Here is a 288,358-nt window from a genome sequence, read left to right as displayed (position 1 = left end):
TAACAGCTCTTTCATCTTGTGTTATGTTATGAGCTGGTCAGTCTCCAGATGGAATGAGAGACACTGGGATTCTGCATAGCCCCATCATTATGCCTCTACTGAGCTTCCCTGCTAAACCTTTTGACCAATGGAAAGTCATAGTTCAGGGGCCAACCACTCTTTCATGTCCAGGTCTCATGGCCTTAAACCAGTCCTGGCTGTGCACAACCTTTGCTTTCTGGACCCTTTACTAATCGGTGTTACACTTATAGCACTGCGCTAGGGCAGACTTGTTCCTTGTCTTGGCAGACCTAATTAAGAGGCCCTTAATTCCTTTTTATACAGATTCAGAGAAGGCATAGCAAGATCTTATTTTTAAATTGGAAAGTATTTTCAGGTACATGAAACATTAGAAGAAGTTTTTCTTCTGGCTTGTGAATTTTTTTTTCTAAATAAACGTCTTATCACTACAAAGTTATGTCACTTAATATTAAATGTAAAATATGAAAGCAAAGCATACACAGTAATTGTTCAAAGCTAATTTTCATATCACATGCATTTTCAGTGCAAGCATGCACTTTCATGCTAAATCGGGTTACGGAAGTAGGAAGATATAGAATAGAATATATACAGGGCTGCCTGTCTATCAAGATGTAGCTTTTATGCATATTGTTCTTTTTCAGTTCTGTGAAAGAGTAATTCACTACATATTTATTAAAAATCACATGTCACATATGAAATAGTATTATGAAGCAAATATACCAAGCACCATCTGTCAAATAAACTCCATTGCCCCAGCATTAATAATATTAAGGGTAAGAGGAGAGAATTTGAGGTCTTATAGTGACGGAGCTTACTTATATTATATTTCACAGTAATAAGCTTAAAAATTACAAAATTTTTCTGATTGGAAGATTCTTTTTTACTAGATAAATGCTATTTAAATTTAGAATGAAATTAGAATGAATATATTAGAATGTATTATATTAGAATGAATTATGGAGACAGCTGGAAGACTAAAGGAAGATAACTTTCATTTGCTCTATCATAAATTAAGAATATATTTATCTGTTCATTCATGCATTTTCTGAACCTACATGTTCTATTATATGGTCATGGTGAATGTGAAGGAAATTGTTTTTTATTAAATACTTTATATCTCTCTATTATAAAAAAAAAATCTTGGAAGGCTTGGAAGGAGACGATACATGATTTTCTCAGAGACACTTTAACGTCCCACGAGAGACACTTTAACGTCCCATGAGACAAGGCAGTGTGACAAAAGGACAGCTGCTGCACAGGCTTTTAAATGATCGATGCGCAGCGCGACAAGCAGAACACGCAGCTCGGCAGGAGCAGCAGCAAGACTGCAGCTGCTCCGACCGCATCTCCTTAGCGTGTGTTCAGATAGATAGATAGATACTTTATTAATCCCAAGGGGAAATTCATATACTCCAGCAGCAGCATACTGATAAAAACCAATATTAAATTAAGGAGTGATAAAAATGCAGGTATTACAGACAATAACTTTATATAATGTTAACGTTTACCCCCCCGAGTGGAATTGAAGAGTCGCATAGTGTGGGGGAGGAACAATCTCCTCAATCTGTCAGTGGAGCAGGACAGTGACAGCAGTCTGTCGCTGAAGCTGCTCCTCTGTCTGGAGATGATACTGCTCAGCGCCCATCACTCTGCCATGGATGTCAAACTGTCCAGCTCCGTGCCTACAACAGAGCCTGCCTTCCTCACCAGTTTGTCCAGGCATTAGGCGTCCCTCTTCTTTATGCTGCCTCCCCAGCAGACCACCTTATCTTATTGCAGATGTTGAAAGATGCCAGCCTTCTAAGGAAGTATAGTCGGCTCTGTCCTCTCTTGCACAGAGCATCAGTATTGGCAGTCCAGTCCAATTTATCATCCAGCTGCACTCCCAGGTATTTATTGGTCTGCACCCTCTGCACACAGTCACCTCTGATGATCACAGGGTCCATGAGGGGCCTGGTCCTCCTAAAATCCACCACCAGCTCCTTGGTTTTGCTGGTGTTCAGGTGTAGGTGGTTTGAGTCGCATCATTTAACAAAGTCCTTGATGAGGTTCCTATACTCCTCCTCCTGCCCATTCCTGATGCAGCCCACGATAGCAGTGTCGTCAGCGAACTTTTGCACGTGGCAGGACTCCGAGTTGTATTGGAAGTCCGATGTATATAGGCTGAACAGGACCAGAGAAAGTACAGTCCCCTGCGGCGCTCCTGTGTTGCTGACCACAATGTCAGACCTGCAGTTCCTGAGACGCACATACTGAGGTCTGTCTGTAAGATAGTCCACGATCCATGTCACCAGGTATGAATCTACTCCCATCTCTGTCAGCTTGTCCCTAAGGAGCAGAGGTTGGATGGTGCTGAAGGCGCTGGAGAAGTACAGAAACATAATTCTTACAGCACCACTGCCTCTGTTCTCCTGGTATGCGAACTGCAGAGGGTCGAGGGTGTGGCAGACCTGTGGCCTCAGGTGGTGAAGCAGCAGCCGCCCTTCACAACGCGAGCGGAAGAGATGCAAAGTGGTTGGCGCGCAGCGGGTCCTGGTGGGGAAGGGGGGGGCGAGCAAAGTGTGCAGCCCCCTAATATATATCCATCCATCCATTATCCAACCCGCTATATCCTAACTACAGGGTCACGGGGGTCTGCTGGAGCCAATCCCAGCCAACACAGGGCACAAGGCAGGAAACAAACCCCAGGCAGGGCGCCAACCCACCGCAGCCTAGTATATATATAATATCAAAATTTTGGAGTCACCCAGAAATTTCGATATATTGGAAAGAAATTGATACCATTTTTTATCAACATCCCTTAAATTAAACTTGTTTTAAAAATACAGCCAGAACATTATTATTCCTGCTAATGGCTATTACTGGTTCAAATTGATGGTTTTTAATTTATTATTTACAAGAACTACAGAGACTCATATTTAGCAGCGATTCCTTCAGTATCCTAATGGTAATTTCCCTTAGCTTTTATATATATTGTCACACACACGTGAGTAGGGGGCATTCTCAGGGCTTTTGCACTGATTGTAATTCCACCCTCGGTTAAGAGATGGTGTTGTCATTCCCATCTTCTCCTTTATCATCTACAGACCAGAGGATCCAAGAGTTGATTACCCATGAAGGAAGAAGCCCTACCTCTTCTGGAGAAGAACCATTATGGTTTCCATGACTACTAAAGAGTAGCAGTCACATTAATGGACTCATGCCTGGAAAGATGTCCACACTTTTTTGCATTTCACCAAGTTTTGTTATTTCCTTTCAATATATTGGGAACATCATCAGGTGCCCCAAACCTTTACTTGTGTTGTGTCTTCTCTTTTACAACATGTATACACACATATATTGCTATTATAGAACTAAGGATTTTTTTCCAGCCTCACTTAAATGGCTGCATTGGTCTGAAATTGTTATAAGTTGTTTGCATTCATTTTCTTAATTTCAGGCTACTGAATGATAAACTGCTCCATGGAAGTTGATACTCATCTATACCTATGTAAATATAAGGATGTCTTTGTTTTGTCTAAGGGCCGGTTTATACTTCGTGCTCAGAATGCTTACACACACTTATCATGGCTGCCACACATTCCCAGTGCTCATTTGACACGTCCTCTGAGCACGTCCTCAGAAATTACCGAGACACGTGCATGAGTTGCAGTACCATCAAAATATCAGGGGGCGCAGTGTGATCAAGTCGGAACGTGATGTCAGAGTCTCTGTTTACAATCTACATGTGACAGCAAGCCACTTTGCAGATCCTATAGGATTGATGTGCATGCTTCAATGTTTGATGAACAGTTCGATGTGGTGAAGCAAAATGCCAACATGCAAATGCATTCGTGGTGTTTTTACATTCAAGCATTGCATATTCCCCAACGTAATGACACGATACATTTAAAGGTCACACATACCATCTTCGGTATTTTTTTTTTTTAACCTTCTCAACAGCATCAGAATGTATGGCAGTGTATTTGACCCACAGAGGAAAAAAATAGGGACACAGTGAAAAGGTGTATTTTGTGATTAATGTGGAAATTTCCCCTTTGATCTTGTAATTTATTTTATCATTAAAGTAGACCGTCGTAAATGTCATCTTAAAACCAACCCAGTTGTTATTCGTTACTTATTTTTGGGGCTTACTCCTGAACTGACATCAGCAGCAAGCAGCAATCGCCACACAGAACACATTAAATTTATGATATTCTAGCCCTCTGCACATTTACTGTCCTTATATTAATACTTGATATCACTTTCATGATGAAATGTGTTAAAGCATGTATGTTACATTTTACAGAAATAATAAATACTGTTAATAATTACACATGTTGGGGCAGCACAGTTGAACTGCTGCCTCGCAGGGAGTCACATCCCTGGGGTTTCCTGTCTGGAGTTTGCATGTTTTCATTGTAGGTTTCCACATTACATTGTGCTCCGGTTTCCTTCCAAAAGACATGAAGGTTTGAGGATTTGGTGATGCTAAAATGACGCTACTGTGTGTGTGTGCTTGTATTTACCTTGCAATAAGCTGATGCCCCATCCAGGGGTTGTTTCTGCCTTATCCCCGATGCCTGCTGGAATGGGTGCATCCCTGGATTGATGGATGTAATTATTAAACATAATGGATGTTTCAGACAATTCACAACACAGGGAAGGTGAACAATGAATTAATGATGAGATGAATTTGCAGAGTGACTTTGGAACACTTATTTAAAAGAAATCCATGAGAGAAGCCATTCAGTCCAGGTTGCTTAGGGCACAAGTTAGGAGCCAACCTAAGATGGAATGTCTGTAACTTCCATTATTTCCTAACATACCGTTATTTATCAGACAGTCAGTCATACTGACACAATGTAGATTATGATGCTAACAATTCCTTTAGAGTCATGATTGTCATGTGTGCAGTGACCAGTTAAATCCTTACTGTTCTGTGCAAATCAACATACTACAATCCCCAAAATAACATTAATTATTGTGCAGTATTTTCATTAGGACCGGCTACTCAAAAGCAGACCAAGAAATCGGTTTCAGTAGATCAATGTGTAATACACCCCAGTTCTTCTAAGCTGATCCTGGAGGATAACCAGACCTGAAACATATTCGCTTTTGCTTGATCTGTGATCTGGCAATCTTGAATTGAAATTCTTGGAGTTACTGTCAGAATTTTAATGAACTGGATGATTATGGAGTAAATAGGGCATTTGTTTATGAAAAAGTGAAGAAGTATGAACAATAGCTGACTTAATGTACATATGGCTGAAAGGATTGTTTTACTTTACTTTCTTGTTCATCATGATCTTTGTTTCATTTCCTTTGTCTTTTATTTTTTATTCAATTTTGATTTATTTTACTTGCTTTACTTGAAATAAACATCCTTCAACTTTCAACGTCAAAGATTACTTACTTGACAAACTTTCTGTGTCATAAACCATTAATTTTAATGATTCTGAATTAGATTTCATGCACGAGCTAACCAAATGTTCCTGGTGCAGGCATGAAAGAGTTCTTGACTTGACTTTCAAACCACAATTGTTTCCTTATTTCTACGTCTAGTGCCCTGGCAGGTTCAGTGACTTATGGTTCATATAATATGTCAGTGGTAAGGACTAACCAGATAGCAACACACGTACAGATCAGTACTTCTAGTCACTAGGTTACAACACTACTCAGAAGATAAGGCCACCGTCATTTAAAAATAAATTAGCATAAAGATGATCTGCCAAGAATATATATGAAAAATACAAGGCATGCTTTTGAGTAGTATTTTTCTTGACTTTGATATAAGAGGCAACATACAGTATTTTTAGTAGATGAAGATAATTTATTACTGAAGCAATTTTTAACACTTCTTGACCTGAATCAAACTTGCAGCACAGCAAACCAAAACGCAATGATAATGAGGAAAACTTTCTTTATTTAGATTGTTAAGCAGTATTTGATAAAGTTCTGAAAGAAAGGTTAAAAAGAAAAAGTAGGGATTATAGCAGAATCACATATGAAATAAAACAAAAAAATACTAATTGGCTGTAAGCATTAAACTTAGTCAGAGTAATGCATTGGAGTCTGAATTAGTTCCTTTGTTGTAAGAGACCTTTATAAAGTATGGCAATCAAGAATAAAATGTCTTGCTTTTTATGAGTAAATTAATGCAATTTGTGGATGATAGAAAATTAGAATTTAAATTAAAGTGAGGTAAAATAATCTAAATAGAATTCTAACAAGGTCTTGCATGTCACAAATTAAAAGTAATGAAGATAAATGTACGACACTACGTGGTTGGCACAATAATATTAAACATAACTATCATGTCAATGAATAAAGAATAAAACTTGTATGTACATTCCGTAACCAGCCACGAATTTCAGAAGATTATTTAAAAATGTAAATTGTTTTTTATGGCATATCTATATAAATTATGTAGTGCTTTACTATTAGCATAAATCCGTTCCAGTGACACCAAATGGTGTGCAGAATGGAGGAAGTGGATAAATGCCATTTTTATAATACATAAAGATCTATGAATAAGGTTCAATTATGCTTCCAAGCTTCTTAACCTGTTGTAAAATGCTTTACTCCAAGAGAGTTTAACACAGAGAAAGAGATTAAATTAACCCCAAAAAGAAAGACAAGTGTGTATGTGTGTGTGTGCGCAGGGATGCCTCTTCCTTGGAAGGACCGGGGAGGCAAGTGTGGACAGAACATTACCTCTCCTGGAACGCTAGATGGCAGTCCCCCTGGGTGTCAGCAGTGCCTCAGACTAATGCAGGGCTTCATGGGATATGGTGTTGGATACAGCCCTGTTGGGATTCGAGGCGCTGTAGCTACTCCAGAGCCCGTATGGGTAACACATAAAAGGAGCCAGCAAACAGTTCTCTGAGAGCCAGAGTCGGGTGGAAGGAGGACGAAGCTTGCTGAGGAGGAGAAAAGAAAAGAGAAGGAAAGTATTGTAAAGTGTTTTGTGCTTTGGACTGTGTTTTGCCTGTGGGAAACGAGGAAGACGTTTCCCAAAATGTATAAAAAAAAATTTGTGTTTTTATCAGTGTGCCTCTTGTGTTTGTCTGTGTTGGGTTGGGTGACTGGCATGCCCCTATAGTTGTCACAATATATATATATATATATATATATATATATATATATATATATATATATATATATATATTTGCTGGCATCCCAGCCAGGACTGAACAAGGATATCCTTACTCATCTAAGGACCAGATGAAATGAGCTCTAGTCAAAATTTTTGTCCTCCAGTATGCTAAATGGCAGTATCCCTAGGTTAGGATTCCCACAAATACACCCGCTGGACATGCTGTGACCTGTAGTCCCATGAGGACCTGTAGGAGGCATTGTAGCACCACAAACCCCAGACACAACCACCATAACACAAGTCCGGGTATAATAAAAAGATTTATTTTCACAAAACACCTTACAAAAGGCTTTTCAAATCACAATAATTCTTGTTTTCTTCTCCTTCCACTCCTCCAGGCAAGCTTTGTCGTCTTCCAACCAACTCTTGACTCACTTGGCTGAGATCGATCAGCTTCTTTTATCTATGTCTAGGGTGTACTAGGGGGTGCTACGGCATAGCCCATTGAAGCACTTCTGGGTCAAACAGAAGTCCCTGAAAGTAGGGATTGTAAATCCCGGTAGCCCCCATGGAACCCAATAGGGCAATACCACGGGACTACAGGTCACATTATGCCCTGCGGGTTGCATGAGACAAGTATGTGGCTATCTAGTGTATTGGGGAAGAAAATATTCACCATTGCTCATTTTCTCCAGTCCCAGCCAGTTAAGGAACCCTGTTCAGTCCTGGCCAGGATGCAATGCAAAGTGTGCCGTCCATTTTATATATATGGGAGTCAGTAAATGAAAGGTAGGTTTTGTACTAATCTTCTGCTGTAGAAGATATTATGTGAATAAGTGTAATTCAGTATAGAATACCATATATTATTTTATTTTTTCTTCAGATTGTTAACTCTTTAATAAAGCTGATCTTAACACGTCTAGGAGGAGCATACTGCTCCCTTTTTCATCCACATTTTATGCTCCAAGTGCTTTTAAACAGTAGGTTCAGAAATTGTCTGTGTTAAGCAGAAGTGTTTAATTGCACAGGAGAAGCACCTGGGTGCCAAGAATGAATGAAGATTATTCAGGTGCGATGTCACTAGAGACTGAAATGTTTGCTGTGTACTGCTGGGTCCTTCTTATGCCACCTGTCTAGTATTTGAATAATTTAAATTGATTCTGCTGCTTTATGTACAGAAGGTATACATCCATCAGTCAATTTGCTTTATTTACTTCTACATTTTAGGATTTTATGTCATTTGAGCCTTACTCAACAGCAAAATGCATAAGATGGGAACCTGCCCAGGGAACACAGCCATACCACAAACACTAACAGTCATTTAAACATGTCAGTCAAACATTCAAGAGTTCTTTGTGCTAAGGGATGCAATAAACATGGACAAAAAGGCAGCCAAACTTTGCATGAAAGTGGGTCTGAGACACAGGCACAGTGCTGCTTGCCGTGTCATTGTATTATTATACAGGGTATAGTACAATATACTCTATAGTTTATGTAAATACAGTGTATGAATGGCTGTCATGTACACACACTAAAATCACATTTAGAAAATATTTCCTCTGTTGTATTCTGAACTTGAAGTGTTTGAGCATTGATAGCTTTTTTCGTGTGTATTTTTTTTTCACTATGATGTACTCACATTCTGTTTTTCCTATATAAATATTACAGATCCACATACTAATAGATTTGTGAGACTACATAAAATAAAGATTAAAAGATGGATGCACTTCTCATCTGGTATCTACAGATGTTACCTGTTCTGAAAAAGAAGCTTCCCTTAAACCTAATGAGCTTTTTCTCACAGGAAAACAGGCAATTTGAAGTTTCTGTTTCAAATATATTTGGCCAGTTGGTTTGTTTTATTATTCTTTTCTATTTGTGTTGTCTTTGAGGTGACTTTGGTAAATGGCTGGCCCTGTATACAGTGTTTAATGGCAAATGTTCTAATTATCTTCCCTGTTTATTCACCTGTAAGAGCAAGTATAAAGATGCAGATCTAAAGAATATTCTATAGGAAGAAAGGTGCCAGTCTGATTTTTTTTTTCTTTTTTAAAAGGATAAATCATTAAAAAGATTATAATACTAATCTAGTCTGAGTAACTGGTTCCAGTTTTCATTTGCTGCCATAATTTGACATACATTATTTTACAGTTATTGTCCCTGCTTTATTGGTCATTAATCACATTACCAGTCTAGGAATATTTTTTATAACTTTATAGCTGTATGGTGACCAGGACTTACTGTATATCATTTGTGCTAAAGTGAAGAAAAAGAAAAACATAAAAGTCTAATGTCTAATCCTAGTGGCTCAAATGGGTATTAAATTAGAGGATGAAATCTCAAATGAGAATTCTAAGTTTGCACTTCAAACCTGCTGATGAACTGACAGACAATATTCCCTTCTCCATTTTAATTAGGTTTTATTATGGCTGCCTCTGGGAATTTCTATAACAAAACTGTTTTTTAGGCTTTCTATGTTATTTATATTAATCTTCCCTTTTCTCTGTGAGTCAAAAAATAATTTCCTTTTTTAACAAGTTTCATTTTTAATAAAAGTGCTGTTCAAAGTATATCTTTTCTTGATTTATTACAGAAGATCAAACTTTTTCCCATTCTCATTTTGGCCAAGCCTTAAGGCATGAGCTTTATGCTTCTGATTTCCCTGACAAAAGGTACTTAACAATGTAATTTTTTACCATTTTCTATATGTATAAAAATGTCTTTAACTTTCTCAGTTATGTGCTAAATGTTTCTGTGGCAGCCAATATTCATTTTTTAATATTTCTTTCTGAGGTTAATCAGGCAAGATTAGGCTTGTAAAAATATTAAACACTGTCTTTTAACTGTGAGAAATAGGCAGCAGTGCACTGCAACCCTGCTGAGGATGAAAATAGATGTTAGGAAGGATACTATACATGAATGGCCAGGGTACTGGGCACCTGCTGATATTCCATGTGGGAGGCAAACAAAAAAATATATGTCAGGATTGGACAATCATTAAAGAGCGGCTCTCTAAATCCAGGCTGATGTTTAAATTCTAAAAAAGCTCATTCATCTAATCTCTTGATGTGAATAATGAGATGTTATATATATTTAAGTGTTTGAATTTCTTAAAAAAGAATACTTCAAGATGGAAAATTTTTCTATCAACCATCCATTTTTTTTCTTCATTACTGGGTCACAGGCAGCTGAACTCTTCCTGTTGCTGTGCACAAGACAAGAAACAACCATGAATGAAACAGCAGGCAAATTCGATACACACACATAGAATATACACACACCCTACCGATTTAAAGTCACCAATTTACCTGCAGATTTTTAGGATAATAGAAAAGTCAAGTCTGTGGGGAGAACAAACATATTAACCGAAGGAAGACAACCCCCAAGTAGTACAATAAATAATGTCACCAAAACACCCATGTATGGTTTTTGAAACTTTGAAATATACATAACAGTACTTCATTGGTTTTCAGGAATAATTTTGTCATTATTAGGATGACAGCTGAGCTAGTACAGTAAATGTGCTGTTACAGTATATGGAGCTAGAATCAGTAACTTAAAAAATCAAATGTAACATAGATGTTGCTTGGAATTTTCAGTATGACAAAAACAAATTTATTGCATAGAGGCTTCAAAAAACAGCCAGCTCCTGAATCAATAAAGGGCTGCAGCCACGAAGTAACATGGGGTATGTATATGTTTTTTAAATAGTGTGCTTGAAATATAAGTGTTCTTTTATGAAATTAGTACATTTACTATTTCTTTTTTAAACAAGCTGATTTCCGTGAAACTTTTTGGATGGTCTCATTCACTTTTAAAAATGAATAAATATTTCTTGTAAACTGGCAAGAAGATTTCAAAAAGGAAGCCAAATACACTGTATATTACTAATGCAATGTAAAAGCACCTAAAAAGAGAATAACGTTTACAAATCTGTCTTATATTGTGTGTGAAGTATACATCCAAATGTTTTTCTTGATGTCAAGAGACAGCATAACACACTTAAACCAATTTAAACCTGTACAAGGTTGCTGCGTCTAGAATTTATCCTTGAAGCATCGGGCACACAGCAGGAACTAGAAGTGGACAGGGAGGCAGTGTGTCACAGACACTGCTCATTCACACATTTACACACATTCACGTAGGCCAACTCTATCGTAACACGTCTTATAAAAAAAACTGTATGTAATGTTTATATAGGCTAATCTGACATAATTAAAATACAATGGTTCTTCTGTTTTGGCTTCTTTATCGGTAGTTTTCTTTTTAGATAGTTGAAGTTAATCACCTTAAACACCATGCAATCAGGGCTGGTGTGTTAAATAATGCCATTTTGCGGCAAGGCACATTTTGAAGCCAGCTCGAAAATATTCTTACTAGGCATGAGCCAATACATTTAATCCACATATAATGTGTATTGCTATATAGACTTCACAATGCAATGCTCCTACAATACAAAATGTTTTTGGAATAGTAGAGGAAATAGTAAATAAATACTGTACTATTATTCTTGGAAAAAACATGTAAGAGTGAAATATAAGCAATTAAGAGACAGGCATCTTATCAACTGAAATGTTGTTTGGGCAATAATTGCTTCATTAGCAATAGTTGAGTTCTCATTAAGAAATTGTGCTGGAACAAAAACTTGCATCCACCGAGGCCCTCCAGTACCAACATTACTCACCCCAGGGTTACAGCATAGCACTGAAATACATATAGATCTGATGACATTCGACCAAACAAAAATATCATGTAAGGATTTTATAAGGTTCATTTAGTACCACTCTCTACTAAACTGCTTGCTAACTTATTATATGTATCTTTGTTCTCTGTACAAAGAAAACTTCACACAAATGTGAAACTTGTGTGAAATTTACCATTTGTCAGCTTCTATCTAGTAGGTTCACTCATGCTCTACTAGTTGTAAGGCAATGGCTGGCATCCATCTACTTCTCAATACTTAGTCTAGGAGTCCTTCTTTGATTTGGACTCAACATTGTGTTTTATATAGACCAACATCCAATTGTTTTTACTAATCACTTCCGTACAAATGGATTCATGCAATGACAGGTTAAATATAACTCCCAAGTTATCTACAAACGGTTACACACCACCATTATGTAATCAAATATAATAGTCTTTGCTTCTTATTTTTCATTTAATGCTTGAATTCTGTCCAGGCCCACCTGTAATTATTTTTCTAAATCAATGATATATGCCAGCTATTTTCAACCTGTGTGCCAAGGCACGAGAGGTCCACAGGTGTGCCTCAAGATTTTTTAAAACAAATTAGTTAAAGACTTCTTTAAAGAAATACGACACAAAAGTCTACAATGAAAAAAATTTTATATGATTTATATATCATTTTAATAATATCATATACTATATGTGAAATATAAAACACATGTATAATTTCATACATTAATAACCAGTTTACATGTCTCAACTTATTAAAAATTTGTACGCTAAAAATGATGTCATATAATCAATTTATATGAACATTTAGTTCAATAATATACACATTATATTTATAGTGCATGCACGCTGTGCCGTGTGATTATTCCAATCAGCGCGTCTTATCATCAAGTATATCTAGTGTCCTATCTATCCCCAACTATGCTGAGGTGGAATTTGATCACGCATACACACATATAATAATAATAATTCTTTGCATTTAAATAGAGCTTTTCTCACTACTCAAAGCACTTTGCAAAAAGTATGCAGGGAGGACCTGGGAAGCAAACCCATGATCACCTTACTAAGAGGCAGCAAATAAAAGCACCTGATAATCTGAGCATTATTTTTTTTAATACAAAGTATCATAAACAAACAGTTTCAAAAAGAGTTTTTAAAAAGCTACTTTGGAGCAAAAAGGGTAGGTAATTACTATTATTTTTTTGAAGCCCAATCAAAATGTCAAAATCAGCAAAAAATATTGTTTTGGTGTTCCTCAGAATTTTAGGGATTAGATTATGTGTGCCATGAGATGAAAAATGTTGAAAATTGATGATACAGTATATGCCATTCCACCTACTTTAGTATTAGTATCAAGAAGCTTGTGTGGTGGACAGCTGGGGCTCATGCCCAGTCGGGACACCTGGAGGATGGAAGGACCGGAACAGGAGCCAGTACCTCCCTTGGAACACAAGAAGGCAGTCGCCCTGGTGGGTGTTGGGGCCATGGGAACAGAGCTTGGAAGCTCAACCCTGTGGGGGCCCATGGCTACTGCCAGGAGGCACATGGACATTGGCTACACTTCCGCCACACTAGGAACAGCTGCTGGAACAGGAAACAGGAACACCCAGAATGCTTCTGGCTGCCCATGCAGCATTTCCGCCACGCCAGGAAGTGCTGCAAGAAGGTCATCAGGGAGCACCTGGAGCACATCCAGGTGCATTATAAAAGGGACCACCTCACTCCATTCGGAGAGCCGGAGTTGGGAGGAAGAGGACGGAGCTTGCATATGGAGGAGTGAGAGCGGCAGAAAGAGAAGAAGAGAGAGAAAGAAGGGACGGAGATTGGCTATTTAAAGCATTGTGGGGTGTTGTACATTGAAGAATACAATTAAACGTGTACGTTTTGGACATTTGGTGTCTTGTCTGTCTGTGTTTGGGGGCTTAACTTCCACACTTGTTAACTTTTTTATTAAGATAAAGTATATATAGTATATTTTAAAAGTTCCTGCTCCTTCTACAATATGTGAGGGAACCCTACTCTCAATTTTGTGTAGTATTGCTGATAATTTGTACATTTTTACTGTTGATCCTTTTTAATATTTCAAAGTGAAACCTTTCGGATTTTTAACACATTAGTAAGTAAGCAGGAAAGAAACACTTTTTTCCAGAGAGAGGCCTAGAAGGGTAACCTACCACAAAGCCAATTATGAAAATAAAAACTCCAAAACAGAAATAACCAATTTTGTGCTTTTATGTAGCAGTCTGGCTTTTTGAAGGGAAAACTTGGACCAAATAACTCTCTGATTTTTGGCACCAGGAATATATAATGTATCTTCAGCTCTGGGTCTTAAAAAAAATTATTAATATTAAGGTGCAAAATACAGTGGGTTTAGGGTGTGAAACACACTTTAATCCTTTCTGGAATACTTAAAAATCATATTAGAACATTATAAATCACTCAGATGGCAGACAGCTCTTCAACGACTACTAAGGAGGTAGATTCTTAAGTGAACGCAATGCGTCTTGCAAGGAAGAAAGATTTCATCATTAAACAAGCATCTAGAAGATTCTAGAAGGAGACTGGAGACTTTCATAACAGTTATAAATAAAAGCGCCACGCTGCTGTTAGTGCTTGCCTTGGTCTCAGTGATGCCGAAGAGTGTGGCATTTGATAAAGTAACCAAAATTCCTACACTATTCACATTGCAAGGGGAACACTCCTTTACACTCACTTACACTCTTCTGCCTTTCCTTGTAGGGAAAAAAAATAGAAGAAATCTTGGAAAAGGCAATTCAGAGAGAGATCTCCTTCCAGGTAGGTTGTGCATATACTGGGTGTCAAATAATTAGGTAAATACAATACAGTAATCCCTCACTATATCGCGCTTCGACTTTCGCGGCTTCACTCTATCGCGGATTTTATATGTAAGCATATTTAAATATATATCGCGGATTTTTTGGTGGTTCACGGATTTCTGCGGACAATGGGTCTTTTAATTTCGATGCTTCCTCAGTTGGTTTGCCCAGTTGATTTCATACAAGGGACGCTATTGGCAGATGGCTGAGAAGCTACCCAACCAGAGCATGTATTACCTATTAAATAAAACTCCTCAAATATATTGTGAGCATGGGGGCTGTTCGCACCCCTAGAAGATACGGCCGCTCCTCAAAAAACACTGAAAGATTACCTTCACATTGCTCTCTTCCTTGCTGGGCTTAAATGTGGCTGCTTTGTCAAGCGATATGCTTCCTGCATGGTGCTTCGCATACTTAAAAGATCAAACAGCACGTATTGATTTTTGATTGTTTGCCTTTCTCTCTCTCGCTCTGACATTCTCTGCTCCTGACAGAGGGGGTGTGAGCAGGGGGGCTGTTCGCACCCCTAGACGATACGGACGCTCATCTAAAAATGCTGAAAGATTATCTTCACGTTGCTCCCTTTCTTGCAGCTGGTTTGTCAAGCGATATGCTTCCTGCATGGTGCTTCGCATACTTAAAAGCTCGAACGGCACGTATTGATTTTTAATTGTTTGTTTTTCTCTGTCTCTCTCTCTCACTCTCTCTGACATTCTCTGCTCCTGACGGAGGGGGTGTGAGCAGGGGGGCTGTTCGTACCACTAGATGATATGGATGCTCCTCTAAAAAAATGCTGAAAGGCTACCTTTACATTGCTCCCTTCCTAGCAGCTGTGTTGTCCGGCGGTGCTTCACATACTTAAAAGCCCAAACAGCCCTAATGATTTCTGATTGTTTGCTTTTATCTCTCTCTCTCTCTCTGACATTCTCTGCTCCTGACGTGCACTCCTTTGAAGAGGAAGATATGTTTGCATTCTTTTAATTGTGAGACGGAACTGTCATCTCTGTCTTGTTATGGAGCACAGTTTAAACTTTTGAAAAAGAGACAAATGTTTGTTTGCAGTGTTTGAATAAAGTTCCTGTCTCTCTACAACCTCCTGTGTTTCTGTGCAAATCTGTGACCCAAGCATGACAATATAAAAATAACCATATAAACATATGGTTTCTACTTCGCGGATTTTCACCTTTCGCGGGGGGTTCTGGAACGTAACCCCCGCGATCGATTAGGGATTACTGTACACAAAACAGAACACAAGTAATCCTCTTCACAGAACTCAATGGTCAGTCTATCATGGCGACCTCAGAAATACAATAGTACAAAGTACATTGTTCTTGCACAGTACTCCTCACAAGGTGCAGGCGCAGAACGCCACAACAACTCTCAACGCAAAATGTAAGAATAGATTATACCACTCACTAAATACAGAACTGTCACATATGAGAGATTTGTTCAAATGCATCAAAAACAACATAGAAACTAATCAACATAAATGAAAAACAACAACATCTGTCCATCAGTTAATTACAGAATCACAAGCAGACTGTAGAAAAGGAGTCAGACGAGCCAAGCACAGTCAGAGTCCTTACCCACACTTGGCCATTCTACTGTACAGCTGAGTCAGTGCAGGGCCAGAAAATCTAATGAAAGGACCCTTCTACTCCATGATTTCAGTGTTCCTTTATCTGATATGACTTTTCCACAGGCAACCAAACAACTTGGCAGTAGAGCAGTGACACCAAATGCCACATAAGGATACTGAGAGGAGGAACAATAAAGGTGGGCGATAGTAACAGTTTATAAATATATTATTTTTATTTTAGTAGTAATGACTAACCACATAGATGTAGTATGCACAGTTAATCCTCAGCTCTACTCAGGGTATGCTAAACTGAAGTAGTCAGTCTTCACTCTGGATTTAAAACCTGAGACTTAAGGAGCATCTTTTATAGCAGCAGGCAGACCATTCCACAGTTTCAGGGCCCTGTAACTAAAAGTTCAATCTCCCACTATTTTTTTATCCTTGGAATCATAAGCAGGCTGGCATCTTGAAATCTTAATGTGCACTCTGCTTTGTAAGTAATAATAAGCTTAGATAAGTAAGCATGGCCATGGCCATTTAAGGCTTTATATGTTTAAAGATTTAAGGCTTTGTACAGTATGTTAAAAGCTGCAGTGCTGATCCATGACAGATTTGTTCATGGCACCCAGTTACTTTAGTTTGCATGATGAAATAGATATTTTAATGTTGCACACACAATGTATGTGTATATGTTACAAAAAGTGATTGTTCTGTGTTATTTTCATTTGCCAATTTATTGTGTAATCCATGGAACCAGGATAATATTTCATTGTTCAGCAAGCACTGGAGCATTAACAGGATGACCTAACAACCGTCATAAAACTTTATATTTAACAAGCCAAGCAAACATATTGAGTATGACCTCTCATCATTCTCAAGATTCATGAATCTTCTTCATTTTAGCTAGATTTTCAAGCAGCCTAACAATAAGGCTAAGTAAGTTTCAAGTACAGTAAATGCAATGTGTTCAAATAACCTGCATTACCATGAAACATTTTTCAAAAAAGAAAATGCAGCTTCGATAAAGAACATTAAGGTCGGAGCATTTCAGGTGACAAAATGGTAAACTTTCTGTTTGCAGTCCTAGAACTTTTTTAAGCAGCATTTGTATATTCTTGGCCAACGCTTTAACCATTTTATCACAATTGATTTCTATATTTATGTTTATCATTGTTATTTTCAAAATATATTCAAATGTAAAATAGACACTTGCTATCTTCTTCCTATAATATTCAATTCACATCACATTATTTGTACCATCACTATTTTCATATGCTTAATGAAAGAGGTAGTGAAGGTGTCATTTAAAAGCTAATATAGTATGTATTATCAAAACAGCCGTTGGCATGGTGCTAGTTCATCAAAGGATCAATTTGTGCACACACTCAAACTCACAAACGGCTAATTTGCAGTTGCCAATAACCTAATGTATCTTTGGGATATAGGAGGAAAACCCGATCACCCGAAGGCAAACTGAAACAGAAACAGGGAGATTATGCAAACCACACACAGACAAGTAGTGGTGGAATCAGACCCAAGACACTGGATCTGTAAAGCTGTGGTCTTACCACTTTGCCCTTCCACTTCAAGAGATAAAACTATATTAAGCAATTAATAGTTTGATGTTATTTTTGCTTATTCACAAAAGAAAAAAACAGAAAATATTGTCATTATTGTAACTTGAGAAAAAATACCAAAAATAATAATTAACCATGAGTAGACAAGAGCTACATATTTTTATTTCCTTTCATTAATTTTTCTAACACTGTTTTATTACATTCCATTTATTGCTGATGAAACTGTTAATAGAAAATGTGGCTATACCCAGAAGCTTTGACAGTGCTCTTGGTTATATCAGCAAGGCATCATTATTATTTAAATTGAATTAAAAAGTGTGTGTGTACACATGAGAGTGAAAGCAAGAGAGATTATTCAGCAGCTCTAACAATTGTCAGCTTCAAGCATTTTTTTTTTTCTTTTCATTTTTCTCTGAGATGACAGATTGGAAGAAGTTAAAAGAAAAATCTGAGCTAAAAACCTATTCCATGTAAATGTAGCTCATAATGAATTTTTAAGGACTATGGAGGCTCATGCAGCTAAATTATTGATCATACCTTTTGAAGAATTTTCTTAAAAAAATGTTTAAAAATGGGATATGGTTGAAATAACACATAACAGGGTAAATGTCTTAGATGGATGAAGGAAAGGTGTACACAGTGTGTTGTGGTAAGTCTGTTTTTAACTGAAAATAAGCATTCTTCTTCACTCCATCATCGAACTTTAATAAGAAAAAAATAACTGTACTCAGTAATGAGGTGGAGTGTTCAGTAATTTTCTGTTTTGTTAACCTAGCAATTAAGAACAGTTTTTAATAAATGGGGTTGTTAGCAAGCAAAGCAATTAAATTGAGTCACCTCAGTATTCCAACTAGTTTTGTGAAAGTAAAATAAATGGGTTAATCTGTACGGACATCATTAAAATGAAATAAGTATTTTTAATATTTCCCCCCTTTGCTGCCTTCAAATGCAATGGGAAAGACAAGTAAAAGTTTTATTTGGTATATCAGGATATTATTAATTTATTAATAGTATTATTAATGCACACACATACATTATGTATTGTTTTAAGTAATAAAAACAATGGATTCAGACAGTATTCAGACCCTCTGCTGTTTTCATATATTGGTATGTTATAGCCTTTTGCTAAAACCATTTTAATTTTTGCCCACATCAAGCAACATGCAATACCCCAGAATGACAAATCAAAAAGAGGATCTTAGAAATTTTTCAAATTTATAAAAAATACAAAGCTGAAACATCACATTGGAACAAGAATTTGAGCTTTTTGCTATGACACTTGAAATCTGGCTCAGGTGCATCCCATTCTACTTATTGTTGTTAATGAGATGTTCCACACCTTGTTTGAAGTGTAACTGTGGTCAATTCAATTGATTGCACATCATTAAGAAAAGCACACACCTGTTTATGGAAGGTCCCACAGCTGACAACATATATCAGAGCAAAAACCAAGCCAAATGACTGAAGAAATTGCCACAGAGCTTGGAGATAGGATTGTATCAAGACAAAGATCTGGGGAAGGCCAGACTCTCAAGTGAATGAGAATCATGTGACTCATTTGTGGGTAATGATTCATTCACAAATCAAATGAATGAGAATCATAGAACTGATTCTCAGGTAACGATTCATTCATGAATCAAATGAATGAGAATCTTGCAAATTGTCCTTGGGTAGTGTTTCATTACTGAATCAAATGAATGAAAATTGTACAAATGGCTGTAATGTAATGGTTCATTCACAAATACTAAGAACAAGAATCGTGCAACCAGTTCTCGGGTAATGATTTAGTTTGAACACAAACAATCAGATAATGGAGCCATAAAAAACTGTTTGTTAATGGAAAGTCAAATGTAAATAATTTTTGGAAATTAAAATAATATTTTTATATAGGTTAGTTTTGTGAGCCTAACTTCTTTACTGTACGAAAGGTCATGAAGATAATAGCTATACTATTGTTCATATATTCAGTTTAAAACAATTCTAATAACAAATTGTAGAAAACAAATAATTCATTCTAACGTAAATGTTAGATTAAAAAATTGTACTTGTATAATGAATGAGAGATTCATCTGTGACAGAGTTTTCATTTGGCAATATTAATATTGTGTCAAGCATGAGAACAAAGAGCAGGCCTCATAGATCTTGGGTTGACTTCTGTTACGGGGGAGTATTTAATTGTGACATTGCAGCTATCCCAGTTTCTGTTTGCCTTTGAATGGAGGAGAACCATCCAGATGACTAATGAGGTCACTTCTGCCAAAGACGGCTTTTGCTCCAACATAAGTACTGCCACCAGCAGGAAGGAGGTGTCATTTGAGCCCTTCGTCAGAAAAACACTCAACTGCTAGTTCCCTAACCTTTGCCATCATGACATGCTGATCAATTTACCTTTCTTTTTCTTTATTTTCATAGTCCAACAACATTGGATATTAAATGGGGTTACCCGTTGGTACCCCAACTCTTCTTTTTTTTTTCTGTGTGGATTTTTACAGTGGCATAGTCAGCAGGATTCCTTGGAGAGATGACAGACCAGGTGGACTTGCAGCACTTGTACAATCCATGTCTGAACAAGTCACACAAACCATCAGACAGACCTTGCAGAGGCAGAAGCACAACAGATGGCAGAGGCAGCCATTTAATGGGAATGAGTGTTGACCCTCTCAGGTCCCTGTCTCACTTCATTGATCTGATGGTACTGAGGCATAATTGCTGATTTTTGAACAAATGGCTATACAGCAAAACTGGCTTAAAGCCGGTTGGGCTTACATAATAGACCAAGTATTAACCGGAGAGGCACAGCGTGGCAATTAAAAACTCTGACATGGTAAAAAAAGAGATCCTACCATGCTATGGGGTCACTTCATACATCTGAGCACAAAAGTATCAAGAGTGGCAATTCAACACCAGTCAACCTTTGGGGAAAATTAACCTGATGTCTAAGGCCAGACAAGAACATCCTGAAATGTATTGTGGAGATTGCCGCCTGTGGTTTTTTTTAATTAACGCTTTCCTCGAGTCTCTTACCTGGATTATCAGAAGACAAATCTGGAAAAACAAGGAAGCATTGATCAGCATCATACAGCACCACCAATCCATCTTTGGAGGCCTTCCCTCAGACAAAGAAAACAGGACCAAATCTCTGCAATAACATCACCCGTTAACCAACAAGACATGAAGCAGACTCTGTCACATGTCTGAAGGAGAAGTCTACTCCTGTAATGCTCTGCTGCAAGTGTGGGCACAGCATCTGGGCACATCATCTTGGTCAAGCACTTGGAATGTGGATGTGTCAAAGACAGATTGTACTGTGGTGATGGGATGTCTAATTTCTGTGTCACTCCTTATGTACTGTACTGGCAAATTAAGTTACAAGTGGTGGTTAAGAAGAAGTTAAGTGGTTCATTATACTGTGATAACAGTTCATTCCTGGTTTTATGATTAGGCTTATCACTTCCCACATGAAACTGCTGCCATTACAGCGTCGAGAAGCCTCATAGGCTTCTAAGAGGTGTTTAACTGAAACTCATATAAGCATCAAATAAAATTTAGAGCTACAGCCTTGGTAGCTAAAAAATAAGGAAATATGTATATGAGAATTCCTCAATCATAAGCAAATATATGGATATACATTTTCCCTCACAATAAAAAAATACTTTTACAATATTTCCAGCTTGCTAAAGTGAAAAAGAATCCTGCTTACTTGGCTCTCCTTTTCTTTGAACACCTTAGTTTGCATTTCAATTTGAAGAATTGCACCCGTATTTCAATTTTTAATTAATAGTTTTTCAATTGCACAATTTAATTACTTATTAGTTATCTTTTATTATTTTCAATCTACTAAATTGTGACAAAAACATCTTTGTGACTCTTATCAATCCTCGAACAGAGATATATTCTAATGGTGAAACTGCAAAATGGAGCAAGAACTGAGAAATGTAGAGTACAGTGGATTGGTAGCGTAGAAGATTTCAGTACTGTTGAAACATCATATACAGTACAGTACCATTAATGCCTCTAACACTTTATCCCTGGTTCAAATTACTGCTGTTTTCTTCCAATAACATGGGTTAGCTTCCATCGGCAGCACAAAGACATGCTGTGCCATTAGATCTATATTTGAATTTAAATTACTCTAGAATGAGCCTATGTGTGTATTTTTTTGAATGTTGCCTGTGATAAAATGCCTTGTCAACATCTAGGATTTCCCTTATGCCCTTTGTTACTGGGATTTCATTGATGGTTGGATAAAAGAAATAATATTATAATAATTCATGTAGTACTGAGCCTTGTTTTGTTTTTCCGGTGAGAACATAATTTTCTAAAGTCATTTCCTATGCCATTCAGATATTCAAATCTTTATAATAAAATACAGATTAATTGTAGTGCCATGTGTGGAAAGCTTATTGCATGATTTTTCAGATGTTATCAGATTCTACATAAAAAATAAAGCAAAAGAAAGCAATGGAGGAATGGAAAAGCTAAAATCAATATTGCAGGAAATAGCATGCTGGGGACTAGAGGTCTTTCCGCTGGATGAAAAATTAATTGATGTGAATAGGCTACCTCTTTAAGAAGAATTTCAGAAGAAGTACTTGTGATTAACTGAAACTGAAATATTCAGTCCTTGAGGCTTTGAAATAGTTTTATAAGGAAAAAATTAAAAAGGTCCCACAACAGGGATTAATGTTGGCATACTGCAGTACTGTCAATGGTGTGGCCATTTATTTTGAAATGTCTAGCTACAAGAGATCCTGAGGTGTAAATTCTTATTCTTCACAGATGTTTCATGCACAGATCTTAATGATTGACAGTCCCATAGAACACTGAGACTAGTCACATAAAAGGTTGTCTTTTCGTGTGATTATCAAAAAGAATCTAGCCTGGAGTTACACACAGTTTTCTTAGTTCTAGGAATTTTCCTTTATTCATGCAATAAGAGAAAGACTTACCGCTCCATCAGGGAGTGATATAACTCATCTTTACTTACAAATCAGGTTCTCTTAGTGCTGTAAATGCATATGGTTTTTAATATCTAAAACTGTTAGCTTTAACCTGTTGATAAAAATGTAGAGGGGAGCACTTGGTGTTAGCAAAATTCATGAAAGTAATAGCAGTGCAAATGGTTTGTTATAAAAATATTTGTTTATCGTTGTATGATTCAGAATGAGCTGATAAAGAAATGATAAGGTGACATAAGCAGTGTCAGTTAAAAAGTTATGCCACCATTTTACCCGAGCAGACATGTAATTTTGTTTGCACTTCACAGGGTGTTCTGAATTAATATTCCAGTTATTTATAGATTACTTAAACATATTGAAAATTTAAACAATAAAAAGGACAATGAAAAAATAAGAATGACAGAATAACTCCTAGTTTTGGGAATAATCGCCTAATTATTTTCTCATGCCTATGCTAGAGTAACCAGTTGCACTCAATGGGACAAAGAGAATTGAAGATATTCTCTGTGGATAAATCAATGATGTTGTTCTTTGTCTATTAGTGGGTAAATGACTGTTTCTCTGTTATAATGATGTGTACGTCTATCATGCTCATGTGACGATGCGGGTTCTGCTCCAAGCTTCCATCTTGCTTCTGGGAGCTCTGAACCCGACACCGTCGGTAATATCACCGATGAGCTGGACAGTGAGGCACAATAATGAAGCAAGGGGATGGTGCAAAATGTGTAAAGTGTTTTTTATTAAAACAGCAACAATAAAACAGTGTTCAAATAAATAAGTGCAGTGCTTCAAAAATGTTTCAATAAATAAATAAATAATCCAATAAAAACGGGTGAAAGGTGAAGGTTAAAATCCAATAGAAAAAAAATCCTTCAAAACCCGAGGTTAAAATAATGGCTGGAAACCGTCCTTTTAAAAACAGGTGCCTTTCTACTGGTGACTCCCCTGCTTCTCCCATCCAGGCTATGCACCAGGGGAGCCACTCTTCCTGCAGCTGACCTTCTTTCTGCCTTCTACTGCTGTAACCTCCATTCGTCTTTATCTATTTCTTTTCCCCCTAGCCGCCTCACACTTCTATTATTTGTCACGGGGACGTGGATCAGGTGTGGCAATTAGCAGCTCCTGGCATCAATTATGGATGCGAATGATTCCTCATCTGTGCACTTAAGCGAGGACCGCCTGCATCACAAATTCATCTGGAAACCGCTCCCACCACATTACCATGCCCCCTCTCTAAGCCACGAGTGCGGCAACTATTTATTTAAAAAGTGGCCTTTTTGATTTGAGCTGTGGACCCGCTACACCACAGCTCAGTGTAATGTTGTTGTTTTTTTTTGCTAAAAAATACTTAGCTACTCAGAGGCTTCAATGTAAGGCTTCATGGTATTACATTTTAATATTTTACTGACTTTATAAACTGCTTGACGTTTTTACTTTATTGTAGTTTATCCACATAATACACTTAGTGACAATAAAATGTGTAGTTGCATATAGAATCAGTAATTCAATGTAAACATGTGAATAGGAAGCTGGCTTGTGAATAGGAAACCGAATCTACAACAAAGGAAATATTTCTTAGTCCAGAGTGGGATGGTTGTTAGTATTTGGTAAAACCTCTATTGTAGTGATAGAAGTGGGTATATTTTACTGTGTGGTTGCATATAATTGTTGCAAGGTGTCTTACATTATTATCTAGATATTTGGAAAAAAGTCATTATTTTTCTTTTTGTTCATTAAAATGTTAAATAGTAAATATGTGCCAGTGGAATGACAACAAAACTCAATAATGCAAAACTGACTGAAAAGCTAAAATGATTAAAAAAAATAAAACCAAGGTGTTAAAACACAAAATTTGAAACATGTATCCAGCTTGGAGCTAAAATAAAAAATAAACACGACAATAAAAATTTTAAATAATGCCCATTTGATCACTTATGTTATTTTCAGTGGTAGACGTTAATAACCGGATGTCTGATAAATTCTTAGATAGAAAGAATGAAATGTGTGTGTTTGGGTTTGGTTCCAATGTATGTGCTTAGGTCAAAATGTTATATTTTAGGCCAAACAAAAATGTATACACAATATAAACTGACTATTCACACTAGAACTTAGGGGCACACAGGGCTGTCCTTTATCACAGTGATTTTTGCCTTTGCAATTGAACACGCAGAGAGGGAATGTGGGCATACACTTGCTGTCACTCCTCTCTGCCAAAAAACACTGTGCATTGAACTTGGTACTAAACCTTGGATTTTTGGCACAGGTTTTCAGTTTCTCACTCTGTGTGTTTTGTTCATGAATGAAAATTGCAACGTTTTGTCCGAAAAATCTTTAGTTTTCTTAAGTGGTTCACTGGATCAAACTTTTATTGATTGCACGCTGCTGCCTGATTTGTAAAGTTTTTTCTTTGCAATGTGGAGATCTCTTTTTTGGGAATGTTCTGTTTTCTTTGATATACTGGTTCACTGCCGGTGCCATCTGCATGTGTTTCAACAAGAGAAATAAACTGATGCTCGCACTCACCTATGGAGTCTTTCACGGATGCTGTTGTCTTGCTGAGTCATTTGACTGTTTTTTTTGTGTAGTTCATGTGGTGTCTCTTAATATTTATTTGTATGCCATTTCTGTGGATTGTTGCTAGTTTGATAACAGCTTTTGTAAGGGGGGCTTGCGGCACTGGGGAAGTTTCACATCTTGATTGCCCATGGCTGTATGCTAAAAGCTCCAAGCACTCATTATTATCTTTATGTACATTTTATATTATTTCCTACATTTTTAATGGATCAATCCTTGAGAAGTATAATTCAACATTATAGTCTATGAATACAGCAGGCCGATGCCTTGAAATAGTGTCATGTAAAAACTGGCCTCACTATGCATGTCCAGGTGTTCTCTGACCATCAAAGAGCTTACAGAGATGCACTAACTGGAGTCAAGAATGTGCACTATGGCAGAATAATAAAGAGTGGCCATTATAACCCAAGGGTTTTTTCTCAGTGGCTATTAAACTAATTCAATATTTATCTTACTCAATCATCTCATCCACTGAAGACTGTGAAAAATTACTTTACTTTTTCCACGACAAAATTAAAAAACTAAATAATTTAACTAATATAGATCCATAGTCCTTTAATATTTTTCTTTGTTTTCCCTCTCCATCTGGCTTCCTCGAAAGTTACACCATTTTCATATCCATTTATTACTTACTCTGTAAGATCAGGCCTACTACTTGTGTACTGGATCCTATCGCCACCACAGTTATGAAATCTTGCCTTCATGCCATAATCTCAACTGTTACAACAATAATAAATAAATTCCTTGATACTGGCTCTGTGCCAGCAATTTTGAAAATCACTTCTGTAACCCCAACATTAAAAATGTCCGGTCTTAATCCTTGCAATTGGATCAATTTTTGACCAATCTCTCACTTAACTTTTCTGATAAAAGTTCTGAAACACGTTGTGGCCTACCAACACACTACTTAGCTAATCTATAATAAGATGATGGAACCCATTCAGCCTTGTTTCAGGACATAGCACAGTTGTAAAACTGCTCTGCTTCGAATAACTAATGACTTTTCATGGCAGCAGACTCTGGGCAAACCAGAATATTATTTATGTTAGACCTTAGTGCAGTGTTTGATACTGTCAAGCATGGTAATCTACTATCCATTCTGTGTATCTGGGGCTATGCCATGCAGTGGTTCGAGTCTTATCTAACTTATATTATGGGCTTTGTTAGTATTGGCAAAAGTAAGGTCTTGCTCAGCACAAGTCACACAAGGAGTCCCTCAAGGCTCTGTCTTTGGCACTCTGCTGTTCTATATCTACACTCTTATCCTTGGCCATGTTGTTTGTAGGTTTGGACTTGTTATATCTGAAGGCAATAATACTGTGCTCACAAAAAAAAAAAAGGGAAAGTCGGACGCTGGTTTTAAGTTAACTGTAACAGGTTCCCTTTTTACTGAGGTCATTGCTGAGTGTAAATTACATCATGTTATGTTGTCTTTTTAATTACAAACAGCTTCCTATTATCTCCCCAAAATCCATAATTCCTTATTACTATGGAACCCCCAATATTTCAAAACACTTACAATATAAGCATTTATAAGCATTTTCAGCATTAAAAGTAAATGTTCCTCAGAGTTTTCTCAGCTCACAACTTTCCTCTGTGAAATCAAAACCCGCAAGGAATATGACTCTTTAAAACTAAACAGCAACAAAACCAAAATCATGGTAATTGACACAAAAGCTCAGCTTAAGAAAATGATTTTCATTTTAATCACTTTTGGTAAAGATGTAATCAGACATTCTTCTTAAGCTGGGAATCTTGGTGTCAAGTTTGATTCATCCCCGTCTTATTCTACCCACATAACTCATATTAAGAAACGTTCTTACTTCCTGCTCCTGTGTTTGCTTATTCGTATCCTGAGAAACTTGTCCATACTTGAATTACGTCCTGCATCAGCTACAGTAACCCCTTACTGGCAGATGTTGCTTCTAATCTTTCATCACAGCTCCAGTTGGTTCAAAACTCTGCTGCAAGAGTCCTTACAAAGACTTGCAACAGTAAGCACATCACGCCCATCACTCTCTGCTTTCACTGTCTCCCTGTGTCTTACAGAACTGGATATAAAATTCTGTTACTAACCTACAAATCTTTAAATGGCCTTGTGCCAGACTACATCAGTAACCTCCTCCTTTGTAATGCTTCTGTCCGCCAACAAAGGTCCACCGATTCTATCAATCTTGTTATGCCCCAAGCTAACCTATACTCTATGGGTGACACAACCTTCGACCCTATTGCACCCAGACTTTGGGACAACCTCTTGAAATTAATTAGATCACCTGACTCAATCCATTTTTTAAAAAACTACTTAAAACTCACTTATTCAGCAAGGCATTTCACTTAGCCTGACATTCTAACTCTTCCTTCAGTTTATACTCTTTATCCAGATGCTCAGGATGATTTGTGTTTGTATCTCAAATTACGTTATTTGTTTAGGGTTTTCTTGTTGTGCTTGTATTTTTGTATTTTATTCTGGTTTATTGTCTCTTTTTCTAATTCACAGCTTTGTGTGTCCTGTATACAGTATATCTTTATTTAGTGATTTATATGAATATTATTTGTATCCAATGTTTGAAATGTCCTGTTGTTCATTTTCAATATCTGTGAAGTGCTTTGAGCATAGGAAATGTACTACATAAAAAATGTATTTTTCTTATTTTCTTATTAATTATTGACTGTATGTCTCCATAAGTACCAGAGATAAAGGGCATCATAAGGGATAGACAAAAGGTATCTCTCGCTATGCTTATGACATGATTATACATAGTACAGGTCCATAATCAATTTTGCCACATGCATTAATCTACTGGATTAATTCCATAGAATATCTGATTTTAAAATTAATTTGAGCAAGAATGTGCTTTTCTATTGCATTGCCTTGCATACCATACTAACCAAGATATCCTTTGGCTACTTTTCAAAGTTAAATTGCTGAAGAGTTATAGTCAGAAAAAAATGTAAAGATGTATTCAAATTTAATTTCTGCACAAGGTGGAAAACATCAAACAAGATGGTAAACAATAATTGTCTGTTCATTTTTCTTAAGATAAAAAAAATCATAAATGAACATTTTTCCTAAACGTGTATGTTTTTCAAAGTATCCCTTTGTTGTAATGAATTAGCTAACCTGTTCTCCACTTGCACCCTTAGCCTAAACGATGTCACTGTCCTTACCAGTTCTGGAGCAATACACACTTATGTTGTTAAACCCTGCACTTTGAAGAACATTTTGACAAATTCATCATTAAATGAGACATTCTATGGTGTTGCCCCTTTGTGATGTTCCTCTAATCTTTATCCAAAATTTACAATGTTTATTAACAAATACCAGATGCTAGATTCAATTGCAACTTTCTTAATTCAGAATGAAAAAATGGTAAACATTAAAAAAAAGACTTTTCAAATAATCAATAATAATAATATTTAGATCTGGTAATGGACAGAAGGAAAAGGTCAAAGCAACAAGAATCAGCTAGAATACCAATTGTCAAAGCAAAAGGAAGTTTCCAACACTAGGCTGAATTGATTAACCCTTACTAAAGGCAAAGAAAATGTCAATTTGTAATGTTTCTTTGGTAAAAAAAAAAACTAGATATTTAAGCCTTGCGTGTCTCCATTTTACATAGGTGGGCTGTGATGACTATGCAGGTCATGTGACCAGTAACAGGCATAGAAACAGTAAAAATGTATGGCCATGGGCATGAAGAATAAGCTCAAAATCGCTGTGTCTGGAAAACAAATTGCCATTACGGTAACATCACCAATCAATAAAAAAGAATTAAAAATATAAACAGTGTTAAAACGGGCGGCACGGTGGTGCAGTTGGGAGACCTGGGGACCTGGGTTCGCTTCCCGGGTCCTCCCTGCGTGGAGTTTGCATGTTCTCCCTGTGTCTGCGTGGGTTTCCTCCGGGCGCTCCGGTTTCCTCCCACAGTCCAAAGACATGCAGGTTAGGTGGATTGGCAGTTCTACATTGGCCCTAGTGTGTGCTTGGTGTGTGGGTGTGTTTGTGTGTGTCCTGTGGTGGGTTGGCTCCCTGCCCGGGATTGGTTCCTGCCTTGTGCCCTGGGTTGGCTGGGATTGGCTCCTGCAGACCCCCGTGACCCTGTGTTCAGATTCAGCGGGTTGGAAAATGGATGGATGGAACAGTGTTAAAACAGCCAAAAACACATATAAAAATGAAAAAGATGCGCACCAATACCAAACTATTGTTCATTACAATGTACACAACATATAATCTAATACTGTAGAAGAAAGTGAAAGATAATGAAACAGCAAGAGGTTGTTTCATGGAAAGAAAATCTTGTTTCATCTCCTCTCTATAGACTTTGCTTATCTGTAGTACTAGGGTGTTGTACCGTGTTAGCCGTTATGAATGTAGAGAAAAGCCAAGCAAAATGACACCTTTTATTGGCTAACTATTATTTTGCTGAATTTCGAGCTAACAAACTATTTATTTATACTTTTATCACCCATACTAACATACACTTAATATATCTTGTGGTTGATGGAAGGAACTGCAGGTCCAGATGTTAAAATATTGGTGCACCAACCTGGTCATCCCTGTTTAATTGAAACAAATAAGCAAACAATAGATGCACTTGATGGGGCCATACAAATGAAAAATCAGGTTCCTTGGTTCAGGAACCTTTCTTGGCTGATAATGCCACTTAAAGTCATGGTGGCATGGAGCTACATCCTTTGGTGCGTTCTCTTAATGTGTGACACCTTCTTCCTGGAACTGTGGGATATGTAGCAGCAAGACCAGAGGGGGCACAGTCAATTGCCCTCACTAGGCATCTTCTTGATACTGTGGGGTGGGGCAAAGCTATACCAACTACCGTGTCTAAAGACCCCCTTTGTGAGGCAAGAAGTGCCTCTTATAGTCTGGGCACAAGTCTTCACCCAATCCTGCGACACGTTGCTCCCTTCTCTCTCACCAATAGTGGCAGCCGCAGGTGCTTTCTGCACAGGTGCTCCTCTCAACCTTTGCAAGGCATGTAATAAATAAGGCTAGCGGCCTCGCGTGTGCGTGAGCAAGCACGAGCGCGAACTGGAGCCCATCCCAACATACTCCATCAGAACAGCCAATAGGCACTACAAAAGTAAGTTTAGTTTGTTTGGGAAGTCCTTCCTCATTCTAATGCACGCATGCATGTTCTTACCTAAAAACGCTTTGCACCTTTCTTTTCCAACGGCAGGAGAATAGAGACGCTCGCCTTTATGACGGGGCACGCACAACGTCCTCCTGCAAGCCTGACCTGGAGGCTCGCCTTACCTGTCGCCGGTGCCCCGCTGCGTGAACCTGCAGAAGACAATGTTAAAATGACTGCGAAAGCGCACCTTGCACTTAATGTCTTAAACAGGTAAAAGCTTAAACGTTTATTTTAAAAAGTCTCCTTTACCCTATTCAAAGGACGTTTTCCTTTAAAGTGGTAATGCCTGGTAGGCGGATTACCACAAGTACCCTTAATAATGAGTTCAAATTGAAATTAGTATAGTTTGTGTCAGTAAATTAAAATATCTTGTTTTTATACATTTAAATCTCAGTCCAGAGAGGGAGAGTATGAGGCAGTTTGCAGTTGATGAAGGAAGTTTGTGAGAAGTACAGAAGAACAATTTACAGTTTAAAACCGCTGTAGCTGCTGTGCTATTTATTTAAACTTTGGTTTGAAAACTAGTGTCTTCAAATGTTGAAATCCAGTAGAAAGCTGCAAACAAAGTGATCAGGCTGGATTCTTCTGTCATATTTGTTTTATGTCTGGAATTGACAGTTTGCGATTTTGAATGTAAGATGTTCTACTGAGAATATGCACATTAAAGTTTTTAAAATAAAATCTAAATAAAGAACATAGAAGCCTTATTGAATTAATATTTTAATTTTGATTGTGTACTTCTATAGTGTGCTTCCATAACTTTAAGTCCTATTTCAGTGGAGGGGAGTATAACATGGTTTGCATTTGATAATGGGCCCTTTATGCTGTTGTGCAATCAATAGGGCTGTTGTGTACTTGTTTTAGGTTTTTTAAAAATATTTTGTTTGTATTTCATACACATGTATGGACTAAATTTCAAATTTCAATGGCCTTAGAAAGTAAAGTACACCATTTCTGTTTCTAAATGTACATATACAGATATATATACTCAGCCATGCAAGCTTGTAGAGCATTTAATAGGTTTGGGGGAAAAACAAGATTATAGTTAAAACTAAGAGTGTGACACCACCATTAACACACATTACACTTATATCTTTGGAATGGCAGAGAAAAACCCAGAGGATAAGTTCACCCCTTCTGCTGATTCCAATATAAAGCATCGTCCACCTGAAAGTCGATGTTCATGCTCAGGCAGCTTCAGACCAGGGGCCTCATGCATAACGGCGTGTTCATAGAATTCACACTAAAACATGGCGTATGGACAAAAGCGGAAATTAGAATCCAGAATAAAAAAATCCAGATGCATAAATCTGTGCGTATGCCAACTTCCACGTTCTTCTGCTATATAAATATCAGTGTGCGTGAAATGTAACACTCGTGCACGTGCCTGCCGTCCCTCCCAGACTCCCCCCATAATTATACCTCTTTGAATATGCAAATCAATATAAATAGCCCCTTATGTTTTGCGTTCTGTGAAAAGACAATGGCAAAAGCATGGGGGGGGGGGGGGGGGATTTCATTGAATACCAGCTAGAGGCAAGGAAAAACCATACTATTTGTTGGTTTAAGCAGTGATATAAACAACAAAAGGAAGTTGATCGAGTAACAGAGTGATGGAGAAACTCAATAGTTCAAGTTCAGAAAGTTGCAGAGTGCCCGAAATAAGTAAGTGGTCAGATATCAGTTGCTGTTAAAAGGCGAGTCGTACCCCACCGTTTGAGTGTCATATGGAAGTGTATTAGGGTACAGAGAAAAGAAAAACAAAACGGGGACACAGTTGGGGAAAAAAATGTCCAAAAGTCATCTTTCATCTTGAAATTTCCACTTTAATCGTGTAGTTTATTTTGTCATTAAAGTAGAAAATCGTTTAATTTACTAGTCTCTCAAATCTCCATCATAACTAAAGTAGCATGTTAAATGCTTGGTATTCTATGTGTTCTTTTTTTTTTGTTCTTTATGTGTGTGAATCATTACGTGCTTCTTAAACGGGCTTTCTCTGCCACTGACAAGACACAAAATACATTACATTCGTTATATTACAGCTCTGAACAATTTATATTTTAAGATGTATACTTGATATTTTCATAATGATAGTAATTAAAGCATTGTCACACACGTGCAATTAAGAGGCAGTCTAATTGGTGAGTGATACATCACGAGATGAAGGGTTGTCACGTGGTACTTACTGGAATCTTTTCTCTCCACAGGAAAACCGAAGAAAAATAAATAACACCACTTCCGGGCTCCAAAATGGCCACCACGATGTCACTTCCGGTCATGCGAGATGACGTCACTTCCGACGCTACCAAAATACATCACTTCCGGTTTTCATCAAACGACGTTGTTTCCGCTTCCTGTTGCAGCGTCCCCTCCTGCCAACCATTTCCTATTCCCACAATACAACTCTGTATAAAAACGCCATTTTGTAATATAAACATTGTCAAATGTTACCTCTGTGGTTTTTTGATCACTTATTTTGCTACTTTGTCCGCAGGACAATATACGGGGAGGGTCTCCAACACTTTGTTTTTGTGAACACTTTATTCTTTATTGAAGATTTCTCACAGCATGTATTAAACATGGAGACACTGTGGCACAGTATTAGTGATGAGCTGGCAAGATGCTTGCAGCAGTACTGTCTCTCACAAATGTACCAACCTCCAATTCCTGTCCTGTCCTTTTCTTTCTCCAAGTAACCAATCGCCATACGATCAGCTCTGTAATAGATGCCAATCCATCTGTAAGTTTTGGATGCCAATTCTTCAAAACTTTTCTGGAACATTGAAATATCTTTGTACTACATGTTTAATTATTCTATCCATCTATCTATCCAGGGTCATGCCAATCCCAGCAAGCATACAGCGTGAGAGGCAGGAACAATCCCTTAACAGGGCGCAAGCTCGTTGCCAGCACTGCAACACAGTGTCCTCACATGTTTAATTATTAACAATATACATCATTTTAATGAAGTTTAAAACTTATCTGTATAATGTAATAAACATGCTTTACTGCATTTCATCTTAAAAATTATATCAAGAGCTCCAAGAAGATAGCGCATGGAAATCTGTATCGACTTAGAAGCCAGTCGTCATCAAATGTAATTATGTGCTTTATAAAGTGGGTCAGGTTGTGCAATATTATAACTGTAGTGCAGTGAGGTGATTGTACTTTTAAGTACAAACAGTTCTAACAGGAACACTTGATGGACTGATTGAGTGCGTTTAGAGTTCTTAGGATGAAACTGTTTCTGAAGCGTGAAGTCCCTACAGGAATGGCTCTGAAGCATTTGCCATACTATATGGAGGAAGTTCAAATAGACTGTGCTCATGGCTGAGACAGCGTGTGCTAGATGCTGTATCCCGATAATCCGATCAGCTGTTGTACAGCTGTAATTCCACACTCAGATACAGTGGGTTAAATACACTGCACTGACAGTGAAAAGGCTAAAGCAGCTATAGTATTTGGAATAGTTTGGCCATTCTGTGCACCATTATATGGTTACAAGTTGATTACAATCAGATGCCTTAAATTAATAAACGATATGTGGTTAATTTCAATGTATTTGACAAAACTGCATCAGGGATGTGAATCTAAAAAATAAAGGGAAACCACACAGGAACAGTAGCACTGCTTTGACGCTGGGTACTGCCAGTTTGCAAAACCAAGCGAAGAACTTGTGTACACCAGGGATTGACCTGGTGTGAAAATGTGCATGACTTTATGCCAAGTTTAGTTTTTATACATTGCGATGTGAGCATGGAAACATATACATGAGGCCCCAGGATAGAGCTCATTCAGTCTCTAGCGATTTTCACCCCAGCATAAAGCCGCTCACGTTTTGTACATGATTCATGCTTTTTCTTTTGTCCTTTGGAAAACCAATACTCATATGAATGTTGTCTTCATACTGTTAACAATATGCACGCATGCACATTTTATATATATAATATATTGTAAGAAGACACTATATAGCGCCCAACATAAATTCACATGGGAGGTACGGGTAAAATAAAATAAACTATTTATTTTTCTTCAGCTGGAGGGCACGTCTTCCCCGTAATTCCTCCAGCCACAACACAGTCCCAAACACAGTGATCCAAAACCCACACAATAAACACTGTTTCTCTTCCTCCACCACACCTCCCTGGCAACCTCGTCCTCTTCCTCCCAATTCTGGCCGCTGAGTGGTGGTCGCTGGCTCCCTTTTATTGGGTACCCAGAAGTGCTCCAGGTGGTTCATTGCCGACATCCGGCTGCACTTCTGGGTAAGGTGAAACCAGTGCCCAAAAGGGGCTAGCAGCTCCTGCTGCAGCACCCCATGGCGGCGCCTGCGGAACCCCACAGAGCTGCACAGAACTCCAACCCCCATGAAGCCTTGGGGGAGTCCGAGGCACCACTGCAACCAAGGGAGGCTGCCATCTAGCATCCAGGGGGAGATACTGGGCTTCCCACCCTTGTCCCCCTGGCAGATGTGGTGGAGGGGCGTCCCAGGCAGGCATGGGCCCCAGCCATCCGTCACACTGTACACTGTACATATATATAGATAGATTTTAGTTATCAAAAAACATTATCTATTTTATATTACTATGCATATTCTGCTTACACTTTCCAATACACAGCTTGAATATATGCTACTTTAATTTTTATTTTTACAGTAACTACAGTTACTAGTACTTTTACTTGAATAGATTTTTAGTACTTTTTCCACTTCTGACTGGAATGTAATATCCTTCATAGTATTTTTAATAGAAAGCCATTGCCTTTAAACCTTTTACAGATAAAGGCATAGAAGTGAAAATGTCATTATATTGAACAATTTCTTTTATCCTTTCTCTTGTTTTTCTTTTCTTTTTTTTTTTTTTAAAGAAGGCACCTACACTCTTGGCTTCTACTCTTCTTAAACAATTCATTTAAAAGGGTTTCTGACAGCATCCCGCAGTTGTATTAATCAAGGTTAATCAAGTTTGCTGTGTCACCTGACATTTAGAAATATCTGGAGGATAAAGTAATAAATTAAAAATGAATAGTTCTAAAGAAAAGGAACTTCCTAATCTGTTCTCTAAGTTGTCTGGAATTCTGTAAAGTTTTGTCTTTGCCACTGCCATAGCCATACACCCATTCAATTGTCAATTGTCAATTTGTCAACTGTCAATTTATTTATATAGCACATTTAAAACAACATAGGAATGCTGTGGCCAAAGTGCTTTACAATAAAAGAAGAAGAAAACATACAATTAGCATACATAACATAAACAGAAATAAAATAAATGAACATAAATAAAATAAATAGAAGTAAGATTACATAATCACGATGAGGAAACCATCAGTATTACTGAAGGTCACGGAAAGCAAGTGAATAGAAATGAGTCTTTAATCTTGTTTTGAACAGTTCAATTGTAGACGACTCCTTTATATGATGAGGTAAAGAGTTCCACAGGTGAGGAGCAGCAGCTGCAAAAGCTCTGTCCCCCTTAGTTTTACACTTGGTATGAGGGACAACAAGAGACAACTGACCAGAAGATCTAAGCACTCTGGATGGCTGGTGTAAAACACATAATTCGGATAAATAGACATTAGCAAGCCCATGTAAAGATTTAAAAACTAGCAACAAGATTTTAAAATCAATTAGAAAACTGACAGGCAGCCAGAGTAAAGAAGCTAACATTGGAGAAACAGAATCAGACTTTCTTGCCCCAACCAGAAAGTGAGCAACAGCATTCTGGACCAACTGCAATCTGCATATCAGGGATTTGCTAATCCCAGAATACAGCAAGTTGCAGTAATCAAGGTGAGAAAAGATAAAAGCATGAGTAGCTTTCTCAAGATCCCTAGAAGATGAAAAAGGCTTGATCTTACCAAAAAAGACGAAGCTGGAAAAAGCAACTCTTGACTACAGAATTAATCTGTTTCTCAAAAGAGAGGTTACTGTCAAAGATAACACCAAGATTACTGACTTAAGGTTTGCAAAAGATAAAGAGCTGAGAAGTCCAAAACCAATTTGGGCTTTAGCTGAAGGACCCACTATAAGCACCTCCATTTTATTTTGATTCAGATCAAGAAAATTATTAGCCATCCAGGATCTTAGTTCAAAAAGACAGTTGTGCAGTTGATTCATTGCAGAATTGCAGACAGGAATATAAACCTGTGTATCATCAGCATAGCAGTGAAAAGAAATGTTAAATTTCCTAAAAATAACTCCAATAGGGTGAAGGTATATAGAGAATAAAATAGGATCCAAAATGGATCCCTGAGGAACACCACATTTAAGAGGAGCAGTAGACGAAAAAGAGGAATTTAAAGTCACTGAAAAGTGTTTACCAATTACATATGACCTGAACCAGTTAAGAGCAGCCCCCCTAAGCCCAACAAGATGTTCAAGCCGCAACAGAAATATCTCATGGTCAATAGTGTCAAAGGCAGCGGACAGGTCAAGGAGGACAAGGACTGCAGCACCACCTGAGTCAGTAATAATACAGATGTCATTGAATACTTTAAGGAGGGCCGTCTCAACACCATGATAACTCCTAAAGCCAGATTGGTAGATCTCAAATAAATTATTGCAGTTAAGGTGATCAACCAATTGATTATAAATAATTCTTTCTAATATTGTAGCCAGGAATGGCAATTGGGAAATCGGGAGAAAATTGGCTAAAACTCCAGGATCTAACTCTGCCTTTTCTAGACAGAACCATTGATAATCGCTGGTAAAGATGGACCCAGAACATCAAAGGCTTCCACTAAGAGGCACGGTGGTACAATATCAAGAGGACTGAGAGTAGGTTTAAGGATGTAAATAGTACTTTTTAACTGTGAAAGTGAGACAAGATCAAAAGATTCCAAGACAATGCCATGATTAACAGTAGGAAGTTCATAGCCAGTTTGAACAATACCACAGTGGATTGTATCACTTTTACTGACAAAGAATGAAAGAAACTGCTCACATGAAAGAACAGTACTATTTAATCCTGTTACAAAATGAGGGTGACTGGCCGCATTAATTGAATTAAATAAGACCCTAGAATTCTTAGAATGACGAGATACTAAATCAGTGAAGAAATCATGTTTAGCTTTCTTAACTGCAACCTGAAAGTTGAGTAGAGAATTCCTAAAAATCTGTTTAGAAACAATCAGTCCATTTTTTTTCCAACGCCATTCCGCAATTCAACAGGCGCGACGTGGCGGTCGCGTAGTTTCATTTAGCCAGGGAGCAGGTCTTCCCTTATTACAACATATGTTGAGCAGAGCATCCATCCATCCATCCTCTTCCGCTTATCCGAAGTCGGGTCGCGGGGGCAGCAGCTTGAGCAGAGATACCCAGACTTCCCTCTCCCCAGCCACTTCTTCTAGCTCTTCCGGGAGAATCCCGAGGCATTCCCAGGCCAGCCGGGAGACATAGTCCCTCCAGCGTGTCCCGGGTCTTCCCCGGGGCCTCCTCCCGGTTGGACGTGCCCGGAACACCTCACCAGGGAGGCGTCCAGGAGGCATCCTGATCAGATGCCCGAGCCACCTCATCTGACTCCTCTCGATGCGGAGGAGCAGCGGCTCTACTCTGAGCCCCTCCCGGATGACTGAGCTTCTCACCCTATTTTTAAGGGAGAGCCCAGACACCCTGTGGAGGAAACTCATTTCAGCCACTTGTATTCTCATTCTTTCGGTCACTACCCATAGCTCATGACCATAGGTGAAGGTAGGAACATAGATCGACTGGTAAATTGAGAGCTTTGCCTTACGACTCAGATCCTTTTTCACCACGACAGACTGATGCAGAGCCCGCATCACTGCGCACGTCGCACCAATCCGCCTGTCGATCTCACGCTACATTTTTCCTTCACTCGTGAACAAGACCCCGAGATACTTGAACTCCTCCACTTGAGGCAGGATCTCGCTCCCAACCCTGAGAGGGCACTCCACCCTTTTCCGGCTGAGGACCATGGTATCAGATTTGGAGGTGCTGATTCCCATCCCAGCCGCTTCACACTCAGCTGCGAACCGATCCAGAGAGAGCTGAAGATCACGGCCTGATGAAGCAAACAGGGCAACATCATCTGCAAAAAGCAGTGACCCAATCCTGAGTCCACCAAACTGGACCCCCTCAACACCCTGGCTGTGCCTAGAAATTCTGTCCATAAAAGTTATGAACAGAATCGGTGACAAAGGGCAGCCCTGGCGGAGTCCAACTCTCACTGGAAACGGGTTCGACTTACTGCCGGCAATGTGGACCAAGCTCTGACACTGGTTGTACAGGGACCGAACAGCGCTTATCAGGGGGTATCCCATACTCCCAAAGCACGTCCCACAGGATTCCCCGAGGGACACGGTCGAACGCCTTTTCCAAGTCCACAAAACACATGTAGATTGAACAATTGAGCGGAGCAATTGAGAATTAAATTCTAAAACAGAATCATCGATACCATCATATTGGACATGTACATCAAGACTAGAGAATATGGTTTTAAAATCTGATATAATAGAAGAATTTAAAAAGAAAGAACAGCGTAGAGCACAACTAGTAGTAGGAACATCAACAGTAATATTCAAATCCATCATTATAGAAAAGATCAGTAAAAGAAACATCACATAAATCAATATTATTAACTGAAATATCACATGTAAGAACGAGATCAAGGGTGTGACTGAGAGACTGAGTTGGCGTATTAATATGCTGGATAAAATCAAATGAATCCAATAGTGATAAAAAGTCATTAACCAAAGGTTTCGATTGACAACAAACGTGCATATTAAAATCACCAACAATAAATACTTTGTCATGGGAGAGGGTAATATCAGCCAGGAGATCAGAGAATTCAGAAATGAAGATATCATTAATTACAGGAGGTCTATAAACGACAGCAAAGAACAAAGAAGGGGAGCTGCACACTTCGAAAAGTTGCAGTTTGAAGCTACTAAACGGACCTCTTGTAAGGCTCCGACACAAGAACATACTTTTAAAAACAGTGGCAATGCCCCCACCACGACAAGTCAGCCGAGGAGAGTTTAAAAATGAATAACCTGATGGTACCAAGTCAGTAAAACATAAAGAATCACCATTTACAATCCAGGTCTCAGTGATGAACAAGAAATCCAGTTTATTTGAGAATAATAAAGTCTTGCAGAATAAAAGTTTTATTAGACACTGATCTCACATTCAAGAGAGCAGCCTTGATAGTAGTAGAAGAGCTTGCTGCGGGACAAGCAAGGGTGAGCGTGCGAAGATTAGCAGCGTTTACTCCTCGAGAGCACACCAAGGAAGAGTGATGCTGCCTTGAGATGAAGAAATTAAATCCGGTATCCAGTGCCCATGGACCAGGGATGGAGTCCTGTGCAGAAGAAGATGGGTCATAGATGACTCGCAGGCATCGGGAATCCAAGCTCTGCAACTTGAGTCTGCGTTGTTTAACAGCAATACCAGCTCTTCTTCCACAGCAGCGGTGGGTGCGTTTGCGTCTCCGAGAGGCAATCAGCTGAGCTCACTGATACAGGTGGACACTGGCGTCCAGGTGAAGAAGTCAGGAGATGAATTAAACAAAGGTGGAGGTTCACATAATATCCCATCAGGAGAGGAAAATTGAGAGGAAAGCAAGTAAGAAAATATGTTAAGTAAAGAATCACGATCATAGGACAGTGGCCGCTGAGATAAACTAATACATAAAAACGAAGTTAAAACATAGATTAGTGAGACGAGCAGACGGCCAGCCACACCATTCTTCTTGAAGTCAATGTGCATGTACGAGATCATGCATGCATGCATTACATAAACATACATAAAAAAAAATTTTAAACCTACTTTTTCAATATTCTAAGGGTAATAAGAAGCAGATTATATACACCAAAGCTTTTTTTCCCCTCTGTCATATGCCAGATTTTAGTTTTCTGAGCTATTCATATTGGTAAGCTAGCATTTAGTAATAAGCATTTCAAACGTTTTTCTCTTGAATATTTAAATTTCATGAATTGTATGAGTTGTTCTTCCATTCTGGCTGGGTAAATTTACTCAGTGCATGGCCTTTGCCATAGTTTACTAAACTTAAACAGAAAATTATTCTAGAAATTTTTAAATCTGTACATTTTAAGAAAAGCCACAAAAATGATCAAACAGGCATGACCAAAGCTGATTCTATATGTCCCCAGTCCAAGTATAGAAATAACAAACATTATTTGTCTCCAGGGGGGAATGTGGCTTTTTACATACATAAAATAGATAAATAAATATATATGCACACACATTATAGTCTGAAGACACACCAGAATGACTAAAAAGGAAGAAAAATAAAATGAAAGAAAACGTCTGACCAAGCAGTCACAAGTGACAAGTTGTATTGTAACCATAAAGACAGTAGCCTCTTAAACCCCCTTTTTGTTTTTTAACAAAACTTTAAAGGGCCCAGGTTTCTTAAAAGATTAGTAATGAAGATTCTTTCAAGTCTTATAAAATATAATAAGTGGCTTAAAGAAGAGTAAAGAGGACACTTAAGATTCAATCAGCAATAATATTTGAGATTTAAACATTTTACTGCTTTATAGTATGAAGCATCATTAATGCTTAAAAATGATCAGTCAATCCAAAAAAGAGAAAAAGAGCTCAATGAATACATTTCTAGTTAAAAGATGTCATAGGAGGACTATGACAAAGATGTGAGGCAGTCAACAGTGTTTCTTACCATTAGCAGTCCTCACAGTCATAGAAATAGAGTTGCAAGTCAACTGCTTCATCAGAATTCACTGTTGACTTTTGCATCATTAGCAAGTCTTTTGTTAAGGAGGTTTTCATTAAATATACTTGTTAAAAGCCATCAAATAGGATTTCAATTGCTCTTAATCTGTAAACTGGCTCGGTGATTAATTTAGTTGAGGCTGGTGTGTGAATATGTAAATCTAAAGTTCTGCTTTATTCATTAATAGTTGTGTCAGGATTAAACCAGACTGAAATGGATCATTTGCTTCCTTCTTTCTTTTTACAGGTCAGCAGTAGGTGAACATTTATATGAAAGGAGATGATTTATCAGTCTATTAAGGGAGTGAAATCTGTCCTCTTACTATAATGTTCGTATTTAACAAAATGTCATGATGAATAGTTTTGTCATTGATAACATTTTATGATATTTAAAAATAAATACTTATAAGGTAACCCAATGAATGATCTTTTGAGGATAGAGCAATTAATCCATATTGTTTTTCTACATTTATGTTAAATTAGTTTGAGGCAAGATTTTTATAATTGTTTATCCTAAATACAGTTAATAAATGTTTACTATTTAAAGATATTTTGAATGATTATAACCTACTACATAAGTATAGTGGTGAGTCTAACTATGACAGATAAATATGGCACCAATTTTACATTTAAATATATGAAGAATTCAAGTGGGTTCAGAAATAGAGATTTGACTTGTGTATGGTTTTCTGATTGTAGTATATGTATTCTTCCTATTTTACCCTGATTTGATTTTAACTAATTCTAATTCTTTGCATAGGGGTGACTCCATTAAATATATCACTGTCTTAAACACAATATACTGTAATATACCGTTGGAGAAAATCTGAATGATTAATTTCACTTTTAACATTTTTCTTTGTAGCTTTTTCTGATCTTCATATGCAGACCTTTGTCTTTTAGTTGGCTTTTCTTGGCCTGATTGAACATTTCACAAAGAATATGTCATCTTAAATAATTGAATTTTACGTAGGCTATATCATAGTCTTTATTTGGAAAAATGAAAAACTGATGTTATGTTTGGAGTATGATTTGAGAAAGCTGCTGGTTATCACACATGTTTTTTTAAGCAGTAAAACTGAAAAAAGCAAACACTTTCAGACCACCTGCATTATAATGAACTTATTCAAACACACAGCATTTGAGATGGTTATGGTAATGCAAAGGGTAGCATTGATATCTCACAGCAATTGGATCCTTATTCATTTCCCAGCTGGGGTGCCATCTGTGAGGATTTTACATTTTTAAATGGGTTTCAGTGTTAGTTTGAATTTTTAAATTGAATTTAAAATTGTTGTATTCTGACATTTTACTTTTAAGTGTCATTTTCCTTCTATATAAGAATTTTTGCTAAATTATGCTGGCAAACTGCTTATTAAAAGTATTTTATGTTTAGTTATGCTGTGAATTATAAACCAGAAGATTCCCACCAATAACCCTACTATAGTACTGATTGCCTTTATTAGCCAGAGAGTAGAAAATTGTTTTGTTTCAGTTGAAAGCACTGATGCTGTAAAATCAGGACAAGTTGACTGTCACAGGTCATTATCAGCAGAGCATTCTCCAGTGTCACCAACTCAGTATGGAATGCAAAATAATGCACTGGAAGAAAGGAAAAACAACTCAGTATACAACAAGTAGCAAACGTGTCTTATTTTGCAGCATTTTTCTTATACAACAGAAAATATGATGCCTTATTATAGCAGCTGATATATTTGTCACACTTACACACATTGTACACACTTATAAGGCCAAAATGGATAGTGAGGTGAACTAGTGACAGCTAATTAACTGCTATGTTTACAGAATGACTTCAACTATAATGTTCAGAAAAGTTTCCTGTGTATTTTAGGGGAAGTTAAATACAAGGTGTCTGCATGGGCCTTTTTCAGGACCTCAGTAGCAGACATGCCTGAAAGGAATTGTGGCTGAAAGGTTTTCAGTAGTTGTCATAGTGGTAAACTACCAACACTTTGGTAGATACTAAATGACGGAAAAGGCTATCTAGTTGAAGAAATAAGCCTTACAATTCACCAGCCATGGACGTTGCTAAATGAGACGGAATGTGTAAGTGTTTGGTTTGACTATACATTAGGGTGTTTTACAAAGATGGAAAACAGAAGCATGACCGATGTTATTTGTTAAGGTCACAAGTTAAAATGTTTTAACTAAACCAAGACTTTAACCACCAGACCATTATGATGAGCCGTGTAAACAAAAAAAGCTGTCACTGCGTGCGAAATGAGGGAAATAAAACAGACATATGCATGTGGTGCAGACAAACAAACACAAAAAGAAAGTCACAATGGACCACCAACCCAGAAAAACAGGCCGCTAAGATGGACACTAGATAACTGTGTAGTCAAACCTAGGGCATGGGCAACTGCTCATAAGTAATACTCTGTAAGCTGTGAACAAATTAAGAATAAGGACTGCAGCTGCCAAGATGGCAACTGAATAGCTTCTTTTTGGTTCTGTTGGTAATTAGGCATAAAACAAAAATAGATGGAAAGATTAAAACACAAGATTTTTTTTTTGTTTTCTACTAAGAACCATTAACACAAACAGTCCCAAAGAGATTGGAGAGTCAATGCATTGTTTATAGCAGTAGCAGGGCCATTAAACTTTCGTCTAATGAGACTTTCTTTTGGCAGGCAAGGAGTCAACTAAAAATGGTATTTGCTGTAGAATTTTTGGTGCTGTTTCCTCTGCAATATTTTAAATTGTTAATAAGAGTCAATAGCTGGGATACATTTATCAGAGCCGTCAATGTCATTCACCTTAAACGGATAATGACTGCAATACAGAAAATGGAGCAGAACAGATGGACCAAATGGAATACTGAAAAGTGACAGTTTAAAAAAAATTAGCAGTGCAAATACATTTGTGCACAGGAAAAAGCAAAGGCAAAGTATCTTGCATAGAGTGTGAGGCATTCTTCAAACAGTGCACAATTTGGAGGCACTTTCATAAATACATGTTCATAGTATTTCAGTGAATGCAAAAGAGGTTTTAATGAAAAAATAATTGGGTGGTCAGATGTCTCACTTATCATAGAATATTCCCATATATCAGCTTCAATTCAGATGTCCCCATATATTCATAATATCTGTAATGAATTTTAGATGTAGTGAATTTTTTTAGTACAGTGGATTGCAGCTATTAAGTTCAACAAGAACATGAAAGCAGAGATGATTGAACGCAAATTTTGCATGAATGTTGCAACTTTTTCTTCACAGAGAACCATAGAAATGTGGACTACGTTAGTAAGTAGTCGAGCAGATAATAGTAGCTTGGGGACATTGAAAACTCAAATGAAAGAATATGTTCTGACATGCTAGCTATGCTGATGCTGGACTGAAAGCCAAAAGTTGTTCTTTTTTTTCCTGTTTTAAATTATGCATGGTCTTGCATAAGGCACATTACTACAGCACTACATTTAGTTACCAATCACACCAATTGTATTCAATCTTATGTCCTGTGTGAAATGCAAATGCATGTACTGGCCAGATAACTTGCTATAGAAACAGTAAGTATATGCACCCTTTAAAAGATCCTTTAAAAAGTAAAAAATATAGATGTCTGAGAACAAAAATAAATAATTTTTAAACTGTTTTTTTAAAATTATTGTATTGCTGACTTTTTGAAAATAAAAAATTATAACTTACAGTTGGGGTTTTGCTGATTTGACATGTGTATTGTAGCATGTAGTGTACATTGCACTAATTGTCATAATTTAAGGTTTTGGAACGTATAGAATTAAATTTTGTAATTTGTTTTTATTCTTTTGTGCATATTTCGTTATTCAATATACTTTAGAACTATTTTTATGCTGTCATTTTGTATCATTTATTTAGATAGCGGACAATGCTATTTTGTGTGTTTTTTCATGGAGGCAGCTACATTTTTTGCAGTCTCTAGGTCCTTTTCCATTTAGTAACTTGGGAGGGGAGGTCATGTGATGCATTATTTCATTGCTTGCCAACTATATAGAATAGCATCATGCTATTCATGTTTGTCAATATTATGCATACATGTTTTGTGAGGGTATATGAGATTACGTATTTTCATATTTATGCTGACTGCAGTTCTTTTTGCGTTTATGTATTTGGTGGTTCAGTTTTCACATTTTTTGGTTTGAGACTTGCGTTAGTTTACTGTCAATGATTCTCTCTTCTCCTGATCCCAGGCATTCTTTGGACTGCTGTTTCACAGTGGCAGAAATGACCAGATCAGAGCGGTTGTGAAGGGCATGCTTGTAACCATGTGTGCATTCTAATATTAACATCACACCTCGGAATTTGAAAATATTAAAAATGATTACTCTTGAGTCAATATATGACACCCAAACATTAACTACATCCTTTTGTCACCCTCCGTGAAAGCTAAACCCCAATTTCAACACAGAGCTTAACTTAAATGCTGATATATATTATTGATATATATGCTAGCTTCAATACAACAGAAATGAACACGTAAATTGAATGCACTGTTGAGAAAGTTTTTAAAGAGTGTCTTTTTTAATTGGCTGCAGAGAAACAGAAAGCAATTTCAAGGATCTTGGTGGATTTAGGCATTTGTTTTGTTTTTATTCAGGTTGTATCTTTGTTTTCACAGCATTATATTTCAATGTCATCCTATCCTTGTAAAGTGGAACTAGTTTAGTAGACATTGTTGCCAAAAATATATACAGTGTATACACTGATCAGCCACAACATTAAAACCTCCTGCCTAAAATTGTATAGGGGCCCCCTTGTGCCACCAAAACAACTTTTACCTGTCGAGGCTTGGACTCCATAAGACCTCTGAAGCTGTTCTGTGGTATCTGCCAAAAAGACGTTAACAGCAGTTCTATTAAGTTGCAATTTTGGGGCCTCTATGGGTTGGACTTGTTTTTCCAGAACATCCCATAGATGCTAGATTGGATTGAGATCCTGGGAAATTGGAAGCCAGCTGTGATGCACTGTGTGTTCTGACACCTTTCTCTCATGGCCAGAATTCATTTTTTTATAAAACGGTATAATAAAGTAGCTCTTCTATGGAATTGGACCAGGGTAGCCTTTGCTCCCCATGCACATCAATGAGCCTTGGGCACCCATGACCCTCGCACTGGTTGTCCTTTCTTGGGACACTTTTGGTAAGTAGTAACCACTGCATACCAGAAACACCCCACAAAACCTGCCATTTTGGAGATGCCCTGACCTAGTCGTCTACCTATCAGAATTTGTCCTTTGTCAAAGTCACTCAGACCTTTATATTTTTCTATTTTTCCTGCTTTTAAGAACTTTATCTTTAAGAACTGAATAGTTACTTGCTGCTTTATTTATCCCATCCCTTGACAGGTGTCATTGTAACAGGACAATCCTTGTTATTCACTTCACCTGTCAGGGGTTTTAGTGTTGTAGTTGATTAGTGTATCAATACTACTGTTTTAAAGAAGACCTTTGTACCCTGGGCAAGAGGGATTTTTGTGTTTTATTAGTGGAACTTTTTGTTTTTCTTTCTTCCTCAATGGCACGTTATTCACTTTGTCTTTCATTGTCACTGCATAGTATCGAGTTTCTCTGCAACATCAAAGTCTGTGAATCAAGATGGGTCTGTTCCACTGAGCTGTGTAAGTGGCTATTATGCATTTTTATTTTTATGGTCTTGTGTTTTTGGTGGACACAATTGTCTGTTTTGCACTTCTCTGTCATGATGTTTGGAGCACCTGTTGAAAACAGCTAACGCCCATTCCTTAGCCTCCTTAATCATCTTTTGTTTGTGTATCCAGAAAATTCCCATCTTCGATGATGTTTGCTCTCATGTTTTTCTGCGTATCTAGTTTTTTCCCATCGGTGAACATCTGCCCCATTCATGCTGGTTTGGGTAACTATCAGTAGCCTTTCTTGTATTTCATGCAATTCGCTTATTTAAACTGTTCACAAATTTCTCCTGGTTTAAGTGGGTTAAATAATGATTGATAAGCTGTTGAAACACATACATAAGTGCCGTACAAATGATGCGCAGCCCACCACTCCCTAGCACTGTAGGAGACTTACTTATCATTGGCATGAACAACGTACAATGTCTTAGATACATCTCAGATCTTAATATTACTTTGGTGTCCAAGAATATATTTCAACATGCAAAGACTAAATATCTTTAGCTGTAAGCCTTTTACCAATCAATGATGTGTTACTTTTACTGTACTATTCCTTCTATTGCATAGATCTCCCCTCCTCAGCCTGATAAATCCTGCAGATCGGAGCATATGGCAACCTCCTACTGCTCCAGGTGCTCTTAATGTTTACTCTATTACTTCAATCACTCTAGATATAAAGACAAAGAATAGAAATTTAAAACTAACATGGTATTTATTAAATAATAATTATACCAGTAGAAGGAAGCATAGAAAATATAGATAACAATGTCTGTATGTATATATATATATATATATATATATATATATATATATATATATATATATATATATATATATATATATATATATATAGTCTTTAAAAAAAGCTTATGAAGAATGTAAGGGAGTGGGTGTTGTCCTGGGATGGCGTTTGATCTAGCTATCAGTATTATTCATAAAATGCTTTTGCTGATGTTTAGATGAAATGGTTACATGTGTCTCAGTCCCCTCTTCTGACGTCGCCTTCACTCTCTCTTGTCAATATTGTTGTTGCTGTTTCTTTTTCCTTCCTTTGGTCCATTAGATAAACCATTTTTATATTAAAATTCAACATGGGGCTTCGTGACATGTGATATAGAGCATTGTGATATAGAGCATTGTGACATGGGCTTTGTGACATGGGATATAACACACCTTTGATTGCCTGGCTGTCAAAGTTATGTTTTCAAGTGATAAGTTAATCAACAGAGGCAAACTGAAAGTGTGCTGTAAAGTCAGTTTATCTTATTTGTCTGAGCAAAATATAATAAAAATATCAGCATCTATTATTTAAAAAAACTGAAGATCTGGCACTCCAGGACACAATTTTTAAAACACATTTTGTGATTCAGTTTTCTAAACTATTATATGTACTGTCACTACATAACCTAGTGGCCCCTCAGTATTTTGTCATTACCAGTTCAGAATAGTTTTTCATTAGTTCATTTTTTTTATTCATTTAATAGGTGTGTAATGCTTGGAAAAGACAAAAACGAAGGTGAAGTTCATGGTGTATGTTTTATTACCATGCTTCTAATGTGCATAAAATAGATATCTTGTGCAAAATCTCCTCTGTGGAGCATTTTTTGTTTTGTTGATATGGCATTGTCACTGTACTCAATTTCAGAATATCAACACTAATTTTATTGCCAGACATTGTTTGATATCCCCTCCATGTTTTCATCAATGGCTGTCACTTAAAATCTACCACCATGGTGACTTTTTTTTTTCTGAAAAACCTGAAGATACAATTATCATAGTAGTGTTAAGGATGCTAAGTTAGGTTTATGGTTTTACTTATACTTTATATTGTATAACTTTAAGCGTTTATACTTATATTTTGTAAGTGTACTACTCACTCTGGGCGGTTCACTTCCCAGGTCCTCCCTGCATGGAGTCTACATGTTCTCCCCGTGTGTGCGTGGGTTTCCTCCCACGGTCAAAAGACATGCAGGTTAGGTGCATTGGTGATCCTAAATTGTCCCTAGTGTGTGGTGTGTGGTGTGTGTGGGTGTGTGTGTGTGTGTGTATGTGTGTGCCCTGCCCAGAATTTATTCCTGCCTTATGCCCTGTGTTGGCTGGGATTGGCTCCAGCAGACCCCCGTGACCCTGTGTTGGGATATGGTGGGTTGGTCAATGACTCATTGACTGACTACTCACTCTTTGGATTTAGCACAAAGCTGTCAATCAGGTTAAATTAAAGGCAGCAGGACGCTGTTACACTGATACACTGTCTAGAAAAGCAATAAATAAATATTGATGAGGTCAGTGTTGCGGTGCAAGAATAAGGTGTGGAAAAGTCAATTAGCACAGCTGAAGTATATGTTTAACATGGACTGGTATGTGTTCTTTGCTTCTGAATTTAAGGTGTCTCACTTGTATTTTGAACAGAAAATACTGGAACTCTCCCTCCATATTTTTAAAAAGATATCTTACAGATGCCTATTATCTACTGCAAATCATTTGTATTTTTTATATGGACATCTTTGGCAATGTGGGCAAATACTATATATTAGTGTTTTACCTACTGTTGAGGATTGTCATTTAAATAACTACTGGGGCCACAAGTTGTTCCAATAAACCCCTTTTTACAACAGAATTGTGGGAGAATTGCATATGAACTGCTTAGTTCATAAACGCAAATGCTGATTAATTCAGGGAGAGATAAGCTTATGTATATCTTGAATAATACACCTACATTGCACAGTACATCATATATTGTATATGGATAATAAGGTTCCTACAACAGTTAAGACAGTTTTAAAAATTAAAATATACAAGATGGTAAAGACAGTTTAAAAGTCAAAGATATTCTTAGTACATTTTCTAATACAATACACACTTTTTGTGACAAGTAATCGTTTGATTATTGCTGAAGACATATCACAAGATGAAATGGTTGACTGATCATTGTGGCCATCAAGGTTTTAATTGCACGTCTATTTTAAAGTATGTCTTGTTACTACAATATTTAAGTAGATTTTTTTCTTAATAACAAAAGATTAATTAAAAAACCTGAGCTCATATTTATCAAGCATATCACAATTACTTTATTGGAATTGCAATAAAGTCACACTAGGATAAGAGTTTGTCCACCCTTAGACTAGAGCTTAAGTATTTATGAAGTGTCATAGTCCAAGTCCAAGTTCCAGCTATGAGTAGGAATTTACGTCTGAGAATGAAGAATCATGATTTTGTGACACTCCTTGCTGTAAATTGCCACTCATGATGACCTTTTTATAGTTTTCTGATACTAATGCTAAAGCTTCACAACAGCAGCAGCAACAACAACAACAATAATAATAAAAGTAGTGGGAGAAGTATAAGAAGGAAATAAGGTAGGATACTACACAAAGCTGCATGTAATTGTTCCCACTTGATAACAACAATATCAAGAATAATAAATACTGTAATGAGCACTGTGATGGAAATATCCAGACACACACACTGAATGAGAGTAAAGCCTAATCACATGCAGGCTTTTTTAACAATTAATGGTCAATAGACATACCTTCAGAAGAATCGCCTTTCTGCCTATGGCCACAGCAAGTGCCTTGTAAAATAAGTCACTGAAAATAGCCATGGTTATAAGTTGCAGTCACACTTTCAGTGTTATATTCATGTCCCACTATTCTGTGCCATATCCATCTCCATGATCCTCCACACCTCCCTCTATTTGTCAAACATCCCTGGTTAAACTTTCCTGGGCTTGTAAAGTGTCTAACACAAATATCCCAGGGGTTCATGGAATGTAAAGCTTAGCATACCTGTGTGGCATTTCGCTGCAACTCACCCATTCAGCCCTGCTTATATTCAGGGTAATATGATGGCTACTGAAAAACAGTTTGCATTCATGACCACCTGTGTGCTGATATTGTGATATCGCTTATGATTCACAAATGTAAGCTCATCCATGCTTGGGGCAATGATCTTTATGTGCGTGCCAATTTGCATGAATGTAGCTTTCTTTAACATTATCTTACATAAAGTGGTGAGCAAATGTATAATCTGAGTATTACCTAAACTGTTACTAAAGGTTATTTAAAGTTTGGTGCAAAATTTGAGAAATGGTTGGTTGTGACATACCCAAATCATTGCTATTGCAAAGCTGCATTTTCATTGTGGCCAAAACATTACCAGCACTGTCATTTCAGCTGACATCTCATGTTTCATTTCAGCTGACAGCTGTGTATCGATATGTAACAAATAAGATCTGTTATGAATATTATTCCATATCTGTCAGATACATATCTTTTTACATGTTCATTATTGCCTAGTGTTTCCAAAACATTTATCCTTTCACGGGATGTGCATTCCAATCTCTGTCTGAACACCACCTTCTGGCAGCTCCTAGTTAGTTAGGACAGCTCACAAGATCTCCTAAATCCTGGTGAAGTTGGGAGTAGCTTCCTAAATTAGGAAAATAAAATGCCTTTATTCTTGCTTCTAAAGGTAGGACCAAAGTTGTGTCACTCAGGATTTTGAGCCAGTCGGAACTGTTTTCCAACTCTGAGACACTCAATAAATACTGGAACTGGTCTAAGAGAAGAATGATTTTGAAGTTCACCACACTGCAATTGACTTTAAATTACAACACAAGTAATAATAATAATCATAATAATAATACATTTTATTTGAAGGTGCCTTTCATGACACTCAAGGTCACCTTTAAAAGCATAAAAATCAACATTAATAAAAAACAGTAAAATTATAAATAAAAATAAAATAAATAAAACAATATTGTAACTTCAACAAAACAATTGAAGTCCATGAGCTAACTTAAAGAGATGAGCTTTGACAATGGTTTTGAAATTTTGTGATAGAGTCCAGTGATCAAATAAGTGTATTGATAATAATACTTATTAAGAATTAGCATTAATAAGTATTATAAGAATATGAATAAGTAGGGTTTACAGTTAAGATTTATTTTCATATTAGTCTAAAAGTAGCTCCTGAAAGTGAAATTGCTTATTTATATTTTCGGTCTCTTATAATAAGTGTGCATTTGTTTGGTTCATAGATAGAGGACTTCTTACAAGATGCCCCACATTTTTAGATGTCTGCAAAACAAAGGTAATTATTCATTTTTAAGTGTCTTTTTAACTTTCTTTTTCTTATAACATATCCAGTAAAATTTTAAAGTTAAACAAGAAAGGCATTAGTTTAGTATTGAAGAAAAGTAATAGAAGTATACTCTATTCATATGAAAACATAACAGTTGTAGACAAAATGTAATACGTAAAGGCAGACATTGTCAACAAATGATTGCTTTCGCTTTTAACATGTTACAAGAAATATGGAAAAAAGTATAGATTTAATATAATATACGTAATATTTTAAGTATTTCAAAAAGTAATTTTTAGCAAAAGCTTAAAGCTAAAAGACACATTTGATTTGAAGCTGGTTAATGAGCCAGAAGGAGAGGATGGTTTAAGGAAAAGCAGCTGCCAGAAAGCCGTTTGTAGGTTTTAAAATTGTCCTAATTGGCCTATTGATTGGCACATGTAACAGGCACATTGGCATACAAGACTAATTAATGTCCAAGAGATCCTAGGTGAACAACTTGCTGCTTTAAGACAGCACTATAGAAATTGTAGTGTAGAAACTCTTGTGCTTGCTTTCATCTGTGTGCAAATTTCAATTTTATTTGCAGTGTTTGCTCCTAAAAATTAGGTTTAATTGCCATTAAGAATCTGTATAATACTTTTTACAGCTTTGTTTACTTTCTGCTGCTTTTTAGCTGAGCAAGGGGTAATACCTCGTATCTGAAGTAGAGTGGGAGCATCGGAGAAGACTTGTATATACATTAAAGCACATCCAAGAGATGGAGGTCCCAGCAGAGGTGGAGGCATGAGGCAGGGCACTAAGATAAATAGTTCCATTGGTTTCCGACTCCACTTAATCTAACAAAGTATGAATCCATAGAAAGAATAAAAGACAGTAGATAAACAGGTAAATCACTCGTATTGTGTTAGGAAGGGAGTGAGGACAAAATGTACATTTTAGCTGAGGAAAAACATTTAATCAGATACAAAGCAGGCAGTGGAGTTTATGAAAGAAAGTAAAAAATAGAGTATTATAGGGAGTTAAGAAACAGCTCAGTGTTAAAACACTCACAAAAAGAGAAATAAAATAAATAAAAAAAGCAAAGCAGGTGACGGCTTACAAATATTTAAAATCATGTCACTGCAAACCTGACTATTGCCATTAAAATGTACATAGCAGCCTGTAAAGGTACACTCATAACAGCAGCATAAAGACCAAATGCGATGTGATACTATTAGTAACATTCGATGCAGGCACCTAGAGGTGGGTAGCACTTGTAAAACAGCTAGTTGTAATTTCTTAAAAGTTTATTTACATTTATAATTTATGAAGAGTTAAATAGTTTCAGTCAACAAACTTTAAAAAAAACAGGCCAATATGATATTAATTTTGAGTGATGTTGGATTTTCAAGAACCTTGCTTCTGGGAGACCTACATCTGCAAGAGATGCCAGTAAATACAACATTTGGAGTACAGTGTCAGTGAGCATTAGCAACAGTTAATCATGAAAAAGAGAACTGGAGGAACTTGCCCTGGTGTCCTTTAGAGTTATAATGTGCACCCCTTAGAGTAGAGTGGGCGGACCCAGTTGTCATTATCCATGTTGGAACAAATGATGTAGGTATTGGTAGACTATCAGTTCTGTCAGACAAATTTAATGAGCAGAGTCATAAGATGAGGTGCAGAGCTGACAAGGTAATCTTCTCCTAGTAAGCATGAGGTCAAAATGTTTTGCACATTAAGATGTGAATCTTGGTATATAACACAGTAGTACAGGGTTATTGGACATTGGGGCACCTTTTAATGAAGATAGACCCTTTACTGCTGTGATGAACCATATTTGAACAATAGGGTCACTGAGAAGTTATATGCTGAGATTTGTGAAGGGGTTAAAGCAGTTAATGTTCAAAAATTCATATAGAAGAATGAATAATACTAATTAAAATACAAAAGGCACAGTGCTGTGAATAAGTATTTGTCCCTCCCTGACCTCATCACTTATCTTTTATTTAACACTGAATGTCTTCATGTCTTCAAACAAATCTGATGTGAAAAGGGCACCTCTGTAAACAAATTTGTTATTTATTGAATGAACAAATTCCTGTCACTACAACAAACAGAGTGATTGCAAAATTGGCTGGGTTCTGTTAAAGTAAAGGACCTAGGAAACCCAAGGGGAAGGTTCTAAAACGTACTGTATGTTAGGCTAGTAAGGACATTTACATTAAACGTATAGAGATATTCATGCTATATTTCTTTAGCATTTTATGGTAAATGTACAACCTTTGTTATATGATTAATTTTAAATAAGCTTTTTTTTTTTTGAAGGTTGTTAATATGTTAAGCTTATCAGATATACTATCAAATTTGTGATATCTATCAGTGCTAAATTTCATGTTTTTTTACATTTGTTTAGACTTTGTTTTGCATTTGATTCTGTACTGTAGTCATGTTTGGCCTGTAATGAGCCTTGTCATCATGCATGCCATTACTGACAGTAAACAAAATAGACTGTTTGATAATTAATTGAGTATGTAATCTAATCAAAACAGTGAAAAGCAATGCACACATGGGTCATGTAGTATCATTGCCTTTCATGATTTCCATGAGCAAATGTTAATAGTATATGTATTACACCACCAGAAATTAAACTAACTTTATTCCCTTTGATAAATCAGCAATGTACGACAGATTGCCTGTAGATATTATTTATGATTTCAAAAAAGTTTAATAAAAGTATCCATCATTATATAAATTAATCTGCTCAGCAAAAACCAAACTTGAATGGGACAGAAGTAACAAACATTTATGCCATGTATTTTGCTGAACCTTTGATATAATTAGTCTAAAGCATTTGTTGCAAGAAGTAGTCATTATTAAACTTGAACAAATATGTAAATAATGTTTGTGCACATAGAATTTTGCATGGATTAAAAGAATGAAAGTGTACTACAGGTTGATAATGTGGACTGCGTGATCATTTGGCCTTTAAAGTTTATTTTCTCCAGCATCTCACCTACCTGGTCATCTGACCATTGAACCCAATATAATATTACCTCATTAAGGACTTAAAAAGTAGTTTACTTAATAGTAATTTAATTAATGTTTAAGCTCTTTTCCATTTCTTTTACTTATTTGTTTATCGGAGTTATGTAACTTTCTATTTGATTTTTACTATTTTACTCATTATTTTGTAATATATTTATATATATTTTTACATTTTTCATTTGTACTTGTGATTTATTTCTTCAACTGCTTGTAATGCACATTTTGTATGAAAATACAGTGTATATATAATGTTATTGTGACTTAGATCTATTAAAGAACTGTGTCTAATTTTGTTTTGAATGACCTTTACTGCGGTAGAGGTACGTACTGTGATGTTGGGAGGGTCATTAGAATACACAAAGGGGTTTGGCTGTTGATTTGCTCCTGTTACAATTGGAGGATGCGCACTGTAAGAAAACGGGTGTGAGTAAAGAGTTTTTGGAGTTTGGAGAAGCAACTGGTCTCGTGTGTTTTTTTTTCCGTAGCAGACACAACACTTACAAGCAGGGGCAGACTTACAATGGATGGGGCCCCTAGTCTTTAACCATTGTTTTGGTCCCAGCTAGGTGTTCTGAGGGAACCATGGAAAAATGATTACATGTTGAGTCTTCCTGATCTAAAATTCCAAAATGCTCCAAAATCTGACATGACTCCTTAAGTGGGAAATTGCACACCGAAGGTCATTTTTATAAAACTTTACTTGGACTTGACTGTGAAAATAAGCTTAGTTTTATAAATCTTTATGTGGATTTGAGTGTGAAATTATGCATACACCAAAAAGTGGACAAGAATAACATATGTGCAGATTCAAAAAGATTTATCCTTTCACTTCTCCTGTGAAGCTTGGAGTGCTGCAAAGCAACTACATGCTATTGACGATGCAAGAGTGGGGAGGGAGATCTCCTGCGAAGCATCGAGTGACACTAAGCAATGAGCCACAGTTGACAAGCTATGTCCACAGTGAAGTGACACAATAATACTTGTAAAAAAAGTGTTGCAAGGCATTGTTAAAATTGCAGATGAATTGTGTGTTAATGGAATGTCACTGCTTAACAAAATCATCTTCTTTCTCACTAGGTACCCTTATTGGAATATGAATGCAGTACATTGAATTCTGATTACATTAGGAAACCTACTACTGCAAATTGCCTTTTTATGTTGCCAATTTTTTATGTTATGTTTTTTGTATGTTGATCACTCCTTACAAAAACTGAATGTAATGACTTGTCGGTCAGTTAATGGCTTCGAGTACAGCAGGCATGATGGAGAGAAATTTGGCTGAGATTCTCCTGAGTTGTGGGTTAGTTCCTTGAGAAGTGACAACAGGTAGCTGATATATACTGACAAAAAAATCAAAATACACAGCATTGAGCCAAATACACAACATTGCCAAACGTAAAGGGGAACTAAAATACAATCTACACATCATATACATTAATTTTGAGGTTTACTATGTTTATGTCAACACACATTATAATTACAGCTTGGTGATATGAATTGTTGTACATGTTGGTTGCATGTCCCTACTTGATCAAAAGTGTCCTCAAGCAGTCTCATTATGTATATGCAAATATTTCAATAAATGGTTCTGATCTCAGACATTTCAGGTTAGGGATATTCAACCTATATGAAATAGTTCTGTAATATCAACACTGGGAATTGCCTAAATTTGAATAGGTGCTACACAAGAACAGCAAGTAGTGTAAGAGTATGCAACAGATGTATAGATTCCCACAACAAATATAGAAACGGAAACTGACATTATGAGTAACACGAGTGCCAAAGCTTAAAATTTTATTTGATAGTCAGCAGAGCACAATACACAATGAGAAATAACAAAAACAAAGAGTCTGATCCTTCAACTATCTATTTTGAAAGAGGAGAGAGAAGGAGAGTGGGAGGAAACAATATTCAAAACCATTATGCTAGCAGGGCATATTTTCACATTGTCAGGTATGAACAGCTGTTAAGGTAAAACTAAGGAAAAATTAAAATAAACAAAATTAATAAAAGTAATATAAAAATAAAAATTACTTTTTTGCCAGTTTGCAGACTCTGGGCCCTCTTTTCCAGCTACCTATAAACTATATGTGTTGTTCAGTAGAGAAATGGCCAGGTCAATAATTGTATGAGGTACAGTTTATATCGCTCCATTGTCAAACAATCATTACAAACCTTGTCATTTGTCAACAACAACCTGCTCAGGCATTTCAAGTATAGAGAATGGTTTTATTTTCAAAAGGGATTTCTCAGGACTGTGGAAAGTACAAGCAGGTTGTTGTCAACAAAATGCAAACACTTTAAAAGATGGTCCATAAGTTGTTTCAAATGATGGTTTTGTTGATCAGTACATTTCAAAGTGGGCCTTTTGGATTATTATACAGTATGCAATAAGTGCAAAGAAAGCAAGCAGCTCATCCTGACTACATCAGATCAATAAATTTGGTTACAATTACAGGTAATGAGCCATATTATCAGATTCATAATACACACAAACTCTGTAAGGGATCATCTGTATCTGATAAATCTGCCGTGCACCCTAGAGATCAGTGAATGGCAGCTCTGTAAATTGCCCAGCACACTTGTTACATGACACACATTCAGAAGTGGAGTGTACTGTGCTGGCAAAATCGTCATCTTCATATGGCTCACTATTACTACAACTAGAATGCTCTCACTGATCATTGCTGAACAACTGTCAGTAATACAACAACTCACTTTTTTCTTCATGTTCCTTTCGTTCTGACAACTATCTGTCACTACCTATAATTCAATCGAGACACAAACTTGAGGATGACGGGGTGTCTGCAACTAGCAGTACATGGGTTATCTCCTGGATAATAATTAAGGGATAAATCTTAATCTTGATCAGCAGGTCTAGTGGCAGGAATATTTCTTTTGAAAAACAAACAATAAACATTTTATTATACATTGTAAATGTTGGGACCTCTGTAGCATAGGTTAGTCCAGGGTCCAGCCATGCTTAAAAAGTATTATTGTGTCTTAAGGTTACAGTTTTTTAATTTTAAAACGGTCCTTCCTCTTATACTTAAATTTCACTTAAATCAGCTGAGTCTATTAATTCTTATGTTCAAAACTGCTATTACTGAATCAGAGTTGGTTTTATAGACACTACAAACAAGCATTTGGAAGCATCTATCTGTAGCAGATTGTCATAAACAATAAAAATCAGTCTATTTCAGTGAAATCAAAGCTGCTAAGTGACAGAATTAAAGTCAGCAGAGAACAAATGGTTTACATGGTAAACAAGCTCTCTCTCACACTGGATGTGGCATACTTATTTATAACATGCACACACATCAAAACACTATAAAAAATGCTAGAAGCCCAAGGATCTCCATTTATTTCTTTTTTTCTTATCAGGACTACAAAAATCAAGAGTTTCTGGAAATGGACTTTAGGATTTCAAGACAACTGATAATAGAGATGTAAGTGGAAAATGATTGTGTATGACAGCAAAAGTCAATAATATTGCAAAAGAAGGTAGAAAAGAGTTTAATGCCATTCATCTTGTGTAAACATTTTAAAATAGTTTCTCTTTAGCAAACTTACAAAATGAAAACTCAAAGCACAGTGCTTTCAAAATATACAAATAAAAATGTGCAATTATAAATGCATGGTACATATTAAACTTTTTTACTTATTTTTTAACATTTAAACTTTTACTTGCAATCTCTAATTTAAAAGTGACGATAGACCAATATAATACAGATGGCATTTTTATAAGATAAGTGTGTTTTTTTAATTGCAAAATTTACTACCTTGAAAAACAGACAATACGTGTCATTCCCTTTATTCATGGTCAAATCTTTTTACATTAATCTCAATGTGACTATCTATCTCTATCTCTATCTATCTATCTATATATATATATATATATATATATATATGGTTGAAATAGTTTATTGTCAAATAATGCAAAGAGTACGCGACACGTGTTTCGCCCTAATTCTGGGCTCATCAGGCGTACACACTCACTGCACTCCCTTACGGGAATCGAACCTCGGACATCAGCGCTAGAAGCGAAGCCCCTAACATTGCGCCACGGCGTGTGGTTCGTTTATTTGACAGTATGTAGATCGGGGTAATTACATTCATTGCATTCGTAGTCTGTGTCACAATCTAATTGTATGGGTGGTTACCTACCAGGTAACGCTTGTGGTTGGTCAGCAAGTCGGCTAACATCTGCCACAGTGCCCTCCTTCAGTTGCGAGAAGCAGATCATAGAATGGTTGAAATAGTTTACTGTCAAATAATGCAAAGAGTACGCGACACGTGTTTTGCCCTAATTCTGGGCTCATCACAGACTACAAATGCAATGAATATATATATATATATATATATATTGTGATGGACGACCGGCTATGGACTCCGGTCGCCACCCCCAGGCCGCTAGGAGGAGCCCTCCGGACAGCAGGATGGTGCCCCGACTTCCAGCAGGGCCTCATGGACTTTGTAGTTTATACACACAGCCCTGCTGGATACCTTGGGGGCCACCGGGAGTCGCTGTAGGGGGGCTAGTGGGCTCTTGCGTGCCCTATAACCCGGGAGTGCGTCACAGTCACGTGACTGAAGGAAACGACGTGCTCCCGGGATGAAGAAGAGGACTGTTTGCCCTGACCCGGAAGGAAACGGACTTGTGGGTTGTGCCAGGAACCATTTCCGGGTCAGGGGATATAAAAGGACTATGGGAAGCCCAGTACACTGAGCTGAGCTGGGAGGTAGGGTGGCAAAGTGTCTGGGCAAGGAGGATTGGTTATTGTATTGAGAATTATAGTGGTTTATGAGTGTGGTGTGGAGGGTGTGACAACAAAATAAATAGTTGTTGTACTTTTACCTCGTGTCTCGAGTGGTGCCTGAGGGTGTTAGAGGTGGCTCCACGCCTCATCTGCTACAATATATATATATATATATATATATATATATATATATATATATATATATATATATATATATATACACATACACTAGGGGGCTTACCCCTTGCTTGCTTCGCTCGCCAACCCCCCTTGCCTGAGTCGCAGTCACTCCTCCGAAACCCCCTCTTAAACAGTGATACAATGGGAAACAAATACAGTTTTTTAACCTCCTCTTTGCTCAATCAGCTGCTGGCTTGTTGCTACTTGATGTACATCTCACTCGGCGCTTCGACCATTTAAAAGCCTGTACAGCAGCTGTCTTTGTCATCTACTCTTTGTCTTTTATTTCTGGCCCTGGGCGTGGTTAAATCTGTTGGCACAAAATCTCGTCTCGCGGGATGTGAGTTCTTGATATTTTAGTTTATAATTTAAAATCTGAATAAGAATCTTAAAATCTAACAAAATCACATTAAAGTCCAATAAATTCTGAAAAGAATGATACCAAACATATATATGTATGTTTTAAAATAACCCGGATTTAAAGCATAACAAAAAAGTCACATAAAAAGTCACATAAAAAGTCACATAAAATCGTTGAACTTTCAGGTTTATGATTTATATATATATAAATCCAATGTCTGTATGTTTGTCCGCTTTTCACAAGAGAACTACTTAATGGACTTAGATGGGAATTTTTTATATAATTTGCTTGAACATTCCAGTTGATTTTGCTACTTCTTCTCTCATTGTGCTGTCATCATTTGCTTGCAGTACCGATTTATATGAACGAATCCGAGAGAGAGGGGGTGAGGGCTTCCTCACTCACATGCCAGCTTCTGTTCGAGTCGCTCTACCTCTCGCCACATGTTGGAGCGTACCTTGCCTCTTGCTTAGCTAGCGATACTTGTTTGTTCAACAGACATTAGATTAAGAAGTAACGTTTGACGTTTTTGAGAGAGATCAGAGCTACATGTGTTTTAGAGTGTAGTTGCTGATTGCCAGAAATATCACGGCCACATGCTTTCCTCCCCAAATAGTGGACACTCTCCCGTCAGAGCTGAACACAATGAACAGATACAGTGCCAACGTTTGACATTGGAGCATTTGTACCTTCTGCTTGGCCAGAATTACATTTTTTTTTAAATTGATTTTTAAAGTTAGTCCTGTTTCACTACTACGTGGGTGGAGCCACGGGGGACAGCTAGCAATTTTTTTATAATAAAATGTTGGATTTTCATGAAGGCCTTTTTAAGCTTTTTCAAGATTCATGGATCTCAGATGTTGGAACAAATACCTGTGGACAAGAATTGGGCCATTAAAAGCTCTAAGAAGAAAGGAACATATGTCAGCATTAGAATATGTTGCCCTGCCAATATGTGAATAGTAGCTGGACATTACCAGGGGGCAGTAAGTTATTGGAGTGTGTTATGTGCCCCAAAATGTATTAGGTAGTTTTTTTTAAAAGGTAGCTTTTGGGCATAGAATTTGTACTGGAGAAATAGTTCAGCAAGTTGATCCCATTATGGCTGTAGGAGTTTGTTCCTTGTTACTGTGTACTTCCCTTTAATAATTATAACTAATTTTTGTTCCCTCTTTGGTGTCATGCTTATTTTGGAGCACTAACCATGGACCTCATATCTTCCTCAGTGCAAAGAAAATGTAATGGCAGCAAAATAGTAAACAGCACAGTTTCTTTTTCTGATAATTCTTTTGCAAGAATTAGATTTAAATATGTTCAGCTGGGTACAATAGGGATACCTACTGTATATGTTCCAAACATCTGTTTGCATACAAAATAACACATTTTAATATTTACAATTAATATAAAAAGTGTAGCACAATAATTAAGCAATGACTTTGAAAACTTATTTTTCAAAAATTAACCAGGTCATTTTGACTATTTTCTTGTTTTCTCCAGAGCTGCTTATGTGATTTTTAAACTAGGTGAAGAAAAAGTCAGTTGTTTAAATTTATCTCGTAGGTACATAAAGATGTTAACAGATTAATTATATTAATCAGACTTTTATTCTACAGCATTTCTTTAGAATGTAATGTTAAAGTGCAATACAGTGATCCCTCGCTATATCGCGCTTCGCCTTTCGCGGCTTCACTCTATCGCGGATTTTATATGTAAGCATATTTAAATATATATCGTGGATTTTTTGCTGGTTCGCGGATTTCTGAGGACAATGGATCTTTTAATTTCTGGTACATGCTTCCTCAGTTGGTTTGCCCAGTTGATTTCATACAAGGGACGCTATTGGCAGATGGCTGAGAAGCTACCCAGCTTACTTTTCTTTCTCTCTCTCTTGCGCTGACTATCTGTGATCCTGACGTAGGGGGTGTGAGCAGGGGGGCTGTTCGCACACCTAGACGATACGGACGCTCGTCTAAAAATGCTGAAAAATTATCTTCACGTTGCTACCTTCTGTGTGCAGCTTTTAAGTATGCTGCACGGTGCTTCGCATACTTAAAAGCTCAAAGGGCACGTATTGATTTTTGACTTTGTTTTTCTCTCTCTCTCTGCTCCTGACGAGGAGCTGCCGCCTTCAACAGCTTTGTACCGCAAGCCAAACAGCCCTATTGATTTGTTTGGTTTTCTCTCACTTTCTGACATTCAGTGATCCTGACGCGCACTACTTTGAAGAGATATGTTTGCATTCTTTTAATTGTGAGACAGAACTGTCATCTCTGTCTTGTCATGGAGCACAGTTTAAACTTTTGAAAAAGAGACAAATGTTTGTTTGCAGTGTTTGAATAACGTTCCTGTCTCTCTACAACCTCCTGTGTTTCTGCGCAAATCTGTGACCCAAGCATGACAATATAAAAATAACCATATAAACATATGGTTTCTACTTCGCGGATTTTCTTATTTCGCGGGTGGCTCTGGAACGCAACCCCCGCGATGGAGGAGGGATTACTGTATCAGTATAGCATATGTGAATTTGCTGAGTGTGCTGCACATGGCAAAATACTGTACTTGCTTTACTTTAGTAAATTATCAACTAGCTGCAAACCTAAACTTCTTGTGCACCATTTTAAATATTTTTATTTAGTGTCTAATTAATTTGTTTTCAGATATTCAAATGTATTTTATGAACATTGTGTCGAACAAGTCAGAAACTGTTTCAGGGGATGGTGTGGTGGCCTGGCAAAGCCTCTTTAATATAAACCAACAAAAAATACAGCTAATCTTTCTTCTGTTTACACACAGATATGCAGAGCTTCATCTCTTACCTGGGTCGCTAAATAAATGTCTTTTGAGTGGTGGACACTAAATATTATTGGCAATTTTCAGCTGTCTTCTGTTTAAACATTATTTAGCCACTATATGCAGTAATACAGGATTTATCCCCCCACCCCCAATTTCCATCTGGCCATTTGTATCAGGTTCTTCAGAGACCTTTGCCTCTGACAGCAGCAGTAAGCAAATTACAAGAATCTATCTTGAATGGAACACTAGACGACAGGAAGGTATCTTCAGCCACACTCTCACACTTATTCATTTAGACCCAGTTTGTAGTGTCTAATTTGTGTAATGTACACACCTTTGAGATGAAGGGTGATGTCAAGAGAATATCAAGGGAAATCTCACACAAGGAACAGAGAACATGTAAACTACACAAAATGACTACATCTGCAATCTTACTCTAGTCACAGTAAGATAGCACTGTTAAACATGATGTCACACTGTTATACCAGATCAAATAAAAGGGATAAAAATGTTTTTAAGATACTTGTTGAATCTCTCATCTGCTGCAATTCATGTTTCAACTACAGAAATTGAAATCTAAAGCAATGAATTTAAATTTAAGTCAAGAAGAAAACATGAGTCAACAGATTTTTTTTTCATGTTTCTTTTTATTATTTTTAAACTGCACCAGAGCAATGGAGTTAGGAGAGATGTTGGATAAATTTTTACGTGATAAAATAATATTGTCGTTTTTCTTCTATTAGAAGAAGATTTGGTTTATATTTCCTTTGCAGAAAGATATAAATCTCAAAAATCACACTTTAAATCCTGTCATTTTTGGCAACATTTAAGCACATTGTTAGAAGGAAAAGTCTAGTAATGCATTTTCTTGCCTGATTTTTTTAGATAAGCAAGTGAAAACATTCCAGTGGTTAAGGTGTCCAGCATCACTTTTAAATCTTACCGTTACATTATTCTGTTGTCTGATCTATTGAATTTATGAAACCATATACGAAACCTGATTTATGAAACCATATTTTTACAGCACAGTGATATGTTGCCAGTGTAGATGGGGCTGAAATTTTATTAAGAAAAAAAGGTTTGAGTTATTTGAGGATTTATCATCTGTTTACTGGGTCACACACATGAAGCTTCTACTGACAGATCATTACAAGGTAGCTTAAGCAAGATCATGGTCACCTGTTGGGGAAACTGTAGCATGCTTCCAGATGAATGTGTGGGGTGTACAAGATGTTGCTTTGAAATTGGTATGATAGTACTTTGTAAATAGATTTCCATCTGTAATTTTTAATATTTTAGAAAAGAGTTTTCTTGAGACTAAAATGAACTGTGGACTTTAGGCCTCTGCTGGCAGATGCCAAGAACAAAGACCACCTATTATGAAATAACTTAGACTTATACTAATACTTTTGGGTATATTGGTTTATCACATATGATGGACCTGTTTTAAGATATATTCTCTCCAAATTACAATTTCATTGTTCTCCTGTGGTACAGTCCTTTTAAGAATGAACGTGAGGTAAGGCTATTGACACCAGCCAACAGCCTGAAAAGAATCACTTGAATTGAACTGTACTGAATTGAATTTAAATTAACTGTGAATGCTACATTTACTAGCTATTCTTTGGGTAATAAAGCATGTTCCAACATCTGGGCTTTTGAGTTGTTTTAATATACTATTCTAGTCTGAAGCTGGACACTGCAACAGTGCAATTTCTTTTATAAACTTCAGGAAAAGACTGTCAATTAAGTATTATTTCTAAGTAATAAGAATTAAGCAATAACTTAAACTTTCAATATTATATAACCAGGACTGTGGAGTCGATAGATAAATTCTTAGACTCCAACTCCTTAGTTTCTGGTACTTCTGACTCGCGACTCCCCAACTCCGACTCCTCTGTATTTAATATGCTAATGTATTTTCCATGTTGATTGAAGGAAGGCAACATACACGTCATTTAACCACATAATAATAATAATTCATTACATTTATATAGCGCTTTTCTCAGTACTCAAAGCGCTATCCACACAGGGAGGAACCGGGAAGCGAACCCACACTCTTCCACAGTCTCCTTACTGCAAGGCAGCAGCACTACCACTGCGCCACCTGTGAGGACGTAACTACTGGCTAGGAACTGACTCTCTACAGTATTGGCCTGTTAAACAAAAAACAAAAAAATCAAAACAATAAGGTTTTATTTATTGTTTTTATCAAGTGGCTATAAAGTAGTAGCATGCATAAAAATCAGGAACTTTATCAATTCAAAAAATATAAGCCACATTCTTCGGTAGTTTTAAAACAAAAACAAAGCTTAGCTACATGAACAAAAAATTGTTTATGTATTAAACTTGGAATACAGTAGTAGAATAGAATAGCTGTTATTAACTCAATGCAATGTTCGAATAAACAGAATTGCTTCTGCCAGATCCTCTTTCATAGAAGCTCTTAAATCTGACTTGATTATTATTAGAGCTGAAAATAGTCTTTCAACACTGACTTGGGTGGGTGGTATTGCTGTTACAGTTCTAGCCACATCACTAATAATCTCTGGATCAACAAGGATGGCTTCTTCTACAGTCAGTTTCGATGAGTGATCATACTTTTCAGCTTCTTTTAATTCTTTAAAAAACTCCTGCTGGAATCTCTTTATTTGGACATTTACTGGTCGTTTATCTTTCATGCATAGGTGATGTCGGTTTGCTTTTGAAACTTCCATTTTGTCCAAGGAATCAAAGTCTAATTCTTCATTTGAAGAGAATGATCCTGAGTTACCAGTGCTTATAGCTTCATGCAGTGGTGGTGTTTCAGGTAGTAGTAATCTCTTCATGTGAACTGCTACATCATAGAGTGCCTTTTTTCCATTAGCAATCTGGTCACTGTTCAACAAAATTCGGTTCAACATAAATAGCAGCTAACAAGATTTGATTATCCAGTAAGAGACTCTCTCTTTTCTTCTTTGAAGATACGATGCCATCAGCTATTAACCCACCACTTTTGTTCCGGCAATATTTCAAGCTCTTCCATTCAAAGAAAAATTTACTGGGTGTTAAATCTTCATATTGCAACCTCTTGGTGACAGTAAAGGGGTAAGAAAGTAGACTTTCCAGTTCTTTTACTTGTGCCCACTGGCTTTCTGTTAATAAAACATTTTCATTGTACAGTTATTCAAGAAAGTCTTTTATTTCAAACAAACGCTTTACCATCAAATACAGTAATACCTTGACTTACGAGTGTCCCAACTAACGAGTTTTTTGAGATACAAGCAGTCTCTTGCTTTGAGTTGAGAGCTAAAATTTGGGTTACGAGCCAGCTTCAGATACCCCACCCCACCGCGTTCGTGCAGCTTGCCACAGTGAACGCCCAGCATCCCGTGTCTCACTCATTCACTTTAAGCGGTCAGCTCGCAATGGAAGCTTCAGTGTTGTGCTCGCATTTGTGCTTGCAGTTATTTTGCAAAACTTCATTGTTCCAACTATGGGTCCGAAGAAAGTGAGTGCGAAGGACAGTGCAAAGAAGAAGAAGCGGATGATGTGCATTGAATTAACTCTTTCAGGGCTGATGTCGACTTTTGTCAAAATTCAGGGGTAAAGGACAGTAATCAGCTGTAAACTGCAACAAAACTTGCCGTTACATTTTAGTTCGACTCTCTTTCCTAGAAGAAAAGCTACATAGCTTTGCTGATTTTCTCTACTTGTGCGTGAGTAGTGAAGAGCAAACAACCTCTAAAATGGCATCGACATCTGGCGAGAGACCAAAGCGAATGTCCAAAGCAAAATACTCAGTGGACCTTTTACGTAATTTCGTTGAATAGGATTCTGACTTTTCAGACTCTGAGTTTGATGCAAGTGCTATGGAGATGGATATCGAAAACGAAAGTGAGGTACCAGCATCATCTGATCGGTTCCCAGCTGATCATGGTGCTGAACACTTTTGTGTAGCTGATGCGCATACAGCAGCGTTCACCTGGGAGGACCACCACTTATGATGACAAGAAGTACAAATCATATTGTGTCACACTGCAACTGCCACCACTCCACCCACCTGTTGTGCAAAGACAGCCAGGCGTGTATTCCTGCTGACCATCAAGGTGTCCCAGCGCAGCCGCTGCCAAACATGAGATGCAAAACATGTGCCAACAGCAGCCACAGCACATAGCAACAGACGTTTTATGTTGATTTGTGTGTGAAACCATTGCTCTGTGTGCTTTTCAGAAAACCGAGTTTATTGGAAAAAAAATTCAGCCCTCAAAGAGTTAAAGAAAGAAATTATAGAAAAACATGAGCAAGGTGTGCGTGTAGTCGATTTGGTGAAGCAGTACAAGCATAGCACTTCTACAATCTGCACCATACTGAAGCAGAAGGAGTCATTAAAGGCTATAACACCTGCCAAGGGCATTAAAATCATTTCTAAACAGCGGACATCTATCCATGAAAATATGGAGAAGCTGCTGATTGTGTGGTTGACGGAGAAGCAGCTCGCAGGAGATACCATGATGGAGGCTATAATCTGCGAGAAGGCACAAGCGATTTACGCCGATTTGCAGCAGCAGACCCCAGGCACTTCGACAGACTTGGCATTAGGCGAGCCATTTAAAGCCAGACGGGGCTGGTTCGAGAATTTTAAAAAGAGGACTGGCATTCACTCCGTTGTCAGGCATGGTGAGGCAGCGAGCGCGGATATGAAGGCAGCTGAGGATTACCTCAAATCTTTTGCAGGAAGTAAAGAGGCCGAAGGATTCATCCCCCAGCAAGCCTGGATATGGATGAAGGTGACATCAAGGAGGAGCACTCTGAGGAACTGACAACGGAGGAGTTAAAGGAGCTACAGACGCAGCAGCACACAGAGGTTTTGCAGGAAATAAGTGACGCAGAGGAGGCAGAGGAAGTTATCTCTACAAGTGAGATAAAGGAAATGTTGGGAATGTGGGAGAAATTTTCAGACTTTATTCAAAAGAAACACCCAGAAAAAGTTTCAACTGGACACGCGACGGCGCTATTTAATGACACTTGCATGACGCATTTTAGAAACATTCTGAAAGGCAGGATGAAACAGACCTCATTGGACAGGTTTTTTTTGAAAACCCCTGCAGATGAAAGTGAGGAAGGTGTGGCGAAAAGGGCAAAAATCAGTGAATGACATTCAGTTATTCAGTTCAGCCTTTCTCTATCACCTCCGTCAGCATCTTCAACTCGTCTGATCTCCAAGGTAAATGCTGTACATTATACTGTACTGTACTTAATAAAACCAGTTTATTGCAGTACATTCTATTGTATTGTGTTTTTATACAATATTCGTTATTTATAAGTACATTTTTCTTATTTAAAAACATGTAACAAAAAAATTGCAGTGTTTTTTGGGGGTCCGGAACGGATTAATGGCATTTCAATTCATTCAATGGGGAAAACTGATTTGAGATAAGAGCATTTTGACTTACGAGCTCGGTCACGGAACAAATTAAACTCATATCTCAAGGTATCACTGTAAGTGCTTCCCCAGCGTGTTGTTTGATCCCAAAATGGCTCCTTTTCCTGCACATCTTTTCAAAATGGCATCTGTTTTAGGAGCCCTGGCTGCAACAGTTACTTGCCTCAATTTGACAATTAGAATAGCTGCATGACGATCTTTCAATCCATCTCTTTTGCAAGGAGTGGAGTATGAACAGCACAATGCATACAGTATGTTGGATAGTATTAAGATTAGATGCTTCTTCAGCAATGTTATCCAAAATTTCAATATTCTCTTCGGTTTCACTTTCTCCAATACTTATATATTTATTATATGTATGTTTGTCACTTTCTTCATCTAGTTTTAATCATTTTCTCAATTGTGCTTAACATATTAGAAGCATTATCTGTCACAATACATAGACTCTGTTCCTTTTTAATTTCAAAGTCTTCTAGAACAGGTGGTGTGCAAAGTTATGCTAAAGTTCAGGCCTGGGTGGGAGCATATGTGAAGAGTGCAGACAGAACCCCTGAAAACACATCAGGCCATAGCACACACCTACACCTACATCATTACACTTGTTTACACTCAAATGAACTTGTTAAACACATTATATCTGAAATAAAATGAAAACTCTTTTTGTAATGTACCATAATCCAGATTACAATATGTGAATGTCTGGTTGTATAATAGCTCAACTGAACTTCACACTAGTAGTAACTATGCACTGGGCTTTATTCTTACATCAGAGAAGTGTTTAATTATGACTATTGTTTGTGAAATGGGACATTTGAACTTGCTGTATTTTTTTTCATTTCAATTTAAATTTATTAGGAGTCGGAGTCAGTTCATTTTTGCCGACTCCGACTCCAGGTACCCAAAATTGTCTCCGACTCTGACTCCTCGACTCCGACTCCACAGCCCTGTATATAACCTGTATAACTTAAAACACATCATATGCATGAAAACAAGCCAAAGTTAGCTCAATTGGGGTCCCATGTGTAAATGATGTACAGTAATCCCTCGCTATATCGCGCTTCGCCTTTCGTGGCTTCACTCCATCGCGGATTTTATATGTAAGCATATTTAAATATATATCGCGGATTTTTCGCTGTTTCGCGTGTTTCTGCGGACAATGGGTCTTTTAATTTCTGGTACATGCTTCCTCAGTTGGTTTGCCCAGTTGATTTCATACAAGGGACGCTATTGGCAGATGGCTGAGAAGCTACCCGGCTTACTTTTCTCTTTCTTTTGCGCTGATTTTCTCTTATCCTGACATAGGGGGATTGAGCAGGGGGCTGTTTGCACACCTAGACGATACGGACGCTCGTCTAAAAATGCTGAAAGATTATCTTCACGTTGTGATCTTTTGTGCAGCTGCTTCCTGAAACGACATGCTGCACGGAGCTTCGCATACTTAAAAGCTCGAAGGGCACGTATTGATTTTTGATTGAAAAACAAACTCTGTCTCACTTTGTCTGCTCCTGACGGAGGGGGTGTGAGCTGCCGCATTCAACAGCTTACTTTGTCTGCTCCTGACGGAGGGGGTGTGAGCTGCCGCCTTCAACAGCTTTGTGCCGTGGTGCTTCACATACTTAAAAGAAAAACAGCCCTATTGATCTGTTTACTTTTCTCTATCTCTGTGACATGATCTGCTCCTGACAAGCACTCCTTTGAAGAGGAAGATATGTCTGCATTCTTTTAATTGTGAGACGGAACTGTCATCTCTGTCTTGTCATGGAGCACAGTTTAAACTTTTGAAAAAGAGACAAATGTTTGTTTGCAGTGTTTGAATAACGTTCCTGTCTCTCTACAACCTCCTGTGTTTCTGCGCAAATCTGTGACCCAAGCATGACAATATAAAAATAACCATATAAACATATGGTTTCTACTTCGCGGATTTTCTTATTTCGCGGGTGGCTCTGGAACGCAACCCCCGCGATGGAGGAGGGATTACTGTATATGCACAAAAATGTTGCATACGCCCATTTCCACACCCACTTTAGGATGTATAAAAACTAAACACATTCTCAAGGCAGCCTCACACAGTGCGTACCCACTTTTCTGCTTGGCTTTGCAAATAGCAGTTTCTGTGTGGTGTCCCTTTCTTTTTCACATTCACATCCATGACATGGCATTTATCAAATACACAGAAATTAATTGCATGTCATTTTCAACTTTAATTGACTTGATTGTAATCATTCTGTAGCAATATAATGGTGCACAGAATGGCCAAACTATTCCAACTACCACAGTTGGTTTAGTGTTGTTAGAAGATACCACAAATGGAAGAATTAGAAGAGAGCATGTATTTATAGATGATGATGACTGGTTTCTATGTCAATTTCCAAAAGCTATCCTCTTGGTGCTGTGTGCTGAACTGGTGCCAGCTTTACAAAGGCAGACATTAAGGAAGTGTGCTCTACCTAATCCTTAGCAAGTTCTGTACACCCTTGGGTTTTTAGCCACAGGAGCTTTTCAGCGTGAACTTGATGGCTGATCAGGTATCACAATCATCGCTCAGACGTGCCATGCCAGCTGTATGAGATGGTATTATCTGGTTGTCATCAAGATATATAAGATTTCCTTACACTATCGTTGAACTGGCAAACCTCAAAGTGCAATATTCAACAACATCTGGTTTCCAAATGTAATCTGAGCAGTCAATTGCACGCACATTGCTATTGCAATGGTTCTCGACATGTTATGTCAGCCAGGGATGAATCACCAAAAGAATGAGCTTGCATTTCATCATCTATAGCAGGAGAACCTATAAAAATGGCAGTTCTGCACATTTGCAGGTTTTCTAACTAGTGTGGCAAAAGGCAAGCAGTCCTTTTAAGGATAGCAAGTCACCTCAAAGAGATATGTAAAGAGCAGAGCATCTATCCATAGTGGCGCCTTCAGAGAATGAATTTACTTGTGTAAACAGAAAGCATTTCCACTTTATTAATGTGCTGCTCTATAGTCCACAGAAAGTGTGTCACATTGTGTAAGCATGTAGCATGCTGCATATTGTGACACACAATCGTGGCTTGCCTGTACCTTTAGAAATGCAATATGATGAACCTGACCCACCAAATGATCAGCCAAATTGGACAGCTTTACAACTTTGATTAAATATAATTAGCAGAATGTAAAAAAGGTAATCAGATGCAACATTTATTTTTAACAAATTCATTTAAATTTTGGTCATATACAGCCCTATCACGTAAAGCCCTTATCTCCCTTAGTTCATTGCCCACATCTCTTATAGCACTCACTATTGTATTTTGTGACTCCAGAACAGCATCCATCAGCGCACAGCTTGATTGTCAGGTAGCAGTTTCCAAGGTAGAGGAATGTGCGCTGTCAGCATCCAAAGATGTGCTGGACACGGCAGCACCATCACCGCCTGGAGTCGTGTCCTCGGCACAGGGGTCAGCTATTGTAATATTGTCTGAAACAGATTAATCAGGCGGTGTGCTGTGACTCGCCTTTTCATGTTGACTTTAATATCAGACCTCTTCTTTTTTTAATTCGGGCACTATGTGACTTTCTGAACTTGAATTTTTGACTGTCTCCATCAAGTTGTATTACTCAATCAATTTCCTTTTGTTGCTTATACCACTGCTTAAGTCAAACAAATAGTATATTTTTCCTTGCCTCCACTTCACATTCGCTGGAATTCTTCTTTTTTCCATGTGCTTTTGCCATTGTTTTTTTTTACAAAGCATTGAATGGAATGGACAATTTATTTTGATTTTCATATTCAAGTATGAGAAATTCGGGGAGAAGTTGGGGTGTGGCTGTAGGCACCTGCATGTGCATTAAAATTAATGTTGATTAGGAATTATTAAGGGAAAGAAAGTGCATGGAACTTTGCTTACGTACAGTTTTATGCATCTGAATTTTTTGTGGGTACACACATTTCTTATCCATATGCCATGTTTTAGTGTGAATTCTACACATGGCGTTATACATGAGGCCCCTGGTTTGTGATATTTTTGGTTATCTTGTTTAGCCTTGTGGCGAGAGGATGTGATGCACTTAGTGGATGATATAACAAAATCATTTCTCAAAAAGGCCAGTTTGGAAAACAGTCAACTAGGATGTTAAAACAATATGTAAATGTTTGAAGTTAAGTTTTTTTTAACCAGGTGGCATAAAAATGAAAGGAAATTAGAGTGTTAGCCGATCTCGTATATGAAGAGGTTTTGGTTATCTATAAGTGGACAAATAATATTTCCAGGGTATTTGCTTTTTCCTTTGTCTTTTTTTTAATAATTGTAAATTGATTCCCATTAATTTTCACCTGTTAAACTTTGGTATTTATATTAATATTGAAAAGTGTGTTTAAATATTGTTTCATAAGAATCCAAGCTACCTTATGCTGGTCAGTTATGTTTTATCACATATTCAATGAAAATGTTTTGCTGAGATTTACGGAAAAGAAATGTGATACTTGCCCTCTGGACAGTAATCTGAACTTATGCTCCATGCTGCCTCTGAATGTAAATGAATAATTCTACGTATGAACAAACATCATCTACTGCTTATTTACACTTCAACACAGCCTCAGCAATTTCCCCATTGAGAAGTATAGTTTTTCTTTTTGAAACCCTTCGTATGTAACCATCACAATTAGCTATGAAAGTCTCTTCTCAATTTCTGAGATATGTGATTTTTTTGTGAATAGTGCATTGTTCAGTTCCATATTTAAAAACATACCTATTGAGATAACCGATATCAGCACACGTGCATTTAGAAAGTCTAGTTTTATTTTTTATGTGTAGAATTATTAACACTCAGGTGTGTAAGCATGGGCACTTGAAACTTTTGAGCTGTATCTGTTATTTTCATCTTGCACATCACAGATTAATTGTACACAAACCACCAGAACTTAATTGAACAATGACTGGCAAGTGGAAACAAGTTAGCCCACAGTCTAAACTACTGATGAGTGATGCCTTAGCAGAATAAATACAAAAAAAGCATCACTTCTCCACAATTTTTTTCATAATAGTTTACTTTAAAGTACCAAACCTTTCATTCAGAACCCAAAGTTGAAAATTATCTGTCTAAAATAGGAAATTGTTGGAGAATAGAACAAAACAGTACGAGTGAACAATGAACAGTGATTCAGTTTAAAATTATATAGTACAGTGATCCCTCGCTATATCGCGCTTCACCTTTCGTGGCTTCACTCTATCACGGATTTTATAGGTAAGCATATTTAAATATATATCGCGGATTTTTTGCTGGTTCGCGGATTTCTGCGGACAATGGGTCTTTTAATTTCTGGTACATGCTTCCTCAGTTGGTTTGCCCAGTTGATTTCATACAAGGGACGCAATTGGCAGATGGCTGAGAAGAAACCCAACTTACTTTTCTCTCTCTCTCTCTTGCGCTGACTTTCTCTGATCCTGACGTAGGGGGATTGAGCAGGGGGGCTGTTTGCACACCTAGACGATACGGACGCTCGTCTAAAAATGCTGAAAGATTATCTTCACGTTGCTACCTTCAGTGCAGCTGCTTCCTGAAGCGACATGCTGCACGGTGCTTTGCATACTTAAAAGCTCGAAGGGCACGTATTGATTTTTGATTGTTTGTTTTTCTCTGTCTCTCTCTCTTTGTCTGCTCCTGACGGAGGGGGTGTGAGCTGCCGCCTTCAACAGCTTTGTGCCACAGTGCTTTGCATACTTAAAAGCCAAACAGCCCTATTGATTTGTTTGCTTTCCTCTGTCTTTATGGCATTATCTGCTCCTGACGTGTACTCCTTTGAAGAGGAAGATATGTTTGCATTCTTTTAATTGTGAGACGGAACTGTCATCTCTGTCTTGTCATGGAGCACAGTTTAAACTTTTGAAAAAGAGACAAATGTTTGTTTGCAGTGTTTGAATAACGTTCCTGTCTCTCTACAACCTCCTGTGTTTCTGTGCAAATCTGTGACCCAAGCATGACAATATAAAAATAACCATATAAACATATGGTTTCTACTTCGTGGATTTTCTTATTTCGCGGGTGGCTCTGGAACGCAACCCCCGCGATGGAGGAGGGATTACTGTATATTCACAAACTGTTTGCTAATTATTAATTCACTAACTGCGTATATGAGTCAATTTTCAGCGACCACAGTCCACAAGTACTGCCTACGATGGTTCAGCAGGAAAGTGAAAAGCAGTGCTGGACGTGATAACACACACTGTCATTGCAGTGCGAAAGAATAGACACCATAATTGTATTGGGCGACCTTATGCACTATACCCGTAGGCACATGGGGAGATAAAGAATAAGATGCAGCTACAGCAGTAAAATGCAATATTTTCCAAGAATGATTGAAATCAGGTGATCTAGAAGCTGCCTGGGATGTGTTATTTTTCATTAAAAGGAAAAGTGTTGACACGAAAGTTTTAAAAGTGGAGTAAAAACCTTCTAGCCACAGAGGACAGCTCATCATCAGAAATGCAGAGAACACAAGACAAATTAACCGGTTATGTAGACAAGTAGCAGGAGTGAGTGGCTCTAGTCTGTAAGGTTACGGTCAGCTTGACTCCAGAAGTGACTCTGGAGTTTGGTTTTAGCCGACCCCTGGATGGGATCTAAAGCAGCCACACAGCCAAACAGACAAAAAGCACACTTTTTATAGCAACTTTCTATACTAAACATCATTCCAAGGCATTTTCATCCATCCATCCATCCATCCATCCATCCTCTTCCGCTTATCCAAGGTCGGTTCACGGGGGCAGCAGCTTGAGCAGAGATGCCCAGACTTCTCTCTCTCCAGCCACTTCTTCTAGTTCTTCCGGGAGAATCCCAAGGCGTTCCCAGGTCAGCCGGGAGACATAGTCCCTCCAGCGTGTCCTGGGTCTTCCCTGGGGCCTCCTCCCAGTTGGATGTGCCCGGAACACCTCACCAAGGAGGCGTCCAGCAGGCATCCTGATCAGATGCCCGAGCCACCTCATCTGACTCTTCTCGATACGGAGGAGCAGCGGCTCTACTCTGAGCCCCTCCCAGATGACTGAGCTTCTCACCCTATCTTTAAGGGAGAGCCCAGACACCCTGCGGAGGAAACTCATTTCAGCCGCTTGTATTCGCGATCTCTTTCTTTCGGTCACTACCCATAGCTCATGACCATAGGTGAGGGTAGGAACATAGATTGACTGGTAAATTGAGAGCTTTGCCTTACGGCTCAGCTCCTTTTTCACTACGACAGACCGATGCAGAACCCGCATCACCGTACCGATCCGCCTGTCGATCTCCCGCTCCATTCTTCCCTCACTCATGAACAAGACACCGAGATACTTGATCTCCTCCACTTTAGGCAGGATCTCGCTCCCAACCCTGAGAGGGCACTCCAGCCTTTTCCGGCTGAGGACCATGGTCTCGGATTTGGAGGTGCTGATTCCCATGGCATTTTATAAATGCAAAAACTTTTTATGACAGTCTGCATACATTTTTTACAGTTAAGCAAAAATAAAGAAGCAGATTCAGGTTAAGTAGAGTCAAGAGTAACAGCAAGCTTTTGTTTTCATTTGGTGTTCATGCCTTGCTTGGTGTTTCATCTACTAGGTGTCATTCTGTGTTTCCACAAGAGCTTTTCTCTTGTCTCATTTCTAGAGTTGTGTGTGAATACCCTTGCCTGGGTCACCATTTGTTTGTAGTCTTCAAGACAAGTTCAAGATTGCATGTGTTTTTTTTTTTCCACTTCTATATTTAGCTATATACAATATCACTTTCTACGTGTTATTTAGGAAGCTGACAATTTTAAAACTACAGCAACTCTGTTATATTGGAATGCTACAAAAGCCTTTTTATAAGTATGATTAAAGCACTTTACTCTTCCATCATGCAGTTATGTTCTGAAACAATCTCACTCACTTACAGTTCTGGAAAAGAGCAAACTGGATGCGCACTTTTTAATTTTTTTCACACGTTTTTGCATGCCCAAACAAATGACACCTATGTGCATAAGAGAATGCTCACATTCCACTTCCTTATGCCTTAATTATATTCTGTTATTTTTTCAATAATGCTTCTGTAGACATGCCACATGTGCTGGGTTTGTTTTATATTTATGAAAAAGAAAAAGTTACAATATCATCAAGAAAAAAGCAGTGCTGTTTTTTTTTAAACTACACAACAGAAATATTTGACAGTATTCCCTCCTACATACTAATAGCCAGTCAATTTAAGTTATGTGGAGAAAGATAACTTCCCCTAATTTAATATAAACAACCTTACTTAAATATCACTGCATTTTCTTAGAAAACAAAAACACATTGTCCTCCTAGTCCCTGATTTTCTTGCTTATCTTTTTAAAACTAATATGGCTGCTTTACTTAAAAATTGATTCACCATTTAGTTGCTTCTTTCATCCAATTAACATCTCTTGTTTCAAACATACCCGTGCTGAACCACATCTTCTGAGCTAAGGATTCTGGGTACCTCTTTCCCGTCCTCCACAGCTGCTCATCACAAAGTTTATTTTCTCTGTTCTTTCATTCAGATACTGTAGAATGGGCCTTGATCCACTTATGATATAAGCAATTTACTGTAGATCTGCCCTAGTCTTTAAAGGACAGGGATCAATAATAAACAGTCAAAATCAGTGACTTACAGTATGTGATGTAATAAATTGTCTCTCATGATTGGAGGTTACAGAGGTATATACATGCCTTGGCCTTGTTAATAGATTCTCAATTTGGATGAAATTTTTAATGAAATTGGCATATGCATGCGTCAGAATTACCAGCATGCTTAATTGCCATTCCACTTCCTTTTTTTTATTATAATTTTTCTCTTTCTTTATCATTGATTTTACTACTATCAGTACTATGAAACTGATAAATTCTAGGATCACTTTAATGTATTATAGCACACCTGAGTTCTGATCTAAGAAGAACACTCTCCTCAGGTGGCCAAGATCTGTTCGAGGTGGGTGCAAATACCTGGAGAATCTGCCTATAAAAAGCACAGGGGCACAGACATAGCATTTCAACTGCATCTTCTGGCTGTTAAAGCAATTGGCCTGGATGCATGGCTGCTGATGAGCCTCAGATGTCGACCCCTGGCTTTGGTCAGCTCATGGAGCCAACAGATATTGTGGCATATGGGTCGCCTTTGACCACAAGTGAATGGAGTCAGGTGGAGCAGGGCAGCATGTGTGAGCAGAAGAAGTGACAAAGCAGTTGGGTGCTCATGCCACTAACAAAAGTCCTGAATGGCATGGTGGAAGTCGCTGCTGAAGATGCCAATTGTATTTTTAAGATACATTCACCATCATTTAGTGTAAAGATGTTGATGCCATCCCTGTGTCTCTAGCACCGTTTCAGTATAGTATGTTTCTCATGTCAAAAACTTTGAGCTAAATTACTCTACTATGATTCTTCTACATATCATACATTAATGCTATGAAGCACCTTTGTGCTCCTGGCGCATTCTTGAATATGTTCTAAATGTGCTCTAACATTGCTGGTTTCTGGTCTTTAGTTGTTTGTTCCACTTTGCTAAGGTACAAATTTCCTTCTCTCTTCTTCAATTAATATTTTCTGGCAATTCTTCCATTTCTTTCAAAGACTGCTGAGAGAAGGTCCTTTAGTTGGGCACTATAGCTGTCAAAGATACTGTAGACTGAAGAATTTCCCAAATTAACCTTATCCAAATCCACTGCCAAAATTAATAATGCATTGTTAAAGTTACTAAACATTGGTTGAATATCCTGTTTGATTTTGTTGTTGATGTTGTTTAGTTTATTTTTGATATGTTATTTCTCATATTTACTATTCTTTGTTTTACAATTGTAAATCCTTCTGTGATCTTTCCAATTAATCTAAAACTCTATAGCATGGGTGAAGGCTGGGCTCCTGGTGAACCAGAGGCCAAAGGAAATTTGTGGGTACAATATAATATCTTGACGTGGACAAATGAGAGTGGCACTGAGGTTTGTTGCTCCATCATCACCTATTACATTTTGGAATAATATTTCATTATAATATACTGAGAGAAAAAACGTACACAAGTGGCTTCAACTGGGGAACAGTTTTTTTTTTCCATTTAAAAAAGTGCTGTTTTTTCTCTTTAGAATACATGAGAATATTCAAACTCAAGGGCTTTTATATTAAGATATCCTCATATATTAAAAAGTTCAATTGTGAAAGTGTCTTTTATAGAATTGCAAGCCAGACTTTCTTTTGGTTGACCCTTGAATTAATGAACAATACAGAGTAATGTTCCATGTAATTGGCCTGCAGCCATTACTCTTTCTAATCAAATTTTACATCAAGAACAATGGTCCTTAACATGACATCTGTTTCTGACTATTTTGTATATTTCCCATACTATTAAGTATGAAAAATATGTGATAATATTTTTTAAATAAATAATAGAGAGGCATTTTTAAAAGTTGGTTGTAACATACAAATTTAGATATAGACAGCTGCTTCTGGCCAAATTAATACATTTTTATATCCAAATTTGTTTTTTTTCCTATTGAAATTAATGTTTTTAATTTAAGTAATATACAAATGAATACTGTTTTAAGCATTTGCAAAAAGCAAATTAATTATTCTACATTTGCACTAATTGGCAAATTTCTGAAAAATGTTCATGAAGAATAATTAAAAAGCTAAACACCAATAAGCGTTTTTTTACATTTTACAGTGATACAGCTATCTTAATTTTCCAACTTAATTTTCTACTACAGACTCAAATATGGGCGGCACAGTAGCAGCGCTGCTGCCTCGCAGTAAGGAGACCTGGGTTCGCTTCCCAGGTCCTCCCTGCGTGGAGTTTGCATGTTCTCCCCATGTCTGCGGGAGTTTCCTCCGGGTGCTCAGGTTTCCTCCCATAGTCCAAATACATGCAGGTTAGTTGCATTGGCGATCCTAAATTGTCCCTAGTGTGGATGTGTGTGTGGGCTGGTGCCCTGCCTGGGGACCTGTTCCTGCCTTGCACCCTGTGCTGGCTGGGATTGGCTCCAGCAGACCCCCGTGACCCTATGTTAGGATATAGTGGGTTGGAAAATGACTGACTCAGATATTTCTTTTTGAGTTAAACTAAACAGAGATGCCAAGATGAATGCTATATTAATTTAAATTAAGTGAGCAAATATTTAATATTTCCTGCGGTGGGTAGGCACCCTGACCGGGCTTCGTTCCTGCCTTGTGCCCTGTGTTGCCTGGAATTGGCTCCAGCAGACCCATGTGACCCTGTGTTCGGATTCAGCAGGTTGGAAAATGGATGGATAGTTAATATTTCTTTAAATATTTATACTTAATATTATTCATTATTTATCAATGTTTAGGTTTATTTGTTACATATAATGAAATCGGAAATTGGGGAGTGGCTCTGCTTTTTGTAATCTACTTACAAATATGACATTTTTAAAATATAATTTTTAAATGTTTATCAGCATTGACACTTTATTCTGTAAAGTGATGGTGAAATACAGTGTATACAGTATGTTTGTACATAACATTATTTGGTGGCACATTGGCACAGTAGGTAGGGTTGCTGCCTCATGGATCCTGTGCCTGAATGTCCTCCATGTGAAGTCTGAAGATTCTATGTGAGCATTTCTCCAAGTACTGTGGCTTTCCTCCTACATCTCCAAACATGTGAAGGTTACATTTATTGGCATTTACAGTATAAATTGACCAGGATGTACGAGTATGTGTAAGTGAGCCCTGAGATGGTCTTACACTGTTTTCCTGCCTTGTCCTCAGTGCTGCCAAGATAACCTTTGGTCCCCACAACTCTGTAATGTGTTAAACAGGTTTGAGGACATTTTTATTTGTGAATATAAATATTTGAATTTTCCTTCACTCTGAATTTTCACAGTTTTCTAAGTGTTTAACTCATATGATACAGTATTTGTTTCAGTTACAGCTACGGTCTTATAATAAAACTTATATTTAGTGCCTGAAGCATCATTTTACATTCAGCAATTTCTTTCCACTCTCTATTTTTCTCACCTTTCCTCTTCTTTGGCAGACATTTTATTACTCTGGAATGCTTTGGTCACTGGAATGCTTTTGTGCACAACTGTTTCCTTGAAATTTCCATGCCAGTAATATTTTTATCTGAGGAAATCCTGTATTAAGTGTTAACATGTGTACCTTGCTCAGAAATCTCTTGATATTCTCTGTCAAAGCTATTCTCCCATTGATTCACTCTTATTTATTGTTTAACTTTTTTTTCCTATTTGCACATCACTACATACTAATCTACACTTTAGCTTTTAAGATTTTGCACAAGGGCGGCACGGTGGCGCAGTGGGTAGCGCTGCTGCCTCGCAGTTGGGAGATCTGGGGACCTGGGTTCGCTTCCCGGGTCCTCCCTGCGTAGAGTTTGCATGTTCTCCCCGTGTCTGCGTGGGTTTCCTCCGGGCGCTCTGGTTTCCTCCCACAGTCCAAAGACATGCAGGTCAGGTGGATTGGCGATTCTAAATTGGCCCTAGTGTGTGCTTGGTGTGTGGGTGTGTTTGTGTGTGTCCTGTGGTGGGTTGGCACCCTGCCCGGGATTGGTTCCTGCCTTGTGCCCTGTGTTGGCTGGGATTGGCTCCAGCAGACCCCCGTGACCCTGTGTTCGGATTCAGCGGGTTGGAAAATGGATGGATGGATGGATTTTGCACAATAAAACAGTTTGTCCCCTCATTAGTTTCCTTTTCTTACTTTTCACATATTTCTATTACTTATCATTTTCTGGGCTTTATTTTGCTCTTAATCACTTACAGTGCATTCTGTCATGAAGTTAAACCTTTGGCCTGGTGCTTACTGCTTCTTGTTTTAGACTTGTCCACAGCTGGATTTATTTCTTTGAACCCAGGACATTAATATCATGAAACTGAAATGGACTGGGAAATGAGGACACAAAATTCAGCAAAAGATGATGCAAAGTGTGGAGTATTTTTATTAACAATCAAATCAGTTCATAGTAAAGTGCAGTGCGGTCATCCATTAATACATATTCTTCTATAAATAATCTCAAATAAAATCCAGTGCATTGGTGAAGGTTAAAAGTCACAATAAATAAATAATTCCAACAAAAACAGGTTTAAACCGTAAAGATCAGTCCATATAAAACCATCACAAGCCTTCATGCTTCCAACTAAAACCCTCGTCTCCTCTACTTACCCTTTTCAATCTCCTCAGCAAGAGGAGTCATACTCTGACAGGTGCAGTTCACCCTTTTATCCAGCTTGTGTCCCCACCACCTTCCCTTGGCACTCAGGTCATCATTCCAGACCACCTGCCTCCTCTCCATAGCAGCACCGGCTCAGCCACAATCCTGACTCTTTTCTGTTCTGTCCTTTTAACCTCTGTACTTTTTTTTCCTTCTTTTCTTTCTCCATTTTGTTCATTCTTTCATATTTTTTTTTATTTTTTCCATGAAAAAATTCACAAGCTGCTCCACTGCAACAACAGTTTTGCAGGCATTCTGGCAAATGTGACTTATAAATAATTGAGGCAATACCAAATCTCAACCAATTGCAGTCCAAGAAAAATATCATATTTTAGTTTTCACCAAATAGTTTGTTCATATTATATAGTTATTATGTAAAATACATGAATTGACAATTTATATACATATCTAAACAATTATTTTAAGAATTCATTTCGGGGGCAAAGCTGGCACTTGGCTAGACAGGAATCTTTGTGGTGCCGCCCCTATTCTTAGTCTGACTTTTCAATCCCACAATACTGCTGCACTCAAAACTTAATTGTATCATTAGCAGAGTCTGGCCCTCACTAATATTGATGTTAATGACCTTGCTATGTGTTCACTTCATTAGGCTATAACATTTTTCTTTTTAATAGTTTACCAGTTTTAGGCTTCCAATATTTTACTAAAAATTCAGAATGCCTCTTTTGTAATAAAGAAACATTGACCTCAAAAAACATTAATAAAAATTTAAAAAAGAAACAGACACATAACATTTAACCATTATATTCACTTATTTGTTTAGTGGGCTATACCATTTTGTGTTTATGTTGCTAAGATCTGGTTTCCCATTTGAAGGACACAACTCTGGAAGTGCATAATGTGATGACAGCAGCACAGCGTTATTTAAGCCAAGATTACCCAAGATTGTGGATTCAATACAAAAACATTTTGGTATTTAGACCTCTTTTTAGCTGCTTTGATTCTTGGACTTATCTTGTATTTGTTGGGCTTGTCACATGGTAGTTTTTGACTTTTTGGTTATGATCCTTGCAAGTATTTAGGTAAAAATTCATTTCCTGATCCTTTTTTCCCTTTTGCCCTTGTGGCCTGCTGCTTTTCTAACAGCTCCAGCAGAACAACTGTAAGGAAAAATACAAGACGTAAGACTGAATTTGGAAGCGCTGCTGATCTTTCGCAACTGTTCAAAGGATTAAAATTCCTAGAAACTATAAGCAACAACATAAAACATTTAGTACTAATTCAGATATACTGTACTCAAACTCTACAATAAATATGTACATTTATCCTATATTTAAAATGTATTTCTATGACACTTGTGGCGGACAGCCAGGTCCCATGCCCGGCAGGGACGCCCCTACTGTATCTGTTCCAGGGGAGCAACCATGGGCAGCTCAATACCTCCCCGGGATGCTTGGTGGCAGCCTCCCTGGCGGACGGTGATCCCCTAACCTGTCGCATGGCTCCATGGGAGATGGAGTCCTCCACAACCTGGTTGGGGGCTCGGATGGCCGCTAAGGGGAGCTGCGTGGAGTCAGCAGCCCGGCTGGAAGAATCTTCAGCCCCACCTGGAAGTGCAATTAGGTCCAGGTGGTCAAGCACCTGGAACGCTTCCAGGTGGGATAAAAAAGGGCCAGCCACCACCACTCAGGAGCGAGAGTCGGGAGGAGGAGGACTAAGCCTGAAGAGGAGTGGTGGTAAAGGGAGAATGGATTGTTGGTGGTGTGCTTATAAGTGCTTTATGGACTGTGTATTGCCTGTGGGTCACGGGGAAGACGTGTGCCCACGGGTGAAGAAAAATAAACTCTCTTGTTGTTTCATACATGCCTCTGTGTCCATCTGTGTCGGGTCAGGCGCCTATATAGCGCCTTGTTACACACTATTGTCTGCTCCCATTCTCCTTTTTAATTTTGAAATGTTTTCTTAATAAAGAACCTTCTGATGTTTGCAATTAAAAGTTGACCACAGAGTATGCAAAGGATTTGCAAGTTCCTCCTTTCATCTCAGTGCCACTTTTGACTTATTTGTCTATATCTCTTTGTATATTGCTCTACTGTAATGTTACTAACTTTTTAACACATTTTCAAGTGATGCATACTCTTAATGAGACTATGTTAAGGTCATCTCTATTTCTAAACCTTGTAGAACTAATTTGTATCCACCACCTCTCTGTTACATCACCAATATGTATTTCTTTAGTTGTTAGTTAGGGTAGGTCTAAAAGCCAAGCCTTAAGGGGAAGGTAATATGGTATTACTCTCTTGACTACAGTCATCACTACACCTTTGTATTTACCAGAAGGCAGCAAATACAGTCATCATTTTACTCACTTCTCATGTTGATGTCAGCATCTATGTGACGACATTCTCGTTCATAATGATGCTCTTTCATTGATTCAAAACTTTGCTTTTGTTTCTCCTGGATTAGATCATTGTATTTTCTTGATTTTGCATTATTTGATTTTTCTTATTTTTAGTCCATTCTATCCATTGAAATTGGATTATTTTATTAATTAGGTTCATGGTTATTGGCAAATCTACCTTCATGTTATCATATAATCACAGCCTTGCATCAATGAACTCAATATTTTTTTAAATAGAAATTGGACTTGTATTTTAAACCCACTGACATAAAGTGCCGGTCCATTTCTGCTCAAAGGCCTAATCTGATTGACAGGATGAACACTTTGACTAAGACTTTGAAACTCTGGGCAGATTGATGACGAAATGGGACAAAGCAGTGATAAAGCTTTCTTTATATTTTATGTTGATACAACTCTTTGCTTTTCAAGTATCCATAAATAATATATTTTCACTTTTTTATATAAAAAGCCGTCTGTCCTTTCAAATATTTTTCCTCTTATGATTGAACACATCCTCCTATAGTTCAGTTAGCATTTAAAATCACACATTTTTGTAATATTTGGAAGTAATTTTCATGTAGATAACTCAATAAAATGAAATATCTCACTCTTTCTTAACAGTTTTGACATCAAAATATAACGCATTATGTGACACTATTTTCCTTACACTTTACATTTTCACAGATCGTTCTAATTCCATTGCTCAGCGAAGTATTTCTTTGGGGAGAAATGAGATTTGAACTTCATACCACAAGAGGGAGCACTTACTTCCTAGCCAACAGAAGATCCTGCGTATTTCAATTTTTGTAAAACACTGCTGTACAGTAGAGGGTAACTTTGGTTATTAGTGGGAATATGATTTCCCAGTAAGTGTATAATTAAAATGAATTCAGCAGATTTTTTCAGAGTGGATAAAAATGAGGTCAACAATTGGTGAATAAATAAGTCTGAGTAAGTTTAACCCTATTAAAGTGCTTTGAAATCAAAGTGTAAGAAGAGAGACACATGTATTGTCTTTCACCACACTAACATTTTTTTAGCTTATTTCTCATTTCGTCTTTGTTGATTTGAATAAATGTCGATAAACATGCATACACTATATGAGAATAAAACTATAAATATGTATTTCTTTGTTATCGTGTCTCATTTTCTAGGTATTTGAAATTATAGGCCTCAGCAAATTAAATGTGCCTAATTTCAATGTTACAATAACTATAATAAATGAAGTATTAATCTAATTACTATATTTAAATGTAAGTAAACTGGAATATTTTCTGATGATATAATTTGTACAGAAATAGGCTTCTATTTCTGTCAATTCAAAAAGAAATAAGTTTTTGTCGAAGAGCTTTTGTCATGCTTCAATTAGATAACTAATCACATGAAATTTTCTAGATTGTCAAAGATTTATACCATTGATGACACTAAAATTATCTCAACAGATTTATTATAATTAAAACATAGCTTTCAAAGGTGAAAGTAAATATTTGGCATCACTGAGCACTTAACAGAAAAATGAATCAGTAAAATATGAAATGATTAAGACAATAGCTAATAAGACTCAGAATCAAATGTTGTTTTTTAAATCAAATTTGACAAAGTTTGCATTTACATCTATTACAGAATACTGTACCCCACTTCATCTGGTCTAAGCAAGACCCCTACAGAGAACTGATTAATTAGGAAGCTGTTGCAAAAAAAAAAATGAAACGCTTATTTAAGAAAGTGTTTAAGCCAATGTTGTTTTGGAGATAATTTCATCTTAATAAAATATTGCATGCATGATCGCATAGAACTTTCCAGTGTTGTTGAACATGCATTAATTCTCTGTTTCTGATGTATGCAGCATTAACCCAGCTGTCATGAATACCAGTCAAAACCACCAAATGGTTTATGAATAAAAGTGTCTTTTTCTCCGCTGGTGATGTAGATGACATTAATCTAACTACAGTTTTGACACTTGAAGTAAAACAGCACCTCAGGGAATAATATCTCTAATTTTAAAAAATATTAATATTTTATTGAATTTATAATGCATAGAGTTCTTTATTACCAGAAGTGTTGTGCTACTTTTTGAAATATAATGTGTTATATAAGGTATTTTATACTGCAAACCGAAACACATTAGAATTAATTCAGAAGAGACAATAAATAGTAAAAAAAGGAGATAAATATCACATTAAGTGTATCCCTGTTGTGGTCATTTACTGTTTTCTGGAGTTATTGTGTTCCAGGCATCTGAATCAGAACTGAAAACAGACAGAAATGTATTAACAAAAAGCTGCTGTTGACTTCAGGATCCAAGTGTCAGCTTGATTTATGACATCAATATATTTATGTATTTTCTTGTTTATCAAAATGCATCAATATATCTTTATTTTTATTGTTAAGGTATGAAGTTAATATATGGCCATTATTAATAACATATTGGATCTTTTGAGCATGGGTGATAATAAAACTATGCTTAATCTCTTTATTATTATTAGTTTCTCACAAAACAATTTTCTGATAAAATTAATTCTGTAATCCTGCATTAAAATGCTTATCATGGAGCTGCAATCAATGATATGAAGGTGTCTGCTGTAAGACGTGTCCTCACATCAGTAACTATTAATAACATTTTTTTTAAACTCTCCCAAAAAAGGAAATTAAAATTGAATCTTAACTAAGTACTCACTTTTTCATTGACCCAGCTGTCGTGTTTTATATTTTATCAGAATTTTGTAACACAGTATACTATCTGTAATGGTAATATATTTTTGTGGTTTGAATGGCTGTAGTATTAATACTATCTTTAATAATAGTAATAACACCTGATGCAGACTAAGCATTATATCAGACAGCATGCTAGATCGAGTAATTCTGCATGTCATGCTTAGAAGGAAAGCATCACATGAATGCATTGCTGTCATTTTATATACAGTATATTAACTCACCAGTTACCCTTAATGTATTCTTCTACTTAAAAATGTCTTTGCAGTTACAAATTCTGATATGGCATACTTCATGTAAATCAAGTGATATTAGAATAGTGACTAGAGTCCGTGTTATCAATGGATTCACATCTTTAAAGAGTGAAACATCGAAGAATTCCAGGGGCAAATGATCAGTTTTCACTAGTGTGTATGCTTCCTTCATTATCTAGAAATGCTGTTTTAGTATAGTGTTCTAGGGAAGGAAATAATTCAAAACAAGATACCAGCTCATCAAAAGGTTCACTAACTTGCGTATCCACACATACTCATACTTACTATCAATTAGCCTTACAGGGTGTCACTGAGCAATGACAGACAGCCAATATTCCTAAAACAAACTTTCAAAAACAAAACTTCAAAGTCAACAAGTGATCATGTCCAGTGCAGAACTGGGCCTGGTTTCAAGTTATGTCATCATTTTCCAACACTGCCCACTTATTAAATAATTACATATCACACAGCTTTGAAGGAGAATTTTTCCTTTGTAATTTTTTTGAGTGTGCTTAGGCTTCTTTATCGTTGGTATTTTTCATATTTTGCATGCTTTTTTCTGAATGAATTCTGGATAATTTTATGTCTCTTCTTTAGTCTGATTTCAAGCTTAATGCATTTTTAAGGAAATTATAATTTATTCGCATTTTGCCACAATGTCATTTAGTGAATTTCATTCTCATGTTGGGGATCCTGGTTGCTTCTATGAGGTCAGTTGGTAAGAGATTAAAAAGTGGTCTGGATGGCCATTTTACATTCAAGTTTGGGGATAATAAACCTGTTGTCTTTTTTTCTCAAGACCTCTAAGTTTGATTTCACTGTTCTCAAATATTTTGTTTTTGTCCGTGACCTTTCATTTTTAGTCTCATTTTGCCTTTATTAATAAATGTGTTAACTCTTGGTTTTGCCCCAGGTTAATTTTTTGACTTTGCTTATCTCCTAATCTTTTTCATAAAAAATATACTGCCTCTCTTCAAGTCAGTATTGTGCACTATTCATCCTTCACTTCTTTGGTGCTTTTGTTTGCTCCATAAGAACTAGTCTTTCATTAAATAGGCATTTCCATCCGTCATATGTAGGTTCACCCATTCCTATATTCATAACTCCTAATTTTACAGGTTAGTGATACTGCCTTTCCAGAGTTATTATCATAAGATGCAAATGTATACTGTATGTTTGTCTCCCAGTGGCTTCAACATTCTTTGGAGAATCAACAGCACATTTTGTATAAATTGATATTTTTATTTTTAACATACAGTACCTTCTAGCTGTGACATTGGAATGAATGTCAGTCTCTGACCAAAAACTGAAAATGTTAACTATGGTGAACTTGCATAGAAGATCCTAAAGACAAACTTCTAAGATGTTAAAAAGAAAAGAAAAAAATTTTTTTATAGATCTGCAAACATTCTTTTAAAAAAATGGAATTTAGAGTTTTAAGAGGGTGGAAGAATTTAAAACAGAAGTGAGAAAATCCAGCATACACTTTATTAGGTACACCTTGCTAGTACCAGGTTGGACCCACTTTTGCCTTCAGAACTGCCGTAATTCTTTGTGGCATAGATTCAACAAGGTGCTGGAAAGATTCCTTAGGGATCATGATCCATATTAACATGACAGTATCACACAGATGCTGCAGAATTGTTAGCTGCATATCCATGGTGCGAATCTTCCGTTTTGAGCTTTGTGACACGGCACATTACCCTGCTGGAAGCAGCCATCAGAACATGGGTACACTGTGGTCATAAATGGATGGACATTGTTAGCAACAATGCTCAAGTATTAAACAATGTTCAATTGGTACTAAGGGGTCCAAAGTGTCCCAAGAAAATATCACCCACGCCATTATACCACCACCAGCAGCCTGAATCATTGATACAAGCCTGGATGGATCAATGCTTTCATGTTGTAGATGCCAGATTCTAATCCAACCATCCGAATTTCACACCAGAAATCAGAAACATTAGACCAGGCAATGTTTTTCTAATCTTCTTTTGCCCAATCTTGGTAAGCCTGTGCAAATTGTAGCTTTAGGTGTCTGTTCTTAGCTGATAGGAGTGGCACCTGGTGTGGCCTCCTGCTGCTGAAGCCCATCTGCTTCATGGTTCGATGTGTTGTATGTTCAGAGATGTACTTTTGCATACCTTGGTTGTAATGAGTGGTTATTTGAGTTATTGTTGCCTTTCTATCAACTCAAACCAGTCTGGCCATTCTCCTCTGACCTCTTGCATCAACAAGGTATTTTCGCCCAGAGAACTGCCACTCACTGGATATTTTTCCTCTTTTGGACCATTCAGTGTGAACCTTAGAGATGGTGTCTGTGAAAATCCCAGTAGATCAGCAGTTTATGAATACTCAAAGCAGCCCATCTGGCACAAACAACCAAGTTCAAAGTCGCTTAAATCACTTTTCTTCTCCATTCTGAAGCTTGGTTTGAACTTAACTAAACCATACCTGTTTTAAGGTCTGATTTAAACACCCCACAAAACCATTTGCTTTTTTTGATTAGGAGTTAAAATCATTGTTATAATATTTAATATTGCAGTTATTATTAAATAAATTAAAAATGGTACCTTCTTCTCTTAGTAATGTATTACTGATGAAAAAAATTAAATGCAAATAGCTCTACTAATTTAACACTCAATAACCGGTGTTGATCGGTAAAATTTACCAAAACGTTTCTCACAGCTAATATGCTCACTGAAAATTTTCTGGGAAATTTACCTTGTGGCTGGATTGGCTGAACCTATTTTCTTAGCTCCCCATGATGCCTTGCAAAGCCAGTGTGACATCTCAGACCTGTATGAGCTAATGTTGGATGGGAAAACCCTACTCGAGAACATAATCCTGATCCCAGTAGTAGATTAAAAATTAGTGGAAAACTTGCATTTAAATACAAAATGTGCATGCAGAAGGAAACTGGAAATGTGTCACTGAATTCTTGTATTAAAGGTAATGTCTTTTTGTATAGTCTTGTATGTGAACTGTGTGTAATACTGAGTCTACCCTTTTAATAGTATTACCCAGAGTGCTGTGCAGTTGATACAAACAGGAAGGAGTGAAGAATCCATGTGCATGCTGTGAATTTTACAGTAGTAGCAGTGAATAAGCAAAAGCATCAGGAAAAAAAAAAAAACTACTTTTCCGGTTGAGAGAGGTAAGTACTTTCTATTGAACTTGTGGAGAGCGAGGCTTAGTGAAGTCATGTTTTCTATATGCCACTATCAGCAAGAAATTTTACTGTTCTGATATTTAATTCTATTAATTTTATCTTGGGGAAGCACGTTGGCACAGTTTTTGCACTTCCACCTCACAGCACAGGTCACATATTTGGCCACAATAATCGGTCCATAGTTGACGGATATTTTCCCAGACGTCGTGGACATCACACCATTATAATCCACTCAAAACTACTTCGGTTCTTCCTTCCCCACTGATTTTTATGCATTTTGCTGAGTTCACAAATGTTCTCAAACAGTTCCACAATTTTGCCAAACCCAAGGCGAAAGGAATTCAGCAGGGTTTGCTTATTACGCGAAGTAACCTAAAATCTTTAATTTGATTGAGCAAGCCAAATAATTTTTAATAGGAGAAGACAAAGAAACACAACACTTAAAAATGCTTAGGACCATTTAACCAACAATTCAAAAACAAGCCACACAATAAGCAAAAAATATGTTAATATGGAAAAGCCTTGTAAAAGAATATCTTCATTTTGCCCTAAATAGCTAATGAGAAGGTAACTGTAATACTATGATTAAGTAACAACCATACCATTTCTATGACACAAAGGGCAGCTGAAAGGTAACTCCTGCTGTATGGAACTTGTGCAAAAACATGTTTTATGTATGTTTTGATGTTAAAGTTCATTAATTTTACTGGTAGATATAGTTATGTGTACTGATTTACTGTATAATGATGGTTGTCATATGTTGTCTCTTGCCTTATTTTCTTGTATCTATGTTTTGTACTTTTCTACTGCAAACAAATTTACTTCTACTTAAGTCTGCCTATCCTGTACCAAACTAACGTAATCATGGTTACACAGTCAAATGCAATCACACACAGGCTTTCAATGAACTGTGTAATGGAACTACTCAAAATATTTATTTATTTTTTCATTAAAGTTAGAGAGTGGCACAGTACCACAGAAGGCTGTGAAACAAACCTGCATCCCAGGTTTGAATCCCTCTCCTATTATTGTCGGTGTGGGTATTTCTCCCTAGTCCCTGAAGATGTACAGGCCAGGTTCATTGGAAGTTCTAAATTGGATCTAGTGTGTGTGCGTTCACATTGAGATGGACTGGCATTCTATCTGAGGGTTGATCCTAATTGCGCCCAATGCTTGCTGGGATAAAGCACCAGGCCTGTGTGTGCGTGTGAGAATAGGTCCTTTGATGGGATGCTACAGTATCATGTCTAGGGCTGTTTCCAGTCTAGTGCACAGTGCTGCCAGAATAGGTTCTAGTTGCCTGTGGCACAGAATTGAATTAAGTGGATTTGAGAATTAAAGGATAAATGAATATTAGAATTAAATATATCTAAATTTTAAAAGAGGCCAATGGTGGGCCTCTTGCCGACTAAGGTATTATATTTGGTATACAGCTACTAAATACAAGTCACTAATGTTTGTCCAAATGATTCATGACTGCTAATTTACCATTCTGAATTTTTAATGTCTTGATTTTTGGAGACATATCTACTCTAAATATTAATTCAGGACAAAAAAATAGCAATAGCTAGAAATGACTCAGATGTGTTTGCATTATATGGTAGTGCTGTACATGTCAAATTATTAAAAGAGCTACTTACCAGTTGTCTTAAACAAAACAAAAGATGATATTGGCGCCAATTATTCAGCCAACTGAAAAAGAAAACAGTCTCCTGGCATCTCTCCACACAGAATAAACTGTAAGAATTCCAAGATTCTCTCTTGCTTTCTCTTGTACTCCTGAAAGATTCACTTTTGGAAACCATACTACCACGTAAATATGTAAAATCACTCCTGTCTGAAGGTTTTGTATGAGACGATTACCTAACATGACGTTCTTTCCTCTGGCAGTTTCTTGACACTTGGGCGCTGTGTCACATGGACTGATAATCTTTTATTTGTAATTTTTTATTTTGTGTTACTTATGTTTTTACAGACATTTACAAGTGTAACCGCATAATAACTTAATAGAAAAAGCAAACAAAACCGCAACTCTCTAGAGCCTCACTACCACATAAACATTTTTAAAAACCTTTGATGTGTAGCTAAGTGACTAATTGTAAGTACAATATATCATATTTAACAAAAATGCAATTTTAGCAGTTAAAATCTGTAACTTGCAAACAATGCAGAACTGTAAATATAAAAAAAATTCTTGTACAAGCTCCATGTGCGTAACATTCTTGCCAGAATTAAATTCTGCTAAGCAGCATACAGGCCACTGAACAGAATGGATAACCAGCTGCTCTTACTCTGTCAATGTGGCAACAGTAACTAATTATCAGAGCTCACGAAGCACATACTGTATAAGAAATTCTTTGCTGATAAGGACAGTGGACTTTCTTAGAAACTCAAGGGTTCATAAGCCCACAAAATGCCTTGCAAAGTTAAAGCTTAACCATCTGTTCTTTATTTATTTACCTAAAAAATACACATTTAGCAGAAACTTTAAAAAAGAACGTCTGGTAAAATGTGAATGTAGCAAATAATAACCTGACACATGTAAAAAGTTAAAATGGTAAATAGGCTGAACTCTGCACAAAACATTAGTCTTTAGGAACAGCCTGCCGACATTTGTAAGTCACTTCAAGTAAAGACCTTTGCTGTACAAAAAACAACAATGATAATAAAAAATACTTATTTCCTGGAATCTAAAGTTACTTTTTTGCTGCTTTTTTTAAAAATAAACTTGTAAAGTCAATGTAAATAAAACGAACAGAATTTTAAATCCCACTGTTCAAATATGATTCTTTTTCTTGCAATGTTTTTTTCCAGCTGAATTTTTAAAATGTTGTTTAACAGTTTATTTTAATTAAATTAAAAACGGCAATGACAACCTCACCCTGATTGAAGTGTTGACACAAGAGAAAAATATATTTACCTTAGAAACTAAAGATCTGTGATAAGCTGGTTTAGAAACTGAATAAACTAGGTTTCTACTTACAAATTTTCAGCTTTACTGTATTTCTCACTTTCTTATGTATAGATCAGTTTGGTGTGCTGCTTTTTTCAATCAACTACAGGGGATGTATTGAATAACATAGTATATCTCCCCAACACTAAGGATCCCCCGAAACCCCAGTACTCCATAATAAATAAATTAGAGTCTTTCACTAGGATAGATTTACCTGATCTACATAAAATAATTTCTCAAATGAAACCATCCACCTGTGCCCTTGACCCAATACCAACAAATTTTTTCAAAGAAGTATCGGGTGTGCTTATTGATAATGTTCTTGACATAGTAAATTCGTCATTAGATACGGGGGTCTTCCCAGACTGTCTTAAGACTGCGGTAATTAAACCCCTACTTAAGAAAAATAATCTCGACCCCTCTGCTCTTGAAAATTATAGACCCATCTCTAACCTGCCTTTCTTAAGTAAAATTCTAGAGAAGGCAGTCATTATGCAGTTAAATGAGCACCTCAATAAACATGCTATTCTTGATAAATTTCAGTCAGGTTTTAGAACAAATCACAGCACAGAAACTGCACTCGTTAAAGTAGTAAATGACTTGCGGGTAAATGCAGACAGAGGCCATTTATCTGTTCTCATCCTCTTAGATTTGAGTGCCGCATTTGACACTATTGATCATAATATTCTTAAGAATCGCCTTAGTCAATGGGTGGGCCTCTCTGGCAGTGTCTTAAACTGGTTTGAATCCTACCTGGCAGGGAGAAAATTCTTTGTTAGTTGTGGTAATTATAACTCAAAGACACATGATATTCTATATGGTGTTCCACAAGGCTCTATCCTGGGTCCGCTGCTCTTCTCAATCTACATGCTTCCATTAGGTCAGATTATCTCGGGACATAACGTGAGCTACCACAGCTATGCTGATGACACACAGCTGTATTTATCGATAGCACCTGATGACCCCAAATCTCTTGATTCGCTAACACAATGTCTAACCTGTATCTCAGAATGGATGAATAGTAACTTTCTCAAATTAAATAAAGAAAAAACCGAAATCTTAGTGATTGGCAATAATGGATACAATGAGGCTATTAGAAATAAACTGGATGCATTAGGATTAAAAGTCAAATCGGAGGTAAAAAGCTTAGGGGTAACCGTTGATTGTAATCTGAATTTTAAATCGCATATTAATAAAATCACTAGGACAGCATTTTTTCACCTAAGGAACATAGCAAAAGTTAGACCTCTTATATCATCGAAAGATGCAGAGAAATTAGTTCATGCGTTTGTCTTTAGTCGGCTAGATTACTGTAATGCACTCCTCTCAGGACTACCCAAAAAAGACATCAATCGTTTGCAGTTAGTGCAGAATGCAGCTGCTAGAATCCTTACCAGGAAAAGAAAATCCGAACACATTTCTCCAGTTTTGATGTCACTACACTGGTTACCTGTGTCATTCAGAATTGACTTTAAAATTCTGCTTATGGTTTATAAAGCTTTAAATAATCTCGCCCCGTCTTATATATCGGAATGTCTGACACCTTATATTCCAAATCGCAACCTCAGATCCTCAACTGAGTGTCTCCTTAGAATTCCAAGAGCAAAACTTAAAAGAAGTGGTGAGGCGGCCTTCTGCTGTTATGCACCTAAAATCTGGAATAGCCTGCCAGTAGGAATTCGCCAGGCTAATACAGTGGAGCACTTTAAAAAACTACTGAAAACACATTACTTTAACATGGCCTTCTCATAACTTCACTGTAATTTAATCCTGACACTCTGTATATCCAATTCATTATAATAACCATTCATTCAAAATTTGTACTAACCCCTACTCTCTCTTCTGTTTCCTTTTCCGGTGTCCTATTGGTGGTGGCTTGTGCCACCACCATCTACCCAAAGCACCATGATGTTCCAACAATGATGGATGGATCAAAAGCCAGAAGTCTGTATAACCATCAGCATAAAGTGACTCCGTGAGAACCCTAACTACAAAGAGGACTATTTCATTTATGTTAGGTAGAATGCCCAAAGGGGACTGGGCGGTCTCGTGGCCTGGAACCCCTACAGATTTTATTTTTTTCTCCAGCCTTCTGGAGTTTTTTTTTTTGTTTTTTCTGTCCACCCTGGCCATCGGACCTTACTCCTTTTTATGTTAACTAAGGTTGTCTTATTTTAATTTCTTATTTGTCTTTTATTCTTCTTTTCTTCATTATGTAAAGCACTTTGAGCTACTTTTTGTATGAAAATGTGCTATATAAATAAATGTTGTTGTTGTTGTTGTTGAATGAGCACCTAATTAGAGTGGTACCAGAAAAAAATAAAAATGGTAATTTCCTTCATTTCAGCAATCAAAACAGAGTCCTTAAATGTTAAACCTAAGTAGCAGTGTTTGAAGTGGGATGGTACTCACTGGTACCCAGTACTGGCACCTCTTTCAATGTCAACACAGAGTACCGGCAAGTTTAATTCAAGCTATTTTCTTTTTAAATGTACCCAGGTACATCTAACCTACATAATAACAGGATTTACTAGTTATATAGAGTACTATGTTCTGTCATGGTGTGGATGGGAGGAGAAATGGGGTAGGGGTTACTCTGAAGGAACAGTATGTCAAGAGTGTTTTGGAGGTGAAAACAGTGTCAGGCAGAATAATGATTATGAAGCTGGAAATTGGTGGTGTGATGATGAATGTTGTTAGTGCCTATGCCCCGCAAGTTGAGTGTGCGATGGATGAGAAAGAAGATTTTTGGAGTGAGTTGGATGAAGTGATGAACAGTGTACCCAAGGGACAGAAAGTGGTGACTGGAGCGGATTTCAATGAGCATGTTGGTGAAGGGAACAGATGAGATGAGGAGGTGATGGGTAGATATGGTGTCAAGGAGAGCAATTAAGAAGGTCAGAGGATAGTGGATTTTGCCAAAAGGATGGACATGGCTGGGGTGAATACGTATTTTAAGAAGAGGGAGGAACATAGGGTGACGTACAAGAGTGGAGGAAGATGCACACAGGTAGATTACATCCTATGCAGAAGAGTCTATCTGAAGGAGATTGAAGACTGCAAAGTGGTGGCAGGGGAAAGTGTAGTTAAGCAGCATAGGATGGTGGTCTGTAGGATGATGTTGGAGTTCAAGAAAAGGAAGAAAGTGAGGGCAGAGCTAAGGATCAACTGGTGGTAGTTGAAAAAGGAAGACTGCAAGGTTGAGTTTAGGGAGGAGGTGAGACAGGCACTGGGTGGCAGTGAAGAGTTACCGGACAGTTGGGCAACTACAGCAGATGTAGTAAGAGTGACAGCAAGAAGAGTGCTTGATGTAACATCTGGACAGAGGAAGAAGGAAAAGGAAACCTGGTGGTGGAATGGGGAAGTACAGGAGAGTATTCAGAAAAAGAGGATGGCGAAGAAGTGGGATAGTCAGAGAGCTGCAGAAGGTAGACAAGAGTACAAGGAGATAAGGCATAAGGTGAAGAGAGAGGTGGTGAAAGCTAAAGAAAAGGCGTATGGTGAGTTGTATGAAAGGTTGGACACTAAGGAGGGAGAAAAGGACCTGTACCAATTGGCTAGACAGAGGGACCGAGTGGGGAAAGATGTGCAGCAGGTTAGGGTGATAAAGGATAAAGATGGAAACATACTCACAAGTGAGGAGGGTGTGTTGAGCAAATGGAAAGAGTACTTTGAGAGGTTTATGAATGAAGAGAATGAGAGAGAGAGAAGGTTGGATGATGTGGAGATAATGAATCAGGAAGTGCAACGGATTAGCAAGGAGGAAGTAAGTTTTTGTCAGCTTATGGTGCATGGTGTTTAAGTTACATACAAATTCCATTTTTATATTGAAGTTATGTCCCAAGTACTTCATATTAGTTGTAAGCTTTAAATACAATTTGTGACAAACATGATAGGACTGTGAAACACAGTAAAATTTCCTTTTCTGTCTTCTGATTTTTACCAATAAGCCTTACACAATTGCTATTCCCATAAAGATATGGAAAATGGGATCTATGGATTCAGCATTTAGCTATCTTAATTTTCCCCGACATGCAGGCTGGTCACATAGCTGAAGTGTGTCATTTGTTATAAAAATAACTTACTTATTTTATAGTATTTACCACTTGACAGAGATGTGCAAGATAAAGACCTTTGTTTGTTAATTAAAACTTGGCTTACTTTTCTTCAATAATGATCAAAATATTTAAACATATTATTAATTTCAAAGCAACAACACATAATGACAGCATTGCTCCTATAATGCTAGAGTAGCTCTTTCAGTGGGAACATTTTATAAAAATGTCCTTATAAATTAATAATTACAACATAGTAATTGTAGAGAATATTTAATCCACTATGTTCTATTAAATTTTACAATGTCTTAATTCTGGAATAGAACCTAGTTGATAAAGACTAATGTTCATTTTTGTTTACATGGAGGTTCTATAAATATTAACTCAAACTAATATAAATCAAACTAAAACATATGCGAGTTTGATGAAAGTCTTCTTTTTTTTTTTTTTAGCTTATCTTGGCAATAAACCAGAACAAGGCAAGAATAATCTTTGTTGGGGGCACTAGACCCATTGTTGGGCACACTGATGGAGACAGTCACAGTTTCTCATATGCAGACTATTCAAAATTGCCAATTAGCTTAAGAAGCATAGTTTTGGCAGTCTAGGAGGATATCAGAGCATATTAGTAAGCTCTGAAACTAGAACCATGGAACCGTGAGAACACGGCATTAAATAGCAGGGAAACATGCCACCTAATTTAATAATTCACATACATTATTTATGAATAGTAAGTCCATCTTCCTGCAGCTTCTTTTCAGTAATGACCTTCAACAATCTGCAGCTCTTTTTTTGCCAAATTTCTAAATATAGCCACTGTATGATTCTGACGTGCATAGGCCATTGGAAATTGTCCAGCTGAACACAAACAAAAATAAATTTCTAAAAAGTTCCCCCTGGAGATTCAAACATGTGGAGTCCATCATGCTAAATCATGGCTCTGGCAAAATGTCCCATTTTCCTGCGCAACTAGCCATGGAGTTGCATTTAATAATAATTAGACTTTCCAATCGGTGATCTCTTATGCATTCAAAATTTCACTTTATTATCTAACAAACATTGCCAGTACTTGACACTACCTATCTAGTTCTAATTCTAAAGTTCCTAGCCATACATCTGTCAACTGATTATTGTATTTCTTTTTAATGATTTTCATATCTGAAGAATCAAACATAAACATGATAAAGCCAAAGTCTTGACCCAAACCAAATGTCACAAGCACTCAGATGGCTCTCCTACACACCTGTTGGTGATGTCAAGCATCACTAATCAAATGCTAGTCAAGTAACATAAAATGAGAATGTAACTGAACATCAGGTAAGCTGATTTGTGTTTTCTGTTCTTCAATATGAATTTCACCATGGCATCAGAGAGCAGTGACATGTTGTATGTTGGTTAAACATCAGAAATATCTTACAGAAAAATTTTATAGTTCCTTGGACTTACTAAGCATTTGTATTTCTGAAGGCAATATCATTTTTAGCTAGGTATGAATTATTCTAACTTCGTAAAGTATTCATTTTATCTTAACATATTCTCTCTCTCTCTCTCTATCACTATCATGTTGCTCTGTGAAGTTGTGCTAGTATTGGGCGTGCTAATTGATAGTATTCTTGACATAGTAAACTCGTCATTAGACTGTCTTAAGGCTGCTATAGTTAAACTCCTGCTCAAGAAAAATAATCTTGACTCCTCTGCTATTGAAAATTTTAGACCTATTTCTAACCTGCCTTTCTTAAGTAAAATTCTAGAGAAGGCAGTCATTATGCAGCTTAATGAACACCTAATTAAACATGCCATTTTTGATAAGTTTCAGTCGGGTTTCAGAACAAATCACAGTACAGAAACTGCACTTGTTAAAGTAGTAAATGAATTGCGAATAAATGCAGACAGAGGCCAATTATCTGTTCTCATCCTCTTAGATCTGAGTACTGCATTTGATACCATTGATCACAATATTCTTAGAAATCGCCTTAGTCAATGGGTGGGTCTCTCTAGCAGTCTCTTAAATTGGTTTGAATCCTACCTGGCAGGTAGAAAATTCTTTGTTAGTTGTGGTAATTATACTTCAAAGACACATGATATTCTATATGGTGTTCCACAAGGCTCTATCGTAGGTCCACTGCTCTTTTCGATTTATATGCTTCCGTTAGGTCAGATTATCTCAAGGCATAATGTGAACTACCACAGCTATGCTGATGACACACAACTGTATTTATCAATAGCACCTGATGACCCTGACACTCTGGATTCACTGACACAATGTCTCACTTATGTTTCTAAACGGATGAGTAGTAATTTTCTCAAACTAAATAAAGAGAAAACAGAAATTTTAGTGATTGGCAGTAATGGATATAATGAGGTTATTAGAAATAAACTTGATGCATTAGGATTAAAAGTCAAGATGGAGGTAAAGAATTTAGGGGTAACTATTGACTCTGACCGGAATTTTAAATTACATATTAAACACATATTACATATTACATATTACGCTCCATCTTATATTTCGAAAAGTCTTACACCTTACACTCCAAATCGTAACCTTAGATCTTCAAATGAGTGTCTACTTAGAATTCAAAGAGCTAAACTTAAAAGAAGTGGTGAGGCAGCCTTCTGCTGTTATGCACCTAAAATCTGGAATAGGTTGCTATAGGAATTCGCCTAATAGGCTAATACAGTGGAGCACTTTAAACCACTGCTAAAAACAAATTACTTTAAATGGCTTTCTCATAGCTTCATCTTAGTTTAATCCTGATGCTCTGTATATTAATTATCATTATTATTCATGGTGGCTCATAAAATCTGTACTAACCCCTACTTTCTCTTCTGTTCTTTTTCCGGTTTTCTGTGGTGGCAATCTGCGCCACCACCACCTAATCAAAGCACCGTAATGTCCCTACATTGATGGGTTAAAGGCCAGAAGTCCACATGACCGTCATCATCAAGTTCTTCCATGAGAACCCTGAATACAATGAGGACTGATTGAAGTCATTTATGTTAGGTAGAATGCCTAGAGGGGGCTGGGCAGTCTTGTGGCCTGTGAAGCCCTGCAGATTTTATTTTTGTCTCCAGCCGTCTGGAGTTTGTTTTTTTTTTTGTTCTGTCCTCCCTGGCCATCGGACCTTACTTTTATTCTATGTTAATTAGCATTCCCTAATTTTAATTCTTATTTATTTTGTCTTTTTTCTCTTTCTTCATCATGTAAAGCACTTTGAGCTACATTGTTTGTATGAAAATGTGCTATATAAATAAATGCTGTTGTTGTAGCTATACTCCTTTTCCCTTCCCACCACTCTCTTACACATCTGCATGCTCTGCTCTAGTGCACCAACTTAGATGTGTGCCTAGACCAAAGAGACCTTCATCATTTTAAAGTCAGTCTGGTCATCCTGCTTTAGAGGCGTTCCTGTCAGTTGGGATGTCATATCTGAAATGGGTTCTGCCTGTAAGACGGTTCATAACATGGTCATTTCTCATTGGTTGTTCTATAACATGTTAAAATAAAACAAGTAACCAAAAACTTAACACCCACAAAATTTATAGGGTCCACATCAGTGGCTCTTACATTTTTAGTATTAAATCCTTTGAAAACAATTGAAGAGAAAACTGAAAAAGATAACACAGTGTGGATTAGGCTTGTTTAAATTGCTCTGCATTATAAACAGGGGTTATAGAATGCTACCATTTTTTTCCTTGATATTTTTTTTGTTACTTTGAGGTTATTAAGATTGAAAACCTAAATAAATTATTATTAACTTAAGAAGAAACATTCTTCAATCCCTTGAGAAAATTGTCAGAGATCAAACAAAACAGCGTTTTGAAAGTTTTAAATATCTAGGGACAATCACAGACTCAAAATTCACTTTCAGGCCAAACACAGTGGCAGTGTTCAAGGAAGGATAGCACTACCTCTTCTCTTTCAGGAAACTTTCTGAATTGACTCTTTTAGATGTTCATATTAACATTATAGCATTAACATAACAGTTTAACACTTTTATGGAACCCGCACTGAGTCAGTTTTAACCTATGACCCCAACAGCCAAACCTGTCATCAGAGTATTTTTTAGAACTCACTCATACATTTAATTAGAAGCATTATATTTTTCCCTCAGATCAAAGAAGTGGTCCTAAACATAAAAAGTAACTAGTTTAAATATTATTTCATTGGAACAGCTGATAATGCTTTTAATAAGGTTTATTTTAGTCAATAATAGATAATCCATTACAGAGTGTTTATGCAGAATTTATTTTAATCTTATACCCAACTGAAAATATATCAGAAGTTTTGTTGTTTACTATTATATGTTATTTATTATTTACTAGCTGTTTTACCTGGCTTCATCCAAGAAATTTCATAAGACAATGGGTGCCAGTTATAATGATGTCAGTTAATTAGTTGCATCAGAAGTACAGTACTATGTAATTAACAAATTCCTTTTCTGTATACAGTATTTGAAGGCTTTTACTAAGGGCTAAAATTATAAACAGCTGGTGTGTGGTAGTGAATAAGGCTTTAGACTTCAAGCCCTGAGGTTGTGGGTTAAAATCCTGCTACTCATGCTGTGTGACCCAGAGCAAGTCACTTCACCTGCCAGAGCTCTAAATGGAAAGCAGTACAAATGTACTCAATTGTATCTCAAATATTAGGAACATGCTACAGTATATACTATTTTCCATAAGTAAAACATTCCTGAATTAGATTATTTCCTTCCTTTTTTTGTTTTTCTTAATGATTTGGATTTTGTTGATAGTCATTACAAAACACAATTTTTCAGGAATGTGTTTTCTTTTGAATTGAAACAGGTAATCAGTAAGAATAATGTGAAATCTGAGTATATATTATCATTATTAGTTGTATATGCAAAACAGTACTTGAAGTGGATATACATAAGTGCTTGTACCCTGTGTGTTATACTGATGTATTAACTTGAAGAGCGAGAAGCACAGAGTAGTAGCTTTGAGCATCGCAGCATAACTTCTGTGGTTTCCCCATTAGAAAACCAAGTGACTCAATCTAAGATAGGCGCTGGGGTCTTGCGTGATTTAAGCATCCTGATTAAAGAGTGGGTGGTTTGGTAGGGAGTCCCCCTTGGATTTACCACCACTCCATTTGGGAGCTGGAGGTAGATGGAGCAGAATGGATAACCATAATGAAAGCCGTTACACTTAAAATACTGCCAGTATACATCTAAGAGAGCAGGTAATCAAACAAATTGAGAAGTTTTATTGTTTTTGAACATGGTATTGGAACTTTCAATTTATATCCAGTGGCAAATTTAGCTTTACAATGTTAATATTACAAAAAAAAAAAGAATTCAGAGTAACAGAATACAGTAAATCTACCATTACAGTATGTACGAATTTGTTCAGTAAGATTCTAGTACATACTATCTGAACTGAAAAGTAATTATCTTCGTAGTGTTGTTTTCATGGGTATACTGCAAACCATACATAGGCTAATTTAAAGGGTACACTGTGGAAAGATGTTAAGGTTGCATCATATTGTGAGTGAAGTGAGGACTTCAACAAGATTGCAGCAGTTTTGACTAATTAAAAGAACTTGTGATCAAAAAGGAACATTTTTGTTTTTTTCAACCATTGCCAAAATTGGTAGTTAGGAGGGTTTTCATGTTGAATCTCCAAACCTTTTTACATCTTTTGGTTTCTTCCTTTACAATCTGTACATGTAAAAATGCCAATTTTTCTTTTACAGTTTATACTGTTGGATAATACTGTTATAGCCATAACATTAAAACCACTGACAAATAACATGAATAACATTGATTATATCGTTACAATGCCATCTGTCAAGGGGTGGGATATATTAGGCAAGTAAAGTAAACAGAAGGTTGTGTGTTGGAAATAAAAAATGGGCAGGCATAACGGCCTGAAACAACTTTGACAAGGGCCAAATTGTGATGGCTAGACGACTGGGTCGGAGCATCTTGAAAACGGTAGATCTTGTTGGATGTTCCCAGTATACAGTGGTTAGTACCTGCCATAAGTGGTCCAAGGAAGGACAACCTGTGAACAGGCAGCAGGGTCATGGGAGCCCAAGGTTCATTTATGCACATGGGGAGTGAAGACAAGCCTGTCTGGTCTGATCCAACAGAAAGGGCAGCTGCAGCACAATTTGCTGAAAAATTTAATGCTGGCCATGAGAGAAAGGTGTCTGAACACACAGTGTATCACAAACTAGTGTGTATATGACTGCATAGTCACAGACCAGTTAAAGTATCCATGATGACCCCTAGTCTACTGCCAAAAGTGCCAATAAAGGGCATGTGAGTGTCAGAGCTTGACCATGAAGCATTGGATAAGCTGGCATCATCTGATGAATCATATATATATATGTATATACAGTACACCCCCAAAATTCGCAGGGGTTACGTTCCTAGAGCACCCGCGAATTGTGAAAGACCGCGAACTTTGGATGTGGTTAAAAAATGCCTATTTTTATAGTTTAAACCCTAAATATTCCCCACAAAACATTTTAATTTCAAACTCAGCTTAATACATTACCTAAAAAAAGAATATAAAGGTAAACCTGTATACTGTACTGCTAGGTCTCCCTCAGTGCTAGAATGTAAAATACCGATGTTACCGCTATATGTACTGTAGTTCATGCAAGCGCGTTTTCATTGCCAGACGCCTTAGAAGATGCAGGGCGTTTAAAAGGCATCTTCGGGCTTTAATCCTTAAACTGCCACATACTTGGGTGTTAATGCATCACTGGACGCCAAATACTTTTTTGCTGCACATTAAGTAAACGTCACAATTCACAAAGAAAATGTGAAATTTTAATGGAACACATTTTTTTTCCATGCAAAGAGCATCACAATTACTGCAACACTGATCCTTTTACACACTGCTAATGAACTGTAAAAACTATTTAAAAAAACTACTGGAACAATATGTACAAGGTGCAACTGATGCCATGGATGAAATTAAGTAAATCACCGAGCCAACTGCACTTGAACTGGCAGCACGCAAACACACTGAGGTAAATGCTGATGCTGTCTCAATCCCAGAGACAGTGAGGCTGCAGTGTGTCACGCTTGGGTCACAGAATTGCACAGAAACACAGGAGATTGTAGAGACAGGAACTTTATTAAAACATTTCAAACAAACAAACAAACATGTCTCTTTCAGAAGTAAAACGAGCTCAGTATGCAGTTAGTTATCGATTAAAGAATAGACAAACATTATAGGGGAGCACAACCCCCAACAGGAGCAGAGAATGTCTGGGGGAGGAGAGAGAAACAAAGCAATCAGCCAAAAGGACAGGTGCTGTTCAGGCTTTTAAGTCAGCTCCTGTGTGCTCGCAAATGGCACTGGGAAACAACTATAGCTGGTTGTGGCGGTTTAAGGGTTAAGAGGAACAAAACGGAAAACACAAGAACACTCAGCTGAAGATGCATCACAGTCAATCAGCAGCAAGGAGAAATGAATAACGCTGTAGTGGTCCAGCGCTGCTAAGATTCACACCCTCTAAGATGGCGATTTATTTATTTTTATGGTGGAGATTCCAGGGACTCACCCAGCCTTAACCCGACTGCTGTATATGTATATACTGAATATCTCAACCAATGTATATATTTGAACGGATGTGTTCAAACCAATGTATATATCTGAACGGATGTATCTCAACCAATGTATATATATCAGAATGGATCTATGCAAACCAATTTATATATATCTCAACCAATGTACCAAAACCAATGTATATATCTGAATGGATGTATTCAAACCGATGTATATATCTCAACCAATGTATCTCAACCAATGTATATATCTGAATGGATGTATTCAAACCGATGTATATATCTCAACCAATGTATCTCAACCAATGTATATATCTGAACCGATATATATATCTGAACGGATGTATTAAAACCAATGTATATATTCAAACCAATGTATCCGAACCGATATATATATCTGAACCAACGTATATATTTATGAACCAATCTTTTTTTCCTGAACGGCCCCTCATAGTATATATATATGTATGTATGTATATATATATATATATATATATATATATATATATATATATATATATATATATATATATATATATGTATGTATATGTGTATATGTCTATATATATATATGTATGTATGTATGTATATGTATGTGTATGTATATGTGTATATATATATGTATGTATATATGTGTGTATATGTTAGCTGATGTAGCTAGCCAGATATTTTTGCATCATTTACCTGGAGAAGAGATACACTTTTGGAAGAAGGCAAGTTGTTGGTGGAAGTTTGATGCTCTGGGTAATGTTCAGCTGGGAAACCTTCGGTCTTGGCATTCATGTGGATGTTACTTTGACATGTTCCACAAACTTTAAGAGTGTTGCAGACCACATACTGTACACCACTTCATGGCAATGGTATTCCCTAAAGGCAGTTGTCTCTTTCAGCAGAATAATGGACCCAGTCACAATGCAAAAATTGCCCAGGAATAGTCTGAGGAACATGACAAAGTTTAAAGTATTGACTTGACATTCAAATTCCCCAGATTTCACATTAAGCATCTATGGGATGTGCTGTAAAAACAAGTCTGATCCATGGAGGCTCCACTTCACAACTTACAACACTTATAGGATCTGCTGCTAGTGTCTTAGTGCCAGATATCACAGGAAACCTTCAGAGGTCTTGTGGAGCCGAGGCCTCAATGAATCAATGATGTTTTGATGGCACAAGGAGGTTCAACACAATATTAGGTAGGTGGTTTTAATGTTGTGGCTGATTAATGAATATGTTGTCTAAAAACAGACCTTTAAAAAAACAGCAAAAAATAATGTAACACTGTGTTGCCAGGTATAATAAAGATATGGATCAAGTATCATTCCTTTTATGAACAGTTATGATTTTTTTTTTAGAATAAAACACATAGAAAATGAATTTCCATGAATTATTGTATTTTAGGTATATTTAATTCTTAATTGGTATAATAAGTCAGTAGTTAAAAAATCCTACAACCATTTATTTTAATTAGACTATAAAAAGTGTGGCAAGTTTCAGTATCCACCCACTCACACCAACAACACGCTTAACACCCTCTTCCCACTTGGGAAGGCAAAATTGTGTAATACTGTAAATCAAAGAAAGAAAAAAAAAGAACTTTGCCAAAATGAAGTAATGTGAAGATCAGATATAGAATGTGAATAATAAACTATCAATTGTTGAATCCTACCTCAGCCTACAAATGTGATGACAGTCCAATCATTGTGAAGTGCTGACACCATAATTCCAAGTCTTCTATTCATTATAGGTAACACTTAAAGTCAACATTTCCTTTTTTTCTCTTCAATGCAGAAGTCTGGTTTTAATTACAAACCTTTGCACTCATAAATTAACTTTAATTAACACCATTTATTTTAAGCCTAATTATTCACAAAAAGTCCTATTTATTGCAGTTACTTTGAAGATCTGTGATAATAAAGTGACATTTAAAGGTATATTATTACCTTTTTTCTCTTAACAAGAAATGTAACTGGGAAATATCCCCTAAAATATAAATTTAATATCACAACTTTAATACAGGTTTTTCTTTTGTTGAAGTGTGTATACATTTTTTGGCCCCCTCTGTATGTGTGTGTATGTATGTATATATATCAATACATTAAAATAGTTGAAAGAAAATTGTGTTATTTATAAAATATACATACTATAACATTTTAGATGACTAATAATCTACAAAACCTTGATTCATATGTAACTTGTATTCATTAACCTCATTTTAATTCCTCTGCATGCAAGTTATTATTTGCCTTTTGAATAACTGCCTAATACAGAAGTGGTTACTCACTGAAGCTGAAAGTAGATATAATGGAAAGTAATAAAAACTCTTACTTATTTGTGAGAATGGGCTCACTAATCAGGAATTTACTAAATACCCATTAATAGAATATAAGCATTTTAATTGAAATATCCATGCATTTTTCCTTGTATCAAAAAGGGACTGTTTTGTTTGCAAAGATGTTGTTCTTTAAAGCTATTTACACTTTATAGTGAAATATTGCTTTACCTTGTAATGGCTACATTTTGAGCAAGTTGGGCTAACCACTACTATAGTGTTAAATGGAGATCCTATTTTAACATGTCATTTTCATTAATAGCAAAAGTAAAGGCTTATGCATGAATATTGGGAGGTGTTTTGCTCAGGGAAGGCTCCCAGGAATTTAGTTGAGATTTAAATAAGACAATGGTTTGAACAGAGTTGAGCAGACAGTAGTAAGGAAAACATTTACTTTTTTCATATCAACACTAGTTTCATTGAATTTAATTTGGTGGAGTTCTTACAAATTAAATATTAACCTATATATACAAATTAGAGACAATAGTATTTATCAGTCTGCAGCAAGAGAATGACGAAAGCACTTGGACATATGTTTTGGACTAATGTTCCTTTCAATTATATTACAAATAAAAATAAAAAACACAGGTTGTAATTTGAGAGATTTAAAGGTCAAGATGAGTTGTAATAAAACATTTCTGGTACACACGATCATTCAGGAAGTGGACCCCGGAGGCTGAGAATACTCTGAGAGAATGTTTTGGAACTACAGACTGGGATATCCTGCAGGGATCTCATAGTGAGAACATTGATGAAGTTGTTGACTGCACTACTGACTACATCAACTTCTGTATGGACATTGTAGTTCCAGTAAGAACTGTACGCTGCTATGCTAACAACAAGCCATGGATTACAAGTGACATCAAGAGCCTTTTGAACCAGAAGAAAAGGGCTTTTAAAGACGGTGATCAGCATGAGCTCAAGCGCGTGCAGAAGGAACTCCGAGTCCAGCTCAGGGCGGCAAAGGAGCAGTACAGGAGAAAGCTGGAGCAGAAGTTGCAGAATAACAGCATGAAGGAAGTGTGGGATGGGATGAAGATCATCACTGGCTGCAGCTCGAAGCGGGGTACCACCATCGAGAAAGATGTGAAGAGAGCAAACCAAATGAACAACTTGTTTAACAGGTTTGACCACCCTAACCCACTCTCACTCTCACCTCGGAGTACTGTATCCTCCACACATCCTTCTGCTGATACCAGCATAGGAGAGGCATCCCCACCCATAATTACAACAGTGCAAGTGAGCAGAGAGCTGAGGAGACTTCGTGCCAGCAAAGCAGCGGGTCCAGATGGAGTATCGCCACGACTGCTGAAGGTCTGTGCATCGGAGCTGGGGGGTCCTGTACAGCGCATCTTCAACCTGAGCCTGGAACAGGGGAGAGTCCCGAGGCTTTGGAAAACATCTTGTATCACCCCAGTCCCAAAGGTATCACGTCCTAGTGAGCTGAATGACTTTCGGCCTGTTGCTCTCACATCACATGTGATGAAGACCATGGAGAGGCTGCTGCTTTACCACCTTAGGCCACAGGTTCAACACGCCCTTGACCCTCTGCAGTTTGCATATCAGGAGAAGGTGGGAGCGGAGGATGCCATCATCTATATGCTACACCGATCCCTCTCTCACTTGGACAGAGGCAGTGGATCTGTAAGAATTATGTTTCTAGACTTCTCTAGCGCCTTCAACACAATCCAACCTCTGCTCCTTAGGGACAAGCTGACAGAGATGGGATTAGATTCATACCTAGTGGCATGGATCGTGGACTATCTTAAAGACAGACCTCAGTATGTGCGTCTTGGGAACTGCACGTCTGACATTGTGGTCAGCAACACAGGAGCACCACAAGGGACTGTACTTTCTCTGGTCCTGTTCAGCCTATATACATCGGACTTCCAATACAACTCGGAGTCCTGCCATGTGCAAAAGTTCGCTGATGACACTGCTATCGTGGGCTGCATCAGGAATGGGCTGGAGGATGAGTATAGGGACCTAATCAATGACTTTGTTAAATGGTGCGACTCAAACCACCTACAACTGAACACCAGCAAAACCAAGGAGTTGGTGGTGGATTTTAGGAGGCCCAGACCCCTCATAGACCCCGTGATCATCAAAGGTGACTGTGTGCAGATGGTGCAGACCTATAAATATCTGGGAGTGCAGCTGATGATAAATTAGACTGGACTGCCAATACTGATGCTCTGTGTAAGAAAGGACAGAGCCGACTATACTTCCTTAGAAGGCTGGCGTCCTTCAACATCTGCAATAAGATGCTGCAGATGTTCTACCAGACAGTTGTGGCAAGCGCCCTCTTCTACGCGGTGGTGTGCTGGGGAGGCAGCATTAAGAGGAAAGACGCCTCATGCATGGACAAACTGGTGAGGAAGGCAGGCTCTTTTGTTGGCATGGAGCTGGACAGTTTAACATCTGTGGCAGAGCGAAGGGCGCTCAGCAGGCTCCTATCAATTATGGAGAATCCACTGCATCCACTAAATAGTATCATCTCCAGACAGAAGAGCAGCTTCAGCGACAGACTGCTGTCAATGTCCTGCTCCACTGACAGATTGAGGAGATCGTTCCTCCCCCAAACTATGTGACTCTTCAATTCCACCCGGGGGTGTAAACGTTAACATTTAAAATTATACAAAGTTATTGTCTGTTTTTCACCTGCATTATTATCATTCTTTAATTTAATATTATTTATTGTATCATTATGCTGCTGCTGGAGAATGTCAATTTCCCATTGGGATTAATAAAGTATCTATCTATCTATAGATCTAAACCACTGGCAAGACACAAGGTGAGTAAACCATGTGTTAATGATTTTCAAAGCTTTTGGCTGTTTCTTAAAAAAAAAATAATGTAGTGGAATTCATGTCTCTTGTAGGAGTCCTCAGGATGGCTAAAGAATAATTACAAATTCAAAATCATTTGAGTAAGTACAAAGTGGCAGATTCATTAATCAGTCTGGGACTTTGGAAAGCCATGTAATTACGGTTCCATGCACATACACTTGTAATGAAACAAATGAACAAACCTTCTTTAAAAAGCTTTAAAGAGAGAAAAAGTGTAACAGCTGAAAAACAGGCAAAGACTGGAAGACCAAGAAAACTGCCCAGAATCCAATAGACTGAAACAAAGAAGGGTCATGAATTAAATGTTGTAGCAAAAGCTGTTATCCCTTGGCTTTTGGAAATCAATCTTTTACCTGAAAATGCTCATGGTTTTCCCAGTGACTACCCAGTCAAACGAGATTTCACTCTTTGAGAGTTTCTGAAGAAAGGAACTGGAAACTTTGACCTTAGAGTGTCATATGTTGCATTGTTGCACTATTAGGTACTAATACTTGTTTTATACATTGTATTTTTTTCCAATTTTTTTATTTTATATTTCTCTTTATTAATCATTCAATGTACAGTATGCACTGTAATGAGCGTGTTTAGAATTATTATGGTAAAACAGCACCAAAAAGAAGCAAGTAAAAGTGAGGTCTTAACACTAGAATCCCTGAAGCGTGCAAAAATATTCGTAAGGCTGGGCAACCTTCATTTTACACGCACCTCCTTATCACTACATTAATTGAGCACAGATATCACCTTTGTTTTTCAAATGTATCAATCGGCTGCAGGCAGGCACCCTAGTCACCCATCCCATAGACGCAGAATTCTCACAGCTGAAGTCTGTTTATCTGGGAGTGAGGTGTCTGGAACTGTATATGAAAATAATTATCGTTATTTGAAATACATACATACATTTCATGTGTGTTCCCTGTCTACAACGATCTGTGTAAATGTAGGATGACAGGAAATGCGAGGTAAGAAATGTTGAACACATAACCAAAACAGAACATTTTTTCATATGTTATAGTAATAACAAAATGTGAAGTGTGTAATGTGTGAAGAGTGAAGTCGAAAAATCAAATAAACACTTTCACAAAAGATGTAACAAAACAAGTGTGCTTGTTTTCAAGAATAAACCAGAAGAAGAAAAAATGCACATCAAAACACACTTGTTTCGTTTTACCATGTCTTTATTTGAAAACTAACCATGTCAAATTGGGGGGAGCATGAATGTGACTGAGAGAATAAAACTGAATAAAAAAACACCTAACTTTTACAAGTACCGTAACTTTACACAGGCTGTTAATCTTTTTTTTCTTCGTTTTTTTCTTAAGTTTTATTCTTGAATAGAAGCACACTTGTTACATTGATTTGTTAGAGACTCAAATCAAACGTATGTTTGTATTATATAACAGTAACAACAATAGCAGCCCGCCACTCAAAGCACTAAACTTAGGGAGGACGCGGGGTCAAACCTGCAATGTCTTGATTACAAAGTAACAGTTCTTACCCCTGAACCAGCAAAGGAAATATCTGTGAAACCACCCCGTTTCCACTGTGAAAGATGCAAACATACACATGCATGGGTTTCAGTTTTTACACATTGACAGCAACATGTAGAGGGTAAGCCAAAATAAAGTACCACATTTGTCAAGGTCATTGCGCGAGGTAGAGGCAGTCGAGTGGATTGGGGTTTGGGGTCTGGGGTCCTTTGATAGGCGATCCCTTATAGTTTTCAGTTGGCAACATGCTGCATTGGTCCAGTGCACACTGTACTTTTGCTGTCAAAGCATTCTTCAAAAACAAATCCATCATCACTATGCAACATGCCTTCCAAATGCACTTCAGCATTCCTCCTGAGACTGACATTACCAATTCGGGAAAACAATTCTTCAGTGGGTAGCTAAATTTAGACAGACGGGTACAACATTGAACTGAAAATCTCCAGTCCGTCCTCGGGCTGTATGAATGCCTGAAAGCATCCAAGCTGTAAGGGCATCAATTTTGTAGTCTCCTAGACGTTCAGCGTACAAACATGCTTCTGCCTTAGGCATTTCAAACACATCTTTGAAGAGGATTTTGCATGAGGACCTTAATTTCCATGCCATACAAAATTATTTTAGTGCAGGAACTCACTGGGACAGCCGTAGTGAGTTGTGTGTGAACATTCTGCAAACATGTTCATCTAGATGCCTTCGTCATGTGTAGCAACGAGGCATATTTCCATTTGAATGTTTGCATAAATAAGCAAAACTCTCACTATTGGTCTGAAACTAACCCTCATGAACTTAATCAGAGACTGCTGCACAGTGAGTGGGTTACAGTTTGACGTACCATTGCAGAATTTGGCATTGTAGGCCCTTGCTTTTTTGAGGAGGGGGAGCAATGGTCACCGTTACTTCAGAACGTTACATGGAAATGCAAGAGAACATTTTGTGGCTGCAACTGTGAAGAAATGGATGTAGTGGATGCCTGGTTTCAAAAGGACAGAGCAACAGCTCATATGGCATAGAGATCTTTGCAAGTCATGTTGGATATGTTTCTGGGGAAGATGATCTCTCTGCACGGCGATGTTGGGTGGCCTTCACATTCGTCTGATCTTGCTCCGTGCAATTTCTTCTTGCGGGAGTATCTCAAGTCAAAAGTATACACACACCGACCGCAAAACCTTGAAGTCCTCAAGGACGCAATTTGCCACAAAATTGTCATTATTCCCTTTGAAATGGCCAAACAAGTAATGCGAGCGTTCAGAAATAGTCTTGAAGAGTGTATCGCTAATGATGGCCACCAACTTGAAGATATCATTTTTAAAACACAGTGAAAAAAAAATATTTTGTGTACCCTTTCTTGTGTTGTAATGAAATTTATTTTATATTGTATCGTTTATGTAGAATAAACATTTGAAAAGTGGTACTTCTTTTTGGCTCACCCTGTACATTGAACCGTTTCCTTTTCTTCTTTTTATTCTTGAACAAAAGCATGCTTATTTTGTTAAACCTTTTGTGAAAGTGTTTGTTTGAAATTTAGACTTCACACATTTAGACAGTCTTCACACATTACAAACTTCACGTCAACATTTTGTCGTTATTACTATAACATATGAAAAAAAAGTTTATGTGTTCAACATTCAACAAGAAATATACATTTACACAAATCGTTGTAAACACAGAACACTCATGAAATGCATGTATTTCACATAACTATATATTATGTTTGTATACAATTCCAGACACCTCACACTCAGATAAACAGATTTCAGCTGTGAGAATTTTGTATCTGACTTCAGCTGTCATGGTGGGGAATGGGATAGCAGGCTGAGTGCCTGCGGCCAACTGACACATTTGCAAAACAAAGGCGATACTTATGCACAATTAACGCAGTGATGAGGAGGTGCGAGTAAAATTATGGTGGCCCGGCATTACAAATATTTTCGCAGGCTTCAGGGACTCTAGTGTTAACTGTCAAGATCACCCTAGGGTTCTTTTATTTTAATTTTCCTCATCTATATTCTTTGATTTTTCTGTATAATTTACTGTAGAATTTGATTTTACTGTATAATTTCTGGTATTTTATAATGTCGGTCATATAAGCCAAATGCGGAAAACTCGCCCAACGCCCATCTGAGAGAGTAACCACGGAACACACTGCCTTTTTTTTCTATGTGGGTGCGGCAATGCTCTGTATTGGCGCTTGCTCCTAACCACTCTCTCTCTCTCTCTCTATTGATTGGGTATTACCATGTGGTCATGTAAGCACAAACTATTCCAAAACAATGTTTGCATAGATTTCTGTTTTTTGTATCTCACACCCTCATACACCTTTATCATAAGAGCATCACTTATCTAAGATGGAGCATTCGATCTTAAGAAAATATGAAGCTGGTTTTAAATTAAACGTCGTTAAAGTAGCGAAAGTAATTGGTAACTACGCTGCTGCAACAAAATTCGATGCATCTGAGAAATTGATTGGAGATTGGAGGTGGCAAGAAGATGTTAAAAAAAAAAGTCACATTTTTGAACAAACATTAAAGTCGGGGTCTGATTTTATGATCGATTTTTCGGGTTTCAAGCCCCAGCTTATACGTGAGTATATACGGTAAGTAAACAATAAAAGCAATTTTTGACGTTTCTCTGTAAAATCACACTGACTGCAATTCAAACATGAATACACCTTGATTGTAGACTGCCTAAATTTACTAGGGTCCACTATATATTGCTCTGTACATGGCACCTGTGGCTTTTTAGCTATTAGCACTAATATTGCAACAGCATGGGCACTATTATTTAAATTATATTCTTCTAGGTCACTCATTTCAGCAGATTTGACAATCCACTTTATATCATTAATTCATATTTTTTAATACGCACTTAGCCCTGTTAAGGATTTAGAAAACCCATAGTTAATTCTAAAAACAAAAAGCACACTGAAGAAACCAACTGTATATTGAAATACCATCTATCAAAGATTCATTCACCACAGCCCTTTTCTGATATCAGATTTTTACTATTTCTTTTTTCTTGTACATCTTACTAAACTTAAGGAAAAAGAAGAAAAAAGAGAAAACAAAGCCTCTGTGTCAATCTCTTGGAAAACGGTCTTTTTGGGTAAGTTGTATTTGACTTTTATGAAGAACTATAAATTTAACAAAAATATATTTTAAAGTTAATTTACACTTAAGTTGTCTTTTAGTTTATTTTACTTTAACTGCATTTTTCATGTTTCTCCAGATGTCTGTTTCTCAAAAACCAGGCAGTGATTCTGCTGCTTTCAAACATTTGCCAAAGGCAGTTAGAAAGACAAACTAAAAAATGGCATATGATTAACACCTGCCTTTAACATTTAACAAATTCAAGTATTGTATTAATATTGTAGCACAAAGTTTGAACTCGATAAGTCTTTTTGGAAGGCAAACCACATAGTAAGTAATGACTGCTTGCTAGTTTGAACTGTTCTGTTATCTTTTTTATGCTTTAAAACTCTTAATAAAACAATCTTTTTTCTGATCCTAATTTTTCTATGACAGAGTTGCAAAGAGGTGTAACCTGGGCCACCACCATAAGACATAAAGTAGAGATTAACCCTGGATGTAACACCATTATCACACATACTCTCATACTTAAGGAGAACTGCACATTAACTTGACTTTAGAATATGGTAAGAAACTGGAGCCCTTAAAAAAAAAAAACCCACAGTGGATTGGATGAACAACCTAATAATGCAATTGAGGTATTCAGAGTATGGAAAATAATCCATTACAATGCAGGTATTCACCATTGTCTAGCCAAGGGAGATGAAATGTTCTTGTGGAATTTTGTTGAAGTTTTTTTTTCAGGAAAGTCTGTAAAGAGTAGATGAACACATGAGAGAGTATTTCTGCATCAGATGAGGACAGGAATGGTCTGTCTCTGCCATTGTCCCTTAATGGTTAAAAGATATGATGATTGCAATGATGCGGTTTTCAAAAGTTAGAGTGCTGTCTGGAATAACTCCAACATTGGTGACGTTCGGTGATGGAAGAAGTTTGCTGGAGCCACGGTCCAGTATGATATTATCAAGGTTTTTCAATTGACTTTACATCCATACACTTATGTTATTAAGGCAGGGAGAAAGTACGTCTACATCTATGCCAACAGAGATCTTCATCTAGAGCTGAAGCATATTCTTGTAAGCTCTGCATAGATCATAAGGGATTATATTAGAGCGAGGTTGTTGATCAATGTCAAAGTCAGAAGTGAGAAAAGGTGTTAGCAGTAAAGAATATGTTCTTAAAGACATGTATAACAGCCATTTCTGTGGTCTACTGAGGTTAGATATTGAACCGGAAATATTCAAAAGGAGGAAGATTCAAACAGCTTCATTTAAAGAAGGCTTACAGTTCTCACTCGCATGTGTGAAATGTGAAAGAAGCTTCTTGAAACAACCCAGAAGAAAGCCTATAAAAAATATTAGAAATACTCATAAATTATCCAAAAAGATTGTGTCTTTACCACAAAAGAACTGATACCTTTAAAACCCACAGCAGGCTACTTTAAACCTTTTTTGTTAGACCACAGAGGAGGCTTTCGTTGCAGAATGTCTTTTTCTATTTCAAGTTCCAGATAAAGAGCCATCCCACGGGACAGCCAAGCCAGAGCCAGTAGATGAGTCTATAACTTGGGAGGAAAACAAAATGGTATACTATTTACTGATTCCTGTGGAGCGACTAGAATTTTCTGAATCTTCTTGTTTTACTACAGTATGTTGCTTTTGCTGTGGTACAGCACATGAAGCTGCAGAAGAAGAATTTTCTTTACTTTTTTTAAGGATTTTTTTAAGCTGAAATAAAGACTGAGAATGAAGTAAATAAAAAAAAGCTAGTGTTAAGTATTGCAAACAAGAGCCATCAAACAATCACTGTAATCCAGAATTAAAATATTAAACAGCATTAATATAAAAAAACAAGGTAAAACAATAATAACTTCTGTAATGCTTTGGTGCTGCCATTGATGTCCAGTGTCAACTGCTCATTAATTAATAAGAAATCAAACAAATACAATATAATGTAAACAGGATAACCTCTTAGTTAAGTACAGACTTCAAAAACAAATGCTGCTATTTTATGATGCAAATTAAAGGCTATTTTTTCAACATTCAGCAAAGGACTGAAAAAAAAAACAGTATAATATAATACACTATCTATTTTTTTATCAATTTTTTACTATGAGCACAAAGTATTTGATATTCCCAAGTGCTCTCCACACTATTGCTCAGGTTCCATTCAAATCAAATCTACATTTCCCCAGGATGACATTGGACATTTGGACGTTTTGCATGTAATTATAGAGGACTTTAATATGCACAAGCCTTTAATGACCTCATAGGCACAGCCTTCAGCAGTGTTGTCTGTCTGCGGAAAGAGTGTCGACCTTGTCAACAGGTTTACTTACCTTGGCAGTGACATTCATATCTCTGGTGACTCATCCTATGAAGTCAATAGATGGACTGGGAAAGCATGGGGGGGTTGGGGCGTCATGAGGTTGCTGGAACGGGGTGTGTGGCCCTCCCGATATGTATGCAAAAGGACAAAGGTCCAAGTCTTTAGAGTCCTGGTGCTTACTGTCTTGCTATGTGGTTGTGAGACATGGATGCTGTCCAGTTACCTAAGATGAAGACTGGTCTCCTTGGGTACTATGTCTCTTCAGGGAATCCTTGGGTACCGCTGGCTTGACTTTGTGTCTAATGAGCGGTTGCCCATGAAGTCCCAAATGAGGCACATTACCTGCATTTTTAGGGATGTTATGGCACTACAGTCATGTGGCGCAATTCCTCGAGGGTGATCCGGCTCGCAGGATCCTCATTGTTGAGGACCCGAGTGGCTGGACCAGGCCAAGGGGACACCCACGTAACACCTGGCTGTGGCAGATAGAGGGTAATTTCCAGAGGGTAGGTCTGGATCATGTGTCTGCCTGGGGGGTTGCCAATCAGGATCCTGAGCTGTTTCATTGTGTAGTGGGTGTGGCAACACGCTGTACCAGTCCATACTCCCCAACCTGACCTGACCTGTTATCTTGAAAAGATCATATCGAATTAATCAGCCAAAAGTCAAAGCAGAGGTTTTCTCCATCACCTGGGATACTGAGTTGGTTTGTCATGTGATGGGTGCGGCAATGCACTGCATCAGTGTATGCTCCTAACCTCTCCTCCTGTCCTCTTAGGTCTTTTGGGACAAGTAAAGAGATGCTTTTGTTATTTATTACTTCTGTGATTATGAGTGTTTTACAGTATTGTATCACTATATGGTTCAATTGCTTGTCCATTACCTTAAAGTCAAAACTTCCACCAGATAAAGTTCTGTTCAAAGACTGGGCAAACAAAAGGCTGGCAAACAACATTGTCTCTGATCCTAACCATGTCAGTATAACTTGTTACCTTCAAAGCAAAGATATATATATACGGTTCCATGATTTAGTAGGGCAAGGCTGAGGAACTCCTTTGGATATAAATTAATTCTTAAACTAAATATGGTTCATATGTTCATTAGTTATTTTGGATTGTGCCGCAGATGGAGTTGCTTTGATAACAGAAAAATTTTGGACTTGTCTGACAATAAAGTATTTTAATCAATAAGCTTCAGTAAGTCTGGAAATGCTGCTTATGTTTTCATTATCACAAGATGATATTTTCAACCATGAATTATTTTTCTAACTTGCCCTTTTTACTTTTCTAACAAAAGAAGTGTGTTGCAGGTAGATTGTATTTAAGGCATAGTTGTTCAAAGAGTACAAACCTGTTGTCAATGCAGAAGTCTTGTATCTAAAGGTACAAGTAGAACATACTGTACCACAGAAACAAAAATGATAATAGTATCTCTGCTTTGAAGTGTTTCCTACATTGATGACATTTTAGGCAAGCTTTGCACCCCAGATTACTGGAAAGCTAGTAATAATCAGCACGTTTAGGAGTACAGAGCAAAACATAATGCAGAATTTAACTCCATTGTCTTAAATTACACATATCCATTAACATTTCATTTTCAAAACTTTCTCCATCCTGAGCAGGACTGCTGGGTAGCTGGAGCCAATGCAAGCAATCCCTGGAACGGGTGTTAATTCATTGCAGAGTGAATATGCACACACACACCACTCACTAGGGCCAATTCAGCATCATCAATCTACCAAGCCTTCATGTCTTTGTACTGTGGGAGGAAATCAGAATACTTGGATGAAACCAAACTTCACACAGTGAGGACCTGGGATGTGAATCCTGGTCTCCCTACTGAGCGGCAGCAGCACTACCACTGCACCACTGTGCTGCCCCATACTCACGACCCAGTAGAATAATTGAAAATAAATATTTTCCATCTACTTTAGTTCTTTGCAAAATTCTAAATATAATAATTAATATTAGTAACTTGATTGTCTTTTAATGTTACATTTTTGTGTTCCAAACGAACAAGGTAACAGTTGTATCTAATTTTTGAAAGAAAGATTTAAGGGAAACTTTGAGAATGGATATATAAACCTAGAAAGGATATTCCTTTTAAATATATTAATTTTCCCAATTAATGTGAGATGTAGAACTGACCATCTGTTAATTCCTTGATTGATGCTCTCTATTAGATTTCAAAAGTTAAATTTCAATACATCTACAAGCCTATTTAAAATGAACAAAATCAAAAACAAAGTATCCAAATTAAAGTGCAGTGCATCAAAGTTAATAAATAAATAATCCATAAAAAATGGTGAATTTTGTAGGTTAAAAACTGTAGAAATAAAAATCCTTTAAAAACAACAAGGTTAAAACAATGGCTGGAAGCAGTCTTTTAAAACAAAGCCCGATGCCTTCTTTTGCTGGTGACTCCCCTGTTTTTCCCATCCAGACTATGCACCAGGGGAGTCACCCTACATGCAGCTGACCTTCTTCACTTCTCTAGTCTGGTGGCCTTTCTGATCCCTGGCTCCGGTTCTGCTCACCCAGAACGAGACTTGGGCTCCCCAGCAACCAGGACGCTCATGCTGGGGTTTCCACTTCCCAAGTCCCCGACTCCCTGTGCCTTTGCTGCGGCGAGCCAACCTTCACCTGGTCACTCCTGCTCTAAACAAGTGCTCAGCAGCAGCAACCACTACCGTCGGCCCTTGGTTGCCGGCCAAACACCACACTCGGGCTTACCTCTCCCAGCTGCTTGCAAACAACGCGAGTCTGTGCGCGCTCGCTCGCTCACTTTCTCTCTCTCACTGGCTTTCTCTGTCCTGCTTTCTTCTTCTCCATTAACCTTCCATTCTTTTTTTTCTCTTTTCTCTTAGCCGCCTTGCGCTTCTATTATTTATCACAAGGACGTGGATCAGGTGTGGCAATTAGCAGCTCCCGGTATCAATTACGGATGCGGATGACTCCTCACCTGTGCACTTATTCTGTGCACCTGCTCCGGCCACACTACCACGCCCCCTCTCTAAGCCGCGAGTGCGGCGATTATTTATTTAAAAAGTGGCCCTGTTGACTTGAGCTGTGGACCCGCTACACCACAGGGCCAATTTGGGATGCAAATTAAGGTGTATTTTAAGGTTTAAGGGTTTTTTACTCTAAATGTCTACAGCACACAACATATCCTACTTCAAGACACTGTGCTTACAATTAATGCCTTCAATATTGTATTCAAAAATCTCCCATACTGGGCTGTTATTTTTTACCAACCATATTGATCTCTGATTCCATCTCAGGCACATACATACATTTATAGACAGAATTTTGTCACCTGCAGGCCTGAAAAGCTATCAAAAATCAGGAAATAGATTCTACTGTGTTCTGACAGGTGTCATCATGAAAACTATGGGGCTTAGGAAGAACAGGGCTTTTAGGCTTGAATCAGTGTGAACACCCCACCTACCTGTACTGAGAGAAACAAAAAAAAACAAGCATTTAGTGTCAAGGTTATGGGGCAGTAAGACTTGAATAGCCCATGCATAAGAACAGCAAACCCTTAATGAGCAGAGTAAGAGCAGGTATTAGGAGTATGGACAGCCACAAAATGACAGAAACAGTATCTGAGATTAGGAGCAAAATATACATTTTCTAAACCCACTTATCCTGAACAAGTTTTCAGCAAACCCATAGCCTATCTGAGCAGCTTTGGATGCAAGGCAGGGAAAGCCCAGCTATGCAATATGTATGACATGGCTGATGTTAAGAACAACAAGAGTATGATATTTCAAGTATCCATTTTGAGAGAGAGGGAAAGATTGAAAAGAGGGGGATAAATATTTTAAAACAAAATTTTGCCACTAGATTATTTTCACAATATCAGGTATTTTGAGCTGTAAATGTAAAACTAAAAAAAAGATAAATTAATAAATACTGAATAAATACAAAAACACATTAGTATGTTTAGTTTTTCATCAGCTGGCAGACGCTCTTCACCTATGTATGTACCTGTGATTCAGCAGAGACATTGCGAAATCAGGAATTTTAAATTTGTATCGCTTTGTTGTTAAACGACCATTTTACAGCAAAAATTATTGATCAGCAACCTAGTCAGTCACTTGATCATTGCCATTTTATTTTCAAAAATGATTACTCCTGAGTGAAGTGGCAGATGAATTATTGCAAACAAAATGCAGACATCTGAGAAATAATCTGAAACATTACTCACTCATGATTTTTCTGTCCAATACGGTAAAAGTTTTGTTGACCAGCACATTCCGACTTCAGGCGTTTGAAGTACATCTTGATATACAAGAACCACAAAGCAGCTCATCGTAACGGACATCAGACTTGTATGCAGCTTGGTATGCTTCACTAAAACATGGAACCAGAATCTATCATGTTGTCAGTATCAGCTCCTGAATAACTTTCACTGTTATCAGTTGGCAGTTCTACTTTTCAATTGAGGAGCATAATGAATTGACTTCCACTATCAGGGGAGCATGGTCAGAGATAGCAATATCATCATACTATGCTTGAAAGTCCATTAAGTCATTACTGAAAAATAAACCTTGTGAATGCTATGATGCCCTGATAAAAAAAGGAATGTTATCTCAAGTATAGATAGGAAAGCTTCCATGGTTCCCAAAGTTGTAACACTCAATAAAAGATGTTGGGTATTGTAGTTGGTTCCATTGTAAGAGTATGAGAGATCAAATGTGGAATTAATGCAATAACTTTAACATGAATTATTTATAATCCAAATTTGGTACAAACACAGAATTATTTTATTTTAGTTTTTGCACTAATAATATTGACTCCCTTTCAGATTCTGATGTTATCTTAAGCTGAAAAGGGGATTCCTTTCTGAGTCCAAATTCCCAATCCTATGGTCTTCTTGTCATAGTTTGAGTGAAAAACTCATCCAGTCTCGTCTCAACGTAGATTAATCCTTATTGTTTAAATTGGTTCCTAGCAAAAAATATGTACTGACCTCATGAGCTAAGATATAGCACTTTATTCTTCATGAGTTCATGATTGAGACCTTTAATGTTCTAGCCTACAAAATTTAGCAAATTACCAATATTATACAATTTTAGAATATTTTAGTTCATACTATGTTTCAGTTCAATTTTGAGACAGAAAAATTTAACAGCACAAATTCTATATTTTGTTTGCTTTCCTGGAATTTGCTAAAATTCAGCTGCTAAGCCATATAACGAGTAATGTCTCATAATAAAGTCTGGACAGCAAATAAGATGAATATGACTTGCTCGCCCCATACCTCCCACTTGCTTCCTCAAATGACACAAGAACAATCACTTCAGGGTTTCCGACATAAAGCAAACCATGTCACCCCTGAAACAATCCATTGTGAAATAAAATGTTGCTGAGATATCAATCAGAACTAATTATCTTAATCACTTCTAATAAAATAACAAAAAAAATATATAATTTGTTGGAAGTAAACTATGTAATACATAACTGTAATTGGCATTCGAATCAAACACTCTCTAGTATTAGGAACAGTAACAAAAAACACTGAAAAATGAAAAAATTGCATAGTAAGTTGGTGAGTGATAGGAAGTTTGTATGAAATGGTAACATTTATAATTATTCCTATTTTCATAGAATTCAAGAAAAAGGTTACCAAGTACAGAATTACAGAAAATATAAAGTCACTTCATATATACCAACAGATTAAAATGAATTTAAATTATTATGAGATAAATAAGAAGAACAAGATATTATTCAGTTATGGAACACACAATAAATTGTACAAAATGACCTATTGGTATCTATATAAGACACAATTAGGTATATGAACGTGTCTTAATGATTGTAACTGTAATATGTAATGGCTTATTCAGATCAAAGTAAATGAATGTAGCAATTTCGATCAGGGTTAGTATAATAGTATTTGAGTACATGGAGTTTTTATGATTTAAAATACATGCTTTAATATTTTCCTCAGTATGAGCTCTTGAAACTCTGATTAGAATTGCGTCAGAGAGCAACTGCTGATGGTCATCAATTAATTTAGCATTGCTGAAAAAAGATGGTAATAATATGCTAATATACAGTAGCAAACACTTTCTTTAATGCTCCTTTAATTTTTTTAAAGGAGCATTTTATTAACTGTGTCATTAGCTGTAATTTGAATTTACTGCAACAGAGGTATGCACATAGAAGTCACTGACTTTGAATTTTTTAATAGTGTTATAAATATCTTTTTTTAAATTAATAAGATTCTTAGGTATGTTTCTTTCACACAATTTATCCCTTTCTAATTCTTTATAGTAAGCATCAAAAACATGCCATACTGATTTTTAAAATGAAACAAATTTTTTAAAGCCTTGAGACTTCAACACCATATAACCTCTTAGTTTTAATTTTGGAGTTTATTATAGTAAAGTAAGGTAAGATAATATTATAACAGCACCATATTCCAATATATAATATTTCCTGCTAGTTTAAAGTTGTTGCCTTGAATACAAATTGCTGCTAAATCTATAAGTTGGTTTTATGCTCCATTGTAAGGCTGCCTAGTGCTACAGTCATTTCAGCACAAGACAGCCTTACACTTATATTGCTGGTTTAGAAACTATCCATCCATCCATTTTCCAACCCGCTGAATCCAAACACAGGGTCACGGGGGTCTGCTGGAGCCAATCCCAGCCAACACAGGGCACAAGGCAGGGAACCAATCCTGGGCAGGGTGCCAACCCACCGCAGGACACACACAAACACACCCACACACCAAGCACACACTAGGGCCAATTTAGAATCGCCAATCCACCTAACCTGCATGTCTTTGGACTGTGGGAGGAAACCGGAGCGCCCGGAGGAAACCCACGCAGACACGGGGAGAACATGCAAACTCCACGCAGGGAGGACCCGGGAAGCGAACCCGGGTCCCCAGGTCTCCCAACTGCGAGGCAGCAGCGCTACCCACTGCGCCACCGTGCCGCCGTTTAGAAACTAACTTATAAGAATTATCTAAAACTGGTAGACATAACAGTATTAAAGTTAATAAATATATACTATTCATTCAGACTAAAATGTCTTAATCCTTGAAAATTATTTACTAAAGTAGTAACTTTTTTCCATAGGCATGTTAACTTGATTACTTGGCATATTAAATAACATTATGACTCGTTAAGTCTTTCATGAATTATATGCTAATTGGCCTTTCACACTTAATATAAGTCTGAAGAGCTTTAACATGAAGAGTAAAGTTTTTTCTTAAGTTCTGTAGTATTACTGAAGATGGACTAAGTGAATTCTTAAGGGTCATGCTGCAAAATGATAACAATATCAACAGTAATCAAATATTTTAATCCACAGTCATGCAATAACAGATTGGCATCTTATCCAGAACTGATTTCTTCGTGAAAATGTATTTAATACACAAGAGATATTTTCAGAGAACATAGGGAATCAGATAAATGAGAGGAGACCATTCAGTCCATCTTTCTTGTTTGTTTATCTAGTAGCTAAGGTGTCCAAGTGTCTCATTCAGATGCATCTTAAAGGTTGTCAAGGTTTCTGTTTCAAAGCCATGTCTCAGTAGTTCTTACCAGATTCCCACAAGTCTTTGAGTAAAAAAGTGCTTCCTGGTGCACTGCCCCTTAAAATCCACTGGTGTCCTCACATACATAATTTGTCATTTAGTGGAAAGATTTCAGCTAGATCTACTTTATTGATGCCTTGGAAATTTTTTGAAGACCTGGATTAGTCTCCTCTGCTTGTGATCAAACTGATTTAGTTCTCTTTGCATGACCATGTCCTTAAGTCCTGGGATGCACCTGGTTGCATTACTCTGCACAGTTTCAAGTGTTGCTATGTCCTTTTTGTATTATGGTGACTAGAACTGCACACAATACATCACATGTGGTCTCAATAGTGTATTATATAGTCTGAGCATAACATCCCATGATTTATATTTAACACTTTTTATGATATAACCTAACATTTCATTTTCCTTCTGATTACTTTGGCACATTACTTCAATGATGAGAACATTGTGTTAGTTTAAGCCTCTAAATCCTTTTCAGAGGTTTCTTCCTGTAGGACAATGTCTCCTGTCTTGTATTTATATTCCATATTCCCTTTGAACCCAGTAGCACTATGCACATTTGTATGTTAAAATGAGTTTTCCAAGTGCTTGTCCAGTTCTGAAAATAGTTAAAGTTTTTCTGAATTATTTCCACTGCTTTCTCAGTATCTGCCATCTCTGCAGCATCATTTGAGAATTTCATATGTTTAAAAGTAATCTATGTCATTAATATAATTTAGAAAAAGTAACAGTCTAAGGGCAGAACCCTAATGGATTGCACTGATGACCTCACCCCACATGTAACATTATCGTCTTATCTATACTGTTCATCTCCTGCCAGTTAACTAACTTCAGATCCAATTTTGTAGGTTACCCGTGATGCCAACAGCTTATAGTTTCAAACTTAATTTTCAGTATGGGACTTTATCAAAGGCTTTTTAAAAGTTTGACTAAATTATGGTATATGCTTTGCTTTATTCAATTAATAGATTGGTTTGGCAGGATCTTCCTTGCATAAATCCATGCTGGCTTTAATTTAGTATGCAATTTTCATACAAGTACTGCAAATCATTTGTACTACATACATATTATCACCCATTTTGCAAGTGTTATATTATTAATGCTTGTTTGTGTTACTTATAAAATCAGCTCCGGCAAACATGCACCCAGGCAGATGGACTCTTGGCATGTCTCCTGGCTGCTAAATTGCTCTCTAAGTGCTGTGTCTGCAAAATGGTGATCCCATAGCTCCTTTTAAGTCAGCTTCTCCAGGCAGTCCTGTCTTCCTCAAGCAGGTGTCAACCACCCAAGAAGCATGTCTCTCTCAGGTTATTTAAAGTTGAAAACACTTTTATGTAGAGTATAATTATCAAGTCATTGATGGTGATGAACAATTGAGGGTAGTGTTTACGGAGTGTTAACACAAGTTTTAATGTATGCCCTTTTAAGATTCAATTAAATCAGTCTTCAGTATTGCATTCAAAGTCAACAGTCGTTTCAATCATTTACTTTTTACTTTGACACATCTGTGTCTCATATACTATGCCAATTTGACAAGTAATACATTGGCCTTGTTTTCTAATTGCCTTCTTTTCAGCTTGTCTTTTAGGAAGGCATTCAGATTCAGGTTGTATTTGCTCAAGTAGTATCTTGTTAAAAGTTCAGGTTTAAGGTCATTGTTTAAGTTTAAACTATGCCATTCATTTTTTTTTTAATTCCTTTGTGTTGATTCTACATTAAATTTGTGATTCAGTGTGTATTTACTTCATGATTTATGTATTAATTTTATAATTACATGCTGAATTGTTAGATGTGATAAATTACATACATTTATGCAATTAATTGTTTAACATTTTAATCAATTCTCAGCCCTACTTCAAATATATTTTTCCATAGAAATACTCTTCTTTTACACAAACATTTTGTTTACTTATAGAACATTAATAAAGTTCCTCAACAGATAGCTAACACAGGCTCGAACAATGATTATATGGCTTTTCTCATTTATACATAAACACAAACTGTTTTCTGTATGAGTAACATATTGAGCAACTGACTATAGCAAGTGCAGCATAAATACTGAACCATATCCATTGTGAATCACATCAATCTCAATGATTTCTCCTTGATTTCATACAGTTTTCTCTGAGTTTACTTGTCTGTATTCCTCAAATATGCATGTGTAAGTTGTCTGTCTTTCTATCGCTGTCTTTTTTGTTTAAAGTAAGCATGGTACATCTGCCTAGCTCATGCAGATGACATGCAGTAATTAGGTCTTTTTTTGAAACTGAACGTTGCATAATCTCCCAAATGCCCTAATGTGGTCAACAGTTTTTCCTATGGAACCATTAATTGCTCCTTAGGCTTCTCCTTATTGACGGAGAACTCTTTCTTCACATTTACCTGTCCATGAATCATATCTAGCAGTGCCTTCACTAGATCTCATAGTTTTCTGAAGTCTTCTTTGCAACAAATGGTTCCATGAAATACAGTGTGCAGCCCTTCTGTCATTGGGATTAAGTATTGGAAGCCTGATTTCATCACAGTAAAATCACATAATTCCTTAAACTTCCTCAACACATTATCATGCGCTTACTCATTCATCTGATGGCTGTAACAAGAATGTGCAGGACACTCTTCTTGTTCGTTAAAAAGCATTCCATGAGCCCTGTAGGTAGAGCACACACACAAAATATTAGTTGCGCACAATAAAGTTCTTACATAATGTCCATATTGGTGTATGCATATTTTTTTTAAACAAAGGTATTTAACAATAAACATCATTACCTGTAAATACATTTATGATTGATAAGATTTTATTAATGTGTTAACTGTCTATCATGACGTCTCTTCCATGGCCTGAATTTAATTTTTGTAAGATGGGCAGTTCACCCAACACAACAATAAATAGGACAGAGACTTCAGGAGAGATTTTATAAAGAATGCTATGGACTACCTATTTTATCTTAATCAATAATAATCGATAATTACTTTATTTGCCATGTATAATTTCTTGTTTTAGGAATTTGTCATTTTTTGCACACCCCAATGTACTCTCCAGCGACACATGGAGTTTACAGATCAAAGCACAGGTTCAGCTATTTGCTCAGTGCCCCCTGGAGCAATTGCAGGTTAAGGGCAAGGGCCCAGCGAAGTAGCATTCCTTCTGTCACAGCCAGGATTTGAAACAGAAACCTTAGAGTTACCAACCCAGATCCTTTAGCCACAGAGCCACCACTCCACCCTAAACAAGTTCACATAATTAATTTCTATTGACATCTTTGTTTAATAACTAAAGAATACATATTGCCTATGAACAATACTAACAAAAAAAATTCAGACATGAAAAGAACACTTCTAAAAGACTTAGCCAAAAAAAAAAAAGATTGTTCAGTATATTTTATTTTTAAGTCTGCTTTAATAACAACACACTGTTAAGATCAAGTTTGTCAGTAACTGGGTCATATTTGTGGTGTTTGCTGTTTTGAGATTTCTGTTTGCATCAGTATATGAAGTAGACTTTAGCTGGTAAATAACACTTACTGAAAAGCCTACTTTTTTCAAATTTCAAATGCCACAAATTCTTGATTTTTTAAAATTTCCATATCTCTCCCTTTTTCACAATTGTCCCAAGTTTAAGGTTATTCATGAAGCATTTTACGGAAGTGATTTATCTAAGAACTAGCTGTGTTAACCTGTTGAAGACATGTTATAGAATAAATTAAAAAATATTTGATATCTATTGCCATACTTATACTTTCATAGTCTTTCCCAGTATCTTTATGTGTCTGAACCTCTCCTGACTGGTGCTTCTTCTCTCCGTTGTGTTCTTGTAAATTCTGTTCCTCAGACAGTCATATTATGGCACATTGTTTGCCTCCTGTTTGCTTTTATGCTTGTCATCTTTGAAGGTGACACTCAGTGTGCCTCCTGCACCTTCACTCCTCCTAATGTGTCTCACACTTGTACTTCCTCTTTGGATAGTGTCACCAAGAACAAACTTTAGTGTTTTATTACATAGTAGTAGTAGGTATTTTAGTAAATATAATTGTGGTTGGGACATTGTAAGTGTACATCTGGATGACCTGACATTTGGATTATGCATCATAAGTAACGTGAGATTTTTTCAAAGACTTTGATAAGGCATATGTATTGTTAGCTCTTGACTAGCATTGGTTACCATAGACACATATTTTATCAAAAACGTTTGTTATCTCTATTCTGCATGAAAACATGAGATTAAAAATCTTTTTGACCATCACTTTAAACTATATGGGATAAGTAAAATATAAAAAACATACCATTTTTGGGTGGAGTTTATCATTAAAGAACAGGCTAAAGAAGATGATTTTGTTTGTATACAAATGAAAGATAAAGTTTTGCCTCCAAACTATTTTTTTTTCTTTTTTTAGTCTTTCTTTGAATTCTGAAACCAAGCAAAATTGTTTTTCATGTTTTTCAGCGTTTATTTTTAGAAGCCTCATCTGTCAACGCTGCCACCAAACAAGCACCGGTAAAAATTATGTTTGTTTTAAGAATTTATGGTAATGGCATCAGTGAATTCACATATTAATGGACATGTGTGAGGAAGCGACAGGCATGGAATGTATGCTCATCATGAACATCAATGCAGACACTCCGCTGGCACGTCACATCACTGAGTCACATGTCATGCTGGCTATTTTTGGCCAGATAGTCAGCTTTTCTGATTTTTTTTTTTTGTTTTTATTTTACTTGTAAATTCTCAGATACTCTTGTTGTTATTTTGCTGAAATACCATTTGTGTCTGACTTTTTATTTTTCCTAATCCTTCAGTGTTGTTTAGTGTTCCTATTTTTTCTTTGTTTGTTTTGGACTGTTCCCTTTTCATTTTTCCTTTAGACACGGTGGTGATCTAGGACTCATTTAGATGCTTGTTTAATAGGCAGGTACCCACACTGACTGTTTTAGAGTCACGGAATCATGCAAGCCCTTGTGAGCTCAATGTAGTTCAGGTAGTAGTCTTCCATTTTATCAAAGGAGTGTTAAGGCCTGTTAGGTTTTTACAACAGATTCTGTTCCACAATGTTTGTCACTAATCACTATGCAACTTAATTGTATATTAAGTTTGTATTTTTTTTATGTGCAAGGTGATTATGACAAAATTAAAACAATAATATATATTGTTTATATATTGTCATAATACTTCATAGTCATAGTGTTGATTTTTACAATTATCCAGATTAATCATATTTTGCAATTTGTATATTACAAGTTATTTTAGAATAAATTCAATAAATGTAATAAATATTACATGCACATATGCTGTACGGTAATTAATGTGTTTCTGTGAATAAAAGTAATTAATTAAAATAACACTGTGTAGTTGTAAATAAGAAACATTTGTTTTTGAGTAGTGATAAAAACTGAAGACAGAATATTATAAGCGTCTTCTATCACCACTGCGAATTGGCTTTGGAAAAAGACTTGTACAAACATTTCTTTTGATTAAAAATAAATGGATTCTAAATACAGTAAGGTGCAGCTTCCTGTCTCAGTCTATCATCTATGTGCACATAAAGAACAAACTGCAAGAGAATATGTCAAAGTGAAATTGTTGTACGAAGAAGAAAAACAATAGAGTTTTCATGTTTTGTCTGTCACATTCTCGCTCATCCTTTTAACGGTTTATGCAGAATAGACAAAAAAAAGCTCAACAAAAGAACATTAGAAGATTTCAGCAGCACTTCAAATTCTGTATTTACATGGTTTCAACAAGTGTGTTAGAAAGACAGTGACAGGATGGGAATACGGAGAGAAGTAAAAGAGCAAGCAAAAGGGAGACTGGCCAAAAGAGGAGTTATTTTGGATGTGTCTCAGTGTCCTAGACAACTGGCAGCAGTAGAGCACTGTTTATATCATAGCACCTGGAATAAAAACCCAGTTGGCACCTGTGACCTAATCCAGAAAGCGGCTCCTGTGTGGCTTAATCAACAGGGTTGTTGCAGAGTTTTTTCAGTAAATGTACATTATTGGAAAAATTTGTAAAATGTAAAAAGCATGTCTACTTTCCTAGATTCTTTCACAAACAATTCTATGGATGAAACATTTCTAAATGTTAAGGTAAATTTATTTACATACACTATCATGAAATATATTATAATCACACAGGCATACTTCTTTCTATTTCTAATTTAGTTTTAGGACAATAAAGCAGGGTCATATTTCTTGCGGCATGTAAGCCCATTGCAGTTTTTTTTTTTTTTTTGATTAATTATATGGCATTGTCTCTGAAGTATATAAGAGCAGGACTTGAGCAGAGAAATCATTACCTAATATTTATATCTGGAAACTAACAGATGTACACTTCAACACCTTCATGACAGTAGCATGTATTTAGGAATAATCTAAAATGTAATGTTAGCAAATCACTTTTTTCAAAAATACATTTTCTGTAACACTTTAGCGACTGCAAAAGTGCATATATTACTCATTTACGTTTATGTAACAAGACTTAACAAAGGCTTCTTTTGGTCTTCATAAGACTTATAAAACATCAGCTGGCTAGGTAATTCATTTTTGTGCAGTGCGGCATATTGACATGATGATACAATTGTTAATATGAAGGGTTCACAGGTCTTATACTAAATATTTAAAATCAAGAGAAATGTGTCTCACATAAGCCAACTCAGACTACTCCAAAGTGAGGTTTTGTTAGTAGTTTGCATTGCAGAAATAAATAAAAACTTCAGTGTAATGAAGACCGAAAGAAGACATGTTAGGTCTTGTTGCATAATGGTAATTAAGTAATCAATGCACTTTCCAGTACCTCAACTAAAGTGTTACCCATTTGTCTGTATGAAACTTGTATACTTATTCAAATTTCAGAAAAATACTTCATAAATAGGAATGTTTATTATAAAAAGGCTTAATTTAAATATTCTGATTATTTCAAGTAAGCCAACAATAAATTGACTGCATATTACATTATTTTCATCATGACACGTTCATCTACATGCCTACAAAGACTTTATTTCAAATGTCATGAAATACTCATACCTTGTCAGTTCACATAGTTTGATTCAGTATAGAATTTCAGGTTCTGCTGCAATTGTTCAATTTACAAAGTGAGACACTTATGCAATAGGTGTTCCCCTCCCTGTATCAAGTGGGCCTTTATCTTTCCAACCAAATTCTGATTTTGTTTCTGCAAATCTAATAAGAGGATGATTGCTTTTTTACTAATTAGTCTGTTTATTCTTCCTGGAGGCCTTTGTGTTACTTGTGTAATTAATTTTAAACATAACTTGGCCTCCACTTAGATTGGAAATGACACTTGATAATGTTAGGGGAAGAGAAAACCTAATTAAGCAGAGAAGAAAGGATGTATAATTTAACTGTAGCTGACTTATCTTATTATACAGGTGCTCACCTATTTCTTTCTTCTCATACTTTCTCAGCTTGTTCGCAGACAAAATCTACTGAGTTCACAAACAAATATCACTATAGAACCACAATGAAATAATGAAAGCTTTCTAAGAACAGTAATGAAGATCCATGGCTCTTATTATATAACTGTGATTAAAGAGATAAAAACATGTGACATAATCTAAAAATTAATTCCTCTGAACCAAACCTTAATTAAAATTTTATTTGAAACAGTAGTAAATTTCTTGATACAATATTAGAGCCTTATTAGTTAATGTAACACAAAATAAATAAGGCAGGAATCAGCCTTGGATAAGGTGCCAGTCCATCGGAAAGAAACTCATTCACATAGCCACATGGTGACAAATTATAATGCAAATTAACCAAACACATTGAAACTCTACACATCAAAAATAAGATTTGTCCCTTATACTGAGCAGTCATGTGCAGTAGATAACAAAAGTGGTGCAGCACTCTATACTGCTCAGTCTGTTGAAAAATAAACACTTAGTTGTTCATAAAACCAATGAAAAACTCCACTGTAGCCATCCTTTGACACACTTGTGTTGTGTCAGTTGCAATTAGCAACTCTTAGGAGTATGAGATTTAACTTTCCCACTCTTTAGCTGGAACCCTGTCAGGTAGAGTCTGGACAAACTATTCTGACTTTCCTCTCAACCACAATAAAAAAATAGCCCTCTCTTACTGGCCTTTTACATATATAACTGTACATATACCACTGATGTGTCCATTTTCAGATACTTCTTATGTCTTTTGTCAGATGTGGCAAAACAACACAGAGGCTGTGAGACCCCTGAGCATCAAGGTTTAAAATTAACCACACAGTTTGTTCTGAAGTTTAAATGATAACTTATACTTTTCAGCATCAGATATACAGTGATCCCTCGCTATATCGCGCTTCGCCTTTTGCGGCTTCACTCTATCGCAGATTTTATATGTAAGCATATTTAAATATATATCGCGGATTTTTTGCTGGTTCGCGGATTTCTGAGGACAATGGGTCTTTTAATTTCTGGTACATGCTTCCTCAGTTGGTTTGCCCAGTTGATTTCATACAAGGGACGCTATTGGCAGATGGCTGAGAAGCTACCCAACTTACTTTTCTTTCTCTCTCTTGCGCTGACTATCTGTGATCCTGACGTAGTGGGTGTGAGCAGGGGGGCTGTTTTCACACCTAGACGATAACGGACGCTCGTCTAAAAATGCTGAAAGATTATCTTCACGTTGCTACCTTCTGTGTGCAGCTTTTAAGTATGCTGCACGGTGCTTCGCATACTTAAAAGCTCAAAGGGCACGTATTGATTTTTGACTTTGTTTTTCTCAGTCTCTCTCTCTCTCTCTCTCTCTCCCTGCTCCTGACGGAGGGGGTGTGAGCTGCCGCCTTCAACAGCTTTGTGCCACGGTGCTTCGCATACTTACAAGCCAAACAGCCCTATTGATTTGTTTGCTTTGCTCTCTGTTTCTGACATTCTCTGCTCCTGACGCCCACTCCTTTGAAGAGGAAGATATGTTTGCATTCTTTTAATTGTGAGACGGAACTGTCATCTCTGTCTTGTCATGGAGCACAGTTTAAACTTTTGAAAAAGAGACAAATGTTTGTTTGCAGTGTTTGAATAACGTTCCTGTCTCTCTACAACCTCCTGTGTTTCTGCGCAAATCTGTGACCCAAGCATGACAATATAAAAATAACCATATAAACATATGGTTTCTACTTCGCGGATTTTCTTATTTCACGGGTGGCTCTGGAACGCAACCCCCGTGATGGAGGAGGGATTACTGTATAGTACTAGGGTGTTGTACCATGTTAGCCATTATGAATGTAGAGAAAAGCCAAGCAAAATGACACCTTTTATTGGCTAACTAAAAAGATTACAATATGCAAGCTTTCGAGGCAACTCAGGCCCCTTCTTCAGGCAAGATGTAATACAGAAACTGGAGTTGCCTATGTTTATATACACACTCTAGGACAAGAAACAACATTGGTAAATATTTAAATGAGAAATTATAAATGTAAAAAATTAATAGATTCATTCAGGCTAGGGTTAATTTAACAAGAGAGAAAAGAACAATGTATTGTCAAAATCTCTGGATAAGATAACTGTCCAACAAAGTCTTTTGAAGTTTGTAATGAGTTTTTTCAAAACAATGTGGGTCTGTAGACAGGCTGTCTGTCATTCTGAGAGATGTAAACAATCCTCATATCTGGCCATAAAACTCTTTGTCTTTATTCAATCCATGTTGTAAAGTATTACATTTTAGCATGAGTTTAACTTCCCATTCTTTTCTCTCTTGCTGTGTTTTGAAGTTGCCCATAAGCACTGTGACTTTAAAGTCCTTCTCACAGTGTCCATGGCTATTGAAGTGGGCCGCCACAGGAACATCTGTGTGGAAAGATGCAAAACATGTGCCCACATCTATGATACAGACCGTATAGTTATACCACACTGCCGACTTGAACATCACATAAAGGGATCATTTTCCTGCAGATCATCTAATGTAGTCTACCTAATTTTCTGCATGAAATGTCCTGACACTGCACTCTATGTGGGAGAAACTGGACAAACACTCCGCCAGAGAATGAATTTACACAGGTTCCACATTAAACATGGCCACACAGATGTTCCTGTGGCGGCCCACTTCAACAGCCATGGACACTGTGAGAAGGACTTTAAGGTCACAGTGCTTATGGGCAACTTCAAAACACAGCAAGAGAGAAAAGAATGGGAAGTTAAACTCATGCTAAAATGTAATACTTTACAACATGGATTGAATAAAGACAAGAGTTTTATGGCCAGATATGAGGATTGTTTACATCTCTCAGAATGACAGACAACCTGTCTACAGACCCACATTGTTTTGAAAAAACTCATTACAAACTTCAAAAGACTTTGTTAGACAGTTATCTTATCCAGAGATCTTGACAATACATTGTTCTTTTCTCTCTTGTTAAATTAACCCTAGCCTGGATGAATCTATTAATTTTTTATATTTATAATTTCTCATTTAAATATTTACCAATGTTGTTTCTTGTCCTAGAGTGTGTATATAAACATAGGCAACTCCAGTTTCTGTATTACATCTTGCCTGAAGAAGGGGCCTGTGTTGCCTCGAAAGCTTGCATATTGTAATCTTTTTAGTTAGCCAATAAAAGGTGTCATTTTGCTTGGCTTTTCTCTAGCATCAGATATTAAAGACAGCAAATCTGTTCATTAAATAGGCTTAGAGAAGCCCATAGATCATATTTACAATAAACTAATCAGACATTTGATATGTGCTTCTTCTTCTTTCAGCTGCTCCAATTGGTGTTGCCACAGAGGATTATGGTTTTCCATAACTTCCTGTCCTCTGCATCTTGCTCTGTCACAAACCCCACCTGCATGTCCTCTCTCACCACATCCATAAACCTTTGCTTAGGCCTTCCTCTTTTTCTCTTCCCTGGCAGCTCCATCCTTAACATCCTTCTCCCAATATACCCAGCATCCCTTCTCTGCACATGTCAAAACCAACGCAATCTCGCTTCTCTGGCTTTGTCTCCCTACCGTCCAACCTGAGCCGACCCTCTAATGTACTAATTTTTAATCCTATCCATCCTTGTCATACACAATACAAACCTTAACATCTTTAACTCTGACACTTACAGGTCTGTCTCCTGTTTTTTGGTCAGTGCCACCGAGGTAACATAGCTGATCTCACTACCATCCTGTAAACCTTTCCTTTCATTCATTCTGATACCCATTTTCACAAATCACTCCTGACACTCTTCTCCACCATGCCTGCACTCTCTTTTTCGCCTCTATTCTACACTCCCTGTTACTCTGTACTGTTGATCCCAAGTATTTAAACTCATCGACCTTCGCCAACTCTACTCTTTGTATCCTGACCATTCCACTGACCTCCCTCTCATTCACACACATGTATTCTGTCTTGTTCCTACTGAGCTTCATTCCCCTCCTCTCCAGAGCATATCTCCACTTCTTCAGCATCTCCTCAATCTGCTCAATCTGACTACAGATCACAATGTCATCAGCAAACATCATAGTCCACAGGGACTCCTGTTTAATCTCATCAGTTAACCTGTTCATCACCTTTGCAAATAAGAAAGGGCTCAGAGCCAATCCCTAATGTAATCCCACCTCTACCTTGAATGTATGTGTCACTCCTACTGCAGACCTCACCACTGTCACACTTCTCTTGTACATATCCTGTACAACTCTTACATTGTTCTCTGGGACTCCTGACTTCCTCGTACAATACCACAACTCCTTGAGGCAACCTGTTATTTGCTTTCTCCAAGTCCACAAAGACAATGCAACTTGTTCTGGCCTTCTTTATACTTCTCCATCAACACCCTCAGAACAAATATTGCATCTGTTGTGCTCTTTCCGGGTGTGAAACCATACTGCTGCTCGCTAATCATTACCTAACCTAGCTTCCATTACTCTTTCCCACAACTTCATTATTTGGCTCATCAAGTTTATCCCTCTGTAGTTACTTCAGCTCTGCACATCCCCCTTATTCTTAAAAATCTGTACCAATTCACTTCTTCTCCACTCCTCACACATCTTCTCACTTTCCAAAACTTGATTAAACAATCTGTTTAAAAACATCACTGTCATCTCTCCTAAACACTTCCATGTTTCCAGAGGTACTGTATGTCATCTGGACCAACAGCCTTTCCATTCTTTATGCTCTTCATAGTTGTCCTTACTTCCTTGTTGCTAATCCATTGCACTTCCTGATTCACTATATCCACATCATCCAACCTTCTCCCTCTCATTCTTTTCATTCTCTTCATTCATCAGCCTCTCAAAGTACTCTTTCCATCTGCTCAACACACTCTTCTTGCTTGTGAGTACGCTTCCATCTTTATCCTTTATCACCCTAACCTGCTGCACATCTTTCCCAGCTCGGTCCCTCTCTCTAGCCTATCGGTACAGGTCCTTGTCTCCCTCCTTAGTGTCCAACCTGTCATACAACTCATCATACACCTTTTCTTTAGCCTTTGCCACCTCTCTCTTCACCTTATGTCTTATCTACTCTTGTCTGCTTTCTGCATCTCTCTGACTATTCCACTTCTTCTTTGCCATCATCTTCCTCTGTATACTCTCCTGTACTTCCCCATTCCACCTCCAGGTTTCCTTTTCCTCCTTCCTCTCTCCAGATGTCACACCAAGCCCCTCCTTGCTGTCACCCTTATTATTTCTGCTGTAGTTGCCCAGCTGTCTGGTAACTCTTCACTTCTACCCAGTGCCTGTCTTACCTCCTCCCTGTACTCAACCTTGCATGATATTTATAACATAATAACACATTTCTCATCTGCTTACAATGTACAGTTTCTAATGCAAATGAGTATAAAGTCAAATTTAAGTAACAAAGAAATTAATGTGTCCCTGATGATCTAAACAAATTACATAATGAACAAATACTCCATTGTTTGGACAAAGTAGTACTTTGAAAGGGTGCCTATGGACATCACATCATACCAGAACAATTCTGCTATAGCAGGTACCAAATTGCCATTATCTTTCAGAACTTTGCATTATATATATGTGTAAAACAAATCCATTTAAGATAGGATAAACCCTAGGTAATCAATGTAGACTTCAGCGTTAATGCAGTGCACCATACAATGCATATGTTTCTGTTATATGCTATTTGGTATGGGATTCGTAAAAGCAGCGTTAATGTTTGTGATGCGCCATTTATTAGAAGTAGAAATGCAATCAATGCATGTTATTATTAAGAAATGCTTGTGATGCGCCATTGTTTGAAATGGCAGGGATATTGTAACTGGATGGACACACATCAGACACACAGACACTTACAATTTTAAGGTGGATACATAGTGTATATAAGCTTTACCATATATATATATATATATATATATATATATATATATATATATACACACACACGCATACGTAGCGTGCCCCCTGGGGGGGATTGGTGTGGGCGAGCAAAGTGAGCTGGGGGCAAAGCCCCCTAGTAATATATAGTAAGATCAGACAGACCACTCTGGTGACTCCATATAATTGAAGTTAAACAACAAAGAATACATGCAATAATTGAAGTGATATCTTTTCAGATACAAGCTCTCAATTGAACTGATTTCAAGATTTTATAGTCTTAAGTCCTTTCGGCAGGAAAAGGCAGGTCCAGTTGAACTGACACTGGAAGTGACATCAGTAGTGTTATAGCTGTCAGTCTTCGGGTCTGTAGAGACAGAGAGAGAGAGAGAAGGCATTAGGACACAGCACCAACCCCTGGAGTGGCAGGGAATTACAATCACAGCTGCAGTCTAACAGCTCCAGGAGTGTGAGTATGAAAGTTGCACATTTTTCCCTTGTTTGGCTATGCTTTTCTTCCCACATCTTGAAGACCAATGTGTTAGTTTAACTGTCAACTCTAAGCTGTCACTTACACCGATAAGTGCTCTGCAATAGAGACGTGTCTAGATCAGATATGGTTCCTAACTTGTGCCCAATACTGCAAGAGTAAACTGTAGCACTTTAACTTCCTAAAATTGAATTAAGGTGGTTCAGGAAACAGACAAGTAGATGAGTGTTATTCTTTAATAATTAAATTACATTGTGCTTCTTTTAAGTAAAACACTTATTTTAAACATTATGAAAAGTTAATAAAAAAAAATCATATAAAGCAATTGTTGCTTCTCAAATTTACAACCAATGTCCCGTGTTTTGTATGATTTAATTGCTGCTTCATTTGCTGCAATCGGTGACAAAAACAGGGAGTTATCACTTATGGTTAGGTATACAGGAAGTGCATTTTCCTAAAGCTGGAACACATGATCCCTAAATCACCTCATTCTCCCCCTGCCATTTAATTTTTTTCATTTGAACTGCACTGTATCATAAATATAAGAAACCATATAGTAACTACATTGAGCTCAGTAACATATACAAAAACGCTTCTTTCTCATTTTTGTAGCCTTATCTAATATCCAGAAGTTCTGTGCCCTTTTAAAGAGCATAAATAAATAAATAATAAAAAAACAAGTAAACAGATACATGGGTAAGCCTTTGCATTTCACACAAAGCCAGCACTGCACCAGGTAACCCTTGAATAGATAATTTTCAATTCTCACCATACTGCTTTTATACCTTCATCTGTGATCCTCCGTCTTGTTTCTATGGAAACAAAAAAGGTTAGAAATAACATGAGAAGATTTGAGTAGGGAGGCCAGATTTCTATCTGTCACTAAAATGAAAGCAAAATTGATGTTGACTATTAATGCTACAGGTGTCTTTTAAAAATAACAACAGGCATCTATCTAAAGGAAGTAAATAAGAAGAAAGGGGCAGCATCATTTTCTGATTCATCAGTACTATATAAAGAATAAAATGCATATTAACACATTGCAGCCTACAATTGGAACTTTAAAGTGAATATCTTGGTAGTAAGAATTCTTAACAAGAGGCAATTCAACAAATCAGTTTTTAAGTGATGCTTGCTAGTTTTTAATATTAACTGCACACTTTAAAAATGTTTAGCAAGCAAAGCTAAAAATATATGAGATTAGTAAAAAAAATAATAGGTGCAATCATTTTTGCACGTGTTATTCACAGTGAATTTTTAGAAAATGTACAACTGTACATGCAATAGCCCTCATGTATATATGTGCCAGATTCCTAAATAAAAAAGCCAACAGGATCTCAGTTAATTTCCAGTGCCATTCAAACTTACAAGAAAACAGCTTGAGGGCCGATTAGTATTTTTTTCTTTTTCTCCTTGTCTCTTGTGTACACCTCCATGCATTAAATTACCAACATTGTTTTACCCTGCACCCATGTGTAGAGTGGATGGATTAAACAGGCAAAGTCTTTGCTCCTTCAGATATTCCATTAGATTCCTTTCTCCTTGGAGGTTACCGACAGTTGCACTTCTGCCTACAGATTATCATTTTATTAGCCTGCCTTTTGTTTCTATCGTTCATGAGGTCTGAACTTAATTTGAGTCTGATGTATGGAGGTAGTTTTAGGAATATCTTTTTGTTTATTGACTTAAATAGAATGCTTTTTAACAATGCACTGTGTTTCTAGCATTGCATTTTAATTATTGATCGGGTGGGCTCCAGTTTGAGACAAGCTCTTTCTAAGGGTTCTCACCAAGTTTTCCAGAAAAGGTGATGTAAACTGTGTAATAAAGAGTCAGAAACGTCAAAAAAGGTTTGGGGTTTCCGGCCCCGTATACTGTACAGAAATATTTTTAACAAAAATATACGGTCAAAGTTATGACTTCTAATCATCACTACAGACATCTTCATGGTATCTGGAGGGAACTTAAATAAGGAGGGACCAGAAACTGGCGACAGGAATGCTGGGAGGAACCGAAGTGTAGTATGGGAGCCGTGACGTCATCAAGGGGGGACCAGAGAAAGGGATGGAATGCGGACGTGGCAGCGCGTGTTTTACTGAGTCCAGGGAGAGTTACGGTGGCGTTGTTTCTGTCTTTCTGTGGGAAGAAGAGAAACAAAGGTAAGTGCCCCGCCTTAATCCCCTGGCACGATGTATTACGCTGCTCGTCGGGTCTTTCCGCCGCTCCCCATGCGCGTGTGCGTGACATGACCCCCCCCCCTCAGCCTAGACCCATCGGACCGGTGGCCCGAACGGAGAGGTTGTGAACCCGGGAGAGAGCGTCAGCATTGGCTTGCAGGTTACCCCAACGATAAGTGACGGCAAACTTGTAGGCCTGTAGGTCCAAAAACCACCTGGTGACTCGGGGATTCGACTCCCTGTGCACAGCCATCCACTGGAGAGCGGCATGGTCCGTCACCAGAGTAAACTCCCGACCCAACAGGTAGTACCTCCGGTGCGTTACTGCCCACTTGATGGCCAAGGCTTCCCGCTCCACCGCAGCATACCTGGTCTCCCGATCCAACAGTTTCCGGCTCAGGTAATTCATGGGGTGTTCGGCACCGTCAATGCTTTGGCTCAGCACCTAGACCTGTGTCCGAAGCATCGGTCTAGAGGATAAAAGGGAGAGAAAAGTCAGGAGTCCGTAAAATTGGTGCCGTGATAAGGGCCATCTTTAGGTCACTGAATGCCTGTTCCGTTAAGTGGTCCCATACCACGTATAAAGGGGCCCTTTTCTTCGTCAAATCTGTCAAGGGTGCGGCCCTCTCAGAGAAATGGGGAACAAACCGGCGGTAGTATCCCGCCAACCACAAGAAAGCTTGCACCTGTCTCTTGGTAATCGGACAGGGCCATTCTAGGATGCCTTTTATTTTTGAACATTGTGGTTTCACCAATCCTCCACCACACCAGGTAGCCCAAATACTTAGCCTCGTTAAATCCAAAAAAACATTTGCGTGGATTTATCTGGAGGCCGGCCTTCGCTAGTGTTAAGAGGACGGCATAAACCTGCAAAATATGTTCCTCCCAGGTGCTGGAATAGATGACCACGTCATCCAAGTAGGTGGCACAATAGGACTGGTGGGCTTTTAGCACTCTGTCTACCAGACGCTGGAAGGTCGCTGGGGCTCTGTGCAGTGAAAATGGGAGGACCTGGTATTGCCAATGCCCGCTAGGGGTGCTGAAAGCTGTTTATTCTTTAGCGGATGCCGTTAAGGGAATCTGCCAGTATCCTTTAGTCATGTCAAGAGTAGTCAGGTAATGAGCCGTACCCAAACGCTCGAGGAGCTCGTTCACTCGGGGCATAGGGTAGGCATCAAATTTGGAGACCTGATTAAGACGTCTAAAGTCATTACAGAATCTCCAAGAGCCGTCGGGCTTGGAAACAAGGACGATGGGACTGGACCAGGGGCTGTGACTCTCCTCTATAATATCCATATCGAGCATCTTTTGTACTTCCAGCTCCACCTTGGCCCGTTTCGCTTCCAGGAGGCGATAAGGGCGTTCCCGTACCACCACCCCAGGGTCCGTCACAATGTCGTGCTCAATCTGCGATGTGCGGCCAGGTGTCTTGCTGACTACTTCCGGAACAGACAAGATAGCACTTTCTAACTGCTGCCTCTGAAGGGTTGTCAAATTGGGGCCAAGGTTAAGGATTGCTTTTTCTGAGGAAAGGGAGATGGCATTCGCTGGGTGAGGACGGTCCTCCCAATCCCTCCAAGATTTCAGCAAGTTAACATGATACACCCTCTCGCTCAGTCTCCTATTCGGTTGTTTCACTAAATAGTCGACGAGCCCCTTTCTCTCTTTTACCTCGTACGGGCCCTGCCAATGGGCCAACAATTTGGAATGGAAAGTGAGTACGAGCACCATCACACGATCCCCCAGCTGAAACTCTCGGAGAGTGGTGTTTCGGTTGTAATTATGCGCCTGCGCAGCTTGAGCTTTCGACATGTGTTCTTTGAGAAGCAGCCAAATTTTCTCTAGCCTTTCGTGCATTTGCGCGATGTACTCCAAAATATTGATGCAGGGAAGCGCCTCCCCTTCCCAACCTTTTTTAAGAATGTCTAATAGGCCCCGAGGTTGGCGGCCATATAAAAGTTCAAACGGGGAAAAACCCGTGAAGGCTTGAGGCACCTCCCAGTAAGCAAACAGGATAAGAGGTAAAATTTGGTCCCAGTTCCTACCGTCCGCGTCGACTACCTTGCGGAGCATCTGTTTGAGGGTTTGGTTAAATCGTTCCACTCACCCATCCGTCTGAGGGTGATAAACAGACATTTTAAGATGCTTAATACGGAGTAACTTGGCAACCTCCCTGAACATATCTGAAGTAAAGGGCGTACCTTGGTCCGTGAGGACTTTTTTAGGTATGCCCACTTGGGAGAATAAAAGTACCAGTTCCCGAGAGACATTTTTAGTAGTAGCAGAGCGTAATGGAACCGCCTCTAGGTAGCGAGTCGCGTAATCTACCATGACCAGTATATATTTATGGCCACGTGTCGAAGGCACCAGGGGTCCAACAAGATCGATTCCGATCCTCTCAAAAGAGACATCAATCAGGGGAATCGGAATGAGAGGAGCACGGTCCCGCCTGGGTATCTGATGTAACTGGCAGTCCGGGCACGACTGACAGAAACGATGGACCACCTCGTTGATTCTGGGCCAATAAAATCTCCCGGCGGTAGGTCCGCAGCACTAGCAGCAACTTCCGTACCTCGCCTTCGTGATTCACCACTCAATACTGTACTTTTTTGTACAGTATTTTCTAAGATGAAGTAGGGTCCCGGTGGTATGGGAGCGATCGGCGAATTGCCATCAACCGAAACAATAGCATTCCAGGCAAACTTTAGAGAGTCATCATTCCATTGCTGTCGTTTAAATAACGCGGGCGTGGATTTAAACTGACAGTCCATGCGGCTTAAAGGATCGGCTGGAGCCGGAGGATTGTCATTGACCTGCTCTGACAGTACTTCCGGGTCAAGGTCCGTCAGAAAAAAGTCTTCCCTCTGCACGCCTGCATCATCAGTATTCCCTGAACTGCACGGTGTGGGAGCCGCTGGGACGGTGCCCTGTCCGTCCATAATTAAACCCAACCCGGCGGTAGGAGTGGTGGTTTTTCTACCGCAATTGTTTTCAGACCAGTCTTGTCCTAAAATAACTGGAAAGGCCGGTTTGGGCAACACGGCCACATAACAGCGTCTCGGTTCACCCTTCCAGGTTATATAACAGTTAGCGGACCTATATGACTTGGTCTTCCCATGTACACAAGTTACACTCACATGCTGGGGGGGCCCACTGTCGCAGTAGTATAAAACTGCGAGCAGCAGTGGTAATATTACTCCTGGAATCGAACAAGGCCACCACCGAGTGCCCATTAATCAACACCACTTCCGTGTTCGGGATAGCCAGAGGATTAGACAAAGCACAGTACCTTTCTCCTTTGGCCCAGGTGCAGTCCATCATTTCCACGTTTTGTGGACAGGCAGGTAGGGTGTGCCCGACTTCTCCGCACTTGAAACAGCATGGCAAAGCTGGGGTTCTTTCTTTTGGCTTACCGGGTGGCTCCGTGGGGCAGCGGAAGGGCTCAGGAGTAGCAACATGTCCCTGTCGAATACCACGAGCCGGCCTCTCCGACCCCCCGACTCGGTTCACCGCTAGCTGACGCTCCAGTATGTCTAACAGGCTCTTCATATCCTTGAACGGATGTCGTCAGACCTGTTGGGCGAGATAATCTGGCATGGCATTAACAAAGCCTTCACAGGCCACTTGCTCAACTATCTGTCGACCCTGATTTATATCTGGACTTAACCAGCGCCCCATTTTACCCCAGAATTCAAAACCCTGGGCTCGGCCTGGGCGATCGGGATCATACCTCCAGAGCCTCCACTCGCTCGCCTGCTGGTCCAACATGACGCCGTAGCGACTCAGGATTTCAGCCTTAAGGAGGTCATACACAGCGGCTTCCTCGACGGGGAGGTCGTGGTAGGCCTTCTGCGCGATACCCTTCAAGTACGGCGCGAGTATGGATGCCCATTCCTCCCGCGGCCATTGGTTTCGAGAGGCAGTCTTCTCGAAAGTGGATAAATATGTTATAATATCATCCGCGTCTGTGAGCGGTACTATCGGAGGAGGTGGAGGCCGCGCGGGCTCCGGTCTAGCTGCTTCTGCTGCTGCGAGCCGTATCTTGGTTTCCACCAGCTCCTGCTTCGTGGCGGCCTGTTCCAGCTGTAGGACTTGAAGCTGGCCCGCCAAACTAGTGAAGACTGTATTGAGGTCTTGTCCTTCCGACATTCTTTGGACAATGTATCCTGCCAGCTACGCCACTGTAATAAAGAGTCAGAAACGTCAAAAAAGGTTTGGGGTTTCCGGCCCTATATACTGTACAGAAGTATTTATTTAAAAAGTTATGACTTCTAATCATCACTACAGACATCTTCATGGTATCTGGAGGGAACTTAAATAAGAAGGGACCGGAAACTGGCGACAGGAATGCTGGGAGGAACCGAAGTGTAGTATGAGAGCCGTGACATCATCAAGGGGGGACCAGAGGAAGGGATGGAATGCGGAAGTGGCAGCGCGTGCTTTACTGAGTCCTGGGAGAGTTATGGTGGCATTGTTTCTGTCTTTCTGTGGGAAGAAGAGAAAGAAAGGTAAGTACCCCGCCTTAATCCCCTGGCACGATTTATTACGCTGCTCGTCGGGTCGTTCCGCGGCTCCCCATGCACGCGTGCGTAACAACTGACAAACAATGTTAAAAAATGTCATATAAGGAACAAGAATAGCCAGACAAAGGAAGAATTAATTAACACATGGGAGCTAATGTAATGTTTGCAGTGGAAATGTGTGAATATTCAAAGAAAGAAATAATACAGAAAAAAGTAAACTAAAGTTAGCAGGATGACATTTGCAGAATTAAGAGATGTCACATATCAACACATAGATACGTAATTTCAACTGAATGAACAAAAAGAAGTGTAATACAAAAAAATAATGAAACATACTGTAGATGACATGTTCTGTATTAGGTTAATGTAACAAAACTTAAAACATATAAAAGGAAACTGTTTATAGAACATGCTCTTTTGTTGTATTTATAGTAGCAACAGTTAAAAAGCACCAATTCTTAACAAGAGTGAGTGAATTAACACCACAGTTTAAAAATAAGTCAAAAGAAATGAGAGTTGTTGCTGCAGTTTTTGCACTCTGACATTTCTTCTTGATTTCAAGTACACTTTGCACTGTTTCATCGCATAAAATGTTGCTTTGCTATTGTGTATTGCACAAGCTGCAGATAAAATGTTAAAAGTCTGTCAGTTGGTGTTCTGCTCTGTGCACCAGCTAAGTATTCTAAAGACATCTATAATTAAGTCTGCACTCCTCAGTGACTTGTCATGTACTTGTATTGCCCAGATTCTATTGCTCCTCTGTCACTTGCATAAACAGGTAACCAAACTAATGCATATTCCTAGCATGCCATACAGAACAGTATAGAAAAGCCAATATTGAGATTTTACTTCTTTGAAGTTTGATTTTAACTCTCATACTTTTGCCACTTTCTTGCTGTTTTGATTTAATTCAACACAGTTCATGTAATATGTGTGTTCCATGCATCAAACTAAATCCCATAATCTTTTCTTTCAGGATATATGAAGATTCAATTGTGCTGTTTATATAATATATAAAACTATATACAGTATGTATATGCAATTTGTAAAATTGTCTGAAAATACAAATAACATTGCTTATTTCTAAGGCTGAAATTCACCAATTGGAAAACCATTACAGGGACTGTAGTTTGAAAGCTAAGAAATGTTTATACTATATACAGCTCTTCTGTGTTTTCCAAATTATTGCCATGTTGATGAATGGAAAAAGAAGCAATCGGTTGTTGACAGGTGAAACAACCAAGTCCTTTAGTAAATTTTGATTAGTCGCAATGACGTCAGAGAAAAAGAACTTTGACTGCATTTGAAAAGTGAAGCTGCATGCTTTCTGTTAGACACAAGGCATATTATCAGAAGCAAAGGCACGATGTACCCAAAAGCTTCAACACATACAAGGTTTTAGTGATGCAAATAGTGAGTAATCCGGCCACCTTTGGTTTCTCACAGAAAACAACCAGGATATTATCAAATGCAAAAGTATATCCCTCAAAAGATTATATAGTTTATGATAAAAGACCAACACAGTTTCTCAAGTGTACCATACATCTGTTAATTTAACTGAAGCAATGTAAATGTAAGTTGCGCATGTTCAAATTACAATTCTTTACAAATGATTGTATGTTCAGTTCTTCTAACAGGAAGAGGCACTGTGGTAGAGAATTTTTCAGCACAGAAATGACAGCACCCCGTGACCCTGTAGTTAGGATATAGCGGGTTGGATAATGAATGGATGGATGGAAATGACAGCAAGAAGCAGAAAATGTGTTTGTAAATTTAGCAGTTGGTTTATCTGTTTAATAAGCCATCTCAGGTGGCAGTGGGGGTGTGGGGGGTTTGTTTTTTTCTTACATAGCCCAAAAATTTATTTTTATTGTTGATTTCCTTTTACTGTATTCACTTTTCATTTAATAAATAAAAATTTATTAAAAAAAAAAAGTGTGTGGGAAAACCAAACAAGAAACAAATTGGCCATGTATATCATTTTCATTTTTAAGTAGAATTTTGACTTACTTCAAAATGCTCAACATTTCTTTATAGAAAGGCAACTAACTCAGAATAATCTACATTGTTAGGCTAACAACTTTACGTGTTCCAACGCCTATGCAAATTGGGATTGCAGGTGTTTTGGAGCAAATTTAAATTAAAAATTCACCTCCTATATAGTTTTTGTCAAAATTGCTGATGAAATAGAAAAGAAATCAAAAAGTTTGTATGAAAAGCGGTATTTATTGAAAGCATGTATGTAATAGAAATGTGCTAAACTAATGCTCTATTCACAAAATTTTCACAAGAAGGATTCTGAATTGAACTCATTACAGATTGTAAGATTGGGGTACAGATTACACATGTAGAGATAGTATTTTGTGATTGAAAATAAGATAAGGGCGGCACGGTGGCGCAGTGGGTAGCGCTGCTGCCTCGCAGTTGGGGGACTTGGGTTCGCTTCCCGGGCCCTCTCTGCGTGGAGTTTGCATGTTCTCCCCGTGTCTGCGTGGGTTTCCTCTGGGCGCTCCGGTTTCCTTCCACAGTCCAAAGACATGCAGGTTAGGTAGATTGGCGATTCTAAATTGGCCCTAGTGTGTGCTTGGTGTGTTTGTGTGTGTCCTGCGGTGGGTTGGCACCCTGCCCGGGATTGGTTCCTGCCTTGTGCCCTGTGTTGGCTGGGATTGGCTCCAGCAGACCCCCGTGACCCTGTGTTTGGATTCAGCGGGTTGGAAAATGGATGGATGGAAAATAAGATATATCTTTAAAAATGTTTCTTTTGTGCATTGTGTAGTCTCATTAGCTGAATTTTACTGATAATTCATAATTCCATTTGCTTGGTCATAATGAGAGTTGCTTATAAGTTTCTAGTTTATATTAAGTTTCAAAGAAACACAAATAAAAACTTATTAAAGTATTTTCCTTGCTGTAATGGAAATATTTGCAGGACAAATAACCAAGTGAATGCTTTTATAATAGACAATGAATTATCAAGTAGTACTGTGATTTGCAGCTATCAATTGATTACAGAAATTACAATCAACTTATAATCCTCTCTGCTCATGTTTCTGTTCTGCCTATGAAAGGCTTCATATAAAACAAAAGCCTGATGGTGATGATGTACTTGGGAAAGAATTCTTTGTAATATTTTTCTTCCTAGGATATTGAACATTAAATGTTGGATTTCAGATGATTATTGACTATCTCTCCCTGCTCCATGATTGCTTATTTAACCAGTAGAATAACTCCACACCTATATATAGAATTGTTGATGAATACCCAAAGGCCAAACGATAATTTCAAGGAATTCACATTTTAAGTGTAAAGTATGGAAATGAAGATTTAGTATATCTATATAATACACTGATGTAAGAGATTTGCTATCTTAGATTCACCATCACTTAACATCATTAAACAGTATATTTTAGAACATGATTGTTGCTGAAGTTCAAACGATTATTTTGAAAGATGAGGAGGATGAAGCAATCTACAGTTAACCCATTCTGATAATCAGAAAGAAGAAATCAGTTGTTAGTGCTGTGGCCACACAACTCCTGAGTCGTGGGTTTAAATTGTGCTCTGATCACAATGTGCGATGAGGCTGTTCACCTTTTCTGTGTCTGCATGTGTTTTTATCTGTTTACTCTGGGTTTTATTTCCATATATCAGGGGCTTGCATGTTATAAGGTATAGATATAAATGAGCATGGGCATGTGCTTGACTGAGCCCTGGGGTGGACTGGTGCCCTACCCAGGGATAATCCCAGCCCTGCCTTCTGATGCTGCAAACATAGACTTCTGCCTCTGTGACTCTGAACAAGTGTTAAGCTAGTCTGATTACTGATGGATGGGCTGATGCAATAAGAAATTGTGAATCACTAAAATGGTGAACTCCTGTTTACCTTAACTGAGGTTAGCTATAAAGAGATAGCTTCCTAATGCTTTTAGTAAAGAAAGGCTCATTCATACTTGGAGACTGAATTTATTTGGCCGTCACCTAAGACCCATTTGTTTCATTTGCTTTAGAATTAAAGCAGTCTCATACCATTAAGCAAAGACTTGTTTGAACCAAACTCTACTGAAGTCTTTATTATTCTTATGAGTTTCTTTAGATTCTCTTATGTTAATTGCTTTTAATTACACTTATCCTTTTCCAATTTACTTGCTTAGCCTCTTTGCTCATTCTGCTTTTTTGCTCCTGACTATATCTTCACCTGCTATTTTCTTCCTACTTTGCCAAATCAATATAATGACTCTGCTCACTCAGACATATTTCCTTGTCCTTCTGTCATCTCTCTCAAATTAATGAATTCATCCATAATCAATGCTGCCTGCAGGTTACATCCTCCTATGCCCAGTGGAGTCCTTTGCATCTGTCAGAGCTGACAGGTGGCTAATCAAGGGTGTTCAAAAGATCCAATGTTAATGAGCTGAACATGCAGCAACATGATACTTACATTTTGTAGGATGCCCATCATCCCAGAAATGATTCTGGGAATAGCCTTGGGTTGGGGTTTAAACTTACCAGAATTTCAATTCTAAGGCAAAGGCTGGCCGTCTGGCACAGTTGTTAAGATTCCAGAGATCTGTGGTGAGAATTAAAAACATGAGTAAGGAGAAACAGTGAAAAACAGTTACATTTGTTAATATTTTAGAGGTCGAAAATAGAAGAAGCCAATCAACCAGTCAGCCTGGGTTAAATGTATGACAAGCAGACTCCATGGAGCAGTTGCTGCCTATTTTCTTTTTTACTTTACTCCTCCCATTTTTCATCCCTCACATGTATCCTAATATAAATAAAACATATGCTAGTTTTGTGTGTTATGCTTGTTGTCCCTTGTATTGTTTAAGAACTCTTTATTAATTAAATCTTTATATTTTGAAATTATACCAACCATTAGTCTGGCAGGTTACCAGACCTGAATGTTGAAAACATTTGAAAAAGGTTTCATATTGGAATAAAAAACCTTGAAACCACTAATGTGGTGTTAAATGACAATAATATATTTATGGGAGATATATTTACTCAATTTGTATAATCAGAAGACCTCTTATAAAACTGAGTTTATGCCCAGTTATGTCTCAATGCAATCAAAAGTTCTTCTGGCAATTCTTAGGTCACTTGCAAGAATTTCATATGTGTGTGTTGGGAAAAATACATAAAGGTTGTTAAAACATATGAACTATGCCACACAATAAATAAACAAAAATTAAACAAAATCAAAACAACTTTTTATTGAAATATTTGGCAAAAACATAAAATCTTTAACTCTCTTATAATTTTTATATGAAGAGTTTAGTTCTTCCCTTAATTAGTATATTCTACACAGAAAACTAGGAAGACTTTGGCATTCACATCTGTGGTAGTTAAGTGCAGGTTATATTACCAAGGACCCTTAATCAGATTCTTGACGTCAATCCTGCACTTGAGCTGTCGTGTCACCAGATGAGGTTGCCAGTGGAAAAACCAACCCTTTTCACTCTTTTTTTATGTTTCATGCTACACTCCAACTCTCACTTTGACATACATGCAGTATAAGAAAGATACACTTTTGGATTAGTTTGATGTATCCCTGCAACTTTTTTTCCCTTCATTTCATTATTCAATGTAGTTGGTTGGACCACAAAAACAACAATTTAATAATTTCTACTTTATTATTTATTGTGCTTTGTGTGGAAAAAGATCTGTACTTGACAAAACTTTAATTGAAATGTCAAAGCAGGAGATGTTAGGGAAGCAAACAAAACTTCATGGAGGTTGGCATCTTTCTTTTTGCTAATGACAGTGTTGTTTGTGGCATTTTCTATACATAGAGTGTGTATGTGACAAAGACATACATGACATAATAATGTGCTATGTTCCATAACATAATATGGTATAGTAAGTACCAAAAGTAATACACATTGACCGGCAAAAAAAAACAACATTGTTTTATATCAACAATACTACAGTTAGCAAAGAGTACAATATTGCTGTAAACTCGACTTTCAAGATGTAGTGTTTAACACTAGAATCTCTGAAGCTTGCCAAAATATTTGTAATGCCAGGCCACCTTAATTGTAGACTCACCTCCTCATCATTCTGTTAACTGCGCACCGATAAGCGCCTTTGTTTTGCAAATGTGTCAGTTGGCCGCAGGCAGGTAGCCTGCTATCCCATCTCCCACCGAAGCAGCTGAAGTCAGACACAAAATGCTGAAGTCTGTTTATCTGGTAGTGATGTGGCCGGGAATTTATAGGAAAGTAATACATCTCTATTTGAAATACTAGGGGGCTCTGCCCCCTGCTCGCTTCGCTCGCCAACCCCTGTGTTGGGTTTATCAGATATACTATACAATTTATTTTTTGTATAGCCCAAAATCACACAAGAAGTGCCGCAATGGGCTTTAACAGCCCCTGCCTCTTGACAGCCCCCCAGCCTTGACCCTCTAAGAAGACCAGAAAAAACTCCCAAAAAAAAAACCCTTGCAGGGAAAAAATGGAAGAAACCTAGGGAAAGGCAGTTCAAAGAGAGACACCTTTCCAGGTAGGTTGGGTGTGCAGTGGGTGTCAAAAAGAAGGGGATCAATACAATACAGTACAATACATAGAACAGAATAAATCCTCAATACAGTATAAAAATAAAAATTCTAGAAGTACAGAGTAGAATTTCATATTAGATGATATCACATAATATGATTTGGATTTGTTTTAAGTCCTGGAGACCTCATTCATCAAGCTGCCTCCCCCATTTTGCCATTCCACATCTGAAATAGCGCTAATCTGATGAAAGGACCCCTCATTCCCACGTCCCCATTCATCAGGGATGACTTTACCTTAGGCAGGCAATCTACAATTTAAAGAGATTGTTATTTTCTTGTGAATTGTTACATATGCATTATTTTCACTTTTACTTTAAAAACTTTTGTAAAAACAATACTTGTTTCTTTATTTCCTGCCCTGTGCGAGGTTACATCTCTTTCTTCCCAGACGTAAAATACTGCTCGTGTTGTGAAGGGTGTTGCGGCTGAACGTACGCTAAGGATATGCCTTTGGATCATTTACTGTCTTTTTGCTGCTTGCTAGCTGCCTCTTCTGCCTGTCGCATGTCATTGTTTTAAGAGCTCGGAGCACATGATGCTTGCCTGCCAAAAGCAATCCAACAACTGCTAGCTTAGAGGGCTGTTGACTTGTTTTAAATGATGGCTCACTGCCTGGTCTCGCGTGACCTTAAAAAGCAATACCTGTCTTTTATTTCTGGCCCCAGGCGTGGTTGAATTCTTTCTTGCAGGATGTATAACGCTGCTTGCGTTCGGTTGGGGTAGCTGCTGTCGTGCTGCACTTCGATCTTTTTAAAGCCTGTACAGCCGCTGTCCTTTTTCCTATGGCCCTGGGACAATCTCTTGGCACCAAGTCTCATGTTTACAGTCCCAGCGAGACACATCGTGGTAAGTCTCCTTTAAAATGTCTTTCGAGATTATCACGTATCGTAGCCTTGCATTTGCTTTCCATTCCAGGATTTTATTTTATATATAGAGAGACATACATTTCATGTGTGTTCCGTGTCAACAACGATCTGTGTAAGTGTAGGATGACATTTCCTTTCATATGTTATGAAAACCGTAAACCGCTATGTTTCCACTGTGAAAGGCACAGACACACTTCCATGCAAACTTCTTTACTTCATATTGATTTCGGCTTCAGTTTTCATACATGGACAGCAACATGTAAATTGAACAATTTCTTTTTGTTCAGTTTTATTCTTGAGTAAAAGCACAGTTGTTTTGTTATACCTTTTGTGAAAGTGTGTAAGAACGCTAAGGGTTGCTGTCGCCCCATTAAACCCAACAGACAAACACAGACACAGGTTAAAAGCACTCAGAAGCATTTTTAATTCTTTTTCTTTCTAAGTAGTGCCTTCAAAGCACCCCAGCCACAGTAAACAGGCAATGCAATATAATAAATAAATACAATAATTCTCCTCCATATCCAAGCAAGCGCTGTCACACTCCTCCCAACTCCGGCTCCCCTGCTGGGTTCCCAACAGTTCTTTAGATAGTCCTTGACCCGGAAGTACTTCTGTCCACATGACTTGCTAGCACTTGCGGGTCAGATGGAAAATTGGCTTTTTCTTCAGCCCAGAAGTACTTCAGGGCTCCCGTCCATGTGACTTAGGAGTACTTCCGGGCTATGGATGAGGCATGGCTCCTCTGGTCCTTTCACAGCACCTCCTGGTGGCACCCATGGTACCCAACAGGGCTGAAAAACCACACTCCAAGTCCCAGGATGCTCTGCAGGAATCCGGGGCACCGTTACACTCCAGGGGAGCTGCCATCTAGCGTTTCGGGGTAGGCGATGTCCTGGAAAAGCTGCCTTCCCCCATACTCCCATCTCAGGGTCGTCTTGGCTAGGATAAGCTGTCGGCCGTCCGCCACAGTGTTTATTTGATTTTTGGACTTCATACACTACACATTTCACATCAACATTTTGTTGTCATTACTATAACATATTAAAATATTTTCTGTTTTAGTTATGCATTCAACATTTCTTGCCATTCAGGAAATGTCATCCTTACCTGTAATTTAATGTACACAAGTTTATGACTAATATGTTCTGAGATTTTGCAGAAAAGTAGTCAGAAATTTAAAAATCAGGATGTTATACTCACTAATAACCCTAAAAACGTATAAACCTATCTGCAGTCTTCTGTGAAGCACGGGGCAGCTCTGTCAAGGTCTGTGGGTGTATTTCTCCCAGCAGCGTAGGGGATCTAGTCAAATTCAATGGAATGACGACTGCTCATAAATATACACAGATTTTGTACCTTTGGGGAAAATACTCTATTGGCAAAATGTCATCTTCTAGTACAATTGTGGCCCAAAACTCCATGCAAATAATTAAGAGCTACTTGGAGCTGTAAAGTCTTTAAATGAAACAGTAACAGATTGGCTGCCTTAGAGCCCTAACCTCAACATAACTAAAGCTGTGTGGGATCAAATGGACATGGCTTTTTGCACAGTACTAAAGTTCAGCTTTTAAATGCTGTGATGCATGTTTTTGGTTATTTTATATTTGAATATCCCTGCAATGGAAAAAGCTGCTTGTTGTTACTTTAAATAAACTAATACCGCATAACATACTACACTAAATAATTCCAGGAAGCTCTGTAGTATATCCTGACATCACAGAAAGAAGCAACTCAAGATGCCAGTTCATCATAGTGGAAACCCATAAATACTAGGCTAATTCAAAGTTCCTCATTCACTTAAACTTCATATATTGGCATAATGCTGGGTCGTACAAGTCTTTTCAGTTCTGGCACCACCTTTAAGGCGCTTTGGATATGAACATTTTCACCCCAAAAATATTTTATCTTGACTGACCATCTTAACCTGTACTACCAATAAGCCTAGTTTTTAGAACAGATGTTATTTAATATGTTTTTATGGGTTGGGAACAAACAAAGCACCTTAAATGCAGTGGAAAATCCATAAAAGTCGAAAACGGAACCAAATGATATGGCCATGTTCAAACTGTGCAGCAGCTGTACAAAAATATACTTGTAAAATGTTTTGTTTTTTGGGCAAATTTGGGCACTTTAATAAAAACTTTGACATCTGTGAGCTGGAAAGATTCAGATTAAGGGTTGCAAACAAACAGACCTTAATGAAGATCAAAATCCACTAAAGTGTATGGTGGGTCAAACATTATCCAAAAGGTAAGCTCAGTATTTTTTAGAAGCTGTATAAATTATGGGGTCTTAATTTTTACTGTTCATTTATTGGGTGGAATGTAGCAAAAGTCACAAAGTTTCATCCTGAATAAATTTTGGGTGCTTTTCCTGATTCTATACACAAACCGGATCAAATTTTACACGAGTGTCAAAAGTAATGCGGAAGATTTTGGAGGTTAAAAAAAACCTGAGATAAAAAGCACAAGTGGAAAATCAAAACAGAGTGCCACAGACAGGAAGCAGCAAGGAGGCAGTAAAGCAGTATGTGTACTGAAAATTTAAAACAATTTGTGAAGCACATTGGAATAAAAATACTTACTTACTCTGTTGCTGTGGCCAATTATATCAAACTAATGTTTAGAAAAATGCTACCACTTTTTTAACACACAATGTGATTTGTATTCTTCAAGCATACACACATATTATTATGACATTTTAACTAATATATGTAGTCTTAAATTTATTGAAAACACGTTGCTTGCATTCTTTACAAGGTTTTTGCATTGAGCTCTGAGAAGACAAGTTCTGTCCATATTTTCTGCTTCCAGGACTCGTGTGGTAAACTCTACTAACAGAATATTGTTTTGTATTCTGCATGCTTCCACTATAATAGTGTATGCATAATTTTGTAACAAAACATTTTATTTTAACATTAATTTCAAAATATAACATACACATTCTACATTTTTTAATTTACTACTTTGGGCGATTTAGACAGATACATTTTTTCCATAACATCACAAATATGCTTGGTATTCGTAATACAACAGATAATTATTTTAAATTGCCATTAATTTTAAATCATAAAAAATGAGGCAGTTTCTGGATGTAACTGCACATTTTATTGAACGTTTAATTGTAACTGGCAGAGGTCATCATATGGAGAACAGTAAATTCAAGACAAATCAACAGAGCACAGCCAGTTCATTTTGGGTTGGGGAGAGCCTAAACTTAAAGTAAAGTTAGCTAACAAAGGCTCATATTCTACATTCATAATCAGTTTAGCTATTTAAATTCTCCCTTAGGGAAAACAGACTTCTGGTAAATATGAGAATGAGTAGACCCTTGTTTTTTAGTGAACAAAGAAGCCCCACTCCTAACATCAAATCCTAAAGCTTATCTGGTGACCTAATATTTTAGGTATTGTTTTCCTGTTCCAACAGAGCCCGGTTTAAAGAAAAAAAAAAAACCTAATAATTAGTCAGGTTTGCAGTGTCCTCTTGAGGAATGACAGGACACACTTTAACAAGCCCCCTTTTCCTATCATTAGCACTGTGTCTTGTTTCCATTTAGTGTGTTTACTTAGCTTGAAGTCTGTGGTATTTTATATGCACAACAGAAAATGAATTAAATGACTCTATTTTTGATTTATACAAAATGAGAAAAATATCATTCCATTATTTGCTAATGTTTAGATTCTTAACTTATGATGTAATTGAAATAAAAATATTATCCATTAACTCACTTACAGTAATTATGAAAGATGGTTTAAAAACTATTTTTGCTTTTTCTTTAAAAAATGATGCACTAAGAGCTACGAAATTTTGCAATATTTGCTCAATTTATAATTGAGCTGAATATGATCTGACACAAAGTGTTCCACCTGATGCTGTATTTACTTGCAGCATTCCCTTGTAAGATAGTAATTATTATAAATATATTTTACAGACCTATCACATTTCTAGTCCTTCTTGTCCTGATCAGTACAGCTTTGCTTCTTTCTAATCATAAGCTATAATACTTTAAGAATATTATTTTAATTTTTTTATGAGTGCTTTGCCACATTCAGTAACTCATAATCAATCTACTGTACATAACCATTACAATAAAGAAAAAAAAATCAAACTACATAAAAGAATGATACACTTTATGGCTCAACTATATACAAATGCTGGCAGTTTTCTTTAAACCTGTAATAACCACATCATTGTGTGATGTTTGAACAGCAGTGTGTGATCAGGATGCCACAAGCAGACAGCTGGAATAATGACAGTGACTATATGCCATCACTCGAAGTAACACACATTATGCATTGAAATTGCTATGTTCATTGAAATTTATTGAAATATTTTTATTTTTTATAGTGTCATTTACTGGAAAAATGTTTTCACTTTGTGCTGTAAAGAAATGTAGACTGAGAGTGATTCCATGGTAATTGGTTTGTCTGTAGTTTACATATTTAACATCTTTAAATAATTTATTTGACATTTGAATAAAATAACTTTTGCCAATTGTACTGTGATACTAAAGATTAAAAAGTCAAAGAAATAACAAAAATTGAAAAAAATAAATAAAAAAATCAATGCATAAAAATAGCAAAAGTAATGCATGAAATCCACATAGAAAGCAGAGAATAAAATTACCAAAAAATGATTGCATGAAATAAGTTAAAGAAAGGGTGACTGAAACTAGTTAATGGAAAATTTATGGAAAATGTAAAAAATGTGTTCACAAATTAACATCAGAATGTGAAAGATGTAAAAACTGCACCAAATTAACCAAAAAAAAAGAAAACTGCTAACAAAACAGCAGTTTGTAATGGAAATGTTTTCTTTTATTTGAGAGGACATTTCATTTGTGGATTATATTTTCTTTTTCAGTTTCTGTGCCCTGTTTTTGATGTTTATTTCATTTTTTATTTTTCTGTAAATTCCCATACTCATTTTTGAAACTAATTTCATGAACCCTTTTTTAAATATTAGAGCTAATGGTTTTGTTTTTTTCTTAATTTACTGGTTTTATGTTACTTTTGTAATTTAATTTGATGGGTGGATTAGCTGACTGTAGCTGCGTTTACCCAAAGTTTTGCAGCTTCAGTATGCTTAATGGGATTCTGGCAAAAGGCTTGATGCATTGAAATGATTCCACAGACAAAAATATTCATTTTTAAAAGCTTTAGTAAAATTTCAAAGTAAAATAATTCACACAAAATTAGAGAAAAAATTGATATAGCAAAAAAGAAAAGTTCTTCTTTAAGTAAAGTTCTGTTTAAAGCTTATAAATCTTGTTTCATTTCTTTAAGTTTGCTTGTATAGCTGAACCATTTCTAAATGGTCAGAAAACTGTATGCCTATCCCATTTCATATTGTAAATGGATCTTTCAGTCCCTGCTTGCACTAGGACCTATTCTAAACAACAGCTAAAACTGTCTTAACACTAGAATTCCTGAAGCCTACGGAAAAAATTTGTAATCCCGGCCCACGCTAAATCCGTTTGCATCTCTCCATCAGCGTCTTTTGTTTTGTAAATTTGTCGATCAGCACAAGCAGCAAGCAGTCTACTGTTCCATCCCCCTCACCGCCGGAGCTCATCTTGGGCAAAAAGTTCTCCCAGCTCAAGCCTTCTTTATCTGCGTGTGAGGTCCTTGAGTTGCATAGGGTAAATAATATATTGTTATTTGGAATACATGCATTCCATGTGTGTTCCATGTCTGCAACGATCCAGGCCAGAAGTTAGCTTTCTCATTTATAAATAAGGGCATTTCCAAACACTATAAACCAGATTCATGATCAGAAACATGCCAGGTTCAAAATCAGAATTTCCTGTGTAGCATCCTGCATAGCTAGAAAGTAGTTTCAGAGGGGTCTGCTGCTCTCTGTTCTGAAGAATTAGCTAATGCAATTGTGATTTTCCATGAAGCATTGTACAAATTGTACACATTTAGTAAAATTTTTTCTCCAAGATTTGCTGTTTAGTCTAATAATCTACTATTTAAACTATAAAAATTCCTCTCGGAACTGTAATTCTAAACATGGAAGAAATAATTTTAGCATGCCATTTATTTTTCAAGATATTATGCATTTTTGGAGTGGCATGATAGAAACATCATCCTTGCTTCAAATCCCATGTTTGGTTGCTGCCCATGTGGAGTTTGCATGCAACTTTCCCCTCTCATGTTCCTTAAAATGTTTGAGTTGGGTTAAATGGTAATTCTATTTTCCTTTACCAGTGTGAGTGTAACTATGTATATGCGTGAATGGACCAAGGGAAAGTGTTGGTTCCAGGCCGGCAGTATAGACTTTTTCTGCCTTATACTGGATTAAGTAGATTTGAAAGTCTTATGCTTTTATATCTGAAAAAGAACAAGATTTTTTTTATTATTATTTTTGTTCAAATGTGATGTTCTATTCATGTACTTTGTACTATTATTTATACGTTGTTTCAAAGGAGTCTCTGCAATACATTTACCTGTTTGACTTTATCCAAAGCAACTTACAACATTTGAGATACAACTGGTTACATTTCTTTTTGTTTTTCTAATTGGTGCACAGGCCAGTGAAGTAACTTGCTTAGGGTCACACAGTGTCAGTAGCGGGATTTGAACCTACAACCTTAGTGTTTCAAGTCCAAAGCCTTAACTACTATTCCATACTGCCTGCCAGGAAAGCAACAGTACAGATGATGCACCAATTTCTGTTGGATTCACCAAGGGAAAAAATAACAGTAGATTATTTGTTACATATATTTAAATACTGTACTTTAGTTGTGTTTTACATTCATAATTTAACTTTGTTTTCTGTAATACCTGTCTCAATGAAAGATCCTGTGCTTCAAATAACTTTACAGTGTGCATTTCCAAACTCCACCCCCCACCCCCCCCAAAAAAATTTGTCCATGCTTATTCAATATTTGCAGTATACATTACCCACTTGTGAAACATTTAAATTAATATTGAACAGCCACAAAACAAATGAATGCCACTGTTTCACAGTCATTTTTGGAATCAACTTTTTACCATACAGGGCCATTAGTAAAAAGATTCTAACCACTCTTAACATATTTTTAACAGAAAAAAGATTAAACATATCTTGCTGTTCATAGCAAGAAATGCCACACTTTCCTGCAATCAAGCTTGGCATATGCAGACTGTCAGTGTTTCACTTTTCTTCTTTGGTACAATTAGATGGAAAGTTAACAGTATATTTTTGTAATGTAGTTAAGTAACAGTTGTCACCATTATGAAAGAAAATCTTGTATATTCTAAGCTCAGCCTCACTTTACAGCTTTATTGCTATGAGCATCTAAAACATTTTAAATTTGCAAAAAAGAAGACCTTCAATGGCAGCATCAGTACAGCAAGGTTAATGATTGATCTGCTCAAACACCACCAATACTCCTCTCTCAGCAAAATGCCCACCCTCCTACTTATGCAAGTTCTTTCCAGATCAAGAAAGGGTTATTGTGTTTGCATTGCACATTAAGTTTTCTCTTGATTTTGCAAAAAAGTCATAAAGTAAAGGCATTCCTCTTATGTAGATGGTTATTGGATTGAATGTCTGCACTGGTATAATTTCAAAGTTATCCATTTTTTGTATGTCATTACTATTCATCAGGAACATGAGATTTGTTTAATCTGTAAAAAAAATTTATTTTTGGATTTCAACAGATAATCTATATCATTTAACATTCAATCCGTTTTTAGGCTAAGTGTAACTGTGATGAGCAGCAGGGCACAGCTAAATCCATTATGTTGCTCATATAGCTATTAATTAAATAACATTAGCATAAATATTTTGGTGCTGGCGAATGACATATCAAAATATACAAAAGAAGACTTGTACATGCAAGCAAGTTTCATTTTTGACACAAGGTGAACTGAGTTTCATTTTTTTCCTTTTTTATGTTCCAATATTTATAGTAAAGGTAGAAGTCATAGACAATGTGTGTACACTTTTGGAAGAACACCTTATTTTATGAAATGGTCTTAACAATAATTTGAACTACATTTTTAGGTAATGCCTATTTTTATAGAAAAATCTTTTTTTCTGTTTATCATAGCTTACAGAAATTATGAATTAATTGGAAAATTTTTGTTACTTTATTACAAAGAAATATCTGGGTACCTGGTTGATACTAAACACTGAGTAATTAGTGAATGTGTATAAAAACTGTGGGCTGTTTAGTCAGAATTTTAAGGGAAGAAGTAAAGACAATTGTTACTTTTTCTGCACACAAAGCAAGATACTAGTAACACTGTTTCTTTTTCAAATACACTGGGATTTAGATTAATACATATAGATATGCATTTGTATGTGGTTGTAGAAGTAATCCAAACAACAATAAGTAAACATGAAATACGAAATGTTCCACATTAACTTACTATAGCATAATTACACAATAATGATAGCCAGTATTATGTTTGTGGCAGTAGTGCAGTAGACACAAATAAATGTAGCATTACACAATTGATACAAAGGAAAGAATTCTGTTTAGGATGATTTTTCATATTCCTATTTGGTACATTTCCTTATTTATCAATGAAGTAAATGAGCATTTAAGACTTGTCAGTTTTTTGAGATAATAAAGAACAAATGATAAACACCATGAAAGCATACTTAAGCAAACTGACGTGGATGCAAATATTTACAAAATGTAAACATATGTTTGTTCATTCATGTTCTTGGCATCCTCATGTTGTCATTCTGTCTCCTCTCATTTCCTACTTGGCTCATATGCTATCTCATTGCTATTCCCACAAGTCAGTACTCCTAGTTAAATGACTTTACTGTGCAGCCACTGCTTTCTTTCTTTCTAATATGCATACATCCTCATGCCAGTGTTAGCATGCTAGTCTTCCCAAGAATTAGAGAATGTCTGTTTTACATAGCAAAGCAAATTCTTTCAAAATGTGTGGTCTAAGAAAAGGGCATCTACAAAATACTAATTTGAAGGGTGTGACTTACACAGTAAATTATTAGTGTCACTGGGGGGCTCTGCTTCCTGCTTGCTTCGCTTGCCAACCCCTGGGCTAAGCCACTCAAAGGGCATCAGGGTGCACCTCCATTAGAGAAAATGATTGTATTTAGAGAGCTGGCATATAGAAGAGTACGCAGGGCATGAGAGGAAGATGGTTTGGTCCTAAGTTATTGTAGATTAAAATCAGTTACTTGAGTATTTCACTACAACTGTCTATTTTAAATACCAATGAAAATAAAACATACTGTAACAAAAAGTAGAAGTAAACAAAGTAAAACATAATAAAAAGTAAATAAAGAATTAAATTACATTAACACCTTGTCAAAAACAATATTATGAATTACGTTATCCTCTAACTTGCATGCTTTTTTCATTTCTGTTCACATTTTGTTCGGGATATTTTTCTCTTTCTCGTTTACTGGACAACTCTCTTTGTTCTTGATTTTTATTATATGCAGCTCTTTTTAGTTCATTTATTTTTTTCAACATTCATTATCAGCTTTTGCCTCTGTTTTTCTATCACGATCTAAAAATTGATGTAACTGAACAGATAATTTGCTTTTCTGCCTTGCGATTATAACTGACTGCATTAAAGGGTGAAATTGGCAGCACTACGAGTGTCATGGGGTGCTATGGAGAGAGGATGTGCGTAGTAGGAGTAATGATAATGGACAAGTGTTGTGAAGGGGAGTGTTCAAGGCTGAATAACGCTGACAGCTTTTTAATATAATAGAGAGATATATTTATAATTAATTTAGGCCACTTTACAGATATCTGTTTTCACTTTGACATTAAAGAGTCTTTTTCTGTTGGTCAGTTTAAAAAAAGCCAAATTAAATTCATAGAGATTCAGTATTGTATACCATTAAACTGTGAAAACTTGGATAAATAAATAAATAAATGGATTAATACATTTTATAAGCATGGTACATACATTAATTACATTTCCTTTAAAGGATTTAAGCATGTTCTTAAAGAGTCCAAGGAACAGATCAAGCTTTTATCAAATATAGAGAAAATGATCCTAAGCATACCTCTATTTATTTTCTAAACATGTCTATTTTATTACATAGTAACAGAGACACAAACTTACATTGGCAGCATTGGGCACAAAGCAAGAACTAACTTTAATCCCAGTCTAACAAAATGCATATATATGCACATACCTACACTCACTCATACAAAATCAATTTGGAATCACCCATTAACAGGAACATCTCTGAGATACAACATCTAAAAAAATAATACAAACATTGGGAAAATATACAAACTTGATTACAACAATGTCAGAATAAATAAAGTATTTTATTTTATTCCCATTGGATTTCTAAGATTGTGGGGTCAAGAAATAAAGTACTAAACAAAATATATGCTTGAGTATTTTGGAAAACAATAAATGAATTGGGAGAGTAAGCATGGGGGATTATTTGTACATGTCCATATGTATGCAATGTTCTTTGTTTCCTCCATGATTCCTGTAGTGAAAAGCAGAATCGCTATCTTCTGATCTGTGGGGTGGTCTAAATGGGGTCCGCAAAGAAAAGTGAAATTTTGCCAGCATATCAAAAACTAATGGAACCATTTAAATTCCTACGATTGATCTTTTTTCCTTATCCATGCTTGCAACAGCCTCCCTTTCAAAGAATGTACACCATTATTTAATAACAGAATGAAACAGACCTTTATTGTAAAATGTAGTGTCTTCTTCTTCTTTTGGCTGCTCCTGTTAGGGGTTGCCACAGTGGATCATCTTCTTCCATATCTTTCTGTCCTCTACATCTTGCTCTGTTACACCCAACACCTGCATGTCCTGTCTCACTACATCCATAAACCTCCTCTTAGGCCTTCCTCTTTTCCTTTTTCCTGGCAGCTCTATCTTTAACATCCTTCTCCCAATATACTCATCATCTCTCCTCTGCACATGTCCAAACCAACGCAATCTTGCCTCTCTGACTTTGTCTCCCAACTGTCCAACCTGAGCTGACCATCTAATGTACTCATTTATAATCCTATCCATCCTCGTCACACCCAATGCAAATCTTAGCATCTTTAACTCTGCTACCTCCAGCTATGTCTCCTGCTTTCTGGTCAGTGCCACTGTCTCCAACCCATATAATATAGTTGGTCTCACTACCGTCCTGTCCTGTAGACCTTCCATTTTACTCTTGCTGGTACACAAATCATTCCTGACACTCTTCTCCACCCATTCCACCTTGCCTGCACTCTCTTTTTCACCTCTCTTCCACAATCTCCATTACTCTATACTGTTGATCCCAAGTATTAAACTCATCCACCTTCACCAACTCTACTCCCTGCATCCTCACCATTCCACTGACCTCCCTCTCATTCACACACATGTATTCTGTCTTGTTCCTACTGACCTTTATTCCTCTCCTCTCTAGAGCATATCTCCACCTCTCCAGGGTCTCCTCAACCTGCTCCCTACTATCGCTACAGATCACAATGTCATCAGGAAACATCATAGTCCACGGGGACTCCTGTCTAATCTTGTCCGTCAACCTGTCCATCACCATTGCATTATAAGAAAGGGCTCAGAGCTGATTCCTGATGTAATCCCACCTCCACATTGAATGCATCTGTCACAACTATCGTAGACCTTACCACTGTCACACTTCCCTCGTACATATCCTGTACAACTCTTATGTACTTCTCAGCCTCTCCCGACTTCTTCATACAATACCACAGCTCCACTCAAGGCACCCTGTCATATGCTTTCTCCAGGTCCACAAAGATGCAATGCAATTCCTTCTGGCCATCTCTATATTTCTCCATCAACATCCTCAGAGCAAAAATCGCACCTGTGGTGATCTTTCTTGGCATGAAACCATACTGCAGCTCACTATTCATCACCTCAATTCTTTACCTAGCTTCCACTTCTCTTTCCCATAACTTCATGCTGTGGCTCATCAGTTTTATCCCCCTGTAGTTGTAATTTTAAAATGTAGTGTAAAAGACATAACATAGGGTGGGTTTGTCAATGCAGTCTGACAGCAGCATCCATATCATGGATGTTACTTCCCAACATGCCCTGCCAGTACTGGGCTGGTGATACTAGGAAATTCTTCAATTAAAAATCTGAGGTGGTTAGCTGAGCCTCGTGAAAGAATCCCCAAGACAGTAATGAAACAAAGAAATTTACAATTCTGTTCTAAGATTTTAGAGGAAAAAATGGGAGGGTTGTGATAGCCATTTTCAGATACCTTTGACAGGAGTTAGTTTACTTCTCTGCAGTAAGATCGATGCAGAACCAGTGTCAAAGAATGGCCAAACTTAGAATAAATAACACTCAGAATGGGGAGCTTGACTTTTTTTAATCAGTACTTCTTAGTAAAACTGACAAAGGAAAAAAAAAAAGTGTGTGATACTGTATCTAAGTGTAACACGTGATTAATAAATGGTGAGAATGTCAGTTTAGAACGTACTTAAAACAGTGAAAGAAAAACAGCCCTGAGAAACGAAAAGTAAAAGAGACAGATTAGAAAGGGAAAAGAGAAATGTTAATAAGTTTGGGGTTGTTTTGGATTCTACAGAATTTAATGGAGTATTCCTCACTAAGGTTTATGGGGTCATTATTGTCACATGTATAGAGCATGTGAAATTCATATTTGCATGTGCTAATAAACATGTAACAGTAGCATTCCTGAACATCCATGTCCACATCTTCAGGGAGCTTTGTCTTCTACAAATGTAAATACAAATACTAATGAGTAATTAACTTGAAATGTAATGTAAGCCAACTTGTGAATGGTATGTTTAAGAAAAAAAACAATTATTGTTGGATTTAAGAACCAGAGAATAACATAAAGCTTCAGCAAACCAGGGTTGATGTGTTGAAATAAAAAATAAGAAAAAAAGCCTCATTTTGTAAGGTGCAATCCTATTAGGGATAATTGGAATAAAGAGGACATGGACACTCATTGAGAGGCTTTTGGGAGGGAGAGGAAGTGTCCCGGAGACAAGGCTCAGGAGTGCTGTTTAATTTCTTTAATAGATCAGATGTAATTCAGACTCTTTTTGCCTCTTCTTCTTTCTTTGCTGAACATTATGTTTCTTTGACTGTTGCTGCTAAAATGGTTTCTTTTCTGTATGATACTGATATGACATACAGTTCTGTTGTTTGCTGTGGAAGCTTCACCTTACAGTATTCCTAAATCATCCATGCTCCTGCTTTCTTTAGAATAGTATAATGTATTATTAGGGTGATTGCTATGCACTGAAAGAGGAAATGTATTCTCACTCAGCTTCAGCTTTCTAAGAGGCATTTCTTTTGAAATGCCCTAACTGTTCACTCTTAAGTCTTATTATGTATAAAAGAACTACAATGTTGTATTACAGACTTAGCTTTCAGCACTGCCATTTTTTGGTATTTTTACAATACACATCTCCTTCCATTTTTTCTTAGATTACACCATCTCTTTCTCTCTTTCTGTCTTTTATACCATCCTTTCTTATCTGCATTGTTAGGCTGACATTTGCTCTGAGTATTCTTTGTGTGCTCTCACCGCTGTTCCTCGCCTTAGCATTTTTTTCTTTCAATTGTTCTATATATCATTGCAGCCTTGTGCATCTTGCGCTCTTTCTTTCTCTCTCTGCATTAGAAAGTTCAGGCTCACCTCACAGCTCTAGACTTTCCTTCCTGCTTCTTTGCACTACCAGCTTGCTTGCCTTCAAGGTCAAACTCAAATGACTTTATTAAATGTTGCTTTCAGTTTGTCAATGCCACACTTCTGCGTGTTGGTTTATTTGCTGTCTGTGCTGAAGTTACATGCCAAGGAGCTGTTCTTTTTTCTGCTGGGCTGTTTGTCCTGACAAGTGACTATTTTCTGGCTTGTGCAGTAATATATGAGTGAAATACAAATTGATTTGTGTTATGTTTGTATATGATTGTGTTGTTCTTTGGAAGTCTTCTGGTTTTCTTAGTTTCTTTGGCACTCCTGTTAATCATTGTTAACTCTTTGGTAATCTTTATTATTATATATTATTGCATTCTTCTTTGAATTGAATGGTTTTGATCCAGTTACATAAGACTAATTTCTAGTTGATTATCAAAGTAAATATGTGGACATATCTGAAGGTCCTTCATTTTGTGGCTTTTGCAGCTGTTACTTCTCCGTTCCTTCTTCTGGTCTTGTACACCATCCATTCTGTTCACCCTGTGGCACTAAGAAAGAGCCATAAAGTTCTCCTGCAAATGCATTTTTAATATCTTCACTGGTTTATTATTGGCTTTTAAATTTTCCCTGACGGAAGGCCAAATCAGTGATTTGTTGCATTATGCTTTAAAGCAGGGGTGTCCAACTTTGATCCTGGTGGGCTGCAGTGGCTACAGATTTTTATTCTAACCATCTTCTTAATTAGTGGGCCGTTTTTGCTGATGATTAATTTGTTTTGCCTTAGTTTTAATTGACGTGACTCAGACCTGATAGTTGTTTCTTTTTCCTAAACGAGCAGCCAAACAATAATGAGATGTGAAACAAGCCGCCACATTATCAGCTAAACTGAAAATAAAGATAGGTGAAGGTCTTGGTCATGTTGGTCTGCTCAGGTCACCAAAACATTTTGACGGTGGTCTTAGAAAAAACAGAAAATCAACAGACTGCTGTGGCAGAATGAGAGCAGCAACAAGTCATTGTATTCAATAACAGCTTTAATTAACAGCAAGAATTAGCTTCTCATTAAGAAACTGGTTGGAGTGAGTTTGACGTTCAATCATCTGTTGGCTCCTTTCACATCTCATTTCTGTTTGGCTGACATTTAATGAAGAAACAAATCAATTCAGAGGACTGAATCCTTAAACATAGGGCTGTTAAAATGAAGGGAAAAGGAATTAATTGGCAGTTAAATCTGCTTGCTGATTAGAATAAGGGTTAGAATGAAAACCTGCAGCCACTGTGGCCCACAAAGGCTAGAGTTGGACATCCCTGCTTGAAAGGAATGCTCCACCCAAAAACTATATTTATTTATAAGTTACTTACACTATGTATGTACTGTACTTTGTAGAGATGGCCATATTTAGTCTACTCACTTCTTAATACACTTCACCCCGCACTCTTCTATTCCCTCAGACAAAGGTTAGAAAGTGGCTGCCTGCATGGTCAAGTCATTTCAGGAAGACGCTCTCATAAACTAAAATGTAATGTGCTCAGAAGCAAATGGTCATTTGAATTGAACACCTGCTTCTTTACCTCATTCATTGGGATTGTGAGGTTTTTTCATGGAAGTTTTGATATTGCTTGCTGTTGTCCAATATTGGTCGCCATATACTTATATCAGAAACTTTTTTTTATCTCTGTTCTGCTTGAAAACATGAGATGTTTTTCAGTTGCCAGTACAAAATACATAGGGTAAACACATTAAAAACATTTTTGAGTGGACTTTTCCTTTTAAAATGGCATTACTCTACATTTTGGCATTATATATTTGACTTATAATATAAGATCAAATTTTACTAGAAAGTTTATTCAAGAGTTGTATAAAATACATCAAATGAAGCAATTGCTACACTGTGCTTATCACTCCAAATCTGCTGAATTAGTGGAACAAACTAATAGTACCATTAAAAAATAAACAGGCAAAACTCTGCAAAGAGACTAGACTAAAATGGTCAGAGGCTTTACCTTTTGATGTCTTTATGAAGGATACTGCTAGAAAGACTGGATTTTTGCCTCAGTAAGCTCTGCTTACTGTGAAAGAAATGACTGTGCACTCGCTTGCTGAAAAGATGAATTCTTAGTATATTGCCTTTACAAGATTACTAAATTGTTTTTATTCCCAGGTAAAAACTGTCTTCACCGAGCTACGTCCAGATTCCTGTTACATTTTTTCCTCCAGGTAGATGTGTCTACATTCAGATTCACAGGAGAATCCTTTCCCTGACCCATGTTGCAAAAGACATCTTCAGATCAGGTTGACAACCTACACTGGAATAAAATAATAAGGGAATATAAAATGGATTCACTCCTCTCATTGCTTTCATGCCCCAATTCTCTGATTACAGGTAACTTAATTCTGATTTACCTCTTCCTTTTCTCCATCTTAACTGTGTCTAACATAGAAGATGACTGATTGGCACCAACACAGCCTCCAGTGAACAGCCCAGAAACAGAGGTGACTGCACAGCTTGGGCCCAGTCCTTCAGATATCATTCCTGATGTTCTCATTCATCAATTACAACATTTTGCTACACTAAAATACCTTCATGAATATGTATTCCTCAGCACTATTTTTTTTTTATCCATTGCACATTATCAGACATCTGGACAGCCTAATCAATCCTCTTTGGAATTTATATTCAGTGTAAATGGATATTTTTTCTACACATATTCTACTTTCTTTAGTTGACCAGCTTCATTTGTGAAAAGCTATATTTATCTTACTCATAATTGATCAGTGAATAGGATTAACAAGTTTATTTGGACTGAATGACCCATCCACATCAACAAATTTCTAATGTTTATGTCCCTTTCTTCCAAAACCAGCTATTACCTGTCTTTGATTTTCCTTCTTACTTTAGTCATGGGCAGAGTGGTGGCTATAGGCAGAGTGGTGGCTCTGAGGCTTGAGATTTGCACTGGCAATTGGAAGGTTGCTGGTTTGAATCCCATAAACGCCAAAAGTGACTCTACTTCGTTGGGCCCTTGAGCAAGGCTCTTAACCTGCAATTGCTCTGTCCTGGGTATGACGTTAATTTGCATCCAGCCCTGCATATAGGCCCTCCAACCTGCAGGGAAAAATACCTGGGAGTTGGTGGCAGAATTGGCAGTCCGGTCACCATACAAAACCTTCACACTGGTTCCATTCCATCTGAACTTCTGTGGCGCCGAGGTGTCACCCATTGCTTGGCTGTACTCGGGTCCTAATCTGGAATCCTGATTTGGTTTGTCATGTGGTGAGTGCGGCAATGTGCTGTATCAGTACGTGCTCCTAACCCCTCTCTCTCTCTTTAGTTAGTAATACCATTAAAGTCCTAAAACACATTTTTTATTCTGTTTTGTGAATACCCTATAGCTTTATTATCTTGCTTTTCATCCTTCTGATTCTTCTTACATTTAAAGGTTATGTTCCTTGTCTCTCACTTTCTTTTTCTTTTATGGTTTCTGCTATTCTTAAATCCCTTGCTCCTGAACTTTTTCTCCCATCCAAGTATTATGGCCTTCCTCACAAGTTAACATTTCAATGCCCCTGCATATACTGATGTTGACCAAAAAGTGTGTAAGATTTGTATCTCTTTGATTATTCTATAAAGAGGTAATGTGGAAATATCAATTGTAAATAAAGTGCTTGTCTGGAGTATCCAAGAATCTGACCTCAAGGTAAGATATGTTCAACTCAGAAGCTGTACTTCTAACTTTGCCTTGTACAAATTAAACAGCAATAACTATGTAAGGATGATAAGCCATAGTTACCCTTTGCTGTATCTGATACAGACCTCTAGCACCAGTACATGGAGATTATAAGAGAGTGGTGTGACTGGATACACAGTAGACTATCATCTTCCAGAAGGTGTTCCTAAGCCTCGCATAAAGTGGAAATGTATACTTAGTGAAATGTCCTTAGACATCCCCTTATATTGTCCCCAAAATAAATGCAACAATAGTTTAACTTTTACCCATTGATACCCACGTAGAGTAATCTTACTGCACCAGCGACTCAGGCTCTATGTAGGAAGTAAGAGCTGAGAGTGACACAGTACCTTGATTCAGTTCAGTACAACAATAAATTAGAACAGATTATTGTGTTACAAAAATGAGAGGACAGTTTACATCTAGACACAAGAAGATACAAGTGGCAAGTAAGAAAGAACAATTATCCGTGCCTCTTTGGGAGAGAGGGGTGAAAAAACAACAGTGGTGTGTATCCATCTTTCAGCATGCTAGGTTGAGAGAGAGCACAAAAGTATGCAGAGGAATGCATCTCTCTTCCTTTCCTCCCATTGTGGATGAAACTTAGTGAGCATATGATAGGGCACATCTTGCTCCTTCTCATGCACCACCCCATGCAGAAGTGTGAATGAATGAGAGTGCAAAAAGTATTATAACACTTCTTCTTTGTTCTCGAGCCACCACACCCTACCATAAATGTATCATAGTAGGAGTACTTGGCATTCTCCCCACACTAGTGTGGATGAGGGGTAGCGAGAGTCTATCAGTGGACATTTTCTTCTTTCTTGCATTGCCACCTGAAAGCACAAGAGTACATTAAACAGTCCAGCTGCAGTGAGTAATACAGATCAAAAGAACAAAAGGTCCTTCTTGCACAATATAAGAAAAAAGCATGTCACCCTGCATGCAGCTCAAGTTCAATCTATGCATTCTTTTCTCTCCATTTTAGTTTTATATTCCCCGTTCATGTAAGTTCACATTTTACTGTCCCTCATAGTGTGAAATTTGCATCTGCAGTGTATAATGGTAATAAAAAGCAATAACAGCACTGCCCATATTAGAACTGAAACTTGTATTCTTTTCTCCTTGCTCTCAGGGCTTTTTTTCTGTCAATAAAAGATCCCCTGTTCTCCTGCTGAGTGTGAAGCTTGTTTCTTCCACATAAGCAGATTTGAACATCAGAGGAAATGTCAGGTTAGAACCCTGGAATTCAGAAACTGCACAGCTGCACAGGCTACACATACAAACAGATTTTACCTCCAAGAGGAATAAAGAAGAATGGAAAAGATACAGGAAGGCAAGGGCTACTTCTGCCTGTCATGATTCAAACAGACATCATAACATTTTGGTCTTTGCTTTTCTTTTTTTATGGATTTTTACTATGTTTTCATTGTGCAGTGATGATGTCATCACTCCAGCATCATTTTGTATTTTGATTTCTATGATGCCACATGATGTTAGCAGGCATGGTTGCGTGCCCATGTGTGAGAAATTTCATGGTAATCATCTTGAAGCATCTTGAATCACATGTACTAGCATTGTCTGATATTTGTTTCTTAAAAGCTCATTAGCAAGTGTGGCGGACGGCCGGGACGCCCCTTCACTATATATTCAGGGGGAGCAGCCCTGGATGATGCAATACCTCCCCCTGGATGCTGGATGGCCGCCCCCTGGGGTGGAGCAGTGCCTCAGCCTTCCGCAGGGCTCCATGGGAGATGGAGTTCTCCACAGCCCTGTTGGGATCTGGGGTGGCCGCTGCACAGGGCGCTCCTGAGCCCAATTGGACAACTCTTCAGCCCCACCCGGAAGTGCAACCAGAAACAGGTGATCAAGCACCTGGAGCACTTCTGGGTGGACCATAAAAGGAGCCAGCAACCACCATTCTGCAGCCAGAGTCGGTAGGAGGAGGAAAAAGCTTGTGGAGGAGTGGTGGTAGAAGAGAAGAGTATGGTGCTATACCTTGTGTGTTTTGAGTTTGTGCTTGGGACTGTATTGTGGCTGGGGGACACGGGGAAGATGTGCCCTCCAGCTGAAACAAATAAACAGTTTATTTATTTTTATACATGCCTCCCGTGTCCAATCTGTGTCGGGTCAGGTGCAATATAGCGCCTTTATTACAGTGGTGTAGTCGGAAGGATTCCAGTCTGTCTATTGGGCCAGGACCTGTAGTTAATTCCTGTAACGACCCGGCACAGCAGCGTGAGGCACGCACATGGCGCAGGAAGCGCGCACCCCGAGACAGCGCACTGAAGCGCCCACCCGCGGCAGGAGGCTCGTGACACTCCAGAGGCTCCATAACACCGCCAGAGTCGGGTGGAAGGTGGACAAAGCTAGGAAGAGGAGTGGTGGTTAAGAAGAAGAAGAAAGTGTGTGGTTGTTTGGTGGTGCTTTGGGGACTGTGTTGTGGCTGGAGGACATGGGGAAGATGTGCCCTCCAGCTGAAGAAAAATAAATATTTATTTTACACGTGCCTCTGTCTCCATCTGTGTTGGGTCAGGCGTCTATATAGTGCCTTTGTTACACAAGAAAAAGCTGTCTTCTCCTTGTCATTAGTTAGTGAGAGACTCCCTCCAGCCTTGTATGTTTGTTCTTTATATTCATCAATTTTGTCAATTGTATTGTTAATTACTTTTTTTTTATTTTAATATAATTTATGCTCCATCTCAGGGTAATTACGTAATTAAATATTAGTTTCTGATGGCAGTGGGTTGCAGTCCTTAATAATCTGTTAGCCTCAATTGTTGTGACTGTAACTGTACAAGTCCTGGGCAGTAAATACTGTATAGCTCAGGTCTCTGTTGAGCCCACATGGAAGCACTGGATTATTCCATTGTTGTCCTTGTTACTTCTTTCCTTACAACTTTGTGGTCATTTAACCTTTTTTGTCTCTTGACAGCAGTGTGTTTCATTTTGGTATATTTTGGACTTTTTAAAATTTAGTTTCTTATTTTTAGTTATTTTAGATTTTTTGATATTTTGCATGTTTTTTTATTCATTATTTAATTAATAAATTCGATTGAATTTATAGTTTTGAGTTTCTGAACCTGAATTTTGGCAGTTTCCCTTTCCCTTTTTGGCATTACCTTTCATAGGTTAAAGGTCTGAAAGCAATTTTGATGTTTTTTTAACTTTAGTTTTGATTTTTGTTGGGTTTTATTTTTGAGCTTGATTTTTCACCACTGTTTTGGTTGTCAGAATTTGCGATTCCTATACATGAACTTAGTCCACAAGGAACCAAAAAAAATTCAAACAACTACTGGGAAGGTAATCCCCTGCATTAACAGGACTGGACAATGAAAAAAAAAACGCTGATAGCTTTACAAAACGTGGGCAGCTGCCATTGAGTAGGTACTAACACCTACAATGTCACAATCTAGTTTTCAAAAATGTAGAGTCGATAACTGGAAGAAAACAAAAAAAGGAAGAACTAGAACTTATTACGAATATTGGTAGCAAGTAAGGGTCAAATCCAGGGACATACAGAGTATTAGTTTAAATGGGGTTTTTAATAATGTGATTGCAGGATGTGTGAGGATCAGAAACAAAAAAACATAAAAATGCAGATACAGGAAAACTGAACAAATCAACTGGTGTAAAAATAAGGAACAAGAAGGATACTGGTTGTTTGGCTTGGTGTTTGTCAGCCACACTCAAAATAATATTTGGCATGTAGTCATTGGATGCCAGAAATGATGTGAAAAGCTGCCCAGCACACTCAAAAGATACTGTGTATCACATCACTGTCACTGTCATTTTGTTGATGCCCAGCATGATGGATCCATAGGTTAATGTGTTTTCCACAATATTCTGACTCTCATGTTAATACAAATTGGCAGAAATAGGGATTCATTACATCAAGTAATGTTTTCCCAATTATCGAGTGAGCAGGGTATTAAAGCTTTAATATCTGCATTGTCACACCTTCTTATTTTATGTGGAAAAGAGTGAAAGTAACACCAGTGTTTCAGGTGTTCAATGGTCAAGCTACTTCTCTAAGAAGTAGCAGCTAGTTATAAAACGCATGTGTGTGCTTTTAACAAATCTGTATTTATATGTGTATTAGTCATGTATTCAGTAATTAGTATAATCTATACTTGTATTTTAAATGAGAATTATTCACAGTGCTCTGCACCTGTGCTCAGTGAAACACGCTACACAAAAAGTAATTTGTATTGTAAATAAGTTGTGAACTTTCTGCTTGGCCTCCCCTGGAAATCCTCAGCTGTAGGTTGACTAATAACAACAGCCTATCAAATACTATTAGGTCTGCCCCTTTTGCAGAGCATATACTTTATGTTAATGACCAATCAGTACCAGTGAAACTACTTATTTAGTATTATCTACAGTCACTTACATGGGAAATCCAAGTTTACCAAATGAAGTTGGTTGGTACAATAGGCTGAAAATATTTGTGGAAAAAAGTAAGCTCACAATTATAAATAATACTTGTATGGTATATATTATTCTTTGAAATGTATTCTCTTTTGTGAAAATAAAAGAATGTTGCTTTTGTTTGGGGTAACAATAACAATAATTCTACATTTGAGATCATTTTATGAGGAGTAATACACATTTTGTTTTTTTGTTAATTTCACCCTAGATGTTAGTCTATACACATGCTTCTCATAACTTTTCAGATAATATAGGCTTGAAATTACTGAGTAAATAGAGTTGCTTCCAACCTCATACAATAACAACACGGCTTTACTGTTTGCTTGGAAAAGTAATGATTTTAATTGTGTATTTAAATTACAATACATGCAGCACATTAAGCTAAAGCAGGCCTTTTTGTGTGAACTTAATGGCCCCTTAAAATGTAATGTAGCAGACACTTTCAGGATCTCGCACATTAGAAAGCAATAATTCCATTGTACTATATCTTCAATGCTTTCTGTGTTTTTCATTATAAATTATTTGCATTTTCTGGGAAATGCACACTATGCCCAACAGACAAGATGTTATGTTAATGCATTTTAAATAGCTCCATACTGTAAAAAAATAAAACACTGCAAAAAAGTCTTACTTTTAAACAAGCATCTTAAGATTCATTGCATCTCTAAATCAGAAATTTCCTTTTAAATAAAAAATAAATATATATTTCTGACTACACATTGTAGCTAAATAAATTAATACTTTTAAATGTCATAATCTTACACTTCACTTTAATTTTAGGTGTGTTTCTTTGTATTTTTGTAACACATGCCAATTTTACACTACCCTTCAGGCCATGTCACAATAGAGCATTGCTGACACAAATCAAGCAACACTTTAGAAAAGAAAAAAATCACGGCTAAAAAGGCTAGCCTTACATCTCATAGTAAACAAACCCCCAACAACAAAGAACAGACGCCTTTCTCAATAAATATTTTGTTGTCAAGTTATATTTTATATGCATATACAGAGTCATGCATGCACATTGGATGACCGCCTCACAGGCTCTTTTGAGGTATGTAATAATCTGCTGGGACAAGTGAGGGTGCTATTGCTAAAACTATCACCTCCTTCTTTCCCAACAGTGCAGAGAAACCTGCCAGTGAGGGGAACATTCATACTTACTCTATGCTCGGGCAATGTTTTCCTGGGGTAATGACATTACCTAACAATAAAAAGTAATAACATTTGAACTTCATACTGTACTCAGATAGTACAAATGTCTTCAGTACTTCAGACTGAGAAGTCACAAGGCTACTGGCAGGTCTGGTGAAGTGAGGCAGACAGCACCGCACAGCAAGCACAAGCAGAGCAGGCTAAACAGACAGGCTTATAAGTGGGGCTAAAGAAAAGAACTAACATACTTTCATTGCCCAGGTTACTTGTCACTAACTTGAAGCTCCTGCGAAAATCAGATGTTTCAGCTCTGACTGAGGCTTTAAGTGCAGTGTGGAGTAAAGTTTTGTGGAGTATATTTACAGATTCCTGGCTTTACAAAGGAATACCATACTACATTGTACACTGGGATGCCCATTATTTTCCTTGCAACAGAACTGATTAATCTGATAGGAATAGAATACGGGTAGGCATCTCTTTATTGTTTATATCCATCCATCCATTTTCCAACCCGCTGAATCTGAACACAGGGTCACGGGGGTCTGCTGGAGCCAATCCCAGCCAACACAGGGCACAAGGCAGGGAACCAATCCCGGGCAGGGTGCCAACCCACCGCAGGACACACACAAACACACCCACACACCAAGCACACACTAGGGCCAATTTAGAATCACCAATCCACCTAACCTGCATGTCTTTGGACTGTGGGAAGAAACCGGAGCGCCCGGAGGAAACCCACGCAGACACAGGGAGAACATGCAAACTCCACACAGGGTGGACCCGGGAAGCGAACCCAGATCTCCTAACTGCGAGGCAGCAGCGCTACCACTGCGCCACCGTGCCGCCCCTAGATAGACAAAAACAGAAACAACCCTCATGTACCTGTATTGTTAGTGTTTAGAACAGTGACATATTTTAAAAATAGGAAAACTGAACTGCCATATAAAGTGTCTTCAAAAATTAGAAGTATTGATTTTGTAAAATACTTTAATGATAAAATAAGCAAAAAGACTCTAGAATTCATCCTTGAAAATCAGTATTGTGTTAGTATTTGAGTATGTTATGCATATCACCTTCCCAATTTCAACTTAACATAATGAGAAAATTCAAATTTTGATTTCTAAAATAAAATTGGCCAGGTTTTTGTTTCAACCTAGTTTTTTAAATGAGAAGTCAATTATAGCTGTTGAAGTACTTATTGCTTAAGTAGCACTTTTTTTGCCTTCTTTTAGTTGTTTTGTGTGTTAAGATTCCCCATCCTCAATTGCTTATTTTAGTTTTGAACAGCTGCATTCACTGCTTTTAATTGCTCTTTAGTAGCAAACAGATGCAAATGACAAAGAAACTAGCAGATGCTCATCTAACTTATTTCCATCTGTACTTGTGCGTATTCTTCTGATTTAATCTAATATTTAGAAGGAAACTTAAAAAACGAAGAACTGAGAGTCAGTCATCCACTTCAGGCTATAAAATAGTTGGAGTAACAATGACCCAACATGGCAGAATGAACTCACACTAACAAGCCATAAAATTAAATAAGACCTGTTATTGACAAGGATTAGTTTCTAATTAAGAAGGCTAGAACAAAGACCTGCAGCCAAAGTGGCCTACCAGGAATTCTTCAAATCTAGTCCAAGTAAGTTTAGTAAAAAAAACTCAGTTACTATACATCCAAAATGTTGCCTCAAGGGTCATTAATAGGACTTGAAACCATAACACATCTCCACATTAACTTCCAAGTAACTGTAGGGTTGATTTCAAAATTTGCCTTCTTACATATTTCAGAATTCTTCTTCTTACATATTCTTCAACAGCTTTGGCCACCTTTACTGAAAATAACATTAACTCATCCCAAAGTGTACAAAACAATTAAAATTGCCAGTCTTCTATAAATTAAGAATCCAAAGAAATTCCTGTAGGCTCTAGCGCCTTCAGCTACAAGGCACAAGTAATGTGAAAATGTATTATTTTAATTTTTTTCATATTTTCTCTTTCTCTGCTAAACTCCTTTTTAATTTTTTTCATATTTTCTCTTTCTCTGCTAAACTGCTTCTCAAATGTTGAGCAGCATGTTTCTTTTATTTTCATGTCTGCTGGTCATGATAGGTATTCCAAATGTTTTTTCCAAAGCTGATTATATTGTTAGGTATATGTTCATGTCTGTCTATTAACCTAATAATGCTGTTTTTAAAAGTCAATGTCAGTCAAGTATGGCTACTTTGTATAAAGTAACTTACCTGGGGTTCATCTTATATGTTTTATATATATATATGTGGATTTCAGTTTCACCAAACAACAAATCTATTAATTCTCACAGATACGCCTCTTCATTGGGAAGAAACACTACTTTTCCATGATGCCAACACAAATTAAATGATCTACAACTCTCCGACTTAAAGTTTAAGTCCAAACAATATATTCAGTCTCTTTTCGCTGTTCCATTATGTCACAGAGTAATAATTTCCATTTCTTTGCGCTAATGCAATCTTTACTATAATTTTTTTGAGACTTTCAAATTTTAGTACTTTCTTTACCTCTAACCTGCTCTGCATGGGTATCGCACCAGCGTTTTTGAATTCTTTATGATGTTCTACTTTGTCATCTACTCTTTGTCTTTTATTTCTTGCCCCGGGCGTTGTTAAATCTCTTGGCACAAAGTCTCGTCTCATTAGAATCAGGAACACTTTAAAGAGTACTACAAATTCTGGTTATAAAGAAACTAAAATACATTTACATATTATATACAGTAATCCCTCCTCGATCACGGGGGTTGCATTCCAGAATCCCCCGCGAAAGATGAAAATCCGCAAAGTAGAAACCATATGTTTATATGGTTATTTTTATATTGTCATGCTTGGGTCACAGATTTGCACATAAACACAGGAGGTTGTAGAGAGACAGGAACTTTATTCAAGCACTGCAAACAAACATTTGTCTCTTTTTCAAAAGTTTAAACTGTGCTTCATGACAAGACAGAGATGATAGTTCTGTCTCACAATTAAAAGAATGCAAACATATCTTCCTCTTCAAAGGAGTGCGCGTCAGAAGCAGAGAATGTCAGAGAGAGAGAGAGAAAAAAGCAAACAATCAAAAATCAATAGGGCTGTTTGGCTTTTAAGTATGTGAAGCACCGCCGGACAAAGCAGCTGCAAGGAAGGGAGAAATGTGAAGGTAGTCTTTCAGCATTTTTTAGAGGAGCGTCCGTATCCTCTAGGCCAGTGTGCGAACAGCCCCTCTGCTCACACCCCCTCCGTCAGGAGCAGAGAATGTCAGAGAGAGTGAGAGAGACAGAGAAAAGCAAACAATCAAAAATCAATACGTGCCCTTCGAGCTTTTAAGTATGCGAAGCACTGTGCGGGAAGCATGTCGCTTGACAAAGCTGCTGCAAGGAAGGGAGCAATGTGAAGGTAATCTTTCAGCATTTTTAGACGAGCGTCCGTATCGTCTAGGGGTGCGAACAGCCCCCCTGCTCACACCCCCCTCCGTCAGGAGCAGAGAATGTCAGAGCAAGAGAGAGAGAGAGAGAGAGAAAAGCAAACAATCAAAAATCAATACGTGCTGTTTGATCTTTTAAGTATGCGAAGCACAGTGCGGGAAGCACATCGCTTGACAAAGCAGCCACAAATAAGCCCAGCAAGGAAGGGAGTAATGTGAAGATAGTCTTTCAGCGTTTTTTGAGGAGCGGCCGTATCCTCTAGGGGTGCGAACAGCCCCTGTGCTCACAATATATCTGAGAAGTTTTATTTAATACGTAATACGCGCTCTGGTTGGGGAGCTTCTCAGCCATCTGCCAATAGCGTCCCTTGTATGAAATCAACTGGGCAAACCAACTGAGGAAGCATGTACCAGAAATTAAAAGACCCATTGTCCACTGAAACCCACGAATCAGTGAAAAATCCGCGATATATATTTAAATATGCTTACATATAAAATCCACGATAGACTGAAGCCGCGAAAGTCGAAGCACGATATAGCGAGGGATTACTGTATACATTGTGACCTCTTGTGGCATGCTCAGACATTAAATCAGCAGAGAGATCGGGGCTACTAAAAACGTTTGCCCTTTATTATTCATCACTAACCACTTTGCAACCACACCTAATGTGGATTATATAAATTTCTTTATGCTGGTTGGGTGTTAATGATAAAATTTCAGGTTAAGCTGGTTATAATCACTAATCATGATGCAGGAGAGCGGAAATTTGTTGCATGTTGATTAGCACATGCAGGTAAGCATTTCACTGTACACTTTAAGTATTGACTCTATAAACCTTTCAAATGCAGAAGGAAGATCCAAAACAATAACAGACCATTAATGTAGATAACACTGTCTCCTTGGTCCACAATTAGACTTCTGAATTGCCTCCCTCTTCAACAGTTTAGGTGCTTTATCTTTTCCCCTGAGTAAGATCTCTTTTTTCCTGCTCTCCCAGCATTCCAAACTTACAGTAGGTCGAGAGATACTTTTAAGCCAGGAGCTAGGGGTATGTCTATTCCTCTTCCATTACTCTGGGAAGTACTTTGTGGTCCAGCCTATCCCTGTAATTAACCTGTGGCAAAATTCCAAGAGCTCCCTACACCATCTCCAGTGATTTCCTTGCTGTCACTTTATAGTAAAAGACCAAGTGTCAAAGGCAGGACCTTAAAACATAGTGGCTTCTACCATCTTAGATTTACTAAGCACAAATTGAGTTGACTCATCTGGCACCAATCCATTATAAGTTTATCTCATTTTGGGAATGTTCTGGCCAGCATCCTGAACAGTATTTGGCATCCCATCCAAGGAACATAGTAGTTGTCAGTAACTGCTGTTCTCACCATCATCATTCTTCACTTCACAACCAATAGGCACAGGTAATTTTTTGAAGTTCTTTCAGTCTTTCAGATACTTAAGGCTCTTAATCATGGTGAAATACTGTAAGTAAATTTTAATGTAAAATAATGTAAGCTAAGGTTAAATGGCAACAGAGGACTAAAAAAGCAAGTTTCCAGGGAAAATAAACATCCCAGAAAACACATTCCTTGGGGGAAAAGTAAAATGAAGCTAATATAGGCAAACTGTGAAATACACTACAAACGTGTTGTGTTTTTATTTTTCTGTGCATATTAATGTGCTGTAATTTATAATGAGTAAATGTAAAACTTGTTTCAGTGTTAAAAATGTTCAATAATGTGCTTAATTATAAATGACATAGTTTTGAGTAGAGGTGGGTATTTCAGTACTTTAATATAAATCAAAAGGGGTTTGATCCAGTAACTTCCAAGTGGAATATTAGGGGTTGTTCAGTCAATCTATAAATGAAGAATTTATATTTAACGAAATATGTGTTCTTATGTATCAGTACTTTTATAAATAAGCAAAGCACTTAAATGAAAAAGGAGCCAAGGATAGTAGCAGTCCTTCAGAATTAATTGGCTCAGTGGAAAGAAGCTCAAGGCTGTGAACCTGTGTTATTTCAGTAAAATGTTATTTTAACACTTTGAAAAGGTAGAGAAAACCATAATGCAGGTGTTTGCAGCTGCAAATTGCACTGCTAATTGAAGAAAAAAGAGAAGACTCATGTTGGAAACACAATCAAATTTGTCAGTTTTTTGAACTGTTGAATATATATATATATATATATATATATATATATATATATATATATATATATATACAGATATATATATATATATATATATATATATATATATACAGTATATATAATTTTTAAATAGGCAGTATATGACAAAACTATGCTAAACATAGTTTTCACATGTTTTCTTTAATATTCACAGAATATCGCCTTTTTTGTTAATAAAGAAATAGGTATTTTTCCTTGACAGGACAAAATTCTTAAAACTTTTTTTAACATTATCAGAAATGTTCTGAAAATGAATATTTGAAGTAGCAGGCTTACCAGCCACTATCCTAATCTGGATATGCTGTGTTTTGTGGGTTCCGCTCTCTGTTTTTGTATGCAGATTTCAACTGCAGAGATATATTTTTCCTTTTATTAGTTCTACAAACAAAGCTCTAACTTTCAACCTTACTGTTTCACTAATTGCAGCTTATTAGAGATGCTCAGCCTTGTCAAGACTGTGTTCCTTATGATCTGTTTAGAGTAAAGCAGAATCTCTTCTATCTTCTTGCATTCTCTGTTCAAAATTGTATGTTATTCCTGTGCAACCAAGACCCTGTTTTTGTTCATTATTATCCAAAAACATGTAGATGTAGTGAATATCATAATCAAATGAAGCAATTACAAAATTAAATGTTGAAAGTCCATATGAAATCACATGTTTGATTAAAGTTTTACCAGAATAAAAGAGAGTTGCTTTGGACCAAACTGTGTTAGCCTCCATGAATCACTGTTGTATTTCATTTTAATAAAAGTGTGGAAAGACTCCATCATATGCTATGGAAATGGTACCATATTCTATGGTACTACATGGTACTTTTCTCATAGATCTGCTATCATATCATATCATTGTGTGTTTGGGAGGATTGTTGTTTGTTATAAAATTTGTATTTTTCTTGAGCTTATGTATAATTTTATTTTCCCCTTATTCATTACTTATGTACCTTCCTATCTATAATAGTTAAATGTTGATTTCATCGAATGCAGCAGTACTAGCAGCAGTCCAATGCAGCAGGAACTTGATCCATCTGCTTTACCCTAAAACACTTTGCTGAAGTTAAGATGATATGCAGTTGCTGGCAGGGAGCATTATGTGTGTGTGTGGAAAACCCACTTAGGCCATTTGATGAACTACATATCACAAGCCATGTTAATTGCTATGATGAAATGAAGAAATGATAGGTCTTCTTCATTATACATTATGTCCCTCTGCTCATTAAAATGTCTTGAAATGTAACTTTACCTGTAAAGCTACCACACTGTGTTTAGTTGGGTACTGCTGGATAGTACTCATCAATCCTTGGTTTCTAGTAAAGTACTTACAACTTTTAAGTTATATTCAGAATCAAAATTACATTTTTTGGCCAATTATGCCCACATACAAGGATTATAACTCCAGTTTTTTGATGACTCTCAAAGTATAGCTGCATGACAGACACAATTGATAAGTACACATCTGAGATAAATACTAGATAAATACTAGACATACAATGCAAATATGTACATATCCTCACAGGTGATGCAGTGGTAGTGCTGCTGCTTTGCAGTAAGGAGATTTTGGGTTCGCTTCTGGGGTCCTCCCTGTGTGGAGAGCGCTTTGAGTAGTGAGAAAAGCGCTATATAAATGTAAAGAATTATTATTACTATTATTATTACCTACAAAGTGCAAGGCAGCACAGGAAATGCTGAAATATGCACACATTAACTGTATGTAAAATTATTGAGGACTGTGTCCTGAGCAAGGACAGTTGAATTAACCATCTGTGAGCTTAAATGCCTATGGAAAGAAACTGTTCTTAATAACACCTGGCAGATGGGAGAAGTTCAAAATGGCTGTGGCCTGGACGTGAGAGATCAGTGATGATTTTCCCTGCCGTCTTCATGACTCTGAAGTAATACAGTTCCTGTAATGTTGGAAGACTGGTGACAATGATCTTTTCAGAAGAACTGACTATTCATTATAGCCTGTTTTTGTCTTGTGTAGCTGCTGATCCAAACCACACTGTGATGGAGGAGCTAAGACTCGGTGATTGCTGTGTAGAACTGATTTATCATCTCTTATGGTAGACTAAACACCATCATCTGCTGCAGGAAGTACATCCACTAAGTTACTGTGAACATTAACCACAAGATGGTACAGGGGAAATTTCTTAAGTGAGTTGAGTTTTCAGAGGTTTCTCAAAATTAAATACAAGACTCATAATAGATTGGGCTTAGGTGAAGTAGAGGTCTACAAGCATCTAAAATGGTAAATTATTATATTCCAAGATGCTACACAAAAAAGGAAAAGGCGCTGAGGAATGTGATCTCCACAAGAAAGAAAAGTACACTCATGGTAATTGAGAACTCTTGAATCTGTGGAATCTATGGTGCTTAATAAAGGTCAATAGAGGAATAAAACAAAGAGCATAGAATAAATAGCCTAAAAATAATTAGCTTTCATGCTAAGAGAATTAAAAATAAAACTTGAATTGGATTTGTGTACAGCTACAGGAGAGCATGACATTATAGTAATAATAGGCATGTATGCAAAAATCAAAAATGAGCATAATGGAAATTGAAATGGATAGGCAGAGTCAAGTAATAAAGTATAGCAGGTCCTGTGAGCAGTTTATCACTCAAATGTAAAACTGGAAAATACAAGAATAGTGAAAGAAGCAGAATTTTATTGTGATGCTGTCAATCATAAATGAACTATAGCAGTGCATTAAGAAGGTGTGACAAAAGTAATCCAAAACAAAATACTAATAAAAACAGATCAGTAGATTACTTCAAGATAGGGTTGCTACAATTTACTCTACAAGCTGCTGAACTTATTATTATGTAATTACTTATTAAAAACATGACATATGCATGTAGGTTTATTTTTTGTTGAAGATAAACGACAGAGTAAAATATGTGTTGTCAGGTTAAATTTATTTAATTTTAGGACTTGGTGAGGACTAAATATTGTTATATAAATTTTGATTAAATTTACTGTCAATTGAAAGAGGGTGCAGTTATTTTTTCACATAAAATTGTGTGTGTTTTGTTCTGCTGGGGTGTTTTCTACCAACCAAGTCATCAGATTTGGAATAAAGTTCACAATTCCAGCCATAATGGTATTTTTATACTTTTAAGAAGGAAAAGTTCTCCCCCTACCTTCCTTACTTATCAGAATGTCTTATTCCAGGTTTAAATATAAATACTGTGTTTTAAAAGACAAGAAAATGATAATCTGTTTCACAAAAAGTGGCTGCATTCAAGACAGTAATGGAGACTATACATATGCCCAGGAATGAAAAGCAATTAACAGAGTTAAAGACTGCACAGAATACATTTGTTTTCTGAAAGTTGCCGGCATTTTGTAGTAATTGTATGTACAATGTCCTTAAGGAATGAGAATGAACTGGTCATTCAAGAGATAGTAGCAGCCTCCTGACACTAAACATGTGTACTAAATGAAGTGTCAAATCATCGTGAGTTCATATTTTTAGGTATACTGCTGTGTTACTTTGCTGTGCAGAAAAAGAACCAGTTTAAATTAAATACAGATGCCACTGAACACATGTTATTGTTTTACAGTCTCTATTTCTGAATGTGAGGTTGTTTGAACCACTTCTAACTGGTTTTAGAAGCAACACATCTGAGTGTGAAGTTGTAGCAATTATCTTTAAAGTGTCCCTAAGGTCTAGGGAAATGTCTGTCAACTATACTGGAATGATTATTGTGGCCAAAAAGGTGACCTGAGCTCTGTGGCAGCAGTGCCAACCACTATAACACTGTGCCTCTGTGAGATCAAGGAAGAAAAAACACAGTCAGGGACACGCAAACATATGTTTCATCAAAACAAAACGGAAACACCAAAATCATAGTCAAAAGTCAGAAAAAATACATAGGTAGTTTTATGTTGATTGATGTGAGAAACTATTGCTTTGTGTGCGTTTTTGGAAAAATATTTAGCCCTGGGAGAAAAGGAAAAATAAATGAGCCGTAAAAGAGGTAAAGGCAGAAAAGTCAAAGTGGCATGTCAAGATTGAAGCCGTTGGCTCGTTCAGTCTTTTAGAGTCACACTGAAGCCCTCCAAACTGACTGTGCTGATGCTTTGCACTTTTTATTCTATCAAAAAGGTAAAAACATCTTGTAAATAATAATAAATCTTTCGTTATGATTATTTCATAAAGTTTACTGTGTTTTGGGGGGCAGGGTAGCTTCAGGCTCTTTCAAGGTTTGTTTTCATTCTCCACATGGCTAATTACGCATGCATAGGGCACGTGTCTTATTTTCTTATATTGACATTGAACTCGAAGATCGACCTGCACAATTGGCGACAAGCAGGAATAACTTGTTATTTATGCTGTATATATTTCATTAAAATAAAATTTGAAAACCTGCATTATTTACTTATCTGTTAGGCTTCTTAAATTTAGTTAACCTACTATACACAGTATTAATGTGCCATTATGGCTTTACATTTAATAGCATTTGTTTTTATGGAAATTGTAAAAAACTGATATGAATAATTATACTACAGTAGTTCACCAACTTCAGATCCCTTATAAGTGAGTTCCTGTGTGCAACCTTCATGTTTCATTCAAGAAAACAGAGCAAACTATGACATTTCTCTTTCTCCAAGTTCAGTTCCCAGGTCAGTGGCTGTAAGATGCTATAAGCTGAGGATAAAGTATCCATGCTTCATGGAGGTATCAGTTATAGTGAAGCAGTAATTCTGCATGGTCTGGGACCATGGGCTGACTATGGGATTAGAATTCTTTTATTGAGACATCCAAATAAATGTTAGATTATCAGGTAGAAATGTAAATTCCATGCTTAACAGATAATAAGCAGTACGAATCTTTCAAAAAGTAACTTATTTCTTTGCACAAACCTGCATTGCAAAATAGTGCAGTTACAAATTGGGAAATTGGGGAACCTCCAGATCTTGTTAATTTGAATAAATGGAAACCGATAAACCTTTGATTTGAATTGCCTATTAATATTAACCTTTTTATTTAATACTTTTGTATGGTAAGTAAATTGAGAGTTTTGTTTTTCACTGAAAAACAATAAATCATTAACAAAGCCACTAAAAACAAATAAAAATCTACTTTTGATGAGGAAGGGCATATACACGATTAAAAGAAATATTTCACTGATTAAATTCTTTTGTAAAACAGGTAAGACCTGAAGTCACAGACAGAAAAAGAAGCATTCAGCCAGGTTTATTATACAGTCATTGATAAGATTTTAGTGACAGAAGCATACTTTTGAAGGTGACAGGAGATTATTCAGGTCATTGGTGTGAACGGCCAAAAGAAAATCAAAAAAGAGAAGAGTAAAGATAATCCAGTCCTGTCATTAAGGAAAAGATCAATAACAATGTCTAGTGAAGGGAGATTCAATGCTATTATGGAAATGGAAGTTAGAGGCGAAGAACTCAACTACTTCAGTTTCAAAGGTGCTTTGAAGTAGTTTAATAATACTAATTTGATAAAGGCTGAAGCAGAGAAGAAAAGATATTTTGTTGCTAAGGCACTATGCTAGTTACACAGTATTTGTGACTTAACTCTGAAATGATAAGAAATCCTTCCCATCAGTCCTCATCTTAAGCTACTGTAGGTTTCTATATGTTACTGTACGGCATACATGAAGAAGCTTGGAGTCAGCTGTTTTATGCATTTCCGTAATTAAACTAGCTCTTATTCTGGCTCAACAGCGTATTATAAAAATTTACTTATGGCACTCTACTATAGTGAAACCAAAAAATAAAGGATTCTATAAATATATTTATTGCTATTTGCACTTGGAATAAACATATATAATTGTTATTGGTATCTTTTAAGACTTCTTTAGCATTCCAACTTATTGAAAACTTTATCACATTTATAGCATTATTAACAAAGCAGTATAGCTTCCAGCAGCTTAACAATGTGGCCAATTAAATGTAGCGTGCACAGATTCACAATGCATTTGCGTCAACTTTCCTGCTTATTGCAGCTGTTTTTATATGGAAATTGGGTTTCTTTACTCTTGATAGGTCAAATATTATGTGCTTCAGTATTCATACTAGTAGTCTTAATTTTAATCGTTTTTTCACAGAATGTAGGCTAGTCTTTGTCAGAAAAATGCAAATAAGTAACCCTTAGTTCATAGACCCTAAAATACGGCATCATCTTTATCAAAAACCTTTAAAAGTGGCCTATCAGAGGAGGCAGGAGATGACGTGCCTTTTTGTGATACCAGAATGAACTTAGAGTACAAATTTGGCCATAAAGCTAAGGGTTAAATTCGATGATAAAAACACAATCAATCAAATCTAGAACCCTTTTTGCTTCAAAATGGTTTAGTGGAAATTGATATATCCTCTGTAAAAGTGCAGCTGACTTTTAAAAACTTGCAGATGATTACCTAAAAGTTTTAGTTTTAGAAGAAGCTTTATCTGGTCCTTAAAGCCTTCATCAACCCTCCGTGATTTAGATTTTGCAAAAAAAAAAAACATAAAAAAAAAAGTTCCACATACTGACCGAGCATTTGGGCATTAAGCGAACTAAGAGTTTATTCCGAGGATGTTTCAGGTTGCCGCTGAATGCAGAATGAAGGAAAATTCTGAGCAGTAGGATCTCCTACAACCTGTTACACGTACCCAAATATAGTCAGTACTGTATAGTAATGCTTGCTAAGGCTGTCAGTTTATTTTTGTTCTATTTCAAGGTTTAGTATCAGTTCTAGTTGTGTGTGAGTCTATAGAGTGGCTCATATCCATCTGAAACCTATTTGAAAGTTTTTGAGGCATAATTGTTTTAACAAGTGTCTCAATTCACGTTACAGTTTTGGGAAACCATCATTTGTAAAATGGATACTGGCTACCAGTCTCAAGCAGATGAACAAAAAGAATCACTGACAATATGAAAGGGGCAGAAAGCAAAAGACACAACTATGGTCTTCTATCTAGAAATATATAGAAACAAGCAACTGTGCTGCTTGTGTACAGGGACACACATTAAAGAATTTTAATCTTAAATATTTGTTTATATTTTGGCACATTACAATATTATTATTAAAAATTATTTAAAATTGTCATTCTAGATTCTTCTATTTTTCACACGCACAGTAAACATCTCATGCATTAGTTTTGAACTCATGGGGCTGTCATACTAATTTCTTTCTCTAAATTTGTCATTACCTGCAGAAGTATGCAAATGTGTTTACCTAAGTCATGGTACTCTTCCTGTTATCACACTTATGTAAAGCTCCAGTTTCATCCCACAAATCTCCACAGCATTTACACACTATCACTAAATTTACTATCAAGTTCTCAGATCTATTCTAGGTACTTATGGCCTGTATTGCATTGAAGAATTATCAAAATGAAAAATCCCTGTTACAGATCACTGAACTTCTACCATCATGGAATACTCCTGATTGTCAATGATGCTCAGATATCCAGTAGATTTCAGACATTGTTTTACTTGCATAAAGCCTCACAATATGTTCCACAAATACACACTGCAAACCATTATACAGACTGCATTGTTGACACCATGCGGGAAGGACAGATGAACTTGCATAGCCTTTGGAATATTCACTAAGAAATGCGATTCTTTCAACCAAGACATTTTCCCAAGTATTCCAGTTTACAGTGTTTGTGTCCCATAACTCATTGAAACTGCATCTCTTTTTGCTTCACTATTGGTATCTGATTATCTGCTTTAAATATTATTTTCTTAATTTATAATGCTGTTATTCAGCAATTAGATAACAGATGTACTTGCCACTATGATCACTTAACATGCATTTTGGTTTTGGATGAAGCAGTGTGAAAAAAAAACTTCAGGCTTAATAATTTGACTCACAGAATCAAAGATGTGTTTATAATTCTGCATACAGGAGACACTGGACAGAATTGTGGTGAAGCACCAATTGCCTAACTGCTCATTAGAGCATATGCCTTTTTTTACCATCACCCAATGCCACAGTGGCACGATTTTACCAATGTTCATTGCACATTGGACAAATAGGCTTGCAGGATCTGCTGAATTCCTGTTTCTCATATTACTTGTCTGTGCAGTCTGTACAGTTCTTTATCAATTTCTGTCTCAAAGATCAGTGCCCATGCTGTGCTTGCTTTTACAGAATCAGTTAATACGTACAATTTATAACAGATTAACAGTTTTAAGATTTATATTTATTTATACTATAATTAGGTTAATGCTTCAACACTTCAACACCACCCTCTTTTCATCCGTATAGGAAGAATCACTGTGCTATATTAGAAAAAGGAAGCAAAAGATTTGAGTCTGTAGGAATTTCTATATGTTTGCACAAGTGTAGCTGAAGAAGAGCAACGAGTACAAAAGAATATCATAAACTTAACTAAACAGCACACCATATAATGAGAATAACAATAATTCCTATTGTATAATGAACATAAATTTCTTTATCCACTCCATCCAGTTGGCCAGCTAATGGCTATCAGTATCCCCAGAAAGGAATGCCTTATGAAATTCATTTTTTGCAGAAATGATACGGCTCACAATGTAATATTAGAGGAAGTGTCGGGTACATATGTGCAACACTGGCTGCCAAACTTGGCACATGTTCCTTCCTTGCTCAAAAGCAATGTGTCCATAGCCATCCTATTCTGAAGAGCTACAGTACGCTTAGCAATGAGATCAGCTGATATTTAACTAATTCATTCTGCAGTCCAATTGGCCACAGTTTTCTGGTCTTGAACCAGCTGTTTACTCCACATCCATATTCAGCAGCAGTTACCCCTGGAAAGAGGGACCCATAAATCATGGTCCATTCTGGAATTGGGAATAAGACTTTTGCTGAACTCAGGTGCCATTCTCTGGACAAATATTACAGACAGGCATTAGTTAAGGAAAGGTGGACAGTTACATGGGCAGAACATAGGCAAGATGGCAGGAGGCACATCATATCCTTGGTAACCAAGGATTAGCATTATGACCACAAATAAAATATGTCCCATGAGGTGCTATCAGAGAATCAGTGAGATATGTTGCCACATATCTTAGTTGATGTGGAGAGTTGAAAGTCCCAAAACCAAACTGCTTAGTGTTTTTAGTGATGGATGTTCATCTGCAAGAAGAAGGCAGTCTGATGAAGAACTCCCAGCAAAAATAGATTCAGAGATGCAAAACACAATTGAAACAGGCAAAGGGTCTAGATGCTGATGCAGGTGGATCTGAAACTAAGAAATGTGTGGAATTAGGCAAATAGGTTGAACTTTAGGATAATAAAAATAACGTTCATAATGGATGGAAAAACTGCAAGATTGAATACCATCTCCTGCTTCTCATAGGCTGGCTGGTCTTGATCCCTCATTATGATTTTCTTCTTCTTTCAGCTGCTCCTGTTAGGGGTCGCCACAGTGCATCATCTTCTTCCATATTTTTCTGTCCTCTGCATCTTGTTCTGTTACACCCATCACCTGCATGTCCTCTCTCACCACATCCATAAACCTCTTAGGCTTTCCTCTTTTCCTCTTCCCTGGCAGCTCTATCCTTAGCATCCTTCTCCCAGTATACCCAGCATCTCTCCTCTGCACATGTCCAAACCAACGCAATCTCGCCTCTCTGACTTTGTCTCCTAACCTTCCAATTTGAGCTGACCCTCTAATGTACTAATTTCTAATACTATCCATCCTCGTCACACCCAATGCAAATCTTTAACTCTGCTACCTCCAGCTCTGTATTCTGCTTTCTGGTCAGTGCCACCGTCTCCAACGCATATAACATAGCTGGTCTCACTACCATCCTATAGACCTTTCCTTTCACTCTTGCTGATATCCGTCTGTCACAGATCACTCCTGACACTCTTCTCCACCCATTCCACCCTGTCTGCACTCACTTTTTCACCTCTCTTCCACAATCCCCATTACTCTGTACTGTTGATCCCAAGTAATTAAACTCATCCACCTTCGCCAACTCTACTCCTTGCATCCTCACCATTTCACTGACCTCCCTCTCATTTACACGCATGTATGAAATATACAGTAATCCCTCGCTATATCGCGCTTCGCCTTTTGCGGCTTCACTCTATCGCGGATTTTATATGTAAGCATATTTAAATATATATCGCGGATTTTTCGCTGCTTCGCGGGTTTCTGCGGACAATGGGTCTTTTAATTTCTGGTACATGCTTCCTCAGTTGGTTTGCCCAGTTGATTTCATACAAGGGACGCTATTGGCAGATGGCTGAGAAGCTACCCAGCTTACTTTTCTCTTTCTCTTGCGCTGACTTTCTCTGATCCTGACGTAGGGGGATTGAGCAGGGGGGCTGTTCGCACACCTAGACGATACGGACGCTCGTCTAAAAATGCTGAAAGATTTTCTTCACGTTGCTATCTTTTGTGCAGCTGCTTCCTGAAACGACATGCTGCACGGTGCTTCGCATACTTAAAAGCTCGAAGGGCATGTATTGATTTTTCACTGTTTTGTTTTTCTCTGGCTCTCTCTCTCTCTCTTTCTTTCCCTGCTCCTGACGGAGGGGGTGTGAGCTGCCGCCTTCAACAGCTTTGTGCCGCGGTGCTTCGCATACTTAAAAGCCAAACAGCCCTATTGATTTGTTTGCTTTCCTGTGTCTTTCTGACAGACTCTGCTCCTGACGCGCACTCCTTTGAAGAGGAAAATATGTTTGCATTCTTTTAATTGTGAGACGGAACTGTCATCTCTGTTTTGTCATGGAGCACAGTTTAAACTTTTGAAAAAGAGACAAATGTTTGTTTGCAGTGTTTGAATAACGTTCCTGTCTCTCTACAACCTCCTGTGTTTCTGCGCAAATCTGTGACCCAAGCATGACAGTATAAAAATAACCATATAAACATATGGTTTCTACTTCGCGGATTTTCTTATTTCGCGGGTGGCTCTGGAACGCAACCCCCGCGATGGAGGAGGGATTACTGTAAATGACATTAAAATTGATCCCTCATTATGATATAAATCAAAATTAGATGTAACCACCCATCAACTGGTTGTCTCATTATAGATACCGAGACAGACATAGAAAAGTGTAGGTACAGCAGGCGGCCATTTAGGCATTGCTGGATCAAACATCCATAAACTATCAGGACTATATCCAAAACTGGTGGAAGAAAATGGTATAGAGAAATTTCCTTCAAAATAATATGGAGGATAGGAGGCAGTAATGAAACTGGAAGCAAAGATAGCCCTGTGTGGGAGGAGTGTGAAAAGGCAACAGGTGTAGATTATAGATTCAACATAGGTATAGATTCTATAGAATAGGAATATTCTATAGAATGAGCCCAATGTTGAGAACATGCCAAAAATGTATTATGTCCATAAGAACCATGCAAATTTTCATGCTGATTAGGCTTCTTAATGTGCATTGACAACTCTAAAGCATGCAGAATTACGACAGCAAGGTTAAGAAAAAGGATATGATTCATCAACATTATGTTTATTAGTCTTTATATCTTGACATGATGTGCTCTGGTTATGTGTGACTTCTCCCTCGACCATCTGCAAGGCCTCCGGTACACTGAATCATCCAGTGTCAATGTTATCGGTGCCAGACAGCACTGTGATGCATGTACCCACTGTGGATATCTCTCGAGCCTCAGAGATATTGCAGTGGTGAACAATATCTGGAAAGGGCCTCTCCACCATGGAGACAGCGTATTCTTCCTTCTGAAGATCTTCAGGTGTACCCACTGTCCTGGTTGAACCTTGAAACTTATTTAGTGAATGGTATAATCTATTTTTGCATTTGGCCTTGTAGTTTGTTTTATTGTAATGTTTTTCTGAGGTGGCAATGATATATTGGCCATCTAGCTCTGTGTAGAGAATTACTTGAGTTCTGTTTTCGTGTTTTTATTTACCTCGTTTTTTGACACCTATTGTATGCTCAACCTACTGTACACAGAAGGGGGTCTCTCTCTGAATTGCCTTCCTTGTGTGGTTTTGGAGTAAATATGAAATACATTGTTGATGTTTCTGACAATTATTTTGTTCTACCTGTTTGGTAATCCAGTATCAAACTGCATATATGGTTAATAGAGGATATCTAGGGTTCAAAACCAGTTAGAGGACACCATTAGAATTAAATGCAAAGCATTTAAAAGCATACTGATTTGATTTGTCAATTGCAGTGTGTCTGGAAAGCTTACAATAATTAAGTTTATGTTTGTAATCACTGTTCAAATTTAAACTCTCAAAGCTAAAGACATTTACATTTTTTACTTCTTTCTTTTATTCCGTGAGTATATAATGTTGGGTTTTGAGGCATACAAATGTGGTTAATAAGAGCAGTGAGATGTTTAAAATTGTTGTCGTTTTTTTTCCTTTTCTAAATGTTCTGCACACACCATATTTACTGGGCTGTAGCACTGGGTATAAATACATGTTATTAATCCCCAAGGAAATTTCAAACAGTTGCAACAGCAATCATATGACTCAGACCTTTGCAACTGCATGTCAATATAAAATGCAAACAGCAACTCAATACCTCAATACCTTTTAGAGAGTAAGAGTTCAAGACCCCCTTAACAGCAAGGGCACTGATTATAGTCTGTAATGGCTGCCGGTAGAGGAAAAAGACCCATGTAGCACCCTTTGCAAGAGCATATATGAATCAGTCTGTTGTTGAAGGTGGTGGTATGCTTAACCATAACGTCATACAAAGGGTGACTGCCATTGTCCACGATGGCCTGCATTTTATTAAGTGTCCTTCTCTCAAACACATGATTCAAGAGAGTTCAACAAACTCTATTCAACTTATATGGTAATGAGGTATTGGCTGAGGCATTCCCCTGGTGCTAGTTTGTTCTTTTATTTCTCTTTTGAGTTTAATACCGGGATTTTTTTTCTTTTTTAAGTCTGATATTAAAGTCATTATGTGTAATTTTTGAACATGATTATATCTTTTTTGTAGGAAAATGGCTATGCACACAATACTTAATTTGGTTTGTGACCCGCTGTGTCTAATCATTTAAGATCAGTGCAAAAACCTTTTTATATACTTCAGTCAGTTTTTTTCAAGTCACTCTAGTTGCTGTTGCTCAAAGCAATCGGAGTACAGAGAGGTGGTCAAACCGACTACAATATTATCTAGCAATGGGCTGCTATGGTCCTTTAATGGTGAAATAACAAAAATCCATTATGGATTTTTTTTTCTTGTAGAAAGTAAAGACACACACTAAAAGTATTTTGGTGGCCCTTTTTTCAGATTACATAAATTGAATTCCACAGAAATGAGATGATGTTTCTTGACAAATTGATCTAGTTATGTAGTAGGTCCAAAGATTGCTCATTTGCCAGCTTGAGTTATGTTGAGATATATGCAACAACTAAGTTTTCCAAACACACCATTTCTCCTCCGCATTTTTATTCAGTTACCATATTTCACATTTTGTGCTTGTTTGGAAGATAAAGGCATGCAGGTCTGAGTTCTCTGTAATTACATCCAACTTCAGATGTGTTTGACAATTATAACTGACAGCTGTACATGTCTTTTAGTTATCCAGTATAAAAGTAAAAAAAAAAAACATCAGCAACATGGAGAGAGCTATATGAAAACATTTACTTGTGATGTTTACTCTGATATGAAATTTGTTAGAACATTTTCTGCATATAAAGTACATGTTAGGGTCAGCACTCCTGGGTCTGAGGTGCAGCTATTTTGTCAGTCATAGCCTAGACACTCATATGAACCTTTATACTCAGTCTGACACTTGTTATATCAAATCCAAGTAATATGTAGCTTACATTTGTGTATAGATGGGCTGGGATGAAATTCTGTGAATGGCTCTCAAGTATCAAACAACTATATATCCACCCATCATAACCTTCTCTGAGGAATACTGTAAACCTTTCTTCACTTTTTGAACTAGTACTGTATGTAAAGAGGATGAGGAAACAAATACTTTAATTCCTGGCAGCCCTTTTCTGTTACCCATAATAGGCTGTCGACCTGGTACACACACATCCATTCTCACTGAAATGATGTCAGTTTAGAGTTGTCAACCAAATTAGCTTTTTTGGGAAATAGGAGAAAAAATAGAGTGCTTGGAGAAAAATTCAAGCAGAGATACAGAAAACATGCAAACTCCACATAGGCAGTGTCCAGGCTTTAATTCAGACCCAAGACTCAAACCACTGTGCCATCATGTCAGTCAAAATCATAATGTTCTGAATGTCTCACTACCAAATAATATTTAAATCATCAACTTTTATTGGCGCCCCTTTCAGGGCTCATTCCTGCCTTGCCCCAAATACTGCCACCAAAGATCACAGAATTTTCCACACAAATTAAAAAAATGACAAAACAAATTTACAGTTTTGAGTGTTAGCTCATTAGTTGCACTCTAAGATGATCTTTAAAAGATGTAATCCTATAACAAATAACTGTGGAGTACACATTGACACACAGCTGTTACTCTAATCTTGGTCAAGCACTAGGAAGATGAGTAAGAATTAGATTACACTTTTGAATATGAATGATTATCATTTGTGAATATCACATATGGTTTAATAAAAAAAGTTGTTTTTTTTAACCTTCCAGATTTCCTCTGTTATAGCAAATATTTGGCACTGAATATTTTCAGATCTTTATCAAAAATGCAATATTAGAGGAGTGGCACCTGAGTGAATACATTTTTTTAATACTTTTTTAATTCATCTAATGAACAGAGGCACTGTATATAATTCATCATTCAATATCACTAATTAGGTTTAAATTTACTCTGTCAACACTGACATGCATTAAATGATTAGATTCCCCTAACCAGAAAAGTGATCTTTAACCGATTTGTAGACATAGAAATAGTGTGCTAATTGTTTAGTTTATTGATAATATTAATAATATTTTTTACTAAGCTGATTGCTTTATTTTGTTTCTGTCTTCCTGGTTGCTGCAGGCTTCTCTTATTATTCTAGTCTTTCAGTTTATTATTTTTCCTACAGATTATATAACAAAGCAGCATACTCATTAGTATCCAAATCAGGTAATATGAATCTACTGTTTACAAGGGAATGAGCTGTAGGCACCATCAACCTAACAAATACTGCATTGTGATGCATTTGTGGCAATAATTTATATTTATTTTATAATAATTCACAGTTACCTACTCATATAATCAAGGTGAATCATTTTTAATAACCATAAATACTGTTTCATTTGCTTTTGTGTGTTTGCTAGTATATGTGTATTTTAATTTACTGGGGATGCAACTCTAAGATGGTATATAGAACTGATTGATTATAATATTTTTTGATTAAACCATCTTTGGATCATATATGGGATTAAGAAATTAATAATTTATAATAAAACTGGATTTTCATTTCTTCTGTCATTAAATTTATCACAATATACTACATAGAAAGTTCAAAATCTATAGATATAAACAATGTAGAAGTGACTATTAAATCTATACCAAAGGTATGACGGTTCATCATTACAGTTGTATGGCAACATTAGTACTGACAATGAATTCCTAGAGACTGGGTGGACCTTGTGTATGACAGTTCATAGTGTTCAATTAAAAGGTATTTGCTTCATATATTACCCTGTTTCTCTGCTAATCTCTACTTCAGCTGTGTGTTGTTTAAGTAGAATTCTTATATATATATATATATATATATATATATATATATAGTAAGAAAGACTCTATATTGTGCCCGACCCAACACAGATTGGACACGGGAGGCACGTATAAAATAAACAAAACTTTTAATTTCTTCAGCTGGAGGGCATGTCTTCCCCATTATCCATCATCCACAACACAGTCCCAAGCACTAAAACTACAACACCAAAACACTCCTTTCTCTCTGTTTCTCTTCCACCACCACTCCTCCACAAGCTTAGTCCTCCACCTCCTGACTCTGGCACGTTGAGTGGTGGTTGCTGGCTCCTTTTATGGCCCACCTAGAAGTGCCCCAGGTGCTTGGTCACCACTCCCAGGTGGGGCTGAAGATTAGTGCAGCTGGGCTCAGGGACCCATACTGCGCCCCCTGGCGGCCACCCCAGATCCCAACAGGGCTGTGGAGAACTCCATCTCCCATGAAGCCCTGTGAGAGACCGAGGCACCACTCCAACCCAGGGGGGCGGCTATCCAGCGTCCAGGGGGAGGTACTGCACCGTCCAGAGCTGCTCCCCCTGAATACCCATCGAAGGGGCATCCTGGCCGGGCATGGAACCAGGCCATCTGCCACAATATATATGTACAGGTAAAATTCCGTTAAGCCAGGGACCTAAAAAATACTTCGTTGCAATGAAAATTTTGTAGTAATGAGATTCTGTATTAGTCACTATAGTGCTTTCTTTAACTTGCGTCCAGGTGTTTTTTGCAATCATTTCAATAGCTTCTTTCGCATTAATTTTCATCTCCTCCTTTCTACAAGTTATGCTGATGAGAGTTTTTCTCAGCATTTCCTTGTGATAATACACTTTCAGGGTGCGAAGGATGCCCAAATCCAATGGCTGAAGCACTGCTGTGCAATTGGGTGGGAGGAATTCAACGTGAACATTATCTAAATGTGAAAGCATGTTTTTGGCAGCACAGTTATCAATCAGAAGCTGAATCATCCTTTTCTTCTTCTGCATGTTGTGAGGTTTTTGAACTCTTTTGGGATCCCCCACCCAAAAGGAACGACACGCTGAAGTGCGTCCCGAAGCACAATTGCCACATCTGTGGAAGGTTGTTTGTCCGTTGCCGGGGCAGGGCAACAGCCGGTTCACAGTGCTGCAGTAAAGCGCAAATACTAAAAGATCGTGGTTGCGCTATAAGTCCCTGTCTTGCACCCCAAAACATGAGGCTGAGTCTCAGTACTTTAGCAAAACCAGCTTTATTCAGCTTGAAATAGGAACAGCACGGTTATTTATTGTAGCGGGATCTGCCACTCTCCTATACACAGACACAGCAGTCAGGCAGGGTCGTGACCAGGTTAGTGACCAAGTAATACTGTTCCCTGCATTTACAATGTTCCTTGCATCACCCATCGAGATCTTTTCTGTTTGGTTCGGTGAAGAGCCACAGCAGAGCTGTGAGCCTGCTGTTACCCCAGCAATGGATAAACAGTTTTCCACAGAGGGCATATTCGCACTTCGGGACACTCTTTGGCGTGTTGTCCAGTTTGGGGAGATCCCTAGAGAGTTTAAAAACCTCACATTTTCTTGAATGAGTGACGCATTAATAGGAATGTTTCTTGAACGAGCATCACTGAACCACATAAAAACTGCTTTTTCGATGTCTTCAAATGCAGCAGCATTTGCTCGGTCTTTCAAGGAAGCTGACAGTGTCAATTGCGAAATTCTGAATTCACTGGCAATGTCTTTTTTCTTTTTGCCAGAATCGAGAGCCACAAAAAAAGTTTTTTTTCTAATATGAACTATTATCATTTTTTCATGTCTGCCGTTTCTATAGGAGGGTGACAATGAGTTAAATTCCAATGTTTCAAATATTGACGAGCAATAAGCAAAAGGTATCACTGAAAACCACCGAAAACAAAAACAGCAAAAAAACAGTACGAGGAAAGTTCGAAGAAAGAAAAACTTTTTACAGTGTTTGTGTTCGGGGATCGTTGTGCACAACTGAACTGCGACCACAGAACTAACTGCTCTGTGAATGATTCATTCAGGCATTTCAAGGTCTTTTGGGCTGTTCGTTGTAATGAAAGTATCTGATACATGTATTTCATAGTAACAAGATTTCTATAGACTCGTGTCATATGAGGAAACTGTCAGGACCATAAAAATACTTTGTTGTAATGAAAATTTCATTATAAAAATATTTGTTGTAACAGAATTTTACCTGTATATATACAGTATATATATATATATATATATATATATATATATATATATATATATACTGTATATATATATATATATATATATATATATATATATATATATATATATATATATATATATATATATACTGTATATATATACATTGGTATATATATATATATAGAGAGAGAGAGTTTAGCTGTGGGAATATTCAAGTATATGGCCAATAGCACTACAGTTATAAACTCTTTCTATCTGCCAGTTTAACTTCCATTTGCTGGACTGGTCGAGGTTTTCAAGGTTGGATGTCCTTCTTGTTGACAACCTCCTGTAGTTGCCTTTTGTAATATGTAAAAGGAACAGTGAGTTTATTATAATAGGAATTCACAAGAGAAACTGTAGTTATATACAACTAGCTGTGTAAGCCTGTGCTATAAAAAGCCCGGGGTTCTGGAAACTGTTGAAATCATCAGAAACAAAATTGAAATGTAGAGATGACAGGTAATTGAAAATAACTACTCTGGGCATCTCTCTCCAAGGAGGTTTCATTTTGCCGACATACTTGCATCACTTGTGCATTAGCAGCTAAGCAACTTTGTCTTTCTTCAGAGATTTCATTTTGCAGATGTGCTCATCTCACTTGTGTATTAGCGGCAGGAGGAAAAGTAAAAGGCATACTGTTTTACCGATAAGCTCGTCTCGCCTCGCTTTTGCATTAGCGGCTAAGCAAGTGACTCTTTCTTTGGAGGTTTTGTTTTGCCGACATGCTGGCCTTGCTTGTGTATTAGCGGCTAAGTGAGTTTATGTTTCCTCGGAGGTGGAGCCCTTACCCCGACTCCACCTCTCACTTCCAGGCCGGACAGACAGACAGACAGACACACACACTTCCACGCGTAGATGATTATATATAAGATAAAATTAATTCAGTTTATTGTTGATTTGTACTTCTAAAAAAAATCTCAACATATTATATCATTGTGGCAGAAATATTCTACTGCACAGGGATATTAGACATCTTAAATGAATACCATACACTATACGAGCGTAAACCCACACCACAAAAATTGGACACAAGTGACAAAAGTGGCAAAACAAAATTGGTTTATTAAAAAAGAGGATAAAGAATAATTACTGCTGGGGATAAAAATTCAATACAGGTATAAAACAACAACTATGTCCTTATGGTCTACCTAAATACAACTAATTCCTAACTACCGACATGTAAATAGCTCCCCTTGCTCATCTTTCTGTATTGCAAAACTATCACTCTTCACCACCCTTTCTTCCTTCCCTCAAGTTGAGACCTTGCTAACTACTACCCCTCAGCCCCAAGTAATAGCCCCTTACTACTTTCAAGTTTCCAGATGAAATTTGTTGTAGGGTTCAGGATGATATCACAAATTCTTCATGTTGTATCTGTATAACTCCCTCTAGTAGCAGCAGGTGTACACTGGTGTGGACTCGCACCACAAAACCTCTCAGTTTGAAGATTTGATCTGTGGCAACTACCTAGGTTGTGAGCTACGAACCCACAACATGAGACTCTGAAGTGATCTCCTTGCTGTGTGAGCTAAATAGAGGGCTCCTTTAGTCAGCCATGCAGAGAGCGTCTCTGAACACTGTGACTTCCTGGTGACATCAGTTGATCTTGTTCCACTGTCTTTTCTGCAGAACAGCACCTCTACACTCCATTTGTCCACAGTACAAATCCCATCCTTGTCGCTATTGAATTGCCGCAGACTTATATCACAAAGCATCTCAATTCAAAGATATATTCATTAGTGACTGCAGGTGACCATTCGTGAACACGTAACATCTGGATTATAAGCTATCTTTTTGCAGTGTGAACTACGCTACTGGCCAAAAGTTTGCAGATCACCAGGAAATTTTTGTGGTTTTGATAGAAGTTGATACCTTTTTTATTAAGATGCCATTTAATTTGATTCTAAAACATATTAAAATCATTACTAGTGCATATAATGACTATTATTGCTTGAATTTTAATTTATTATTCACATATGGCTGCAAAGACCCATTTTCAGCTGCAATTCCTTCAGTGTCCTAATGGTAAACTCAATTACTTATCCATAACAACTCATGTTTACATGCTAATTGATTGCTAGAGAAACATTTCTAATTACATACCACCACTGAAACCTGTCATTCAGTTCATTTGCATTGCAAGGTATTAAAGTTCATTTCTAGGGTTTAAAAATTGCTATAATAAAACACCTTTCTCCAGAAATATGTCAACGTATTAGTTTTTTGCAGAAAGTTATTCCATGTGACAGACTGACAAGAAACTGAACATTTCAAACAAAGTTTTTTTGACCACAAGGCAGGCCCAAAAACTCAGACACCACCATACAAACACAACTCCTAGGGTCAAATAAGTATTTTATTTGCACAAATTCTTTACATTGGTCTTCCAGTGCACACACAATACCTCTCTTCATCTTTTCCTCTTCTACACACCTCAGGCGAGTGTTGTACTCCTTCCTCTCAACTCCGGCTTGCCCGAATGTGGTCGGTGGTTACTTTTATCTCGGACCCGGGAGTAGTTCTGCTGTCAGGGCAAAGCCTGATGGAGGTAATTCTGGGTCAGTCAGAAGTCCCATAGACCACAGAGCACAGCTCCTAATAGCACCCCCTGGTGGTACCCAGGGACCCTCACAGGGCTGCTCTACAACAGTAGAACTCCCAGCATACCTTGCGGGTGTCCATTGGTATACCTGCCTCCAGGGATGCTGCCATCTAGTAGTTCAGGGGAACATGTAGTACTCCAGCTCACCCTATCCCTCCTTTAAGCTGGCCTCTTGGCCAGGTAATGTTCATCCATTGATTTCTAACCAGATGCCAGTGTACCCATTCTTCACATAGAATCATATGCTTAGGTCCTTATGTAGGCAGGGGGACTTCTTGCATCTTTTCATGTTTGTTTTCTACCTGGGCCTACCAGCCAAGAACAGGAAGGAATTCCCCGCCTGCCATCCATTACAGTGTCTATTACTGTCTTGAGAGAAGACAGCGAACTGGATCTAACCAGTATACAAAAAGAAGGAGAAGGCCGAAATACAAAACTGCATAAGAGGAGAAGAACATCAGAATATTTAGTTTGAGAAACAAATGAATTACTGGTTCTCCGTAGACTTCTTCTTTAACACTAGAAATACCAAATCCTATGAAAAAAAACCCTAATTCTGGCCCACCTTAAATCCCTTCTCACTTCTCTGTCAGTGTCTTTTGTCTTGGAACAGAAGGTGTGAGCTTATTCAGTGCGAACAGGAACATCGCAGGTGGCTGGTTGCTGTGTGCTACAACATGCTTGACCTGGCGGTGATGAACGCACATATACTGTGCAAGGCATGCCACTGAGAAAAGAAGAGTGTTCTTGGCACACCTTGCAGAGGAACTTCGTTGTTTCTTCTTACAAAAAAAGATGATGTAAAAAGAAAATGCTGCCGCTTCCCCCAGGAAAGCAAACTCAGTCAGTGTCAGGTGCCCCTTCAATGTAATAGGAACCACAGCATAGAGACAAGTGTATACATTGCAACAGGTACACATGTCGTAAATGTAGGAAGGACAGTCCTTGGGTGTGTGGGAAGTGTAAACATTTGAATTTGATGATTGCATATAGCGCGGAACTGAACTCTCTGTACTATTCTTTCCTCTGCATGTCCTGGAGTACAATAAAAACACCACCATACACCAAAATGTGGAGATTGGGCAAGATAGGAAAAAAAAATGCGGTCACTGATTACAACCGCAAGAAGGTATGTGAATGAATATGAATAATATGAATAATGTTGCATCAGTGCCACAATGTTTTCCAAAATGTACCATACAGGTCATAAAATGAATAATTCCAAATATCATATATACTTATGTCTCTGTTTTTTTGTCAGTGTGGCTGTGACATCATGGACCATAAGGTGCACACTAATTCAGCATGAGCAGGAACACTCAATAAAACTGAATAAAAAATTTCAAGTGACAATGAGATACCAAGAAGGCAGATTCACCAGTGTTTGTGTGTCAGCTTTTATCCCTCCAGATCAGAGAATTCCCAGTTCCATTGCCTCAAAACACCACTCACACCTACAGTTATTCCCAGCTTCAAATAAAAAGTAAGTGTGTCATATCTGGGGTGGAGACGGGGGTGAGGGGTTGTATCGTGATCGTGACTGAGAGAATAAAAGTGAAAAAAAACACTAACTTTTACAAGTACTATAAATTTACACCGGCTGTTACAGACACAAATGAAATGTATGTTTTTATTGCATAATATTAGCAATAGGAGCAGCTCACTACTCAAAATGGTAAATTTACGAGGCAGCCATGATCGAATTGGGGCCCTCTTAATTACAAGTCAGCAGTTCTTACCGCTGCACTACGGAAGCTGTCATATTACACTAATTAATTTTGTGAAAGTGTTTATTTGATATTTGGACTTCAGCCTTCACACATTATACTGTTCATGTCTACATTTTGTCACTTTGTTTGTTACTAAAACATGAAAAACGTTTCTGTTTTAACAATGTGTTTACATAGATTATTGTAGACACGAAACACACATGAAATGTATGTATTCCAAATGACGATATTTACCCTCTACAACTCCAGGCAATTCACTCCAACATAATCACAGAGCATTGAGAACATTCTTTGCGAATTGAGCTGTGGTGGTGTGTGGGGGGAAGGGATCGTACGCTGCTTGCTGCTTGCGTTGATCGACACATTTACAAGACAAAAGACGCTAACGGAGAGGTTTGACGGGATTTAAGGTGGACCAGGATTGTGAGTTTTTCGTAAGCCTTGGTAATTCTAGTGTTAAATACACTCCAAATACAAGTGTAATCTGCAAAAGAGAAAGGACAATTCTAGGATGGGATGATGCAGTGTAAATGGAGAGCCCTGTTAGTCAGCTACGCAGAAGCTGTCTCTGTAAACTCCAAGTGGAGTGCATCATAGTACCATCAGTTGATCTCTCTTTCTCTGTCAAACCCTGCCTTTTTTGCACAGCATCATCACTGCAAGGTGTAACTACAGAGAATGTATTTGGTGAGAGCCAGACTGGTCAATGCTCACAGTAGGATCACTACTATTTGATTGTAGGTCTGAATTAACCCTATTCTTTCGCAGTGGTGGGTTATGTTAGTCAAACAAGGTGTCGCTACGCATATATATTCCACCTTTAAACTTTGTGTCTGCTACAGACACAGTAAACTTTTCCAGTCGGCAAATCCTTTCATTAGTGATATTTTGTTTGAAAATTAATTAACATAAACTTCTTTTCACACATTTGCATGATACATGTACATTTATGATAGAAGCTATACCACCATGATAGCAGCCGTACCACCTGCACTTCAGAAAAGGTCATCCACCACCTAAAGCTAACTATGTTTGGGCCAAGCCAATATATGGATGGCAGACAATCTAGGAAAAGCTTGGGTTGCAGCTAGAAGGGGTGTTGGAGAGGCAAGCAGGGAGTGCTTTCCCAATGGTCTGTTTGTTTATATCAATGCAACAGTGCAGTGATAGGGATAATGTGCTGTAAAAATGGCAATGCCCTTCAGATGAACAGTGAAACCAAAGTTCTGCCTTTCTGTGGTCATTAAAGATACCCGGGGCATCTTTCAAAAGGAGTAGAATTTATGCTGATGTAATGGATAAATTGCTCATCAAGGGCCTTGTCCTTTTTGCCCCCCTAATCATCCCCTGCCTCTAACTGGCTATCTGTCTCACCCCTTCACAGTTAATGTGTGATGAGCGTACTGGCGCAATATTGGCTGCAGTCACATCATCCAGGTGGGTGCTACACATTGGTGGTGGTTGAAGTGGTTCCATCTGGCAAAATGGTTTGAGTAATGGGAAAACTTTTATATAAATATAATACATTATTATTTTATTATTATTATTTACAACACATTTTTGCAATAATAATATAACTCACAAAATCTGCTTAATTCTATCCTGGCACCACTGGGTATATGGCAGGAAACATCCCTGGACAAGGTACGAGTCCATTGTAGGGCATTTGTTTATTTATCTTTGCAATAATATGAACAATTAATACATTATTTTTATTGCAATGCAAGCATCTGGTTCAATAAAATATAAGTATTTATATTCAGAAATTTCATTGTTAATGTTTTAAAATTGCATATGCATTGGATAAGCATGAAAGTGACCAGTGACAGTTTTCTTTCAAATGATGTTATTTGAATAAACAATATTGATCAAATGTATCCTCTCATATAATAGCTGTGAAAGGTGTCAGCAGCTTTAAATATTATCATATTACTCTTTATAGTGTACAAAAACATTCAGATATTCAAAATAGAATGTATATGTGCCTAGAGAGGCTGATGGAGGTTAGGTAAGATTTTGGCTTTCAAATCTTTAATAAATATGGGAAAGCATGCTTTAAATATTCATGAGTCACTCTCAACTAGAGTAATCAGAAGGTTTGCCTGAACATGTAGCCTAATCAGTTTCAATTTTGACAGCTATTAGTGAACCATATTTATGCAAAACCCTTGGGTAATTCATGCAGAAAAGATGAAAATAATGTGAAACTATAAGTAACTGTGATACAAATATGAAACTATAAGTAACTGCAATACTCTGTCTGCTGCTTATATATAGATTATACTATATATATATATATATATATATATATAAATATTTATATATATAATGTCACACATGTGCTCATGGGAGGCAGCTCTGAAACATGCCGGGATGTGGCAGAGTGCACTGACTCTTTTTCTCTCTTGCCTGCAGACCATTCCCGGGAGATTCCACCTGGCTCTCGTGACATCATTTCCGGGACCGAGCCAATGGAAGGAGACCTTACAGGCTCCGGCCCTTCTGACGTCACGTCCGGGCTCGACCCAATGGAGAACAAACACGACCCTAATCCTTATGACCTCACTTCCTGTCTTCCCCTTTAAAACCCTGCCCTTTTTCCTAATTCCTCAGTCTTGTCTTGGACTCAAATGTATGCACATCAGTGCTGTTTATTTGATAAAAACGACTTTGCAGCCAGGATACCAGATTATACAGGTGGCTGCCCCAATCCTTTATCCGAGTATGTCTCATTTGTGTGACAATATATATATATATATATATATGTGTATATATATATATAAACATGCCAGCATTACACATTCACGAATGCTTTAAGAATACTGTAAAAGAATCATACTATACAAAAGGAAGTGGTAGTGTTCTATTACTCTGTAGATAAGATTAGGTGCGATTCAAAGCAGAGTAGATATCCAGAGATGTCTTAACAGACATGGATGACTTCCGTGGGTGAGTTTTTATAAAGGTATCTGGAAACAGGATATTGATTAAGGTTATCTTTCCTCTTCCGGCTGGCGAGTTCCTTGGCTACAAAGGAAACACACATACTGTACACTCTTAAAAATAAATGTTCCAGAGTAGTTCTTCAGAGCGATGCCATAGGGGAACCATTTTTGGATCCTAAAAGACCCACCTGCATGATGGTTCCAGAAAGATCCTTTATTCATTAATATCAGTAACAGGCTCGATACAGTAAATAACCATGGGTAGATGGCACCAGTAGGTCATGATTTTAAAAGGACTCTTGCTGCATACACTAAAAACAGACTAAGTCCTGCTTTCTTAATCTGTCCTTCTAGGTAAAAGATTAAGCCCATGAATGTTAAGGCATGGGCGGCACTGTGGCGCAGTGGTAGCGCTGCTGCCTTGTAGTTAGGAGACCCTGCATGGAGTTTGCATGTTCTCCCTGTGGCTGCGTGGGTTTCCTCCCACAGTCCAAAGACATGCAGGTTAGGTGGATTGGCGATTCTAAATTGGCCCTAGTGTGTGCTTGGTGTGTGGGTGTGTTTGTGTGTGTGTCCTGTGGTGGGTTGGCACCCTGCCAGGGATTGGTTCCTGCCTTGTGCACTGTGTCGGCTGGGATTGGCTCCAGCAGACCCCCGTGACCCTGTGTTCGGATTTAGCGGGTTGGAAAATGGATGGATGTTAAGGCATTCATTTTTGCAATTAATGTGGCCTGTTTAATGTGTTAAAAAATATTGTTGCATTCAGGGCCAGCAGTGAGGCAAACACCTCAGACAGTGCTTTGGTTAGTGTGGCATTTTCATGTTTTTTTTTTTTTACATTACAAAATAATAATATACATCCAGTACCATATTTATATACTACCTTTAAAAATTTTAAGAAATAAAATTTTCATTTAAAGGTTTAATGTTTCATATTACACAGTTCAAAACGGTATACCATATATCAATATGTAGCACTGGTGTTCATTTTCTTCGATTTATAACTACTGACATAGGTGCAGGGGAGTGGGAGGAACGGGGATGGGTAGGCGGGTTTATGGTAGTCCTGGTGCAATGTTAGAGAAAACTTGCAAAGGTAAAAATTATGCTCTCCTTTTTTAATTTCATATTTCTGTAAGAAGATGCCATCAATGTCATATAACATAAGTACTAAATAAGTTATCTTTGAGTGGCACTAAAACCAAAATAAGTCTCTAGTAACTCTGTATTTAACTTGCCAGTCTGCCAGCCAGATCACAGAGCTAACTGCCGTAACATAATAACAAAATTGTACGAAACAGAAGTGTAATGATTATCCCTACCCATGATTCAAGTTGCAGTATCTTCGCTAATTTATGCAAAGAATGCAACATAACCATCCAAGTAATGAATGGTGTCAGCTTTTAAGAGAGACAGTAGCTAGGGAAATCTTTTTTAACGTGCCAGGAGCAACAGTGTAGGTAGTGTGGACGAAATTTAAGATCTTATTAAAAAAAGAAACATCCTCTAACAGGACAATTCAGTAATCAGGCAGGAGAAAAGCAGTTCATTGTATCTTTAATTACTCCTCAGCAAAATGCCTTGGAGGGAGTATTCTTCAGAAGCAGTCTATTACAGCCTGGTTAGAAAAACAAAGAATAGAGATTCATTTTATAAACTGCTGAATTTACATACAGTGTCAATCAATGCATACATTTTACTCTGGTTGGATTATTTGGTTTACACCCAAATGATTTATATAAAATAAAAGTCTATTCTATTATATTCTGGTTATTCTTAAACCTTTTGAGATGAGCCACCACCCTTGAAATTTCTGTGCATATAACAACTGTCCATACTCGTTTATAGGACATCTGCTGATTTCTTAGTCATCTCTTAGTCATCCTTTAGTACATTTTGTATATTACATCAACCTTTTTTCTGGTGCATTCTCCATTTACTTGACCATCTCAGTATTTTTCCTAAATCAATTCTTGTATTTCAGTGTACATTTTGTTGTATCTCATTTCCAACATTTACTAACCCTTTATGGTATTTCTTAAAGATGAATGCTGTAATACCCTAAAATTATTCTTCCACAGTAGAGCAGTGCTTTCCAACTGTTTTTCTGTGGTGGCACAGCACAGTTCTACCAACCACAAAAGCATTAAATCTATACACGTGCTAAACTGTACCAAGGGGCAGGATGGAGTGTGGAAAAAAGAGCAATTCAGAGATTACCGTTTGCAGACACGGCATACAGTGAGCACTTTCAATACATTTTCCAGCTGCTTCATCCCTTTACCTACTCATACATGTATTCCTCTCTCTGCCGCACTCCACTGACCTAGGGTCAGTAGTGGGCAAACATGCAACCAGGCAGATGTCTCCTGGCTGCTAAAGTGCTCTCTAAGTGCTGTGTCTTCAAAAACAGCGATCACAGAGCTGCTTTTATATCAGCTTCTCGAGGCAGTCCCGTCCTCCTCAGACAGGTCTCGACCACTGAGGAGTGTGTCTCCCTCAGGTCAATACCCAGGGGCACACCAGTTGAAAAACACTTCTGTAGAGTATAAATATCAAGTCATTGATAGTGATGAACAATTGAGGATAGTACTTATTGAGTTAACACAAGTTTTAATGTATGCCCATTTAAGAGATGCTTATTCTTTCAATTAAATCAGTCTTCAGTAGTGCATTCAAAGTCAACAGTCATTTCAATCATTTATGCTGCGCCGGGCCGTCCACAAAATTATTTTTTTCTGGAATTCCCCGCCTTGGAACATGTGGACCGTCCCATCTGGGATGCCATTGTGGAGCTTGGCCCGGACACAGACAGGCAGACACGTTCATGTCACCCAACACATGTTTATTTACACCTATACTATTTACAATTGTGCCACACGACCCCCAGAGACCCCAAAAGTCCTGGCCACCACACAATGCCTTTTCCTCTCTTCGGGCCGCCTCCTTGCCTTCCTCCCGACGTCATCCAACTTCCACCCGACTCCAGTCATCAAATGGAGGGAGGTGGCCCCTTTTATACAAGCCCGGATGGGCTCCAGGTGCTTCCCAACACTCCTCCGCGGACACTCCCCTGTGTCCCCAGTCTTCTTCCCCTCAGCACTTCCAGGTGTGGTGGAAGTGCTGAGGTCCAGGGCTCTCTAGGCACTGGGGCGCCCCCTGGCGGTGTCCATGGGCCCCTATAGGGCTGGGCTTCCAAGCCCTGCACCCATGGCCCCCAACACAACCAGGGCAGTCGCCCCCTCGTGGTCTGGAGGAGGCGCAAGCCCTCCTTCGGTCCTCCCAGGCGTCCCAGCTGGGTACCACCCCCAGCGGTCTGCCACAAAGTATATATAAGTATGAGTGGCAGAAAAGTGAGGATGATAGAGACTTCGTCCAAAAGGTTTTTGCATCCATTTCTAACTTGAACACATAAACTTAAAATGACTTTAATTGTGTTTTAAATTCAGACCTGGATAGGTCTTCATCTACAGGGGCAATAACATTTAATACTGCAAAAATAATCACATAGTTTTTAACTGATCATAACTTACCAGTCCCATGCAGATTTCTAAATCCATACTTAAGAGCATATTCTTTCTTCTCACCAGTATGTCATTGCTACTCAAGAATTGATTATTTCTTTATAGATAATTTCTTGCCCACAATCAAATCTTGCAAATACAACACTATTGTTATTTCCATCCATGTCCTTCTGATAATGGAGCTCAAAACACTATGCCCCACCTACTCATCTCGTAGCTGATGTCTTAATCCTCTGCTGACAGAAACTGTACAGAATTTATATCCAAGCTAATTTTTCTTTTTTAGAGACAAATACATTCTCAGAGGTTTCCGCAGGAGTACTCTGGGAAACTGTGAAGGCTTTTTTAAGAAGACAGATCATCTCATATGTCTCCCACAAAAATAAATAAGAAACCAAGAAGGCCTCAGAGTTAATCAGTGAAATTACCAGAATAGATCAATAACAAGCCATGTCTCCAAATGAGGCACTTTCTTTAGGAAAAGACAGGCTTTCCAATCAGAACTCAACCTCTTGACAATAAAAGAAACGGAACAACTCATTTTTAAATCACAACATCATTATTGTGAACACGGAGAGAAGGGTAATAAGATCTTAGCTCAACAAATTCACAAGCAGTAAGTTTGCAATTCAATATCAGTAATCACCAACACAGATGGAGATAAAATCATTGACCACAAAAATATAATGCACATATTAGAGACTATTATAAGTCCTTATATTCTACTCAGTTTAAAGAATACAAGACACAATCTAGCATTTTATGGTACATTATGGATATCACATCTAGATAGTCTCAGTGCAGAGGAATAGGATAAACCTCTGACAGTTTCAGAATTTCTTGATGCTATAAACTCTCTTCAGAGCAGGAAAGCACCAGGTCCTGATGGTCACTCTGCTGAAGTTTATAAAAAAAAATTCAATTAAATTAGCACCCCTTTTATTAGCAACATTCATAGAAGCCAGAAACATTAAAAGTCTACCTCATATTTTTGCCAAGCACTAATTACCATTTTTCCTAAGAAAAATAAGGACTTATTACAATTTGCATCATACAGACCAATCTCACTTCTGAATAATGATAACAAGATACTCTCTAAAGTTCTAGCTAGAAGGATTGAGAAAGTGCTCCCTTTGGTAATATCACAAGACCAAACCGGATTTATTAAAGGTACACGACTTGGCTATTTGTCTTCGATGCCTATTTAATGTAATATATTCACCCATAAAGTCTAACACTCTGGAGATCTTGTTATCTCTGGATGGAGAAAAAGAATTTGATATGGTGGAATGGGACTACTTATTCACCACATTGCATAAATATGGGTTTGGCCTGAACATATGTGGATGGATCAAACAACTGTATACCAGTCCAGAAGCTTCAAAAGATATCTGGACTCAAAATTAATTTGAACAAAAGTGTGCTTTTTCCAGTGAATTCTCTAGCAAATAACATTAGATTGCATACCTTTTCTTTTATCATTACAGATCAGTTTAAATATATAGGGGTAAACATCACAAATAAATATAAAGCTTTTTTTTCAACAAAACTTGCTTGGAAAAACTTAATCAAGACATGCATAGGTGGTCTACCCTCCATCTTACTTTAGCAGGGAGAATTAACAGTATCAAGATGAATATCCTCCCTAAGCTTCTGTTTCTATATCAAAACAGACCCATATACATTAACAATTTTTTTTAAGATAATTTATTTGGAATTTGAAATATCCATGCATCCAAAGGATGACCCTACAACGACTTAAATCAAAAGGTGGCATGGCTGTACCTAATTTTCAATTTTATAACTGGGCAGCAAATATACAGCTATAAAAACCTGGACAGTGACACAAATAGATCAATACACACTAGCTTGATCCGCAATAGAAATGAAATCCTGCAGTACTTCTTTATATTCTTTGCTTTGTACGCCAGTAAATGCAAGTTATCTTCAATGTACTAACAACCAAATTGTCCTTTATTCACTGAGAATATGGAACCAATATAGGAATCACTTCAAGTTAAAGAATATTTTATCTGTTGCACCTCTAAATGATAACCATGTTTTCCACCCTCTCAAATCTTAAAACAGGTTTTAATGTTTGGAAAACATATAGGATTCAATCATTTAGACATTTGTATATAAATAATATCTTTGCATCCTATGAACAATTACTCTCCAAATTTAGCTTCCCATCAACACAATTTTTTCACTATCTCCAAATTAGAAACTTTGCTAAATGAAATCTGCCCAATCTTCCTTACCTCCCAGCTATTTCTATCCCAGAAGAAATATTGATCAGTCTTGAAGACTCTGACATCATTTCTATAATATATAAAACCATATTAAAGTCCCTTCCTTTTAAAGATCCCAGAGTACAGTGGGAAAAGAATCTCTCACAATATTTCAGAAATGGGGTGGAAGGCAGCCATGCACAGAATTCATTCTAGCACTATATGTTCAAAGCATTCGATTGTTTCGCTTAAAGTCTCTTATTGAGCACATCTGTCTCATTTAAAATTCTCCAATATGTTTCCAGGGCAGGATCCAGCCTGCAAATGTTGCAATCAAGCTCCAGCCTCACTAGGCCACATGTTTTGGGCATGCACCAAATTAACATCATTCTGGACAAAAACCTTTAAATGTCTAACCTTTGCTGTCACAATCACACCTAATCCATTAATAGCTATTTTGGTGTACACCCAGATGGGCTTAAAGTGGAGAAGGACAAACAAACTGTAATTGCTCAACTGGAAGAATAGTAGCCCACCTCATTTAAGTCAGTGGGTAACTGATGTTTTATGCTATAAATTGGAAAAAAATCTAATTCTCACTTAGAGGATCTGTCCAAAACTTTTTTAAAACCTGGCAGGATCTAATCAGTAATATTTTAGTATAAACATTTATAATTGGGAGAAGAACTTATTTTCCTCTTTACTACTCTAATTTTTACTCTGACTGTTGGCCTTCCTCTGTTTCTCATGGGTGGGGATTGAATTTAATTCAGTTTTGTTAAGTTTGACTTGATTGTATGGAACGTTACATGCTTGTAATAAATTCAATAAAAGATAAAAAAACCAAAAAAAATTAGCCTTTTTTTCTTGTTGCCTTCTTTTCAGCTTGCCTATTAGGAATGCATTCAAATTCAGGTTGTACTTGCTCAAGTAGTATTTTGTTAAAAGTTCAGGTTTAAGGTCACTGTTTAAATTTAAAATATTCCATTAAATTTTTAAAATTCGTTTGTTTTGACTCTACATTAATTTTGTGATTCTGTATATATTCACTTCATGATTTATGTATTCATTTTATAATTACGTTTTACTGTTAGATGTGATTAATCATATTTAATTACATGCATTTATGCGATTAATTAGTTAATTTTTTTGTAACCGATTCCCAGACCTATAAAATACATTATAAATTTCTCACTTTTCCTTCATATCTTTTTCCTGTGTTCTGTCCATTGTAGTTCTCACAGCCTAAGCAGAATATTCATTCTCTTGACAATACATTGTGTACAAAAATATGACAATATTACAAACACATTCACAGGAAACTCTATGAGTCAAAAGAAAAATTTGAACAAATACATGAACCATAACATATGATAAACATCAGTTAATTAACGCTAATAACCTTATTAGTAATATATCTACTGTAAAATAAAACACTAAAGTCTGTGTGATCAGTCCCTCAGAGTAATTTGATTGGTCTGTTTGGCTTTGGTGACACGCAAAAGAGGAAGTGTGAGACGAACAAGGAATAGCAAAGGCACAAGTTGAATGAGTCACTTTCAAGGACAGAAAGTATAAAACCAAACAGGATGCAAGAAATACGCTTCAAAAACAACAAGAAAATCTAAGAGGAATGGAACATGTTCAAGAAAGGGAGTGGGGGTGAAGTGAAGTTCACACACACACACACACGAATACAAAGGAAAGGCACCGAAGGTGCAGGTAGGGCTAGAGATGGCAAAGATTTTTAAATTATTATATTATCTGTCTTTGACATGTACCATGGGCTATTATTCAATAAAACTAGTACAGATATAGCTGATATCTATAATGCCCAAGATATCTTCTATACAGTATGATATATAACATTAGTTGCCACTTAAGCAGCATGATTTTTTCTTTAAGTAATCAGATTCAGGTGACTGTGTGTTGGTGAAACACTAAATAAGGCTGGAGACCTGAGTTTGAGACGGGGGTCTTGCTGAATTTCATTACTTTCCCTTGGGTTTTAAATTAATGTACTTGCTTATTGTTGAACTTTTGTAGCATTAGTTTACTTACACATGTAGACTGCTAAATCTTCAACATACTTAGCATATTAACTTTCAAGTAACTGAGCAATGGTTATAGCTTATGAGTTAGAGAAACCTGCTAATCAATGGAGGAAGTCCTAAACTGCACTGACTTAAATTCAATATATTAGTTAATACTTTATTACCACAACTACATGAGTTGTGAAAAATTTGACTTGTTCAAAACGAATCAGCACCTGAAAAAATCTAAAAATTTGATTATAAATAATGCAATAAAAAAATGTTGGTATAGTGGTAGTATTGCCATCTCACACCCCTTGTACCTCGTTACGATCCCCAGCTTTGTTGTTCTTCTGTTTGGAGTTGACATGTTATCCTTTGGTTAAGATCTCAAAGTCAAAATAAATGCAGTAATGTTGACTGTCACCTTTACAATATACTAATTTAGTGACTGACAGCAAGCACTGGCACAGGTGTGCCCTTCAATGAACCAGTATTGTGCCCAGGACTAGTTCCCATAATGGCGGTTACTGCAAGTTTTCTATAATAACCCACAGCCAGGAAAAACTGGCTATAGAAAAAGCACATAAATTACTAAGCTTAATAAAGTACTAGGGTGGCACGATGGCGCAGTGGGTAGCACTGCTGCCTCATAATTGGGAGACCTGGGAACCTGGGTTCGCTTCCCAGGTCCTCCCTGTGTGGAGTTTGCATGTTCTCCCCGTGTCTGTGTGGGTTTCCTCCGGGCGCTCCGGTTTCCTCCCACGGTCCAAAGACATGCTGGTTAGGTGGATTGGCGATTCTAAATTGGCCTTGGTGTGTGGGTGTTTGTGTGTGTGTCCTGCGGTGGGTTGGCACCCTGCCCGGGATTGGTTCCTGCCTTGTGCCCTGTTTTGGCTAGGATTGGCTCCCGTGACCCTGTGTTCAGATTCAGCAGGTTGGAAAATGGATGGATGGATGAATAAAGTACTATGAGTACAATACTGATTTTATTTCATGTTTATCAAGAATATGCTTAAAATCTAACATTAACTATCATGTAAAATCTATTTAAATGTATAAAATTACGTACTTCACACACACACATTTTATTTAATGTTGTTTCTAACTACAATTTAATGGTGTAATTAAAAACATTGTTAAGAAATGTATCTAAATGTGTGAACACGTGCAGTTAAAAGTGCTATTTAAAGAAGCGCTATTAAAAGTGCTGTCATTATCATAATAAGGAACAAACCTGATATGTAATACTTTTAATGATTTCATGATTTTCACACATTAGTTTTCAGTGTGCTACAAGGTATTCTTGATTCATCAGTCTTCTTGATGTAGTGGTTTAGTTTAACCTTCTGATTAACTGGTTTCTAACGAAGATGTAAAATTATAAATCACATGGAGATCTTTATCATGTCTACAAGGATTGGACTGGGAGTTTTGTTATTTTATTAAATTTTTCATAGCACTTAAGCAAAGACAAAAGTAATTTGAATTCAGAATTTCCTCTAGGTGGGTAGAATACTAAAGTAATGAATAATTACATAAGTCGCTGCATAATAACTTTTAATTGAAATCTTTGAATTAATATAAGGAATATTTTAAATGAAAGTAGCAAAACTATGCACAGTCAGTATGTTTGTTTTTAACTGTATTGTTTTTTAGTGGCAGTCTGTGTATATTAATTCTGTAAAAAGTAGGAGCTTACCTCTTTTTTTCTCTGCTTTGTGTCAGTCGTAGATAGACTTTTGTGCCCATTCTTAAAGTGTACTGCTAAAACAACAGACATGAGATTCAAAAGGCATACTCTGTCTATACAGTATCTGTGACATCTTCCTAGATTACATTCCAAAGTGGAAAAAAGTAACTTATTTCTGAGTGGAGGGGCAGAAATATGGTCCTACTATATAGCATATACCAGACATACCCTGTACATCGTCCAACATCAAGATTCAGGGCTTAATTCTGTGGACATGAACTCCCTCACAGGTGGTGCAGCAGTAGTGCTGCTGCTTTGCAAGTGGGAGATTGTGGGTTCGATTCCCAGTTCCTCCCTGTGTGGATAGTGCGTTGAGTACTGAGAAAAGCGCTATATAAACGTAAGGAATTATTATTATTTTTATTAGATGACACAGAAAAGTGAAATATCAAGTGAAAGCTGAATTATTTTGATACTATGCTTAAGTCTCTTGGGATACCATTCTCATCAGTATGCAGCCAACCATTTAATAATATAAAAATTAGTTGTGTATAAAAATTACTGTAAACATGTCAAGTAAAAAAAATTGAGTAAGTAGGAATCCAAGAGATGATTTCTGATAGCGTAATGCTTAGTTCCCCTTTCAATCAAAACTTTCAAAGCCAGAGTTGCCACAAGCATACATTTTGTCACTGATATTATGCACAACTTGCAAACCCCAAAGCTATAGCTGATTTATAGAACTCACTCTCAGCCATTGAAAAGTGTGTTTAGGGCATCGTAAGGGAAAAGTTCTGTAAATGTAAATAAATATTATTAAAACCATAGGAAAGCAAAACCACCTGCTTAAATGGTAAACCTAGAAGTGAATTCAAAGCAGTCAAGGTTCACAGAGTCAATATTTGTGTTAAATGTTTTGTTTTTACTATCCGCCACTTTTGGATATAAACACTTAAAACATTTTGCATAATTATTGAATATCTAAAATTGCCAATTCTGCTGCTTAAATGTTTCTGGTAGGGTTAACTTACATGAAGATAGAAGAAACATACACACCCTAGAAATCTGACCATCATTCACACCATCATACTACAGTATATAAGTGCTTAAAGCCTCACCCCAATGTGTTTTGAGTTACAAATATCTGCTTTGTTATTCCATGATGATGAATGGAATGTCTGGGATCTTATGGCTTATAGTGTGTTCTTTGTTCTTCAGGCTTTGAAGGCAACTGGAAATTTTCTGACTCGATTTGCTAGTATATGTCAGGCCAAAGCAATGTCACAGGCTCTGTTTACCCTTTTTCATATTGATGTGAATGACATGAATGTATCACAGTTTCTCTACTCAGAATATGAGTGGAATAATGATTTCTCACATTTTTAAATTGTGCTTTTCGTTGGTAATAACTTGTCTGTTTTTTTTCCAGAATTGTGATATAATGCGAGAGCACATTATTGTCTAATTATGTCATTCTTTTTGAATGGTTTCTTGCTATTCTGTCAGCTGTCTGTCAGTTTCACTCTGTCAATAATAGATAGACTGTTTTACAGAAGTGAGCACTCTTCATGTCCATGCTTTTGCGGAGGCTGTTGTCTTGGTATGAGGATTTCCAGAACAAGTTGTTTGCAAGAGGAATGTCCTAAACTAGTTGCTGTTTAAAGGATCATGCTGTTTATCCTTGGTGGCATAGTTGTAAATGGTTGCTTTTAATTTGCAGTAAAAGTAAACAGGTTTGTTGGAATGAACCATTAATTAATTGAATTTAACATTAATTCTGCATACAGGCTGAAAACAAACCCATGTTGTTTGTAGCTTTTCCACTTCAAATGATGAAGACACTTCTACTCAATATCAAATAGGTCTTTTGTCAAATGATTTCAGTGTCTACAGATACAGAACAGATGAGTTATCTGTCTTACAATAAATTAAAGTTGGTTTGTCAAATGTTTTATCTTTATTTTTTTTTCTTAATTCAGTGATGTTTTCTTTGTCTGACGAGCTCCCATTTTTACCCGTTATCCAAGGTAATAGCAGCAAACCAAAGCCATGCAGTGGGCATGTCCATGTGCTTGTCACATTACAGCAATTATTTATTTCTGTACATTTTGATTTTCCAAATGCTGGATAGTTGTTAGAATTGTACTTCTTTTGTTAATTCTTTATACACATTGCTACTTTTCCTTTACAATGAAATTCTTTCTCTGCTGTCCACACCAAAAACCAAAACCAACGTATAAAGATAAACATAAATAATAAGTAGCAGATAGATAAGAAACAGAGGCAGCGTAAACTATGAAAACAGAACAGAATGAGGTAAACCATGGTTATAAACTCCAGTCAGTTATTTAGGAGTTTAATCGGCTTGGGAAAGAGAGAGATCTTTAGCCTGGAAGTCCTACATTTCATACTTCTATACCTCCTACCTGAGGGTAGAAGTGTGAACAGTTCATGTTGGGAGTGGGTGGAGTCCCTGAGGATCAAGGCAGGCAGTTCTCCTTTGGACTCTGCAGTTATAGATGCTCTGCAGAGAGGGCAGTGGGGTCATGATGATCTTCTCAGAAGTCTTTACCACTCGATGCAGACATTTGCGGTTCATAGCAGTAGTGTTGCCGTACCACAGGGTGATGCAGCTGGTCAAGATGCTCTAAACAATGCAGCTGTAAAAATTGCCGAGGATCTTTGTCGACATACCAAACTTCCTCAGCCTCCTCAGAAAATACAGCCGCTGCTGAGCCCTCTTGACCAGCTGTGTGGTGTTAAGTGTCCAAGTGAGGTCTTCACTGATGTAGATGCCCAGGTATTTAATGCTGCTCACCCTCTCCACTTCAAGCCCTCGGATGAACAGTGGCCGGTGAGGTCTCCTCTCCTTCCTCATGTTCACTATCATCTCCTTTGCCTTGTCTGCATTGAGGGTGAGGTTGTTGTCCTCACACCATGACACCAGACTGTCCACCTCCCTCCTGTAGGCCACCTCATCCCAACCAGTGATGTGTCCTATCACTGTGGTGTCGTCTGAAAATGTTTAGGATGATGTTATCTTGTTGGGAGGTGACACAGTCGTGGGTGAACAGGGTGAAGAGGATGGGGCTGAGGACGCAGCCCTGTAGGGTGCCTGTGTTTGTGATAATGGTGGCTGAAATCCTATTACCAATCCTGACAGACTGGGGCCTGCCAGTCAGAAAGTCTAGGAGCCAGTGACAGAGGGTGGGGTGCAGACCAAGTGCAGACAGTTTATGGGTGAGTTTATGGGGGATAACCGTGTTAAAGGCGGAGCTGTAGTCCACAAAGAGCATCCTGATGTAGGAGTCTTTGTTCTCCAGATGGGAGAGGGAATGATGTAGTGCAGCCGCAGTGGCATCTGAGGTGGACCTGTTGGGCCGGTAGGCATACTGCAGGGAGTCCAGAGTGTCTGGTATGCTGCTCTGAATGCGGGCCAGCACCACTCTCTCAAAACACCTCATGATGATTGGAGTGAGTGCTACCAGCCTGTAATCATTCAGGCAGGTGGGTGGGATTTTTTTAGCAAGGGGGACAATGATTGTAGTCTGAAAGCAGGATGGAGCGATGCTCTGACTGAGGGAAAGGTTGAAGATGGAGCAGAGAAAATCAGCCAGCTCGTTGGCACATGTTCTGAGAGCCCTCTCAGTGATGTTGTCTGGTCCAGCTGCCTTACGGGGGTTGATCTTCCTTAGTGTTTTGTGTAACTGACTTAAAGAGACCATTGGGGGAGGGGAAAGGGGTTGGGTGGTCCAGGTGTGTGTGTGCCTCCACTCTGTGCTGTTGCTGGATGTCTCAAAGCGGGTGTAGAAAGTGTTGAGATCATCTGGCAGACTGTCTGTGGAGCCGATTGTGCTGGTGGTGGACCTGTAGTCTGTGATGTGCTGTAGGCCCTGCAACATACCTCCAGAGTCAGCAGCAGAACCTCCAGCTTCTCTCTGTACTGCCTCTTGGCTGCTGTGATGGCTTTTCTTAGTCTGTACAAGTGCTGTTCCTCAGTTGTGAAACTTGTTACAAAGTTGTTTTTTTTCCTTTTTCATTATAGAAGTTACTAGGAGAACTCCCACTCAACTTTCAAATCTGCAAGTGGCATCCTCCCATGAGTGCAATGTCAGGATGAGTTTTCTCCCAACCAACACCAGCCACCTGAGCCTCGGGCAGTTAGATGTATTCTTTTGTAGTTGCTTGGCATTAGTGGTGTAGACAGGAAATATACGCCAAACATGTATGTCATGTGAGTGAAGCAACCACTTGTAAGCATTCCAAGAATGCTAGCTATCCATTCTCTTTTTCAGACTATTTGTAGAATGTGTTAGTATTGCACATAATGTGACTCTACAAAGAATCATCTCTTTATCACATTTTCAAATAAAAGAGTCATCTGCAAAATGCATTTCTTTTTTGTTTCAGCTGAGTCATTACTGTAATATATCCACCTAGAGTTTGTTGTTATGGTCAAAATATTCTAGCACCAGACCTGGTTCTCTTTTAATAAAGTTTTCCATCTATTGCAGTGCAGTGTCAAACAAATCATCCAATATAATTTCACTCGATCCTTGGAGTATAAACTGTTACAAGACATTTATCGTGCCTATCTGTTCCTTTAGTGCCCTTCGCTAAAAATTAAAATTCTTCAACTTGAGTTGACCTCATGGTTGCAGCTAACCAGAACGTAAGCACACAATGAGAAATTAAATAAATATCTAGATATTTTCATCATGGTAGTAGTCTTCTTTCTTTTTAGCCTTCATGGCTTGAGCATGACTTACTGTCTTTCTCTGATTCATTGTAGAAGGTAAATGCATATCTTGTCTATATCCTTTTCCCAGGCCACAAGCATTTACTGTACATTATTTAAATTTTAAACATGTCAGGCGACCAACTTTGTAATTCCTTGGAGGTGCCAGTATTCTATGAAAGCTGAGTCTTTTCCAAGATACATGTTACCCACTGACTTTGTGTGTTTCTATTTTTTCATCCATTCATCTAATCTGGGTTATCCATTATCCATTCATCAACAATTGGTGGATAGTTCTTGCCTAACTAAAGAAAAATAATTCAGGAATTTACACAACACCAGCCCCATTGAAACAAAGTTGAAAGAAAAAAAAAGCAGCCACATTGCTCATTTAGATATTGCCAGCAGTTTACATATTAATAGGAATATCGCTTTATCTTCATTTCCTTATAAAATGGCTTTGTCATAAAACCACAGATATTTTGTAACATTTAACAATTTAAATGAACCCAAAAAAAATTATAGTGACTTAAGATAACATAATATGACAAAGCACTTAAGAGAGGTGTCTTAAAATTATGGAGTAGTACTTTGTGATAGGGAAGGCTAAATTGGCCCAGTAAGAGTGAGTTTGGGTGTGTGCCTTGGAACTGGTGTTCTGGTTGATGTTTGCTGCCAGGATCCCTGCAATTGGATTAAATAGGTTCAGTGACAAAGGACATGGATGGATGAAGTCTTAAATAGTAATGTTGAATACAGAGAAAATAGTAAGATGGTGTGATTTCTTAGCATTGAAATAATGGCCATTCAAGAAGTCTCCAAGATGAATCCTATATATTAATGATACTAATAAAAGCAAAAACAGTGATAATAACATTGGATTCATAAATGAATTCTCTTGTATTTATCTGCTTGGCTGCATAAAAGAGCTTGGGACTTGCTTCTTCATATATTTCGTAACCTTAATCAAGCTACTGCTTAAAATGTACCCCTTTGTTGAAAGATACTCAGTTTGATTAAAATCGGGTTGCTCTTCAGATATTTCCAGGCTGAATGCAAAATTAATGTTAAGTTCAATTAATCAGAGGCACTTTCCAAAAGGGCAGGGAGACTGTTACTGCAAATTATGAAAATTATCAAAATCTGGATTGGCACAGTTTACACTAAAATTCAGAAAAACATAAAAAATCTTAACATACTATACAAAAATCATCTTTTGTTTAAAAAAAAAATGTGATTGGCCTTACCATAAATGGGGCTCTAAAATATTAACATTAAATAACAAACAAACAATAAAGCAACTAAAAAAAATCAAACAATGCTCACATAATGAAATAAAGTTGTAGATGAGATGTAACAATTGGACCATGACTCAGACAAAACTTGAATTTGAAACACAATAAAGGCAAGCTTACAAGTTAAAAAGAAAATAAAGTAAAAGGTTTTTTGAAAAGAATACAGAAAACCCCTAATGCAAGTTTCAGAGACTCAAATTCAACACTAAGATCAACACTTAGAAGCTGAAATATGACAGCTCATTAAGAATCTTACATGATGATGAATAAGCTCAAAACACAGTAGGTGTTAAAATGAAAATTGTGTTATTTAATCATGTCAGTTAATCAAGCAATTAATCCCTTTGATTCTTGCATAACTGCATATCCTAAACATTTCAATTGTGCATTTCAGAATAATCTTTTAATAAATATTTTTTGCACCACCAGTTCAAACCAAATTTATTATGGAATTCTGAAGTGAATTGTTTTGTGTCTGCTGTTGTATTCTGTTTTGTAGGTACACCTACATTGAAAATAAAAGAGAGGTATTACATATAGTATATTTTTGTTTTTTTACCAAAAGAAAAACAAACAAGCTCTACTTCCAAAACTATGTATACATTTTGTTAATATTCAAATTCTTTCATTTCATATGAAGACTTTTCATCTTAAACATGCACATTGTCCTGAACATATGGTACAATTCATTATGGTGGCAGAGGTGATTATAAAGTGTCAAGTATGCAGTTTCATGTTTATGTAGATCTAAATAAAAGCATAAAGAGATAATACCACGAGAATATGTGGATTTATTTCACACAAGAAGTGTCACCAGGTATAATCAATTTCATGCTGCTCTGCATTCAGTCCATGCTAATCCTAAAAAGAACATTGGGAGGACCTGAAAATTCTAAGTTTCCTTGTGTGACAAAATGTACTGTACTGTAGGTGATGTAAATTTATTTTATCTGTCTTAGTTCAGGTATCTGATTGTCATGCAATTAAGAAAGTTTTTGACCTATCCTAAATACATGGTAGTTTTAATTTTGAAATCTTATAAAGCTTTTAGCATAGTTTTTGTTATGTTACTAAAAATGTATAACTAGAACTTTATTTGTCCCCAGGGGGAAATTTGTCTTTTTACAGAAGCTTATTAAATAAATAAATAAATAGATAGATAGATACATAAATACAGTAAATATATGCGCACACACCCACAGACACTATGATCTGTATGATCACAGACACACCCCAATGACTAAAAAGGAAGAAAATTAAAAAGAAAGAAAACTTCTTATTCTGCTGTTACAGTCACAGGTGAAGCACTATGGAGGCGTATTGCTGCTGTTATACAGGAGCCGTGGTAGCATTTCCTCACACACTTCTGTTGAATTATTCGTTGGTTGAAACTACTCAGTGTTAGTGTATCAGAGAGAGGATGTACAGTATTGTTCATAATGGCACTCAGCTTTCTTTTAATTCTTCCTTTTACTACTACCTCCAGGTGATCCACAATGTGAAACATAAAAATAGGACCAAAGCAAAGTCTGTCTTAAGTTTTTATCCATTGATCCAGAAATTCATAATAATTTTGAGCTTCTTTTTAAGAGATCTCTAGGACACTTGAAGAACGTGAATTTCATTTTACTTAATCTCAGATATTGCAAAACTGGTTTATCCCTTTCTTAACTATCAACAAACGTTGATCAGCCATCAACAGTTACATTGAATTTTACTTCCAGAATGCAATCAAAAAACCCTTTTATCAACTATGAAATATTGCCAAAGCTCAATCTCATATTACCTGCTTTAATGGAGAGATACATTATCATTCTTTAACTTCTTGTTTTGATCAGCCTAAATTTGTTATAAGGGTCTTCCAGCTTTAAGTATTAATAGATTACTACACTATAGGATCAAAAAACAGTTTTCAAAGTTATGACTAAAGCCAGTGGCAAATTACATGACTTCTAGATGTCAAACCTTGACAATTGCAGTTGCTGATCTTGTTGCACAACTAGAAACCACAGGGTATGTCAAATTAGACAGCTCTGTGACTTTCCAGCGCAGTTTCACATTGCAAAGTATCACAAGTGTGGTCCTTTTAATTATGGCCAATAAACAGACAGCCTGACATAGCAAGGGTTGAAAGACCATTTTACAGGTGTGGCAAGTTCACTCACAATCTTAGCATTTTTTCTATTCTGTCTTGTCTTGTTTGTGAAGTCCAAAACACCCCTGTTCCCTGTTCATCATTACTATAATATATGCATTGCACTTTCACTGAATGCTCAATGGTTCTCAACTCTCACACAAACAGAGCCCACTCCTACAATTCAAGGCACATTTTATTTTGTCAGGGTGAGTCGCAGACTGGTTGGAGTGAATCTAAGTGTATATCAGACTACACGACCGGTGGTCACGGGAGCTGCCGCCACTGCCTCTGACTTGCTAAGGTTATGTAAATGATGTCTGTGCCTGAAAATCACTTTCGAAGTCAGTTAACATAACAGGATTTTAAGACTGCATTGTTGTATTAGTATGATCATTGAAGTATTGGAATTAGTTATCACATATTACTCTGTTGGACATTTAAGATCTTCTGACTCAATTCTTCTCTTTTCTCTGGAACTCTTTGTGAGCCTCAGTTAATATGAGCATTCAAATTGCACCTTTTCCTTCTTGCATTTTGGAACATGTTGATGCTATTTTCTCTGCATTGTTTGTCGCCTGTTACTTTCAATCCCAGGCAATGTTTCATAAAGTAATTTTTACCTTTTACTCTTATTCATCCTAGTGTTCATTTTGGTCTTTAATTAAATTACTGTATATTGAACTTTTCTCATTGCTTTCAATTGAAATCTTACTTACCTTGTTAAATGTTCTGTGAAAACATATTTTAGTAAAATGCATGTAAACTAGATTGACTGATTAAGGCATGAAGAGAGGCTATGTTGCTCTATTTTGAATCCACTTAAGATTACTGGCCATGGGCTCACCACCTATGGGAGGGGCCAGGGAGGTCGGGTACAGTGTGAGTTGGGTGGTGGCCGAAGGCGGGGACCTTGGCGGTCCGATCCTCGGCTACAGAAGCTGGCTCTTGGGACGTGGAATGTCACCTCTCTGAAGGGGAAGGAGCCTGAGCTTGTGTGCAAGGTTGAGAGGTTCCGGCTAGATATAGTCTGGCTCACCTCGACGCACAGCTTGGACTCTGGAACCAATCTCCTTGAGAGGGGCTGCACTCTGTACCACCCTGGAGTTGCCCCCGGTGAGAGGCGCCGAGCGGGTGTGGGTATACTTATTGCCCCCCAACTTGGAGCCTGTACATTGGGGTTTACCCCAGTAGACGAGAGGGTAGCCTCCCTTCGCCTTCGGGTGGGGGGACGGGTCCTAACTGTTGTTTGTGCATATGCACCGAACAGCAGTTCAGAGTACCCACCCTTTTTGGAGTCCCTGAAGGGGGTGCTAGAGGGCATACCTTCTGGGGACTCCCTCGTACTGCTGGGAGACTTCAATGCTCACGTGGACAATGACAGTGAGACCTGGAAGAGCGTGATTGGGGGGAATGGCCCCCCCGATCTGAACCCGAGTGGTGTTTTGTTATTGGACTTCTGTGCTCGTCACGGATTGTCCATAACAAACACCATGTTCAAGCATAGGGGTGTTCATATGTGCACTTGGCACCAGGACACCCTAGGCCTCAGTTCGATGATCGACTTTGTGGTCGTGTTGTCGGACTTGCGGCCACATGTCTTGGACACTCGGGTGAACAGAGGGGCGGAGCTGTCAACTGATCACCACCTGGTGGTGAGTTGGCTTCGATGGTGGGGGAGGATGCTGGTCAGGCCTGGTAGGCCCAAACGTGTTGTGAGGGTCTGCTGGGAATGTCTGGCAGAGTCCCCTGTCAGAAGTAGCTTCAACTCCCACCTCCGGCAGAACTTCGACCATGTCCCGAGGGAGATGGGGGACATTGAGTCCGAATGGGCCATGTTCCGTGCCTCTATTGTTGAGGCAGCTGACCAGAGCTGTGGCCGTAAGGTGGTCGGTGCCTGTCGTGGCGGCAATCCCCGAACCCGTTGGTGGACACCGGCGATGAGGGATGCTGTCAAGCTGAAGAAGGAGTCCTACCGGTCCCTTTTGTCCTGTGGGACTCTGGAGGCAGCTAATAGGTACCGGCAGGCCAAGCGGAATGCGGCTTCGGTGGTTGCTGAGGCAAAAACTCGGGCATGGGAGGAGTTTGGGGAGGCCATGGAGAACGATTTTTGGACGGCTTCGAGGAGATTCTGGTCCACCGTCTGGTGTCTCAGGAGGGGGAAGCAGTGCAGTGTCAACACTGTATATGGTGGGGATGGTGCGCTGCTGACCTTGACTCGGGACGTTGTGAGTCGGTGGGGGGAGTAGTTCGAAGACTTCCTCAATCCCACTAATATGCCTTCCAATGAGGAAGCAGAGCCTGGGGACTCAGAGGTGGGCTCCCCCATCTCTGGGACTGAGGTCACCAAGGTGGTCAGAAAACTCCTTGGTGGCAGGGCCCCAGGGGTGGATGAGATACGCCCAGAGTTCCTCAAGGCTCTGGATGTTGTAGGGCTGTCTTGGCTGACACGTCTCTGCAGCATCGCATGGACATCAGGGACAGTGCCTCTGGATTGGCAGACCGGGGTGGTGGTCCCCCTCTTTAAGAAGGGGGACCGGAGGGTGTGTTCAAACTACAGAGGGATCACACTCCTCAGCCTCCCTGGAAAAGTCTATTCGGGGGTCCTGGAGAGGAGGGTCCAGCAGATAGTCGAACCTCAGATTCAGGAGGAACAGTGTGGATTTCGTCCTGGTCGCGGAACAGTGGACCAGCTCTACACCCTTAGCAGAGTCCTGCAGGGTGCATGGGAGTTCGCCCAACCAGTCTACATGTGTTTTGTGGACTTGGAAAAGGCGTTTGACCGTGTCCCTCGGGTAATCCTGTGGGGGGTGCTCCGGGAGTATGGGGTACCGGACCCCCTGATAAGGGCTGTTCGGACCCTGTACAACCGGTGTCAGAGCTTGGTCCACATTGCTGGCAGTAAGTCGAACCCATTTCCAGTGAGAGTTGGACTCCGCCAGGGCTGCCCTTTGTCACCGATTCTGTTCATAACTTTTATGGACAGAATTTCTAGGCGCAGCCAAGATGTTGAGGGGGTCCGGCTTGGTGGACTCAGGATTGGGTCACTGCCTTTTGCAGATGATGTTGTCCTGTTTGCTTCATCAGGCCGTGATCTTCAGCTCTCTCTGGATCGGTTTGCAGCTGAGTGTGAAGTGGCTGGGATGGGAATCAGCACCTCCAAATCCGAGACCATGGTCCTCAGCCGGAAAAGGGTGGAGTGCCCTCTCAGGGTTGGGAGCGAGATCCTGCCTCAAGTGGAGGAGTTCAAGTATCTCAGGGTCTTGTTCACGAGTGAGGGGAGAATGGAGCATGCGATCGACAGGCGGATTGGTGTGGCGTCCGCAGTGATGCGGGCTCTGCATCAGTCTGTCGTGGTGAAAAAAGAGCTGAGCCATAAGGCAAAGCTCTCAATTTACCAGTCGATCTATGTTCCTACCCTCACCTATGGTCATGAGCTATGGGTAGTGACCGAAAGAACAAGATCGCGAATACAAGTGGCTGAAATGAGTTTCCTCCGCAGGGTGTCTGGGCTCTCCCTTAAAGATAGGGTGAGAAGCTCAGTCATCCGGGAGGGGCTCACAGTAGAACCGCTGCTCCTCGAGAGGAGTCAGATGAGGTGGCTCGGGCATCTGATCAGGATGCCTCCTGGATGCCTCCCTGGTGAGGTGTTCCGGGCACATCCAACCGGGAGGAGGCCCCAGGGAAGACCTAGGACACGCTGGAGGGACTATGTCTCCCAGCTGGCCTGGGAACGCCTCGGAATTCTCCTGGAAGAGCTAGAAGAAGTGGCCGGGGAGAGGGAAGTCTGGGTATCTCTACTCAAGCTTCTGCCCCCGCAACCTGACCTCGGATAAGCGGAAGAGGATGGATGGAAGATTACTGGCATATTGTAATGATTGATATATAGCACATTATGAATTGGAATCAAGGTCAGAGGCATGTCATGAAGAGAACTATAATAATAATACCAGAAACAAATTGTTACTAATCAGTGAAAGTCTATAGAGAATTTAACTCACAGTACATAATTTGACAAATTTAAACAAATACATTATATCTGCTGTGCCCTGTGTTGGCTGGGATTGGCTCCAGCAGACCCCTGTGACCCTGTAGTTTGGATATAGCATGTTGGATAATGGATGGATGGACATTATATCTGTGGTGGTTGCATCAGCCTGGGGATGAGCCAGCTGCAAATGAGCAGCTTCAGAGCTAGCTGCAGGGGTAGCCTATGAAAATGGCAAGCCAGCTACAGTTTCAAATAAATTCAAATTGTTTTTCAGAGTTGGCAAGCACCATAGCAGCATGGTGCTACAATACAACCAATGAAGAAGAGCTGCAATTACATACGTCATTAAAAAAAATCATCAGAATGATACGGCATATTGAAAAAGTAAGGGGAATATAAAATATTTATTAAAAGAATTAGCTAATTCTCTAAATTTATTTTTTTAGGTTTTCATCTCTGTAGAGTTTGGAAATTCTCCAGTTACTACAGGGATTATTTATAAAGGACTAAATCTGTGTTTCTTAACCTCTGTGGTGTCATAACCCACATTTTCCCATGTAAGTGTCCCAACCAGAAGAGATCCTCCTTGATGAATCGAGCGCAGTCATCAGAACATAGGGAAATGAGGGAGCATCTTCAGAGTAATGACTCTCTCTTCAACCATCTTCTCAAACCACTTCCATTATAAGCAATAGCAATTGGTGATCACATTTTTGAGAAACACTGAATGTTACTGAGAGAAGCATAGCTATAATAGAAAAGGCTGAAATAAAATAAATTTCCAGGACCAGGCAACATTTTCTCAGGAATATTTTGGGAAGCTAAGTATTGCATATATTAACATTTGGAACACATTTTTCAGAAATCATTTCCTTTCCAAAGAAGTCCAAAGGACTGAAGCTAGTAAATTTTGCTTCGGTAAACACAAAAAAAGTGATCAGGGTAATACCAACAAGTATAGGAATTGTTTATAGCACTTATCAGAGATAAATTGATAAAAATAATTATTAAAGAAAACTGGTTAAATGATTGAAATGATTTGACTAGAATATTTATAATATTAGTTCACTAGTTAGTTGTGAATTTACTAAAATATATACAATAGGCACTACAACTGAAGTTTATTTTTTATAGTTTAGTTCCCTTAAAAGGAAAATCTATAAAATAATTAATTTATACGAAGTGTATATTTTTTAATGAATGTTGTCTAAATATGAAGAAATAGTTAATAAATCAATTCACTTTTACAATTTTTTTTACTTATGGTTTGTTTTCATTGAAGATGTTAAAAATTAGAGAATAAGGAGTGGAAACTCCTTTCATTGTGTAGCTGGGATAATCATGGGGCTAGCAACTCATAAACTGAAGGAGCTGCGTTGAATAATCCTTCTTAAACAAAAAAGTAAATACCTACCAGAAATACACAGACATCCATCCATCCATACATTTTCCAACCCGCTGAATCTGAACACAGGGTCACGGGGGTCTGCTGGAGCCAATCCCAGCCAACACAGGGCACAAGGCAGGAACCAATCCCGGGCAGGGTGCCAACCCACCGCAGCAGATACCTACAGATCTTTTTAAAAATGTTATTAAAAATGCATTTTTTCATTTGAACCCAAAGTTAATTTTTTGTGAGAAAAATACTTCCTCTGTATATGAAATATGGATAAAATAAAAAACCGTGTAACACATATCAGGTAAAAGTGCATGAGTGATCACATTACATGAGTTTAGAAAGGAATGGGTTATGTTTCACAAATTTGCTAGAATTTTATGATTAAGTAAAACTGATTTTGATCATGTGCAGATGACTTTATCTCTTTATGCTGCTTGAGAGGCTAATAAACACACTAAAAGAAGCACAAATTAAAGGTGCATAAAGCAACATTGTATTAAACAAAAGAAACAAAAAAAAAATTATGGAGTGAGTACCCTTTCCCAAATAAGGTGATGTTAAAAGTGGCATCCCAACAGGGTAAGTGCTGGGGCCAGCAGTCTTAAATTTACTGATGTAACACATGGACCGCCAGTCCTCAAATCAAAGGGATTTGAAAGGTTGAAGTACACCATTAGAATGATAAACATAAATATGACGTAGGCACCATGTCCTAAGAGAATGTCAATAGAGGCTCCCATGGATGGAAAATATAAGGATTTGTTAATACTATGTATGTATGGGCGGCACGGTGGCGCAGTGGTAGCGTTGCTGCCTCGCAGTAAGGAGACCTGGGTTCCAAACAGTAGTTACCCACAAGCAGCGATGTTCATGACCTGAATGTCTTTACCTTAAAAATCGTGAATAAAGGAGACAGAAATGTGAAAAGGTGTTGGGGTCTCACCTGGGATGGACCCTTTAACTCAACAAATTTTAAAGAAATGAAAGACTTCTGGAAATAATGTACATTTTGCAAGTAGAATTAGCCTTTGGTTGCAACTGCAGTGCTTCCTTGGGCATCTTCTGACCGAATGACACTGAAGTTTCTGGGTTGGGGAGTTTTGTAGAGGGAAAACCAGAATGGGAGGGGGCTGGAAGGAGCAGAAGTAAAGTCAAGGCTCCTTGGACAGAACTTCCTCTTGCTTGAGAGAAGGAGTGGAAACATTATTTCAACAGATGGTCTCCATAATACACTCCCCAAGCTCATACTTTTGGCACAGTCATCTATATGTATAAGCATGGCTGTAGTAAACTGGTTATTTGTGGTCAATTTGGGAATGATGATGTCTGTTGTTATCTTATATTGCATTTTTGTATTGATGTTTTATTTGTATGAACTTCATCAGTTCAGATTTTGTGCAAACTACAATATGTTATTATGGCAAGATAGTAAATGCAGTTTTAAAAATATAATTGTATATATGATTCATGGGGTGGCACGGTGGCGCAGTGGATAGCACTGCTGCCTCGCAGTTAGGAGACCTGGGTTCGCTTTCCGGGTCCTCCCTGCGTGGAGTTTGCATGTTCTCCCCGTGTCTGCATGGGTTTCCTCCGGGTATTCCGGTTTCCTCCCACAGTCCAAAGACATGCAGGTTAGGTGCATTGTCCCTAGTGTGTGCTTGGTGTGTGTGTGTGTGTGTGTGCGCACCCTGCGGTGGGCTGGCACTCTGCCCGGGGTTTGTTTCCTGCCTTGCGCCCTGTGTTGGATGGGATTGGCTCCAGCAAACCCCAGTGACCCTGTAGTTAGGATATAGCGGGTTGGATAATGGATGGATGGATATATGATTCATACTATGGTTATACTACTAACCGCTTTGCAGTGATTGAGGATCTCTGTATTTTAAGGGAAATCAAGTGCATGATTGTAGGCTAAACCCTTTCACACCTTTACAAGACCTTGCTATCATGTCCATTTTAAATCATAGCTTTCAGATTGTGTTACAACAGAAAAGGGAGTTCTCTGCTATACTTTGAATATAATTTAAAATCATTGTTTTATTTCACTGCGGTGGGCTGGCGCCCTGCCTGGGGTTTGTTTCCTGCCTTGTGCCCTGTGCTGGCTGAGATTGGCTCCAGCAGACCCCCGTGACCCTGTATTTAGCATATAGCAGGTTGGATAATGGATGGATGTTTTATTTCAATCTTTCCCATTTACAATTTTAAAGACACTTGTTTTTAAAATCTTTTGAATTGTTCAAATGTTGTACACTATTCTTTTAAGCAGTATTATTCTGAAAATAATACATCAGAGCAGCAATTTAAGCAGATTACTTGTTGCATCAGTTTATGGTTTAGGGATGATCCACATACAGAAATGAGCTGGCAGCAACTGCCCTTGGATAACACTCTTCCAGCCTAAGCTGAAGCGTTAATGTGCAGGGCAACACTCACAGCATAGCACCTGACAATGTAATCAGCAGGTGATTCTATTAGCACCAAAAAAACTAAATGGGAAAGAAAATGCACAAATCTTTAAAGAACAGCCCCAAAAACTTGATAAAATATTCCAACTCTTAACGCAAGTAGTGCACAAAACAGAAAAGGTAAGGTTTAGTAGTCATGCCTATCAACCAAACAAAGGAATGAGTTGTGGAAACTGACATTTGTTTATTATGCTTCTTAAGGTCACAGAAGTGCCATCTGCCCCATTGGCTCATGCCTCTCATATTTAGGTCACTTATGCTAATTACTTGCAGAATAATATTTCAATAGTATGATTAGGAAAGCAGCTACAGTTAAATTGTTTCTGAATACATGGTAATTACTTTATTCAGACTATATATACAGATGTTGCAAGCTATACTGTTACTAAATGAAACTCTTAAAAACATGTTCCTATATTCTTATGGTATAGGTATGGGGCTTCTAATCTGTTTTAAAGAAAATGTAGTTTACTAATTGTAATTTATTCATTACAATACAATTATCTAAATCAATAAAATACAGTATATTAAGAAAATATCAAATTGGGAACTTTGAGCATTTACTATATATTTTGGCCATGTGCAAGAATAACAGCTCCTCAAAAAGGAACATTTAGGGCGCAAACCAGCTTGTCCCATTTAATCTTCAACATTCCAACAAAAATAAATGCCCTTTGGTGTACTTGTCCTCTAAGTACTAGGGCTGAAAGCAATAACTCAGCTAGGTTAGCCACAGGTTTTGGTTCAGTTTCCCATGATCTTCGTCTTGCCAAAAGCGACGCCTCCTTCTAGGAAACAGAGCTTTTATGTAGAGTGAACCGGAAGGGGTGGATTCAGTTGCTCTTATTGGACTGTTTTTCAGCACTGCGGACAGAGATGAAAATGACAATGTTAGTGCTAGTGCTCCTTCAATGTCCCACAGTGTTATTACATACCTCAACAGAGCCTGTAAGGAGATCCTCTGACTCACACGTGTGACAATATATACCGTATGCTGGGATTTACTCTCAAAATGCTAATACAAAAAAACAAACAAACAAACAAACAAAAAAAGCACTCTCAGGATTCACAACAAATTATCAGTATTGATTAGCCACACACTTATAGCTGGGAAGTTATTCCAATGATTCTATACCATTACTATAAATGTTATACAATCCTTCTTTGCTTAGTATTTATGTTTGTCCATATAATTCACATGCACATCAATATCTGAAATAGAACTTATCAGGAGAGTTTCCTCATTTTGTACACATACATTGCTTTAATCACATAATACATCCACCCATCCATTCTGATTCCCAGTTTAGAGTCAAAGACTGATTATTATACTGTACATACTTTAAAATACTTTACTGCAGTTATTACCATATTTTTACTCTGGTTTTAAGAATGTATGCATTTGAAAATGGTTGTCTTTATTCCTAGAGCTCACTACTGTGCTTCTGTCATTCTGTTTGCATGCATCACTGTTCTTATTTACTTTTAAATGTTACTGAATCACTCAGATCTCCTAATTCCACATCAAATTTCCATGGTGTTGTGGTCTTTCATGCAGAATCATGTGTGTAATTAATTACATTTCATATTTGGACTGCTTTCAAATTGGCAAAACTACAGTAACTAAAATGGAATGTGATGAATGAGCTCAGTCTTCAAATCAGCAGACTGTCCAATGATCAGAAAAAAAATTCTTAGGATTTGTTATAACGTTTCATAGTCCTTAAAAAGTGGTGTTTGTAGCTATCTGTTCACTACAGTGCATGAAAGCCTTATGCTTCAGCTGGCCAATGACTTAACCAATCTGCAGTCTTTACAAGCAGATTGGAGCCTATCAAAGCTAGTACAGGGTGCAGCAACAAACCCTGGACAGGGCGCCAGTCAGTCACAGGGCAAACAAATACCCACAAACCAAAAACACACTAAGGCCAATTTATTGTTATTTAGCCAATTTACCTAACTTCACACAGAAATGGGAAGAACATGTAAACTACATGTGTGGACCACCCAGGATGCAAACCCTGGTCTTCTTACTGCAAAGGAGCAGTGCTACCACTCTGCCGGTGTTCCACACTGTATGAAAAAGTAAAATTGTAATTATTATTTTTTTTTATAATTTTACTGTAATCACACAACATTCCATACAAATAGATCAATTTTTACAAAAATAGAATTGAAAACAAATCAACCCTCACCCCTGAGAAAGAGAGCATGGCCAGCAGAGTAAAACTTAAAGCTATTAAAAATAAGTAAATAGATGAATTAATAAGTGAATAAAGATAAATGGAGAAGAAAAAGAAATGGGGATAGAATCTGCTTCCTCAGTGCTTTAAAAGCTTATTCTAAAATGTTATTGATTAGCCAGGTTTTGAAAAAGTTCTGCACAGATCCCCTAAGTGAGAATTGGATTTTTTCCGATTTCAAATAATATACAACATCAGCCACCCACTGACTTAAAAAAGGGGAGAGTTAGGATTCTTCCAGTTGAGCAAGATAAGTCTACTTGTCAATAGTGTAGTAAAGGCAATCACAGTTTGTTTGTCCTTCTCCACTTTACACCCATCTGGAAGTACACCAAACACACCTGTTAATGAGTTAGGAGGGATTGTAACACCAAGGCTGTCTGAAAGACATTTAAAAATTTTGGTCCAGAATGATGTTAATTTGGTGCAGGCCCAAAACATGTGACCCACTGAGGCTGGGACTTCATTACAGCGTCCACAGGTTGGATCTTGCCCTGGAAACATTTTGGACAATTTTAAAAAAGACAGATGTACTCGATATATAATTTTGAGTTGAATAATTGTATGCTTTGCACATATGGAGCGCGAGGGAATTCTCTGCATTGCTACCTTCCACTCCTTTTCTGAGATGTTGAGTGAGAGATCCTTTTCCCACTGTACTCTTGGATCTTTGAAAGGGAGGGACTGTAAAATGGTTTTATATATTGCAGAAATGCTGTCTGAGTCCTCGAAACTGAGCAATATTTTTTCCAGCATAGAAGGAGGAAGGAGATGAGGAAAATCGGGCAGTTTCTGTTTAACAAAGTTTCGAATTTGAAGGTATTGAAAGAAATGTGTTGCTGGTAAGTTAAATTTGGAATGTAATTGTTCGTAGGATGCAAAGATGTTGTCTATGTACAGATCTCTAAGTGATTTAATCCCAGATGTTTTCCAGATATTAAAAACTACATATGTTTGCGAGGGTTGAAAAAGGTGGTTCTCATGCAGATGTGCCACAGATAAAAGCTTCCCTATCTTAAAATGCTTTCTACATTGGTTCCATATTCTGAGTGAGTGAAGCACAATTGAGTTGTTAGTATATTGGTGATAACTTGCATTTCTTGGGGCACAAAGCAAGGAATATAAAGAAGTACTGCAGGATTTTATTTCTATTGCGGACCAAGCCTGTGTATGTTCATCTATTTGTGCTCATGTCCAGGTTTTTATAGCTTGTATATTTTCTGCCCAGTAATAAAATTGAAAGTTAGGTAGAGCCATACCACCTTCTGCTTTTGGCCTTTGTAGGGTTGCTCTTTGGATACATGGATGTTTTGAATTCCAAATAAATGAGGTTATGGTTGAATCTAATTTCTTAAACGATTTATCGATGTATATTGGAATGTTTTGAAATAAAAAGAGAAGCTTATGAAGGATATTCATCTTAACAATGTTAATTCTTCCAACTAAAGTGAAATGAAGGGTTGACCATCTATGCAAGTCTTTCTTAATTTTTTCCATACAAATGGCAAAATTTTGTTGAAAAAGAGCTTTATGTTTACTTATGATGTTTACCCTTAGGTATTTAAACTGATCTGCAATGATAAAAGGGATATAATTGTAATTAATAGAAAACACTGAAGCTCACATTCCCCTTAATTATTTGAGTTATATTATTTATTCTTTACTCAAGATACAATTCAGGGAAAAAACATGCACAGTGTTCACATAATTGAAGCAGCATTAGGTCAGAGAATTAGTTCTTTCAAGAATTCTGCAGAATTGACACCAATAGATTGTTTCTCAAGTTTGGCTGTTTTGAATAGACAATGGAATGCTCACCGTAGTAAATGTGTCAATATTATGCTTAAAAGAGGCCAAAAAATGTAACATGCCCATATCCTACTGCTTTTTACATAGAGTTCTGCTATATAAATATATACATATATATGCTACATAAATATGCCTTAAATATTTTCATATAGTTAAAGGATAACTTTTTACCAGTAGAGGTGAAAAAGTTAACAATATCTATAATCCATGAGAAACTAAGAAGTTAAGCTGTTTATTATCACAGTGGTTTTCAAACACAGTCCTGGGGACCCCATGCAGCTGCAGGTTTTTCTTCCACCCAGTTTCACTATCAGTGAATCCTTTTACCCTTTTTCTGTATTCAGAAAAGCACAACATTGTGATTTTTACATCCATCCATCCATCCATTTTCCAACCCGCTGAATCCGAACACAGGGTCACGGGGGTCTGCTGGAGCCAATCCCAGCCAACACAGGGCACAAGGCAGGAACCAATCCCGGGCAGGGTGCCAACCCACCGCAGGTGATTTTTACATTTATAAGAAAAATATATTTGTATTTATGTTACAGCTTGGCGGCACGGTGGCGCAGTGGGTAGCGCTGCTGCCTCGCTGTTGGGAGACCTGGGGACCTGGGTTCGCTTCCCGGGTCCTCCCTGCGTGGAGTTTGCATGTTCTCCCCGTGTCTGCGTGGGTTTCCTCCTGGCGCTCCGGTTTCCTCCCACAGTCCAAAGACATGCAGGTTAGGTGGATTGGCGATTCTAAATTGGCCCTAGTGTGTGCTTGGTGTGTGGGTGTGTTTGTGTGTGTCCTGCAGTGGGTTGGCACCCTGCCCAGGATTGGTTCCCTGCCTTGTGCCCTGTGTTGGCTGGGATTGGCTCCAGCAGACCCCCGTGACCCTGTATTCGGATTTAGCGGGTTGGATAATGGATGGATGGATGGATGGATGTTACAGCTTTAAATGCTCAACTGCCTTTTGTTGTTTTCCGATTAATTTGTGAATATTATTGACATTGATTCAGATATAATAAGCACGTTTGTCAGATTTGTAGATGATGACAAAATTGAAGAAATAGCAAGAACTAACAGAGCAGAAAAATCATTTCAAAAGAACAAAATTTCCCAGAATTAGGCAAGCACTTTGAAAGTATACAGTAATTTAATGTAAAAAGTAGAAAGATGTACTCTACTAAATGCAGACAAAAGTCACATTAAGCATAAATACAGAAGCAAGCGCTGAAAAAAGTTACATTCTCATCTTCTAAGCAATGATAAAAATGAATTAAAATATGTTGGGATAAACTGCAAAGACTATTGAATATAAATCAAAGATGTTATAGTTAAATTCTTTAATATGTTAGCTAGACTGCAGCCAAAGTAATGTATCCACTTGCAGTTGCAAAACTACAAAAAAGACATAGTCACGTGGCTGTTGGTGGTGGTACATGCATGCAATTTACCTTAAATTGTATATAACTTGTGAGTTACTTGCACTGTTACTTAGAGAGCCAGATCGGGGGGAGGGGTGATGTTAGAGCGGGTGAGCTTATTCAGTGCTGCAGAAACAACGCACATGTTGATTTTTTTTTCTTTCAGTACATGTGCCTTCCCTGTTTGTTTGTATATCTCTGCCTGTCTGTCTCTGTATTACGCAGTGCTCTGTCTGTCTGTGTGTTATGGATCTTGAAAAAAATAAGTTATAAGGACAGTTGTTCATGTTAATTGCAGTCTCAATTGTTAAAAAAATATTTTAAAAGGAGCATCCCACATGAAAATATAACGATCTCATTAACTGACAGTGCATACCAATTTACAAATTTTATGTCCGTTTGAGGTTAAAAACAAAAAAAAGAAGTAACACTTTATCCCCAGCGGGGAATTGAACTCATGTTTGTGAGGCAAAGAAAAGCTACTTGGTCTGAGAAGCAAATCTTAGCGCGCTACACCACGGAAACTGTTATATGGTGTGTGACGCTTTTGTGGAAGTGTTTATTTGATCTTAGGAACTCGGGCTTTACACATTCTACATTTTGTAACATTTATTACTAAAATATGAAAAAGTTTCTGTTTTAGCAATGTGTTTACACAGATTACTGTAGAAACAGAACACGCATGAAATGCAACTATTCCAAATAGCAATCTATTATTTCTATTCTAAAACTCCAGTAGTTCAGTCACTCCCAGATAATCAAACAAGCCATGAGCTGGGAAAACTTAGTGAACGTTCTGCGACGGTGGGGGATGGAATAGCCGGCTGCTCGCTGCTCCTCTTAATCGGCACATTTAGAAGACAAAAGAGAGGTGAGAACGGTTTTAAGGTGGGCTGGATCTACGAGTTTTTTCGTAGACTCTGGTAATTCTAGTGTTAAGAAATACTAAAAAACAAACTCCAACACATAAAATAACTATTTCTAATCCCTTGTTAAAATACTCATATTCAATACCTTAGGTGTTGACTAGACTGATTAAAGAAATGTCACCTTTATCCATTTTTGAGTTCAGTACTTAGCAGTTTTAGACCAAAAAAAAAATGGTGTACATAAAAACATTTGAGAGGATATATCAAGTAAAATGGTCAAGAGCACCTGGCCTACACATTTGATCATTGATGTATCAACAGTCTATAGTTAAACATTTGCTTTAATTAATAGGTCTACTATTATCTAAAATTTACACTATATGACTATGGTTAGTAGTAACTAAGATCCACGATCATGTTCTGCTTTGCAGCATTAGGTTTATATTAGTGGGGAACCTTGTCCAGATTGTACAACATTTTGGGAAATGACCACTGGTGTATACCACAGTCATTCTACATGTGACAATACAGTTCTTTCGGTCTCTTAATGGCAGGATCTTCTTCTTTATTCCTTCTAGTGTCATATATGGTGGCAGAGTACCAGGAAGAGAAAGCAAAGACAAGAAATTATTAATTATGAAGTATGAATAATACGGATTATCAACAGTGGTATTATATAAAGACAACTATAGATGCCTTTAGTAACAAATGTCAATTATATAGAATTAATGCAAAACAGTAATAGTAAGTGTATTACAAATCGTGACAGGCAAAGTTATTATTATTTTTTTGTATAGTTTGCTGAAATGTTCGACTGCACTGACACATCTCTATTAGTAACATATTCCACAATTTTTGTTTATAAAAGGAAATGGCCACCTCTCCAGTTCTTTTATACTTCACTCTAGGAGCATTGAGTAAACCAGAGTTTGAAGATCTGATATTGCAATTATGCATGTACAGGGAGGGGAATTCAATATTGAAAGGAGATACAAGATTGTTTAAACCCCTAGATTTAATAGAGACACAGGGAGGCAATGTAATAATTCCAATATTAGTGAAATGTGTTCAAATTTTGTTTTCTTGGTTAAATTTCATGCTTTTGCATTTTTCAGTAGCAGTTGCCAATTTATCTCGTTTCTTGGCATCCTGGAGAGAAGTGCATTACCATGATATAGTCGGCTAAAACCAAAACCATGAATCAATTTTTCCAGCATAGATATTAAAGTTCAGACTTGTGGTATGTTTCTTAAATGGAAGAAATGCAGTCTTTATAACATGACTAATATGTTTCTTAAAATGTAATTCTGAATCTTTCATGACACCTCGATTCTTCAGTCCTGGCTTAATTTGCACGGTGAGATGATCATGTTTTACCATAACAACCTTCACTTTTTATAGAACTTTACCTAAAAATTACATATTACGAATATGTCCACACTTATCCAAAACAGAACAGTCAAGGTTATTTTTTAAGCAGAATTTTTACTGTCACAGTTATTAAAGAGTAAGCAGACTGAGAATTCCTTAAAAATGTATGTATTGGCCAGATCAAAGATGCAAGTGGATAATTTTGAGTTAAGAAATAATTTTATAAAATTTTTAAATATAGTTATTTATCTAAAGGAGTTCAGTTCATTGTGCTAAATAGAGGAAGGGTCAATTAACTGATAGTATTACTTTTTTTCTTTAAAAACTACTGCAATAGCTTTACGATAAATCACTGATGCTTTGTTCATCCACTCCATTGGTGGTGCTGGTTTCAAAAGGAGGTCAATATTAATATTATTAGATTACCTACACCACTGCTTATAATTTTAGAGAAATAAGACCATCTCTCCGACTGGACAGTTATATTGTATCTACTTTATGAGTTCTCAAAATTTCATAATGAATTATTAATTTAGTTTTTTTTTTCATTTTTGCTGAAGCTTATGAGAGTCATTTTTTAGTTTATAAATTTCTTGTTTTTTTTTTTTTTTTTACAAAGGTTGTAGTAGTTGTTGACTGTTTAACCATTTTTTCTGAGACTACTATATCAGCTGTGGCCTTCTGAAATTGTCCACCTAGCTGGGTGTAATAGATCAAGAAGTTGTTTCCAACTGATCATTAATAGTACTGGAAAATGTGGAAGCAGCTGCTGCAACAAAATAAAAACATCTGTTTTGTTCTAGTTAAAAATATTGTTAGGTAAATGAAAATTGAGAAGTGATCAGAAATGTTAATGTCTAAGGTCAGGGTCACATCAATTTTAGACATTAAAAAATCTAACGTATGTCCACCCTTATGTTTTGGATGGGTAACATGTTGAATCATAGGAATGAACAAGATTCATAAACTCCCTTGCTTAGGGGGTTACATTTATTAGATTAGATTAGACATTCTTTGTCCCCATCTATATGATAACTGAAATCAACTGCTGTTATGAACTTAAGTTAGTTTTACAGATAGTAAATCTAACAATTCTTGTACAAACAAACATTATATTTTCATTGATAACAGATGATACATATAAGAACAGGTGTTACTCCTTTAATAATAACAACTAGATATTCAAAGGAACTAAAAATGCCAAGACTGGCATCTTTACAATTTAACTAGCTTGAGAAAAGATTTGCCAAGCTGTCAAACTTCTTTTCTTGGTGGACAGAATGAATAAAATTTGAAATTTGGAGTGGCTGTTTCAATTAGTATAGCATCACTGCAAAAACATGTTTCATTCAAAAAAAACAAAACAATAAGAAATTATTTTTCCATCAGTAAGAAGATCATTTACATAATACTTCTTAGTAGTTTTTACACTAATTAGTAAAGACATTTTAAGATTCTTAGAATGACATGGCTGCTCTTAATTTAAAGGACTATCAGAGATACCAGTTAAGTTGTTTACATTTATACCTGAATGTTTTTTTGTTCTTTCAACCATCGTGGTTGATTGTTGAAATGTCAATATTGTACACCTCTTCAGTTAGAACGGAGGAGAATGTAAACACCCCTCTTGGACCCTTTCCCCTTTCTTTTCTTTCCCAATTGTCAGTCAGTCAGTCATTTTCCAACCCTCTTAGTCCTGATCTCAATTGGTAATTACTAAAATGAATGTTACTTGCTATGCTTTCCCCTTCAATCCATGTCAAATACTTGTCTAAGGTCATACCACTTTTCTCCTTGTTTATTTGAAATTTGAAAAAAAAAACTGTTAAGCACTGTACTTCATTTTAGGACACTTTGGTTGCTGGATATCATTACCAGATTCAGAATTATATCATTGGTCATCCATCTGAAGTCCAGTTTGGGGTTGTATCCTCTTCTCTGTCCTGGCTCCCTACTTTGCACTATTTCTGCCCCTCTTTATCTCATGAAACTGAAATCACAGGAGCTTTGGTCCGCTTATTTCTTTTGCCCTTGAGATCTAGCAACTGTGGGATGTCACTCCTTAAGACGTGAAATTATTCTTTCCTCTCCTATCCCCTTCTTTTTGATTTATGTTGTTCCTCTTTCCTTGTATGAAGTCAGTCGCTACTTTGAATGCTAACCTTACAGAATTCACTCACTAGGCCTTTTATTTATTGGATATAAAATGAGTTGTATTTGTTAATTTCTTACATTTGTTTTTCAATAAAACCGATCACAAAAAGCTGTCTTAAACAGAAAAAGACATCAAAGAATTTAATCTATGAATTCATAAAATTAATCAAGCAGGATTCTTTCAGTTAAACAGCAAATCATACTCTCTCAGACATCAATGTAAATTAAAGGAAATGTATTCAATACAGAAGCCAGGAACCATTCTTTATTTCTCTATTAAAAATAAGTCTTATTAAGAATAGTTAAATGCCACATCTCAGCATATTTCCTAACTGGACTGATGGTTACAGAAAAGCATGGTTTGAATGGTTTAAAATTATATACATGTATAGCCAACATTCATGTATGAATTGTGGACTTCATTGTAAGCCACAGATATTATTTTAGGCCTTGGCTAAATATTCCTTAGGAAAAATCAATCAATAAGTCCAAAAATTTTGCAAAGGACCTCTGTACCACATAGATTCCCATCCATTCATCCATCCTTCCATCCATCATCAAATACTTATTCGAGCTCAGAATTCTAGAAGGCTGGAGGTTATCCTGAAGGGTTTAGGTGTAAAGAAGAAACCATCCCTGGATAGGGCACCAGTTCAATGCAGGCCATAATGAAGCATGCTACCCACTAATACTCTGTAAATGCCCCAGAAGAGAGTTGGGTGTCCCACCAAGGAAAGAGGTGGAATCCTTATCTGGCCAAGATGCTGTAATTGAAGTATAGACAAAATTGGGACAATACCAGGCCAGGATGCCTTATGATTCCCATTCTGAGTGGGATACCCGAAGATTACAAGAATCAGCAAGAGAAGACAGCCAGGACAGTTCATCCCCAACTTTAATAGTTGGCAGTGTCCCTTGTATAGAGTCCCAGTTTAAACACCTGCAGGGCTGCATGGGAACTGGAGTCCAGATGTGTAGCCCTGTAGGGGTCCCTGGCGGAAAATAGAGGGCGCTGCTGGGGGAGGACCTCCCTGGCTTTATCATAACCTAGAAGTACTTCCAACTGCCTACATCACATTACCGGAAGTACTCCTGGGACCTCAAAAGAGACTACACTACCTTGTCCAGGTGAATTGGACCCAAGAGTAGATACAGGGCAACACTCGCTTGGAGGAGTAGCAGTGTGGAGATAAATAGGAAGATAGAGCGAGGAAGATCGAAGAAGGAGAGACGACCCTTTTATTGTTTGTACAAGGTACTCTTGTAATAAATACCCTTTTATTTAAACCTAGGACTGTTTTGTGTGCTTGTAATTGGGGTTTGGTACTCACTGGCATCCCCTAGGATTCATAACTCACACAGGAGCAATTAAGGGTCTCATATATCTAACACACAGGTTTAGGGCATGGGAAGAAAATCAGAATGCCCAATGAAAATTCACAGGAAGAACATAGAGACTTCACATAGATAATGCCAGAGCTACAATTCAAACCAACAATTGGGAAGCTAAGTGCCAACAACAGTAACCACAATGGAACTATTGTTATCAAAATAACACATTAGACATTTAAAGAATGTAACATTTTAATTTGTCTCTGCTCATAAGTATTATTACAAGTATTATAAAGCTCTGGTTTAAGAATATGCTGTATAACCTGTATGCTGTACAGGACAGTTGTTTATTTTGCCATAAAATTAAGAAGGTGAAGTACAAACCTATTAGCTGAAAAAAAAATAAACACTGAAATGAAGAATATTTGTGCAGAAACCATTTCTTCCCAGGAAAGGCAATATGTTGTCTGTTAATATGCAGTACCCAAAGCTTATTACAAATCCCATTACATGATCATTATGGTCTATAGTCAGAACTACAGACACTTGGAATGAGTTACCTAGTAATGTGGGAGACAGAAGGACTTTAGGGACCTTAAAAACTAGACTTGATATTATTTTGAAACAATTAAGTGGGTAGAACTGGTGAACTGTGCTGGGCTGAATGACCTATTGTTGTCCAGATTATTCTAATGTTGTAATATGTTCCATTTAAAATTGTGTTTCTCCATAGTTCCAGTAAGCTTCTAGTTTATACCAAATTTAAAAGATATCTTAGTATATTTTTCTTTGTAATTCTATAAATATTGCAATCTTGTTATTTTTACTAAATATTCTTTAAACATAATTAGATGATTTGCCTGTCTATCATATTTTTCAAAAGTTCTAAGAGCCCGGGCAATGTTGATAATGCAGGTAATACAAAATGTGGTCTTGTCTACTAGTTTCAACAACTCATTATCCTACCTACAGGTTTTAAAGACAAATAACTGACACCTTTCATGAAAAAAAAAATCATAATTAACTCCCATCCCTTTAAATGTTAATTTGCTATATTGCACACACTTATTTAAATAATGATTAAAGATCAACCGGTAACAAAGCATAACAACATTCTTAAACATGTTCAGTCCAATTCAGGGCCACAGGGTAAATTAAATAGTCAAATATGAAACAGTAGTTAATCAAAATATGCTATTATACATAATCACAGTTCTACAACAGTAAAAAAAACAAATAAAAATGTTTGAAAGAGATTGTAATTTTGCTTTCTGTATAGCATGGACAATTCTGATATCAGCATCTATTAGCATTTCCTGCTTTGGTTTTTCTTCAGGCAATGAATGCTGTATAGAAACAGAAATGACATGCTAATTGCAAACAAAACAACTGCTCTTATTCCAACTAACTACTTCTGAGTGCTCAACATGCTTCCGATGGTTTTGGGCTGTTATGATAAATGATGTCACTGTCACTCTAACTCAATTTGGTTTTTATGATAAAAGTGTTCACAGGTGTCATTGTCATTTCAAGTCTGTTTAGAAAATCACTTGCAAAATATTGTATATACAAATGTTTGTTTGAATAAGAGTGCAAAACGAGCGGAGTGGTGGCTCTGAGGCTAAAAGAGATCCTACTCTGCTGGGCCCTTGAGCAAGGCCCTTAACCTTCAATTTTTCCACAGGTGCTGTACAATGGCTGACCCTGCGCTCTGACCCCAAGGGGTATGTGAAAACTAACAAATTCCTAATATAAGAAATTGTATAAGGGAAAAATAAAGAACAAAAAAAAACACAATATCTAAATGCATTTTATGATTACTATCCAAAGGTTTATCCTTAACAATTTAGGTTAATTAATGAAAACCCTATACAAGGTGAAATATGCCTAGAGAATTAAATTATATTTTTTTAGAAATTAGCAGATATGAAAAATGTTTTTATTTCTATTTTTATAACCATTTTAGTGTCTTCCTGTAATCATTTGTAGTTTTTTATGTTACAGTAACACCTCTCTAGCCACACTGCTACTGGGCTTCACACAGCATTTTATGATACATGCTAGCCATTCAGAAACGAGGAGCACAAAAGATGGTGGTGATCATGATTTCATAATTGGAGGTTTCAATTAGGGGCAAAGCAGTAGCGACTGGCTAGTGACGGTAAGTCACAGATCCAGTGTGCTGTTTTGTTATCCGTGAGGAGTTTGACAATTCACCCCACGTCTATGTGGCTTTCTATTTCCTCCTTTTTACCTTCCATATCCCCCAAGACATTTCAATTAGGTTAACTGGTGACTCTAAATTGCCCCCAGAATGAGTAACTGTGGATGTGTGAAGTTTGCACCCTTTTGCCATCACCAGGGTTGATCCTGCCTTGTGTCCAGTTCTACAAATGCTGGATACATTGTTAGTTTTGTGAGCTTAAATTGGATTAGGTAGTTTTGAGAATGCACTGCATGTTTATACTATGCACCCCTTAATTATAACCTTATTAAAATATTAAAACAGTTTATATTAACACTACATTTATAATAAAGTTGTCATTGTCTTTAATATTGTAGCTTTTTTATATATAAGCAACCTCCTTTCACATTATATTTTTGCAGATGTGAAATATTAAAAAGGCACAGGTTTTAATTTCCACTAATAACCAAAATTTTCAAATAAGTAGGAAATATTTAATATATAATGTGCTTCTCCATGGACAGATATCCCACCCTGGGTTTGTTTCTGCATTCTGCCTAATGTTGGTAATAAATAGGCAATACAGCCTTTCATATTAAAAAGTGAGTACAGAAAATCAATGCCTGTTTGGGATGTTTTTCTTTTTTTTCAAAGATTGTTAACTCTGCATGAGCTAAATAATTTACTTTTAATCTTTCTATGGAGAATTGATTTGATTATGGCACGTTTTGTTAATACTAGCATTCAGAGATGCCTTTGGCAGATTTTAAGATATCTCAAAAGTCCTTTTTGAAATCCAAAAACAATGTTATATAAAAAAGCTTTTGGGAGCTTGCAAAAAGAAAAATAAGCTCAAGATATCTCAAAATACATATGAGATACGGTATATCTGAAAATAAATCTTTAATGAATCTTACAATGGATAGAAAGTCATTTTAAGATATTTCAAAACGATTAACCACTGTCTTTAAAAGTTTGACATGCTTTGAAATAAATCAATTTCAAAAATAAACAGTGCTTCAGTAAATATCATCTCCACTCTGGTGTTTACCAAGTTTAAATCCACTGAAGTATGATTTATGTGTGGAGTACAAATGTTTCAACCTCGCTCTGTTTGCATGGATTTTCTCCCAACACTTTGGTTTCAGTTAAGCTTTAAGAATGAGTGTTAAAGTATGTAAGTATATTTGTGTGCCTTTGACATCCAATCAGAGAGGCGATAATTTCTCCTGAATTTTTTCATTGATAAAGAACATTCAGTTCTCCTAATTGCATAATTCTGTAATATACAGTAAATTGACTTGGCCTAATGTTGCACTGGAAACCCTTTTATAGATATTTTTGTATGTATGCAGAAAACAAAGGTAGATCAGGTACAAGAGTCAGTCTGTCATTTTCTAAACTGCTTTGTCCGGAACAGGGTCATGGGATTGGTGGAGCCTATCCCAGCAACATAGGGTGCAAGGCTGGAAGAAACCCTGGACTGGGTGTCAGTAAAACTGCAGTGCACACATACACACACTCCCAATTACACACACACACACCAACCACACACTAGGGCCAATTCAGTATCACCTGTATATCTTTGGACTGTAGGAGGAAACCGAAGCAGCCAGCGGAAACCCATGCAGACACAGGGAGAACACACAGGCTCCCTGCAGGGAGGACCTGGGATGCGAAGCAGGCAACAGCTCTACCACTGTGCCATCGTGATGCCTACAAGTACAACAGGGCTGAAATTGTAACAGTTGAGAAGTTTCAAGTTTGATTTATAGTTCAGACATGCAGCAGATATTCTGATGAAAACATATTTTCAGAAGCAGGTAGTCATAAACTAGAAACAAGTCTGGGGATAAATTCTATAATTTAAGAGCCTAAATTTGCCTGTAATTTTCAGTGGGTAGTTGTGGACTGACAAAGCCAATGTGGCATGTGGGAATAGCTTGGCTTACATATCTCTGATCAACTGTATGCAATGTTTTTTTTTTCTTGAAGTGGGGCATATTTCAGTAAGACAACGTTTTAAATTAACCAGATTGTCATTTTTTGCCAACATATATAGCTAATTATTGCTTTCCAGCATGTGATTGTTGTTTTTCCAAAAAATAAAATGCTTTGTTCTTGCTTTGCACATACAGATATTGTTCAATTAAATAAAATGCATTATGGGCACAACAATTAGGAGTTTACGTGTTATGAGTTTGCTTGCATTACAGCCAACAATAAAGCTGTAATTTTCCTCACTTGTACAGAACAGCTGACTTATGTAACATTGTGACTGATATTAATCTGTTGTGTTTTCCTTTTCATCTGCTACCGGCAACACAAAGGTGAGCTTCTTTCAAAATAGGATTTCTGCTTTCACTTCTGTCTTCAAGCCTCTACTATCCACCACCAGCCTCCTTAGCTGTTGATGACTTAGCAGGTGGGTGTCATCAGCAGTCAATGCACATCACATCATATATTGGCCAGTCTGCTCCTTCCTGAACACACCACAACATTATTCACTTTCTCCCAGTGGTGTAGCGTAGTGGGGGCGGCCCGCCCCGGGCGGCACTTTTAGGGGGCGGCAAAATTTCACAATAAATAAAAATAATATCTTGTAAAAATTTGAACCATACCTAAATAAGGGGGCGGTGGAATTTTCCTCCGCCCCGGGCGGCTGACACCCACGCTACGCCACTGCTTTCTCCCCTCTCTCATCACCAGTGATGTTTCCAACCTCAGCTCAAGTCACAGAACTACCTGTCCACTTGACGCCATCGTTTCACACCGCCTCCTGGCTATCTCACCTTCATTTATTACTATAGTTAACTGCACTGGAAAACCTTTATGTAACATTTTTAGTCTACTAAGCTTTTCAGTTATATTTTCTTTTGTCTAACTGCTCAAAGTAGAATGACCTCAATCTAATAACCCTCAAGGTTGTCCCTGGTTTGGAATAAAGTATCATGTACTGTATCTCTCTAAGTAAACTAATAAAAAGAATGATCTAATGCCCCATTTAGGCACCTGTTTATATTAGATTAAGATGTTATGAGCTATGTGCTAAATAGTCTCTTGTATATTCATACACTGCAAAGGCTTTTTCTAACAGAGGATTATTAGCACACCCGTGATTACAATGCAAGGTATATAGAGTGCTCCGAAAGTGTCTTTGTTAAATAAATTTCTTATACTAATATATTGCTGGTGTCAGAAGAACTTTTTACATATGAGTGCTGAAGTGGACCCAGGATTGGGATTTTTCCCTTACAATGCACATGTCATCAGCACCCCTCTAAGCACAGGCACATTCCACACTGTGATCAAACAGGCTCTAATAACACATGTTCCCAAGAGGCCGTATTTGACCATATAAGAGCCCCTACTCAAGTAGGTAATTACAAACCCGTCTGTCTCCTCTCCTTTTTATCCAAAACATCAGAAAATGCTGTCCCTAATCAAGTTTTTTCATTTCTTCTACAAAACAGGCTACTTGATCCTAACCACTCAGGTTTCAAGAGAGACCATCCCACTGAGATGGCTCTACTTACTCACGCCTGGACAAACTGGTGAGGAAGGCAGGTTCTATTGTAGGCATGGAGCTGGACAGTTTGACATCTGTGGCAGAGTGATGGGCACTGAGAAGGCGCCTGTCAATAATGGAGAATCCACTGCATCCACTAAACAGTATCATCTCCAGACAGAAGAGCAGCTTCAGTGACAGACTGCTGTCACTTTCCTGCTCCACTGACAGACTGAGGAGATCGTTCTTCCTCCACACTATGCGACTCTTCAATTCCACCCGGGGGGGGGGTAAACGTTAACTTTATTCAAAGTTATTGTCTGTCTGTATACCTGCATTGTTATCACTCTTTAATTTAATATTTTCTTTATCAGCATGCTGCTGCTGGAGTAAGTGAATTTCCCCTTGGGATTAATAAAGTATCTATCTATCTATCTATCTATCTATCTATCTATCTATCTATCTATCTATCTATCTATCTATCTATCTATCTATCTATCTATCTATCTTATTTTTGCTGACATGTTATGACTGACTAGAGCCACCAGCACGTCGCCTGTCCTCATCCTGCCAGATCTCTCATCTGCTTTTGACAGAGTCAACCACCAGATCCACCTTTCCATCCACACTAACCTTGGCATCACGGTTACTGCCCTCAGGTGGTTTGAGTCCTAAATCGTAGGCAGATCCTATCATAGTTCCTGGTGAGGAGGGTACACCAGGCAAACAAGGGGGTGCCCCAAGGATCACTGCTGGGCTCTCCTGTTTTCTCTATACACCTCCTAACTAGGCCCTGTCTTCCTGTCACATGGTTTCTTTTATCAGTACTATGGCAAAGATATGCAGGTGTACCTGTCATTCCCTTCATAGGCCTACATGGCATTGGCAAGAATCTCTGCATGTCTCACTTATATGGCAACCTGGATGAAGAAATACCATCTCCAGCTCATCTTGGTAAAGATGAACCTTCTTATTATCACAGATCGTCCATCTATTCAGCATTCCATCTCTGTTCAGCTCACGTCATTATCTCTTAACACCGGGCGTACACAGCTTTAGGTTGGTGCCTGATGACCAGCTGTCCTTCATTGACCATGTTCAAACAGCCACTTGGTCTTGCATTTTAATGCTATACAATATCTGCAAGATCGGAGTATTGTGATGGAATATGCAGCACAACTCCAGGCTTAGGCTTTGGTCTTGACATGTCTGGACTATTATAACTATCTGCTGGCAAAAGTTATGGCATGTGTCACCAAGCTGGTACAATTGTTTTAAAATGCAGTTGCACATCTGCTGTTCAACCAGCTGAGGAGGGTACATGTCACTCCTCTTTTCAGATCACTGCATTGGCTCCCTGTAGCAGCATGTATGTTTTCCTACAGAGTAGTCAGTGGATCAGCACCTATATATATGGAGACACTTCTGAGGTCCTATGCTCCTTCTTGCCCACCCAAGTTTGATGATGAAAGGTGTCTGGTGATGCCACCTCTTTTCAAATGTAGCTCCTGGCAGGTAGAACAAGGTGTCCACCTCCATTTGAAATTCTGACACCCTCCATGTGTTTAGGACGTGTTTAAAGACTCTTGGAGAATTTCTGTACAACTGATATTAGCAGTTAGGAATTGTAATTAGTTTGTATTTTGATCTGAACTCTTCACTTGCGGTGATCAGTAACCACAACCAGTATCAGTCTCCCAAATTGATGTTTACTTGATAATGTTGATCTTATATGTAAGCTGCTTTGGATAAAAGTATCTGTTAAGCAAATAAATGTAAATGTAAAGAATATCTGAAGGCTAAGTTAAAGGAAATTTTGAAAAAAAATTCAATAACCAACAGCAGTATTTTACGTTAATGTCAGAGAGGTCTTCTAAAAATTCTTCTTTTCAGATTTCTTTACTTTAAGATTATATTAATGCTAAGCACACTTTATACTACTGAGGAATTCTTGTTTTATTAGCATGTTATAACCAGTCTCAACAATGAGGGTAGATATGCAAAAGTATTTTTCCCATTAATGATATTATTATTACATTATTATTACACACCAAGACATTATTTCACAATAATGTCTAATTATTTGTCATCTTGGGTGTTATTATTTGATTTAGAACTATTTTCTGCTCAAGTTTAAAAATATAATTGACTATGACCTAATTTTTGCTTCCACCGTGCTTTTCTAATACATCTGGAAGTATATTTTATTATCATCCTGTCAACTTTGTGCTGCTTTTCTGTAAATAATTTTCACTTCTTTTACGTATGTGTTTTGAGCTTTTGTTTGGCTTATTTGCTTTGTTCAAACAACTATATCAAAAACTGTCAAAATATTGAAATTAATCTTGTAGTTACCATGGTTTTTCTGCCCATGGCTACTGAAAATTGTTTTATATTAATAAAACCCATAGAACATCTACTATTTAAAAGCAGTGTGAAAGAAAAAAATATTGATTTACTTGAAGCTGCAGTCCAAGATGATGGCCTGTGATGTCAGGGGTATAGTAATCACAGTCAATGCTGTTTATGTAAGAAAATGTGTGGTAATTTCATAATCTTTAAACAATCAATAGCATTTCTATTATATGTGAATAGGTGGATATGCTTGTTTGACTAATTATTTCTTCCATTAAGATGAATAGTGAAGAATACACGATCTACAGTATGTATGTACATAATGTACTATACCTCATAAAAGTACAGTCTAAACAGTCATCTTCAAAGTATAGTACTATTGGATCACAACATTTTACCTCATTTTCACACTGTCTTGATAAATTACAAAATTCCACAAGTGATTTCTCAAATGAAATCAATGACAAAATTCCAACTGAATTATTGAAAAACTCACTTAGAGAAACTGCACGGCTCATAATGAATTTATAAATATATAATGACTGGCTACTGATTCCCTCAAAGTGGCTGTTATTAGACTTTTATTAAAGAAATCAGATTTATATACAATTGTTAACAGTTTGACTAATTTTAAATTAGCTATCTCTTGTTAAAGTTAAAGAAAAATTTAGCAAATTTAAATTTTTAAATATATAGACATGAGTAGCTTTCTGTAAAGGCTTGGACACATTGCTATGAACAACTGATTGAGTACTATAATAAATATTGGTTTCATGTTCATAACTTTTTGTTTCATTGCTTGCTATTGAATAACAAAACGATAGTGTCCAACAGCTGCAAAATGAACCATGAAAATAACCTTTAAATTCAGTTACATTTATGTCCATTTTCTGCTACTTTGTTTTAACTTGCCTTAAGTTCATTGTTCACTCAATATTCATGTTCTACCCCTTAAAATAAAGCTCAGACATTTCTCTTTCAGACGTTTTACATCTTGAGAATTATATGTACATACAGTTATGTTGCAGCAGAATTGTTTAAAAATTCAGTAACTTTTTTCCAAAGTAAATACACTGTGAATGTTATTCCTATTTCAATAGGCATTCAAATAAGTTTCCAAACATGTTAAAAGCATCTGCAAATGTGTAAGGAACAGCCAGAAAAAAATGTTAAGAAATATCTACATGTAATATTTCTGATCTTACTGTTTTGAAGCAGTACAAAAAACAAGAATCTTTTTCTTTGCTTTTACTGTTTTGAAATAAGTATCTTAACATACATATCCAGTATTAAAGACCTATGGCCTGTATCACTTTGAAGTACATATCTTACCCTGTCAGAATATATATTGTAGGCAAAGAAATTATGCTGGATATCCAAATTAGCAACATCAACAGTTACAAGATTCAAAAATATCATTACAAAAAAAATCATGAAATATGGAAAGTAGAAAACATAGAAAGAGGTATGCGGTGTCATTTGAAAGTTGAAACAGCCCTCTCATTAAGTAGATAATAGTCTGTCTGTCTTTCATCTTACCAGTAGAGGTAGATTGCAGAGGCTTCACTGGAACATCCTCCCAGAGTCGAGGAAGAAGAAAAAAGGGAGCTTCTAGCTCTAGCTCAGAATAAAACGTAAAGTGTGGGGATCCTAAGAGCTAGCTGCAGGGGTGGTAAGGAGACTTCCCTATCGCTGCTCCTCCAGCTCGAGATGCTCCAGGATTAAAGGAGTGAAACATCAGTAAAAGGGGGCTCTCGCCTGACAACCCTGCAGCAAACAAGGTGGCACTGTCAGAGGTGTGTCAGGCAGAAATGCCCAGCAGGTGGTCCCACCTGTGCTCACAGTCTATGGGCAATGTTCTGCTAGGAAACATTGGCTCCTTACATTGATGTGGATGTTACTTTGACACGTACCACACACCTATAAATTGTTGCAGAGGGAGTGGCAGTAGGATAATGCACCCCTGCCACACTGCACACAATTCTGAGGTATAGTTTGAGGAACATGACAAAGAGTTCAAAGTATTGACTTGACCTAAAAACTCCCCAGATCTCAGTCTGTTTGAGCATCTGTGGGATGTGCTGGAAAAACAATTCATGGAGGCAGGACTTAAAGGATCTGCTGCTAATGTCCTGGTGCCACAATCAGAGGTCTTGTGGAGTCTGTGCCTCAACAGGTCAGAGCTGTTTTGTCAGCACAAGGAGGACCTACACAATATTATGCAGGTGGTTTTAATGTTGTGACTGATCAGTGTATCATTTGCAAAAGAAAAGTATTATTGTAAGATTTGCAAAATGTATTATTTTAAAAAAATGGAGTTTATAAATTACTGAGAATATTTCACAGTCTGTATATAGGATTAATTTTGGATATCCTTACTAATTCCTGAATATAAGTATATATAATTTGCATCAATCATAAATACAGAATATATATACATTATATATATATATATATATATATATATATATATATATATAGGAATACACTGAAGTTATCACCGAAATAAATTAGGACATAGAAAAACAACCGTGGCAAAAACACAGCTTAGTAAGATAAAGTCTTAGGAGCTTGAAGAAGCATTTTTTTCAGAGATAGACAACCAAAATGTGCACATCTACAGTGAATAATGGCTGTCCAGTTATCTTCTCTTCAGAGAGAATTATTACTGACCCTGTGTTGCAACTGTCCTCACTCTCGTCATTCAGTTCCACTCTGTTGCATGATGTGCTTTGTAACCACAGTCATTTTTAGATACACTCTATAAAAGTAAAGAAAGATAAATAGATGCTTTGCTTCTACACTGGCTGTTACTGCTTGGGGTTAATTTCTATCCTGAGCTTTTTTCCTTTTCTACACCTTATACAAAGTAGTGTTCCACAGCAAATTTACCTAGTGATAATTATCAAAATATTTTTGTAGTTATGTCATTTCACCAAAAATAATAATTTATTCAAAAATAATAAAGCATTAAACGAATAACTAGATATCAAAAAATGAATATTATAAATAATGTACACAGAACTTACTATATCAATCTCTCATTTGTGAGGGTAAGAATTCAACCATGCTGACCTGGATAATCTTGATGCAGTAGTAAATTCTAACCTTGATTATCTAAGCATAAGTAAAATATTTATTACAGAAGGAATGGCCAACAAACAAATGGGAAAAGAAAAACATGTTTTATATGTACATATAACAGATTTTATATAATTTAATATACAGTATTATATATATATTATTTTATATAATTTTATATGTAGATGTTTTCCACTATGGTTCAAAACAAATCAAAAAGGTCTGCTACTTAATGTAGTAATCTTTTTTTTCTTTTTTTAAATTGGAGCTGCCACAAGGTATGTATAGCCAGAGAATAAAAAATTCTCAAAAGTAATTAATACAAAGTGAAATTGGAAAACAAATTTTGTATGGGTATCATCATTGTCTTACAGCTTACAGGGACATTAGTTCAGTTCCCAGCTTGGTTACCATCTGTGCGGAATTTTCTCATTCTCTCTCAGGACACATGCGTCTTTTACGAGCCAAGGAATAAAGTAGTGTATTGCTCTTCAGTGGAGAGTAAGATTGTGGTTTCATGGATTGGCTGTTGGAATGTAAACTACTAGGGATTAGAACCTGAATGCACTTCAGCTCCAAAAAAAAAAAAAAAAAGAATATATCCATATTCTGTAAATAACCTTAAAAATGCATCAGCTAAATTCGAAATAATTAAACATTAAATACTTTTATTTTAAAATCATAACTGATAATGTCATTCTTCAGATTTTACATTACAAGCTTTGCTCTTTGAAGACTGCCAATAAATAAATCAATCTATGCAATTTCTATGTACTGCACATTCTGCACTCAGTTCACGTGAGGTGAACTTTACTCACAACATAATATAAATGCCCCACATAGACTAGGTGCATAGCAAAGTTATAACATGGAAAGGTATCAATATAAAAAGAGGTACAAAATACCATAATTAAGAATTGATGTCCATTCATCCATCCATTTTCCAACCCGCTGAATCTGAACACATGGTCCCGGGGGTCTGCTGTAGCCAATCCCAGCCAACACAGGGTGCAAGGCAGGAACCATTCCTGGACACCACAGGACACACACACACACACCAAGCACACACTAGGGTCAATTTAGAATCACCAATTCACCTAACCTGCATGTCTTTGGACTGTGGGAGGAAACCGGAGCACTCGGAGGAAACCCATGCAGACACGGGGAGAACATGCAAACTCCACACAGGGAGGACCTGGGAAGCGAATCCGGGTCTCCCTACTGGGAGGCAGCAGCGCTACCACTGAGCCACCGTGCCGCCCAGAATTGATGTTTATTTATTAAATTACACTACAGAAATTATCTTAGAGTATATTGATTGTTCATTCAAACATAGGTTCAAGATATATTATCAGGATGCGCTGCAGTGATGTTCCCTGGGGTCATTGGATATTTAGAGTCTTTCATCATCATACACCTTCATCCAGGCAACCCAGCTGGGTTTGATCAAACCTGCGAAACCCCGATAGCCCACCTCTGTTTGCTCACATTGAGTCCACTAGCCTTGAGTCTGAGACAACCCTACCAGCTCCTGGTAGTTGGCACGGTTTATTGTGTTTGCTCAGTGTGCTCCTTCACCAGGGTACTGTGAGCCCCAACATGGTTGTATGATAGCTTCTGACAATGATGTCAGATGTAAAGTTGTTGCAATTATGTTCTCTGGAAATCTCAGTCTTTTGCCCAGGTCCATTTTGGGCTGCCAGTCAGAAGCTCTAGATAGGACACAGAGTGTGTTACTTTCTGCGAGTGTGGCTTTTCTCCAGTCTTAACAACAACCATGGTCGTCTTTGAAGGGTGTTGATGTTTACTGGTGTTAAAGACTATGGCTGCACTGTCAACAATTCCCTAGAGCTCTTTGTCATAGTACCAGCGATATAGTCCTTGCCCAATGGCAGTTAGACAACTGTTTAGAAGATGTTCTAGAGATCCTTTTCTGGAGCACTGAGGATCAAAAGGTTCACTGGACATATTAGAGTGTCATAAACAGCTTGGACAAAGAAACTGACTGAATGTCAGATGTTAGACTAGGTAATTCTGTACTGTGGTGGCTTCTCTCAAATAGCCCATGCTCCCTGCTGCCTACGCCCCACCATACTATATATGAATTATTTCTATTTTCTGGTAAGTGATGCTGGGTTTAAATATAAGGGATGTATGATGCAATTGATGCTCTAATTTTATTTTTACAATATTTTGTAGCAACCCTGAAAATTCCACTGAATGAAAATATTCTGTATTAGTTTGTGATTGCATGGCATTCTTGTCATCTCTCACAAAATACAGTACATGGAATAATCCATCCATCCATTTTCCAACCCGCTGAATCCGAACACAGGGTCACGGGGGTCTGCTGGAGCCAATCCCAGCCAACACAGGGCACAAGGCAGGAACCAATCCTGGGCAGGGTGCCAACCCACCACAGTACATGGAATAATATTCTTGAGAAACATTAGTTTTTTTTGTTGAATTTGTTTACCATCATTTGATGATTTTTGCTTTATTATGTACTTATGTAGGCATAAGAAATTCATATATGATATTTACATAAAATAAAATGCAATCATTTGAAAAGAAAGCATTATGTGATGTTAATATATGTAAATTTAAGTTTTTTGTCACTTGAATGCAGTACACTAAAAATCTTATTTTCATGTCTGACTAGCATTCAACACACACACAAATGTCGCATATTCCCGTTTCCACACTCACATCAGGATGTATAAATACTAAACTTGGCGTAAAGCAGCTTCAGGCCATGTATATGCACTTTTCAGCTCAGTTTTGCAAACGGGCAGCACCCAGCCCCAAAGCAGTGCTACTGTTTCTGTGTGGTTTTCCTTCCCTTTGTAGATTTGCATCTAAACACGTGGGCTTTAACTGCATATCGTTTGCAAATTTAAGGCAATTGATTGTAATCATTCTGTAACAATATAATGGTGCACAGAATGGCCAAACTATTCCAACTACTATAGCCACTTTTGTGCTTTTAGAATTATAACAATTTAAAGATCATACTGATTTCTTGTCCCATGATGATGACTAGCTTCTATGTCGATTTAGATTTCAAAGAGCTATCTTCTTAGAACTGTGCATTGAACTGGGGCCCGCTTTTCAAAGGCAGAAATTGTGCTCTACCTGTTCCTTTGCAAGTTCTGTCCACCCTTGGAATTTTAGCCACAGCAGCTTTTCAATTGGCTGACCAATCAGGTGTTTGTCAGTCATCATTGAGTTGCCAGGTGTATGAGATGGTATTACCCGTTTGTCATGCAGATATATTAGATTTCCATACCCTGTGGTTGAACAGGCAAATATCACAGATCAATTCATAGTAATGTTCAGTTTTCTCAATGTACTCTATAGTCCACAGAAAGTGTGTTGCATTTTGCAAGCATCTGGCGTGTGGTATGATGAACCTGACCCACCAAATAATCAGCCAACTTCATTTGAATGTAATTACCAAAATGTAAAAACAGCTAATCAGATGCCTTATTTACTTTTTAACCAATTCATTTAATTTGTGGTCAATATCAGATAGTACAGCATTTGTATTCCTTTCTCTGCATCTCCTACAGCATCCACTATTGCATTTTGTGACTTCATAACAGTATCTGTCAGCACAAGGCCAGATGGTCATCCGGTGGTTTCCGAGGCAGAGGTGTGTGGGCAGCCAGCACCCAAAGATGTGCTCACCACAGCAGCACCATCTCCGTGTGAATTCATGTTCCCAGCTCGGGGGTTACCTTTTGTGATATTATCTTATTTAACATGCAAATTATTTACACTTGATTTACTCTTCTTTTTATTTTGGGTACTGTGTGACTTTCTGAACTTGAACTTTTGAGTGCCTTTGCCACTCTGTACCACTCCATCAATTTTCTTTTGTTGTTTATACCACTGCTTAAGCCACCAAACAGTACATTATTCGTTGCCTCCACTTCACTGAGTAGGACCTCCATATCACATTTGCTGAAATTCTTCTTTTTTATATGTGCTTTTCCCATTGTCTTTTAACAAAACACTAAACGAAAGGGGCTATTTATATAGTGTGGTAAAAGGCGCTATATCGCACCCTACCCGACACAGACTCACACTGAGGCACGTGTAAAAGCACAAAGACTTTTATTTTTCTTCACCTGTTGGGCAGGTCTTCCCCGTGAACCCCACAGGCAATACACAGTCTCAAAAGCACTTAATTTAACACACACTCTTCTGGCACTACCACTGCTCCCATCTAGCTTTGTCCTCCACCTCCCGACTCTGGCTCCAAGAGTGGTGGCTGCTGGCCCCTTTTATAATTCACCCGGAAGTGCTCCAGGTGCTTGATTGGCTTGTTCCGGCTGCACTTCCGGGTGTGGTTCATATGTGGCCCACAGGGCGCAGGAGTCCCAGCTACAGCACCCCCTGGCGGTGCCTGCGGGACCCAACAGGGCTGCATCCAACTTCAACTCCCGTGGAGCCCTGTGGGAGCCCGAGGCACTTCTCCAACCCAGGGGGGTGGCCATCTAGCGTCCAGGGGGAGGTATTGCACCATCCAGGGCTCTTCCCCCTGAAGATACAGTGCAGGGGCATCCCGGGTGGGCATGGACACCAGCCACTTGCAACAATAGATTTGATCATTTGATCAGTCTGGGAGAATTCGGGGTGGGGCTGTATACGCATTCATGTGCGTTAATATTAACGTTGATTGGCATTTATAAAAGGAAAGTGCATAGAACTTGGGTTTGTAGAACTTAGAACACTTTTATGTATCAGATTTTTTTGTACGTACATTCCTAGTTTTGTCTGTACACCGTGTTTTAGTGTGAATTCTACACAAGGTGTTATACATGAGGCCTCTGCTCAGCAAGTATTGCTACTGTTTAGGTAGAAATGGAAGTATTAAGGAAATAAACAAGAATATAAATCATAAATCAGTTAAACATTTGAGTATTTGTGAGGGTTAGGATCTTGAAAAGGACAAGATTGAGAAGAAGAAAACAATTGTGAGAACAAAGAAAAAAGAGTTAAATGAAATGAAAAATGCAGTTCAAAAATTTGTCGTCCAAGGAATCCATCATTTACCTAAACCCTGACCTATCACAGGAAAGGCTAAAATCTCCCTAAATATTTCCAGGCCTAAAGGAGGACTCTTACACTTTCCATTGTAGGAGCACAGGAGCTATTTGTGGATGTTTTACCCTGTAATTGTGATGAATTTGTGCTTTAGACCTAAATCATTTATTTTCTCCTTGATTACTCTTTATATTGGTAATGACATTTAGTTCTTGGTCTTTTGTATGATTGTTGCCTTGTTTCTTTCAAGTCATAACTTCATCTGATTTGAATTACAATATATTTGCTGTTCTGTTTTTGTTGTATTTGCAAATGTATATTGGTTATTAGTTAAAGGAGTCCAGTTAAAGTAGCAATGATTTGTGTTTTGTTGTTTCACTAGTTTTATTTGCAGATGTTCTAAAAATTCTTTACAGTGTGATTTTGACTTTAGAATATCCTCATTATTTATATTTCTTATATGCACACAAATTCTGGTATATATGCAAAGATTACATAGTGGTAGATCAACAACTTATTACCTTCTGTTATTTTCACTCAGACTTGCATACTGCAGTTTTTTCCTTTAGATGCCTTTCTTTGTTATAATTTTGACTGCGGTAGCTCATTAATTTTGCTTATGTAATGTATGCATTATCCCTTGCATTCCTCATTTTGCAAAGATACTGGAAAACTTTACAATTATAGGAGGCTAATTCTTAGCACATAATGTGATGAAGAGTCTTTTTGTTCATTTAAAGACTAACAATATTATGTTGTATTAATAAGATTCAGAAGCAAGTTTTTATTTCTTGTGATTTTCTACTATTTTTTTCCAGCTATTAGATTAAAAAGACTTTGTGAAATAAGATACCTTTGGCAAAAGTTGGTTGTATCATAAGGTTATGCATCCCATCATTTCTGGTCTTTGTGAACGTGTTGTGATATATGGCCCGGCCGTTCATCCCCTGCAGCATGGAGGTGCCCCGAAGGCCAGCAGGGAATCCTGGACAATGGAGTTTTTATCCACAGCCCTGCTGGATACCATGGGGACCGCTAGAGGACACTGCAGGGAGGCCCAGAGACTTGTACGTGCACTATAATCCAGAAGTACGTCTTAGTCACAGCAACAGGAGGAATGACATACTTCCGGGATGAAGAAGAAGAGTTTTTATCTGACCCGGAAGTGTTCCTAGTCACATGGACAGAGAGAGCGAAACACTTCTGGGTCAAGGACTACAAAAAAACTATGGGAGATCACAGACGTTGAGCTGAATCTGGGTGGAAGGGTGGCAACGCGTCTGGGAGTGGAGGATTGATTATTGAGTATTGTAGTGTTTATTGGTTTATGAGTATTGTGGAGAGGAGGGTGCTTTGTGCACGTAGTTGTAATAAATTCAATATTTTGGATTTTATCTGGTGTCTGGCGTGGTGTCCGAGGGTTCAAGGGAGCGAGAGCACCTCCTGTCTGTCACAGTGTATAAACATAATCACAATTTTGACACTCTTGATCACTGGCAAAAGACGAAAACAGAACATTAATGGCATTGTGCACATGGATAATGCCTAACATAGTGTGCTCATTTAATATTTGGCGCACAAGTAATAGCATGGCACTTAAAATTTCAATACCACAAACTGCAGGGATATGAAAAAGAAATTGGAGAAGAGCTGGGCACTATATAATCTAATTTGTGCAAATATTTCAAGTAAGTGTTAAATCACTCAAAATGACATTTTAAAACAAGAATATTATCAATGGAATATTTTCAGCATTTAGTCAATTCTGCAGAAAGTATTTGTACCGGGTTAATCTGTGTTAAACCTAAGTAAAAAATGACCACAACATTTACCAAGAGGCAAGGTGCCTATTCATATTCAAAAGAATGAAAAAGTAGTTATTTTTCTTTCTTGGTTGCAGGATCACATAATAATTGAAAAGCAAAGGTTTATGAACATTTCATACAAGCAAAACTATTATTAATATAAAATGAGGCCAGATACAGAAATTTTTAAAAACTAGCAAGTTTTAACTATTTAGTCCAAATCTCAATTGTTTCTCCCTGTTGACAGACATCTAAACTGAGATGACCCACTTAGCTTTTCCGATGCATAGCCATAAACTGTTTACATCCTCAGATCGTGGAGTATGGTGCTAGTCAAAGATAGCAATCCAGTTAATATAGCTCTTAAAAACACAGTCCCAAAGCTCTTGTTCTAATATAAAACAGAAGCTGACAAAGATCAGGTAAAAAAAAATGATTCAAGAAATTAAGACATCTGTCAGATAACTTGTACTGACCTTTCTAGTGTTATAAAAATTATAAAAGTTTTAGCGACTGTTGTACTCCTTCTTAAACAGCTCTTCTTGTATGACAAAGAAGAGGATTTGCCTTGCGGAGTTTAGTAAGGGAGTCACTCCATATGCAAGACACAATCTGACTCTGACTTCAACAATAAAGACTAAATGATACCAAATGTTCTCCCAGCTAGAAAGACCACCATCCTGGAGCGTGCCTTTCCTGGGTTCTACTAGGTTGCTGTGCTTCTACTGCTATTATGACCACTGAATTCTAGCCTAAACTGTTTAATAACATTTTATAAACTTTGAAGTAAAGAGTCAGAGTGCACCACTGAAAGGAAATCCAATTTGAATTCTTTAGCACTACTGAAAAATTAGTGTGGAATAATCAGAACAGAGTTCTGTTTTCATAAAATTTTCAGTCGTTGATGTATTTAACTTAATAATTACATTTCAGTCATAAGAATGAAAATAATACTGAATTTTCTGGAACACATATATGCTAACCATTCTGTTTTGTAATATTTCAAGGTGAAAAAGCATTAAATATGTTGAGAAAATTTATTCACACTTTCTTGATGTTTGGGGACTTTAAGAAAAAATCTATTGAGATATTAGTTTCATTTAACATTTAAACTGTTTTACAGGCTCAGCTGTCAGACAACCTTTATAAGGTTTATTATTATGTAAATGAAAAACCTTTCTACTTATCATATATGTAGCTGATGGTATCCAGTAGATATTAGCAAAAGGTTAAAAGACCTCAAAAATGTAAACATTCAGACACAGTCCTGTTTTGTAAGCAAACATTTCAGGATTTTATCTCAAGCCTCCAGTTCACTTATTGCACTCAAATGAATTAATCTGAATACCACATTGAGTGGAAAGATAAAGTTTGCTTTTAATAATGTAAAATGGATAAGGATGTGTTTGATCCTAGTCTTCTACTTCCACCCACTGACATTAAATCTTTTTTAATCTTAAAAACTCGAGATTTAAAAAACATTTTTTAAAGATATATGCGATGGGTATATTGTGGAATAAAATGTTTTAAATAATGAACTAGAAGGAACTTAAATTAGTATTAATATATCATTCAGTGAAGTCAAAATTATAGTTATACAATTCAATACCTTCTTTTGTTTAAAATGTTTTTTAAAGTGCACAGAATATTAATACTACTTAAAATTCTAAGGTAAAAGCATCTAGAAAATATAAAATAAACTTTACTTTATTGTTCATGTTTATTGTTTATGCTTTTAAGATCTTTAGTAATGTTGAATGGTGAAATTCACCAAAGAGTTTTTTGGAGTGCATATGCTGTGCTTACAGGCGACCTTGTTTGATAAATATTTTCCTGGAAATTCACCGTTCAGACAGTTTAGGTGAACATTTTTTCTAGTACTCCACGAGGCTTTGTAAGAGATGCAGCAGATGTAACGTTCACTCACATTTTATGTAACTGCCTGATCTGCTTTGTGAATGTTTGATGTCACTGTTCCAGCAGGTTTTGCACCCCTCATGTGTTTAAATCAAAACTCACAGTATTTTTAATTTAGGGACACATTAGCTGATTATCATGAGAAAAATATAAAACTACTTTCATGTTCTGCATAGATTCATTGTGCTCACTGCTGGATTAAGCATATTATACCTTACTAGCGAACCTGCGGCGTAGTATACGCCGCATAATTATGCATTGATGGGTGAATACTTCCTGAAAGACACAGTTGTCCAAATGGGGTGGGTTTGAGGATACGACTGTAAGTGAATGAAAAGATGGAACTCTGGAGAGAGCAACATACAATTGTCCGTGACTGAAAACTGGAGGACCACCGCCATGCCTCCACCTCCCAGAGCTAGGGACGGGTCTGGACAGCGCTCGGGCGTGGAACGGGGGGAGACGGGAAGGACGCACATTCCGCCCCGGCCCCCTCGCCTCTCCGGAGAGAGGGTGGGGAAGCGGGCCCGAGAGATTTCAGGTCCTAACCATCTAATGACGGGTCTGTAACACGTGTAACACCAGTGTTTTTGTTGGCTTGTCTTTGTAGCGCTTGTTCCTCGTGACCCTCATGAAAGAAGATGATTTGTTGTTCCGGCAAATGAACTGGTAATCGTGTAATCACGTGAGATTTTTCTGAAAGACTGTACTCGTTCAAACGCCACATAACCTCAGGAGCACTAATATATCTACCGTCAAGGAAAGTCTGTATTTCGTCATGTTGGAAAATATCATCGGCCGGCTCACTGTGAAGTGCAATGGATGCAGTGTCATGTCCTTTGTACACATACTTATATAGATTCTTGATATATCGAATGGACGCGCAAACTTCAACGTTAATAATGTCCGGATGTGTTGACCTCTGCTGGCCAATGAAGAGCATTGCAAGAAGCACATAGTGCGGTAGGTAGGCCAATGTTATGTTCTTGGATGTGAATGGCGGTATCTTCTTGAAAAGCTGTGGAAAACTGAATGCAATGTTTGTGCATGAACGATTTAGTGCTGTGTTGACACTGAAAGGTACTGGAATGAGTTGTTTTTCGAAGCATTGCTGGCAATGTTCACATTGCATAATTCGTTCAGTGGAGTGTGTTTCTAAATGCGTGTTGAGATATCCCTGCACTCGGAACGTTTTGGAACAAATGGTGCATTGAAAGATCTGTTTGGAATGCGTTTATTCAGTGGAGTGTGTGTTTAAATGTGCTTTGAGATATTTCTGGTGCGTGAAGGTTTTGGAGCAGTGTTGACACTGAAAGGAATTCATCAGGGAATGTGTTTTGAGATGGTTAGTAAGATATCTGCGTGTGTGAAAGTGTTTGTTGCAAATTTTGCAGACAAATGTTTGTGTTGAATGGATCTGCACATGGTTGTGGAGATCCATCTCACCCGTGAAGTCCTCGTTACAAAATGTGCAATTGAAGGTGAGAGTGGAATGAGTGTGTAAGTGTTTTTTGAGAGCGCCAGTTGTTTTGAAGCATTGCTGGCAATGTTCACATTGCATCATTCGTTTAGTGTTGTGTTTTTTTAAATGTGTGTTCAGATATCTCTGCACTCGGAAGCTTTTGGAACAAAAGGTGCATTGAAAGTCCTGTGTGGAATGCGTTTGTTCAGGGGAGTGTGTGCTTAAATGTGCTTTGAGATGTTTCTGGAGCGTGAAGGTTTTGGAGCAAATGTTGCATAGAAATTCCGGTGTGAAAAGCGTTTCTAAATGTTTTTCAGGAAGAAGAGAGTGGGCAGGTGACGTCACATTAGTGGGGCGATCACGTGGGTGTGCACCCTGTGTGCACATACCGACAGCATCAAAAGATGTCACCAGAAGGTTATTACATGTGTATTTGAGAGGCATGAGAACCTCGTAATGCCCATGATCCAAAGGACCCCTAAAGAGCAGGGATATGGAGAGACGTTGGGCGGGATTGTAATCTCGAGGAGAGGCATGAGGACGTACTCGGAAGTAAAAGGTGATAGTAGCTGGAAGCATTTGGGACATTACCACAATTTCTGCCTCGCCACCATAGACTCCGGACGTATTCATGTAGTCAACATATTGTTGAGCAGACTGTATAACAATGCTTCTGTGACTAACAACAACGGACACCATGTCGCCGAAGTTATCCCAATGTTGGCGAACAAAGCTAACAGCCATGTTGCGAAGTTTGAGAGCAACAGTTTCGTCGATGACATTTTTCCAGAAAAACCCGACTGATAGAAACAAACAGTTACCTGATGCAGGAATTTGTATAACATTGAAAGAAGTGTTGTTTCCATGAAATACATTTGAAGCGGTGGCCATGGAAGGCAAATGAACAGTCAACGTGGCTCACAGCTGGATGTGGACTGTAGCACAGACCAAAGCGAGCATGTGTTTGGTGAGCTGTTGGGGGCGGGCACATGAGTAAGCCGTGCCTCGAGAGCGAGGGTGGACGTAGGAGGACGTTTCGAGTTGGCGGGCGGGGCTCTGAGGTGCGTTCCCTATCACATGGGAGGAGGGTTAGTTTGTGGGCGGGGCTTCATCGTTCCTTTCCCATGGTTTGCAATGGTGGACACAGTCGTGTGTCGTAACCGAAAAGAATAATGAAAAGTCAACGTGGCTCAGAGGTGCATGTGGATTGTAACACAGACGAAAGCGACTTACGGGGTGATTGGTGAGTTGTTGCGTCTGGGCACATGAGCAGGCAGTGTGAATGCCTGGAGAGCGAGGGTGGACGCGGGCCGGGGAATAAGGAGTGTTGGTGGGTGGGGAAACATTTTCCGTGTTCCTGCATTACCATCTAAACAGAAGCATGTTTGTCGCGGATGCGAATCGCTGTATGTAGCGTGTAAAACAGTTTGCGATGGTGGACGTGGTCGTGCGTTGTAAGTGAAAAGTCAATGTGGCTCAGAGGTGCATGTGGACTGTAGCAGAGATGAACGCGAATGACGCCGTGTTTTGTGAGTCGTCGCGTCCGAGTTGGTGGGCGTGGCTCTGTGAGTTGTTGCCCTATCCCATTTGATGGGCGTGGCTCTGTCTTGCATGCTCCATGGGTGTCTTGCTTGCTGGCGGCTTAGTGAATTATATATATAGATACTCCTTGTTATGTAGCACAGACCTGGAAGTGACAGGCACCGTCCCCACGTATATAACACTGCTTCCCCACATCACATGCTCTCTGGGTGTGCTGGCATGCACCATGCATACATTATCGGACAGTACTCCGAAGGTGAAGCAGGGAGGGTCTGGAATGGAGTAGCACAAATTGATCTTCGAGTCCCAACACCTGGAGCCAAAACCAGTGCATGTTGAGTCCATATAAGAGAATGAGGTGCATGTGACTTACCCTGGCTGTTCAGTGCCTAGTCAGACAAAGATCGATTTGTGCTACCCACTTCATGGCATAATCAATCCATTTTTTTTACCTATTGCTCATTGGCAGTACTTTGTTGTATTTTATACTTTTGGCCACAATCATCCGGCATAGTTGGTTGGCACATCCTTAGATCTCAAGGACACTTAAAAAGAGTATTGCACCATTATAATCCACTCAAAACTAGCTCCGTTCTTTCTACCCCATTGAATTCAATGTATTTTGCTGAGTTCAGTGGCACTCCTGAACATTTCTGCGATTTTGCTGAACTGCATGGGTTTACAGAAAATTAGTCTTCAGACTTAAGATCTATTCTGAAACAAGTAAAATTAACCTTTTAACTTGCAAAAATTTTGAGGAAGGAATGGAGTGTATGTGACTGAGAAGCCAGGACTAGTGGCTTGCCACCACTGGTGCAAAGGAAGTGTAGTAGAGGAAAGCCCAAGAGGTGCTGTTGAGACTTATTACTTGTGTGTATTGTGGTAATTATGTGCAATTTAAATTGGTATTTTGCTCAGAGAATTGAACCAGCATGGTTAAATAAAAATTTATTTATTAATAAATAAATAATATATTTATTTAACGCCAGTGCAAATTGTCATATGCACTTTCATCTTTACTGCTCAGTGTTATGCTGTGATTGAACAGCTGCAACATTTGTTGAAATGTATTTCTAAATATCCCCTAAAAATCATTGAATCTGCTTAAGTATACTACAGAAGGCAAACATTTTACAGTCAAAATAAAGTAAAATAAATAAGCAATTAGAAAAATAAAATATAATGCTACATGTGCTGATTGCATTCAAACATTTTTATCCAAAAAGTCTTGATCCCCTGGGCTGTACTTTAATCGTTGTTCATATATGAAGCCACCAATTCTTATCCACTTGCTCATTATACTAAATCCATTTTATCTACCTTAATCATTATACCTTGAACCTTATTATGAGTAGCAAATTACCAGACTCTCAAAGACAGCAGTATAATGAGTGAGCAACACTTTCTGACAGAAAAAACAAATCATTAAAATCACATATGGAGTCCTTAGAGGTGTATTTTGGGCAGCTGAACTGCATAAGCTTATGCGTTCTTAAGTAGTAAATAGTGGCTCCTAATTTATTCTTTTAAGTCTTCAAAGTCATGGTGATTGCACAAAACAGTTTTGGATGAATAATACTGAAAATACAGTTGGGCTGCAAATATATTAATTAGATCAGAGGTTTAGCAGGTCTTATAACAACAGTAATACCATCAGTCTAAAAAGAAACCGATAATAGCTTCACAATTGTGTTTATGGGAATATGGTTTGAACCTAAAAAGGTTTATTGCTATATCAAATCCAAAACCAGTAGTTATAAACCTACAGGACTCAATTCAAATTTTAAAACATTAGATCAATTATTAAAGTGTTGTAAAGGTAAATATCAATTTTGGCATGCGATTTTAAATCCTGGCAGTCTAACCAGTTTTGCATATAAATCTCAGGCAGAAATTTACATTTATGAGAAAATGTTTATATTATTTAATTGCTTTAGCTACTTTGTACACATGTATAAAGTGTATGTTTACTAATTAATATTGTAAATTTAATGCAAAAAACTCTTACTACATTTGAACTAAATTTTATTATTTTTGATTTATACAGTTGATTTATCTCTGATGGATGTCAGTTAAATAGTCACGATCAGGTGGCAATGTGACAACCCATAATAAAAACAGGATTTTAATCAATAAAGAACAATAATCAACTACATAATTTGATACTTTTATACTTCCAAGAGCATTTTTCTTGAGCTTTTAAAACTAATGGGAAAATGTTAACATCATCTTAGACCAAATATCGGTGACAAGTATTTTTCTGCATTGTCTCAAAGTGACCAAATATGCTGGCTTACCGGTGAAACTTTGCAAATCCTTTTTAACAAAGTTAAGGGTTCAATTTTTATTCAATAATTGTTAGCTCTACAATTGACATCACCAAAACAGATCAATTTTCCCTCTCTTTAAGGTATGTTGATACAGTTAAAAAAAAATTTGAGTGTTTTATTAAGTTTAAGGAGCTTCTTATCTGCAGTTTAAATCTACTCCAAGCCTTCAAAAACAAGTAAAGGAAACTGATGGTTTAAAGGCCTTGTACAGTATGTACATGCTTGTGCCCAGTAATTAAATCTTATCATTCTTGAAGTAGCATCATCGTGTACCACAGCAAAGTTATGTTGTGGAATACTTCAAATTTCTGGGTAGTCCAGAAATAAAATTGTAGCAGAAAAACAAAAAAAAATTAATTTGGTGAAACCATACTAAAATGCACTATAAACAGCACACAAGCAGAATTGTTTTGCTTAGACATTCCAGTCTTCAATGGATGAGCTGTGCCCCTCCAACTGCCATCATTTTTTATCCAGAGAGCAATAGCTAAGAGGATTGACTACATTTACAGAGATCGTTGTAGACATGGAACACAAATAACAATATATTATTTACCCTATACAACTCCAGGCACCTCACACCAAGATAAACAAGGCTTGAGCTAGGACAACTTTTTGCGGTGTTAGGGGGGATGGGATAGCAGGCTGCTTGTGCTGATCGACACATTTACAAAACAAATGATGCTAATACAGAGGTGCGAAGGAATTTAAGGTGACGTATGACTTTTTTTCGTAGGCTTCAGGGATTCAAGTGTAAAATATGTTATTAAGACATTTGCAAACATGGAAAAAAGAAAAATAACCTTTAAATACTGGCTGTTATTTTTAAACTGGTGAGAAGAGACATCGGTAAGCAGTTGTAGCCTAGCTTTTCTCAATAAACTACTTAATCAAAATACTTTTATCAACAACTTAAAGGCTACTATTTGAATAATATACTTAAGTTAAAAATTATTTAGTTATCATTTACAAGGTGGTTCCCTCCATACAAGAAAAACATTTAAAAAAACATAAAAAGTAAAAGCAACTTACACCACTACTTGTGTTGACCTGCAAAATTCACCAAATAATTTTGTAACCAGTCAGTCAGTTATCATCCAAACCGCCATATCCTAACACAGGGTCATGGGGGTCTGCTGGAGCCAATCCCAGCCAACACAGGGTGCAAGGCAGGAACAATTCCTGGGCAGGACGCCAGCCCACCGCAGGACACACACACCCACACACCAAGCACACACTAGGGACAATTTAGGATCGCCAATGAACCTAACCTGCATGTCTTTGGACTGTGGGAGGAAACCCACGCAGAAACGGGGAGAACATGCAAACTCCATGTAGGGAGGACCCGGGAAGCAAACCCAGGTCTCCTTACTGCAAGGCAGCAGCGCTACCACTGCGCCACCTTGCCGTCATTTTGTAACCATGTTTGCTGAATATTTTCCAGGAATTTCACCTTGTGGCCAGCTTAGCTGAATATTTTTTTCCCAATGCCTCAGATACCTTGCAAGAACAGAGGAACATCACATAGCTGTAACAGCCATGCACATAACTTTCAAACATGCCTACTGTAAGACCATTGCTGATCTGCTTCACACCTGCATGATGTCATAACCCAATCAGTATTCCGGATTTCCATCCCGCAAGCATTAAAAAAAAAAAAAAAAAAGCAATATTCTCATTTGAGAGGTATGTACATTAGATGACCATAATGTGTACTACCACTGGATATATAATACTAATCCCTGAGGGCTGGTAGCACAGCACTGCATGGTGAAGTTGTATGCATAATTAGCCATGTTCCCAGCTAGGATATCAAAAAGACTTAAAGGATCCTTCCCACCCTATTAAATAATAATAATAACACAAGATGTAATACTGTGTACAAGGTATTTCTTTCTTCTTGATGAGAGAAAAAGAGTGTGAAGCATCTGCACAGAGGAGTAGGAAACAAAAAAAAAACATTCTAGATGTGCCCAAAGAGGCGAATTCAAACGCTGAAAGAAGCCAGGCCCACGTACCTTCTTTGTGGTACAGTCATTGTGCTCCCCAAGACTCGAACTCAGTGCAATGATCTATATTTTACTTACTACTAGTTTGTGGTCATTTGTTGTATTTTGTTTGTGGTATTCGTTCCATCTGTGTCTATTGTTGTTTGAGGCATGGTGGTGTGGTGGTTAGCACTGCTGCCTCATAGTTCAGCGAGAGTATGGGGTACCGGCCCCCCTGATAAGGGCTGTTCGGTCCCTGTACGATCAGTGCCAGAGCTTGGTCCGCATTGCCGGCAGTAAGTCGAACCCGTTTCCAGTGAGAGTTGGACTCCGCCAGGGCTGCCCTTTGTCACCGATTCTGTTCATAACTTTTATGGACAGAATTTCTAGGCGCAGCCAGGGTGTTGAGGGGGTCCGGTTTGGTGGGCTCAGGATTGGGTCACTGCTTTTTGCAGATGATGTTGTCCTGTTTGCTTCATCAGGCCGTGATCTTCAGCTCTCTCTGGATCGGTTCGCAGCCGAGTGTGAAGCGGCTGGGATGAGAATCAGCACCTCCAAATCCGAGACCATGGTCCTCAACCGGAAAAGGGTGGAGTGCCCTCTCAGGGTTGGTAGCGAGATCCTGCCCCAAGTGGAGGAGTTCAAGTATCTCGGGGTCTTGTTCACGAGTGAGGGAAGAATGGAGCGTGAGATCGACAGGCGGATCGGTGCGGCATCCGCAGTAATGCGGGCGTTGCATCGGTCTGTCGTGGTGAAAAAGGAGCTGAGCCGCAAGGCGAAACTCTCAATTTACCAGTCGATCTATGTTCCTACCCTCACCTATGGTCATGAGCTATGGGTAGTGACCGAAAGAACGAGATCGCGAATACAAGCGGCTGAAATGAGTTTCCTCCGCAGGGTGTCTGGGCTTTCCATTAAAGATAGGGTGAGAAGCTCAGTCATCCGGGAGGGGCTCAGAGTAGAGCCGCTGCTCCTCCGCATCGAGAGGAGTCAGATGAGGTGGCTCGGGCATCTGATCAGGATGCCTCCTGGACGCCTCCCTGGTGAGGTGTTCCGGGCACGTCCAACTGGGAGGAGGCCCCGGGGAAGACCCAGGACACGCTGGAGGGACTATGTCTCTCGACTGGCCTGGGAACGCCTTGGGATTCTCCCGGAAGAGCTAGAAGAAGTGGCCGGGGAGAGGGAAGTCTGGGCATCTCTGCTCAAGCTGCTGCCCCCGCGACCCGACCTCGGATAAGCGGGAGACAATGGATGGATGTTTTTATATATATATATATATATATATATATATATATATATATATATATATATATATATATATATATATATATATATATATATATATATTTTTGGCCAGCATAGTTAGCAGATGCTCATCTAGCCTTCATGAACACTTAAAAGACCACTGCACCATTACAATCCACTCAGTACTAGTTAATTTCCTCCACACTGACTTCAATGCGTTTCATTTAGTTCAGCAATGTTCCTGAACATTTCCGTGATTTTGCCAAACTCTATGATTTTGCAAATCACTAATCACTGCATATCATAGTTGCATTCTGGTAAAAAAAAAAGCACAGAGTAGTCAACAATGTATTTATTTTGAAGTCACGATTAACTACAGAGTACTGTTTTCAGCTAGAAAATCCCATTTATGTTGTGACCTTTCAATTTCAATTCAATTTCAAAATTTTCATATGGTTTTCCTTTTGACACCAGAGAGCCTATTTATTACTTGTTATATTTTTCCACTTGGAAAAGTTCATGCAACATACTTGTGAAATAAATCCAGTTTATTTATTAACTGATTATGACATGACTAGGCAGAGTCTCATGGAGATCAAAGCAGACAAAATTGAGCTTTAATGTATTAGCAAATAGTTTTGTTGTCACATACATCTGCAGAATATCTTCTGTCTAAGCCCACTATCACTAAATCTTTATTTACAAGTACTTAATAATTGCATTTGTTTGTATTCTTCTATAATCTTATTTTTTTAGTGTAACATGGAAGCTAGCAAACTAATTTATCATTTAAAAATATGCACTATGTCCATCCTCCTGTTCTTACTATTCACATGTACATTTATAAAGCAAAATCACAAGTGTTAAGTTAACACTTCTGTAACAACAAAATTGTCTTCATAAAAGTGTTTATTTGTTACTACTGTTTTCATATATACTGTACACTATAAGTGTTAATGCTGGAGATACACTGGTGATAATAAATAGGGCAAATTAAAATGTGCAATTATAACAGAATTGCTTGTCTTTCTTTATCTCTTACCCTTTGCTTTTCAAGATTTACCTCAGCTGCCTACTTTATGTTTTAAGAGAAGCAATAAGTAAATGATAAATAAGTTAAGCAGTAAATAAATGATAAATAATAAATTGGCCAAAAACCAGGCCTAATTTTCATATGCAATATAAAAAAATGATTTGAAAATATTAAATGTAGATTCCCCAGAGACTTCAGATGGACCTTACTGAACAATGAATTGTGAAATTAGTAATGTTGTGTCAACTCTTTCTTTTATTTTCCTAATGTAGATTATACTGTACATACTAATTCCTTCAGTTTGTCTATTTGCTAAACAAATCAAGTTCAGTGTGACAGGTGAACATAAAAAAATCTTATCTGACTGCAGCACCAGTCCTTGAGTCTCAATTGCTTGAATAAACAGAATGACGACTCCTGTTGTGGCTAGCACACTAATAAAAACACACTGATATGAAAACTTCAAATGTAAAAGAAATGTTTATGCAACCAACAATGCTTAAAAATCTTACTTTTATGTTTGCATATACTTTTTACATGTGGTTTACATAATTAAATGTATATAATAAAAGTGAAATGAATAAAAATGTAAAATGTCACAATGCACTGTGATTTTGGGTGACATGACTAAAGAGGGGCGGCACGGTGGCGCAGTGGGTAGCGCTGCTGCCTCGCAGTTGGGAGATCTGGGGACCTGGGTTCGCTTCCCGGGTCCTCCCTGCATGGAGTTTGCATGTTCTCCCCGTGTCTGCGTGGGTTTCCTCCGGGCTCTCCGGTTTCCTCCCACAGTCCAAAGACATGCAGGTTAGGTGGATTGGCGATTCTAAATTGGCCCTAGTGTGTGCTTGGTGTGTGGGTGTGTTTGTGTGTGTCCTGTGGTGGGTTGGCACCCTGCCTGGGATTGGTTCCCTGCCTTGTGCCCTGTGTTGGCTGGGATTGGCTCCAGCAGACCCCCGTGACCCTGTGTTCGGATTCAGCGGGTTGGAAAATGGATGGATGGATGGACTAAAGAGGGCTGCCCCGACAAAACGGCACTGACAATTATAATAATAATAACAATAATAATAGTTCATTACATTTATATAGCACATTTCTCAGTACTCAAAGTGCTATCCACACATGCACATTGACAAAGGTGCTAACATTCAATAGATCACCTCGCCTTTCCTGTGATTCGTTTTAAGACTTTTGATGACATTTCCACTGTGTCCAAATCAAGATATGTCAAGTTTAATTACAATCTGTGACAATTATTGCCTAAACATAGATGAGTGTCATTTTTAGATGCTTGTGAGGTTATGATCATAGTGTAGTGCTATCAGTTTTACAGTACACAGTTACCTTTTTATTTACATGGTTTGTTTCCTTCTTTCCATTTGAGTATTGTGTTTCTTCTCGAGTTATACTGTATGTTTTGTTTTGAAACTTTTTTTTCATTTTTATTATTTTTTTAAATATCTTTCAAGTAAATAATTCAGTGGTAAACTTCACAAGAGGCTTATAGATCTCAGTTGAAATGATATGTATACTATATCTGTAATGAAGAGCATGTTAGTGGTAGGGTTTAGATTACCTTAAATGTTTAAACATTACTGAGAATATTTGTTTCTCACAATTTTGTTTGGTGTGCCTCTTATTGCAGAGATTCAGGTTTTACACTTGTGAAGGTAAACTGTTCAAATTCAGAGTTCAGCCTTTGTGTTAGTGTTTTGATAACTAAATATTAACCCAACGGTGCATTAACTGTATTTTGGTAGCCTTATTAGCTACATGGAGAGAGCTACAGAAGGGAAATTGTTGAATTTTTGTGCCTACATTTTTATTTTGTAATTTTGATTTATTATATGATCTCCCAATGCACTGAACATTATTTTCAGTGCTGTGGATTGGGCTCTCAGTATGCGTGAGCCTGTGTGTTTACAAGCGTTACCTTCACGCTTGTTTTATTGATACAACCTCAGATTGTCACGTTAAAGCGCTTACTTTATGTGTTGTGTTGTATAGGATTATGTTCTCTTTGCTTTAGTCTGTTCATTTGCACTCTCAGGCATATTTGCTGTGAAACGAAAAATACTGTGGGCTTAATTTGCATTGTAATCACGCAGTGCTCCTCCGTGTAAATTCATCTGTCTGCTCCATTCTCTCTATAAAATTAGAATATTTGTTTCTCAGAAATTGTGTTATAAAAATGGCATTAATTTTGAGTTTTTAAAATGTAAACAAGACAGAAGTTTTGTAATGTAATGCTTTTGTTCATTTTCAAAGCAATAACATTTTACACTGGAGTTTTATTACACATTACGTGCAACTTGTCATTCCGCCTTTCTCAATGATGACTGCCAATTATTTCCACAAGAGTGAAAAGGTCAGGTATCTACAAATTTTATGGTGAATCTCACAGGATCACAGTCCCAATGCACACCACTAACACACGTCTTTATTCACGAGCAGCCTCATTCGCCATATACTATATGAGATGAAGGTTAATGGCGTAATTTATGATGCTATAAATTAATAATTACCATCCAATTGTTACAGAATAGTAAAGTCTCCTAAAGTACTGTTAGAAACTGAACATATACTAAAGCTGCTGTTAGAGTCTTTTTAAGCATTCTTGACTTGGAGCTGCCTGCGGTGGGTTGGCACCCTGCCCAGGATTGTTTCCTGCCTTGTGCCCTGTGTTGGCTGGGATTGGCTCCAGCAGACCCCCATGACCCTGTGTTCGGATTCAGCGGGTTAGAAAATGGATGGATGGACTTGGAGCTGTAGTTAGAAGCTTATTTCTATAACTCCACAACATTATTGTCCGTTCAGGTGCTTGATATGTCTTGTGTAAGAAACATTGAATTATATTTTCTCCATTTACATACATTACAGAATTATTGTTCCTTATTCTGAATTGTGTACTTTTTTTTGTTTAAGAACTGAGATTTGTTTTTGTTTTGTGATTCCTATGTCCACTGCTACTGCCGAATTTTCATTCTCCACTCTCTAATAGCCTAAAACCTACAGGAGGAATAGGCACATACAGCTGTCTGCTTTGTGTTCAGTTTCAGCTAAAAGGGTCTATTTGAAAAATGAGGCATCAACAAAACTTGCAAAGTACCTGATCCTTTTACCAAGAAGGAAAGATGGTCGAAAGGCTGCATGCTTCTTAAATTCTTAATTTAAAATGATAAGGGATAATTAAGAAAACAAGCAATGTTCATTTTAGACTGATTTATAATATAAACAGCACACATATTAAAATTGGAATTTGTATTCATATTCTTTAATTGCATTAGATAGCTTCATAAAGTTACCAAACTATGAAGTGTAAATAACATACACATAAAAATTCATAGACTTAGGAAAACTTTAATGCACATTCCGATACCTAATGTGCATTAATTATTGTTATATTAGAAAATGTTGGAAGATACAAAATTATTCAGCTACATTTTTTATCTTAATGCACAAACTATTGCTGATATTTAAAACGCAGAATTTAATCTTTTTGTGGTCAGAAGTGCATTTCCTCCAGCAGATGAAACAATTTAGCATTACTAATGAAATGTATTCTTTATTATTATGTGATATATGAGGCATTTGAAAATGTGAGATTCCTAAAAAGGTTGTAAAGGAATAAATATTGTCATTTTTGTTGCTATAAACTACCATAAAACATAACAATGAAGCAAAAGCAAAAAAAAATAAATATACATTTTCATAAAGATTGTTTTGAATTACGTTATGTGAGATAACTTTTAGGTTAACCCTTGCATACATATTATGAAACATGCTGTGGAGAAAGTGGCACTTTCACTTTCTAGGGATTGTTTATTTACAAGGAAAATATACTTTCTTACAATCATACTGTAAGTCAGAAAGATGTGGCATCAGCTGAATGTCAACTGCCATAAAACAGTCAAATATCTTACAATAATAAAAGTTTGTATAATAGCTAGCTTCTCTAATGCCAACGGCCTTTGCCCACCTGAGATGCTTCTGTTTTTGACATCAGTATGGAATGGAATGTCCATGCCCGTTTTAAGGAGAGCAACTCTGAAGAAGACACCTATCAATTATATCAATTCTGATAAGACATACAGTTAGGTCCATAAATATTTGGACAGAGACAACGTTTTTCTCCTTTTGGTTCTGTACATTACCACAATGAATTTTAAATGAAACAACTCAGATGCAGTTGAAGTGCAGACTTTCAGCTTTAATTCAGTGGGGTGAACAAAACGATTGCATAAAAATGTGAGGCAACTAAAGCATTTTTTGAACACAATCCCTTCATTTCAGGGGCTCAAAAGTAATTGCACAATTGACTCAAAGGCTATTTCATGGGCAGGTGTGGGCAAGTCCGTCGTTATGTCATTATCAATTAAACAGATAAAAGGCCTGGAGTTGATTGAGGTGTGGTGCTTGCATGTGGAAGAGTTTGATGTGAACAGACAACATGCAGTCAAAGGAGCTCTCCATGCAGGTGAAAGAAGCCATCCTTAAGCTGCGAAAACAGAAAAAACCCATCCGAGAAATTTCTACAATATTACGAGTGGCAAAATCTACAGTTTGGTACATCCTGAGAAAGAAAGCAAGCACTGGTGAACTCAGCAACGCAAAAAGACCTGGACGTCCATGGAAGACAACAGTGGTGGATGATCGCAGAATCATTTCCATGGTGAAGAGAAACCCCTTCACAACAGCCAACCAAGTGAACAACACTCTCCAGGGGGTAGGCGTATCGATATCCAAGTCTATCATAAAGAGAAGACTGCATGAAAGTAAATACAGAGGGTGTACTGCAAGGTGCAAGCCACTCATAAGCCTCAAGAATAGAAAGGCTAGATTGGACTTTGCTAAAGATCATCTAATAAAAGCCAGCTCAGTTCTGGAAAAACATTCTTTGGACAGATGAAACCAAGATCAACCTCTACCAGAATGATGGCAAGAAAAAAGTATGGAGAAGGCGTGGAACAGCTCATTATCCAAAACATACCACATCATCTGTAAAACACGGTGGAGGGAGGCAGTGTGATGGCTTGGGCGTGCATGGCTGCCAGTGGCACTGGGACACAAGTGTTTATTGATGATGTGACAAAGGACAGAAGCAGACGAATGAATTCTGAGGTGTTCAGAGACATACTGTCTGCTCAAATCCAGCTAAATGCAGTCAAATTGATTGGGCGGCATTTCATGATACAGATGGACAATGAACCAAAACATATAGCTAAAGCAACCCAGGAGTTTATTAAAGCAAAGAAGTGGAAAATTCTTGAATGGCCAAGTCAGTCACCTGATCTTAACCCAATTGAGCATGCATTTCACATGTTGAAGACTAAACTTTGGACAGAAAGGCCCACAAACAAACAGCAACTGAAAGCCGCTGTAGTAAAGGCCTGGCAGAGCATTAAAAAGGAGGAAACCCAGCATCTGGTGATGTCCAGGAGTTCAAGACTTCAGGCTGTCATTGCCAGCAAAGGGTTTTCAACCAAGTATTAGAAATGAACATTTTATTTTCAGTTATTTAATTTGTCCAATTACTTTTGAGCCCCTGAAATGAAGGGATTGTGTTAAAAAAATGCTTTAGTTGCCTCACATTTTTATGCAATCGTTTTGTTCACCCCACTGAATTAAAACTAAAAGTCTGCACTTCAACTGCATCTGAGTTGTTCCATTTAAAATTCATTGTGGTAATGTACAGAACCAAAATTAGAAAAAAGTTGTCTCTGTCCAAATATTTATGGACCTAACTGTAAACAGAGTTGAGCTCTGTTGAAGCTTAATTTGTTGAAAGACACCAAAACTGTTTGTAAACCAGAGCTAAGAATGTGATATATAGTGCCAGGAGTGGGACTGCATAAATGGGGCAACAACGAGCAATATTATGCTCAACAAATATCTCTTCTTCCGTATCCTGAAGAAAAGTTAAACTGCACATCCCCCTTACAAGCTAGAGATATGCTACAAAAGATTACTCCAGCAGATTATCCAGATTGTTTTTATATACCTTTGAGTGACCCATCAGAATAATGCATTGGGTTCGAGGTGGTTGAGCTGTCTTCCATGATACTGTACATTGCTAACTGGAGAGGCACAAGCTATATTGTAGAAATGTTCCGTTAGACAGTACTGGTCCATCCATTTTCCAACCCGCTGAATCCGAACACAGGGGCACGGGGGTCTGCTGGAGCCAATCCCAGCCAACACAGGGCACAAGGGAGGAACCAATCCCGGGCAGGGTGCCAACCCACCGCAGGACAGTATTGATGATTAGTTATTTTGAAATAGATTACGCTTCGTACTGAATTTTTTGCCCAAGGGACACAAAATTTAAGGTTGATAAATTAAATTTCTTTAACATTCTACAAAAGGCCAAGCTCAAGATTTTCTGAAAGTTATTTAGAACTTGTGACGGCATATCTCCAAAGAATCAATTATAGAGAATTTTGCCATAGGTGCAAAATAAATGGAGTAAGAGAAGAACTGCTCTCAGAGATGCTTTGGGCTGATTTGTTCTTTTATTGATTTGGTAAAAAGATTGGATGGAACTGAAGCCACTTGGAATGAGAAGGGCTACCCCAGGTTGGAACAAAGGGCTGAGACCCCTTCTTGTCCTTGTTGGACCCAATGAGCTGGATGTTATGCTCTTCGAGAAATAGTAATGGAGTAGCATACTCTGAGATCTGCACAGGGATCACAAAGCTCCAGTTTCCCTGGCAGCTCTTTCCATTCAGGAGGATTATCCAGTTAGAGGATGTCACCAAAGCAGTACTACAGCTTAGCATGAACATACTTTTTTCAAATATGGACAGCCTTGTCACACTGCCCATGATTGTCATCTTTTGCTGGTAAAATTGATGGAATTCCACACTGCAGAAGTTTGTTGTTCTACTATCTCATTTAAAATAAAGAAAAAATTAGTTTTGCATACAAGTGGGGCTGGACATACAAAAAGTACATGATCTCTTGGACTCTAAATGCAATCTGTATGTGATCTAGAGAGAATGGCTGTGAAAACTAAGGTATAACAGCTTGATCTAGGTAGAAATATGATGTGTCTGTACCAATGTACTACTCACAATGAAGCATAGAGTCTGTCCAGTTAGCTGATGTTTCTTATGAGCCCAAAGTTTCCGTACAAAATTGATACACAGAGAAGTCAGGTGCAGTCACTTATCCAAAAGAACCAGTACATATTTTCAGCTCTACCTGGGAAAAATCAATTTTGCCAAACATAAAATAACAATAAAGCATGTGTAAATTCCTGAAGCTTAAAGAACAGCCTTTTTTCAGGAGGCTATTAAATTCTCAAAATCCAAAGTAGCTGGAGTAGTCCAATTGTAATAGTCCCTACACCAGAAGGCTCCATATGTTTTTGTATAGTTTTTAATTGGCCAAGTAAAGTTTCTAAATTTGAATCATACCCAATACCCCATATTGGAAAAATTAGGCCAAAGGTCTTACATCTCTACCTTAGATTTAACTAAGAGATACTAGCATTCCATGGCCACCTCTAAGAGAGCAGTTCTGAAAAAGATGTCCTTGAATTGTATTTGATCTAAGAAGACAGAAACATAGTCGAGTTTTGTTTGTTTCTGCCTGTTCTTAAAAGACTCTGAAACTGCATCTACGTGTTTAAGAAAAAAGAGTAAAAGAACTGTATAATAATTTTGATTGTGCAACACAGTGCCCAAAGCGACAATATGAACATATATTTTCCAGTGTGCTAAGAAAGGCTCATACAGAAGCAATGAATGGCAAATGGACATGGGTGTCATATACAGAAGAAAAGTGTTTCTTTGAACTTATCAGAGAGCAATGTATTACATCTTCTTGGGAGATTTCATATAAGTTGGTTCCAAGGAAAAGTATATCCAGGAACCAGAGTACTACCAGATGGTGTCAAGCAAGACATTTGTTTAAAGATCTTTACAAACTGAAACAAAAGAGCCAATTCTGAAAGACTTAACACAAAATTAATATTTTCTTGAATAATTAGTGCTCTTATTTTCATAAAACATATAATTATATATGTACATACAGAAATAAATGTTTTCATTTTTCCACATTATACAGCTTTCTATGCAGTTTTATTAAAATATTTATTAGGCATGTAATAAATTGTAATCTAGTTAACTTCTATGAACAAAACAAAGGAATATGTGAGTTAGTGTGTAAGCTGAAATTGACAATAAAAGTGAATGAAGCTATAAGTTTTCACACAGAAACTTCAAAAATAGGTCTTTTAGCCACAGGGGATAAGAACTGTCTTAGATGTAGAGAAAGAGTGCACATATAAAACGAGGAATGATGACTAATCTCAAAGGAAAATGTATGTTTTTCTTTTATGGTTTCTGATAGCTAGACACTTGAGTGAGGATCACAGAGTTTTCTTCAATATTTTATAGATTCAGGTAAGACTAAATCTGAGGCTATGGTTTATAGTATGTTTGGCACAGTAACTTCATTTAGACACTCAGTTGGAATGATCAAGCATATTGCTTTTTAATGTATGTGTTTTAAAACCACCAATTTAACTTTACAAATATAAACTTTCTTTAATCTTAACAGGATAATACAGTGATAAGCTGTGCCTCATAGTGTCAGAGACTCAGGTTTGACTCCCAGCATTGTGTTTATGGAATTTTTAAGTGCTCCTCATGTCATCGTGGGATCTTTGCTAAGTACTCTGGTTTCCTCAAACTCCCCCAAAGACACATGTCACATATTTTTATATATTTATAAAAAATAGTCCCTGAAATTTTCAGAGCCCATATAGAAGATCATGTTCTTAATATAACAGACTCATTGATAAAACCAGTTGATTGCTATTCTATATTTCAGGCTTAGCTTGTATTATATTGTTAATAGTCATATGGGTTAAAGATCTTTTATTCAACACAGAGGATAGTTGCCTCATAGCTTCAGAAGACCAAGTTTGAATCCTGCACCCAGGTACTTTCCATATAGAGTTTGCACATTTTTTATCTTTCCCATTGGTCATTCTGATTTTCCTATAACATACCAAGGTTGTAAATCTAGGTTGATTGAGGACTCTAAGCTGGCTGTGTGTGTATGTGTGCAAATGCATTTTATGAAAATATTGTCCATGAGATAATTTTCACTATAGTAGGCTACAGGGTTACTGTCAGGATAGACACCACTCCAGGTGACCCTGAATAGGACAACATACTTGCAGAAAATGTATGGAGCTCTAAAAAGAAAATTTAGTTTTGCATTTGGTCCTGTATAGCCAATTTGAATTTTGTTAAGCTGCACTTGCAGGCACATTGGTTGTGCCCCTGGAATTTTGAGAAGCAAATGTCAAGTCTCTGTGAAGCTCTCTATGCCTTGCTGAAGCCAGTCATCTTACATTAAATTGTGTCTGCATTTTGTTCCTTTTAAGAAAACTCTCGAGCAAGTTGGGTGGCCATTTTAAGCCTGTTCAGCTATTTTGTATCTGCCCAATTGCTGACCCTGTAGAGTGGCTATCTTATTTTTGTCCATCTAACTGTTGTGAACAGTTGTGTTTCTGTATTGCCAGTAGATGTGTTAACCCATAATCAAAACCATAATCAAATAAACAAAATCAAAACACAGCTGCCTCGTTTATGTTTTATTTTTTCTACTCAGCTGGCTAATCCACAGCCATGAGACAACCATTGCATGCTCTTGTATGGGAAGCTATTCATTCACAAACTAACACTTAGCTGTTGAGTTTCTGACTTGCCTCTGTTTTATCAATGCAAACAATGTTGTTGGCGAAATGCTAAGAGGCTGCATTAAGCAAACATAACACAGACTTGAACTTAGGTCACATGAAGATGGCCATTTCTGATAGAAAAGTGTAATTTGCATGCTTTAGATGCTTTTATTCAGGTCGCCATTCTTATACTGTAGGTATGTGTCACAGTTCTAAATTTTTATAATGGTAAAATGTACTAAACTGAAAGAACATTCACAACATTGCTTTCCTCATATGACAGAAAATATAACAGCTTGAGTTTAGCTACCATGATCACTCACTTTCAACAATTACAATATAGCTTTATTTTATTATGACAAGATATAAAGCAGCATTACAAAAACATTTTGATTCCATGAGACATTTTTTCAGTTTTTAATTTCTGTATCTCGATTAATTATCTGCCCAAGCCTTGGATCTAAAAAGAGACAAGCAGCCTAAATTAAAAATTCCTTTGATCTTTGATTACGCATGTATTAGATACAGCATTGGGTGACATGAATGATATGAGTGCAATCTACAGTGTATAGTTCACTATCACTGACAAATATGAGATGTAACATTCAAATTGAATGCAAAGGATTAAAGATATTAAAAAAATCAATTCAGAACTGTCAATTTAGTTTTCTGGTTCATATTTACAGGTTTCAGGTATCAATTTTGCTGATTATAAATGTATAACTTTAAGTTCATTTCATCCTAGCACAGTTAATGCTAGCAAGCAGTATAATTATGTCATGCATGCCCCAGCATCCCCAAGCTGTGTATTATGAATGAACAGGTCTTTCTAGGTTTTGCTGGACCTTTAAATATAAATTGGGGCTCAGGACTATTGGGGCACATGAGCCTGGTAGTGCTAGTCCAGTAAGGAGGGCTCTAGGAGTTTCACAGGGAATTCATGACCCCAAAAGTGGTCCAAAGGCTTAAGCCAGAAGTGGTCTTTCCTTTGAGGCAGTTTAAAAGTTAAACGTGGTTGTTTTATTGGAGTAGCCATATAATGGGTTAGAAAGGGGTCCTTCTGGTATACCTAAGTAGGTCCAGAGAGTTAAAATTAGCCCAAAGTATGAGAGACAAAGTTGATAAAAACCTTCCCAAAACTTTAAAATAACATTTGCTTTTTTATCTAATCAAATTATGAAATTCAAAAGTTTTTAATAATACGCATATAATAATAGGGAAATGTAGGATATTAAAAATTGACAACCAAAATGAAGAACAACTAGGAAACACCCTGAATCTCCGGTCTTCAAAAAAAGATAGGAACAAGAAGAACATAAACAATTCCCTAATCCAGAATTCTTCTGAATGGTGCTCTTTAAATTCACATCATGCAGTCTGTACGGCAAGGTGATGGACCACAGTGTTAGTGAGCTGTTCAATGGTTCTGTATTCAGATTGACTTCTTGCTTTGGTATGTGCGGCGGTGTCCTGCCATCTCATCATCAGTGAAACAGCTTGTGATTTTGCATGACGCTGAACTGAGGTTGTGGATCTTGTTGTTTTTCGTGCCATGACAATGTGGATGTGGTGTTTTGCGATTAGAGTGTATGTGTTTTAGCTGTGATGAATATGACTAGTCTGCTGTAAAGATCTAAACAGATATCAAGTTGTGCAGGCAGCTGTCCATGTTTGTTGAGCCTGCATTATGTATCCAATAGTTGAAACACATATAGTTGGCCTGTACAATGTGCTTCAGTCTCAGCAGATGTTGGCACTGTTCTGTTCAGCACTTACCACACCATAAGCTTTCAGTTAAGACAGGCCCAGTAGTTTGTGAGTTTTTTTTAAGACGGATACACAACCATTAGCATTTTGTATATGTGGATAACTAATAAAATGCAGACATTAAATAAGAAACAACATTTCTTCCTCTTCATCTCTTTGCTTGTATAAGAATATGGTGTTCTTGATAAGTCCTCTCTATTAAGCTCAGTTATGCACCTTTTCCCAAGTCAGACCCTTTTCTCTCAAATCTTGTCTTTTTTTACCTATCCATCTCCAGTTCAGTCTTCCCAGCTTTCTTTTCCCTTGTACTTTCATTTCCATCACACTTTTGCTACAAATGGGTTGTCTTACCTCATCACATGTCCATACCAACCTACTGTACTTCCTTAGATTTCTCTACTACTTTTCTTGTAAATTAAAAATGAAACTAATACTTTGATAATTAACTAAACAATATAAAAATTCCCTGAACAGAAATAAACTAATTAGTACATAACATTGTTGTAAGAATTTAACTGAGGAGACAAAAGAACAAGAGAAACAAACAGTAAAACTGTTTTTTAAAACTGGTTGATGTTTGTTTGGAGTCTTCTGTCGCTCGTTATCCAACCTGCGACTGGCCTCCTCCAGTACCAGCTGCTGAGCTTCTTCGACAGGTGTCTTGTCCAGTCTGTGCCTCTGCTGTCGGTGCTGTATTTCGACCCGGATGTCATACTTCTCCCTCGTCGGAGATACATCCACTGTGGGTCCCGCCGGAGATTCCGAACGGATGCCTCGAAAGGAATTAACTCTTTTTGGTCTGATTTTTGGCACCCTCCACATAACACAGATAGGAACGCTGACCATAGTGTGTTGGCTAGCTTAGCTCGGACGACTAACACCACTGTCAAATGCGACAGCAACATTGTCTATTGAACATCCGCTCACTCATGAGCAAGGGACATCTCATTCAGGATCTCCTCATTGACCGTAAGTTTGACTTTCTCTGTTTAACTGAGACTTGGCAGCAACCTCAAGACTTTTCACAACTTAATGAATGCACCCCCCCGGGGTTTGTTTACACTTGTCAACCCTGTGCCTCTGGCCATAGAGGAGGTGTCGCGATAATTTATCGCGAGAAGTGGAAAGTCCTGCCATTGCCTGCTCCTGCTGTTAGCTCTTTTGAATCAACTGTGTGTCAACTGTCTGGGCCAGTTCCTACCATCATTGCAACTGTCTACTGTCCTCCTAAATCAAACAACAATTTTTTGAACGATCTTGCTACCTTCCTTACCCATTTATCTATAATTACTCCAAATATAATTCTGCTGGGGGATTTTAATATACATCTGGACAATATCAATATTCCTCTCACTAGAGACTTTTTATCTTGCCTGGAGAGTTTTGGATACCAGCAGCACACTGATGTTCCTACCCATTGTAAAGGACATATCTTGGACCTGATCTGCTGCTCTGGTGTTGTTCCTTTTGATCTTACAGCAGATGAACTCACTATAACCGATCATTTTCTCCTTTCATTCAATGCCAAACTTACCTTTTCTGTTCCTAAGCTTCCAAGTCTCATAACCTTTCGTAACATTAAGAATATTAACTTGAATTTGCTGTCTTCTAGAATTGATTCCCAAATGGACTTTTATAATTTATCCACTCCCATAGAACTGGTCTCATATTATAACACTTGTCTTAATGGTATTTTTAATTCTCTTGCTCCGCTAAAAACCAGATCTGTTTCTTTTTCTTTTTCTGCCCCCTGGTTTACGCCTGAACTTCGGCTTCTGAAAACTAAGGGCAGGCAACTTGAAAGGTTGTTTAAAAAATCCGGACTCTTTGTCCACAAAGAGATGTATAAAAATCAACTACTCTATTACAAGGATTGTATAGCCCAAACCAAACCTAATTATTACACTCAGTTAATTACTTGTAATACAGGTAACACCAAGTCTTTGTTTTCTTTACTTAATAACCTCCAGACTCTTTACCATCTCACCTTTACTCAACTGCTTTCTGTAATTCTCTTATGTCTTTTTTCAATGAGAAAATCCAAAGGATACATCAGCACCTTGGTCCAGATCCTCTCTGTATTCCTTCTGAACTACACTCGCCTATTCACTCTTTCTCTTCTTTCCAGCTTCCCACTTCTTCTGAAATCTCAGATCTCATCTGCAAATCCAAGTCATCTACTTGTCAGCTGGACCCCCTGCCTACAGTTCTGGTTAAAGCCTGCCTCCCCTCTCTAGTCCCTCTCATTTCTGCCATCATTCACTCTTCTCTTACTACTGGTATTATTCCCTCATCTTTTAAAACTGCTGCTATAACCCCAATACTAAAAAAACCTGGTGCTGATTACTGGCTACTAATTTCAATAATTTTCGCCCCATTTCTAACTTGCCCTTTATCTCCAAAATTCTTGAAAAAATAGTAGCTATCCAACTTCACACCCACTTATCTCACAATAATCTATATGAAAAATTCCAGTCTGCTTTTTGCCCTCTTCATAGTACAGAAACAGCACTTGTTAAAATTACCAATGACCTCCTTGTGGCTGCTGACTCTGGTGTAATCACTATTCTCATCCTTCTTGATCTGAGTGCGGCCTTTGATGCTATTTGTCATACTACTCTCCTTAATAGATTATCTCTGATTGGCATTACCCACACTCCACTTGATTGGTTTAGATCCTACCTCTCAGGCCGCACTCAGTTCATACAGCTTAAAACCTTCACATCCCAACCCACCGCTGTTACTTCTGGTGTGCCCCAGGGCTCTGTCTTGGGGCCTCTTCTTTTTATTATTTACCTTCTTCCCCTTGGCAATATTTTTCACAAATATAACATTAATTTTCACTGTTATGCTGATGACACCCAAATCTACCTTGCTGGTAAACCCACCTCCTCTTTTCCACCACCCAAGCTTATTGATTGCATTTCTGAAATTAAATCCTGGTTTTCTTTGAATTTTCTTAAATTAAACAGTGACAAAACTGAGGTTCTCCTGATTGGTTCAATATCATCATTATCCAAAACCAATAATCTTTCTCTTTATTATTGATAACGCTGTTGTTTCCCCATCATCTCAGGTCAAGAGTCTGGATGTCATCCTCGACAGTACTCTATCTTTCCAATGTCACATTAATAACATCACCCGGTTCTTACTTCCACCTACGTAATATTAATCGCATTCGCCCCTCCCTCACTCCTCATACCACTGCCATTCTTGTTCATAGTCTTGTCACTTCTCGGCTGGACTACTGCAATTCACTCCTCTTTGGTCTCCCTAATAAATCTATACTAATTAATAAAAGGCAAAGCCCTCACTGACTCACTGACTGACTGACTGACTGACTCACTCACTCACTCATCACTAATTGTCCAACTTCCCGTGTAGGTGGAAGGCTAAAATTTGGCAGGCTGATTCCTTATAGCTTACTTACAAAAGTTAGGCAGGTTTCATTTCGAAATTCAACGCGTAATGGTCATAACTGGAACCTCTTTTTTGACAATATACTGTAATGGACGGCAGCTTGATGGCCGTGGGAGGCGGAGTTGAGTGTCACGTCATCACGCCTACCACGTAATCACGTGAAAAGACTGTGAATGCAGTAGGGAGAAATGAAGTAAGAGCCGCAAACAGCGAAGAACAAAAAATTCATTAAACAATTGAGAAGGGAGTGAGTGAAGCATACAAGCATCTTCATAAGGGAAACAAAGCACCGTGTAAAACGTAAGTTTAAATTAAGTTTATTGAAACGCTCCCGTTAAGGATTGCAATAACATATTCGCGAGATAAAAGAACGCAGTAGGGAGAAATGAAGGAAGAGCCGCAAACAGCGAAGAGCAAAAAATTCATTAAACAATTGAGAAGGGAGCAAGTGAAGCATACAAGCATGTTCATAAGGGAAACAAAGCACGGTGTAAAACATAAGTTTAAATTAAGTTTATAGAAACGCTCCCACTGCGGATTGCAATAACATATTCGCGAGATAAAAGTTTAATGAGAAGACACAAGGTATAAACGAACCACACGCCGTGGCGCAACGTTAGGGGCAACAGTTTCAACCATTCTATGATCTGCTTCTCGCAACTGAAAGACGGCACATGGCGGATGTTAGCCGACTTGCTGACCGCAACGTTAGGGGCTTCAACTCTGGCGCTGACGATAGAGATTCGATTCACGAGAGGGGATGCAGTGAGTGTGTATGCCTGATGAGCCCAGAATTGGGGAGAAACACGTGTCGCATACTCTTTGCATTATTTGAAAGTAAACTATTAAAACCATTCTATGATCAGCTTCTGGGAACAGAAAGAGTGCACGTGGCGGATGTAAGGTGACTTCCTGACCAACCACAAGCGTAACCTGGCAGGTAACCACCCATACAGTCAGATTGTGATTCAGAAAACGAATGCCATGAATGTAATTACCACGATCTACATACTGTCAAATAAACGAAACACACGCCGTAGCGCGACAGCTGTGAAAAGCGAGGTTCACAAAAAAACAGATCCTTAACAAATTGTTATTGGTATATTTTCGATCCGTTTAAAAAGGTTTTCTTTTCTTCTTAAAAAATTAAAAGCAGTACTTCGCTGCAACGAAGCGCAAGAATTTGCCTATATATATATCTGCTTCTCGCAATTAAAAGAGGGCACGTGGCGGATTTTAGACGACTTCATGACCAAACATAAGTGTTACCTGCCAGGTAGGGTTACCACTTTTAATACAAAAAAATAAGGGACGCATACTGCAGCGGGTGCCACATCTCAGTGCCAACAGTTTGCAGACTCTACTTAAAAGACCCGCCCTCCTCACTGGACAGTTAAAAAGACCAATCAAACTAACGATGACATCAAGTATTACCCAATCAAAAGTAGGAAAGGAGGCATCTTCATAAAATGCGTGTGGGATGATT

This window comes from Erpetoichthys calabaricus, chromosome 11 (genome assembly GCF_900747795.2).
Source record: "Erpetoichthys calabaricus chromosome 11, fErpCal1.3, whole genome shotgun sequence".
NCBI classification, from domain to species: domain Eukaryota; kingdom Metazoa; phylum Chordata; class Cladistia; order Polypteriformes; family Polypteridae; genus Erpetoichthys; species Erpetoichthys calabaricus.
Note: the sequence above shows the minus strand (reverse complement) of the source record.